Below are 256,740 nucleotides of genomic sequence, written 5' to 3'. Positions count from 1 at the left end.
CTTCCACTCCCCCAGCTTGTGTTCCCTCTCTCGCTGTGTCTCTCTGTCAAATAAATAAAATGTTAAAAAAAAAAAAAAAAAAGTGGTTTGCTTTTACTGAGTGCAAGGGAGAAGTTCAAGACCAGACACCCAGAAGGTCATGCTGGAGCCAGAGTAGCTCACAGCCTCTCACCCCGACCCCTGCCATGTCTCCAGGAAGCCATGAGAGCCCTGGGGGTGCCCGGGCAGCAGGCAGGGGTGCGCACAGCCAATAGCCATGCAACACCCTGACGTTCCTGCCCTGGGTGCTCAGACTGCAGCTGCGGGCCCGTCAGGGAGCCCCCTGCCCCTCCCCCTTCACCAACGGGGTCCTGCCTGCCCTCTGCCCATATGGGAACTGTACAGTCGGGGAAGGTGCCACTGCATCTCCCCAACCCACTTCCTGTACCCCTCCAACCCCAGAGAAGAGGGTCCCACCCACCCCTCAGGGTTCCCAACTCTGGGCCTCCTGTCAAATCCTGGAATTCCAGAACACGTTCTGAATCCATTCCCACCCCACGGTCGCTGCCATGGACATGGCGGGCTTTTCAGAGTCTATAAATCTCATTAAGTCCCTCTGGCTCCAAACTCTTCAGTGGCCCCCCAGCGCCCTCAGAATAAAATCCACACCCTTGGCCAAGGCTCAAGGTCCCTTGTGGCCTTCGCTGTCCTCACTCACTCTGCTCACTCCACTTGACCTCAGGGCCTTTGCACTGGCTGTTCCCCCTGCATCTCTCCAAGCTTGGCTCAACCTCTGCCTGCCAGGTCTGCACTCACCTCCTCCAAGAGTTCCCCTCCCAGAGGCCCACATAAAGTCGTCCGCCAGGCCAGCTCCCTCTCTGACTTTGCTTCACTCCTCAACCATCAGCTTCGGAAATGTGTGTTCACCTCCTGGCTCGGTCATTGTCAAGTGCCTGTGATCCTGCTGTGTCCCCAGCAGCAGGTGCATGGTCCTGCACACAGTAGGTGCTCAATGATCGGGCCTCAGCCCAAGCGTCAGTCTGTAGCCTCCCACCTCACAGAGGAAGAGACAGGCTGGCAGTGGGGATGGTAGCCACTCCCAGAACCTCCCTGGGGAGGGAGGACCGGGTTGTGCGCACTGCAACAATTTGCATATATTTGCATTCGCTTGCGTGGCTTTTCGGGAAGGGAATCCCCTCCAGGATTTATCCTTTCCCACCAGATTCTCCAGATGGGTGCAGCGCATACGGGCCTGGAAAAAAATGAAGGCGGGGGAAGGAAAAGGAACTCAGTGCCCTCTCCGCACCCTCCTGGCCGGGGTGGCGGAGTGCATATTGGCGGGCAACGGCGGGTGTCAGCCGCCCTATCGCAGTCCCGGGGTGGGGGGAGTGCAGGCCGGCCGCGCCCAGCGCGCGGAGAGCGAGAGCCGGGGGTGGGGTTGGGAGGGGGCACGAAGGGATGCTTGGGAGATGCTGGACCAAACTGGAGTGTCGCGTGTTGGCCGGAGACCACCAGGAGGCGGCAGAGGCTTGGACCGGACTCCAGGGCCCTCGGGTTCAACCCGGCGGAGGTCTTAGATCCCTCCCGCTTGTGGAAGAGGGAACCCCGTTTCGGGACTGGAACCCAGAGGTCAGAGCCTCCAGAGGCCAAAGTCCCTCAAGTCCACCAGCGAAGGGCCCAAGACGACAGTGTCTGGGTCCCTTGGTGGCATGACCCCAGGCAAGGGATTTCCCCTCCCCAACCTGGATCTCCTCATTTGCGCGATGGGGGACCATGTCAGACACTCCCTCCCAAGGAGTCCTGGGCCCCCCCATTTATTCGGATTCGAGGCCACTGACAGTCCCTCCCCCATGACCTCCATTATACACTTAACACCTGGCCCAGGACAGACGCTCCGTGAGTGTTTGGCACAGGAAACAACAAATGAATGAAGACATGAATGAATGAAGGCTTTACTCTGTGCCAGGCTCGTATTATGTAGGCTCGATTTATTCCTCAGCGCAGGGGCTCCTTTATCTCCATTTACAGATAGGGAAACTGAGGTACAGTGACAAGCAAAGACTCCCCCAAGTATGTCTGCATTTAGGACCTGAACCCCAGTGTCTCCCACTCAGCTTAGCCTGGGGGTGGGGTTTGGTGATTTCCTCCCGCTAGGTTCTGAAGAAAGGGAATGGCTGCAGGTGCCGGGGGGGGGGGGGGGGGTTGGGGGGGGCGGGTTCCAAGCAGAACGAGTTTTCCTCAAGCGGCAGGGCAACGCAGAAAATGAACGCCCGGCTTGTGGGAGAGTGAGCTCCCCTTAGCTTAAGGTACAAAAGCACGGCGGGGGTTCGAATGCTGTAGCCACGGCCTCCGGCCGTGTGGCTCCACGTGAGCGTGATGTGCCATCTTGGAGCCTCAGTTCCCCACCTGTCAACGGGAGACGTTAACAGCTCGGGGTGGGGGGAAAGGGCCCCCGGAAAGGGGGGAAAGTAAGAGCGGGTATTCGGGAGCCGCACCCCATCCCCACCCCCACCCGCAGCAGCCACCCACGTGGCCGGCCTTGGCCTATCTGACCCAGTCCCGGGCGGAAAGCGTGCGGGTCCTGCCCGCCCCCCACTCCAGGGGCGGGGCTTCGCGGACCCGGGAGCCCAATAAATCCACAGCCGGTCGCCGGTCGCCACCCCTTTAAGCCCTCCGGAGACCTCCAGTCACGGTCCGAGCGCCGAGCACAGCTCCCAGGGAGAGGCACCGACGGCTGGGCGGCCGACGCACCGCTGCAAGGGGCCAGCCTTACCGGGCGGGAGGCGAGGTGCACCGACGGACAGACGGCAGAGGCAGACGCGTAGACGAAGAGGCGGCACAGGGAGGCCGACCACCGCAGCGAGCATCCACAGATTCCCTGCCCAGGGAGCCCCCGCCCGAGTCCCTTCCGCTCCCTCCCTCCAGGGGCCGAAGGAGACAGGTGTGCGGCCTCGCTGCAGAGACCAAGCATCCTCCCATCTCCACGCAGCCCTGCCTCCTCGGTCGCTGCCCGTTTCCCTTACCGGGGGTGGCGGGGGGGGGGGCACGCGGGGTGGCTGGAAGGGCGGAGGACGCGCTTGGCCCCCGCACCTGCACCTCATGGCGGTCGTCGAGGCCGGAGCGCGGGCCACGTTCGGAGCCTGGGATTACGCGGTCTTCGCCCTCATGCTGCTGGTGTCCACGGGCATCGGGCTGTGGGTCGGGCTGGCGCGGGGCGGGCAGCGCAGCGCCGAGGACTTCTTCACCGGGGGCCGGCGCCTGGCCGCCCTGCCCGTCGGCCTCTCGCTGGCCGCCAGCTTCATGTCGGCGGTACAGGTGCTGGGCGTGCCCGCCGAGGCCTACCGCTACGGCCTCAAGTTCCTCTGGATGTGCCTGGGACAGTTGCTCAGCTCCCTGCTCACCGCCCAGCTCTTCATGCCCGTCTTCTACCGCCTGGGCCTCACCAGCACCTACCAGGTACCGGGCAGAGGCCCGGAGGCAAGACCTGCCTGGCTGAGAACGCAGGGATGTGGCCGGGAGGTCCTGGGGCTTTGACGTGCTGTACGGGGGGCCGCCGGCGGGCTCCTTGCGGCTTTAACGGGGTAGACAGGTGCACAGGGTTCTGGGAAGTAGCCCCAGGCAGCGGGGTGAGGGGCAGGAAGGAGGAAGAGGAGCCGCCGTCCTGGTTCTCCTCGGTGGAAGCCCGCGCAAGGCGGAGCCAGGCGTGCACCAAGTGTGGACAGGCACGAACCTGCCCCCCGCACAGCTGAGCGATCGCCGGACAGGGGGCCAACGGTTCGAAACCCGACTTCCCCGCTTACTCTGCTCGGGCCTCCCAAGTGTCTAACTGGGCTAATAAGAGGACTGCCCTCCAGGGCAGGGGGTAAAGTGATTAAAATCATGACCGGTAGACAGTAGGCGACCAAGAACAGTTGGCCCCAGGCTGTGTAGAGTCCGCTTGTCGACTCAGAGCGGCACCACCCCCCTGGGACCAATTAGCCACCAGTGGGGGCGGAAGAACGTGCACCTTTGACGGATCCGTCTTCCTGGGCACACTTGGTGTGCGGGGATGCGGGGATGGCGCGTGTGCACAGACAGGTGTGGGCACACTGATCGGAATCTGTGCGCTTGGCGGGGGCCCCCCACGGGCAAGAGGGGAGAGAGAAGTTGGCCTCCGGAGGGAGGGCAGAAGCCACGAGGGCGGGTGAAGCACCCCAGAGGCCTCGATCTCCTGGGTAGGACCTGTCCAGGTGACCACGAGCCTCGGCTCCTCCTTGCAGTACCTGGAGCTGCGCTTCAGCCGCGGTGTGCGGCTCTGCGGGACCCTGCAGTACCTGGTAGCCACAGTGAGTGGCCCCGGCCCCGCCCTCGCCCTCAGGGTCTGGCTCAGATCCCGCCCGGGTCCGGGTCTCCGTCGGCCCCGCCCGCAGCCCGCCCCCTTCCGTCACGGCCCCGCCCTGTGGGTCCCACCCCCATCCTGTAAGGCCCTTCCCAGGCCCATCCTCAACCTTTCTGGCCCCGCCCCCTGCGGTCCGAAGACCCGCCCCCATACGCCCGGCCTGACCCCGCCCCCACCCCGCTCCGGATCCCCTGCTGGCGGGACACCGCAAGCTCCGCCACCACCATTCTCTTCCTAACCCCTTCCCGTCCTCCGCGGGCCTCACCCGGTCCCGGCTCTCTGCCCATAGGTGCTGTATACTGGCATCGTGATCTACGCCCCCGCGCTCATCCTGAATCAAGGTTTGACTCTGGGAGATCTCGGGAGGGTGACCGGGAGGGAGCAAAGCCTTTGAGACTAGACCGAAGGAGAGGGGAGGGGCAGCCCCAGGAGAGACTTGGGGAGGGAAGAATCCCGAAGAGATGAGGACCCTAGACACCAGGGGCCAAGTTTGCACCCTGCCTGGAGGCCTAATGGTGGAGGGGTTTCCTTGTGCAGTGACTGGGTTGGACATCTGGGCCTCGCTGCTGTCCACTGGAGCCATCTGTACCTTCTACACGACTGTGGTGAGTGACACCCCCACCCCACGTGGGGGCTCCATGCCCACTGGGTGGGGGAGACCCTGAAGCCATCATCCACTCCTTACTTGCCCTTTCTGCTGAGGAAACCTGCATCCCAGCTGGGCCTCTGTTTCCTCATCTTAATAACAAGTCGTTTGAAAGGCTTATTGCTGAGAGTCCAGGGATATGCTAGCTTCAGGACTGGCTGGACCCAGGGGCTACAACAGCATCCTCTGGGCCCCTATCCCATCTCTTGGGGTCCCATCAGCTCAGAAAGTGAGTTCCTATTTCAGGATGGGCTGGCAAATGTCCCAGGAGGGTTCCGGTTGGCTGGCCCCAGTGTGCAGGATGAACCAGTCACAGAAGTTTGGGGGGCTGGGGAAGATGTTCTGGTTGGCTATTTCTGGAGCTGGGAGTCGATTGGCTTCCAGTGGAGGGCCTTTGAGGGAGAAGGGGCTTCTCCAAAGGCAAATCAAGGGGCTCCCATGGGAAGGCAGCGGTATGGAGGCTGGAAGGGTAAAAGCAATAACTAAGAACAATCGTCATGGTAGTAATGATAATGCTGGCAGCCATCACTCATTCACTCACTGAACTTGTATGTGGTAGGTGCTATTGCAAAGATTTTCCTCATACGAACTAATTAAATCCTCACAACAACACCATTTTCTGGATGAGGAAACTGGCAGAGAGAGGCATCAGTCCCAGCCACTGCTGAAAGCCAAACTGGGTTGGCCTCAGACAGATCCCTATCTGACCCCCTGCCTCCCTGTCTGTCACATCTTGCAGGGCGGCATGAAGGCTGTGGTCTGGACTGATGTGTTCCAGGTCGTGGTGATGCTAACTGGCTTCTGGGTTGTCCTGGCCCGCGGGATCATGCTGGTGGGTGGGCCCAGGCACATGTTTGAGATTGCCCAGAACCACTCCCGGATGAACCTGATGGAGTGAGTAAAACCGTAGAGAGGGTCCTGCAAAGAGGTGGAGCTGACATCCCTCTGCCCTGGGAGAAGCCAACCAATGCTTCTGCTCCAGGAAGCCCTCCCTGCTTCCCTTCCCAGACTCCCCACACACCAAACATGTGCCTCCCCTCTCTAGACTGCCCTAGCCCCCATCCCTCCATCTGTCCCACCATGTCCCCCAGACCAGACTGGAGACTGACGACTCTCTGAGGTCCCAGCTGGGCACAGACACTTTTTTTTTTGGTCTTTTTTTAATTTTTGACAATTTTTTTTTTATTATAACGTGTCTTGGTGAAGTCTTTTTAGGATTCAGTCTTACAGGGGACTTTAAGCTTCATGTCCCAAGATTTCCATATATTTCCCAATTTGGGGAATTTTTCAGCCATTGTTTCTTTATTTTTTTTTTAAGATTTTATTTATTTATTTGACAGAGAGACAGAGACAGAGACAGCGAGAGAGGGAACACAAGCAGGGGGAGAGGGAGAGGGAGAAGCAGGCTTCCCGCAGAGCAGGGAGCCCGATGTGGGGCTCGATCCCAGGACCCCGGGATCATGACCTGAGCCGAAGGCAGACGCTTAACGACTGAGCCACCCAGGCTCCCCAGAAAGGTTTTTAAATGCATACATGGACGACTCAGTAAATAAATAAATTTTCAATCCGGCAAACTCCTACTCACACTTCAAAACCCACCCCAAAAGTCCCCTCAAGGCCCATAAGGTTCAGAATGGCCATCTGGGGCCCTGAGGAGGGTGAAGTCAATGTGGCATTCCCATATGGCTGTCTTGTCCCACCCTTATCCAGCTTTGACCTGGACCCGCGGAGCCGCTACACATTCTGGACTTTTCTGGTGGGTGGCACATTGGTCTGGCTCTCAATGTATGGCGTGAACCAAGCACAGGTGCAGCGCTATGTGGCCTGTCGCACAGAGAAGCAGGCCAAGCTGTGAGTGTTTAGGAGGGGCAGGGTGGGGGGCTCTGGGACCAGCTGCCCCCCTCCCCAGTCTGAGGCTGCGCCTCCCCCTAGGGCCTTGCTCATCAACCAGCTGGGCCTGTTCCTGATCGTGCTCAGCGCTGCTGGCTGTGGCATCATCATGTTCACGATCTATGTAGACTGTGACCCTCTCCTTGCAGGGCGTATCTCCGCCCCGGACCAGGTAAGTCTGGCCCAGGCTCCTAGGCCACTCCTGCCCTCCCCACCCCCATTCTGAACTTCTGCATGGATGAATCTCTGGGAGCAAGGATGGAACAGCATTCCTAGAAGAGAGAACAGCCTGCTCAGAGGTCCAGGGGCAGGCAAGAGCTTGGCACAGAGGAGGATCTGGAAGGAGCAGGGAAGACAAGGCTGGGAGGCAATGGGGAGCCTTAGGGGAAATGGGCGAGCAGGGGAGGGGCACATTCAGATTTAGAGTCAGAAACTCCCCGAGGGATATTTTTTTTTAAAGATTTTATTTATTTGAGAGAGAGCATGAGAGGGGGGAGGGTCAGAGGGAAAAGCAGACTTGAGCCCGATATGGGACTTGATCCTGGGACTCCAGGATCATGACCTGAGCCGAAGGCAGTCGCTCAACCAACTGAGCCACCCAGGGGCCCTCCCTGAGGGATATTAAGGAGGAGATGGGACCATGGTTCAGCATGAAATGATAGTGTTGATAATAATAATCACCAGCTCTCATGACCTAAGCACCTACTCTGTGCCTCATGCTGTTCCCTTCACAAGCAGTTAGTCTCCCATAAAACCCTTCAACATGATGAGGCCAAGGCTGTCATGGCCCCTATTTTACAGATGAGGAAACTGGGGCTGGAGTGGGTGGGAAGCAACTACCTGAGGTCAAAGGTGAGCAGGGGCAGCACCAGGGCCAGGAGACTTGCCTGGTTCAGAGTCAGTTCAGAATCAGCAGAAGATGGAAGGCTGTCCTGTCTGCTGTTCTCCGCTGGGGTCAGCTCCTGGACTGCCTGACTGCAACCTCAGCCAAGGACTGCACCTATTAACTTTACTGTCCTCATCAGTAAAGCAGAGATGACGCGGGACTCTGCCTCACTGGGATCCCAGGGCACGCAGTCAATCAACAAACACACACACAGTGCCCGCTGTGAGCCCGGTCTGCACTGGGCCCTGGGGACATGCAGTGTGAGGACAGACAGAATCCCTCGTCCTCGGGGTGCTGCTGTCCTGGATGCCAACCCCAGACTCTGCCCCACCCCACCCCACCCCCGCCAGTACATGCCCTTGCTGGTGCTGGACATCTTCGAGGACCTGCCTGGAGTCCCTGGGCTCTTTCTGGCCTGTGCCTACAGTGGGACCCTCAGGTGAGCAGCCCTCCTTGCTCACCCAGCTGCCCCTCTGTGGGGTAGAACGTTCTGGGCATGTCCATCATTACAGTTCCTGCTTGGTCCCCAGTGGGCAGCTCAGGTGGGCTCCAGCAGAAGGCACGCCCTGGGGACAAGAACCCCAGCTGTGGGGTTTTTACCTTCTTATCACCTGGCAGGGCCATACCCGCCTCCCCTCTCCCTTCTTTCTTTCCTGCCTTCTGCCCCCAAACAAATGTTTATTGAGCACCTACTACGTACTGAGCACCTACTATGTGCATATGTGGGAGGCAAGGCACTGCCATTCTAAATCCCAGGGCACAGCTGTGACCAAGTGGTCCCCCACTCCTGCCCTCAAGGGCCTCACATTCTAGTGTTTTCAAATACTCCGTGACTTCTGGCACATCCCTGCTCCTGTTGTGACCAGGGTCCCAAGCAGTTCTCAGCACCCTATGATTGCTGTGTAATGAGAACTTGTGTCATTCGTGTCCTTGGTCAGGGGTGTCCTTGCTCCCGTGGGGGTGTCTCAGGTCTGGGGGCGCGGATGGTGGGGTGGTGGACTTCTCCTCCATGCTTGGGGAATTCTGTCACCCATGCCTCTGCCCTTGGGCTGGGTGGGGTCCTGGCAAGTCAGATGGTATGAGCAGCTGGGGCCTCCCACAACAGGTGGACCCCAGGGGCGGGTGTGGCCAGTCCCTTGATGAGACCTGTTGACCACCCTCCCCACCCCACTCTCAGCACCGCGTCCACCAGCATCAACGCCATGGCTGCGGTCACCGTGGAGGACCTCATCAAACCCCGGCTGCCCAGCCTCGCACCCCGGAGACTCGTAATGGTCTCCAAGGGGCTCTGTGAGTTGGAGGAACTCGGGTTGGGGGGGGCAGGGGGCATCTCCCCGCTGACCATGCCACCCCCCATCTGCAACAGCACTCCTCTATGGCTCAGCCTGTCTCATCGTGGCAGCTCTGTCCTCACTGCTGGGGGGAGGCGTCCTCCAGGTGAGCCCCCCGCCCTGACCCAGCCCCATCTCCACAAGAAGCATGGCATCGTCTGCATTGAACTGAAACCGAGAGGGTCCTACTTTTCGTGGCAGAACTGGGTTTTGTCCGATGCCACCAGCCTGATAACTTTGTGCAGCCACCTGCCTGGTGGCAATGGGAGGTGGGAGGTGGGGGGCAGCGGGTGGCTTGGAGGCAGGGAGGGCCTCGCCCTGGCTCGGAGGTGGGACCAGAATTTGTCAGGAGAGAGAATCCGCGTCTTTGCCTCCAACACGGGGGAGAGAGACAGGGACAGGGAGTCCCGTCCCCTTTAGGGAAACAAGCACGGAGTCTCAAGGTCCACAGTGGAATTACTCAGGTCTTGCTTTCCCAGAGAGCAAACTGAAGCCAGGAGAGGTGGGATGGCTCTGCCCTCAGCTCCCCCTCCCCACCCCTTCTCACAGGGCTCCTTCACCATCATGGGAGTCATCAGCGGCCCCCTCCTTGGAGCCTTCATCCTGGGGATGTTTCTTCCCGCCTGCAACACGCTGGTGAGTGGGGGCGGCTAGGGGTTGGGAGGGTGCATGGCCTCTCTCCCCTGACCTGGGATCTGCCCCCAGGGCGTCCTCTCTGGGCTGGCCACCGGCTTGGCGCTCTCGCTGTGGGTGGCCGTCGGTGCCACTCTATACCCACCTAGCACCCAGTCCTTGGGAGTCCTGCCATCATCAGCTGCCGGCTGTGTCATGCCCTCAGCCAACGCCTCTGGCCTCCTGGGCCAGCTCCTGGCCACCAACACCTCCAGCAGGAACCCCAGGTGAGCGGGCTGCTCAGAAGGGTGGGTGTGGCCTGAGAGGGTGTGGTGGGGGAGGGGAGCTCTGAAACTGAGTCTTGAATGAAAAGGAGGAATGTGCTTGCGAAGAGGTGAAGGAAGGGCATTCCAGGTGGAGAGAAGGGAAAGTGCAAAGGGCCTGAGGTCGGGTTTAGTTTAGTGAGGATGGGGTGTATTTAGTGGGCCGAGAAGGATAGATGAGGTCCAGCCAGAAGAATTTGGTCTGATTCTTTATTATTATTATTACTCTTGAGATATAATTTGCAGACCATAAAATGAACCATTTAAAAGTGGTTTTTAGTGGATTCACAAGGTTATACAACCATCACCATTAACTCAAGAACATTTTCATCACCTCACAAGGAAGCCCCATATCTCCATGAGCAGTCACTCCCCATCTCCCCCTCCCTCCAGCCCCTGGCAACCACTAATCCGCTTTCTGTTGCTATGGATTTGCCTGTCTGGACATTTATTATAAATGGAATTATACAATATATGGCCTGTTTTGTCTGGCTTCTTTCACTCAACATGATGTTTTCAAGGTTTTTGTTTGGTTTTGGTTTTGGTGTTTTCAAGGTTTATCCACATTGTAGCACATATGAGGGCTTGATTCCTTTTTATGGCTGAATAATATTCCCTGTATGGATGGACCACATTTTGTTTATCCATTCATCCCTTGGACATCTGGGTTGTTTCCACTTTTTGGCTACTGTGAACAGTGCTGCTATGATCATTTGTGTACATATGTGTACATAAGTTTTGGTGTGGACATATGGTTTCATTTCTCTTGGTTTGTACCTAGGAATCGAACTACTGGATCATATAGAAGTTCTTTTCAAATTATTTTTAAACACTTTTAAAATATTTTATTTATTTATTTGAGAGAGAGAGCATGAGTGAGAGAGCACGAGTGGGGGTGGAAGAGCAGAGGGAGAGGGAGAAGCAGACTTCCCGAGGAGCAGGGGGCCCGATGTGGGGCTTGATCCCAGGACCTGGAGATCATGATCTGAGCCCAAGGCAGACGCTTAACCATCTGAGCCACCCAGACACCCCTATATCTTTTTTTTTTCCCGAGAAATGCCTATTCAAACCCTTTGCCCATTTTTTAATTGGTTCATTTGCTTTTTTATTGTTGAGTTATAATTTATATATTCTTTAAATCTTTATGTATTCTGGACACTAGATCCTTAGACAGATGTATGATTTGCAAATATTTTCTTCCACTCTGGGTTGTCTTTTCATATCTCTTGATAGTGTCCTTTGATGCACAAAAGATTTCAGTTTTGATGAAGTCTAATTTATCTATGTTTTCTTGGGTTGCTTGTGCTTTTGGTGACAGATCTAAGAAATTATTACCAAATCCAAGATCATAAAGATGCACACCTGTGTTTTCTTCTAAGTGTTTAATTTGGGTAGATTCTGAGAGTAACAGGGAGCCATGGAGAGTGGTGAGCAGTGACAGGAAGTAATCTGAGTTACATTTCAGTAATGCTCCCTCTGGCTGTGTGTAGAGAACACCTGTGGGTGGAAGTGGGTTAGCTGGGGAGAAAGAGAAGTGGCCACTGCACACATCTGAGTGAGCAATAATGGAAGACTGGGCTAGGCCGTGGCAGTGGAGATGGGAGGAAATGAACAAATTGTGAGTGGCTTTTGGACTCATGCACACCTCTCCTACCCCTAGCCCTAAAATGGACCTTGATCGACCCGCCTTAGCTGACAACTTCTATGCCATTTCCTATCTTTACTATGGAGCCCTGGGCACACTGAGCACTGTTCTATGTGGAGTCCTCGTCAGCTGCTTGACAGGTAAGCAGGATGTATGGCCTTCTCAGAGATCACCTTGTGAATCCCTCTGCCTCCAACCCACTGGGCAGGAAGAAGAGGAAGGACATTCCCGTCAGCCAAATGACCACCACGTGCTGGACGACGCATCAGCACCCTTTATGCTGTGTCGCCTTCGGGACAAACTCTGCACCTTGCAGGGCTGGTCCTGTTTTGTGGAGGCAGAAGAAACTGAGCTCCCCCCCCACCCCGCCCCAACCTGCCTTTCTAGTCTCCCCCACCTCCAAAACCAAGTCGTTGCTAGAGGATATGGGGTGGAGCCTCGAGGCGCTGTCCATTGTGCTGAAATATCTTCTCAGGAGGGCCTCAGCCACTCCATGTCCCTCCGGGAATTCTGAATGCCACTGAGAAGTGGAAAGAGATCAAGAGAAATCAATAGTGATCACAGTACCTGTTCTTGCTTCCTGTGTCTCAGACTTTACATTCACCAAGGCTTTCTTGAGTCCTTCTCTGTGCCAGACACTATTCTAGATGCTGGGGAAATAATGAACCACCCACTGATGTATTACATCCCCTCACTGTGTAGATGAGAGAACTGAAGCCCAGAGAAGGGCAGAGGCTTGCCAGGGTACCCAGTGGGTCATTATCGAATCTGGGATTGGAACCCATCAGAGCTCTCCCTTCCCCCTCCCTCTCCAGTTCCCGTCACCTCTTCACTAAATATCTCCCTTTCCCACAGGCCCCACCAAGCGCAGTGCCTTGAGTCCTGGGCTGCTGTGGTGGGATCTTGCACGGCAGACAGCATCGGTGGCCCCCAAGGAAGAAGTGGCTACCTTGGATGACAGCTTGGGGAAGGTCAGTCACAGGGCTAGCTCCCAGAGCAGGGGGAGGGACAGTGAAGTGACTTTGGGTCCCCTGGGCATGGCCATAAGTCAGGGGAGGGAATTGGTGAGTCACCATCTTTCTCAGCGTCTTCCAGAGAAAAGGCTTCGGTGAGAGTTGACGTGTCTTCAACACTTTTTATTACACCCTTCAACAAAGACTGAGAATTTCATAATATTCATTTCCTTGGATTACATCCAGTCTGTGCCAGGTGAAACTGGTTTACCTTTAAGGTATTGATTTAAAATCTCTTCTGTAAATAAAAGTACTTAATTCAGAAGTGAGTCAACTTCGAGAAAATCTTACATAAGAAACATGAGCAGGGGTAGGCCAACTTCACCCAAAGTCGTGTGGTTGCTATGTGAATGCCCTGAATTTGGAAAATGCTGTCCCTGATCCAAACCTGCCTCTGCTTTGAAATCCCTGTTTCATTTTCTCATTTCTTACTCTGGGCTGGGGTTCTTGTCCACTGTCTAGGAGGAGCAGATGAAAGCTAAACTGAGAAATAAGTAAGATCTCAGCAGGTAATAAGGACAATAAAACAGGGTACTGTGATTAGGGTGGCCTCTTGGAAGAGGTAAGAGATAGAGCCCCTAAGGAGGAGGAGCCAGCCCTAGGAAGATCTGGGGGAAGGGCATTCTTGATGGAGGGTACAGCAGGAGCAAAGGCTGAGGCCAGAAGCTTGAGAAGGGGAGGTATGGAGAGGGAAGGGATTTGGCTGGAGTGTTTTTAAAGCTCCTTTCAGCTGCTATGGGGAAATACTTATTTTCTTGAAGGGGAGCAGGCAGAAAGAGTGAGAGGGAGGCAGGCATCCTTGCAAGCACTGATGACTTGGACTATAGGTGACGTGGGCACTGGGGGAGAGAGAGAAGTGGGTGGAGGTTTTGGAGGCAGAAGGGACAGGACTGGCTGATGCACTGACCAAGGGGACAGTTGTGCAACCCTGCCCAGGTTCTGTCCTTCTAGGCCCTCAGTGACCCCATCTGGAAGATGAGCTGACACAGAGCAGAATGGATCTCTGACAGTGTCTTTCTTCTCTTTTCATTCCAGGGTGCTGAGGAACTGCCCCCTGGAACCAAGAGGCCTCCTGACTTCCTGCCCACTGACGAGGACCACCTGCTCTTCCTGGGGCAGAAGGAGGTGAATGGAGCTGGCTCCTGGACCCCCAGGAGTGCACATGACCGTGGTCAGGACCTTCGGGAGACAGACCTCTGAGCCAGCAGGGGACTGACCACCTGGGATGGAACCTCAGGGTGGGCCATCCCAGGCCACAGAACAGCCTCAGGCTCCAACTGGCTGGACTGTGTCCTATGCAAATGAGTTTGGGATCCCTGCCCTACGGAAAGAGGTGAAGCCCTGCCTTTGGGAGGTCATTTTATCCAGCCCCCTTCCAGCCAGCCCCTAGTCTTCAATGCTGTACCCTTGCCTGCTCCCCCAAAATGAAGCCAGATTTCTCTCTACGTACAATAGAAAGATGTTGGAGTCCCCTCTGGACAACATGGGAAAACTCCAGGCCCAACATTAAGGTCTGAGAAAGTCTCCAGTGCTTCTCTGGAACATGTCTGAATATTAGCAAGGATTTGGGAGGTCCTCAGGCACAATCCCCTGCACCCCATTTTACAGATGGGGAAACTGAGGCCTGAAAAGGGGCAACAACTTGACCAAGGTCACAGAGCACACCAGAGATTCATTGAGAGTTGGGAAACCAGCTCTTCCACCTTCACCGCCTCCCTGTTTTCCTCCCTTTGGAGGGTCAGACATCACATGGCCCCTGACCTTGGGAGCAAGAAGGGAGGATAAAGGAGAAATAACATTTTCGATCTTCCTCTAATGCCTGGACACTATGTATCTCATCCATTAAGGAGCATGAACCCACTTCACAGAGGAATAAACTAAGGCTCAGTGAGGTGGCCTGAGGTTACAGCAAGTCGGGTCTGGGCAGGGACGGACCTGGGAGCTGCATGATGCTGAAGGTCTATTGCCAACATGTCACTGGTGGACAGGGTCAGATAGGTTGGGCAAACCCATGTCCTGGGGATGCGCTTGACTTTGGATGGAGATTTAATCCACGCACATCCAATAAATGGACTTTGACGCTTGATGTTCTGTGCTCTCCTCACTCAGATATGAGTGTGAATCTCAGTGTCTCTTGCCCCAAGACTGAGCGAATAAACCTGAGTGTTTAAGCATCAGAGTGAGGTGATAATTGCCATCTCGGGGTGAATTATGCTGCCCTCCCTGACACATAGCTTCTCTCACCCTCCTGATTTGCTCTTGAAGCATTCCCTCCCCACTGCCCTTTCTGCCTGGACCCTGCCAGCCTCCACACTGTCCCTGCACCAGTCCCTTGGGGTCTCTGGGATCTTGACAGCTGGCTGCACTCACATCTGCTCACATACCTGCTATGGCTCCTGTGGTCCCCAAGGGAGCATCCCCTACTCAGTTCAATAGGGTCCTCCCAAGATTCAAGACCCAAAACCTCCGAATGTGACCTTACTTGAAGAGTCTTGGCAGGTATACTTAGATTAAGATAACGTCATACTGGATTAGGGTGGGCCCTCAACCCAATGACTGTGTCCTTATAAGAAAAGAAGACACACAGACACATAGGGAGACAGCCATGTGGACACCGAGACAGAGACTGACACATCTACGTGGCAAGGGACACCAAGGATTGCTGGAGCCACCAGAAGCCAGGAGAGAGGCAAGAGGGGGTTCTCTTTTAGAGCCTTCGGAAGGAGTACAGCCTGCCAACACCTTGATTTTGGACTTCTGGCCTCCAGAGCTGGGAGAGAATAAATATCTATTATTTTAAGCTATGGCAGCTCAGGAAGTTAATACACACCTCAGGATCTGACCTCTCTCCACCCCTCAGAGACCTGGCCCTTTGTACAGGCTGTTTTCTGGAGACCTTTAAATTTGGACTTAAAAGGGACCATTGCAAATTTTCCACCACTGACCGAGTAGCATGGGAAGCAGACTTTCCACTGGTTAGTGGTGCTCACTCAGAGCAGAGCCTAACTTGGAGGTGAGAAGAGGCATGAGGGGCTAAGGCAGAACAAGCTGGTTTGGCTGATATTTTAGAGATCCAGCCATGTTGTCCCATTATCAATAGTTCATTCTTTCCATTGCTGAAGAGTATCCCACTGTATGGATGAATCACAGTTTGTTCAACCATTCACTATGTCAGCCTTGAAAATAAAGCAGCCAGTTATTTTACTAGCAAAGTGGGTTTATTCGGGAATGGCAGAGGAATTGCAATTTGGGACATGCAAGCTATGGCAAAACCATAGCCAAGTCTAGAGAACAAAAGAGAGGAACATTACTTTATAGAGAAAAAGAAGGAAGTTGGGCGCTTGGGCAGCTCAGCTGGTTGAGCATCTGCCTTCGGCTCAGGTCATGATCTCAGGGGTCCTGGGATCCAGCCCCACAAGGGGCTCCCTGCTCAGCATGGATTCTGCTTCTCCCTCTCCCTCTGCTGCTCCCCCTGCTTGTGCTCTTTCTGTCCTTCTCTCTCTCTCTCAAATAAATAAAATCTAAAAAAAAAAAGAAGGAAGTTGGGAGGGGTGACTTTGAGGGTTTGGGGAAAGTGAGGGTTCAGGATGGTGATGGTTTCTCATTGGCTGAATTGTGGCAATTTCTCACTGGCTGGGCTGAAGGAGAAAACCTTCTTTTCTCCTGCTGGGCTAGTACAGTAGGCTTCCTGTTGGAAAATACCGGGTCTGCTTCTTCCGGTTGGAGGTCTGCAATTGTCGAGTTGTCGAGGCATCAGAACGCCCCCTGCTGGCCTCTCAACTACAAATGCTGCTTCCTATATTCAGTTTCACATCCAGGTAATGAACACTTTGGTTGTTTCCATTTTGAGCTATTACAAATAAAATTGCTGTGAACATTCACGTACACATCTTTGTGTGGACATATGCTTTCATTTCCCTTGGTTAAATACCTAGGAGTGAAATGGCTAGAGTCTATGGTAAGCGTGTGTTTATTTAAGAAACTGCCAAACCGTTTTCCAAAGTGTTTGTCCCATTTCACATTGTTGCCAACAACGTATAAAAGTTTCAGTTGTTGGGGCGCCTGAGTGGCTCGGTCGGTTAAGTGTCTGCCTTCGGCTTAGGTCATGATATCGGGGTCCTGGAATCAAGCCCCATGTTGGGTTCCCTGCTCAGCGGGGGGTCAGCTTCTCCCTCTCCTGTCCCTCCCCCTGCTCGTGCACACACACTCTCTCTTTCAAATAAATAAATAAAATCTTAAAAAAAAAAAAAGAGAGTTCCAGTTGTTCCACATACTTGCCAGAACTTAGTTAAGTTCATCTGTTTAATTTTGGTCACTTTAGTGGGTGTGTGATGGTATACAACCATGATCTTTTTTTTTTATGATCTTATTTATTTATTTGTCAGAGACAGAGAGAGCAAGCACAAGCAGGGGGGGAGCTGCAGGCAGAGGGAGGAGCAGGCTCCCCACTGAGCAAGGAACGGAGCCTGAAATGGGAACTCCATCCCAGGACCATGGGGGACCTGAGCTGAAGGCAGGCGCTTAACCAACTAAGCTACCCAGGCGTCCTATCCTGGTCTTGATTTATATTTTTCTGATGATTAATGATGTTGAGCATCTTTTCATGTGCTTGTTGCCCAACCATGTATTTTTGGCCAAGTGTCTATTCAAACCTTTTGCCCATTTTTTTTTTTAAGATTTTATTTATTTGACAGAGACATGGCAAGAGAGGGAACACAAGCAAGGGGAGAAGCAGGCTTCCTGATGAGCAGGGAGCCCGAGGTGGGGCTCAATCCCAGGACCCTGGGACCATGACCTGAGCCAAAGGCAGACGCTTAATGACTGAGCCACCCGGCGCCCGACCCTTTGCCCATTTTTAAACTGAGTTGTTTATTCTCTTATTATTGTAAGACTTCTTTTAAAATTTTTTTAAAGATAGATTTATTTATTTATTTATTTATTTATTTATTTATTTATTTATTTATTTATTTTAAAGAGAACCTGTGTCCGCATGTGAGTGGGGGAGGGGCAGAGGAAGAGGGAGAGGGAGAGAAGCAGGCTCCCTGCTGAGTGGTGAGCCTGACGCAGGGCTCAATTCCCAGGACTCTGAGATCGTGACCTGAGCTGAAATCAAGAGTTGGTTGCTTAACTGACTGAGCTACCCAGGAGCCCCTAAGAATTCTTTTTGTATTCTGGATACAAGTTCTTTGCTAGCTATATGCACTGCCAGTATTTTCTCCCCACTTGTGTCTTGCTCTCAGTTACTAAAGATAGCCTTTGGAAGAGCATAATTCATAGTTTTTTGTTAGTTTGTTTTTTAAAGATTTTATTTTATTTATTTATTTGAGAGAGAGTGAGCACAAGAAGGAGTATGGTCAGAGGGAGAAGCAGACTCCCTGCTGAGCAGGGAGCCCAATGCGGGACTCCATCCTGGGACCCGGGATCGTGACCTAAGGCAAAGGCATTCGCTTAACCAACTGAGCCACACAGGTGCCCCTGTGGTTTTGATTTATCAAAATTATCCATTTTTTTCTTTTAATTTTTTGTGGTAAAATATACACAACACAAAAATTACCATTTTAACCATTTTTTTAAAGATTTTTTATTTATTTATCTGAGAGAGAGAATGGGAGACAGAGAGCATGAGAGGAGGAGGATCAGAGGGAGAAGCAGACTCCCTGCCGAGCAGGGAGCCCGATGTGGGACTCGATCCCGGGACTCCAGGATCATGACCTGAGCCGAAGGCAGTTGCTTAACCAACTGAGCCACCCAGGCGCCCCAATTTTAACCATTTTTAAGTGTACAGTTCAGTGGCAGTAAGTAAATGCACATTGTTGGGCAACCATCACTACCATCCATCTCCAGAACTTTTTAATAATCTGAAACTCTATACCCATTAAACACCAACCACCCATTTCTCTCTCCCCCCAGTCTCTGGTAATCACCTTTCTACTTTTTTTTGTCTATGAGTTTGACTACTCTTTTTTTTTTTTTTAAGATTTTATTTATTTATTCGAGAGAGAGAGAGTGAGAGAGAGAGAGAGCACAAGCTGGGGGTGGGGGGGGAGGGGCAGAGGGAGAAGCAGGCTTCCCACTGAGCTGGGAGCCTGACACAGGGCTCGATCCCAGGAGTCTGGGATCATGACATGAACCAAAGACAGATGTTCAACTGACTGAGCCACCCAGGTGCTCCCTTTTATTCTTTTAAGATTTTATTTATTTATTTGAGAGAGAGAGAGAGAGCACACAAGCAGGGGGAGGGGCAGAAGGAGAGGAAGAGGGACAAGCAGACTTCCTGCTCAGTGCAGACCCTGATGTGGGGCTTGATTCCAGGACTCCGATTTCATGACGTGAGCTCAAGTCAGACACAACCAACTGAGCCATGCAGGTGCCCTGCTTCTTTTTTTTTTTTTTTTTAAGATTTTATTTACTTTGAGAGAGAGTAGGGGGTAGGGCAGAGGAAGAGGGAGAGACTCCCCATTGAGTGTGGAGCCCAACTTGGGGCTCATTCTCACCACCTGAGATCATGACCTGAGCTGAAATCAAGAGTCAGACACTTAACCGACTGAGCCACCCAGGCGCCCCTGAGTTCGACCATTCTAGGGACCTCATGTAATTGGAATCATGCCGTCTTTGTCCATTTGTGTCTGGCTTATTTCATTTTGCATAATCTTTCAAGGTTCATCCATGTTGTAGCATGTGTCAAAATTTCTTTCCTTTTCAAGGCTGAATAATATTCCCCTGTGTGGATATACCACATTCCATTTATCCATTCATCCATCAATCAACATTTATATTTGTATTGTTTCCACCTTTTGGCTATTGTGAATAACACTGCTGTGAACATTGATGTAAAATATCTATTCAGTATTTGCTTTCAATTCTTTTAGATATATAGCCAGAAGTGGCATTGGTGGATTATACAGTCATTCTATGTTTCATTTTTTTAGGAACCCTCATAATGTTTTCCAAGGCAGCTGCACATTGTACATTTCCACCAGCAATGCACAAAGATTCCAATTTCTTCACATCCTCGCCAACACTTGTTATTTTGTAACAATGGGTGTGAAATGGTGTTTCACTGTGGTTTTGATTTACATTTCCCTAATGATTAGTGATGTTGAGCATCTTTTCCTATTTTTATTGGCCACTTGTATATTTCCTTTGAAGAAATGACTATTTAACCCTTTTGCCCATTTTTAAAATTGGATGGTTTCTTTTGTTGCTGTTGTTGAATTATAGGAGTTTTTACATATATTCTGCAAAAAAAGTAAAAAGGGGGGGGTTGCCTGGCTGGCTCAGTCAGAGAATGTGCAACTCTTGATCTCAGGGTTGTGAGTTCCTGCCCCACATTGGGTGTAGAGATTACTGAAAAATAAAATCTTATTTTATCTATTATTTATTAAATATTTATTTATATATATTTATAAATTATATATAATAAATATATTTATTGTATATATTATAATTATTATTAATTACTTAATTAAAACTGGGGCACATGCGTGGCTCAGTCCGTTAAGTATCTGACTCTTGATTTTGGCTCAGGTCATGAGTTGTGAGATCGAGCCCAGTGCTGGACTCTGCACTGAGCGTGGAGCCTGCTTAAGATTCTCTCTCTTCCTCTCCCTCTGCCCCTCCCCCGTAGAGAGCACACGGGCTCTCTCTGTCCTCTCTCTCTCCCTCTCAAAAAATTAAAAAATAAATAAAATAGGGATGCCTGGGTGGCTCAGATGGTTAAGCGTCTGCTTTCGGCTCAGATCATGATCCCGGGGTCCTGGGATCGAGTACCTCATCAGGCTCCTGGCTCAGCCGGGAGTCTGCTTCTGCCTCTCCCTCTCCCTCTGCCTCTCCCCCTACTCATGCTCCCTCTCTCTGTATCTCTGTGTCTCAAACGAATAATAGTTTTTTAAAAAATCTTTAAAAAAATAAATAAATTTTAAAATAAATAAATAGGGGGACGCTTGGGTGGCTCGGTTGGTTAAGCGGCTGCCTTCGGCCCGGGTCATGATCCCAGGGTCCTGGGATCGAGTCCCACATCGGGCTCCTTGCTCAGCAGGGAGCCTGCTTCTCCCTCTCTCTCCCTCTGCTTGTGTTCTCTCTGTCAAATAAATAAAATCTTAAAAAAAAATTAATAAATAAAATAAATAAATAGGGGCACCTGGGCGGCTCAGTCGGTTAAGCTGCTGCGGTCCGCTAGGGTTGCTGTCCCAGAGTCCTGGGCTTGAGCCCTGCATCGTACCTCCTGCTCAGTAGGGACCCTATTTCTCCCTCCCCTTCTCTCTCTGCTGCTCCCCCTGCTTGTGCTGTGTGTGTGTCAAATAAATAAATAAAATCTTTAAAATAAATAAATAAATAAATAAATAAATAAATAAATAAATAAATAAAATTCTGGATATTAATCCCTTAGTAGTTATGTGATTTGCAAATATTTCCTCCTGTTCTGGGAGTTGTCTTTTCACTTTTGATAGTGTCCTTGGATGCACAATAGTTTTTATTTTTCATGAAGTCCAATTTATTTTTTCTTTTGTTGTCTGTCCTTTTGGTGTCATTATCTAAGAAAGCATTGCAAAATCCAATGTTTTAAAGACTTTTCTTAATGTTTTATTCCAAGGGTTTTATAGGTTTAGCTCTTACATTCAGGTCTTTGTTCCATATTGAGTTAATTTTTTATACAGTGTAAGGCAAGAGTCGAACTTCATTCTTTGGCTTGTGGATATCCAGTTTTCCCAGCACCATTTATTGAAAATACTCTCTCCTCCCTCCCCCATTAAATGGTCTTAGCACCCTTGTCAAAATAATTTGACCATAGGGGCACCTGGGTGGCTCACTCAGTTAAGCATCTGACTCTTGATCTCGGCTCAGGTCTTAATCTCAGGGTTGTGAGTTCAAGCCCTGCATGGGGCTCCACGCTCAGCATGGAGCCTACTTAAAAATTAATAATAATAATTTGACCATATATACAAGTATTTGTTTCTGGGTTCTTCATTCTATTCCATTGCTCTACATGTCTATTTGGGTTCTGGATCCAATTCCAGTGTATAGAAGGGGGTTTTCCTCATACCACCAAACAATTCTCAGAACACCAGGTGGCTGTCACAATTCAACTCAATTCTGACATTTATCAAAGACAGCATCAGATTCCACAGGTTAAGGGCTCAGTCCCACAAGGCTGCCCACACCCCTTTCAGATGACATTTGCAAGTCCAGGTTGTCATCCAGGCTTCTTACTGGTCAACTATAGATTGGATGTTCAATGGTACCTTCCAACTCAGGCTACCAATTTTTTTTTTTCAGGTTACCAATCTTAAGTCCAGGTTGTTACCTCTACTTTTTTTACTTTTTAATGATTTTATTGGGGCGCCTGGGTAGCTCAGTTGGTTAAGCGACTGCCTTCGGCTCAGGTCATGATCCTGGGGTCCCTGGATCGAGTTCCACATTGGGCTCCCTGCTCAGCGGGAAGTCTGCTTCTCCCTCTGACTCTAAACCCTCTCATGTGCTCTCTCTCATTCTCTGTCTCTCAAATAAGTAAAAAAAAAATCTTTTTTAAAAAAAGATTTTATTTATTTATTTGACAGAGAGAGACACAGCGAGAGCGGGAACACAAGCAGGGGGAGTGGAGAAGCAGGCTTCCTGCTGATCGGGGAGCCTGACCTGGGGCTCGATCCCAGGACCCTGGAATCATGACCTGAGCCGAAGGCAGATGCTTAACGACTGAGCCATTCAGGTGCCCCTTGTTTTTTTTTTTTTTTTTTTTTAATGTAGGGAATTCCCCACCTAGCATGGAGCCCAACTCGGGGCTTGAACGCATGACCCTAAGATTAAGACCTGAGCTGAGATCAAGAGTCGGATGCTTAATCAACTGAACCACCCAACACCCTATTACCTGTACTTCTGGCCAACTGGCTACAAATCAGATGTTCCCATGACCCCCTCCTTGGGTTTGATTAAATTGCTGAAGAGGCTTACAGTACTCAGAAAGCCCATTTACTCTCTACACTATCAGTTTATTATAAAAGGATATAATTCAGGAAGAGCCAGATGGAAGAGATGCATAGGGCAAGGTTTGGGGAAAGGGCGTGGAGCTTCCATGCTTTCTCCCACTACAACACTCTCCTCAAATCTTCAAGTGTTCACCAACCTGGAAGCTCATAACAGTTTTTATTGAGTTTTTTTTAATATTTTATTTATTGGGGCGCCAGGGTGGCTCAGTCGGTTAAGTGGCTGCTTTTGGCTCAGGTCATGATCCCAGGGTCCTGGGATCGAGTCCCACATCAGGCTCCCTGCTCAGCAGGGAGCCTGCTTCTCCCCTGCCTGCCGTTCCCCCTGCTTGTGCTTGTTCTCTGTCTCTCTCGCTCTCTCACTCTCTCTGTGTCAAATAAATAAATAAAATCTTTTAAAAAAAGATTTTATTGGGCGCCTGGGTGGCTCAGATGGTTGAGCATCTGCCTTCGGCTCAGGTCATGATCTCAGGGTCCTGGGATCAAGTCCTGCATCGGGCTCGCTGCTCCTTGGGAGCCTGCTTCTCCCTCTGCCTCTCTCTCTCTGTCTCTAATGAATAAATAAATAAAATCTTTAAAAAAAGGTTTTATTTATTTATTTGAGAGAGAGAGCGAGAGAGTGAGAGCACGAGCAGGGTGGAGGGACAGAGGGAGAGGGAGAAGAAGACTCCCTGCTGAGCAGGGAGCCTGACGTGGGGCTCCATCCCAGGACCCCAGGATCACGACTTGAGCCAAAGGTAAATGCTTAACTGACTGAGCCACCCAGGTGCCCCTTGTGGAGGGTTTTTATGGAGGTTTTTATGGAGGCTTCGTGACATAGGCAAGGTTGATTAAATCATTGACTATTGGCGATTTATTCAACCTCCAGTCCCTCTCCCCTCCCCAGAAATCAGGAGGTGGGGCTCAAAGTTCCAACCTTCTATTGATTCCCCTGGCAACCAGTCCCATCCTTAAGTATTTTTCAAAAGTCACCCCACTAATATAAAACCCATTGCAGTGGAAAAGGGCTTGTTATGAATAACAAGACACCCATTTCACTTCTATGGCTCTGAAGCATTTTAATGAACTGAGGACAGGAGATGAACTGTTATAACAAAATATGTTCCCATCACTCTTATACTCTGGAAATACATATTTCATTAGTGTGGTATATTTGTTACAGTTGATGAGTGAGTATTGGTACATTATTATTAATGGAAGTCCACAGTTTACTGTTTGTGTTGTATATTCTATGTGTTTTGACAAATATGCAATGTCATGTCTCCACCATTACAGTATCCTACAGAATAACTTTATTGCCCTAAGTTAGGAACTGTGAATGAAGACCATATATATATGAGAAATGTATTTTGGCCATCTGAATGACCAAATATGTATCTCTCTTATAAATCTCAATATCATGATGTCCATTACATTGTTTTGGCTATTTGGGGTCCCTTGAGATTCCATATGAAATTAATGATGGATTTTTCTATTTCTTAATAAAACACCATTGGAATTTGATAGGTATTGAATTGACTCTGTAGATCACTTTGGGTAGTGTTGATACCTTAACAATCTTAAGTCTCCCAGTGCATGAACATGGGATGTCTTTCTATTTGTCTTTTTAAATTCTTTCAGGAACATTTTGTAGTTTTTTAGTGTACAAGTTTTTCACCTCCTTGGCTAAGTGTTTCTAATATTTTATTCTTTTTTATTTTATTTTTATTTTTATTTTTTTAAAGGTTTTGTTTATTTGACAGAGAGAGAGAGAGAGCAAGCAAGCATGACCAGGGGAGCAGCAGGCAGAGGGAGAAGCAAGCTCCCTGCTGAGCAGGGAGCCCGACGTGGGGCTTGATCCCAGGACCCTGGGATCATGACCTGAGCTGAAAGCAGACGTTTAATGATTGAGCCACCCAGGTACCCTTATTTTATTCTTTTAATATTATTGTAAATGAAATTGTTTTCTGAAATCTTTTTCATATTGTTCATTATTAGTGTGTAAAAATGTGACTGAATTTGTGTATTGATTGGTATCTTACAAAATTCTACCTTGCAACTTTGTTGATTTGGTTTATTAGGTCTGACAGTTTCTTTTATGGAATCTTTAGGGCTTTCCTATAATATTATTCCGTTTGCCAATAGAAATTATTTTATTTCTTCCTTTCCAATTTGGGTGCTTTTTATTTCTTTTTCATGTCTAATTGCTTTGGCTAGAAATGCCAAAGTGACATTTATGGAAGTGACAAAAGCAGACATCTTTGTTTTATTCCTGATCTTAGAAGAAAAGCTTTCAATCTTTCACCATTGAGTATAAGGTGAGCTGTGGGTTTTTCTTATGTTAAGGTAGTTTTCTTCTATTCCCAGTTTGTTTAATGTTTTTATCATGAAGGGGTGTTACTTTCTTTCAAATGCTTTTTTTTTTCTTCATCATTTGAGATGATCCTCTTTTTTCCCTTCATTTTGGTAAAGTAGAAAATTACTTTGATAGTTTCATATGTCAAACCATCCTTACATTCTAGGAATAAATCTCACTTGGTCATGGTGTTTAATCTTTTTAATGTGCCGCTGACATCAGTTTGCTAGTATTTTGCTCAGGATTTTTGCATTATTGTTCATAAGGGATATTGGTCTGTAGTTTTCCTTTCTAATGTCTGTCTGGTTTTGGTATCAGGGTAGTGCAATTTTTTTTTCTTTTAGGGCTGAGACTTTTTGTGCCAATTAAAGAAATTTCTGCTTAACCTATAATCATTAAGACATTCTCCTTTATTTCTAGGAGCTATAATGTTTTAAGAGTTAAACTTTTGGGGGACACCTGGGTGGCTCAGTCGGCTGAGCGTCTGCCTTCGGCTCAGGTCATGATCTCAGGGTCCTGGGATGAGTCCCGCATTGGGTTCCTTGCCTGGCAGGGAACCTGCTTCTCCCTCTGCCTGCCGCTCCCCCTACTTGTGCTCTCTCTTTCTGACAAATACATAAATACAATCTTTAAAAAAAAAAAAGAGTCAAACTGTTTGTATGAAACATTTTTTCCCCGAATCTCAAGCAAATTATCTTGGCACCTTTGTCAAAAATCAAGTGGTCAGTACATATGTGGGTTATTTCTTGACTCTCAATTTTGGCTCACTGGTCTATCTCTCTATCTCAGGGTTTCTTGTTCTTGGCATTATTGATACTTGAGTCTAAATCATCCTTTGTGGTGGGGACTGTCCTGCTGTAGCTACAGTGTTGTAGGACATGTGGTCACATCCCCTGCCTTGACTTACCCGATGCCAGTAGCACTTCCCCTGAGTCATCCCAACCAAAAATATCTCCAGGCATTGCCCAATATCCCCTGGGGGCAAACTGCCCCTGGGTGAGGACCACTGGTCTATGCCTATAGCAATTATAGCAATACTACCTTGTCTTGATGGTCCCAGAGTCAGCAGAGATCAGGGACTCTGAGCCCTTGAATGATGTTGCCTGGTCCTGGCCCAAGGCAGTGCATTGGTGTATATGGGGGACATTTTGGGGTTCAGAAAAGTGAAGGGCTAGGGGTTAAAAAAAAAGATAGTCCAAATGTCCATCTCAAGAGACTGGAATATGGGACATAGTGATGTCAGGGGACAGAAACCAGGCTGGTGCTAAAAAGATCAGGGTGGGGCTTCACAGGACTCCAGGTGACAGGAAGAAAAAGCAAGTTGCCTAGTCGTACCCTTAATCAGGTCTCGCTCCGATTAAAAAAAAAAAAGTCAGTGCCAGAATTTCTCAGTCATGGCACTGTTGACATTTTGGGCTGAATAAGCCCCTATTATTGAGTGCTGTTCTGTGGATTGAAGAGTGTTGAGAAGTATTCCTGGCTTTCACCCACTAGATGCCAGTAGCATCCTCCCTCCCCCAAAGATGTCTTCAGATATCACCAGTGTTCCCAGAGGAGCAAAATCATTCCCGGTTGAACTCCACTATTCTATGCTCAAAAAAAGTCAAGATGGTATATGTAGGGTTTCCTTTTCCATAGTATATATTTAATTTTTATTCTATTTATTTATTTATTTATTTATTAAAGATTTTATTTTTTTATTTATTTGAGAGAAAAAGAGCACAAGTCGGGGGGGAGGGACAGAGGGAGAAGTAGACTCCCTGATAAGCAGGGAGCCAGATGTGGGGCTTGGTCCCAGAGTCTCGAGATCATGACCTGAGCCAAAGGCAGACATTTAACTGACTGAGCCATTCAGATGCTCTTATATTTAATTTTAAAAGTCATTCACTTTTATAATCAAAATAGAAGAATATTTTAAAATAATTGACATTTATTGAGCCTGTATTATTTGCCAATTGGTTTACCCATATTAGACATGTTGGTGTTTATTGAACTGTGACTCAGTAGCAAGCACCTTTTTTAGTAATTATTTTATTGATTTATTTTTTAATTGACTTTGTATTTTAGAACAGTTTTAGAGTTACAGAAAGATTGAGCAGAATGTTTAGAAAGTTCCCATAGGGGTGCCTGGGTGGCTCAGTTGGTTGAGCGGCTGCCTTCAGCTCAGGTCATGATCTCAGGGTCCTGGGATTGAGCCCTGCTTTGCGCTCCCTGCTTAGCAGGGACTCTGCTTCTCCCTCTCCCTCTGCTGCTCCCCCTGCTTGTGCTCTTTCTCTAGTTCTCTCTCTCTCTCAAATAAATAAATAAAATCTTTAAAAATAAAAAAGCTCCCACAGACTTCTCTCCCCCACAGCCCCAGTTTCCCCTATTATTAACATTACATCTTTCATTAGTGTGGTATATTTGTTACAGTTGATGAGTGAGTATTGGTACATTATTATTAATGGAAGTCCACAGTTTACTCTTTGTGTTGTATATTCTGTATGTTTTGACAAATATGTAATGTCATGTCTCTACCATTACAGTATCCTACAGAATAACTTTATTGCCCTAAAAATCCTGTGTTCCACCTATATTGGTCTTGCATTCAGTCTCTTCATCAGTTCTATCTATTTTGTTTGTTTACTCTTTCTGATTTTCTATCGATGATAGTATCATCTGGTCTCAATTCTTTTTCTTATTTTATTACATTGGCCAGCACCTCTGTATCAACATTTAATAGTAGCCATGGCTGTGGGCATTCCAGCCCTGTCCTGGAATATGTTACCTCCTCTGTCTCACCATCCAACATGATGCAGATGATTTCTTTCTAATCATGATCTTTGATCAGACTAATTTTTTCCTAGTCCCCATTAACTAAGAACTTAAAAAAAAATCAGAAGTGGGTGCTGAGGGGCGCCTGGGTGGCTCAGTCGTTGGGCGTCTGCCTTTGGCTCAGGTCATGGTCACAGGGTCCTGGGATCGAGCCTATCATCGGGCTCCCTGCTCCGCGGGAGGCCTGCTTCTCCCTCTCCCACTCCCCCTGCTTGTGTTCCCTCTTCCACTGTGTCTCTCTCTGTCAAATAAATAAAATCTTTAAAAAAAAAAAAAAGCAGAAGTGGTTGCTGAATGTTATCCAATGCTTTCCCAGCACAGTGAGATGATCATTTGGTATTTTTCTCCTTTCGTCTCTTCATTGAGTAACTGAGGCTTTCTGACGCTGAACTTTCCTTGCCTTTTGGGGGGAAGAAAAAAAAAACCCTGCATGCCCCTGGTATGTTGTTCTTTAAGGTGCAGCTGAACTCAATTTGCTGATATTTTATTTAGCATTTTTGCATGCAGCCAGGCTCCTGACCCCTTCCTGGCATCTGCTTATCCTGCCGCTGAGCTGATTCCCACAGGGTGTGGGGGAGGGTCTGCTCAGAACATCTGCATCAGCTTAACCAGGTGACTTCAACTCAGCAGCTCCCCAGTCCCCTTTCCAGAACTGCTCCTCCTCCAGGTAACCCTGCTACCCCTGGGAAGCCTTCTGCTGCCCACTTACCTTCTAGACCCCATTCCTTAGTACTGTTGATTCATTCCACTAAGTGGGGAAAGGGGCCAGCTCCCCGCCCACCCACCCCCTCCCCGACACTCCAGGGCCTCAGGCTTGTCTCAGTCTCCCCTGCTGATCTTGGCATCTGCAGCTGCAGCTGAGGCCAATAGAGGCCCCAAATTCTTGTTCTGGTGCCGTGAGAGAGTTGTCAAGAAGCCAGACTGAACAAAAGACAGGACCTGGTGGGAAGCAGTTAAGTTTCCATTGATCTGACCCCACCTGTCTCCTCCCCAGGTCCACAACTTGGGTCAGCTTCAGGCTTAGCTGGCTCCAGGCACACCTGGGGCAGAGCCGTGCAAGGATAAAGGATCCACCTTATATCCTGCCCTCCTTGGGGCCAGGTCTCAGACTGGGGCTGGAATCTGGGATTCCCCCTAAATCAGCAGCTCCTGAGGAGGCAGCTCACCTCACACCAGCGCAACCCAAAATATAGAATCTCAGTGAAATTGCTGTGCAACCTGCAGCCATTTGCTGCCCCTCTCTGGGTCATCCACATCACTTTCTCCAAATTCTGACCTGGCAATAGGTCACTCAAAAAGCAGGTCAAACTCATAGTTGCCCTGGCAACACAGAGCTCCTACATCATGGAAAAAAATGATCAAGAGAGAGAAAGATTTTCTTTTGTTTTCTTTTCTTTTTTAAATGCATACTGGATCATATTCACGTTGCTCTGAAATTTACTTTTTCCTTTCAAGAGTTAATCATAGAAATGTTTCCAGGGCAGTAATTATAAATCTGATTCATCTTTTGATTTCTTTTTAAAAAAACTTGATTTTTCTTGTTACCTTTTTATCACACAATACTAAGTTTAAAGAGCCAGATTGTTCTGGAAGGCTTATTATGAAAATCTGTGGCCCCCGACAGCTCCCATGTTTGATGAAATCAAGAAAAATATCTGGGGCACCTGAGTGGCTCAGTTAGTTAAGCGACTGTCTTTGGCTCAGGTCATGATCCCGGGGTCCTGGGATCAAGTTCCCACATCGGGTTCCCTGCTCTGCGGTGGGGAGGGGGCTGCTTCTCCCTCTGCCTGCCGCTCCCCCTGCTTGTGTTCTCTCTCTCTGTCAAATAAATAAAATCCTTTTTAAAAAATCAAGAAAAATATCAACACAATCGTGGGAGAAATATGAACGGGTTGAAGGGATCTGGAATCACGGGTGTTAAGGAATGAGAGTGTTTGAACTGGAGCCACACACCTGAACAAGCCTCCCTCTTGCCCACCTCTAACCTACTGATCTCAGATCTTTACTCACACTCTGAATCAGCCCCTTGGTCTCCCCTCTCTACGTTCTGTCCTCTACCCTGCTCCCAACTCCTGAGGGATCTAACACCCAGCCACCCTCCCCAGCTCACATATCCTGCATAGCTCCCTACTGCTCTCAGAACAAAATCCATCTGGTAGCATGAAGCCAACTCTAATCCCCTGTGGCTCCTCTTCCTTCCCCTCCTTATGCCCACCCCCAGTGAGATGTTGAGGGCCCTGGACTTAGAACCAGGCAGAACTGAGTTAGAATCCTAACTTTGCTGTCTACCAGCTAAGCATGGGCATCTCACTCTCTTGGAGTTTCACTTTCCTGGTCCATAAATATGGGTTTATGTTCTAAGGAGGTCGATAGTTCTGGGTACAGTAAAGGCACTGCCCATGACCAAAGGCATTGCCAGGATGACTGCAGGCTCAGAGAGGACCCCAGCCCAGGGCTGCTCGTGGAGGTCCACGTCTGACGTAGGGAAAGAGGCACCCGGTTGGCCGCTCTCAGGGCCAAGTGAAAATGATGTGATTTGAAGCGGGGTTTCGTGAGCCAACGGTCAGGAAAGAATCCTTGAAACGTTTTTGGTGCAAAAAGGTGGTTTGATGATAGCCCGGGGACAGAACCCATGGGCAGAAAGAGTGGCACTGGGATTGTGAGGAGCAGTTGATTATATACTTTGGAGTTGGGGGAGGTAAAGATAAAGGAAGTTTCCAAAAGGATTTTCTTATGTTAAAGAAGACTCACAGGATCCTGGAGGCCTGGCTGTTGTCAAGCTAAGGTGGTTTTTCTGTCTAGCAAGACATTAACAGTAAGATTGGGAGTTCCTGGAGGAAGCCTACGCTCTGCTTGCCTCAAGTATTTGTGGATGGGGGGGCGCCTGGATGGCTCAGCCCTTTTGCACCGAAAGCATCTGCCTTCGGCTCAGGTGATGATCCCAGGGTCCTGTGATCGAGCCCCACATCGGGCTCCCTGCTCAGGGGGGCGTCTGCTTCTCCCGCTCCCTCTGCTCCTCCTCCAGCTTGTGCTCTCTTTCTCTCTCTCTCTCTCTCAAATAAATAAATAAAAATCTTTAAAAATAAAAGTATTTGTGGATGGGCTGCAAGTTCTAAGAAAATCTAATTGTATCTACGTTTCCTTTCACCTTTGTTCTCCATATCAGAATCACACCCCAGGTGCGCAAGGGCTGCAGGGGACCCAGAGATTGCATTTACTGGGAGGAAGGGTCAACCCCAGAAAGCAAATAGCAGCTTTGAGTCCCTGATAGGCGTGGTCCCATGTTGACGTCTGGTCCCCACCCCAGCCCACCCGGGGCCACCACCAGCCACACAAAGGTGCAGGGTGTTTGCTAAATTCAATCCTTGCTCAAACATTTGTTTTCAAGACAAGATGCCTGCAGAGGCCCCATGCCCTTTAGCCAGGGTCAGAGCCCACAGCTGGGGCGGAGAAGGAGAGGCGCTTGTCAGAGAGGCTGCGCGCAGCTGGACCAAGGGCTTCTCTCCAGGCCCGAGACTGGGCCAGGAGTCCTGCGGTGAGAGCACATGCACGACTCAGAGTGACATCGTTTTTTGGGGGTGGTGTTGTTCGTGTATTGGTGGGGTGAGGTCTGGAGCTGACGGCCAAGAAAGAATTCTTGAGACGTCTTTGGTGCAAAAAGGTGCTTTGATTAAAGCACCGGGACGGGACCCTGGGCAGACAGAGCTGCACTGGGATTGTGAGGAGCAATTGATTATATACTTTGGAGTTGGGGGAAGTAAAGACCAAGGGAAGTTTCCAGAAGGACTTTCATCTGCTAAAGAAGACTCACAGGATCCTGGAGGCCTGGCTATTGTCAAGCTCAGGTTGTTTTTCCCTCTAGCAAGGCACTAACATTAAGACAGTTGGGAGTTTCCCAGAGGAATGTTATACCCTGCTGGCCTCAAGTACTTGTCAATGGACTGCAGGTTATAAGGAGATGTAATTTTTTTTAAAGATTTATTTATTTGAGAGAGAGAGAGCATGCATGTGCACATACACTTGGGCACGCAGGAGCAAGTGGGGGAGGGGCAGAGGGAGAGAATCTTAAGCAGACTCGCCCCCTTCACCCAATCCCCCGCCCTCTTGCTAAGCGGAGCTCCATCTCCTGACACTGAGATCATGACCTGAGTGGAAACCAAGAGTCCAAGAGTCGGATGCTTAACCGACTGAGCCCCCCGGGTGCCCCAAGAGATTTAATCTTATCTACATTTCTGTTTTGCCTTTGTTCCACACATCAGTTCCACGGCATCGTGAATGTCTTAAATGTCACTGAATTGTACACTCTAATTGGTTAATTTGATGAATTTCACCTCAATAAACAGTAATAAATACGTAAGATACTGTACTAAAAAAATAGAATCACACCTGACGTGGAGAGCAAAGGAAAAAGAAATTTAAATATATCTCCTTATAACCTGCAACCCATTGACAAATATATATATATATATATATATATATATATGTATATGTATATGTATATATAGTCATTAGCATAGCCATTGGGTCCCTTTAGGAACCTGTCATCTAGTTCTGGGCCTCCTTGAGTTACAGTCAGGACATCAAAGACTATTCAGTTTTGGAGGGCCACTTTTCTAGAGGATTGTGGACGCTGGGCCGAATGTAAATAGTAATTAATTTTTAGGGCCCAAGCTATTTGCTGAGTTATTGGTGCAATGAAAGATAGTCCGTTGTCACTTGGTAGGGACCAAGGGAGTCCAAATCTAGGGACAATTTCTCTTAGCCAAGTTTTTGTCACCTCCAGTGGCCTTTTTACCCCGATGAGTAGCCTGGGATAAATCCTGTATTACCTTCCATTAGTTATTTTTGGGTATAAAGATTTTTCCCTTATTAACAAACCAGTCCTGTGCATTTTGTGAATATCCTTGTTCCTGGGCTATGTGAACTTCTTGGTCTGAATCGATTGGAGTTACAGACTTTATGGAGTTAAGACTGGTATAGGACTTAATATTTGTTTCTTCTGTGCTCCCTGCTTGGCTGCACGGTTGGCCAAATTGTTTCTTAGATTCTAAGGTCATATCCTTTTTCTGTCCTTTGAATTGAATTACAGCCACCTCCGTAGGTAAGTGTACAGCCTCAAGAAGAGTCATAATTTCAGGCCCATATTTGATTGGGGAATTATGGCTTAATAATAATCCCCTTTCCTTCCAAATTGCTCCATGGGCATGTAGGACTAGGAAGGCATATTTAGAGTCACGTAGAGATATTAATTTTTTTAAGATTTTATTTATTTGTCAGAGAGAGAGAGAGCACAAGCAGGGGGAGCTGCAGAGGAGACGGAGAAGCAGGTTCCCCATTGAGCAGAGAGCCCGATGCGGGACTCGATCCCAGGATCCTGAGATCATGACCTGAGCCGAAGGCAGACACTTAACCGACTGAGCCACCCAGGTGTCCCTGACAGGTTTTAAGTATTATTTCAGGCATATCTATAAGCACTCTCTTGTATTTAGTAAGTCAACCTTCCATCATCCACTGGTGGTCTTTGGTCACTAAGACACTCTGGACCTGATGAGGAGTCATTGCTGTCAGGAACGGTCCCATAGTAAGTTTTGAGGTTTCTTCTACCAGGAGGGCTGTTGTAAGCTTGGCGAAGGCCTCTATTTGCAATGTTACATCAATAGCTCCTGGGACAAATATGACTAAGGAATAAAACCATCAAGAAGCTTTCTTTGTTTGAGGTCTAGGCTTAACAACATCCTAATTACGAGGAATCACTGGCAAGTGGGAGAAGCCTTATCTCAGAAGATAAGGGCATCCCCAAGTGCATCATCCAATCCAATCATAAGGAAAGTGAGGTCACCCTTTATCTCCACAAGCCCATGGTTAACCCCATGGAATGGGGTACGCTCCGGCTTTCTTTCTTTTTTTTTTTTTAAAGATTTTATTTATTTATTTGAGAGAGAGAATGAGATAGAGAGAGCATGAGAGGGGGAGGGTCAGAGGGAGAAGCAGACTCCCTGCCGAGCAGGGAGCCCGATGCAGGACTCGATCCCGGGACTCCAGGATCATGACCTGAGCCGAAGGCAGTCGCTTAACCAACTGAGCCACCCAGGTGCCCTACACTCCGGCTTTCAAGGAGCAATTTTGTCATCCCAGCCACACAGAATTGGTCAAGGTGCTAGCTGAATTATACAACTGTTGGGGAATTCAATAATCATATGCCCATGGGGTCCTGTTATTATCTCCACAGAACGAGCATGAAGATTCTCTCTACATGAGCTGTTGTGGCAATTTCTCTGAAGTTTACCTCAAGTTGTCTAGCTTAAGCAAACAAGAAACATTCAGAAGACAATCAGAACCGGAATTTAACGTCCGCAAAGGTGGATTATTGAAACATGATTTTTCTCTCTAAAATCACCATTATTTCCAAAAATGGCCAAATTAAGACCAATTTGTTTGTAAAATAAGTCCAGTTTTAACAAACTTGGCCTAATTATTTACATAAGCTCAGCAAGAATAGTGATTGGCCATATAGATTTTTTTGTGAAGATTTTATTTATTTATTTATTTGACAGAGAGAGGGAAATCAAGCAGGGGGAGTGGGAGAGGGAGAAGCAGGCTTCCTGCTGAGTAGGGAGCCCAATGCAGGGCTCCATCCCAGGACCCTGGGATCATGATCTGAGCAGAGGGTAGTTGCTTAACCAAATGAGCCACCCGGGGACCCCTGGAACTTGTTTTTTTTTAAGGTTTTATTTATTTATTTTTTTGAGAGAAAGGGAGAGAGCACGTGTGGGGGAAGGGGCAGAGGGAGAAGCAGACTCCCCGCTGAGCAGGGAGCCCGATGAAGGACTCGATCCCAGGACCCTGGGATCATGACCTGAGCCGAAGGCAGACGCTTAACCCACTGAGCCACCTAGGTGCCTTGCTATAACTTTCATAAGGAATCTCGACTGAACTTTTAGTAGCCTCTCTAGGCCAGAAGCCAAGCCAAACACTGGCTGTGACACAGAACACTTCAATAATTAGAATATCCAGTGATGGCCTTATACCAGAACTTGACATACCAAATAAACAAGCCTAATTAGTCAAAGAGACTTTGTTTACAATATAAATCAAGTTTGTTAAAAAAAAACTTAGAAAGTTTTAAAGCACATGTCTAAATAGAATTATGGATCATCAAAGACTTGATAAAGACAAAACATAGAAACTGGTTTTTCTGGGCAAAGAAAAGAGACAACAACTTTGTTAACATTTTCTTATCAAGAACAGACTAACAATTCAAGAAAACTTGTCCTTAAATGTCTGCCTTCGGCTCAGGTCATGATCCCAGGGTCCTGGGATTGAGCCCCGCATCAGGCTCCCTACCCCGCAGGAAGCCTGCTTCTCCTTCTCCCACTCCCCCTGCTTGTGTTCCCTCTCTCATTGTGTCTCTCTCTGTCAAATAAATAAATAAAATCTTTAAATAAAAAAAAAAAAGAAACCAAGGAGTAACCAGTTGTGAACTGTCACACCAGAATTCTTTAGATGGCAAATTTATGGATACATTTAAGCACAAAGCATGCTCTCCAACAGACCCAAATATTCTTAGTTTCTCTGCAATAAGAAGTCAAAAGCACAAACCTACGTTCAGTAATCAATGCTTTAGCTGCAGTGGGTGGTGTTAGGTCCAGGGGGTGCTCTTCTTCACTCCTTGATAGTGAGGGTAGGAGGAAAAGCCAATAGTCCTGGAGGCACTGAGCATGGTATAGAAGCCAGTTATGCAGGATGCACCCAAGATGATGCAGAAATGGGGGGGGGGGGCGCGGAGGGGGAGGCAGAAGAGGTGAAGAGCTGCCAGAAGGCGGAGAAAAATGTTTCCCAGTTTCTAAACCTCATCAGCTCAGCCAGATTAGCAGACGCCATGTTTTTTGTTTTTTTTTTTCCCACCAAAGTGGAAATAGGCAGTCCATATGGGGCCAGAGAAGACAGGGAACTTCCCTGAAACAAAAGGAGTTTTGGCAGCTGCTTGGAAATATTTCGTAAAGTCCCTGTCCTGAGGTAGACTAACCAGAGACAGTTGGCTCCAATTATCATAACCATTAACCTGGGGAATGAATGAAGGAGAAGCCCCCACATCTATTAGGAGGAGGAACAGTGAGAGAGGGTCAGTGTCCTCTTCATTAGGAATGGCCTGGGTTCCTCCAGCAACCTGAATTCTATCAGGAGGAGGCCTATTTAGATAATTATCATCTAATATATCAGGAGGGACTTTACTGGCCTGGTTACTGACCAAACACATCCTGCAAGAGGCCCTTAGATCCAGATCCTGATTTAGAGCCATGAAACCTGGACCTACAGTGCCTCTGTCCATTTGCCCTGTTTCTTGCAGAGGAGATCTAACTGATAGACCATACTGAGGCCATGCCATGTTACAGGAGATCAGTCCTTTCTTAAATTTCACAATCCAAATGGTTTCCAGTGGGTTAAAAGGCTCCCCAAGGGAGAGGCCATAGGAACTGAAAAAGAAGCCCAGAAGGTCCATGACCAAGAAAATCCCCCAACTCCCAGGTGGCATCCCATGCAGGATATGTCAGAGGTTCCAGGTGTCAAAAGTGACTGGAGGCATCCCTCGAATGAAATAGCTATGATCACTCTCCGGCCATAAAGTCCCCACAGGAGAGATGCTAGCTTCCCCCCACCTTCCCCGTTGCATTTGGGGTACAGATGGGTGTCTGGTGAATGACCCAAAATCCCGTGCCATGCCATGCCGTGGAAGCGTGTACTGTGCTATGAAGGCCATGCCATTTTTAACCGATAGAAAGCACTAGAAAAGTTTTCCAAGGGTAAATTACCCAATTTTGTAGTTGAGGTGGTTAGTAGAGATCATTGACAGAAAACAGTAAAGATAGAAATCCATCGTGGTCTAAGCGACATTCCAACCAATGTAGTCTTTACAGCCAACTTCCTTAGGAAATGGTCCTCTGTAGGGTTTTAATTCAATTGGGTACTGGTTTCGGCCAGCTCCGAGTGGAGGTATGGGGCCAGAAGTGGCTAGACCAGGGATGTGGGAGGGATCACATTAGACCAATGAGAAGGAAACCTCACACAGGAGTCTTAAAGATCGGCAGCCATCCTGGTGACTTAGGTGGCTGTCCCATGCCCCAAACAGACAACTTTGTATAAGGACAGGAATAAAGAGAGGGCATCAAGTGTCTGGGTCTTATTACCATTCCAGCCAGGGTACTAACTTCCACCCAAAAGGCAGACTTTCTCCTCCCGGTAGAGTAGCCAAGGGCTAGAGGATTGCAGCCTGAGCAACTGACATGCAAGTGTTCCAGTAAGACCGTACTCCTTGAAGGGCCCCTGGAATGAAAGTAAAGGAAGAGGAGAGAAAGTACTCACCAAGTTTGCTTCAAAGCTCAGAGTCCAGATGAGAAGACTCGAAGCCATGTTTGGAACCAGAATGATGTGGAAATGTTGGGGTTCAGAGCAAATGATCAAGAAAGAATTTCTTGAGATGTCTTTGGTGCAAAAATGTGGTTTTATTAAAGCATGTGGACAGAACCCGTGGGCAGAAAGAGCTGCACTGGGGTTGTGACAGGTGACTCATTATATACTTTCTTTTTTTTTTTTTTTTTTTAAGATTTTATTTATTTGACCGAGAGAGACACAGCAAGAGAGGGAACACAAGCAGGGGGAGCGGGAGAGGGAGAAGCAGGCTTCCCGCAGAGCGGGGAGCCCGATGCGGGACTCGATCCCAGGACCCTGGGATCATGACCTGAGCCGAAGGCAGACGCTTAATGACTGAGCCACCCAGGCGCCCCTCATTATATACTTTCAAGTTGGGAGGGGGTTAATGGGTAACATAAGTCTCTGAGGAATTTTGGAAGCAAGGTTTCCAGGACCTTGAGGGAGCTAGCTGTTGTTAGGGAAAGGTCCTTTAGGGCACCTGGGTGGCTCAGTCCGTTAGGTGCCTGTCTTCAACTCAGGTCATGATCTCACGGTCCTGGGATCAAGCCCCACATCAGTCTCCATGCTCTGCAGGGAGCTGCTTCTCCCTCTCCCTCTGCCCCTTCCCCGCTCATGCTCTCACGCGTGCTCTCTCTCTATCTCAAATAAATAAAATCTTTTTTAATTTTTATTATTTTAAGATTTTATTTGTTTATTTGAGAGAGTGAGAGCAAGAGAGCACAAGCACACACGGAGGGAGAGGGAGAGAGAGAAGCAGATTCCCAGCTGAGCAGGGACCCCAATGTGGGGCTCGATCCCAGGACCCCGGGATCATAACCTGAGCCAAAGGCAGATGTCCAACCAACTGAGCCACCCAGGTGCCCCAATAAATAAAATCTTTTTTAAAAAAGGAAAAGTTTAGGGGCACCTGGGTGGCTCAGTCGTTAAGCGTCTGCCTTTGGCTCGGGTCATGATCCCAGGGTCTTGGGATCGAGCCCCGCATGGGGCTCCCTGCTTGGCGGGAGGCCAGCCTCTCCCTCTCCCACTCCCCCTGCTTGTGTTCCCTCTCTCACTGTATCTCTCTGTCAAATAAATAAATAAAATCTTTAAAAAAAAAAAAAGGAAAAGTTTAGGGCACCTGGGCGGCTCAGTCGTTAAGCGTCTGCCTTCAGCTCAGGTCATGATCCCAGGGTCCTAGGATGGAGCCCTGCATCGTTCTCCCTGCTCAGCGGGAAGCCTGCTTCTCCCTCTCCCTCTCCCCCTGCTTGTGTTCCCTCTCTCGCTGTGTCTATCTCTGTCAAATAAATAAATAAAATCTTTTTAAAAATAAATAAATAAATAAGGAAAATTTTATTTTATTTATTTTATTACTTGTTTAGTAAAAACTCAGTCATGAGACCCTTCAGATGTATATCAGAGGCCATATGCTTAGAGGATGATTGCTAACATATATCTTGGAGGGGAGTAGAGATAAAGGAGACTTACAGGATCCTGGAGGTCAGGATAATGTTAATGTTAACGATAATGATAATGTTTTGACCTTAGCAAGTATTAACATCGAGGCAGTTGAGCTCCTAGAGGAAGGTCACTCTGCCTGTTTCAAGGACTTATTAATGGGCTGTAAGTATAAGGAAATTTAATTTTTTTCTTTTGCCTTTGTTCACCACATCATCGAGCACTTTTCATATGCCTGTTGGTCATCTGTATATCTTCTTTGGAAAAATATCTGTTCAGATCCTCTGCCCATTTTTAATTGGGTTTTAAAAAATCATTGAGTTGTAGGAGTTCTTTATATATTTTGGATATTAACCCCTTACTGGACATATGATTTGCAAATATCTTCTCCTGTCCCTTAGGTTGTCTTTGCATTTTGATGATGGTTTCCTTTGCTGTGCAGTTTGATGTAGTCCAATTTGTTTATTTTTGCTTTTGTTTCTCTTGCCTTTGGAGTTAGACCCACAAACACATCTCTAAGACCACTGTCAAGAGCCTACCACTTATGTTTTCGTCTAGGAATTTTATGGCTTCAGGTCTTACATTCAAATCTTTAATAGTCCATTTTGAGTTAATTTTTGTGTATGGTGTAAGATAATGGTTTAGTTTCATTATTCTACATGTGGCTGTCCAGTTTTCCCAGCACCATTGATTGAAGAGACTTTCATTTGAAATCAAGGAGTATGATACCTCTAGCTTTTTTTTTTTCAAGATTGCTTTGAGCATTACATAATGATAAAAGGGCCAATTTAGCAAGAAGATATAACATTTATAAATATTATACACCTAAATATATATATATTGGTGCTTCTGACACAGAAGCACCAAAATAGGAGCACCTGGGTGGCTCAGTTAGTTGAGTGTCCAGCTCTTGGTTTCTGCTCAGGTCACGATCTCGGCATTGTGAGAACAAGCCCCGTGTCAGGTTCCATGTTCAGTGCAGAGTATCCTTGGGATTCTCTCCCTTTCTCTCCCTCCCCCTCTGTCCCTCTCCTCACTCTTGCCCTCTCTCTCTCTCAAATAAATAAATAAAATCCTAGAAAAAAATAACCACCAAAATATATAAAACAGATATTAACAGACCTAAAGGGAGAAGTCGTCAGTGATACAGTAGTAGGGGACTTTAACACCCCACTTGCATCATGGGATAGGTCATCCCGACAGAAAACCAATAAGGAAACAGTGGCCTTAAATGACACATTAGACCAGATGGACTTAACATATATTTACAGAACATTCCAGATCACATGTTAGGCCACAAAGCAAGTCTCCATAAATTCAAGATTGAAATCACATCAAGCATCTCTTCCAACCACCACTGTATGAAACTAGAAATCAATTACAAGAAGACAACTGGGAAAACCACAAAAATGTGGAGATTCAACAGGATGTTGCTGAACAACCAATAGGTCATCAAATAAATCAAAGGAGAGAAAAAAAATTACCTAGAGACAAATGAAAATAGAAACACAACATACCAAAATCTATGGGATGCAGCCAAAGGGGTTCTAAGAAGGAAGTTCATAGCAATATGGGCTCTCCCCAAAAAAGCAAACAAACAAACAAAAAATCACAAATAAATCATCTAACTTAACACCTAAAGAACTAGAAAAAGAAGAACAAACAAAGCCTAAAATTAGTAGGAGGAAGGAAATCATAAGGATCAGAGTGGAAATAAATGACTAGAGACTAGAAAGACAATAGAAAAGATCAATGAAATGAAGAGCCGGTTCCTTAAAAAGATAAACAACATTTACCAACCTTTGGCTTGACCAACCAAGAAACAGGGGGAGTTAGTGTTTCATGGGGACAGAGGTTCAGTTTGACATGAGGAGAAAGTTCTATGGAGGGTGTCTGGTGATGATTGCACAATAATGTGAATGTGCTTAATGCCACTGAACTGTGCACTTAAACATGGTTAAAATGGATGTTATTTATATTTATTCCAAATTAAGAGGAAAAAAGTTCTAGAGTCTTCAAGTGTCAGATTCCTAGAATTTGGGGGATTTTAGGGACCGTAACCTTCAAGCGTGTCCCTCTGAGCATGCTCTGGGCTCTGACCAAGGCCGGCAGCCTTGTCCACGGCACCCTCTCTCAGTGGGGGCCAGACCCTGGCAGAAGCTCTGGTTGGACCACACTGGGTATGTCCATTATGGGCTTGTTGCAACAAGGGAGACACACACCATGGGACAAGAAGGGGGTTGTTTGTATTGGGTTCAAGGAAGGATCATTTTGCTCTGGATTGGCCCCAAACAGGAAGGGGGGCAAAATGACTCTCTGATTGGGCATCTTGATATTTATCTAGGAGACAGGAGGAATGGGGTGAGGCTGCAGCTGTAACTGTGATAAGTGGCAGTTGTTCCTGGTAGCCAGGAAGGGGACTTTGGGCCATTTTTGTGGTTTGTAAGGTGTTCTTGTTTTTCTCTGTGCTCAGACATGATTATGAAATCATGTGGCCTGGGGCCACGTCCCACGTCAGGCTCCCTGCTCAGCGGGGCGTCTGCTTCTCCCTCTCCCTCTGCCCTTCCCCCTATTCATACTCTCTCTCTCTCTCAAATAAATAAATAAAATCTTAAAAAAAAGAAAAGTTCTTTTTTTTCCATTTTTTATTTTGAAATGATTAAAGACCCACAAGAAGTTGCAAAAATAGTACAGAGTGGTTCCCTGTACTGATCACGAAGCTACCATGAAAAATAACATCTTATATAACTTCAGTACATTTCAAAACCAGAAAATGTTGACAAAATAAATTATATATATATAATATATAATATATATATACATGTACACGTACATCATATATATATGGTATATATATGGGGTTTGCAAGTTGTATTAAGTAAAAACATGGCAAAAAATAAAGGCACATTACAATTATGTTTAATGACCAGCGTTTTGTATCTCTTTCTTTTTTTTTTTTTTTAAGATTTTATTTTTATTTATTTGACAGAGAGAGACACAGCGAGAGAGGGAACACAAGCAGGGGGAGCGGGAGAGGGAGAAGCAGGCTTCCCAAGGAGCAGGGAGCCCGATGCGGGGCTCGATCCCAGGATCCTGGGATCGTGACCTGAGCCGAAGGCAGACGCTCAACGACTGAGCCACCCAGGTGCCCCTGTATCTCTTTCTTATTTAGAAATGAAATTCCTTTCCCATTGCTGCCACATCAGATGACCACTCACTTAGCAGCTGAAACTTCTTATCTCGGACTTTCTGTGGATCCAGAGTCCAGGTGCAGCATAGCTTAACTGGGGTTTGTGCTCAGGGTGGTCTGACAGTGCCAAAGTCAAGGTGCAATTCAGTGGTATTTAATACAACTATCACCTCTGTTTAGTTCTAGAATATTCCCATCCCCCCAAAAGGAGACCCCGTCCCCATGAGCAGGCACTCCCCTGCCCACTTCCCCAGCCCCTGGCAGCCACCAATCTGCTTTCTGTCTCTACGTATTTGCCTGTTCTGGACATTTCATATACATGGGACCCTACAACGTGTGGCCTTTTGAGCCTGGCTTCTCGCACTCAGCACGATGTGTTCAATGTTCTTCCCCATCATAGCGTGTGTCTGAGCTTCATTCCTTTTTATGGCTGAAGAATATTCCACGGTATGGATGAACCACGTTTTGTTCATCCATTCATCTGTTGATGAGCATCTGGTTTGTTTCCATCTTTGGAAGATTGTTTATGGTGCTGTTATAAACACATATGGACAGGTTTTTGTGTCTTTTAGCCATTTTTGTCCCATTTGCTGGAGTGGACGCACTGAGAACATGCACAGAAAGACAATGGTATTTCCATTAAATCGGCTTTAAAGTAAAAGGAGAAAAAAGAAAGAAGTGAGGGGAGTCATCTTCAGACCTGACATTTCCACTGTCAAAGGATCTTTAGGATCCTTAGGGGAGAAGTTTCAGTGGAGGAAAATCCATTTGGCAGATGCACGCACACACACACAAAACAGAGTTACTACACTCAGTTTAAGACATTAATTTGGGTCCTTGACAACCTCATCAAGCCCTAGATTGCAGAGCCAGCACTTACTACAGACACCCTGAGGTCTGAAACAAACAAAAGTGGTGTCCCCTCTGTTTGGCCAAATGCTCTATTTAGACAGATGCAACAAATGATCTCTTTGTGACAGTTCTTTTTTCTTTCTGTTTCTAGATCCCCGTCCAATGAAAGTCCCCACAGTGGCCACTGCAATTCTAAATTGCATTCCAAATTGTCCCCGGTGGGGACAGTACCGGCAGAGAGAGCCATGTCCAAGTTAGCCTGATGGAAATGTGAAAGACACGGGTGCTTGGCCTGGAAGAGGGTCAGCTTTTGATGGAGAACAGATAGCGCATGTGCAACCTTGGGTCTCCGGGACTTTGCTAGAGGCCGGCCGATACCCATCAGAGGCAGGATGCACCCCCTGGCTCCAGGCAGATGGAGCTAAAAAAGCAGTTTTCAGAGACACAGAGATAGGATCAATTGGAGGAGATGACCTTTTAGGGTTTTCTCTTTTCTCTTTTCCCTTTAAGATTCCGGAATGGTGAAAAGTTTGTCCAAAGGATGTTGATTTGAGGAGACCTTCTGAACACCTCAGTCACCAGCGCTGAGTTAAGGGTGACTTACTGGGCCTTGGCCTCTCCTCTCCCAATGGACCTTTCCTCTCACGGACTCACAACCCTCAAGGCACTTGTCCTGAGGGAATGGTGGTCCCTTGAAGTATGTTCACTTCCAGACCCCCAGAACCTCAACTGTGACCTTATTTGGAAATAGGGCCTCTTATGTGTGATTAAGGTAAGGGTCTCAAGATGAGATCATCCTGGATTTAGGGTGGGCCCTAGATCCAATGACAAGTGTCTTTATAAGAGACACAAGAGAAGGCTAGGAGAAGATGGAGGCAGAGATTGGTCACAAACTGGGGACACCTGGGTCTACCAGAAGGTGGAAAAGGCAAGGAAAGATGCTTCCCAAGAGTCCTTGGAGGGTCTCAGGTGGGGGAGTGAGGGTCTTGGCGGACCTCCATCCCTATTGACTCCCTTCAGCCAAAACCACCAGAAACACACCTGTAGTCAAAGGTATTGGCTTCTTGCAATGAGGCTCCGTGGAACATCCCGGAAAGAGGGTAGTAAGAAGGGCTTGTTATGAAACTGGGGTTTATGTTAGGTGACTTGAGGGGGGGTCAAGGAAGTGGGGACAATTCTCTCCTTATTTTGACACTTTTTTTTTTTTAAGATTTTGTTCATTTATTTGACAGAGAGAGAGAGAACAAGTAGGCAGAGAGGCAGGCAGAGGGAGAGGGAGAAGCAGGCTCCCCGCTGAGCGGGGAGCCCAATGCAGGGCTTGATCCCAGGACCCTGGGATCATGACCTGAGCCGAAGGCAGCAGCTTAACCGGCTGAGCCACCGAGGCGCCCCTATTTGGACACTTTTTACCTAGGAGTCAGGGGAACCAGGTGGGGCCAACGCTGTGATTAGTGGGAAGAAGATGTCCCACTCATATTAGCCAGGGGACAGATGGGGAGGTTTGGCCCTTTTTGTGGTTTGGATCATGACTTTGTTTTGGTCTGTGGTCAGATCAACCAGAGGGTTCTTGTTTTTGTCTTGCTCCATGCTGGCCAGCCCAGTTTTTTCTGACAATCTGTGGGATTATATTCAACAGGAGAACACCATGGCTTAACTGTGGACACTAGGCCAATTCCCAGCTGACCAAGGTCGCAGTCGGCTTTCTTCTTTCTCACTTTACCCTCATCACCCAGCCTTTGCACGTGCTATTCCCTCTGCCCAGAATACCTTTCTCTTCCTTTCTTCACCCAACTCTGCTTAAGCGTCACCCCCTCTGAGAAGGCCTCTTTCATCACCCAGCCTGCTAGCTTCCATAACCCACTCCCAACATGGGGAATAGCTCTTGACTATGGTTAGATCATGATTTTTTTGTGTGACTTCCTGACTGTGAGCTCCAGAAGACCAGGGACCATGTCTGTCTTACTTGTCACTGTATTCCTAGCACAAGCTCGAAGTAGACACTCAATACTTAATTGAGAATGTGAGCATCTAAGAGATATAGAATGTCACAATGATAGAAGCCAAGAATCCCCAGGCCTGGGAGCCACACCCTGTAGCAAGGGCGCCTGGTTGGTGGCAAAAGTCACCTTCCAGAAGATTTAGCTTGTTCTGAAATGATTCACTTGACCTACACCTCTGAGTTATGTCAATATGAAGTAAGAGGCTTCCTGCCCCCAGGAAAGTGTGACAAGCCAGTCTCTTTTTAAAATGTTTATTATTTTTGGGATGCCTGGGTGGCTCAGTCATTGGGCATCTGACTTCGGCTCAGGTCATGGTCCCAGGGTCCTGGGATCAAGCTCCGCACTGGGCTCTCTGCTCCGTGGGAAGCCTGCTTCTCCCTCTCCCATTTCCCCTGCTTGTGTTCCTTCTCTTGCTGTGTCTCTCTCTGTCAAATAAATAAATAAAATCTTTAAAAATAAAATAAATAAAGTATTTATTATTTTTTTTAAACCTGGCTCTTTACCAGTGGAAGGTTCAATAGGTGTTGGCTTTGCCACCTCCAAACATCCCACACCCTAATAATGAACATTATCAAGCTGACCCTTGAACAACATGGGTTTTTAACTGCATGGGCCCACTTATACAAGGATTTTTTTTCAATAAATGCAGTACAGTTCTGGGGTACCTGGCTGGCTCAGTTGGTAGAGCATGCAATTCTTTTTTTTTTTCTTATTTTGTCAGAGGGAGAGCGAGAGAGCACAAAGCAGGGGGAGCTGCAGGCAGAGTGGGAGAAGCAGACTCCCCGCTGAGCAGGGAGTCCAATGCGGGATTCGATCCCAGCACCCTGGGATCATGACCCTAGCCGAAGGCAGACACTTAACAACTGAGCCACCCAGGCGTCCCTAGAGCATGCAATTCTTGATCTCAGGATCATGAGTTCCAACCCCACATTGGGGGTAGAGATTACTTAGTAAATAAATAAATGATTTTTTAAAAAATACAGTACAGTACTATTTTCTCTACCTTCCCCACCTCTACTAGTATTTTCTCTACCTTATCATTTTCTTTTCTTTTTTTAAAAGTGTTTTTTAAAAATTTTATTTATTTGTTTGTCAGAGAGAGAGAGCACAAGCAGGGGGAGTGGCAGGGAGATGGAGAAGCAGGCTCCCTGCTGACCAAGGAGCCCGATGCAGGACTCAATCCCAGGACCCTGGGATCATGACCTGAGCTGAAGGCAGATGCTTAACTGACTGAGCCACACAGGCATCCCTCTACCTTATGATTTTTAAAAAAATTTTAAAAAGAAAAAAAAATTTTTTTAAAGATTTTATTTATTTGAGAAAGAGAGATGGAGAGAGAGAGTGAGTGGGGGGCAGAGAGAGAGGGGGGAAGCAGGCTCTTCACTGAGCAGGGAGCCCGTGACGCGGGGCTTGATCCCAGGACACTGGGATCATGACCTGAGCTGAAGGCAGATGCTTAACGACTGAGCCACCCAGGCACCCCTAATTTTCTTAATAATGTTTTCTTTTCTCTAGCTTACTTTATTGTAAGAATACATTATGTAATACATATAACATGCAAAATATATGTCAATCAATTGATTGTTATTGGTAATGCTTCAGGTCAATAATAGATTATTAGTAATTAAGTTTCTGGGGATTCAGAAGTTATAGGCAAATTTTTGACTGCATGGAGGTCGGTGCTCCTAAACCCTGTGTTGTTCAAGGGTCAGTTGTACCTGTTTTATGCTTAGCCTCTTCTTCTTGGTGAAATATTTTTTAAGATTTTATTTATTTATTTGAGAGAGAGTGAGAGATAGAAACAGAGAGAGCATGAGCAGGGGGAGCGGCAGAGGGAGAAGCAGGCTTCCCCCTGAGCAGGCAGCCAGGCTCGATCCCAGGACCCTAGGATCATGACTCCAGCCGAAGGCAGATGCTTAATGGACTGAGCCACCCAGGCGCCCCTTTTTCTTGGTGATAAACACCATTCCAGCTACATGGGTTCCATCCTCCAGACATCACAGACAGGGGAGAGGCAGAAAATATACAGGGCAATAAATGAGTAAAACAAGTTGCTACTATGACAGAAATACAAAAAGAAAAAAGTCTGCGGTTGGAGCACCAACTAATTGCGGAAGTCAGGGAGGTCTTTCTCAGGAAGGGGTATTTGGGTCAAGGCCTGAAGGAAGTGAAAGGGCTGGTTATTGGAAAAGCTGGGGCCAGAGGGAACAGCACTGGCAAACCCCCTGAAACAGGATCACGCCTGGCAATTAGGAGAAAGGAGGCTGATGTGGCTAGAGCTGAGGAGAATGGGGAACAGGAGAGGGATGAGATGGGGAGCTATAAGGAGTCTTGCAGGACAGTGGGAACCCACCAGGCTTTAGAGCAGAGAGGTCCCAGCAGTGTCACAGGGGTTGCCTTTCGGAGACTGTGGTCTCCGAAACTCCGAAACCTTCTTCTTTCCCCACAGCCTGGTCCATTGTAACCACCCTCAGACCCCTAGTACTACCATTTTTACAGATGAGGACACTATGCCTCCGTAAATGAAGAAACTCTAAAGTGTAGGTTTGGCCCCCCAAACCTAATTGTTGAATGAAACAAGCAAGGTGTGTTTGGAGGGAGTGGATGAGAGTGGAGCAATTCAGGAGGGACTGGCTAGGAATCTGAGCTGCTTGCGGTTGCATTTTGGCTAAATTCAGTGCCCGGTCTCTCTAAGCCCATTTCCCCACCTGAACGGGGTGGAATGTGTTAATTTCCCTGCCCCTTTCTCCTGCCCCCTCCCTCCCCAGCTTCGCAGGAGGGAAGCAGAGAGTGTGGACAAAGCGCTAAGCCACAGTAGAGGTTTGCGAGGATTCCCCTGGGCTTGGCCGGTCTAGGCACCGCGCGTGGACCGCGGGCTCTGGCGCGCCCTGGTGGCCGGGCAACTCCTGCCCGATGCCGCCAGACCACGTGGGACGTGGAGGCGGCCATATTTCATCCGGGCAATGGCCATCTTGGTAAAGGCAACATTCTAGATTGTAGTTTTTACCCTCCCCTCGTAGTTTGCCAATATCTGGAGTGAGAGAAAGCGGTGGAGCCTTACAAAATATCCTCTTCTCGAAGAGGAAAAGAAACGGCCGGTAACCTGGGCTTGGGCTGGAGGCCAGGGCAGCAGTTCCCTTACCAAGAGGGCGACAGCGCCGGACGTAATCAGCACGCGCCTCCGGGAGCTCCGCGCGCAGGCCCCGCGGTGGCGTCACGGATTCGCGACCGGGCCAGCGCGGGGGGAAGGAGGTAGGAGCGGCCGCGGCGCGGGCGGAGCCGGGGTGCGGGGAGGGGGGGAGGGGCGGGGAGGGGGGGAGGGGCGGGGGGGCGCGGCGGGGCGGCTTGGCCTGAGAGCAGCCCCCGCCGCCCTGCGGAGGGCTGGAGGCGGGGCGCTTAGAGACAGGGGCACTTTCGTCGCCCAGTCCAGAGGGCTCTCGCGGGGGCTGTGCCCATTTCCCAGAGCGGGCGACTGAGTCCCGGAGGAATTGCGTCCTGTTCGAGGCCAGCCAGCTCCGATCCTGCCTCTGAGCACCTTCCGGGCTTGGGGGTAACAGAGCTGGGTACGGACGCCCCCCAGTATCTTGCAGTGGGGTCAGGGCTGGGGAGAGGGACTACGGGCAGGGAGAGCTCAGAAAGGGTAGCGGGAGGGATTCTGGGAAGAGACTGTGTTGAACTTCCATCTTCTATTCTCTCTTGTACTTTTACATCCAGTCAACCACGTGGGTCTTGATTCCCTCCTAAATGCACACCCCTGCCCGTCCAGCGCCACTCCCCGGATCCCTGCCAGAGCTCCCTACTTATCTCACCGCTCCAGTTCACCTCCTCACCAACCCCAGGGCTCTTACCCGCAGATCTGCGCCTCCCGGTTCTAATGCCCTCCGCATCTTCTCATCACCGTGGAATACGGATCCCCGCTTCCCAGCCTGCCTCCCTCACACTCCTGGGGCCTCGGAGCTCCTCACACTTTTAGGCCTTTTCTTAGATATCTCCTTCAGGAAGCCCTTTGACACCCCTTAGCCCCCAGGCTGGGTCAGAAAACCCCTCTAGGCTTCCCCAGCGCCCTGCAAGTCCCCATCATAGTTCTCGTGGCAAATTGTCGCCCTTATTGTCTGTCTCCCAGCCAGCCTGGCAGTCAGATCGGTGCTGCCTCTTTTCCCCAGCGTCCCACACATATTAGGTGCTCAGTGCATGTTTACTGAGTGACAAAAGTGTGTGTGTGAATAAGTATTTACCACGCAGAGAAGAAAAGCTGTCTGTGTTAGTCAGCTCGGGCTGCCATTTAAAAAATACCACAGACTGGGTGGCTTAAACAACAGAAATGTACTTGCTCACGGCTAGGAAGTCTAAGATCAAAGTGCCAGCCAGTTTGGTTCCTGGTGCAGGCACTCTTCCTGACTTGCGGAGAGAGCAAGCTTTGGTGTCTTTTGCTCTTACAGGGACACCAGCCCCATTCCATTAGGGCCCCACCCTTATGACTTCACTTAATCTCTATCACCTCCTCACTGGCCCTGTCTCCAAAGAGCTTTAGGGTTTCAGCATGTTAATATTGAGAGAACATCAACATTCCGTCCCGGCCTGAAGAGAGGATCAAAATTGTCCTGTCCGGTTTTGGGATGGAGTTGGGGGTCTTGAGCAGCGTGACCTGGGAGGAGAGGATGCTGGGGCAGAGTCCCTGTGAGTGGGCAGGATTTTTGCAGGAGGAGGGAGTGGCGGAGGGTGCATCAGGTGAGGGCGCAGCAAGAGCAAAGCCTCAGAGGCTGGAGAGGGAAGTGAGTGGGAAGAACAGTGAGAAGCTGAGCTTGGACACAACCCAGAGTGAAGTAAATATTGAGGGAACTCTGGAAATAGACGCTTGTTCATTCATTTGCTCAGAACATTTATTGAGCCCTTACTGTACGGGGCACTGGGGACACAGCAGTGACCATGGTATTCCTTGCCCTCACAGAGCTCCCAGCCTGCCAAGAAAGACGGACATTTGTCAAATAATCATATAAATGAACATAAAAGAGCAACCCAAACAAAGTGCCTCAGAGAGAATTTTGTGGTCTGAGAGAGGGCGTCTCAGGGGAGGCTTCCTGGAGGCAGAAACTCCTGAGCTAGGCCCTGAAATTTAAATAAGAGTTAACTGGGTAAAAAGAGGAGTGAAGAGCAGCCAGCCAGGTGGAGGGCACAGCAAGTGCAAAGGCCCTGAGGCAAGAACCTGCTTGGGATGTTGAAAAATGGCAGGGAGGCTGGTGTGGCTGCCACCCACAAGGGAGTGGAAGATGGGAGAGTAGGGTGGGGAGTTTCCTAATCTGTAACTTGGACAGTGAGTCCCAGTTCTTGGCACTCCCCTGGGGAATCCAGGGTGGGGGCGTTCTGTTGAGTACATTGTAGACACTCAGTAATGAATGCTTGATTTAGGGGCCAAGGAGCAGCTGGGGGAAGTGCAGGATCAGGCTAGCATACCCCCTGTGGCAGCTCATGCATCCTGTGCGAGGAGGAACTGGAACCAACTCTCTGTCTCAGCTCAGGGGGAGCACTTCGTCTGTGATTGCAGTCAGTATTCAACCCTGAGTCTTCTGGGGCCACTGATCTCCCCAACTTTGCCCTGCTCTGCCCCATGGGGCTCTCTCCTCAGTCTCAGCCTGGGCCAAGGGGCCACCCCTTGATGTTAAGGGGGGGGCCTCAGTGGTCTCAGATTCCTGATCTGCACTGATGTTCCCCCAGGGGCCAGCTGGGACCCTCGGGTGGGGCAGTGGTTAGGAGCACAGAGTTGGGATTGAGGGTCTGCCGCAGGGTCGTTGCATATCCTCTGCCATCTGCCCAGAAGTCCCATCCCTTCATCCTCAGGGCTGCCTCTCACCCATCCTTCAGATCTCAGCTCTGCTGCCACACACCAGCATTGGGAGAATTCACTCAGACGCTGTGTATAAAGCACTGAGCCCAGTGTGCACAACCACTGCAAATGGGAGCTGATATTAGAGTTTCCAGTGGGGCTGTGAGGTGGGAGCCCCTGCCCCACAAGCCACACAGTTAGGAGGCTGGAATGGGGTGGCCTGGTGGTCCTGAGTCAGAGTGACCCCCGTATTCTCTCCCCTTCATTTTTGGATGCTGGGCCTATTTCCCCAAGGGGACTGAGCTGGAGATGTTCAGGTGGGACAAACAACCCAGGAGTGGGGGACATCAGCCCATTTCCCAGATGAGGAAAACTGAGGCCCAGAGAGCTGAAGGCATGTGCCTGGGCTGCACAGCCTTCCCTTCCTCACCTGGAAGGCAGGCTTTGGAGGTGAGACCCTAGGCTTAGCGCTGTGCGGTCTGGCCAGGTACCTTGACTTCCCCACCTCAGAGAGGGAACAAGGGCAGTCCCCACATTTAGAGCTTTGGAGGCATTCTGTGGAGTTGGTCCACATGAAGGTGTTAGTGGAGGGAGGGTGGTGTCTGCCATTTGTGTGCATCGCTTTCCCAGCACCCAACGTGGGACTCGCTCGGACCAGGGGCCTGCTGGACCGCAGCTGTCCAGCTGTGCGAGCCTGGGCTGGGTCATTGGGAGCAGCTCACGGCAGCTGCTTACCCAGGGTGAGGAGGACTTGGCCTCAGGGCTCTGGGCCCTGGGGACTGAGGCCTCATAAGTGGCAGCATTGAAGGGGCCACACACAGACTGGCCCCCAGGGGGCCACAGAGGCATGACTGTAAGAGCCAAAAAGTGGAAACAACCCAGATGTCCTTCAGTGGTGGATAGATAAACAAAATGTGGTCAATTTGTACAGCGGAATATTACTCAGCCATAAAAGGAATGAAGCCCTGCCATGCTAAAAAACACAGATGAACCGCGAAAACATCACACTGAGTGAAAGAAGCCAGACATAAAAGGCCACAGAGTGTATCATATTCCATGTATATGAAACGTCCAGAAGAGGCAAATCCATAGAGACAGAAAGCAGATGAGTGGTTGTCAGGGGCTGCGGGGGGGAGGGTGTGTGACTGCTAGTGGGCGTGGGGTTTCCTTTTGGGGGGATGGGAATGTATTCTGGAACTAGATAGAGGTGACGGTTGCACAACATTGTGAATGTTCTAAATGCCACCAAACTGTGCACTTTAAAAGGGTTCATTTTTTGTTGTGTGCATTTCACGTCAATAAATTTTTTTCAAAAAGGAGATCACAGAGTCTCAAGCCCTCGTTTTACAAACAAGGCCTTTGAGGCTCCAAGGGGATCCTGACTGCAAGTGTGAGTCTGGGGGTACCAAGGGTGGCTGCGCCCCCCCCACCCCCGCTTACTGGTCCCTGCCCTCCCGCAGCCTGCTGAGGGATGCCCAAGAAGTTCCAGGGTGAGAACACCAAGTCGGCAGCGGCCCGGGCACGGAGGGCTGAGGCCAAGGCAGCAGCTGATGCCAGGAAGCAGAAGGAGCTGGAGGATGCCTACTGGAAGGATGAGGACAAACACGTCATGAGGAAGGAACAGCGCAAGGTGGGTGGCTCCCAGGCTCCTGTATCTGTGGCTAAGGTGGGCAGTCAACACGCAAACCCCCTGGGGCTTTGGCTTGAAGGGTGAGGAGGCACGGGACATGGAGCAAGGGCAAGGGGGGAGGTGGAGGCAGAGGCTCGTGCAATGGCCCTGGGGTGGCCAGGACTTGGCATGTTCAGGGAATGGCAAGGCAGCCACTTCCCTGTGTGGGCTTATTTCTCTCCTTCATGTAATGTCAGGGTTGGGCTAGACTGGCACTTCTCACCGTGGGGTGATTCTGCACTCAGCAGGCACTTGGCACATCTGGAGACATTTTGGATTGTCATAACTAGTGGGTGGAAAGTGCTGCTGGCATCGTGGTGGGTGGGGGCCAGGCATGCTGCTCAACACACTTCAGGGCACAGGATGGCCCATAGTAACGAATGAGCCAGCCCCAGACATCAGCAGTGCCAAGGCTGAGGAATGCTGTAATCGGTCCCCCGTATCCACCCTGCTGGCCACAAAGCTCGCCGGCTCTTCCAAGTGTGTATAAAAACACAGAAGAGTGCGTCTGTCCCCTGATAGGCCCCATTGTCACGCACACAGTGGGTACGAATTGGTGTCTGGGGAGTGGGTCAGGGCTGGTACTGACTGGTACTGCTGGGTCCAGTAGGTGGCACCAGAGACCCATTTATAGCTGTCGCTCCTGGTCCCCTGGGCTGGTCAGAGGTTCTTGCCCAGACTAACAGTGGGAGAAAGTAGCAGGGGTGACGTGCCATCCCTGCTTGCCCAATTCCTGGCATGCCTGGGCACTTTTGTGAGTTTTTCCCATCGTCTTCCTGTGCGGGACTGGATCCTACCTTGTTTTTGGTTGGATATTGGTCACCGGTTCCCTCCCCACATCCTGTGCTGCATTGGGTCCACGGAGGTCTTTCAGTTTTCTTTTTGACTATCAGTATTTTGACAATATAGGAAAGTTGAAAACCCAAAAGAAAAAACAATGTCTGCCAAAGAGCCATTATGCAGAGAGAAAAGCCAGAGAGGTCGGACCCTCTGCTCAGCAGGGAGTCTGTTTCTCCCTCTGCCCCTCCCCCTGCTCATGCATGTGTGCCCTCTTTCTCTTTGTTAAATAAATAAATAATACAATTTATATAAAATAAATAAAATTTATTTATTTGACAGAGAGAGAGCACAAGCAGGGGGAGCGGGAGAAGCAGGCTCCCCACTGAGCAGGAGCCTGATGCAGGTCTCAATCCCAGGACCCCAGGATCCTGATCCAAGCCAAAGGCAGACATTTAACCAACTGAGTCACCCAGGCACCCCTAAAATAAAATCTTTAAAGCCTCTAACTCTTGATCTCAGCTCAGGTCTTGATCTCAGGGCTGTGAGTTCAAGCCCCGCGTTGAGCTCCATGCCCAGCATGGAGCCTACTTAAAAAAAAACAAAACAAAACAAAAAAGAGGAAAAAAATCTTAAAGAAAAAAGCAAATCCATGCTCACTCCAAAACGCTAAAAAATAACACACCTCTTCTCCCCACATGACACCAAAGACCTTTCTCACCCAGTGGCCTACCCCAAAGCCCATGTCTTGAGCTAGAGGCTCACAGCCATATTTCTCCTGGTCTCCAGGCATCAGCCACGGATGGGGCTGTACTTCATCTCCCCACCTGGACGTCAGCATTTCATTTCCACTTGTTCCATATTAAGCAACTTGGCGATGAGCACCTGTCTGGGTTCCATGTCAGTTATATATGAGACTCATTTCTTATGGCTCTGGAATATTCTGCAAAGTGGACTTACCGTCTCCCATCGCCAGAAACTGCCAATTGCTAATTGCTCTTTTTTAAAAACTGCAAGTGACTTTTTCAAAAAATTTTGCTGAATGTCAGAGTATAAATGCTCATGTTCCCTCCTCAGTCCCATGTCCCTAGAGACTAATGGCCACAAGCTGCATGTCTTTCCTGAGTTACTGGAACCTTTTGGAATTCATGCATTCATTCAGCATCCTTTTACTAAGCACCTACTGGGCACCGGGCCTGGGGCCAGAAGGCAGCTGTTCAAAACCCAGGCCAGGGACTGCCTCCAGGACAAACCACATAGTCAGAAGAGAGAAACAGGGACTTGTGGAACACAGGAAAAAGCCATGGGGTGGAGGAGCCTGATAGGGAGCCAGGAACTCTGGAGGCGCCAGAGTTAGCCAGGGAAGGAGGCTGCATTGGTATACCAGGAGGACAGAGCAGCCAGTGCCAAGGCCAAGGCAGGGCTGAATGAACATGGGCTGTATGAGAACCATGTGGGGTAAGGGGGCCTTGGGAAGACATTACATCTGATTGATGATTAAACTGAGGATCAAAGCACAATGGCCCTGCCTGAGGTGCCTGAACACAGGTGTGGGAGCCCTTCACCTTTAACCTCTCCCCCGCTTTCCTGCTGGGCAGGCAGGGTAGAGGTCAGAGGCCCAGGGGGTATCCTCAGGCACATGGAGTCGTCTTCTGGAACACTTAGTCCCACTATAGGAGTGTCACAGAGGGCATTGAAGGAGCGGGGACCATCCCCAAGGCATGGGAGTCAGATGGCAGAGTTGCAGGCAGAGGGTAGGCAAGTGGGGGTGCATGGGCTGCAGGGCCCTGTGGGGGTGTGGGTGGGAGATGGCAGAATGTTCCAAGCCTATGGCTGCCCTGCATTATAAATGAACCAGAACATGGCTCTGCCCCTTAGGTACTCTAGGGGGCAGCAACCCAGGGCAAGTCCTGTAGGCCAGATGGCATCAGGGTCTCCTTGGGGAGCAAAGGTGGGACCAGTCCCTTGTGACACTTGGCTGGGGACACTGCCCCTAAGGGCAGAACCCCTGCTCCAGCCAGCAAATGTGTTCAGACCCTCCCTGGCTCCTGTTGACTTTGGAATCCAATACAAACCCCTCCCCACCTCTCCTCCTTCCACATTTTCCCCTCCCTACTCCAGCCACACCAGCCTCTAGGAGGTTCCTACATCATGGCCTTTGCACCTGCATTCCCACCACTAAGGACTTTCCTGTCCTCCAGTTCTCGTCCAGGCTGGCTTCTCCTCCGGCCCAGGTGTCACTTTTCCTTTGAGAACCACCCACCCACCTGCCATGGCCAGGGTTCCCTGTTGTTCCCATAGTCATATAGGCTGGGAACCCTTAGGTAATCCCATGGTGCCCCAGCTGTGTCCCCTGTGCCTAGCACAGGGTCTAGCACGCAGCAGGGCCTTGGTCCACTCGTGCCAGTGGTGGGGTCCACTCCTGATCACCCCCTCCCCCCAGGAGGAGAAGGAGAAGCGGCGCCTGGAGCAGCTGGAGCGCAAGAAGGAGACCCAGCGTCTGCTGGAGGAGGAGGACTCCAAGCTCAAGGGCGGCAAGGCCCCCCGCGTGGCTGTGCCCAACAAGGTCACCCGGGCCCAGATTGAGGAGACGCTCCGCCGAGACCACCAGCACAAAGAAGCCCCGGACACAGGTGGGGCTGCGGCCCACTCTTGAGCTGCCTTTTTACCCAGTAAAGGACAGGCTGACCCTGGCTGAGTCTAGAGCCCCTTCTTCAGCCCCAGAGAAGCTGCCTGGGCTGTGTGGTGAAGCATGGGTGGTGAAGAAGTGGCCTGGCAGACCTGGCTTTGAGCACGGAGAGCATGGGCACACACACACGTGTATTTACTTGCTCTGCACCTGACCTGGGCCTGTGCCCCATGGGGTCCTCAGGGCATTAATGAGGCGCCTTGAGGCTGAGACAGTAGCCATGAGTGGGGCACCTCCTGTGTGCCCGGTTGCAGGAAAGTCAGGAGGGCAGCGTGGCCTGGGCAGGGGGCTGGGAGGGCAAGAGGGCTCCCCCATCCTTCTTTGCCTGCCTGCCTCCTCTCTCTCTCTTCCCCCATTGGGTCTCTGTCATCTCTCTGGAACTCTGCATCCCTGCTTATCTCTCTCTGTCTCTGTGTATGTCTCTGTCACCTGGCTGCCTCCCACCCCCAGCCGAGAAAGCCAAGAGCCACTTGGAGGTGCCGCTGGAGGAGAATGTGAACCGCCGCGTGCTGGAGGAGGGCAGCGTGGAAGCGCGCACCATTGAGGATGCCATCGCGGTGCTCAGGTGACGGGCGGGGCTCGAGCACGGGGGCGGGGCTATGCGTCTGGGGGCGGGGTCGCCCCATAGACCCGCCCCCTAACGCCACCGTCCTCCCGTAGCGTGGCAGACGAGGCTGCGGACCGGCACCCAGAGCGCCGCATGCGGGCGGCCTTCACTGCCTTTGAGGAGGCGCAGCTGCCGCGGCTCAAGCAAGAAAACCCCAATATGCGGCTGTCGCAGCTGAAGCAGCTGCTCAAGAAGGAGTGGCTGCGGTCGCCAGACAACCCCATGAACCAGCGGGCCGTGCCCTTCAATGCCCCCAAGTGAGCCCAGAACTGGGGGAGCCGCCCCACAGGCGGTCAGGGTTGTGACGTCACACGCCCTCCTGCTGGGTCAGCTACGTGGGTTACAGAGAGGTCCGGGGCTGAGGCAAGTGTCCTGGGGGCTACGTGGCATCGTAGGCCATGCCTCCCGCTGTAGAGTCCCTGCTTCGAGTGACGCCCACCACCCCCTTCGTGCGCCCGTGGAGCCCTGGGGCTGATGCCCAATAAAGGCAGTCGGTGAAGCAGAGTTTGCACTTGAAGTCTCTGTGGGTGGTGGGGAGAGGAAGGCTGGAATGCCGGGGAATGCAGGGGGTCACATTCAGAGAAGATCAGGGCCCCCCAACTGCCCTCGTGTCGCAGCAAGCCAACTGAGACGTGTGCCTGGCTCTTATGGCATCCCCACCTGGCTGGGCCACTTGTCCGTGAAGGGACCTGTACCACCACTTCCACTTGCTGGCCTGCTGCAAGAGGACTGCTCAGAGAGGTTGAGGCACTGGCTCCGGGTCACAGAGCACTTCAGGGCAGAACCAGAGGCAAGCTAGAGGTGATGTAGTTAGCATCCTGAGATTCTGGTTCAGAGTCAGCAGCCAGGTCACATACTGTGCTTGGGGGTCAGGAAATGCTGGCTGCTCTGGTGTTATTCCAACATGGGAAGCATCCTGGGCAGGCTTCCCGGTGGAGGATTTTTCAGAGCGGGCCTGAGTGGGAGATGAGTCAGATTCCATCGCATAGGCAGGCAAGGGCTTGGAGGCTGGAGCACGAAGGTGGATCTGGGTAGGAGTAAGTGTCCCATCAGAGGCCGCATGTTTGGGAGGGCTGGGTAAGATCTGCACCTGGTTCTGGCTTCCTAGAGCTTAGTTGGCCTTGGAGAGTTGGCAGAAAGGGGGGGCAGCAGCCAGATGGGCCCACATGTGTTAGGCAGGGTCTAAGTGTTTACCAGGTCACTGCTATGGCTCCCACCCAAGCAATACCCTCCCTGCACCCACAACGCTGCCCTTGTGGTCTCTGGTCCCCATTCCCAACTGTGTGGTGTCAGAGCTGGGCCAGAGGGGGCCGTGACAGTTTCATGGAGGGAGGGCCTTGAAGAATGCATAGGAATTCGCTACACAGACAGGGACAGAAAAGGCTGAAGGAATCACCTATGCAAAGGCCTGGAGGTTATATCTCTCCTGTTCAAGGGAGGGGTGCCATTAATAATTGGGTTCAGCTAAAATGCAGAATGGAAGGTGCCTGAAACGACAGTAGCTGGCATAAAACTAACCAACATATACAGAGCACTGGTTTAGTTTGGAGATCCTAGAGCCAACTCTAAGACATCAGCCAGAAGGCATGCGAAGAATCTAGGAAATACCCCAGAAAACCCTGTGGGGGTTAGGGAAGTGAGGCAGAAGGCCACCAAGAAACATGGGGGGAGGGGGGAGTTGAGGGGGAAGATGACCACTGAACGGGGACTAGACCAGCTGTGAGAACCATCCTCTGGATGCTGGGCCCTGGCCTAGCCCATGGTAATGTTTCACTGAACCCTTGGGACAGTCCCATGAGATATTTATCCCCTTTACAGACGGTAAAACTAAGTCACCTGCCTGTGTCACATACCCAAGAAAGCTGCCAGGGTTGCGGGGGAGCAAGCAGGGGCAGCAGTGGGATCTGGAATGGGGGTTGAAGGTGTCAGCTAAATAAGGGGTGGAAGAGCCCAGATGTCTCCCCACAAATAGAGGCTTCTGCCTTCTACCTCTGGGGTCTTAGGCCAGGGCCTTAATGGGTCTAAGCCTCAGTTTCCTCCTATTTTTAATGGGATAAAACAGTATCTAACCTCAGGCTATCTGGGGAATCAACGAGACGGTGCCTGGAAAAGGCATATCCTGAAGAAAGGCTTGGCAAAGGAGCCTCCTGCATGGCCACGTTGAGGTCTTTGTGGTTAGGAATTAGGGAGCGCTGGCGACTAACGGTGATTAACCAGAAGGAAAATGTCAGCTGGGCGTGCAGGGCCTCCGTGCAGGCGAGGCTGAGGAACGGGAATTCACCCCAGAGCGATGGGGAGCAATATAAGAAGGGTATCGGAGCTGCATGTGGCAAGCTCTCCTGGGGACCTGCAGAGGGACGGCCAGGGGACCAGAGAGGAGGTAAAACTCAGGACAGGAGCTGAGAGGACCGCCTTCTGACTGAACGATGGTAATAACCTTTGTTCCCTTTCCACGGAAAAGCCCCTTCTTTCTCCGGCCCCGCCCCCGCGGAATCCCAGGCCCGCGCTTGCGCGCGGGCAGCAGGGAATCCCCGGCTCCGCTGCAGTGCGCGGGAGGGGGCGTGAGACGGGAGTTCCGTGTTCTCCCAGTCCTCCCCGCGCGCGTTGCCGGGACGACCGAGCGGGGCCGTGGGGACGCCGGGCGCACACTGCGCCTGCGCGGGGGTGCTCGCTTCACGCGCTAGGGCTTTCCCGTCGAGCGCTAGGCGGGGAGGGAAAGCCTCGCCCGGTGCGCATGCGTCGATCCCTGCCCGACCCCCGCCCTGTGGGCAAGGGAATCCTCACGCGCCGCAGTGCGCACTGGGGGCGGGGTGGGGAAACCGGCTCAAACCAGAGTGGGGTTTGCTGAGGAGGTGGCGGAGGAGGGAGAGAGAGCGGGGTCTTCCGGAGGTTCCCGCTCCGGCCTTCGCCGTCGCCTTGGCAACGGGGTGCGCGGGCCGCAGCGAGGGGGACGGCAGCCTCAGGGAAGCCGGGCGGTTCTGCGCCTGCGTGGAGCTCGGCGCCGGTGGCCGGGGTTCCCCCTCGTGCGCCCCCAGGACCGGCGGTGGGGAGGAGGGCGGTTCTCAGAGGAGAGGAGAGGGTGGGTGTCCCGGGAGGAGGTTATCGCGGAGAGAGGGGCTTTGGAGGAGGGGAGGATGGTGAAGGGACGTGGAGGAGGGGTGGGTACCAGAGAAGGTGGGGGAAAGGCGAAGGGCTGGGGAAGATGGGGAAAGGGGTGCATGAGGAGGAGGAGTCGGGGGATGGGATAATGAGGGAGTGTGTGGAAGGAGGGGGACAACAAAGGAAGGGGGGGGAAACTTGAACAGTTAAGGGACGTGGACAACGTGTGGGGGACAAAGAAAAGCTTAGGAAGAGAACACGTGGGACGGGAGGGGGGATGGGAGGGGAGAGGACGGACACCCATAGGGCCCCTCCTCCTCTTCCCCCCAGCAAACCCCAGTTTTGCTTGGCCAGAAGATCTGGGCCTAGGGTTTCCAGATTTAGAAAAGAAAACTACAGGTTGCCCAGCTAAACCTGACTTCAGATAAACAACGAGTAATTTTTATTTTTATAAGTATGTCCCATTCCGTGCCCTGTATTTTATTTGGCAGATCTAATCTTGATTTGGCACCCCCTTACTACCCCACCCCCCGCCTGTGCTCTGAGGCTTTCTGAAACCTCTCCGATGATGCCTTTGTCTCTTCCGTCCCTGGTTCCCCATATCCCTGCATGCTGGGTCCCCCCCCACTTCCCATGCTATCTCCCACCTTTCTGGTCTTGAACACCAGCCTGAGGTCAAGTCCTGGCCTGGCAGTGAAATGTGCAAAGAAAAGGCACTCAACCCATCTTCAAGGGCTTTCTCTCTCCCTCAACCCCCACAAGCCCTCCAAACCCTTGGCTCTGGGCCTGGCCCTGCTGAGGCCACATGTTCTTGCTCATCCAGCCATCACCTTTTCCCAGAACCCCCAGGTCTTTGTACTCTCAGGACCCCAGGAATCCCCACCCCCTCTGAACTCACCCTCAATCTCTGGGCATATAAATTTATAGTAGGTGCTCAAACATTTCAGGGTAAATTTATGGAGGCAAGTATTTGGGGGCCAGTGTTTGATTTCTCAACACAGCTGCGTTTTCTGTCCCATGGGGGCACATACCCTCTCTGAGCTTTTGTACCCTCCAACAAAGCGATTTTCCTTTCATCCTCCCCTTTGGTTTCAAAAAAAAAAAGTATAAGAAAACATGATGGAAAAGCTAATAACAAAGGAAAGGTCACTCCCCTCCCCATGCCCAGGGCTGCCCCCAGTGCCTCCCCCTCCCTGCAGTTCTCGTCTTTGTTCTTCATACCTATTTGCCCTCTGAACAGACATACCTCCGTACTGGCTTCTGCTCAACAGGCCTGGAACTCGGTCCCTGTGGGCCCTTTTTCTCTCGGTATGTTATTCTGGAAACGGGCTACGCCATCCCTGGGGGTCGGGGGAGGCAACATTTAGATGCCTGTGTTTTTAGTTTCACTGTGGAAGGTGACACCCCTGCAGAAGCAGGTGCTGGATCTTTTGTGCCATGTCCTAGGGGTGCTTTCCAGGGTGGTTGGGGGCAGTGGTGCCATCTGTTTGGAGCTGGGTAGCTCCTGGGGTGGTGCTGGGTCAGAGTTGGCCCCTCCTCTCATCAGCCAGGCCTAAGTTGCTGGGGGTGGGGGGCATATTCAGGCAGAAGGTGAATAAATAACAGAACACACCAGGAATTGAAAATCGTAAACTAGAGGGATATGCCCAGAGCAGGAGGTGACCTCAGACCAGGCTCTGAAAGACAATAGGGGGTGAGGGAAGGGGATCCTGGCAGAAGGAAAAGCGGATGTAAAGGCCCTGAGGCTGGACAGAATAAGACAGAGGCTGAGTGTGGCCCAGTGTGGGGGGTGGTCTAGGGAAACAGCCCTGGTGCTGGGACAAAAGGGAATGGGAGCCAGACCACTCAGGACTTGGAGGGGGAGAATCAGGTCCTTCTCTAGGTTCAAGGAGGAGGGTGCTGGTTATGTGGACAGGGACATGATCAGTCACATAGCTGAGGACGGAATTCTGTAGCTGCATCATGGAGAAGGGACTGGGGAGACAGTGGACAAGAGCAGCAGCAGGGCTGGCTGGGGCGTTCTGGGGGCGCTGCAGGGCAGTTGTCAGGGTTCAAGGGAGGGGGACTCCCCCTCCCTCCATGAAGCTGCCCTGTAACTGCTAGCTCTTTACTCTCCCTCCCTGTGTCCGACCAAGGTAGGGACCTCAACTCCCCCCCCCCCCACACACACAGGTGGAGAGTCATCCCCGCAGGGGTACTGGGTGAGACCCCTCTTAGGTCCAGTACCTGCGGTTCCCCTAGCCCTCCCTCTCTCTGCCTCCACAATGCATACCCTAGAGGTCCCCTGCCCCTTTGTTCTCTTTCCCTCCACGCCCGGTCACGGTCACGCTGGCGGCTCCTTCTGAGAGCATCTCACACAATGGGAAGGAGGGGGATGCGCTCCCAATAGCCCCCCACCCCATTCCCTGCCGTTCGCATCCTCCAGCCCCGCCCGCGCGGCGGAATCCCGGCCTCGGGGACCCCACCCTTGGAATGCATTACCTTTCCGGAGACGCTCCGGGCGGGGGGGTGGGGGGGAATGGAGAGGGAGGGCTATTTTTAGAATGAATGGAAGAAAAGAGGGGGAAAAAACAACAACAACAACAAAAAGGATGGAGGCTCGTGGAAGCCTCCTTGCTCCCAGAGGAAACCCCCTCAACCCAGGCCAAGGCAGAAGGTGGGTGGGGGTTCCGAGACTGGGCGGGTGGGGCTGCGGGAGGCAGGGGGCGACGAGGGAGAGCTCGGTGGTCTGGGAGGGCACCACTCCTCCTGGGGGGGAGCTGGAGGAGGGCAGCAAAATGCAGCCGGCAACCCCAAAGACTTCTGAGAGCTGGAGGGACCCCAGAAGTGGATGCTGTCCAGTCGCAAGAAAGAAATCGGCTCAGAGAGGGGCCGGAGCAGGGCCAAGGTCGCAGGAGGGGCTGAGCCCTGAGCAGCGCCCCCTCCGCCATCACCCAGTGACCCAAACCCCGTGAGCCGCATTCTTATAATTTGGCAGTGACCTTCACAATCTCGCTGCCCAGGCCCCTGCTGTTCACGTTCAGCGGGGTCCCTGAATCGTGCGGGGAGAGGGGGGACGTCACAGCCCAACAATGATATTAGAGAAGTTTTCTGTGGTTTGTTTTGTGGCCACCCGGGGTACCCCTCCCTCACTGGGACCTTCTAGCCCCAGCAACGTCACCAGCTCCCTGAAGCCTCCGGGTTCCCCCTGGACCTCCCAGGCCCCACAGCCCGCGCAAGGTTGGGGGCTTAATTGCCTTCCTTTCTGGCCCTGGCTCCATTCCTTCCCCGGACGCCGGAGAGCGACCCCCAGAGAGAGGCGGGCAGCCGCATTTCTATGCTGCTGGGGCGCTGGGCCCTGGCCAGGGGCTCCCCATCTCTGGGTCTCAGTTTCCCCATCTGTAACATGAACGTCGTGGGCCAGGAGCGGCAGAGGGTCCTCCCAGCTTTTTGAGCGTTCTTTGGGATTGGCTGTTACACCCCTGCGGGAGGGGGATTCCCTCCCCACCCTTTCTGGAGAAGCGTTGTGGGAGAGGGGGTCGCCCGGTGGCCGCCGCAGTCCGCCTCTCGCGCTCCTCCGGGTAGGCGCCCCTCCCCGGGAGGCGGGGCGGGGCCCAGGTCGGCGGGGAGGGGGTCAGCTCTGCGGCGGCGCGCGCACACCCTCCCGGCTCACACGCCCTTGCCCGGCCGGGCACTTGTCTTCGCGCTCGGGCCAGGCGCTGGGGCTCCGGCGGCGGCGGCCGTCTCTGGCCGGTGAGTAGGCAGTAGTGGGGCATTGGGGCGGGGGGCGGTTTACAGGGCGGAGGTCCGAGCGGCGCTCCCCTTCTCCTTGGTGGGCGTTTTGGTCAGGGTTTGCCCCGACTTCGGGAATTGAAAGGGGGAGATGCGGGAGGGAGGGAAACCCCTTCCATCCCCCACCCCCCGCCCAACTCCAAGCCCGGAGTCACTCCAGACGCCCCCTGCATACCCTTATGAGGAGGGGGCTACCGCTCCGGGAATTTGAAATGCGGAGACGTCCCCCCACGGAGGTGAAGGTGGAGACAAGGGGACCCTCGGCGCTTGCAGGGGGGAGGGGTAATGGGGGGGGAGGACCAGCTCGATTGCTCCCTGCCCCTCAGTCCTTTCCACCTCCCACTGAGTGTGGTGGGGATTCCCCTGGCTGGCCCACTGCAGAGTGGAAGGGAACCCCCCCTCCCCACACCTGCCAGCCTACTGTGCGTGGGAGCTCTTGCTGTGCTCTCTCCCCTAAGCTCCGCCCTCCCCCGCCCCCACCCCATTGACTGGGAAAGGGGCTGAGGCCAGAGAGGGCTAGCACTTACCCAAGGTCACCCAGCTGGGCAGAGGCAGAGCTGGGTTTGTGGCGGACTCACTAACCCCAGAACTCAGCTGGTGGTGTCAGCTCTAGGGTCCTCTGCTCCCTGCGTTTAACCGTCAGGGTGGGGCTTGAGGGCCCTGTCTGGAACTGGGGCGGGGGGTGGGGGGTGTCCATACTCTCTTCAAGTCACTCCACCCTGCTGGAGGCCCAGACAGGACTGAGTGGATAAGCCCCTCACCTGGCTCCCTCCAGGTTCTCAGGTCTCTTGTCCCTCCTAGACCCTCTTCCCCAGCCTCCTCAGGCTGCCCTAGAGCTCAAAAGAAGTCCCGGTGATGAGGGGGAGATGGGGAGGGAGGGCAAGGGGTACTTCCAGAGCTGATAGAGTAATCTCCACTCTGACACACCGACCCACTGGGTGACCTTGGACAATCGCCCTGTTCTCCCAGGGCCAGAGTCAGACCCAAGGTCCCCCTGAACTGTCCAGAGGGCCACTGGCCCCTCTCCAGACCCGCAGCAAGAGGAAGGGCAACTGGGACGTCCACTTCAGACTGTGCTTCCCCGTCAGTCCCATTCTGGGGTTGAGCCCCCTCACTCCTCTCAGCCATGGGGCTGCTCTGTGTCCTCTTTGGCCCCCTCCTCCAGGGTGGGGCCTGGGTACGGAGGGGCTTTGGCAATAGCCCAGTACAGAGTGAATTCCTTGAGGGCATTACAGACCCCAGGGCAGCTACAGACCGGGTGAAGATTTGGGGGTGGCCAAGAATGCAGCTGGTCAAGTCAGGGATCCCTACCTCCTTCATCCTCACACCAGCCTGTCCCAGCTTCACCCACCTAGATCTCCCTGTGGTGAATGAATTGGGGAGGGGGTAGACCTGGGGGCAGGACAGGGAACAGCATGGGGAAAGGCAGATAAAGCCTTTAGTGTGCAGTGTCCTGTAGAAGGAAGTGGGGCTTCCAGGGAGGGTGCCTTGTATGGGTTAGAGGTATCAGCAGGGGCTCGTCGAGGGGCCTGAGCCTGGAAACAAGGCCCCACTGGACAGACAACACCACTGATCTTCAGTTTCCTTAAAACTTACAAGGTAATTCGGCTAGTCAGAAGACAGATCTACTCTAAAGACTTTTTTTTTTTTTGAGTGAGAGAGAATGAGAGATAGCACGAGAGGTAAGAGTGTCAGAGGGAGAAGCAGACTCCCCGCTGAGCAGGGAGCCCGATGTGGGACTCGATCCCAGGACTCCAGGATCATGACCTGAGCCGAAGGCAGTCACTTAACCAACTGAGCCACCCAGGCGCCCTACTCTAAAGACTATTGAAGTCCTGGGGGCTATCTGCACCCCACTGTCCTGGGCCCTGCCTCTACCCCACACCCCATGTCTGGTCCTTACAGGTCGAAGGGAGAAGAAAGGCAGCTCAGCCCCCTGCCAGCCAACTGGTAATCCAACAGGACCGAAGGGGACAGGCCCTTTGGTGGTGGCTCGTCAGGGAGACCCCTGCACACCAGGGTGAGTGAATCCAGACTCCGGTATTGTTTGGGAGTAGAGGTCACCTAGGAGCTGGGTAGAAAAACTGACTTAAAGAAAAAAGTGCCAACCTTTAACATCATACTAACAAAATATAACAAGAAAACAACTATGCCTTCTAGAGCCCCCAGAGAGTGACTCTCTGTTTTCTCCAATCACTGGTGGTGGGGAACCCACTCAGAGAATCTGGGTGACCTGTTTTGTGTCACACAGCCAGGAGGGAGGCATTGCCCCAGGTTGGAAGGTCCCCCAACCCTATAGCCTCCACCACCCAGATTCTATGGTCTTACTCTCTGAGACAGCTTTTAGGGAGCAGCATCTTTGCTCCTTCTTTTTTTTTTTTAAAGATTTTTATTTATTTATTTGAGAGAGAGAGAGAACGAGAGACAGAGAGCACAAGAGGGAAGAGGGTCAGAGGGAGAAGCAGACCCCCCGCTGAGCAGGGAGCCCGACGTGGGACTCGATCCCAGGACTCCAGGATCATGACCTGAGCCGAAGGCAGTTGCTTAACCAACTGAGCCACCCAGGCGCCCATCTTTGCTCCTTCTTTTGCCCGCAAACATTGGCTGACATTCAGGGTCAACAGTGAGCTGCCAGTGGGGGTGTGGGGAGAATGGAGGCAACAGTTCTAGATATGTATGGTCATGTAATCAGTCAACAAACACTGAGCAGGTACTACGTGCCCTGGGCTGGGCGCTGGCCACATAGCAGGGGCTGAAGCAGACCCAGATCAGTCCTTGTGAGATGTACTGGGAGGCAAATAAAACACAGTGATGTGTTAGAGAATGACTGGGGCAGAGGGGCCTCTCCAGGGAGGTGAGCATGAGCTCACACCCGGAGGAGGAGGGGCCAACCAGGTGGGAGCTGGGAGAACAGCATACCAGACAGCAGGAACAGCACATGCAAGGGTCCTGAGGCAGAAATGAGTTTGACATGTTTGAGGAACAGTGAGGAGGCTGCTATAACTGGAACAGAATTAGCGAGGGGGAGAGAGGAGGAAGAGGAAGATAGAGCGGTCTGCATGTAGGGGCTGAGGTAAAGGAGTGGACTGCAGAGCAGTGGGGAGCCATGGAGGGTGTGTGAGCAGGGGAGAAACATGGTGTTCTGATTTATGATTTTCAAAAGCCTCCATGACTACTGTGGAGAGCAGGGACTGTTGGGGCAGGAGCCGAAGTGGCAGAAGGCCAGAGGGGAACCCAGGAGGTAACTGCGTAGAGTTGGCTGGGCCAGGACTGCGTAGTCAGGGAGGGAGTGAAATGGGCAGATTCTGGGACTGAACTGGGTGGGCATGGAGGAGGGAGTGTGTGTGGTCAGGTTGCCGCCCAATGCTGAGGAACCATGGGGAGGGAGGGATTTGTCATGCTCTGGGAAATCTGGGAAAGCATCCTGGAAGAGGTGTTCTTGCTCTTTGAGCTAAGTCTAGAAGGGCAAGAAGGCCCCTGCTGGTGTCCAACTGGAGTCAGGCTGAGGGTCTAATTGTACGGACACCATGAGGGCCCTGGGGAGCCACTGAGCACTCAGAATTAGAAGCAACACGGTGAGATTTTAGCAAGGAAAGACCCCTCTGGGGGTGCCTGGCAGAGACAGGACTGGAGCCAGAGAAGCCAGGAGTCACTTGAACCGCTCAGGTCCTGCAACTAGGAGCATCCAGTGAGCGCTTGTTGTGTACCTAGCACATTTGAAGGGGATTAGCTCCCTAGCCCCTCTCACTGCCCTCGGAGGCCCCCACTGCCCTGCCAAGGGACCTGAGGCTCAACGAGGGAGGGGCCCTTGTCTGTGACCACTGCATGACTTTCCAGGGGGTGCAGTAACAAAGGCCCACAACCTTAAAACAACAGAAATGTCTTCTCTCACAGTCCTGGAGGCCAGAGCCTGAAATCCACATGTGGGCAGGGCCACATTCCCTCTGGAGGCTCTAGGGCAGGCTCTTCTTTTTGTTTTTTCCCCTTCCTGGGGGCTCCAGGTGTCCCGTGGCTTCTGGCCACATCACTCTAGTCTCCGCATCTGTCTTCACGTGGCCTCCTTAGGAGGACCCCCAGTCACTGGGTTAAGGCCCACCCTAATCTAGTATGACTTCATCTTCATTTAACAGTATCTGCAAAGACCCTGTTTCCAAATAAGGTCACATTCTGAGGTTCTGGGTGGACTGGGATTTGCTGGGGGAGGCTCTTCAGACGAGTAGGGCCAGACAATAGGACACTGTGCTCAGTCCTGCCTTTGTCCCCAGGGCCTTTGCTGAAGCAGGGGCTGCAAGGGATGGGGACAAAGGGGTGTCCTGGGGTGAATTCAGGGGCAAGGATGGACAGGCCTGAGGTCCCACTGGATGTGGGCGTGGCCAGAAAGAGTCTGGAGCCTTCCAGCCTGACTGTGAGAAGGGAGGGGACGCTGGTGTCTGGAACAGGGAAGCTGCTGCCGGCTGCATGGACAGGACAGCCCCAGGGGAGGTCCCTGGAGGCCTGGGGCGGGGGGTGGTGTTGGTGGGGAGGGCTCCCAGGCCTTGGCTGCTTTGTGGGGATCCTGTGCTGATGGTAGAGCTGCTTCCCTGCCTGCCTGTCACCCCCAGGCTCCCACCTCCTCCTCCAGAGCAGGGACCAAGGGGCTGCCAGGCAAAGCCCCTCCTCACCACTCCCTGGCCTCATTTCCCCCATGGACCATCTGCAGGGGCCAGTTATATTTATTTGTTGACTCAAGATCTCATCTTGCCTGCTGAAAACATGAGTTTGGGGGATTCCGTGTGTCTTCTGCACCATGCTGTCTCCACTTCAGGCTCATCTCTTACATACAGGAGGTGCTCAATAAACATTGATAAAATGAGTGACGCTTCTCTAAGTCCCTGAGTTCCAGAGAGCCGAGGAACAAGCCCTCTAAGATGCCTGCCCCAGCTCCTGGGGCCTTCCTGGTCCCCTTCCTGCCCCTATAATTCACAGAACCCTAGGGGACTTAACCCTCCATGACTTGCACCCTGCTCGGAGTCCTCGTGCACACATCTCTGCAGGTGGGACCCCTGCCAGCCTCTGACTTGGTCCTTCCCTTTTGCCCCTTCCCTCTGGCCACACTGGTCTCTCTTCTCTTCCTCAAACATGCCCTCCTTGGTCCCACCTCAGCGTCTTGATCCTTACAGTGCCCTCCACCCGGTGCCCCCTTCTAGCTCTTCCGGGCCTGGCTCCTTGGCCCCTTTGGAATGTTCCCCCTTCTGGGAGGCCTCCCATGACCACCCCAAAGTCTCCCCAGCTGTTCCTATCTTTCTCAACTTCACTGGATCGCTTTCTAATACTTGTGTATCTAGAATTCTTACTGGTCCTTTTGTTTGGAGAGGGTTGTTCCCAGAGTTCTAGAAATTCAGCTCCAAGAAGGACAGTTTTGTATCACAGACTCTGCATCCCCAGCACCAGACTCAGGCAAGGGGCTCGGTGGCTATGTGAATGAATGAATGAATGAATGAATGAATGAATGAATGAATGAATGAATCAGTGAATCAATGAATGCATCAATGAATGAATGAATGGGTAAATATATTCCATACCCTGCCATCTCCATACTCATGGGGGATTCAGGGTCCAACCTCCTGGGCAGCCATCTGTCAGGCCCCAGGTGGGTCTGATATTTCTGTGGATGCCAGCTAGGGGTGGTAGGTGGCCAGTCCATCCCTACTCAGGCAGCCTATGGGTCCTTCAGCCCCTGTGAGGCTCTCCCAGGTCTCTTGCACCTGGACCCTTGGTCACTGCCCTAGACTTGTGGCCCAGCCCTCAGGCCCCTGGACGAGGGGCTTCCTGATCAGCCACCACCCCATCTCCTGCCTGTTCTTTAGGCCATTTCCTGGGAATGTGAGTCCCCCTGGGTGCATCCCAACTGACAAGTTCATTTGTAGGCTCCTCTGGTCTCTTCCAGCCAACTATGGGCTGATAAGAGGCTCTCTCTGCAGTGAAATCTCAGGTGGTGCCCACCCATAGCCCCACGTCCGTCCCCCGACCCCTATCCACCTCGGCCAGACTTTGTCTCCGAGAGGTGAGGTTGAATTAGGCAGGAGGGCAGACTTGGGTGGACAGTGGTCATTCACCAGGTCAACCATCCTAAGTTTAGCCCCTTGAAGGGGGTCCCTGATCCCTTAGGGCAGATGAGCCCAAAGGGGAAAGAGGGATCTTTCCAAAGAGAGAAGATGGGTGCAGAGCCTGCAGGGCCTGCTCAGGATGGGAGGGCCTAGAGGAGCCTCCAGGGTCTGTGGCCCATGCTTTTGTGAATATCTGGATGTTTACATGTTGGACTTGAATTCAAAAAGCATCCGATGTTGCGGGCACTCCACAGAAGCCTACACAGGCTGGAGTCAGCCCGTGGGCACGGTGTGAGTGCTCCTTGTGGGGCAGAGATCCGCACAGGGGCAGGCTCAGGTTGGCAGGGGCTGGGGCACTGAATGCAGTACAAGGATGTGTGCCAGGTCCCGAGGGAGGTGTGGGTGGTTCCAGCACGACCGTGCTTTAGAAAGAGCCCCCAGCAGCTCAGGCAGGCCTGGCGGGGGGGGGGGGGGGGCTGGTGAGTGGATGGGTGGATGGGGATTACAGAAGGCTGCTCCTTGAGCATGGCTGAGGATGCATCCATTTAGGGTCCCCCATCCTGACACCCCTGCGGTGCCCAGGCCTCTACGGCCACCACAGCCAGGCCTTCTTCAGGTGTCCCCAACAGGCTGCGATGAGATACAGAAGTCTTGTCCACCGACCCCAGGCCATCACCTGGTCCTGCTCAGCCTCATCACTGGCCCATGAGACCACCCCCTGCCCAGGCAGCCATCCACTCATCCTCATTCAGTCTAGCTCTTTTCCGGACACCACAGAGGAAACAGATCAGCTGCCTACAGGCAGTGACGAGCAGTCAGATGTTCCTGACCCTGTCCCAAGCTCCAAGCTGGGAAGAAAACAGTGGGGCACTGGGAGAGAGATGGGGGGGGTCAGAGCTGGACTCAGTCACCCCAGCCAGGCGGGGACAGGGTAAGGCCTAGATAGTTTGGCAGCCTGGGGGAGGAGAAGGAAAAGCTCCCCCTCCCCGTTCCACACCCCCCCCCCCGCCCGTCCCCAAGGCCCCTTCCAGCCATTATTAAGTTGAATGAATGAGTCGCCCAAGGACACCCTCTGTGCCAGGAGAAAGGAGCATGGTTTTGGACACCTCCCAAGCAGGCTTCCGCTGGCCTGCCATCCTGGTATTGTTGGTAAGGGTTAGAAGTGGGAGGAGGGGCTAAGTCTCACAGAAGATGGCCTTGAACCCATGGCCCTAGCAGGCACCCCCTCAACTCCTAGAAGCCCCCACTTCTAGGGTCCTAGGCACCCTGAACTCAGCAATAGACTGCAAGCAGGACTTCTGAGGAGGTCATTTCAGGAGGGAGGTGTCCAGTCGCTTTGCAAAGTTACCCCTCAGCAAATGCGTGTATTTGAGGGGTTGAGGGATGTTGGAGTTTGGGGACTCGATTTTGGAAAGGGGGTGGCTAGGAGTTACCGAGAGCTGTCGGGGGCGGGAGTTGTCGCTTCGCTAAGTCAGGTCCCCTCCATTGCGTCCAGCCAGAGAGCGAGTTTGAGGACCAGCTGAGCGCTGGGGGCTTAAGGGGGCTCCCGGGAATGTGGGATCTTTAAATGTAGGCGGGGCTTGCGGGGTCGCCGGGGGCGGTGCCAACCCGGGCTCGACCAATCGGCGGCTTCGCCCGCGTCGCGCCGCCCCCTCCTCTCCCGGCCCGGGCGGGCGCTCGCCCCCGGCCGGGCCCGTGGACAGGGCGGCGGGGGATGCACCCGCCGCCGCCCCCGGCCCGGCCGCCTCCGGGCCGCGCGTCCGCCGTCTGCTGCCCGCCCCGTCTGCGGCCCCGGCCCCCACGCGAGGGTCTGCGGCCGCGCGGGACCTTCTCCCCTCCAGCCTCTTCTGCCCGTGGGAGCCGAGCCCTGCAGGTACGGGGTGGGACGGACGGGAGCTCCCAAGGAGGGAGGCACGTCCCGAAGGGGGACGCGGTTCAGGACAGGGGCCAGGACAGAGGTCTCCGTAGGGTCTGGCACCCAAGGGACACAGAGAGGAGGGAATGTATATATGTGCACTGCCTGAGTGAGTGGAGATTCACAGACCCCCCATTCCGGAGGGGGAAGGTACTGGGTTCACTTTGGCGGGGGTAGAGCAGTGAGTCTCCAAACTCCATAGATACGGTGGGGAGAGCTCTTGGGGTGAAGGCAGTGACCTGGGACTGACTTGGGAATAGGAGGGAGGAGACCCTCACCACGGCTGCCTAGATTCTGCCGTCAGGGTCGCCCCTGCAGGGCCAGGGAGCCGGGTCTCCCAGCTGTCCCTGGACAGAGGTTGGGGTACCCCAGACAGGGCACTGCCTTGGCTGTCCTGGAGGGCAGGGCTGCAGATGTGAGTGCTGTAGGCTGGGGGCCAAATGGGAGATGCTGATGGAGATGGGTCAGAGCGGAGGGTGCTGTTGGAGGCAGCCATGGGGAGAGCCGGGCAGGCTAATTGCACCCTGCTGACTGCTGGCAGGTTCTTGACTGGTGGTGATGGGGGCGGGGGTGCGCCCAAGGGATTTGGGCAGTCCGTGCCTTACTGTACCCACTTCCGGGCAGCTCAGGGCTGGGAGAGCAAGTGGATCCTGTTCACCCTGCAGAGCTAGGGCCAGAAGAGTGCTGGTGGGTGGGGTGTCTTGGGGTCCTTACCCACCCCCCACAGGGACACACGCCCCACAGCTTACCCACACATCCTGGAAGATTCCGCCATGTGATGCTCTGGCCATGGTTCCTAGAAGTGGTGGGGTGGGCATTTCGCCCCAAAGGGGCTCTGCCTTGGAGACTGACAGGCAGGGGGCACCTTCTTGCCCAGCTCTGAAGGACGGAGTGCGGCACTGGGCAACAGCGCCGCCAGAAGCGTACCGCGACCGCGCGAAGAGCATTTTCTGCGTGAGATCTCACTTCCATCCTGGCCGCTGACCTGCTGCGGGGGGCACAGAGTCTTCCCTTTACTGAAGAGGCAGCTGAGGAGAGGGCAGTGACTTCATCCCGGCTAGGACGCCCAGGGTCCCTCCCAGGCCGCCACTGCACCAACTCGTCATTTGTGAAAGGGCTCACTCGAGGACCTTTGGGGTCTGGCCAGTTTATATTTCTGTTGGGTGGGAAGCCTTGGAGGAGCCAGCTGCCCTGTTCCCTGCCACCTGCCTACCTCCTCCGACTCCTCAGGAGTCCACCTGGGGGCCCCCTGCCCTGTGTGGCTCACAAGATTCCCACAGCGTCTCTTGGGATGGTGTGAAAGCGGGGGCTCAGCTCATCCTCCCATCCCAGCCTTCAGTGAACAGAGGTCTCATGCCCCAGACATGTTAGGTGGTTTTGGCGATTCCAGGGACCCTGAAAACCAGATGCAGCTCAACAGCGTGTTTCGAACCTTTTAGAACTCATTGGCAAACCCACGGCCTTCACCCAGAAAAACACACCCTTCCGTAGACATCTAAACCTTGGCCAGAGTTTCAGAGAGGCTCCTGGTTCTTTGGGAATTTCTGAGGGGCCCAGGGACCCCAGCTTGAGGCCCAGTTGCAGTGGGGGAGGGGAAGGCAGACCTGGGAAGGTGTGGGGTCTCTTGTCCCCTGGGCCCTCTGGTCCCACCTAGACCGCAGAAGCTGCCCCCTTTTATGGAATCTCAGGCAGGCCACTCTGTCCTTCTGTGTCCTCTGAGATCACGGAAAGGGTCAGGCACCCACCATGCCTGTGTCTCGAGCTCTGTGGTCCTTCAAGGGCAGGGCCGGCTGGCTCCCTTTCCAGATGGTGGCTTGTCAAGAGGGAAGTTGGCAGATCCTGCCACCCACTGCCCCCCAGATGGCACCAACTTAGTTCTTGCCCTTCCTGGCTTTTTGACCTTGGGCAAGGTGCTAAACCTCTCTGAGCCTGTGTCCCATCTGTGAAATGGGAGCAGGATTGCCACCTGCCTCACTGAGTGGCAATGGGGATTAAGTGTGATAATTCTGATAAAGAGCTCAATAAAGCCCACAATAAGCGCTAGGTATACATTAACATCATGAGCCCCGGGAAGCCCCCGCCTCCCTCCCTCCCAGAGGCCACCTGTACCCATCCCCCCAACCCCTCCCTGCCCAGGGCACCTTAGGACCAGGCCGCCAGGCAAGGAGGAGCATGGCGGACACACGGCTGAATTTGGCCTGTGCGTCGGGCGGCTGAGTCACATCCCCAAATTGCATCTTCATCAGTGCGTTTCGGAAGGTCGTTTGCAGCACCCCCACGCTCTCCAGGCTCTGTCTGCCAGGCCACTTGCCTCTCCTGCCTGTGCCCCTGAGCCCCGAGTGAGGACCTTCTGCACTCTCAGGAGAGATGGTAGGAGTGGTGCCTGGGGTTTCCTCATCTCCTGGATGAGAACAGGGTCTGGGGTTGCTGCGTGTGTCCCGGTGACAAGCTCTCAGCCCCACCTAGCAGCTGATGGCCCTCTGCGTGGCAAGCAGGGGCCCTAGCCCAGGAGGAGAGTGGCACCTGAGTGTTCGTGAAGGTGGAGTGAGAGATCAGGGCCAAGGTCAGCCTTATAAACTGAAGTACTGGGCCTGCAGGAGACCAGCCTGTGTAAACCACGAGGCGTTCGACCTGTGCGCACCAGGCGTCATCAGCAGAAGCCTCAGGCCGCAGGTGGCCACGGCTTGGTTGATGTAATGGCTGGGAGTGGCGAGGCAAGGGGCACATTCTGATGCTCATGAGGTCACTGCCGTGGAAGGAATGTTTCTTGTGCTCCTACTCTGTGCTGGAACCAGCATCTGGGAAATGTCGTGGGTGGGACAGATGCTGTCTGGGGAGAGGCCAGACAAGGGGCTCAGGAGGTCCCGCGGTGCATGCGGTGGATCCCTGGCCAAGGTGGCCCGTGCCCTGCCTGGTAGCATGGCTCGTCTTGGCCCGTCCTGGTGTGACATTTTCCGTATCTGTCCCCCATAGATTGTGGTTTCTAGGCTGGGGAAGCATCCTGTGTGTACACATAGCTCTCTCTCCTGGGCCTGGTACGTAGGGGCCCACAGCGCATGCCAGCCTGGCCTTTTCAAAGGCGACAGCACTTGTTGGGGGAATCTCACAAGGCGGCCCAGTCTAGAATCTGCCCTATAAGGAGATGGCCCCTTTATAGCACAGTGCCTCAGTTTCCCTAGCTATAAAACTGGACCCCCTTCTTGGGGACATTGTGAGGATGGAGGAGAAAATTTGTGGGAAGGCCAGAGCCTGGCACGTAGTAGATGTTCACTAAACATCAGCTTGTGGGAGGGGGAGATGATGGGGTGGGAGTGCAGGGGAGGGTCTAGCAAGTTGTGACCCCAGAGGCGAGACTCCAGGCAGCCTCATCATATATGTGTTACTGTCATCAGCGTCCTGGCTCTCAAACATGATGCCAGAGGACACTGCCCTATCCAAGGGCAGAATTCAAGGATATCGGGGTGATCAGTCTGCTCCTTGGTAGCCTGGTGGGGAAACTGAGGCTGGCCTAAGGTCACAGGGCTGGGCTGAGCACATCTCCTAAGACCCTATAGAATCAATTCTGGGATCTTAGAGCTGAATACTAGGTTGCCACACTGGTCATGGAATCTCTTTGGAGATCACAGACCTCCTTCCACCCAGGCAGGAGGGACCGGGGGTCTCTATGTGGTCTCATAGCCACAGCCATGGTCCTAATATTCCCACACTGATGTGTGTTCAGGCTTTTGGACAGCTCTAGGGCAGGAACTGGAGGCTCAGTAGGGTGAGATTAACTTGTCCAAGAGCCTGAAGGTCAGGAGGAGTCAAGCCTGGATTGGAACCACCTCCTGACCACACACTTACACAGCCTTTGGCCCTCCCCGGCAAACCTGCTGGCAAATTCCATCTCCAGACATTCAGAAGTATTTACTGAGCGTCAGCTGTGTGCTGGGCATTGTTCTAGGTGCCCGGAGACAGAACATCAGTGGGCAAAGTTTCGGTAAGAGGGTGTTCTAAGCAGAGGGCACAGCAGGTGCAAAGGCCCCAGGCAGGACCAGGCTTGTCCAGATCTGGTGATGGGGATGCTTATGTGGCTGGAAGGGAATGACTCTGGGGAGAGGGAGAAGGCTGAGGTGGGTAGGAGCCAGACCACAGAGGACCTCATGGCCCCAGTGAGGACTTTGGTTTTTATGCAACGGCACTCAGGAGCCTTGGGAGGCTTTTCAAGCAGGGGAGGAATGTAGGCTGACTCGGGATGGCCAAGCTGCGTGTCAGCCACTCTGAGTTCATGGCTTTCTGAGGCTCACAGTGTTCTGGGGTGGTGGCAATGGTTCATGGCCCTCTGGTCAGTTGGCCAGGCCCTGCCATGACTGTGTCCCTTATGCCCTCAGGTCAGTGCAGGAGCCCAGTCTCTGAGCCATGCTGGGCCCCGGGCGGCCTACAGCGAGCCCAAGCCCGGCACCCACATAGCCATGAACAGCCACAGCCACGTCCACAGCCATAATGGCTGCGGGGGGCGGCCGCTGGGCAGTGGGCCGGGTGCCCTGGGCAGAGACCCTTCAGAGCCCGAGGCCGGCCACGCCCCCCAGCCCCCACATGGCCCGAGCCTCCAGGTGGTGGTGGCCAAGGGCGAGCCAGCCCAGCCCTCACCTGGCAGTCCCCGGGGGCAGCACCAGGACCAGGAAGATGAGGAAGACGATGAAGAGGATGAGGCAGGCAGGAGGAGGGACTCAGGGAAGACCCCGAACGTCGGCCACCGCCTGGGCCACCGGCGGGCACTCTTTGAGAAGCGGAAACGCCTCAGCGACTACGCCCTCATCTTCGGCATGTTCGGCATCGTTGTGATGGTGACCGAGACGGAGCTGTCCTGGGGGGTCTACACCAAGGTAGGCACGGCCCTTCCCCACAGCACCCCAGGGGGGCCCCTCTAGGCCCACCTGGCTCCCCCACCACCCCTTGCGCATGGGATTAGGGACCACATTGGCCGCAGGAGAAGCAGGTGGAGGATGCTGGGGGTGGGGGGCCCTAGAGGCCGGGGATGGGAAACTGGGCTTCCCACTGCACCCACCTCCTGGGGGTAGCAGGCAGGCTGCACATGGGGGAGTTAGGCTCCAGCCCACTCCTTCTGCCCTTGCACCAAGAGGTCACACCCTGGCTTAAGGTGGGGGAGGGGGGGCTGTCCCCCAGGCCGGGCCTGGGACAGGAGAGCACCAAAGAAGGCCTGGGCGACAGAGCCTGGAAAGAGCCTCTCCTTCTGAGAGTGGTTGGGCTGGGTTATGAGCCTGGCTATGTGTCCCCTCATGCCACCCGAGGATGTGTGAGGACAGAGAGAGATCAGGGCATATCATCCTGTAAACTATGAAACAGTGAAGGTGGATGAGGCCATATAAACTGTGAATTCCTGTGCCTACATGAGGCGAGGCCTCATAAATTGCCACATGGTAGGCCTTTAGGAGGCCAGGCCTTATACGCTGCGAAGTATAGGCCAGCCTTGCCATCACTCCAGGCCTAAGGAGTAAGGACAGGAGCATGGCTTCCTGAGTGGACAGCCCAGGTGGGGGGTCAGGAGGGCTGCCCATCCCCCAACATCCTTGTCCTCCAGCCCTCTGCTCTCTCTCTCTGCCCAGGAGTCCCTGTACTCATTTGCACTCAAATGCCTCATCAGCCTCTCTACGGTCATCCTGCTGGGCCTGGTCGTCCTCTACCACGCCCGGGAGATCCAGGTCAGTGCCCAGCTGGCCTGGGCAGCTCCCCTCCCCATGCCCCAGAGACCCCCCTCCACGCCAGCCACCTGGGACCCTAGCCCCCTAAAACATAAAAGGACCAATAGCGTCTTTCTAGAAAAAAGGAAAAAAGACCTCTGTGAAGACACACCCTTTAGATCACTCCAAATTTCTTTGGAATGCCTATGTTTTACTTTTCATTGATTATTTGGAAAAAAAAAAAGAAGAAGAACAGTGAGGGAGCTGGAGATGAGCTGGGGTCTTCTGAGGTTTGGCAGCCTTGGAAACCAGTGTTTATAACACCAGGCTTCTGTTCCTATTTGATCAGACCCTGCATTTGAAAGGTTTATTACATGTCAGAGAGTTTGTTCTCCTACTTCGGGAGTTAATTGAAACCTCGGTGGGCCCCAGAGAGCCCAGCTCAGGCAGGGCATGTTGGACACCTGTGCCCACAGCAGGCAGAGGTCACCTGCAGCTGGTACCAGGGCCTGGGGATGCCAAAGGCTATCAGGTCTGGCTCCAGAGTCTGGCCTCTGGCCTCTGGCCTCTGACCTCAAGGAGACATGGTCTGGCGGGAGATGGGTGTAGGAAAATCCTGCCTGGGTTGCACCACCCGTAGACATCCCTGGGGACACCCAGGGTCTGGCACGAAGGAAGGGCCCTGGACGTGGCTGGGGGCAGGGGAGGGGACAGTGAAACGTGAGCTGGAAGGAAGCAGTTCTTAAGGTACAGCAGCTGGGGACTCTTGGTTTTGGCTCAGGTCATGATCTCAGGGTTGTGAGATCAAGCCCAAGTTGGACTCCATGCTCAGCTCAACACCGAGTCTGCTTGAGATTCTTTCCCCCTCCATCCCCCTCTGCCCCACCCCCTGCTCATGGGTGTGCACATCCGTGCTCGCTCTCTCTCAAATAAATAAATAAATAAATAAAATCTTTAAAACAAAAACAAAAAATGAAGCACTGTGTGAGTGTGCTTGGGCTGCCATAACAAAGCCCCACAGCCAAGGGGCTTAAACAACAGAAACATATTCTCACAGTTCTGGGGCTAGAAGTCCAAGGTCAGGTGCTGGCAGGGTTGCTTTCTGCTGAGGCCCCTCTCCTAGGCTTGTAGGCAGCCGCCTTCTCCCTGTGTCCTCTCCACTCTCTCTGTGTGTGCCCATCTGTGGCCCTCTTAAGAGGACACCAGTCCTGTAGGATCAGGGCCCCTCCTTGATGACCCCATTTAACTTTAATTCTTTAAAGGCTCTCTCTCCAAATACAGTCACAATGGGAGTAGGGCTTCCACTTACGAATTTTGAGGGACAGTCTAGAACACTCCACCCACCGGCCCATCCCCCAAGTTCCTGTCCTCCTCCCAAGCAAAGGGCATTTACTGCATCCCAACAGCCCACAGAGTCTTACTCCATCCCAGCACCAGCTCCAGGTCGCAAGACTCCGTTAAGTATCAGTTACGGGTAAGACTAAGGCTCACTTCCTCTCCAGCCGAGAGCCAGACAAGTCATTGTCTCCCAAAATACAGGGCTGGGACAGGAATAGGCGAGACATTCCCATTCCTAAAGAGAAATCCGAAAGAAGAAAAGGTGCCAGGTGCTGAGCATGTCAAAGAGTTAGCAAGGCAAATTCCATCAGATTTGCTCAAGAATAATCCTCTTGGGCTCAGTGCTCCAGCTTCCGAGCCCACTGGGGTGGCCGCGTTGCCCCCTTGGCTCTGGGTGGTGACCTTTTGTGACTGCCTTCTTCGATTCAGCATGTTTATGAGGTTCTTCCACGTTGTAGCAAGTATCAGAGCTCATCCCCGCCCCCCTTTTTTTTTTTAAGATTTCATTCATTCATTTGAGAGAAAGCACAAGAGGGGAGAGGGTCAAAGGGAGAAGCAGACTCCTGCTGAACAGGGATCCTGATGTGGGGCTGGATCCCAGGACTCTGGAATCATGCTCTGGAGCTGAAGGCAGACGCTTAACCATCTGAGCCACCCAGGCACCCCTCCCCCCCCTTTTAAAAAAGATTTTATTTATTTGAGAGAGAGAGTGGGGGGAGAGGAAGAGAAAGACTCTCAAGCAGACCTCACATCCAGGACAGAGCCTGGTGCAGGGCTCGATCTCACCACCCGAGGTCATGACCTGAACCGAAATCAAGAGTCGTACACTTAACCAACTGAGCCATCCAGGCGCCCCCCAGAGGGCTGAATAATGTTCCATTGTATGGAAGGACCCCGTTTTGGTTTTCCATTCATCCATAGACGGACACCTGGGTTGTTCCCACTTGCCACAATTGTTCGCCTACAGGGCTTTGTTCCAATGCCTGTTTTCATCTCTCTTGCGTTATATACCTAGGAGTGAGCTGGCTGGGTCATTGGTGACTCTGTTTTCCTCTGTTTCGGGAGCGCCCGTCCCCCATTTAACTGGAATTGTGGCTAACCCCGCGAGCTAGGGAGTTTCGCATCCAAGGCCATGTTTCTTGCAAAAGCCACGCGGGGGCGGGGCGGGGGGGCGGCCTCGGGCTGGGGTCTCATCGCGGGGGCGCGCGCTCGAGTGCGAGCCCCACCACCGCCCGCCCTCCGCAGCTGTTCATGGTGGACAACGGGGCAGACGACTGGCGCATCGCCATGACGTGCGAGCGCGTCTTCCTCATCTCTCTGGAGCTCGCCGTGTGCGCCATCCACCCGGTGCCCGGCCACTACCGCTTCACGTGGACCGCGCGGCTGGCCTTCACGTACGCGCCGTCGGCGGCCGAGGCCGACGTGGACGTGCTGCTGTCCGTGCCCATGTTCCTGCGCCTCTACCTGCTGGGCCGCGTGATGCTACTGCACAGCAAGATATTCACAGACGCTTCCAGCCGCAGCATCGGCGCCCTCAACAAGATCACCTTCAACACACGCTTCGTCATGAAGACGCTCATGACCATCTGCCCGGGCACCGTGCTGCTCGTCTTCAGCATCTCCTCCTGGATCATCGCCGCCTGGACCGTGCGAGTCTGTGAGAGGTACGCCCCCCGCCCCTGGTGCCCGCCGCGCCCACCCGTGGCTCCAGAGCCCCAGGGCTCCCCCGGCCATCACCCCCCCACCCCCCCACCCATGGGATATCCACCCCCTACCCCCACTCCTGGCCTCAGTGACCATCCCTCGAGCGCAGCCCCCTCATCCCCGGGACTCCAGCCTGGCGTGCCCCACCCCCACCCCCACCCACACCCCTCTGGGACACCGGCCCTCTCCCCCAGGGAGGGGGGTCTTGTGCTCCTTTCTCTGCTCCTCGGCTGCCAGCAGCCGACCTCTGACCTCTGGCCCGGGGAAAGTGGGGGCAGCAGGAGCAGGATGGCCCCCATCTGCCTGTTTTCCCCCACAGTTTAACCTGCTCTCCTTCTCCCCTCTGCCCGCCCCACCGGACTGTAGGGAAAACATGTGAGTCCTACCCTTGGCCGAGCTGTGTGCACAGAGCTGCTGCCGTCCTGCCCGCCAGGAATTTAAGATTAGCTGCCGCAAGGGGAGGGCACAGGGAGGTGAGGCGGGGTGGTCGTGACCAACCCCGAGTCCCAGCAGGGCCGGGGCAGGCAAGTTTGGGGTCGGGCGGAGGACAGCGGGAGGCAGGCTGCTCTCGGGCCGTGTGCACTGGGCACCCTGGAGGGCCTTGTGTCCAAGGTTTGGGAGGGTTTTGTTTGGACAGCTGACCTTGGGGGACTGGGACATCCCCTCCCAAGAGTTGACTGGGTCTGGGGTAAATAAAAACTGGCCCAGCCTTTAGTACCTCTCCCTGCCCGGGGTTTGTTCTGAACAGCCCTGGAAAGGTGTGGGCCATCAAACCAGTTTACAGATGAGGAAACGGAGACTCTGGGGCAAAGGGACATTCCTGAGGCCTGATTCCTGGGCGGCTCTGGAGACCCGCAGGGTGCTTCAGGAAAAGGAGGGTCCCCACTGGGCCTCTTAGGGCGTGGGAGTGCCTTGCCTGGGAAGGAGCCTCTTCTACCTCATGCCTTGCTGGGGAAGGCCCTGGAGGGGTCTGTGGCACGTGGTGCTGGGACTGGGCTTCCTGGGGGGTCTCTGGGCTGGACCTGCCCCCCAGGACCCCAGTCTTCACCCCTTTATGCCTCTCTCCATGGCTCCTGCCTCAGCCTGATGTGGGGCTCATGGCGGAGAGGCCCCAGCTCTTGCTGTCATCGAGGCCTACCATCTCGGGACCCAACAGGGTCTCCTTGGACCCCTGATGTACCCCCATGCCGGTACCCACAGCCAATCCCCCACCCTGTTGGGGGGGGTCAGGATTGTGGTCTGGGAAGTGAGAGAGGGCACCCCTCATCAGGCATCCTTGAGGTGCAGTCTGGGTCACTGCAGGGGTCCCCGGGTTGGGGCAGGGAACGGGGCAGGACCGGGGGGGCAGCCAATCCTAAATTCTGAGCCCTATGATGCTGCTTGCAAGCCCCCTCGCCTGCCTCGCTCCGCCCCTGCGGCTCTGGCCCACCCCCACCCTGCCTCCCGCATGCCCCCCACTCCCTGGTCCTAGGTAGTTCTGGGTGGTCCTGCAGCCCCCACCACAGCTCCAGCCAGGCCTGGGGCTCCCCCACCCACTGCTGGGGGCCTCCCTCTTCTCTTGTCCCCTGGGTGTGGGATGCTGGTTGACCGAGAGGTGGAGACCAGGGTAACCTGGGGCTCAGGCGCCTCAGTGAAAGATAGGATTCCGTCCCATGTCCCCCTCACCCAGCAAGCAGACTGCAGCCCAGGCAGAGGGCCCTGGAGTGGCATCCGGCACCCAGGGGTGGGCAGGGACTCCCAAACACCAGACCTGCTGGGAAGGGCTCCATCCGCCTTCGGGGCCTCTGTCATCTCCCCCTCTCCAGCCCTCCCCACCAGCTTCCCCTGTCCTGCCCACCACCTCTGTGCCACCTCAATTGACCTCTAACCTTGAAGTCCCCCCCCCGCCCCCCCCGCTGTCAGGGCCTGAGGCCTGGGAAGGAGTCCGTCACCTGGAAGGGGCTCCCTGAGCTGGAGGGGTTTTGCAGGCTGGGGGCTGGGCTAGAGCAGAACCCTTGAGCTGACTCCGCAGACCCCCAGCCTGGGCTGACCATTGGTAGAACTTGTTTGTAGCCCACGTGACCAGGTTCACAGGGTTGGCTATGATCAGGGACAAAACCCTGTCCCTTGGGGCCCCCCATACCAAAAGGTTAGCCCCAGGCCTCCCCACAGTGTCAAGCTGCCCCCTCCCTCCTCACTCGCAAGCAAACCCCAGGCCCGCATTGGGGTAATGGGTGCTGCCCCAAACATAATGACTTCCCTTTTTCTCCCAAGTCCTGCAATACTGCAGTCCTCCAGCCTCCTGGGTCCCCCAGTGGTCCTCTTCCCCCCATGGGGCCTTGCTGGCTGGGGAAGTTCTTCCCGGTGTCTGACCTGAATCCTTACCTCTACTCCCTGCCGCTTCTGGTGCCCGTGGCCACCTGTGTCTGCGTCTGTCTGTGTGTCTGTCTTTGGGAGGGGGATCGTGTGTACACGTGTGGACATACCCTCACTTGGCCAGCTCTGCCCCATAACAAGGGCCGGGGAGGGCACACATCCTGGGCAGTAGCTCAGGGTGGGGGTGAAGGGAGAAGATTGGAAGGGATGCTGGGAGGAGGGCGTGGGTGCCATCTGCCCCATGGTACTCTTGGGAAGGTGCTAACCAGGCCGCTCTCCCTGGCCCACAGTAGTGCCTTTATTACTTTGAGCCCTCGGAGGGATCAGCTTCTTGCAGTCAAGGTCCCCGCATGGCCAGGTGGACCTGGGGCCCTGGTGTCCTGGTGCTTCCTGCCCCAGGGGGATGATGAACTCAGAGAGACCCGTGTGGACCGACTGGGCCTTCCCTGGCTCCCCTCAGGTACCACGACAAGCAGGAAGTGACCAGCAACTTTTTGGGGGCCATGTGGCTCATCTCCATCACCTTCCTCTCCATCGGCTATGGTGACATGGTGCCTCACACCTACTGCGGGAAGGGCGTGTGCCTGCTCACTGGCATCATGGTAAGGGCAAGGGCCCTTGCATACCCCCTGCTGGTGGGGAGCTCACCCCATTGCGAGCTATAATGCATCAGAGTTCCTCCTTGTGTCATCCTGCCCCTTCACCGCCCCCCCACCCTTACCTCTGCCATGACTCAGAATCGCACCCTTGGGCTTCCTGGGGGCATCTCTTCTTGGTTCCTTCCAGCCCTAGGTATGGAGCTCCTGTGGTACCCACGGGGTTAGATGCTGTGGCCCACTCTTAGCACAGAGTTTTCTTTGCCTTTTATTCTCTGCAACCTGCTTAATTCACAGCCCTTGGGTCCAGGGCTAGGGGCTTGATGCTTCCGTGCCTCAGTTTCCCCCACTGTAACCAGTGCCCACTTCTGCTCATTGTAAGGTTCCAGTCTGTTCCTTTATATAAAATACCTAGAATCATGAATGCTGTGGACAGCCAGTCAACACCCTCTGGGTTGTGCATCACAGCCCAGTTCCCCATCCTTGCCTGACGACTGGGGTATCCCAAGCACCCCACTGAGCCCTGATGGTGTGAAGTTTGTCTCATGTGACTCAGTAGACCCTGGCAGCACCCCATGTCCCCCAAAGACTTCTCAAGGCCATCTGTGAGTGTGGGCCGCCTTTGATATGGAGCACCTTCTTTCCCTGATTCCATCCTCAGTTTTCCTGTTCATCCCTTCCTTCTGGAAGCTTCTTTCTCCAAACTTCCACCTCCTTCACAAATGCTTTTCCGTGTTTTGGATTATGAATTGTTGGGTGCACGGTCCCCTACTCCTCTCCCCAATGCCCAGTTAATAACATGTTCAGTTGTGAAAATCAATGAACACCAGTAGGCCATAGAAGCCAACCTGATCCCACCCTCAGGGTTCACCCCAGGCCACTCCTTGGAGTGTATCCTTCCTTATCTCTGCACAGAGAGATGCATTTGTTCTTGCGAAAACAAGACCCCATCCCCACAACAGTGTCCTTTCCTACTGCAGACGGGAGGGCTTCTCGCAGTGGCTGTACCCATCCTGTTTCGTGGCTTGTAGACTGCTCAGTTGTCACTATCCCCCGAGGCCCGTGGCTCTGTCCCCTCTTCACCCCTCATCCCCTCTAAGCCATTTGGGCATAAGCCAGGGGTCCTTGTCCTCTTCCTCCCCCCGCCAGGGCTCCCTTCCCCTGGCCAAGCTGACATGGCCCCTGTCTTGTGAAATGGCATCACACCGATTTGTTTACGTTATTTTGCAAGAGGGGGAAAGGGGAAAGATCGGCCACAGTCCAACCCCCACAACAAGCAGATGAACTTTGCAAAATGAGCAAAGAAAAGTATTCGGGCAAGGTGAGGTCAAACCCAGAAAGCCCAAGCCAAAATGGAAGAAAAGCTGAGTTCCATTCTCTGGGACCTGGCTCCTTCCAGAAAATGAGATCTGTGTGTGGCCCGCAAATCTTGCTAGCTGCCCTCGCACCTGGCGCACACACGAGCAGTCACACTTGGGTCGGTCTCCAGCTCTCCTGTCTTTCTTTCTTTGAGAGAAGAAAGAGAGAGCACGAACAGGGAGAGGAGCAGAGGGAGAGGGACAAGCAGACTCCGCACTGAGCATGGAGCCCAACACAGGGCTTGATCCCAGGACCCCGAGATCATGACCTGAGCCGAAATGAAGAGTCAGTCACTTAACTGACTGCGCCACCCAGGTGCCCCGGTCTCGAGCCCTTCTGTTAGCTCTCTCCTCTTCCACCCTTGCCCAAGTGTGTCCCCTCCCGGTCACTGCCCCTCCCAGTATCTCAGCAACCATGCATTTGCCTGTTCTTGCACTTCAGGGCATCCCAGTGTGGCCCCTCTGAGCCTGGCATCTTTGGCCAGACATGGTTTCCATGCTCTTATGCAGAGCCGGCAGATGACCTTTTTTCCCACATGCATAGTATTCCATGTGGAGGCTTCCAGCACTTTTCTTTGCCCCAGTGGACAGGGCTTTTTCCAAGATCGGACCCCAGGAACCCATGACCGGGTTTTCTCAGAGGGTGACCTTGTGCCCATCCCGCCCAGGTTGGGCATGTGGCCATCCGGACCTGCCCAGGACCATCCGATGGTGTCCCTGGCCCTTGCCCACCCCTCCCCATAAGTGTTTCCTTCCATCCCTAAGAACAACTGAACTACAGCCCAGCACCCCCCACCCCGGCCCCCCGCCCCCCAAGCCCCAGGGGCTGAGCCCAGCCTCTCCCTCCTTCCTTCTTAGAGGTAGCAGCCTGGCAGGTAAGGCACCAGGAATAGACTTCGGTGCAGTTGGGGACCACCTGGCCTCACCTGCTCCTGCCACCTGCCTTGGGCACTTCTGGAGCTGATGACACCTCCTGGGTGTTCTAGGCTCCCTGGCCCCTGCTTCGTGGTGGCAGACCCTCCCCATGTCACTTTTTGCTGCCCCCCTCCACCTGTCAGCCCTCTCCTCTCTCTTGGGTCCTCACTCCTGCCCTTCTGTCACCCCTAGGCTGCCCCCCAGTAGACAAGTGAGTCCTCTCTGACCTCTTTCACTAGCCAGGAGGTCTGGCTGCCATTTAGGGCATCCTGGGGAACGTGGTTGCATCAAGCAGGGAGCCTGCCATGGGAGAGGCACCCTCCCCTCCACTTCCTCACCTCCTGGGACCTCCACCTTGCTTCTTCCTACCTGCAAATGCCACCCCTGCCAGGCAGTCAGCCTGACCCTTCCCTCACGCTGCCTTCTTCCTGCCAGCTGACCCCTACCGTGAGTGTAGAAAGACATGTCCTCTGGGTCTCTGTCCCCAGCACCCAGACCCCAAAGCCTTGATGGAAATGCTTCCAAATTCTCCCTCCTCCATGGTCATCAGTGCTGAATTTACCTGCAGATCCTTCCTTTTCTTCTCCCTTTCTTGTCTCTGAGCCTCAATTTCCCCCTCTGCCCAGCGGGGATAAGAATGGTCCTACCTCCCAGGGCTCTTGGGGGTCAAATGAGACATTTGATGGTAAGCAGGTAGGGCCGGGAGTCAGTGACCTCAACAGGTGGGATCTGCCAGCTCTGTGGGCTTGGAGGGTAAAGGTGAGGGTGGAATCAGGGCAGGCTTCCCGGAGGAGGGAGGGTGTCCTGCCTGTGGCCTGGGACCTACATGAGGCAGGACACTGATGTGTTCCCCACCCTCCACATGCAGGGGGCGGGCTGCACAGCGCTCGTGGTGGCCGTGGTGGCCCGGAAACTGGAGCTCACCAAGGCAGAGAAACACGTGCACAACTTCATGATGGACACTCAGCTCACCAAGCGGGTAAAGACGTGCATCACAGCCACTTCCTTTCCCAGTCATCAAGGGCAGACCCTCCCCACCTTACTTCTGTACACAGTGGGCATGTCCACAAGCCCACAGGTCACTGCACTGCCTCGTGCTCTGCCGCCCATGCGAATGTTCATGAGCCACGCACAGAGACAGGGCAGTGGCCCCGGGTGTCCACCCATGTGCCCAGTCATCGGCCCACCCTGAGCCACACAGCAAGAGGCAGGCATTTTAGGGCCAGTCAGCCAGATACAATCTATGAGCTGTCTGACCTTGGCTGGTCAACCTCTCTGTGCCTCAGTTTCCCCTTGTATAAAGTGAGAGAGATACCAGCATGTGCAAATTCACTGATTTAACATTTGCAAGGTGTATAGGAAGGGTCTGGCCCATGCTGAATGATATAAATGAAATGCACACACACACACAGACCCAGAGAGCACAGATGTGGACATGTAAACATGGCCTCACCTTACACGTCCAGGACCCCAGAGGGGCATGTCCAGGAGTTTCTAAGAGTTTCTGGAAGTTTCCAGAACCTTCTGCAGTTTTGTGCCTACCTTGAGAAACTGTTCTTTTTCTGGGCCCAGGTAAAAAATGCCGCTGCTAACGTTCTCAGGGAGACGTGGCTCATCTACAAACACACCAGGCTGGTGAAGAAGCCAGACCACGCCCGGGTTCGGAAACACCAGCGTAAGTTCCTCCAAGCCATCCATCAGTAAGTCCAGCACCTTTCCCGCTCACGTTTCTGTGTCCACCTGGTGCAGAGGCAGCTGTGGTCCTCGGGAGGAGGCTATGGGCCAGGCCAGACAGCTCAGCATGGCCTCGTCATGGCCCCTCCCATTCTGGGTGGTCAGTTGTCTGGGGCTTGCAGCCTCTGTGCTGGGTGGGATGGTGGGATGGTCAGAAGGAGGCAGGTGATGGGCCCAGAACTTGTCTAGGGCAATCACCTTTGATAAGTCAGGCAACTCAGGGGCACCTGGGTGGCTCAGTCAGTTAAGCATTTGCCTTCGGCTCAGGTCATGATCTCAGGGTCCGGGATCAAGCCCTGTGTCGGGCTCCTCACTCAGCAGGGAGTCTGCTTGTCCCTCTTCCCTTCCCCCACTTGTGCTCTCTCTCTCTCTCTCAAATAAATGAAGTCCTAAAAAAAGAAAAAGAAAAGTCTGGCAGTCCACCCAACATAAATGGCAAGAAGCATATTTTATTCTCCAAAATAGCCAAAATTATCTTACCTTTTAGATATTAAGCAATTTCCCTTTTTTGCTTTGGCTGCTAGGAAGCTCAGAATTTACTTTGTGTCCTGATCCATGTGATCAAGTGGGGTAATTAGAAATTACTTGATTTTCTCTGTTGCCCCTTTGTCCTGAGAATTTTTTAATCAAGTTAGTTCTCATCCCTCACTGCTCACTGGAATCACCCACAGGGCTTTAAAAATCCTACAGGCTGCACCCAACACCAGTTACAGCAGAGTCTGCGATGCACCCTGGGCTTAAGTTTAAGTTCCTCCAGTGAGTCCAGTGAACAGCTGGAGTTGGCAAACTTTACCTGTAAGGGCCAGAGAGTAAATATTTGAGGCTTTTTGGACCAGACAGTCTGTCGCAACTACTCTGCTGTTGTAGCAGGAATGCGGTAAAGAGGAGTGGGTGGACCATGCTCTAATAAAACTTTATTTTCCCCAACAGGCAGCTGGCCAGATTTGGGCTGGGCCAGGCTCTAATATGCCACTCACTGTCCACTAGAAATATCATGTAAACCACTATATAATTTTAAATTTTCTAGTAGCCACATTTAAAAAAAGGTAAAAGAAAACAAGTTACAAAGATTTTAATATATTCATTCAATATATTATAAATATTATTTTAATACGATCAATATAAAAATCATTAATGAGATATTTTAGAAAGCTTTCAACACTAAATCTTCAAAGTCTATTGTGTATTTTACATTTATAGTCCATTTGTATTCAGACCAGCCACATTTCAAGTGCTTAGTTGCCACATACAGGATGGATGGAACATGGGGTGCCTGGCTGGCTCAGTTGGTTAAGTGTCTGCCTTTGGCTCAGGTCATGATCCCAGGGTCAGTCCTGGGATCGAGTCCCTCATCAGGCTCCTTGCTCAGCGGGGAGCCTGCTTTTCTCCCTCTGCCTGTGGTTTCCCCTGATTGTGCTCTCTCTCTCTCTCTCTCAAATAAATAAAGTCTTTTAAAAAAATAAAATAAAATAAAACGGACAGTCTGATCAGTGTTAACATGTATATACCCTTGAAACAATTACCACAGGCAAGATAAAAAACAGGTCCATTGCCCCCAGAGTTTCCGGGGGCTCTTAACTGTCTGTCTTTTAGCTAGAGAGTTTAGTCCATTTATATTTATTGTGTTTACTGTTATAATTGGATTGGTTTCGAATGATAACAGTCTCTACTTCACAAGACTGCAGGGAGATCTAAATGGGATGATAGGCAGGAATGCCTGGCATAGTCCCTGATAACACACGGTAGCCCCCCAAGCCCTGCTCCTGCGTCTGCCCCCACCATCTAAAAAGCGGGGAGAGGAGCTGGTACCACACCTACTCAACCTCACTGTGTCCGGGTCTTAGTCCTACCTCCTCACAAGACCCCAAGGCCCTTGAGGACAGAGATCCCTCCTTGTTGACCCCCCTACAGTTGTTCACCAACCACTGGGTCCCAGTCTGCTGTCTGCCACCTAACTGTGGGGCCTGGGCAAGTGACTGTGCTATTCCAAGCTTCATTTTCTTATCTCTAAAGTGGAGACACTGGTAATTAATGTGCCTTTCCTCCAGGGATGAAATATGGATCGAACACAGTTGGGGACTCAACCATGCATACCTGCCATACAGTATTTTTTACACATGGGAAATAGCGATGTTGTCATTACTGCCCTTCATACATTCACTTGTTATTGCACCAGCATTTCCTATGCCAGCTGGTGTGCCAGGCATGGGGGACACAGACGCGGCCCTGCCCTGGACTTTGCCCCAAGGAATGTTCCAGAAGTTTGTTGGGGGAAAGTGGGAGGATGGGACTTGGGAAGAGCCAAGTCTATGGAAGAAGGCACCTGCTCTGTGAGTTACTTGTGTCCCTTTGTTCTGGGGCGGGACTGTCCCACTCTTATTTATTGATTTATCTATCTATCCATCTATTTATTTATTTATTTTAAGGTTTTATTTTTAAGTAATCTACTCCCAACATGGGACTTGAACTCAGGACCCCAAGATTAAGGGTCGCACACTCCCCCAACTGAGCGAGCCGGGTGCCCCTCACTCATCTTTAGGTCCCCTCTAAACCTACTCCCTTCCCAGCAACAAAACAAAACAAAAAAACAAGATGCCCTGTAAAGCTGAGGAAATCAAAGAAGTTTGAACTAGGGCCTGAAGTGTGGATGGGATTTGGTTACGAAACCAAAAGGTGGGCAGGCATACCAAGGATTGTCACAGTCTGGGCAATAGTGGAAAGGTAGGAATGAGCATGGCGCCAGGGAGACTGGAGGTCTGATACACAGGCATGAGGGAGCCCAGGCATGTTCTTGAGCTGGGGAGTCTCCATGATGGGAGCACTGTATGAGCAGCCAGTGAAAAGGAAGAAATGGTCTCAGGATGGATTGAGGAGCACAGCATGTGTTTGGAGAGTGTATGGATTTGCTAAGGATACTGGAGCAAAGTACCACAACCTGGGTTATTTAAAACAAGAGAATTTATTTTTTAAAATTATTATTATTTTTAAGATTTTACTTATTTATTTGACAGAGATGGAGACAGTGAGAGAGGGAACACAAGCAGGGGGAGTGGGAGAGGGAGAAGCAGGCTTCCCGTGGAGCGGGGATCATGACCTGAGCCGAAGGCAGGCGCTTAACCACTGAGCCACCCAGGTGCCCCTAAATTATTATTTTTCAAGATTTTATTTATTTATTTATTTGACAGAGAGAGAGAGCAAGCAGGGGGAGGGGCAGAGGGAAAGGGAGAAGCAAACTCCCTGCTGAGCAGAGACCCTGATGAGGGGCTCCATCCTAGGACCCCAGAATCACAGCCTGAGCTGAAGGCAGATGCTTAACCAACTGAGCCACCCAGGCGCCCCAATTACGATCTCACTGTTCCAGAGGCCAGAAGTCCAAAACCAAAGAGTTGGCAAGGCCGTTTTCCCTCTGAAGGCACTAGGGGAAGATCTGTTCCAGGCCTTTCCTAGCTTCTGGGAGCCTCAGGTGGTCCTTGGCTTCCGGATATATTGCTCCAGTCCCCCATCTTCACATGGCCTTCCCCCTGTGTCTTCACATCATCCTCCCTCTGTGCATGTCTGTGTCCAAATTTCCCCCTTTTTATAAGGATGCCAGTCATATTGCATTAGGGCCTACCCCAAGACCTCATTTTAACTTGGTTAGTTCTAGAAAGACCCTGTTTCCAAATAAGGTCACATTCTGAGGTACTGGGGGGTTGGACTTCAATATATCTTTTTGCGGGAACACTGTTCAACACATAACATGGAGGTTGCAAAGAGGTCAAGACTGACTTCCCTGGGAAAGGCACCCCGGAGCTCGGCAGGCCTCAACTTCCAGTCAGGGCAGCCTCAGACCTCCAGGGCTGGGGGTGTTTGTACCCACCGTTTCTCCAGACGGAGGGCTGGGTCCTACCGGGGGTCCTAGTACCCAGCATAGATGGGCCCTGAGGGGCCTCCCCGAGCATCTATCACATGTGGGCACGCAGGGATTGAGTTTGGACCAGTGAGGAGGAGTCCTACCTGGAACTGTTTCCCTGGGCTGGTTTCACTACACCAGGGATGGAGATGAGGGTCAAGGACACTCCATGGCCAACTCCCCACCCCCCTACAGCTGTTGGGAGGCCAAGGTGCGAAGGCTGAGTGGCAGGTACAGGTACTGTACTGCTGGAGGGCCGGTGGGCACGGCTTTGCCTCTCCGCGCCTCGTTACCCCCCCTTGGGAAACAGCATGGGCATAGTTCTCTGGACTAAATGCCACCTTTGGGGCCAGGTGCCTGGCACACACTAGGATACAGCAGGCCCACAGGCTGAAATCAGCTGCATTGCTGGGGGGCACTGTGGAGGGAGGGGAAGAGAAGAGATGCATCCCCAAGGGGCTAGCATGGCCCCCGCAGCCACCCAGGGCCCCCAGCCTGGTCCTGGGGTTGTGCGGGTGGGAGGCGGGCAGGGCTGGGCACGTGCCACCCAGCTGCACTGAGGTTAAAATTGCCTTGTGATTTCTCTCTGCTCTGCCGGGTCCCGCCAGAGCTCAGAAGTAAGTCTCTTCCTGGGGGTGAGGGGTGCATGGTGGTCACGGCGCAGGGCACAGGCCCAGGGCAGCTTTCATGGAGCACTACCCCTGGCCTCAGGTTGTAGCCAGGGCTTGTATTCACCCTGCAGATTTGTGCAGTCTTCACCTAGGCCGGGGGCCAGGGTGGGGGGGGTCCAAGTTCCCCGGGACATCCTGAATCAGGCCATGTGGACATGGCTAGAAGGGGGACACTGTGGGAGGTGGCTTAGCCACCCCCCAGGCCTTGCCACCCGATGTGTGATGGGAGGGAACGGGCTGCATGGGGCCCGACCCTAACTCCCACCCCATCCCCCCCCCGCACGTCTCGCAAGGCGACCCCGGGTGAGGTGGGTGCATGAAAGACCCCACTCCCCCTGAAGCCTCCACCCACAACCCCACCCACCCACCTGTCCCCCAGGCTCCGGAGTGTGAAGATTGAGCAGGGGAAGCTGAATGACCAGGCCAACACTCTCGCCGACCTGGCCAAGGTGAGCAGGGTGGGGCTGGGCGGGGTGTCTGCTCAGGCCAGCAGAGGCTGCTCAGGCCCCCACGGCAGGAGAAGAACTGAGCCCACCTCCTGCCAGGGGAGGAATAGTGGTGGTGCCTATCGGACAGACAGCTAACGCGGGCAAGGGATGCGAAGCAGGCAGGGACCAGCCTCCGGGGGAGACAGGCGCTGTCTGCAAGAGTCCAGAGGTTCTGAATATAAGAGAGATGCTAGGAATCTACCCCTGCATGTTGACCACTTTTTAACTTTGGCAGCTCTTTTATTAAAAAAAAAAAAAAAAAGTATCTAATAAAATAGCTTTCATCAGAATATCTAATTAGTGGGTGAAACTGGTGAAGTGTCCTTTTGTTTTAGGCGTATCTACATACAGGCTCTAAAATTGAAGAGAAAAACGAAATTCTTTTGCTATGGATATAAATTCAAATTATAGAATCAGCAGAAAGCTTATTTATGCAGCAATTAAACATCTCTTAGGAAATTAAAGTTGGTTGCAAGAGCTAAGACCAGTTTATGTTACAAACTAATCTCTCTGTTGGTTTTATTATCAAGCCTGACCCCATTTCCCACTTTTTATTCATCCACTAAAGATGGGACAGTTGACCCAACTTCAGTCAGGCAGGCTCTTAGAATATTCGTCCCACTATTCCGAGCTCCCTTCTGAGCAGCGGCCTACCTTTCACAAGTAGTTCACGCATGAACTCTGCTCACTGGCTCCATCCCCTAATCAGTTAATTAGTCTGAGGTTCATTTAATATTATCTTTGGAAGATGTTAAGTCCTATTCTCCTTCTTATACCCAGAGCGTTTTGAACTCATTCTTTTCATCATTATCAAGAGAATGCAGTATAATATTAACCTACATAAATTTAATTTGGAAAGAAACATTATAGAGGGGAAAAAAAATATTTTAGACCCCTGAAGAAATCACTCAGTTGGTAGTAGAAAGAACATAATCCTAAGAGATATAGAAACCCTTGCCAAGCTAATTTGATGTCCTATGAGATTATAGCTAGAAATACATATGAAATGCCTTTGAAAAACTCAGGTACTAATTATTATAATTTGGATTATCCATATCGCTCTTCCTTCCATTAGCATAGATAATTGAAGTTTGAATTTTTCAAAGTTATTTAAACCTTGCAATCATAGTAGTAGTATGCCCCTCTCAGAGTACATTTAACAAAGCCTGCTTTGAAGTCAGGCTTTAACTGGATGGGATTATATGGGTTCCTAATTTCTAAAATTTAACAAGGGTAAAATGTTTTCCAGCATTAAACTTTAATGCGCTCCTACCCAAGATTGCTGATTTAATTTGTGTATCTCTGACAAAAGTACAAGGTGTATTCTAAGTTTTGAAGAATTTAAACCGCAGGCCAGAAAAAAATCATCAGAGGCTGGATGCCTCCAGATGTTACCCTCTGGCCCTGGGGACTGTGGGTAAGAGGGGCCCCAAGGTGTGTGTTCGCCCTGGGGCTGGGGCGCGTGGGCCAGTAACGAGACATGGTGGGGGTCACCACTGAGGCTCAGGCACGGAGGCTGGAGGGGAGAGGCCAGGGGTGGAATGCAGCAAGATGCTGTGGTAGGTGCCTCGTCCTGTCCCCCTCCCATGGAACGAGGGGGTGGGGACTCTTTCCCCATCTCAGCATCCATCTTCCCATCTCAGGCCTCGGGGTGCTGAGCCGCTGTCTGCCTGGGGGTCTGGTCAACACCTAGTTGAGGTTAGAGATAGAGGAACGATGTTCTACCGCCACCTGGTGGCAAGATTGGGCACTGCACCCAGGTCTGTCTGAGTGGCCAGCCTTCCGAACTTCCTGGGCCCCTGGGGGACAGTGGCAGAACCAGTTCCTGCTTGCTGGGTGGTGGGGAGCAGTCGAGGTGGTGGGGGTACCCCATCGCCTACTGCAACAGTAATTGTGGCTGCTAGGCTCCCCAGTCTGTGATTGGGTCAGATCCCTGGCGTGGTCACTGCCCCCCCTCTCCCCGCTGACCCTGTCCCCTCCCCAGTCTACTGTGGGGTGCAGGAGGGCAGTTCACAAACTGAGCCTCCTCCCCAGCCTGGAGCAGCGTCAGCCCAGAACCTGCCCCTCTCCCCCACCCCGCAGCTCTGTAGGCCGTGGTTCCCCTGGGTGAAGGCAGCACCCAAGAAGACCACCCTTTGGCTTCATGTGCCTGCTGGCCAGTTCATCCCCTCAGGGCGGCTCCGGCCACATCCACCCCAGGACCTCCCCCAACCTTCCCCAGGCCTGCTGGCCCCCAGCCTGGCATTCAAGATCTCTCTCTCCTCTTGCCTCTTCTCCTACCATTCCCTGGGGTGCGGCAAGAGACCTGTGGGCTTAGGGTGTCCTCACAGCTGTCTCCCACTTGGGTCCCTATTAGTGGGCTCCCACCAACTGGGGCTGGTCACCCATCTCTCTCTGTGTCTGTCCCTCTCTCTCACTTGGCCTCTCCTTTCTCTCCCACTCTGTCTCTGGCAGACCCAGAATGTCCTGTACGACCTCATGTCCGAGCTGCACGCCCAGCACGAGGAGCTTGAGGCCCGCCTGGCTGCCCTTGAAAGCCGCCTGGATGCACTGGGCACCTCCCTGCAGGCCCTGCCCGGCCTCATCGCCCAAGCCATACGCCCGCCCCCACCACCCCTGCCTCCCCGGCCTAGCCCCGGACCCCTGGACCAGGCAGCCCGGAGCCCCCCATGCCAGTGGCCACCCGTGGCCGCTTCAGACTGCGGGTGACAACCCTGCCCACCACCAGACCCCTCAATCTTGGCCATCGTGTGGCCGCCACCTCCACGCCATCCAGGAAGCCCTGTACAGTGGCGCCTCTTGGAGTTCAAGGAGCCGAAGCTGAGTTGGGCTGAGTGGCCCAGGGCCCTCCCCACCCAGACTGTCTGGGCAGAAGACAGGGCCGGACCGCAGGCGAGGGCAGGGGTGGGCCACCGCCCGCTTCCTCCCTGATTGGAGCCGGGCGGGGAGCCAGGAGCTTCCTTTGGTCCCCTGGCCCCCCCGACTCTCCCCAGGCCCCTGGTGGGCATGGATCAACCAGGAGAGGGGTCCTTGCCAGTTCTGAATAAAGCAGGACCCACCCAGTTGCTGCCTGTTTTGCGTAACTATGGGAGCTCATAATCACAACATGGGAGGTGACTCCCAGGGCTCAGAACAAATGTGGGGGTCTAGCTGAGCCCGTCCCATGACTATTCTAGCCTGGTAGCCCTCCAAGCCTGAGCTCAGTTGGGTACACCTGAGGACGTTAGCATTCTCCTAACAGGCATTGACAGCCCTGGCCTGCAGGAGGCAGCAGATCCCGGAGACCTCCTTCGCTTCCCATTCTAGCAGCCGACTTTGCTGGAGCATCCAGTGTGGGCCAAGCTCCAGGGGGACCATGGTCCAGTGGGGAAGGTGACATGAGTAAGGAGGACCATTCAGTCTTCGCTGGACATACGTTGAACACTTGCCCTATACAGGGGACATAATGTAAATTACCACTATTCTTCACCAGAACCTGACTAGGGTAGGATGGGGAAACTGAGGGTCAGAGAAGTGAAGCCACCTGCCTGGGCTCCAGAACAGGGTGGGGGTTGGCGGGGAGGCAGGATTCAAACTCCAGCCCATAGGCCAAAGTGAAGAACCTGGACTTGGGGGAGGGTATAGTGTGATTCCGGGGTTAGAGTGGCCTCACGGCAGGCTGGAGGGGAAGGTTCTGGACACCAGTAGAATCAGAAAGGTCCCTCCAGGCCTTGGGCTCAGTGTGCTGGGGTGAGGCAGGGATGGCAGGCCCTTGGCAGCCGCTGGGCTCCGGGCATAGCAAAGAGATAGAAGCCTGCCTCCTGGGGAGGTTAGTCGGGACCCAGTTGAGAGCCTCAGGCCCTGGCAGCCTCTGATAAAGCCATTAGCCACCTGGTTCAGGAGATAACTTGGGCGCAAGACCCAGAAGAGTGGGGAGGTGCCAGTAGGCTCCAGACCTGCGTTGGGAGTCCTGACTGCCACCGCTGGGTGCTTCTGGGCAGAGGCTGCCCCCTATGAGAGCCTCAGTTTTCCCATCTGTAAGATCTGGTGAGGAGGACAGGGCACAGTGCCCACCTTCGGGGAGCACCTAGTCTGATGGAGGACGAGGCGCAAAAAACATAGCAGTCACAAACACAGCGACCAGAGCCTTAAAGAAAGAAACAAGACCAGGGTGTGATTAGGGGACTCTGAGAAAGTGACATTTGCGCATGGGGGTGGGGATGGGGAGATGGGAGAGCCCATGTGGGGAAGGGCGTTCCTAGCAGGGGAACCGTCCGTGCAAAAGCCAAGAGGCAAGCCTTGAGCTTGGTGTGTGTCGAGAACAGCCACGGAGACCAGAGGGGGAGGCCGGGGCGGTGCCGGGTGGGGGACACATGAAGCCACCAGATAGCCGCCTGGCTGCTCTGCTCGGGGCCAGCCACATCCGCCTCTGACTCAACAGCGCCGACCCTACAAAAACAGGGCCCGCCCCGCGCTGGCGGGGGGGCTGGGGGGGGACAAAGTCAACAGCGCGGGCACGCGGGCGGCACGTCCCCGGCGGCCGGGGCGCGTCACGGGGGCGGGCGCCGAGGACCAGGAAGTCGGCGGCCGACGCGCCGGCCCGGAGCCCCCGGGCGCCGGCCCGAGTTCGCGGGGGGCCGGAGGGAGCTCGGGGGCGCCCGGCGCCGCGAGGAAGGGCGCCGAGCCGCCGGAGGGCCGCCCACACGCCCGGCCGCGGCCCGGGGCGCCTTCCCCGCCGTGCGCCCAGGCCTGCGCCATGCGCCCGGGGGCCGTGCGCAGCTTCGCGCTGGAGCTGGCCCGGGGCCCCGGCGGCGCGTACCGCGGCGGGGAGCGGCTGTGCGGCCGGGTGCTGCTGGAGGCGGCGGCGCCGCTGCGGGTGAGAGCGCTCGAGGTGGCGGCACGCGGCGGGGCGGCGACGCACTGGCTCGAGGGCCGAAGCGTGGGTGTCAACGCGGTGTCCAGCGACTACGCGGCTGCCGAGACGTACTTGCGGCGGCGGCAGCTGCTGCTCCGAGGTGAGCCGCTCGCTCCGCACCCCCCCAGCCAGGATCCCCCCGGGGCCCTCTCCCCAGGTCTGGGCGCTCCTCCCCAGCGCCCCGAGCTTCGACTTAGAGGCTGTGTGGCCGGGTGACCCTTCTTAAGAAGTGGAGACCTCCTCCCCCAGGGTCTGGACCCTCTCGCCGGGACACACACCCACCTACCCCCTCGCCCCCTACCAAACCCTCTTTCCCAGGAGCCCCTCTCAGGGTCTGGGCGCGCCCCCCCCCTTTCCAAAGTCGGGAGGCCCTCCAGGTAAAGGCTATGCGGCAGGACCCCCCACTCTCCGGAGTCTGGAGAACCCCTGGGTAGAGTCAGGACATCCTCCTCTCTGGACCCAAGGATCCCCCTTTAACTCCAGGCCTGGGGTCCCTGATTTCCCAAAGAAGACCCCCACCTCACGTTCTACCCGTGCCTCCTCCCTCAGTTTACCCCTAGTGCTTGCAGAAATGAGTTCAGACCTGGGTGGGGAGTTCTGGTGGTGTTTGCAGGTAGGTTTGCATCCCGGAAAGGGAGGAGACTTGGGGTGGGGTCAGATCAGGCTGAGAGGACTCCCATCTGTCTCCCAGCTCTGAATTTCAGTCCCTCACACTCAGGCCACACAGCCGGTCAGGAGCAGGCCAGGGGTGAGTCTGTGCCTCAGCACTGAGCTATGTTTGCTGTGGAGGATGTTGGCTCCCTGGGTTGCCTTTCCACCCCCTCAGCTAAGCCAGACCTCACTATACTCTTCTGTAAAATGGGCACAGGCAGGGCTGTACACAGTAGATCCTTTGCCCACAGCCTTTCAGCCTTTGCCCAACAGCCCCAGATGTGGGGACTCTCCCCTTACTAGCTGTGGAAACCCAGGCCTAGAAGGCCCTAGGGCGGGACAGGAAGAGGCCCCGGAGGCACTTCCTTTCCCCTGAGACTTAAGGGAAATTGGTCCCACACCTGGTCCCACTCAACCAGCTGCTTCGTTAAGACACTGGGGTGACGCTTGCAGAACTGCTGTGTAACCTCAAGTGAGGCCCTGCCCCTCTTTGGGCTTCTGGGGGCCCATCTGTGAAAAGGACTCACCACATCCTCTACCTCCTCCTGGGCTTACAGCCTCCAGGGCTCCACTTGGCCCTGGGAGAAGGCACTAGCCCTTCATTTCAATCCGAGTCCCCTCCTCCATGCAGCCCCCCAAGCTGATCGCTGTGTCTACAGCCTCTGTTCCTCCCTTAGGTACTGCTCTGATCCAGTGCCCCTGTGGTCACTCTGACTGCAGGGGACCATGTCCGGTTATGACTGCCCCCCACTGGGGGTTCCGAGGCCTCAGGAGGTTCCCAGGGCCATCTGAAGGCAGGTCAACGGTGGCTTCCAGGGTAGGGGGTGGGTTCGAGCAGCTGCGCATCTCGCTGCCACCAGAGGGCGCTGGCGCCCTGCAGACCGCGACCAGGAAACCCTTTTCTCAGACACGCTCTTTGAGGTTCTTCTCTGAGTAAACTGAGGCCCAGAGAGGAATCATACCGTCTCGAGGGCACACTGCAGCCCTGGCCCCTGGGGTTCCTGGGACGTCCCGTCCACTTGGCTCTATCTGTGAGGGGACTGGGGCGGGGGGCGGGGCCAGGATCGGGCCCAAGGGCTACGCCTAGGGGGCTCGTAGGAGTTTGCTGGGGGCCGCAAGTTGCGACAGGAACATCGGGTGGTGGGGAAAGCTTGGGCAAAAGCGCTGAGGCGTGACCGAGTCGTGACATGTGGGGAGTGGGTTGATGACCTGGGAGCGAGGCTCTCTGGAAGGGGAAGGTGTCTGAGCATAGGCTACACCGCGATTCATGCACAATACTCTGAGGTCGGGGCCGATTTTCTTCCAGCTCTACAAATGACAAACGTGGAAACTTAGGTTCAAGAGGTGGTCACTAGCCCGGGGTCATCCAGCTGAGCGGGATTCGAATCACAAGACGGGGGGCAGCAGGTGCCCAAGCAGAGGGAGGCCCTACCTACTTCCTCCTCCTTCCCCCATCGCTCGGAGTGGGGAACTGACGCCCAGGCTGGTCCTAGGCTCTCAAGGCCCCGACTGGGGCTAGGCCATTCCACAGCCTTCTCGCGCGGGGCTGGACATGCCTCGAGTCCGATCTGCAAGTGGTGGCCAGTTGATGATTAAACCTAGTGGCAGAGTGCTCTTGCTGGGTGACCTCAAGCCCGGGGCCCAACTCCGACCCTAAGTTTCCCCCGCTTTACCCCCGGGGTCCGCGAGAGACCGGCTCGGGCCCGCGATGCTTCAGGTTCACGCAGGGGTCCACGAGGGTAGAGGGTAGCTGCAGAGTTTGTTATTTTGTTTCACGCCTGGGCGGAGTCACGCCCCTCGCCGCGCCATTGGTGTATTCCTTTCTGGGGGTGGGGCCCGCGTCTCGCCCCGCCCCGCCCGCCGTATAAAGGCAGCGCCGGCGCACGGCGCATAGGAATTTCTGACCTGGTCGGCAAGTGCGCCTGCGCACCCCGGGCAGGTTCGCGTTCTGAGGCTGTAGCCTCCGCACCTCGCGCCGCCGCGTCGCGGGTTCGAGGCCAGGGTGTGTGCGTCGCGGGTTCGCATCCCGGGCGCGATGCTGTTCGACAAGGTGAAGGCGTTCGTGGTGCAGCTGGATGGCGCGAGCGCGGGCGCCGAGCCGGTTTTCAGCGGCGGCCAGGCCGTTACCGGCCGGGTGCTGCTGGAGCTGGCGAGCCCGGCGCGCGTGGGCGCCCTGAAGCTGCGCGCGCGGGGCCGCGCCCACGTGCACTGGACCGAGTCGCGCAGCGCGGGCTCGAGCACCGCGTACACGCAGAGCTACAGCGAGCGTGTGGAGGTCGTGAGCCACCGTGCCACGCTACTCGCGCCAGGTACCGGCCGGCCACCCCGACGCGGCGCACGTGCTGCGCGCTCCTGGAAGTGGGAGCGGCCGCTGAGCCTCCCCCTCTTGCTCCTACCTGCAGACACGGGAGAGACCACGACGCTGCCTCCGGGGCGCCATGAGTTCCCATTCAGCTTCCAGCTGCCTCCGTAAGTCCGGCATCTGGGGCGCGGGATTGTAGGGGAATCCCTAAGCCTGCAGCTCCTTTCACGTTTAGGTCTCCATTGCTCGGTTTCTGGGGACCCTCTGGACCCCAAGACTCCCCCCCCCGGGGGGGAGAGGGGGCCTTCGGTGTCTCTGTCTCTCATTCTCCTAAGTCTCTGGGACCACCCCCCACCTGCGTGTCTGTGTTTTTCTCGCCCTTGAAGTCCCTTCCTTCCACCTCGCAGGACACTGGTGACATCATTCGAGGGTAAGCATGGCAGCGTTCGATACTGCATCAAGGCCACCCTGCACCGGCCCTGGGTCCCTGCCCGCCGGGCAAGGAAGATATTTACTGTCATTGAGCCGGTGGACATCAACACGCCTGCCCTGCTGGTGAGTGGCTGCTTCCAGGGCAGATGGGTAGAGAGAGCTTTGTAGGTGGGGGCCTGGCGGCTGGGTGACGCCAACTGGTTCCTCACCCCTTCACTTCCTGCACAAAGTGGGAATCACAGCTGGGCCCTGGCAGGGCGGGGGGCAGGCATGGGAATGCTTTTGGAGTCCCGCGGAGCTGGGGGCAGATCCTACCTGCACCAATTTGGGTGTGTGCTCTGGGCAAGTGTTTCGCTCTCTCTGAGCCTCAAAGGCCTCATCTGTGAAATAGGGGACAGCCAGGGCTTGGGATAATAATGGCTTTCTGAGGACTAATTACACGCTAAGTAATTAGCTTGTTCACTTTATCTTCAGCTTTATAAGATGGGTTTCGTCTGTGGATTTATTTTTACAGACGGTACCTGGTAGTTAAGAAAAAACCAGGAACCCTGCCCCCCCGAATCCTCCCTCAGCTGGGGGTGGTTTGGAAGCTCCACGGGATCTGTGGTTTGCACAAAGTGACCTGTTTGTATTCCTTTTCTCCACCCCCCAGGCCCCTCAGGCCAGAGCTCTGGAGAAAGTTGCCCGATCCTGGTACAGCAGCCGTGGTCTCGTCTCCCTCTCCGCCAAAATCGACCGAAAGGGTTACACACCAGGTACCAGGCAGGCGGGGCTGGATGGGGAAGAGGGCCGACCTCAAGGCTGCAGACGGGGAATCTGATGCCCCCCTGCGCCCCACCACAGGTGAGGTCATCCCAGTCTTCGCGGAGATCGACAATGGCTCCACGCGCCCAGTGCTTCCTCGGGCAGCCGTGGTCCAGACGCAGACCTTCATGGCTCGAGGTGCCCGCAAGCAGAAACGAGCAGTGGTGGCCAGTCTCGCGGGCGAGCCTGTGGGCCCCGGGCGGCGGGCGCTGTGGCAGGGCCGGGCGCTGCAGATCCCCCCAGTGGGTCCTTCCATTCTGCACTGCCGGGTGCTGCACGTGGACTACTCCCTCAAGGTAGAGTCTCCCATTGGTCCGAGGGGGGCAGGGGTGGCTGCATCTGCCCAGTCCCCCCAAGGCTGCCTGGGCGCTCCCCCTCATGGCTCGTTCCCCCCAGGTCTGCGTGGACATCCCCGGCACATCCAAGTTGCTGCTGGAGCTGCCGCTGGTCATCGGCACCATCCCCCTGCACCCTTTTGGGAGCCGTTCATCCAGTGTGGGCAGCCATGCCAGCTTCCTGCTGGACTGGGGGCTGGGAGCCCTGCCAGAGCGGCCTGAGGGTGAGCTCCCCGTCCTGCTGCAGGGGCTGGGTGGGCAGAGAGGCGGCTGCTAGGTGGACTCTCCCTCCCCCCAGCCTCAGCGCCCCCATCTGTAAAAGGGCACAGTGGTGATTACACGAGTGGCCGCAGGTCCTCCCAGAACCTCAGCCTCAGGGCCCGTAGCCCCAGGATCGGCCCAAGCCGGCTCCTGGCCATGGTCCCCGATTCTGGGGCTCCCCTTCTCTACCAGCCTCACCCACCCCATCTGTCTCACTTGCAGCCCCTCCTGAGTACTCAGAGGTGGTGGCAGACGGGGAGGTAGCAGCCACGGGGCAGAGCCCCTTTCCACCACTGCAGGACACCGACATGAGCCTCGAAGGCCCCTTCTTTGCCTATATCCAGGAATTCCGTTACCGCCCGCCACCCCTGTACTCCGAGGTGAGTGTGGGGGTCCCAGAAGCCCCCGTACCTCTCCAGGCCCTGGGAGCCCAGGTGGGGGTGGGACTCAGATGCGTTTGGGGCCTGAGCCCACCTTGCACCCCAGTCTGCTCCACACGTTGCCCCCTCCCCCTCGCTGAGTGTGGGAGTTGGAGATAAACAGGGTGGCGGAGGGGTGTTTCTGAGCCTCTGGTGCCCCCCTGAGACTGGATGGGACTGTTTCTCTCAGGAGGATCCAAACCCACCCTCAGAGGCCATGAGGCCACGCTGCATGACCTGCTGAGCAGCGAGGGGATACCTCGAGGGATGAGGTCGCACACGTGCTTCCAGCTGCCGTGGACATGGGGAAGTGCTGGGTCAAGAGCCGACCGACCTGACTGCATTGAAGTTGGGGACTCCGAGTCTCAGAACAGGGCACAGCTTTCTGACATCACACAGGACAGAGGAAGAGCCAGTCTGGAATCTGATGTATCTGGACAGGTCCTCGTAAGGTATCAAATGCTCATTGTCGGATCCTGTCAGTCTGTGCTGGCCCGTGGTCGGGGCTCGGGTCCCCCAGGAACCTCTAGTCTGGGAGAGACATAGCCAGACGTAAATACTTCCAGTCTCGTGGGACCAGAGGAAGAGGCCCAGGGCTGGGAGAGTCCCAACAGAAGCAGAGAAGGCTTCCGGGAGCAAAGGGCCTTCTAGCTGAGGCCTTGGCCTACGAACGAATGACAGCTCAGCAGGCAGACAAACAAAGAGGAAGAAGAAGTCGGAGAAGGTCAGAGCTGAGTGATGTTTGAAGATCACCCCCTTTGGGGCTCAGAGGGCAAGTGCCTCAGTCGAGGCCACACGGCAAGGTCCGGCAGGCAAGAGGGCCCAGGAACGGGGCATTCAGGGATGCAGGTCATTGAAGCTTTGTGGGACCTGTGGGGGGCAGGGGTATCTGCCCCAGCCTTTGAAAGCCAGAGAGAGGTTGCTGGCCCAGGCTGGGACTGTCTGGGGGCTCCTCCAAGTACACCAGGACATGAGATCTTGTCTGCATATTGTATAACCCAGGAAACCCAGTTCAGGACATTCAGCCAGGCCCTGGGGACACAGGTCAGCCTGGGGTAACAGCAGGCCCCCAGTGCAGCTCTGGAAACCTCCTGGAGGGAGGGAGGGACAAAGTATGAGGGGGCAGACGGACCAGCCCCCCGGGTTGTAGAGTCTTAGCCCTGGCTGGGGCAGGGCCCCTGCCTGGGACTCAACATTTCTGATCAGCCTTAAATTGTTCTCTTTTTTTACAGTTTTTGGTTTTTTGTTTTTGTTTTTTTAAAATAAAAGTGTGGGGAAAGAGCCTGGGCTTATTGGTTTATTTCCCACAGCTGCCAAAGAAGCTGAGTGGCTTTGACCTCCATCTTGGGTCAGAATCTCCGGGATTGAAGGCCAGGCCAAGGGGGGGTTGAGGGGCCCATTGTCCAGCAGGAGAAACAGGCTCAGGGACACATAGGGAGGCTGAGCTCAGGTTGGAACTGGACCCCATTTCCCCTTCCCTAGTGTAGTCGCGGAGGCTTGGAAGCATGAATGGGGGAAGGCTTTTGTTTTCAAGACACAGTCCGTATACCGGGAAATGAGCCGTTTTTTTGTTTTGTTTTGTTTTTAAAGATTTTATTTATTTGACAGAGAGACACAGCGAGAGAGGGAACACAAGCAGGGGGAGTGGGAGAGGGAGAAGCAGGCTTCCCGCGGAGCAGGACGCTGGGATCATGACCTGAGCCGAAGGCAGACGCTTAACGACTGAGCCACCCAGGCGCCTGCCACCTCATCTAGCTCCAGGACATTCCCATTACCCCAGAGGAGGCCCTGTTCCCAGGAGTGGTCACTGCCCACCCCCTTCCCTCACTCCCAGCACCCACTGATTTGGGGATTTGCCTGTTCTGGACATTTCCTATACATGGGATCACGCTCCGTGTGGCCTCACTTGTGTTCGGCTTCCTACTCAGCTTAAATTTCCCTGGTAAGTTTCATCCACGTGGTAGCCTGCGTCAATGTTTCATTCCTAATTTTTATGGCCAAATAATATCCTGTTGTGTGGATGGACTCCCATTTTGATTGTCCCTTTACCCCCTGATAGACGTTTGGGTCATTCCCACCTTTTGGGGACTGTGGACAGGGCTGCCGTGGACATGGGTGTCCAAGGATTTGTTTGAATACGCACCGGGCTTCCAGGCAGGCCTGGCGGCACGCAGGTTCCCTTCTAGCGTTGAAAGTAGGGAAAGTGAGTCCGACAGAGTGAGGTGACTCGTGCAGGGTCCGGAGTCGCCACTCAGAACCCCCACGCCTCAACGATCAGCGGCACCCGGGGTCGGGGTGTTCCCTGCAGGGTCTGCGCTCAGGCCCCGCCCCAGGCCCGAGGCCCCGCCCTCAGCGGGGCGGGGCCAAGTTAGAACCCCATCTAATAGCTCTAGCTGGGCTCACAGTTTGCCCAAGACAGTGAAAATTCGGTGACAGTCTAGGATGACCAGTGGCAGGGCTGAGGGGCAGGGATGAGGATGGAGGGGGGCCGGGGTTGGACACTGGCAGGTATGACCACGGACAAGTCACTTGCTTCTGAGCCAGTTTCCTCATCTGGGACTCTGGGGCACCTCTCCACCACCGCCCCAACTGCCTCCCATCCCTGGTCTGAATTTGGGTCCTGATTTCCATCTGCTTCTGGTCCTGGGGTTTACCCAGCCCTCCCTGTCCAGCAGCATCTGCCCTGGGCAGTTGACCTGGCATCAAGTTCGGAGCCTGTCGCACTGGGGGTTCCTTTGGGCCCAGCAGAGGGGAGATATACCCACACAGCACAGTCACCCCAGACCCCCCCTTGGTCTCAGGAAGAGGTAAGATCCCTGTCGTCTTGGGTGTGCAGGACACAAGATCCCAGCTTCCGGATCCATGTTTCCAAACAGAGAAGAGTCTAAGGTGTCTATTGCAACAACAGATGGGGGTACAGTTTTACGAAAGGTTTCCCTCGGCAGGCTTGGGAGGATAAGCCACCTCGTGTCCCCAGGACTCCTGGGTCTGCAACTATCTGGAACCTGATCCCTAGAAGAGGTGGATTATCTGGTTCGGATAAATGAAAACCAGCATGGAGCCGTCTTGGGTCGTCCAGAATTCAGGGAACTCCCCGAACACAGAGTGAGGCCCACAGAGTAGAGAGGAGGGTGGCCAAATATTCTTCTCCTAAAATAAAATCCCACCCCTCTCTAGGCCCCTAAGATCTCTCACCCACCTCTCCTTCCAGCTTCCCCTGGATCTTGACTGTCACTCAGATATCCCAAGCTGGGTCCTACCTCAGGACCTTTGTTCATGTGGCTCCCTCTGCTGAAAGGCTCTTCTCTAGGACTGACTCTTCTCTACCTCCTAGCCTCATTTTTTTTTTTTAAGATTTTATTTATTTATTTGAGAGAGAGAGAATGAGAGACAGACAGCATGAGAGGGAGGAGGGTCAGAGGGAGAAGCAGACTCCCTGCCGAGCAGGGAGCCCGATGCAGGACTCGATCCTGGGACTCCAGGATCATGACCTGAGCCAAAGGCAGTCGCTCAACCAACTGAGCCACCCAGGCGCCCCCTAGCCTCATCTTTTCAGGAAACACCCCAACCTCCTGGCTAAAGGTGCCCCTCCCTGTTACTCCCTTTCCCATCCCCCTGTCCTATTGTCTTCATAACCCTGATCACTCTCTGAAATTTTTTATTTAGATATTCACTTGTTTGTCTGAAGTTTGAGGGCAGGGCTGGGGCAGGGCTGGCCCCAGCACACAGCAGGCATGAGAGGCATGAAGGGGGGTTGTTGACTGGAGGAGACTCCCCAAACTCTGGTGTGGACCAAGATTCTGATGGGGGTGGGGGTGTTACCACCTTACATTATTCCCAAGACCCCCTAGAATCAGAACTTGATTCTAGGAGAGTCAAACACCGAATCTCTCTCTGTCTCCGCCTCACTCTCCTTATCCCCCCACTGCCTCTCCATGTTGTTTTCGCACTGTCCCTTTTGCTCGATGTTTCTGTCACTCTCTCATTGTCTCTGGCTCTGGCTCACCATCTCTGCATCTCTCTCTCTCACTCTTTACTTCGTCTCTGTCTCTTGGTTATCTCTCAGTCTCTCAGTCTCTGACTCCTTGAGCATCTCTGTCTCCTCCCCTGGCCTGGCCAGGCCCCTGGGCCATGGGGTGACAGGCAGGCAGGGCGCCCTCCGCTTGTTTTCCACCCTCGCTGGCAGGGGGCCCAGCTGGGATGCTGTTCAGGAATCCTCCAGCTGCCCGGCTCCAGCCACCAGGCACAGCCACTGGCCTCTCTCAGCACATTCTGTCCCGAGTAGGGAGCCCTGGGGGTGGGTGGGGTGGGAGTGGAGGGTTCCTGTCCGGCTCCAGTTACAGGACAGCCTGTCCTGGTGGCCTTGCTCCCCACCAGTGCTGCCCCCTGATGCCTCCCCTCCCTACTTTGGGCTTAGATCTTCCTGAATGGGGCCCCTCTGCCAGTTCATCCCTACCTCAGGGGCTTTGCACCTGCTGTGCCTTCTACCTGGAGCTCCCTCTCCCCAGGTATGCCCGGGACCTTCTCCCTAGCAGGCTTCAGGTCACAGATCACCTCCTCAGGACATCCTCCCTGTCTCTGGGCCAGAACGCCCCGCCATTCCCCTACTCCTGTCCTGATGCCTTTTGCTTCCTGATCTTTCCCCTTTCTCGGAGTTCTATATTTACTTGTTTGTTGGCAGGGTGTCTGTTACCCCAGAGCCCTGCTATATCCCCAGCACTGGGCGCGCACTAGGTGCTCAGTGAATATTTCAGAGTTCATACCATTTCATCCCAAAGCTCAGCTCTGCCTCAGCCACCCAGGCTCCCATGCACAACTCCCGTCCCTTCAGCCCAGCTGACCAACCCCCGGCCCTGCCTCCTCCTGACCCTGCGGCCCCTGCCGTGTCCCCTGCACACGCCTCCTGCCACTGTCCCCTGCACCCCCAACACACCAGCCATATCCCAGCCCTCCCATCTGTTCCCAAAGGGTTCCCTCCCCTAGATGCACCTTTTCCAGCGAGGGGCTTGGTCTCCCTGTCTTTTAGGCCCACTGGGCTCCACATGGGGGCTGCTATGACATGCGCGTGCGCACACACACACACACACACAGACACAGAAATAGGCCCGCGAACTCGGGGGCACACAGCCTAGACCTCGATGAGCACGGACCCACATGCACGGGCATGCACACGCGCGTAAAGCACGCCAACAGGTGCAACAGTCCTGACCGCGCTGGGCGCCCGCGGCCCTGGGTGAGGGCTTGCAGGGTGTTCACGTGTGGAGTCCCCCAACTTGGAAGGGAAGCAGGCAAGATGCCCTCATCTCAGGACCGGGGCTTTTGAATCCACGCCAGGGTGTGCACAGCCTTGTCCGTGTGCGTGCACGCGCGCCCCCGCCCTCGCTTCCCCCACCTCATTTCTGATGTTCAAGGCCAGGAAAGTCCCCAGAAAGCATCAGGCCGGGCAAGGGGCCCAGGAGGAAGAAGTGACTCAGCCAGTGGCCATCAGGGCCTGCCTCGCTGGGAGATCCTTGGGGGTGGGGGACTGGGGGATTCACAGAGAACAACAATAAAGGACAGGGGCGGGGCGGGGACAGGCTAAACAGGGCCTGCTGAGCAGGGTTGGGGAGGGGAGGGATGGGGCATGCCTCAGTGGGTCCCCAGTGCTCCAATACCTCCCCTCTGCTGAGCCTGATTCATAGGTGGGGAAACTGAGGCACAGAGAAGAGGTGACTTGCCCAAGGCCCTCCAGCCAGGATGGGGCAGGCAGAGGACCCCTTAGTCCTTGGTCACAGGTTTTTGCGGTTTTGGAGATACTCTCCCTGCTTGCCTTTCGGTGGGCAGATGGAGCCAGGTCGTGGCTCCAGGTGTGGACATGTGACCAGGTCTGGCCAATTAGAGCCTTTTGTGACTACAGACTCAGGCATTGGTTCAATAATAGGCATGTGACTCTGAGTGGGCCAATCACCCCAGGAGTTTGGGGGCTCCTGGAAGTGAGAACAGGAGCCATCTTTGCTACCACAAGGAGGGGCAGAACAGAGAGTCCCAAGGTCATTGTGGTGAAATCCACAGACACCCCTAGCCCTGTGGAGTGAGGGTGGAGCCAGAGGGAAGGCCCTGGGAGGGCCCTGGGAGGACCCTGGGAGGGCTTCCAGGAGGAGAGGACACTGGAGTTGGGGTTTTGATGGATGAAGAGGAGTTCACCAGGGAGCTAGAGAAGGGCATTCCAAGCAGAGGGAACAGTGTGTGCAACCACAGCAGGCGAGAGAGGGCCAGGGGTGTCCTCAGCCATTCCTGTATCTCTGTGGGGCTGGAGCACAGAGGGGGCAGCTGTAGATGTGTTTGGTTATTTGCTCCTAGGCAACCCCACCAGCCCCTTAAAGGTGAGACTAAGTCTTTGCTGGCAGCTTTGTTGGCAGCTGACGTTTCTTTAACATTTGTAGTGTAGGTGGCCCTTCTTTGGGGACATGGAGGAGAGACATAGGTGGGTGGTGAATGGGAGAGTTGGGTTCACGAGGCAGGAGAGCCTGGGGCTGGGTGGGGGGTGGCTCTGGGAGCCCGGGAACAGGACCACAGTCCAAGGCAGGAGGGAACATTTCCCGTTTCCCCATCCGTGAGCCCCACCCCCCGGGGAATGGGGCTCCAGGGGGAGGCAGGGTGGGGTTCAGGGTCTGGACTCCCAGCACCACCTCTTCCTTCCTGTGTGACCCTGGGATAGTGGCCGCACCTCTCTGAGCCTTGGGTTTGTCATCCGGAACCCGACTTCACTGTAGACCCGGGTCAGTACTGGGCACAGAAGCAACACAAGGTCTGTGGGACTGGACGGGGTGTGCTGAGCCAGGGGAGGAGGGGCCGGGTCTGTCCAAAACATTCCCTCAGCGGTTCCTGGCCTCTTTGAAAACAGGAAGCCAGCTCTCAAGGGAGCCCCCCAGCAGCGCTTCCTGAGCCTCCTCATGACGCGTGCTGTGCTGGGGGTGGGGTGCACACGCACATGTGTGTTTGCGGGCAGCCTGGAGATAAACAGAGCCCACCGGTGTGCGCATGTGTGTTTCCATGTCAGCCTTGGCCGTGGAGTTGCCCAGAGGCACGTGCATACGTGTCGCATGTGCTGGAGTGCGGGTTGGCACATCTCAGCCAGTACGGGAAGCAAACGGGGGCCGGTTGGTGCATTTGCAAGTCTGGGTCTAGGTGCTGGGCGTGGGTGTCTGTCGGCACTGGGGACTGGTGGGTGCTGGCAAGAGCTGGCTTGTGCTCTCCTTTCCCTCCGTCTGTCCCCTCACTCGTCGGCCTCTGGCCCCCTGGCTCTTCCTGGAGACTGTTAAATATGTTCTTACCTCAGAGCCTTTGCACCTGTATGCCCACTAACCAAGCTACTCTGCCCTCCATTCTTCTCCATCTCTCAGGTCTCAGGATAATGGCCTTGGGCAAGTCACCCCCCCCCATTTCTTAGCTGTTCCCCTGCCCTTCCTTGAGTCCTGACTCAGCTTTGACCACTTCCCTCTGCATCCTAGGATGTGTGGGCTCCCTCTACAAATCTCAGTTTATTCTCCTGTAAACTGGGGCCAATCTTGGTGGGGGTCTCACTTACCTAGAGTCACCCCAAAAGTGGAAAAGGCTGAATTCAAGCCTGGGCCGGCCAGATCTGACAATGCATAGAGGCTTTGTCCTTGCTTACATCAAGTGGAGGAAATACCTGAGGGTCAGGGACCGTCCGGGATCACTCAGCCACCGGGGCCTCCTGTATGCCATGTTCCTGAGATGCCTTTCTCTTGCTGGCAAACTTCTACTCATCCTTCAAAACCCCATCTCAAATACCCCTTTTCTCCAGGCCAGTCCTGACACCATGGGCTGAGGGCATTTGGTGTCCGGCCATGTCTGTCCCCTCCAGACAGGCCAGGGCTGAGGCCTCTCAGTTGCATAGCCAGGAACACAAGACCATGTTTCCCACATGCTGACTTTTTGGAGCTGGCCCAGGTGTCTTCGCCATGCCCAGTCCCCAGGAGGTGACTCCTACTGCCACATCACCCTCAGAACCTGCCAAACTCTGTGGTTTAGAAAGGCAGGCAAGACATTTCCGCTTGATCCAGAGGCCTGTGTGTTCTGGAAACTCCCCTGCCCAGGCCTGTGGTCTTTCTGGCCTTGGCTCACAGCAGCTCCGTACCAGTCGGGTTTATCTGTGGAATGGACCAGAGATATTCCAAGGCCCAGACAGTGTAACTGTGGTTTCGTGCTGGTGTCTCAGTGCTCCAGCCCCAGGGCAGCCATGAGGGTTGTGAAACAAGGCTCAGATCCCATCCCTTAAATACCCTCTGCAAAGCCCACAAGGTCCTGTGTGGCTTGGCCTCAGGGCCTTTGCACTTGCTATTCCTTCTGCTCAGATAGTCCTTCCCTCACTCCTCACAAGTCTCCCACCTTCTCCTCCTCAGATCTAAGTTCAACTCTGCCCTCCTCAGAGGCCCCTCAGCCTCCCTGACCAAAGCTGCCCCGTTCTCTCAGCCCCTCTCTTGTGCTTCTGGCAATTCCTAATTATGACATATTAGTGGCTTCGTGGCCATCATCCACCTCCCTTCTGTAACGGGAGCTCCAAAGGGGGGTGCACAGCACCCCTCCCCCAAATGGGAGAGTCTCCCAGCATCATCTCTCACCCTTTCCTTCCAGAGTAGGTTCGAAGGTTCCTCATTCTGGCTATGCCAACAGCATAGATGGGAAATCCAAGGTACGGAGAGGCGGTATCCCTGTGGCCAGCAAAGCACTCTCCTCTTCTGCTCCCACGTGGCCAGAGCTCCACATCACCCTTGGGAGAATGTCCAGCTCTTTGACTCAGAGTTCAAGGCCCTGCCCCCGGGTGGCAAAATTCTTCTTTTTTACTTTGCCTAATTCTCGGTTACCCTTTGGGTCTCCTTTTGGTTGCCTTTCCCGGCATGAAGTGTTGACAGTTAGGACACATCAACTTGCTGTCAGAGTCCAAACACTTGCAGCCCTGAGCATGTCAGCCCTTCAGGCTGAAAGTGACTCTTACAAAGGGAGGGGACGCCTTTGCCCAGTATCTGAACACTGCGGACCGTTGAGCTCGTAGTTTGCTCAGGATATGAACACTGTGGACCGTAGATGACCAATAGGATACGAAGGGCAGTAAGAGAACGGGGGCTGTCCAGGAGCTCAGAGCAGGAGTTGACGTACTTTCTCTATAAAAAGTCAGATAAGGAATAGTTGAGGTTTCGCGGGGCATGCAGTCTCTCAGCCGCTCGACTGCCCCCTTGAAGGCCGCCAGACACAGGCACAAACGAGTGGGCGTGCCTGTGTCCCAATAAAACTTTATTCGTGAACACTGAAACTTGAATTTCAGATTGTTTTCTTTTTCTTTTTTAAAATATTTTATTTATTTATTTGACAGAGAGAGGCACAGCGAGAGAGGGAACACAAGCAGGGGGAGTGGGAGAGGGAGAAGCAGGCTTCCCGCTGAGCAGGGAGCCCCATGTGGGGCTCGATCTCAGGACCCTGGGATCACGACCTGAGCCGAAAGCAGATGCTTAACGACTGAGCCACCCAGGCACCCTTCTTTTTTTTTTTTAAGGTTTTATTTATTCATCTGAGAGAGAGCGAGAGCGAGCATGAGCGGAGGGGAGAAGCAGGCTCCCACTGAGCAGGGAGCCTGATGTGGGGCTCGATCCCAAGACCCTGGGATCATGACCTGAGCTGAAGGCAGTCGCTCAACCAACTGAGCCACCCAGGTGCCCCAGATCATTTTCATATGTCACGAAACCCTCTTTTGGTCTGTTTCCAACCCTTTAAAAGTGTAAAAGCCACTTCTAGGTTACAGCCAGAGCTCTCATCGGCCAGCCCCTGGATGAGGCCCTCAACGGGCAACAAAGAAAGTATCAGGACTCGCTGTTTACAAAGTGTTGGAACTCTGCTCAAAGTGCTTCCAGGTCAGGCAGCTAAGACGTGGTATAGCAAGTCAGATACTAGCAGCATCTGACCACTGACAAATAACAGGTGTCAGGATTCGATGTTTACAGGGTATTAGAATGGAGCAAGTGAGGATGGCTCGTGAGGTGTCGGGACCCCCTTTAAGTTGGACCCAGCCCCTGGCTCAAGCAGCGCACTGACCAAATGGGGCACTGCTGCCCATTCTCAGAACACTGTTTACCGAGTATCAAGTGACAGGGGCCGGTGGCAGGGTATCGAGTCACAGGGCAGTCACACTGAGACTTGGGCACCATGACAACTCTGGACACCAGCTGTTTACAGTGACATGAGACCGGCTGTTTACAGGGGACCAGCTGACCAGCTTCCAGATGCCAGAGTCCAGATGGCCGGTGGGACGGGCCCCTCTGCAGGCGTTTGCAGAGGGCCCTGGGCCTGCGGACCCCTCTTGTGTGGCTGCCTCCGGCACCAGGAGTGGGAATGTGGAAAGAGTTCTTGGCCCAGGCAAGGCGAGGTCTGTGCTCACTGAGGACCCCCAGGCTCATACCTGCTCTTTGGAGGCAGGAATTGAGCCTCGCAGGTGCTGGGTCCCAGGGTCTGGCTCGCATTCTCTCTCTGCTCATCCCTGGCTGTGCCGCCTTGCACACATCACTTAACTTCCCTGAGCCTCTGCTACCCTATCTGTAAAACTGGCATGATGATGGATCAAGGTTGCCAGTTAAAAATACAGGATACCCAGTTAACATTGAATTTCAGACAAACAACCAACACGTTTTTGTTTTGGGGGGTTTTTTTTTGCACATGACCTGATTTTTATGTTGTAGTAAAACAGGTGCTATGGAAAGGAACACGTGGAAGCAGTTGATTTCTTCCGGTGAACACACCCATTGTTTTTTTGTTTGTTTTTGTTTTTAAGCTTCTATCTATTTATTTGAGAGAGAGAGAGAAAGAGCACGAGCAAGGGGAGTGGGAGAGGGAGAAGCAGACTCCCCGCTGAGCAGGGAGCCTGATGGGGGGCTCGATCCCAGGACCCCGGGATCGTGACTGCATCCGAAGACAGACACTTAACCCACTGAGCCACCACGCACCCCTCACACCCATTGTTTATACTTGTTCTGAGGCTTCTAACATGATGATACAATTTCCTCATATTACCGCTGTTCCAATATTGTTCTGTAGCCCACTTGTTGCCATCCCCACACATTAATCTATCGCAAGATTCCTAAAGGGATCGAACTCCCGCAGTATTCCTTGGGCATGTCTGCCACCATTTAATTTCGAGGATAATTTCTTGTCCATAAATTTTTTCCACTCGGGAGGGTGAGCTTTGCTTATGGTGTCTACTCAGCGAGCTCAAAGATCAAGCAATACATTTTCAGTATAAGTATATCCCAAATGTTGTATGGGATTTATTTATACTAAAAACCGCAAAGCAAATGAACAAGAAAATGAGATGTTCATTTGTCACATCTGCCTCTCCTCTGATGACGTCTTCCCGACAGGAAGTGGTAAAGGTCCTGAGGGGATCTCAGGCCAGGCACAGAGAAAGGGCCTGATGCATCTTAGCACTGATGTTCACCGTCCTTGTCTTCCCCAGGACCTCATCTCAGGGATAAGCCCAAGTAAGGTCTGATGATGAGCTCATAAATGCATCATGTGTCTCTGGGGAACAGAGCCTGGGTGACAAGAATGGCACCATTCAAGAGTTTCACGAGGATGTCAGCAAGGGGCTCTGGGCCACAGGAAGGAGGGGGGTTCTTCATTCATAGGATGTCCCCAGCACCTGGATGCCTGAAAGGCTCAGGGGAGATGTTGATCGAATGTAAGATGACATTCAATAAACAGTTTTGAATTCACTGTTCGATTCCATCACTCTTTATTGAATACTTACTGTATGCCAAGCACTCTAACTCCTGCTTGCCCAGGGCTCCCCATCAACAAGGGAGATGGATGTTAATGCAGTCATCATCATAAATGCCAAATTATAACTTGGACAAGACCTGCCAAAGGGAGATCCTCAGTGCTAGAACCCCCTGAGTAAGGCCCAGAAGGGCTTTCTGGGGGAGGTGACATTTGCCAGAGACCTGGAGGAGGAGATTTGCAGGTACAAACAGGGAACAGAGAGTCCTAGGCAGTGGGCACCGTGTGCACAAAGGTCCTGGGGTGAGAGGGAACATAATGATTTCAGGGGCTGGCTTCATGCCACCCCCAGCTCCCTTTGACAATTTCACGCTCCAGCAGATAGTCAAGGCTAAGTTTAGGATGGCCAGGGTCGCCTGGCAAGTCGGGCAAGATGTGGTGCCTTCAACCGCCCACACGCGGAAGGACAAAAGTCTGAGCACATCCTTGGCCAGGGGGCCGGGGGAGAGTGGTGGTGGAGGGGGGCGGCAGGTGAGATGAACAGCACCCAGCCCTGCCTCTGCACAGGAATTTCCTGAGCCACCTGCCTGCCTAATGCACCCTCCTCTGCACATTGCCATGGCTGCCTCCCAGGACACAGAGCAGGAAGAAGGAGATGAGACCACAAGCTGCTGGATGGAGTCAGGAGGCAGAGGGAAGAGCTTTGGGCTGCCCATCTGGGAACTCTCAGGACTGAGAACCAGGGCTGGGATGGCAACAGTAACAACCACTGTCATCATAGCTGCTAAGGCCTAAAAATGCCCAGCCGAGCCTTGCTGGGAACTACCTCTAATAGCCACAAAAGCCCCCAGCAGGCTGGTCCCAGAAGTATCCCCATTTTACAGACAGGAAGACAGATTCGGAAGGACAAAGCTACCGGTTGAGAGCTCACAGTGACCCCACGATGCAGCAAATCTTCGTTTTATGAATGGGGGGCTTAAACAGCAAACATGGACTTCTCATGGTTCTGGAGGCTGGCAAGTCCAAAGTCAAGGTGCCGGGAGATTTGGTATCTGGTGAGGGCTGCTTCTGGGTTTGTGGACACCCACCTGCTCACGGTGTCCTCACATGGCAGAAAGCAGGGAGGGGAAGCCAGCTCTCCTGTGCCTCTTCTTCTAAGGGCACTAATCCCATCACAGGGGCTCCCCCCGCCATAGCTTAATCACCTCCCCAAGCCTCCCCCCAGCACCATCACATTGGGAATCAGGGCTTCCATTTATGAATGTTGGGAGGACACAAACATTCAGTCCATAGCAACACCCACCTTTCCTTTTTCTTTCTTTTTTTTTTTAAGATTTTATTTATTTATTTGACAGAGAGAGACACAGCGAGAGAGGGAACACAAGCAGGGGGAGAGGGAGAGGGAGAGCAGGGAGCCCAACGCGGGGCTCGATCCCAGGACCCTGAGATCATGACCTGAGCCAAAGGCAGACGCTTAACGACTGAGCCACCCAGGCGCCCCCCACTCTTCCTTTTTATCCTCACGTTTGAGGTGAGAAGATGGAGTCCCAGGGTCCGGGGCTGGAATTGGGGCCACTGGACCCTCTGGGCCATTTGTCTCTAGCCTCAGTAGTACTGGCTATAAAATGGGACTTTGGCCAATTGCCAATATCCATAGGCAGACCTTCACCCCAGCCCAGGGGACCGTGGCATGAGGCATCTCCATCTCCCTACCAGTTGAATCTATAACTCACTGTTTCTAGTTGGTAAAGCGAATGTGTTCATCCCGTATTTATTACTTATTGTATACCCGGAGGAGGGGATCAGCTGCAAGGGGGCTTTCTGGGTAATGGAAATCTATCCAGATTGATAGTTTCAGGATTGTATGCCTTTGTCAAAACTCATCCAGCTGTACTCTATACTGTATGTGAGTTACGCCCTAACAAAGCTGGCCTTTAAAATAGTTATATGATATTTTATTTTAAGTCTATCGGGAAAAGGCAACATCATAACAAAATCCAAATGCTTTGATACAAAGTCTTCTGTTCCAGGAACTTGTGTGATTGGTCATAGCTACGGAAGGATGAAAAATGCTCTTACTATAGTCTAGCTGTCCAGGTGTGCCTGTTCATGTTCTTTTTCTCACTTCAAAATAAAACATATCTGTATTTTCAATCATGTAAATATTAACGCGCTACGTACAAAGCCTTTGTGCAATACACACGACCACACTGTTACGTAAACACAGAAAAGAGTTCATGAAAGCAGACAATTTAGGAACAGAGATATTACAGCTGTCAAAGCCACACTGCCTCTGTTTCCCCAGCTGTACAACGAGGTCATAACCCCCTGGCCACATGGGGACCAGGTGGGTTGGGGGTGGTACAGTAGGTGCTATCAAGGAGGGATAAGTAAATCCTGGGTTGGATTTCGTATCTTTTATCCTCTCTGCTGTATGTATTTGCTTTCTGCTGATGGCAATCCACAGATGGAGAGATCGCACATTGCACCATGTCCACATGCTTGAGCTGTTCATCTACAAGGCAGGCTTGCTTGCGTGGCACAGTCATGCCCAATGCACAGCTGCCCCTTGACAAGGTCCACTCGTGGTGCTGCTTCTATTCTAGAACAATCTTGGGGGTGTTGAGGAGCCCAGGCCGTTGTCCTGGGGCCCCGGAGTCCCCGGGTCATCAGGAGGTTGGACTCAGGTGACCAATGGAGGAGCTCATGGCCCTTTGAGGGAAGCTTTGGTGGGGGTAGCTGTGGGGACTCAGCAGTGTGGCTCTCAGGATGGGGGTTAATGGGCGGGGCAAGGCAGCCAGGCCCTGAGTTGGGCCCAGCGTGTACAACTCTGGCCTCATTCAGAAGTCCAGCCCGTCAACCATTGACTGGAGGTTCAACAGTGTGGCTCTTCCCACTCAGACTGGAGGCCTAGGGGTAGATGCAGGAGTTGGGGGAGGTGAGACATGGCACCCAATCCACCTGGGAGAGAGACAGATAGACAGTGGGAGACAAATGAGACAGACAGGGAGAGAGGACAGAGAGATGGGGGAAAGAGAGATAAAGAGAGACAGGGAGAGACAGAGATACAAGGAGAGACAGGGAGAGAGAGAGGGTTTCAAGGGTGATTGTGATTTTGGAGCTGGGCTTGTCCTGTGAGAAGCATCTCAGATCTTGGGTGAGGAGTGTGACCCTGGGATTAGCAGTACCCTAATAAGGTCGAGGGGGAAGGAGTGTCATGGAAATGGGGTCAGTGCCTCCTGGATCACTGTGAGTCTCAGGACAGCCCATGGGGTCACTGTGCGTTCTTGACTCCAGGGCATGTTCGAAATTTTCCATAACACAAAGCATTTTAAAATGATCTCTGGGCTCCTGGGTCTGATCCCAGGCCTAATGTCCAGAATGGAGGGAAATCTCAGCTCTTCCTGGAGACCAGCCCAGAGGCGCCAGAGTGGGGGATGCCGAGAAAACTCTGAGAATGCCCCAGGCCTGAGACAGAGGCGCCAGGCAGCCTCAAGGAGGCGGCTCGGAATTCTGCTCCTGGCATCTCCCTGCCATTTCAGAAAGAGGTGGTGCACACCCCCACACCTGCTGGGAGCGAGGCTGGAATGACCCGGGCAGTGATGCCTCTTTCCTTACCCTGGGGTGTCACTTGTAATATACAGAGTGCCCCCCCGCCCCCATGAGCTGCCTTCTTGGGAGACGCTGGGCGGGGGAAGGCTGGACAGGGGGAATGAGGAGGAGTGAGAAGTAATGGCCTGAGTTTTAGGGGACCTGGGCTCTCATCGCATTCCCTGAGACTGGGGGCCTGGGGCTGGCCTTATCATTGATGTCCCTGAGGAAAGGGGCTGGAATCCAAATGACCAGATCTGGAGAAACCCATCATTTCACCAGGACAAGTCTCTGAACCATGGCCTCCACCAAGAGTGGGAACAGGAGGACAGATAGGCCAGGAGCTTAAAATGAACTTGATATGCACCCCCCAAATCGACAAGGGAAGATGCTCGCCATGTGAAAACAGATCCAATCAAAAACAGACAAACAAAGCAACTCAGTGATATCAGGAATGTAGTGGGGGAAGCGATAACCGGGCGAAACAGAAGGTCAGTTGAAGGACTCCCTACATGGGAAAGAGAAATAAATGAAATAAATGGTGTTCTCAACCCTTCAGGGAAACAGAAATGGCTGTCTTAAGAGATCCCAAGGAGAGTGCCTGGGTGGCTCAGTTGGTTAAGCATCTGCCTTCGGCTCAGGTCATGATCCCAGGGTTCTGGGATGGAGCCCGAATCAGGCTCCCTGCTCAGTGGGCGGTCTGCTTCTCCCTCTGCCCCTCCCCCTACTCATTCTCTCTCTCTCTCTCTTTCAAATAAATAAATAAAATTCTTAAAAAAGAGAGAGAGAGAGATCCCAAGGAAGCAAGAGGGATGGTGGATGTACCATATTCATGGATGGGGAGGCTAAGGCTCAAAGGATGCTGATTCTCCCCATCTGAAGGTTTGGTTTTTTTTCCCCCCTCTGAAGTTTTAACGCCATCCCAATCAAAGTCACAGCAGGGGTTTTCCCTTGGGAACTTGATAAGATGATTCAAACATTTACCTGGAAGAGCTGACAATTGCAAATAGTCAGAACACTTACACAGAACAGGCGGTGTTACCTGTCCTACCAGATATGGGAACCCATGACAAAGCTTGCAATTAAGTCAGAGGGATATTGGCACAGGGAGAGACAGGTTGACCAATGGACTGGAATTAAATGCCCACAGACACTCTGTGCAGGTCAGGAATTTGCTGCAAGATGGAGAAGATCTATCCCAGCAGTGGGGAAGGGAGACTATTCTATAAAAGAATCTCTGAAGTGAGAGTCCATGTTGAAAACAATTCACTTGGGTCCTTACATCACTTCATACCAAAAACTCAGTCTTTGGGCCCAGTCTCTGCTTTCATTTTACCTGGCCTTCTCTGGTCTCAGATCTTCCCCCACCTTTCTCTTATCTTATAAGGACACTTATCATTGGATTTATGGTCCACCCTAATCCAGGATGATCATATCTTGAGATCCTTACCTTAATGAAATCTGCAGAGACCCTATTTCCAAATAAGGTCACATTCACAGGGTTCTGGGTGGATATGTCTTTTGGAGGACACCATGCAGCCCACTTCGGGAGACCCTCCATTTTAAGATCACACCTTAACACACTGAACATCCATCAGCCTGAGGTTCACAGGTCATGTCCCTGATGCTGCCAGTTCTTTTTGCCTCTGTGTCCCCAGCTTCTGGCAAGGACTTGGCAGTGAAGCGAATAGATTCAGTCTCCTGACAGCCAGGGTTTAAATCCTAGCCCTTCAGATCAGCAACCTGATCGCTCTGTGCCTCAGTTTCCCCTAAAGTAGCACTGATAATACCTGCCTGCAGAATGTTAGATTGTGGCCCCCAGTGTCTACCCAGAACCTTGGAACATGACCTTAAAGAGTGTTAAAAAGAAAACCACAGGCCCAAAATGGTTTCACCTCGGCCAAGTCACCACAAAGGGGCTTAATACCTAACCTAATTGCAGTTTCAACCTCCCGCAGGATGTAAGTCTTAACCAGTCAGCCGGGAATTTTCTGATCAGCACCAGTGAGCTGTCTGACATGTGGGCCCTCTCCATCCCACCCCCCAAGGGAAGAAGAGATAATCCACCTAACCAGTCCCCCTGCTCTTCTCCCTAAGGGAAGGTGGCCTTGCCTGGAATAACCCTTTCTTTTCTTTTGCTGATAACTGTCTTACCCCATCCTCCTTCCGGTAAAAACCATCCGTTTTGTACAACTCCTCAGAGCTCCCCTCTACTTGCAAGATGTGATGCTGCCCCATCCATGCATGGCTTGATAAGTCCAATTAGATCTTCAAATTTACTTGGTCCCGTTTTTACAAGGGTCCCTGCAGATGTCATGAGTTATGGATCTGGAGACAAGATCATCCTGGACTCCAGGTTCCTTAAATGCAATGACAGGTATCCTTATAAAAGACAGAGAAGACAGAGAGAGAGACAAAGCCCATGTGGACATGGAGGCAGAGATCGGGGTGATGCAGCCACAAGCCAAGGAACCCCACGGGCTGCTGGAAGCCACCAGAAGCCGGGAGAGAGGCCTGGGATGGGCTTTCCGTCTGAGCCCCCAGAAGCAACGCACCTAGCGACCTCTTTTGATTCCAGACCGCCGCCCTCCCCAACCCCCACCACCGCCCCACCGCCCCCGCCCCCGCCCCACCGCCCCTAGACTGTGTGAGAATAAGTTGGTTTAAACCCAGGCAGGGTACATGGGCATTTGTTCCAGCAGCCCCAGGAATTTCACACATTGCCTTCTACAGGGCTGTGGGGGGTGATAAATGAACCAGCACCTGGGACACAGCCTGCCAAACAGTAAGCACTTAACACACGCTCCCTGGGAGAATAAAATGTGCTAATTCAGCAAAGCATGAAGTAATTGTCGCCTGTTGATTGAATGAGTGATCCAAGTTCAGTGGGGAGGAGGGCTCGAGGCCCTCCCCGCACTCCCGGGCCCCTGGCTCCACCGCCCACGTGGGCAGCAGACCCCTGACCTCCCCTCCCAGCTCCGCCCCGGGTTGCGCGGCGTCCCCGGAGCTGCCGGCTTGTTGAGCCATCTCGCCAGCAGACGGTGGCGCCGCAAGCCTCCCCGGGCTGTGGCTGCGGTGGGCAGGCAGGCAGGCAGGCGGTTGGAGCCAGAAGCTATCTGCAAACCGAAACTGGGACTGAGGCTTTGGCCACCCACTTGTGAAGCCAGCGGCTATTTCCTCCTTGTGAGAAAGTCCCCCAGTGAGGCTGCATCGGGGAGGGGCAAGGCGAGTGGAGGAGGGCTGACTGTGTTCCCGGGGACCTTAGGAAGTGACGGCACCTTTGTGCCTCAGTTTACCCGCCTGCAACTGGGCGGCACTGGGTGGGGGGAAGGGAGGGATTTGGAGGCTCCTGGTTGGAGATACTGGATTCGGAGATGCTGGGTAAGTGATTCACCTCCCTGACCCTCAGTTTCCCCATCTATGAACTGGTGAGACCCACACAGCTGCTCTTTCCCTTGGGAGACATGAATCAAATCCTATCACCTGCCTTGAGACGTCCCAGGGTGCCAGTTGCTCTGAACGTGAAGAGCAACCCCCTCCCAGTGGCCGCCGCCCCCCCCCGGGCCCCAGGAGTCCAGGCTTGCTGTCCTCCCCACATCACCTCCCTACACCTCCTCCTCACAAAGAAACAAGCTCATTCTCATCTCGGAGCTCGGGCCTCAGGCCTCAATGCCACCCACTTCTTCCAGGAGGTCTGATGGGGGAAAAGACCCTCTCTCTGCTGCATCTGGCCACATGTCCTATTTTATTCATTCTGTCCATCTCCCTCCCTGCCCCCAGGCCATACGTCCCACTAGGGCAGGGATATGTCTCAGTTGTCCTCAGCTATGGCCCCATACCCCCGGCCCAGGGCCTGGCACACAGTAAGCGCCTGGTAAATGACTCTTGTTACAAATGTGATTGTGAGCACAATGATTAAGCGTATTGGTTTGACATGGCTGTGAACTAAACAGACTATTGATGGCAAGAGAAAAAGAAGGGCCATGTGGGCGGACATCTGAGCTGAGACCTGACTAGAAGGAGGTGCTGGAGACATGCGGGTGTCTTGGGGAAGACTCTCCCAGGCAGAGGCACAGCCTGTGCAAAGGCCCTGGGGCAGGAGTGCGCCGGATGTGGAAGAGTTTCCAGGAGGTCAATGTGGACAAAGTGGAGTAAGGGTTGTGTTAGAGTAGGCAGCTAGTTAGGCTTTAACAGGATGCCTGGAGGCCAGCAAAGTGTGAGTCATGGTCAGCTATCTGGAAAGTCAGAGGTCTGTTCTGGCAGCTCTCCAAAACAAAGCCACAAAAAGCCGGATCGAACTAGACGGACCCAAGACAAAGAAAAAGAAAAAAGCGCAAAACCCTCCTCCCCAAAAACTCTCCTCCCCAAGAAATAAATATTCCACCCCTTAGTTAACAACTGTCAACAAAGGATAGAGACCAAACCCCAGGCCCAAGAGCTCTCCCTTGAGTTCGCCTGCTCTCACATCTCAGAGAGTGTAATTTCACTTTAATTGTATGTTCCTTCTCGCACCACTCCACCGTTATGTCTGGTCTCTCCTTGAATTCTTTTTTTTTTTTTTTTAAGATTTTATTTATTTGACAGAGAGAGACAAAGCGAGAGAAGGAACACGAGGAGGGGGAGTGGGAGAGGGAGAAGCAGGCTTCCCGCCGAGCAGGGAGCCTGATGTGGGGCTCGATCCCAGGACCCTGGGATCATGACCTGAGCCGAAGGCAGACGCTCCACGACTGAGCCACCCACGTGCCCCTCTCCTTGAATTCTTTCTTGCAAAGAGACCAAGAGCCTCTGGCAACATCCTGGGATGGGGCTGGGAGATGGGAAACAGCAAGACCAGCAGGGTCCTGTGGCTACAAGGCGGACTTCGGCTTTCACCCTAAGGAAGATGGAAGCCATAGAGGGTTCTGGAGAGAGGAAGGACGAGTCTGACTCGGCCACCACAAAGGGGAGATTCTATGGGGGCTGAGAGCAGAAGCAAGGAGACCGGGGAGGCAGTGCCTGTGCTGGTCCCAGGAATAGATACCGGGGCTGGACCAAGTAGGGAGAATGGGTCAGGTTCAGGAGCAGTTTTGCTGGAGAATGGAGAAGAGAGTCAAGGATGTCTGTTTGATCCCACATCACAGGGAGGTAAACTGAGGATCTGGGGGTAGAGGGATCTAGGTAAAAGAGAGACTGAAAGCGACAGCAAGAAGTGAAGAGGTGGCCAGGGTCTGGGAGGGAGATTCGGGGCCTCCTCTGACTCACCAGGCCAGTCAGCCTCCTCCTGATACAAACACCATAGCTCCATCTCTGATTTTCTCTATAATTTCAATCTTGTCAGAGGGAAGACGCTCACCACTTATGGTTGACAATCAGCCTAACCCAGCTTCACACAGGTTCATTTACTCCCCTCAGCGACTCTGAGACCAGGGCACAATCTCTGTTTTACAGAAGGGGAAACTGAGGCCCAGAGAGACAGAGCAGTCATGCTGGTTGATGAGTGGCAGAGGGGGGAATTGAACCCAGGACATCAGGCTGCAGACCCTATGGTTGGGATTCCTGGGGGTTGGGGGGCGGGGCAGAAGCATCAAATGTCCCACCCTGGAAGGTATTCTTTAGTACCCCCATTCAGATGGGGGCCGGGGTGGGAGCCCCCCAGGTGTGCTAGGAGTTCACGTTTCGATCTGTATGGCCTTCCATGTCTGTGGTTGTAGGATTGTTCGCTCTTCCATTCATTCATTCTTAGCCACCTTCAGGTTCCTGCCTTGTGCGGGGAGAAGTCCAAGGTCCCAGGTTGGGAGGGTTCGGGCCTAAATTCTCCTAGTTCCATAGAGTCCAGGCCAGAAGGAGGTACCCAGAGCTGGGGGTCCCCAGGGGTCTGGGGGTTTCCTGAAGAAGGGACCCTCAGCCTGAGACCCCCTTCCTGCGCCACCACCCCCACAGTTAGGATGAAAGGCAGGGAGTGGGGCCAATGAGGCGCTTCGTGGGTCAGAGGCTCCCCCTTAGACCCTGCCTCGAGCCCCACTCCTGGCTGGCACCAGGCAGCCTCCAATGCCGCTGGGACATGACTTGGGCCACCCGCCAGACCACAGCCACTGGGAAACCAGCTCGGGGAGGTGAGAGTGTCACTGCCCAGCCTTCCCCGGGTGGAAGCGTTTGCAGTAACTATTTATGGGGCAGGCCCAGGGGACAGCAGACTGGAGCGCAGTCTGAAGCCACGGAGCCTGGTGGCTGGACCAGAATGACCACTGATGCCCCTGGGGCTGGAAGCTCTGGATGAGACTCTTCGTGATACAGGCCTCAGTTTCCCCAACTAAAAACGTGGTGGCGGGGAGGTGTGCGTGTGTGTGAGACTGTGGATGTTGAGCTGCTGGGTTACTGAGGTTTGAGAGGGATTCTTACACAGTTTGGGTCTTCTGGACAGCAAGTGGGGGCCCCAGGCTTCCTGGAGGCACCCCTGAGGCCACAGTGGGGACAGATGCAGAGACATTAGGATCTGGGCTTTCAGGAGGCGCCTAGACTGACACCCCCCCCCCCCCTGCTGGCTCAGGGGTAGTCTGCAAGATCCTCAGGCAGGCTTGAGGGAGAGACAGGGAGTGAGAGAGATGAGGCGGGAGAGAAAGGGAGAGAAACGGGAAGGATGGAGGGGGGATGCAGTCAGGGAGACACAGGCCCTCCCCTGCCCTGCAAATCCATGGGAAGCTGGGGGCTCAGGATCAGCCCCCCTGACCCCTGGACCAGAGCAGCTCCGGAGTGGAGCATTAAATCTCTGTGTGCTCTTGAGCAAACCATGGCTTTTTTTTTTTTTTTTTTAAGATTTTTTTGTATTTATTTATTTGAAAGAGAGACAGCACAGAGACAGAGGGAGAGGGAGAAGCAGACTCCCCGAGGAGCAAGGAGCCCAATGCCGGGCTTGAACCCAGGACCCTGGGATCATGACCTCAGCGGAAGGCAGACGCTTTACCGACTGAGCCACCCAGGCGCCCACAAACCACGACCTGAATATTATCGTGGATGACGTTAGCGACAGCTTCACCTTGCTCCCTCTCCCCGCCCCCATTCCACCCATGGAGAAACTGAGGCTCAGAGCGCCCCAGGCTGCACAGCCAGCTGGGGGGTTGGTGCCGAGCCAGGGCAGCCCCGCATCCGCCAGACGTTTGTGCGCAGACGGTGTGACCCTCCCCCCGGCCCCCCACCCGAAGGCACATCGGCGCCTGCCCCCTTCCCCCACCAGCCCTCCCGGAGTGTTTTTCTTCCCTCCTCCTGGGTGTTTTGGTTTCGGCAGGAGTGGCCCCGCGGTAGCAGGCGGTTCCCGCCGGCAGGGTCAGCCCAGGACGGGCGGGGAGCCAGGAGCAGCTCCCGGCCAGGGTGGGGAGGACTCAGGGCGCGACCCACGCCCTCGTCCCAGCACGCGGGCCAGCAAGTGCCGCCTCCCCCACCCCACCCCGCCCGGGTCTTGCTCGGTCCACCGAGACAGTGGGGCCCAGCGCGGTCGCGACCCCCACGCGCGGCCACAGGGGGCGCCAAGGGGCAGGTGGTTCCGGGAGGGGTTTCCCACGTCGGTGCCAAGGTTCCGTGCGCTCCGTTCGTTATTAAACATTGATGGAGGCGGCTGGGTGCCTGCCCGGGAGGCCTCGCGGTTGGGGGACTAGGGCGCAGATGCCCCAACGCCAATGGGAGGGGGTTTGCGGACCAGAGGGAGGCGCCGGGGGTAGGAGGATGGGAGAGATGCGCGAAGACCAGGCGCATCCTTGGGTATGACACCTAATCACAAGCAACCAAAGGAACAAGAATTTGATGAATTCTCCATCAAATTAAAAAAAATGTGTTTTTCTTTCTACAAGGACACTTTTTTTTTTTTGACAGAGAGAGACACAGCGAGAGAGGGAACACAAGCAGGGGGAGTGGGAGAGGGAGAAGCAGGCTTCCTGCAGAGCAAGGAGCCAGATGTGGGGCTCGATGCGGGGCTCGATGCGGGGCTCGATGCGGGGCTCGATGCGGGGCTCGATCCCAGGACCCTGGGATCATGACCTGAGCCGAAGGCAGATGCTTAACCGACTGAGCCACTCAGGTGCCCCTCTACAAGGACACTCTTAAGACAGTGAAGGGGTAACCCACAGAGTGGGAGAAAATATTTACAAATCTGACAAGGGATCAATATCCAGACTATATAAAGACCTCTTAGGACTCAATAATAAAAAGATAAATAACCCAATTCAAAATAAGGAAAGGATTCAAAGAGAGATTTCTCCAAAGATATAATAAATGGCCAATAAGCACATGAAAAAGTGCTCAACTACCAGCAGTCCTCAGGGAAAGGCAAATCAGATCAGAGTGAGACACCACCTCACCCTAGGATGGCTCCCCGCCCCCCCAAAAGGGAAATAACAGGTATTGATGAAGATGTGGGGAAATCTGAACCCTCACACATTGCTGATGGGAATCCGGCAGCACCTCAAGAAGGAAAGTTAAACACAGAATTACCCTATGACCCAACATTTGTACTCCTAGGCAGATACTAAGAGAACTGAAAACAGGTGTTCACACCAGAGCCTGTAAACCATACTCACAGCAGCGGAAACGATTGCTCACAATCGCCAGAAGGTGGAACCCCCCGGGGTGCCCATCAAGGAATGAATGAAGAAATAAACAGGGATCCATCCACGCAGTGGAATATTATTCAGCCATAAAAAAGAATGAGGTTCTGATTCATGCTACAACGGGGATGAACTTCAAAAACATGATGCTGTTTCTTCCACAAAAGAACAGACACAAAGGCCATGTGCTGTGTGATCCCCTGGATAGGAAATGTCCCAACAGGCCAATCCATAGAGACAGCAGATTGGTGGTTGCCAGGGGCTGGGGGAGGCAGGAGGGGGAGTGACTGCTCATGGGCACAGGGTTTCCTTTTGAGGTGATGAAAATGTTCTGGAATTAGACAAAGGCGGTGATTGCACAACATTGGGAATACATCAAATGCTACGGAATTGTTCACTTTGCAAGGGTGATTTGTATGGTATGTGGATATCTCTAAAAAAAAAAAAAAACCACGGAAAAACAAAAAAAGGAGGAATGAACAAAGGCGCACAGTTGGGGGCAGGGCATCCCTGTCATCTGCAGGGCTCGGGCAGTTATGTGTGAGAGGCCAGACCACGGCTGTCCTGTGTGTCATCTCCCACAGCCCAGGGTCCCCGGGGGCCACTGATACCGCAGCCCCATCCTGGCTCGAGGGCCGAGACAGAGACAATGTTTCTTTCTGACCAAACCCAGAGGCCACTGGAGAAATAGAGGAGGGAGGTATCTGGGGAGGTAAACTGAGGCAGCCTCTCTCTCTGATAAGACTTAAGAGAGGTAGAGACAGAGGAGAGGGAGTGAGAAGGGGCTAAGGGCTCTGGAGAGACCTCCTTATCCATTTTACAGACCAGAACACTGAGGTCAGTAAGGCTGAGTCACCTGCTCCTCTCAACAGCAGCAGGAAGAATCTTTGAACAACTCACAAATTGGGCCTCAACAATCCTGCTCCAGGACACCCCCCCCCCCAGCCTAGGAATAAACCCCCTCGGCCCCAGTAGTGACCTCTATCCCCCTGGCTCACCCACTTCCCCATCAACCACATCTGCTTCAGGGCCTTTGCTCTCTCGTTTTGCTGACCTCCCCTCACCATCTTGATATCACCCCCTCCAGGAAGCCCTCTCTCACCCACTGTTCTTCACACTTTCGCTCGTCACTCTCTCGGGGTTATTGTAACTCCCTGTATGGTGATTAGATTAGCGTCTGCCTTCCTCACCCCACCAGAAGCCCCTCATGACAGAACTGATTCCGACCTGTATAGGACAGGGCTTGGCATACAGTAGGTGCTCAACACTGACTTCACAAATCAAGGAATGAATACAGATGTGAAATGGGGTCTACTACAGTCCTGACTCCTGGAGCTTCTGGGAGGAGCTGAGGGATGGACATTCAGAGGGCCCTAGAGTAATGAGTACACCGCAGGTGCTCAAAAAACATGGGGCCAGGGCTCCGCTAAGCAGGGTTGCTCAACCCATTGAGGTAAGGACCCCAAACCAGTGCTCTGAACCCCTTCCTATTATATAGACAGGCAAACAGAGACCCAGAGGGGTGTCTCCCAGATATATATAGATATAGATAGATATAGATATAGATATATAGAGATAGATAGATAGATAGATAGATAGATAGATAGATAGATAGATAGATAGATAGATAGATATAGATCTAGATGGTGGGCTTCAGGCATGGCTGGATCCAGGGACGAGGGAGCCATCTGTTTGGGCTCCTGTCCTCCCTGAAAGCTTCTTTCCCAAGGCAGTTTCAGCCTCCCTCTCCACCCCCCCACCCCCCCCACCCCCACCCCCGTGGAAGCAAGGTGTCTATCTTCCCCATTCACAACCGCAAGAGTTCCAGATAGGGCTCAATAAATGTCTATCTCCTACTCCTTGGACCCAGGGGGCTGTGCCTAGGTGTGGGTTTGTTAACTCCAGGGTCCACCAAACAGGGTTCTGTTGTTCTGTGTGGGCCCAGGACTGGGGCAGCCTACATGGGGGCTTTTTGCTTTCCTGGAGGTTTTACAGGGGCGGTAGGGGTGGGTGTGGGGTCCTGGACTTGAGGGGGTAGTTCTGAGCCAGGGGCTCAGGTCACTCCGGTCTTTTTTATGAGGCCGCTGACCCAGCATCCCTTCCTGTCTACCCACTTGGTCCTGCCACCAAAGAATGAGAACTGATTCACAAGGAAAGGCCTGCCTGGCAGGGAGGTGGCAAATTCAAGGGAGGGAGCATGCGCGGAACAGGGAGCAGTCACTGAGGCCAAGGCTTCTGTCTCCCCATCTAGATGCATATATGGGAAACTGGGGCCCCCCAAAGGGGCGGAGCCTGGACCTCTAGTCTCCCAGCCTGTGGGGCCAGACCCCTCTCACCCAGAGGCTTCAGGTCCTTTTGCCACAACCCAGTGGTTCTGGGTTCTAATCTCCACCCCTCCCTCCCCCTCCCGCCCCCACTTAACACCGGAAAAGTCTGTTTTGCAAGCTCCGCAGCGGGCGGCGGGGGGAGGGTCCCCCCCCCCCCGCACCCGGTCTAGGCCTGGGAGACGCGTGTTGCTGTTGCCACCTGGTGGCCACGGGGGGAATCCGAGACGACTCGTTTAACAATGGGAGGAGCTCGGGGAGGAAGAGGACGGGAAGAGGGCAGATTCCGGGGCTGAATGGGGGGCACGCGTTCTTGCTGTGGGGTGTTGGGTGTCAGGAGAAAGGGGGAACCCCAATTCCCGACCTGAGCCCTGGGCGGAGGGCCGATGGACCCCTAAGAGGGGCGGAGCGGGGGGAAGAACCAAGGCTCCTGTTTTGGGGGGACAAAACACACCCTCTCGGGCCGTCGCTCCCCTTGCCCAGTCCTGACTCTGCGGAGCTCCGAGTGATCATCCCGCTCTGTCTCCCCCAGACCGGGTGCTCCTGGGGGCGCCCAAAGGGAGAGATGAATAAATGCGTGTGGAATGAATGAATGAACTCCCCTACTGGGGGGTTTTGAACAGTCCGTGCAGGTTTCAGCCAGGGGAAAGTTACGCAACAGAAGGCCCATTTATTAAGCCGTAGACCCCTCTCGACAGACCTGCGAGTTCAATATTATCCTCACCCCCATTCTACGGGGGAGGAGACTGAGGCTGAGGAGGGGCCAGCACCTCCCTCAGAACGCTTAGGGCCCCTCTTGTTTTCCCACGACTAGATCCTCCTCCGGGGCTGGACCCTGCAGCGAAACAGAGCTCTGTGCCCGGACTCCCCGTCGAGTGCTCCTGGGCCACAACATCCAGCCTAGGGTCCTAGGATCAGCACGAGCCCCCCTCTGGGTCCCCCCTCCAGTCTATTCCCCATGGCAGTCAGGGGGTGTGGCGGCTTCCTTTTCATGGTGGTTCCTGGGTTCCCACCAAGGGGCTGTGGCACAATATGTGCTGGCCGGAGGGGAGGGGCCGGGACGGGGAAATGGGGTCTGGGTCACTCGGCCCAGGTTTGACTCCTGCCTGTGCTGCCCTAGCTTCAGGCTAGCCACTTGCTTTCTCTGAGCCTCAGTGGTCATATCTGTAGAGTAGGATAGCCATGTACCTCTCGAGGTGGTTACGGGGAATCAGGACATCACGTGAGTGTCTAGATGGAACAGGCTGGGTATGCAATGTTTGCTTAATAACCAGCCGCCTTCCGTCTTCCTGCCTGAAGGAGGAGGCCGACTTCCCCCTCTCTCCCTCAGGCCTCCAGGCCCACGTGCGAAGGGCCCCTGAATATGGGGGTCTGTATCAGGTCTCCCAAGGGCAGTGAGAGTCCAGCCACCTGGGCAGGGTTGCCCTCCAGACCCTCCTGCCTGCCTGGCCCCAGAGCCAGAGTCTCAGGGTGGCTTTGCACCTGTCTCCTGTCCTCCAGGGGCAGCTCTGTGTCCAAAGCCAGTTCAGGAGTGCCCCGAAGGAGCTCTGTCTTCACCTCCCCAGCAGGTGTGTCCAGGTCAGTTCCCTCACCTTTTTCCCAGGACGTGTTCACCACCAAGGCCTCTTTCAGGGACACCTCCTCTGGGAAGTCTGCGGGGCTTGCCCACTGCCAAGCCTAGATAGGAAGGGTGGGGCCAAGGCTCAGGGCAGGGCTCTATTTTCCAACCACACAAGGGGCAGATCAGGTTCCTGCTGGCTTAATTCCCTAAAATCCTGAGACCAATTTGAGGATCAGCTCTGCCTCAATGACACCCCCCCCTTCATCCCCTTTTAGGAAGCCCCCCTACCCCCACCCTCACACACACCCCATTTCTCTTTGGGAAATCATTGCTCCTCTTCTCACTGTTGATGTGGTTGGGCCTTGGCCCCACCACAAGTTGAGTGATGGACGTGTGACCTGGCCCAGCCAATCAGAGCCCTCTAGCCCCTGATACCCACAATAGGCTCCGATGAGCATGTGACCCCACTAGGCCTATCGGTGATGGCCCTGAGACTTTTGCTAAAGTGAATGGGGACAATGGACACCCTTCTTCCACTGGGGAAAGGCTGAGCCTGAGTGGGAGGGAAGCCTGCAGGCAGAACAGCAGTCCAGACAAATGGATGCCCAGTCTCTGGATTCCTAGACCTAGCCATGCCTGAAGCCCACCGTCTGGGGAATCCACCCCCCATCCCCCATCAGGCTCCCGTTTTGTTGAAGCCATTTTGAGTTGTTTCTACTGCTAGGAAATGACCCACAGGAGGTTCCTCTCTGGGCCTCTGCTTGCCTATCTGTGAAATAGGACAGGGTTTTGGAGTCCCTGTGTCAGTGGTTAGGGGAGAAGAAAATGAGTTAACGCATGGCCATTACTCTTGCCCAGAATATAGACCCAAGAAATAGGACTTTAAATTAGAAAAGGAGCCCTTACCTGCTTGCCCTGGCTGCTAGGGAACTCGACCACAGTGCTGGCGCAGGGTGTGGGCAGGGGTGGGCACAGGTGCCGCACAGCCCTGGGGAGGGGAGGAAGCTGGTCAGAGGAGCAGTGTTTTCTCTCTGTTCTTACTTTTTAATTGTTCTGACTTACTCTTTTCATCTCTGCTAGGTTATAAAGGGAGAATGGATGTGGATTGGGGGTGGGAGGTGCGGGAGTCTGACAGACCTGGGTTCAAATCCCAGCTCTGCCCCCACTGCTGGATACCTTGGGCCTGACTCTCTGGGCCTCAGTTTCCTCATCTGTAAACTGGGCACAAATACCGACTCAGTGTGAGCAGTTCCTATGATCACTATTGCCATTACGGATCATCTTGGGGGAGATGGTGCAAATTACCTGTTCAGGCTGAGGTACCCAACGACGCCCAGGAGAAGGATGCTGGCGAAGCTCCCCAGAGATACGAGGAGTATGGACAAATCGAACAACCGGGAAACCTGGACTTCTGGGAGTGGGAGAGGTTGAACTGGGGGAGGGACCCCTGCTGCCTCTCACGGGGAAGGGAGCTGGGAAGGAGTTGCTGGGACCCTCCAGCAACTCCCTGCTGACCATGGCACGCCGTGGGTCCCTCTGTGCCTGGCTCCTCATGTGTGAAGCAGAAGGCCAGGGAACCCACTTGCCCCGCATCTGCAGGATAAAGGCCTGGCGCACAGGGCTCAGGACACTGTAGCTCCACGTGCCCGCAGGTTGTGCTCACGTGATTGCTCCCCTGGACCCAGACCTGCCACCCCATGCCAAGCCTGACTCACTGGTTCTCTTGAGACCCGACTGCTCTATAAGGGCAACAGGAAAGGACCATGGCAGGAATAGGGATCATTTGGTTTCCAAATATCTTCTGGCCACACACCCCAAGACAGCGGAGCCCACCTCCTTATCTTTGTGACAAGAGAGACACTCATTCATTCATATTCATTCATTCATTCACTCAACAAATGGCCCCCGGCCCCCTCCCCCTCCCCTGGAGCCCCCCAGGCTGGGGGAGGCAGAGGCTGGACACAGACACCCTCACCCACTCCCAAGGTGTCAGGCCAGGAAGGAAGGATTGTCACAGCTAGGGGCGGGGGGAGGGGAGGGTGGGCACCCAGGGGAAAGCATGGAAGGCTTCCTGGAGGAGGAAGCTTTTGAGCTGAGTTTTAAGGATGAATAGGAGTTAGCGGGGAGAACAAACATCCCAGGCAGAGGGGCCTGCATGGGCAAGGCAATGGGAGTGTGAGAGAAGGTCTCTGAGGGGAAACTGCACAAGGAGGGGGGAGCAGAGTGGGCTGGGACCTTCTCCTGTGGGAGATACATGGGGAGCAGGGCCAGGGCGGGGCTGCCTGCGGAGGCTCGGGATGGGGCAGTGCATGCTGGGTACATACCCAGGCCCTGCTCTCCTACTCACCGATGCTGAATGGCTGGGGTTGACTCCAGGCGCCCTGCAGTGTCGCTGTGTCTGCTCGAACCTGCACGGTGTAGGCTGTGCCAGCCCGAAGGCCACCAAGGGTGACCTGGGTCTCTGTGGGCTTCACGGGCAGCTCTGTGGGAGGGAGGCAGCCCTGGGTCCCCAGACTCCCTTTACTCCCAGGAGGCCAGGCTCAGGGGTGGGATGCCCAGGTCCTGGCTGGGCAGCCACACCCTGGGAGTGGTAGTGGGGACTCAAGCACATTTTGCTGAAAATTCTTTTTTTTTTAAATTTAAGATTTATTTATTTGAGAGAGAGAGAGAGAGAGCATGAGCGGGAGGGGCAGAGAGAGAGGGAGAGAGAATCTCAAGCAGACTCCGCGCTGAGTGTGGAGCCTGAGGCAGGGCTCGATCTCATGACCCTGAGATCACCACCTGAGCCGAAACCAAGAGTGGAATGCTTAACCGACTGCGCCAGCCAGGCGTCCCTGCTGAAAACTCTGAATGCACCCATTCACCTCAACTTATTTGGAGGAATATTCTTCCCCAAACTATTTAGTGAATGATGCTATGTTCCTCAAATTCTGACCTCTGCTGGCTCCTGGCTCACTCCCGGACCCAGCCCCATCGTCCAAGCTCCCTAAAGGTTCAGTCGCACCTCAGGGCCTTTGCACTGGCAGTCCGCCTCCTCTACCTTGCTCACCCTTTCCCCAGATATCCCCATGGTTTCCTCCCTCTCTTTCTTCCCGTCTTTAGGGTGAAGATCAGCATTAACTTTGCCTATCTTGCTTCCTCAGTGTCCCTACAACCTCAGCACACAGCAGGACCTCAACACACGCTGTGGAATTGGATGGCTTTAACAAATAAAGCTCTCCGTAAAAATCCTTAAAATGAGAATACAGTTGTTGGCTGTTATCAAGAAGAAAACAATTCCTAGAACCCTAGGTCTATATTCTTCGTATATACATATATTCAAGAGGAATATTCTTCAAAAGAAATTGGAGCGGGGGGAGGGGGGAGGAGGATTGGTCAATTTGGCCAATGGGCATTTGGCGCATTCATCTTCAGCATTTTGACTTACGACAAATCGGTAAAAGGGCTGCTTCCAGCTGCGCCACCCTGAATAAGACACTGAACCCCACTTGGCTTCCTTTACCCCCTCTAAACAATGGGTGGTCAAGCAGATGGCAGGATGTCTGTGTTTCTGAGGTTAGAGCATCCCCCCAGCAAGCCCCCCCCCCCGGCATTCATGCCTTGACAGGTGCTGGGTGCTTGGTGAGAAGGCAGAGACTCGAAGAGGCAGGTCTTGCTGGCCTGGCCTGTTGCTGCAGGAGGTGCCTGGGTGAGGCCGTATCCAAAAGACTGTGTTCCCCGCATGGAAGGTGGAGCCCCCAGTGTGTGAAACGACAGGAAACCCCAGCACTGGTGAGACTTGCCCTGTACGTTCTGCTTTCTTTCCCTCCCAAGGGGCAGGAAGGAGCACCTGACTGAGCCCAAATCCAGGCTTGCTTAACCCTTGGGGGCAGGAATCCCTCTCCAGGCCTCAGTTTCCCCATCTGTGAAATGGACACCATCATCCCGCTCCATGGGAGTCCAGTTGCCGATTCGCACGAGGGGTTGTGATCCATACACGGAGTCCATTGTGAGCCCACAGCTGCTGCCCACTGGGCCCTCCTGGGGGTCCGGAAAGGGCAGTCTGGCCTCTTTGAGTCGAACAACTCTTGTTTTATGGGTGGGAAAACCAAGGCCCAGAGAGGGCCCGTGAGGTGCTCAGGGTCCCCTAGCAAGGCAGACATCGACCCCAGGCCCCCTCTTCCCCCCGTTCGGCCCGCGCTGCCTCACGTACCAGACATGAGGTTGCCCTCCTCATCCTGGAAGCGCACGACGTACTCCTTCAGGACCCCCGGGCAAGTGCTCAGCGGGGATGGTGTCCAGTCCACAGACACGGAGTCCTGGCTGAGCTTCTTCACCAACACGTGTTGTGGGCGTCCGGCCCCCGAGGCTGCAACTAGCACTATTGCCATGGTCAATTCCAAGAGCACTGGCTGAACGTTTCCTTGCCTGCCCAGCCTGGCACCATCCAGAGACCCAGGGAAGCTTGGCAACAGAGTCAGGCGGGCCTGGGTTTGAATCCCAGCTCCACGACTCAGGCCCCATCGCTGCCCCTTTCTGAGACTCACTTTTCTTATCTATGAAATGGGGCAATGCCGCTTGGGGCGGGGGCTGGGGGGGGCTGTCTTCGGGATCCCCTGGGACTTCCGCACGCCTGGCTTCTGGCCAAGGCCTGACTCAGAGTAAGGGCCTCTAAGTGTTCGTTCCCTCCTCCCGACACCCAAGGCCACCACCAAGCCCTCCAGAGAGACCACCTTGCAGGTGTGGGCTACTCACCATCGCCCCCAAAGTGATAGGTGGACAAGACTGTGGACCACGAGATGGGCTTCTCTGGGCGTGGAGAGGCAAAGATCGTGATGTGGTAACACACCTTCTGCTCCATAGGTCCTCTGCTCCAGCTGTAGGTTGCTAGAAGGATTGACAAGGCCCAGGCCGGTAAATAGGTTGTATCTCCACCTCCGCCTCTTTGCACTGGCCGTACCGCATGCCAGGAACTCCTAGAGCACTCCTGCCCATGCTTCAAAGCCCTTGCACCAATGTCCCCTCTTCCAGGATCCCTTCCTTATTCTCCCCTTAGCCCATCTCCCACCTGCAGCCCAGCCCGGACTCTACGGGGCCAGGTGCGTCTGGATCCAGCTCTTGGCTCCCAAGTCTAGGAACCCGTCAAGGGCCAGGCTGAGGCTGAGGTTTCCGGGGGCCCTGGCCAGGCCCAGGGTAGGCAGTGGGAGAGTGAGAGGCTGCCGGGGCTCTAAGGCTCCCCCTTTTTCTCCAGAGGCCTCATTAATTTGCCACCAGCATCTTGTGGGCTGTCACCTTCTTTGGCGCCGGTGGCTGTTTAACAAACACCCTGGGATGTGAAACTCATTACCTATTGGGGTGCAATCTGCCCGGAGCTATGAGCCCTGACGCCTCAGGACACTGGCAGGAGGCTTCAGACCCGCATGGGTGGCAGGTTCCCACCTCCGCGTGACCTCGGGCAAGGAGCAAGACCGCTCTGGGCCTCAGGCACCTCACACGCACAGCCCCTATAGGTTGGAGCCGACCGGGGGCTCTAAGGGAGGAGGCAGAGGCGGGGCTACTGACGTTACGGTACCCATGCCGGTAGGGTCCGGGTCCTGGGGCGGAGTCAGTGCGCAGTTGGTAAGGTTCCTGTCCTGGCCCTGGGGCTGCCACTCAATGCAATATGCCTTGGCCCCGGCCTGGGCTGGCCAGTGCATGGTGGTCCCATCGGCTCCCACACTGATATTCAGAGCCCCTGGTTCTGGAAGCAGATGAGAGAGGCACATCAGAACAGCTGCTCCACTCCCCTCCCGCGCCCCACCCCACGCCCGCCGCAGTCCAAGGCTCCCAGAGCCCCATCCCACCCTCTCGCCAAACTCTAGCCCCACAGGGCTGCGAGTTTCTGTATCTAGCTCCGTCTCCTCAATCCTGGGGGCTGCCGGGCTGGGGGCCAGGCACAGAGGCAGGGTTAGGCTAGCAAGGGCGGTTTGAATGAGTTAGGTCTGACCGTGAGTTCCGTGCCAAAACGCCCACCCTCTGTGCTGCCTGTACTGCCCACCTCCCCCCTGCCCCCCGCCCCGCCCCACCAGCCCGGGGAGCATCTCCTGCTCTAGCAGATGCCCGGCCTCCCACCTTCTGCGCCCCCCCCCCCCAGCGGCGGGTGGGTGTGGTGCAGGATGGGCCTCCCAGACCGACTAGAGCTCAGTGGCCTGAGGACACACCCACTCGGTCCCCAGGGCTCATCTCTCCCCGCTCCCTCCAGCAAGGGCATCGGCAACCTCAGGGAGGCGGGCACTGTTTCCAATTCCAGGGACAACTACCATTTATTGAGCACCAGCTGTATGCGCCAGGCCAGTGCTGAGCGCTTGACGGGTGCCACTCTGCTACAAAGTGGGAGCGTGAGCCCCCCAATCATACAGAAACTGAGGCTCAGAGAGGGAGAGCCACTGGCTCACGGTCACATAGTGGGGCCATGACCCAAACCGGGCCAGGAGCTGACAGACTCGTGGCCGTGCCACCATGACAAGGGGCTTTCTGTCTCTGAGCCTCAGTGGTCTCATCTCTGAAATGGGCATCACTGTACCAGCCCTGTCCTCACAGGACTGCTGGGTGCTCGGTAGGCCCAGGACCAGGGTGAGGTGAGTGAGGCACGCATCAGGCACAAAACTGGAGGCACCAAAGAACTCAGTCATCACGATAAACACTGTTTCGATGCAATATTTTTTAAGAATCAAAAAATGAATGCAAAAATGTGTGATGAGCGCTCTTCCTAATCGCCAAAAGGTGAAAAAAGCCCAAATGTTCATTAATGGAAAAACAGATAAACACCACGTGGTTCATCCGCACAGTGGAACGTTACTCAGCCACGAAAAGGAAGTGAAGCCCCGACACACGCTACGACATGGGGGAACCTCAAAAACGTGACGCTGGGTGAGAGACGCCCGTCACAAGAGGCCACAGGGATGGGCGCCTGGGTGGCTCAGTTGGTTAAGCGACTGCCTTCGGCTCAGGTCATGATCCTGGAGTCCCGGGATCGAGTCCCGCATCGGGCTCCCTGCTCGGCAGGGAGCCTGCTTCTGCCTCTGACCCTCCCCCCTCTCATGTGCTCTCTCTTTCTCATTCTCTCTGTCTCAAATAAATAAATAAAATCTTAAAAAAAAAAAAAAAAGAGGCCACAGGGTGTGTGATCCCATGTATATCACGGGCAAATCCACAGAGACAGAAAGCAGATTAGTGGGTGCCAGGGGCCGGGATAAAGGACGGGGGGTGACTGCTAATGGGCATGGGGTCTCCTTTTAGGGATGATAGAAATGTTCTAGAACTAGACAGAGGTGATGGTTGCCCATCATTGTGAATGTCCGGAATGCCACTGAGTCGTACCTACTAAAGTGATTAATGTTGCTATGTGAATTTCACCTCAATAACATATGTATATGTATTCACATGCATGTATACATAAATGTAAGTCTTGATTTTTTCCTCATATCTATAAATATAGGTACATCTTTAAGCATGTCTATACATATACATAACAAACAAATATCAAGATTTTAAATGAAGATAGGATCAATCGTGTACTTGCGCCATCCTGCCTCACTCACCACACCCTGATCCCCGCCCTGGTCCCAGAAAACTTTATGTACCAAGACAGGTGGTTGGCCTGGGCTGTAGTTTGCCAGCTAGAGTTTTTTAAAAAATATTGCATTTTAACAGTATGTACCTTAATTAGTGATTTTGACACATTCCTAAATTCGACACCTGTTTGATTTTTGTGCCTCACCTGCCTCACCCTAGTCTAGCGGAGGCTCAGAGTAAGTGCTGAGCTCTGAGAGGCCCTCCCGCAGCCCTCCCTGGCCAGAGGAGGCACCTGTGTGGGTGTGGGTTTGGGCAGGAATGTGCCACGTCTGGTTGGGGCCGGGGCCGAAGCGATTCTGGGAAACAACAGCCAGGTCATAGGCCGCGCCAGAGAGATTGAGCGGTTTCCTCAGCTGAAAGGTCATTGTGGACTTGGTCTTACACGTGCAGGACAGCATGTGCAGGCGGGCACGGTAGGTCACCTCCCCGCCAGAGTTGGACCCGAGGCAGCCTTCTGGAAGCTCAAGCTGGGGCAGCTGTCGTGAATGTGAGAGATGGTTTGTGGAGACCTGAACACAGTCATCATGCCCATGGGTCAACATCAGGGTGCAGCCCCTGAACAGACTCATCCATGGACCACAGTCTGTGACATGAGCCAAAAGTTTTTTAAAAACAAACAAAACAACGGGCGCCTGGGTGGCTCAGTTGGTTAAGCAACTGCCTTCAGCTCAGGTCGTGATCCTGGAGTCCCAGGATCGAGTCCCGCATCGGGCTCCCCGCTCAGTGGGGAGTCTGCTTCTCCCTCTGACCCACTCCCCTCCCATGCTCTCTCTCACTCTCTCTCTCAAATAAATAAATAAAATCTTTAAAAACAAAACAAAACAAAACCCGTGGTGCTGGCAAGACTGCTGGGAAATAGGCATTCATGACCAGTGCATGTTGGCTTGGAGGGAAAATAATTTGGCAAAACCTACCGAGAGTCAGGAAAAAAATGTTTTTTCTATCTTTGGACCCAGTTACCTCAAGCCTGGAAATGTTTCCTAAGAAAGGGAATTCAAATGAGAGGAAAGACAGGAAGTAAAGCTTTACTTCAGCCTCACTGTGCCAGCCCATTAGGGACCCGGCCAAGTTAGTTATGGTAAAGCCAGTGGGTGAAACATCTGATGGTTTTGCCCCTGACTTGGGCAAGAGATTTTCCCTCTGTGCCTCAGTTTCCTTCTCTGTAAAACGGGGTTAATTAGACTGCTCTTAATGGGTTGTTTGGGGGATTTCAAGGAAATTATCTCCCACCCAGACCAACATGGCCCACCCCAGCCTGCCTGCTTCCACCCTGGCCCCTCACAGTCTGTTCCCCCCATGGCAGCCAGGGGAAGTCTGTGAACACCTGAACCCAGTCATATTTCTCTGCTCACACACCCTCCATTGTTCCCCATTAACTGCAGAGTTAAACCCACAGTTCCTGGAGTCCTTGCCACCTCCACGTCTCTTCCCTCACCGTATCCCACTTGCACACCCCGACTCCAGCCTCTTGTCTCCTTCTCCCCATCTCCGGCCACCCCACAGCATTGTGATGGCCCATTACCTGCCCGTGCAGGGTGACCTGCCTCCTCCCATGTGGACGGAGCGCCTCCACCGAGAACTTCAAGGTGGGCTTTGGGGGATGTTCTGCAATGGGGTGGCAAGACAGTGACGCTGGGGGTTGTCCCTTGCTCACCGCCACCTCCCGCAGACCCCGCACAGGGACCCAGGGCCTTTTCCTTCCCTCCCTTGAAACACAGGATTCCCATGGGTCATTAAATAATTTTCAAAATCGGAAACATGGAGATCTAGTCTATGACAACGTGACTATACTTAACTCCATAAAACTGTGCACTTTAGAGGCGCCTGGGTGGCTCAGTCATTCAGGCATCGGACTCTTGATTTCAGCTCAGGTCACGGTCTTAGGGCTGTGGGATCGGGCTCCAGGCTTGATGGGGAGTCTGCTTGAGATTCTCTCTCTCCTTCTCCCTCTGCCCCTCCCCCTGCTATGCGTGCGCGCTCTCTCTCAAATAAATAAATAAGGTCTTAAAAAAAAAAACCCTACACTTTAAAATGATTAAAGTGGAACATTTTATATTATGCATTTTCTACTACAATTTTTGTTCTGAAGTCTGAAAATAACTCTTGGAGTTGTTTCCCACAGATAATGGCACTGGGGCCGGAGGAGACCCCAGGTCACAAGGCCAGGGGCAAAATATTGACAATTACCTCATCCTTCCTTGCCTCTTGGGCCACATCTCCACTTCGGAGCTGCCCAAACTCCAGCTTCCTGTGTCATTTGGGAAACTACGTGTTCTCGACACAGTGGTCTCCCCCTGCCAACTCCCTGTGTGGCTTTAAAAGAGCAAAACCAACTGGACACATTGGAAGGAGAGAAAGACTGGAAAACGTTTCTTTTTAGATTATGGATTCTCCACATTTTACAAAGTGAAACTCGTTCACTGCCCCACAACCTTTTTTTTTTTTTAAGATTTTATTTATTGATTTGAGAGAGAGAGTGCGCATGAGTGGGGGTTGGGGGTAGGGGGACCGAGGGGCAGAGGCAGAGGGAGAAGCCAACTCCCCGCTGAGCAGGGAGCCCAAGCCGGGGCTCGGTCCCAAGGACCCTAGGGTCATGACCTGAGCTGAAGGCAGTCGCTTAACCGACTGAGCCACCCAGGAGCCCTGCCCTGCCACCTTTTATTAATTACTATGAATTTCTCCCGCCGCCTTATTTTTAACACCTGCCACCTTATTTCTAATCCCCACTGTTGTATTTCTAATTCCTGCCCCGTTCCTGTGGCTCTGAGTGCTCTCACCAGGGGGGACACACACGGGGCTGCTCCAGCTGCTCCAGGGGTCTCCTGGGGCTCCCGGCCTGAGTCGCCGCCTGCGTAGCTGGAATTCCTGGGCTGCATCCGTCCACAGGGGGCAGAGGCAGGACTCTGGCAGGGAAATAGGCCAAACATCAAGCTGAAGGGCTGTCCCATACCTGGGGGTGCCCGGGGCTTGGCACTCGTCATTTAGCCATCATACACTTATTGAGTGCCAACTGTGTGCTGGGCCCTGGGGCCACCATGGGAATAGGCCAGACCCTGTTCTCTTGGGGGGCCTCAAGATCTCCCATTCTTGCCCCGGCCCTAGGTCGGAGTCGAGACAAGGCCAACCCATTGGGATGTGGCCCTGATCAATGAATGGCTTTTCACCCCCAAGGCTGTTTCCTCACCTGTGAAATGGGAATAATCCAATACTGAACTACAGGGCGGGCCAGCAAGCATACAAAGAATTTAGCACTGGGCCTGGCATACAGTGGGTGCTCAATTAATGCTAGCATGCTGCCGCTGTTGTTGGTACTATTATTCTCACCGAAGCCAGCATCCTCCTGACGTCCGCAGTTGCCCTAGGACCAGATCATATATATGTATACATAGTTTTACCTTTTGGTAAAAGGTAAAAAAAATTTGAAAAAAATATTAGCTCTTTAACCATTTTAAACAATTATTCTAAGCGCAATGTGGGAGCTTGGATTAGATCCAGGAACAGAAAGAGGACATTTGCTTAAAAAAAAAAAAAAAAGAGGACATGCGTGGAAAAACGGGGGATATCTGCATAATCTCTGGTTTAGTCCCTAGCAACATGCCAATGTTCGTCTCCGTTGTGGACAGACGCACTCAAGAACGTAAGATGTTCGCACGTGGGGAGGCTGGGGGCCGTTTCTAGGGGAGCTGGCTACTTCCTTGGAACTTTTCTGAAAATCTAAGATTATTCCCAAAGTAAAAGTTTTGCTTAAAAGATTTCAGGAGGCAAAATTATTATCCTGTACTTTCCTACAAAAATTATTTTAGGAGGGAAAACCTGTATGTCAGTGGTGTTGGGGGTCAGGAGAGTCGGGTTTAGGACACGGCCTGCCCCCCATGCCCTGTTTGATGTGGAGGGGTCCCCCAACATCCTGAGCTTCAGTTCCCTCCTCTGCAAAGGGGGGGATGCAGGGTCTACAGCAGAGTGTGCTTAGGGGGCCGGAAATAAAAAAGAGAGAGATGCCCCTCCCCAGCAAGGGTCCCATATCACCTGTCTCTAACTGATCCCATTCACCTGATGGGGTCACTGAGGCTCAGGGGGGCCCAACATTGGGAGGGAAGATGAGGCTGAAGCTGGAGCGGCTCCCTGGCCTCAAGATGCTCCCTGTCTGAGGGAGGAGGAGACCCTACAATTCAGAGGCTGGAGGTCTCTGTCTTCTCCCAATCTAAGGGTTTCTTGGGGCCTAATAAGCAAGGGCTGAGGTTTCTTTTTTTTTTTTTTTTAAAGAATTTATTTATTTATTTGACAGAGAGAGACAAAGCCCGAGAGGGAGCACAAGCAGGGGGAGTGGGAGAGGGAGAAGCAGGCTTCCCGCCAAGCAGGGAGCCCGATGCGGGACTTGATCCCAGGACCCCGGGATCATGACCTGAGCCGAAGGCAGACGCTTAACGACTGAGCCACCCAGGCGCCCCAAGGGCTGAGGTTTCTTACAGGCCCCGCTTGCTCTGCGTGAGGGCAACAGAGGGGGCAGCAGAAGGTAGCTGCGGAATGAATGAAGGTCCACGGAGGACATACAGATGACCAACAGGTAGATAAACCATGTGCAACATCACTCATCATAAGGGAAGTGCAAATCAAAACCACAACGAGATATCACCTCAGTTTGAATGACTATCATCAAAAAGACACAAGACAGGGGCGCCTGGGTGGCTCAGTTGGTTAAGTATCTGCCTTCGTGATCCCAGGGTCCTGGGATGGAGCCCTGCATCAGGCTCCCTGCTCAGCGGGGAGCCTGCTTCTCCCTCTCCCTCTGCCTGACGCTCCCCCACTTGTGCTCTCTCTCTCTGTCAAATAAATAATAAATAAAATCTTAAAAAAAAAAAAAAAGAACTACAATATGATCCAGCCATTCCACCTCTGGGCTTTTTTCTGGAAATGAAAACACTAACTCAAGATATATCTGCCCCCATGTTTACTGCAGCATCATGTACAATAGCTGAGATACAGAAGCAACCTAAGTGTCCAGGGGCGGATGAATGGAAAAAGAACATGTAATATATATATATATATATATATATAAGATGGAATATTATTCAGCTATAAAAGAAGGAAACCCTGCCATTTGTGACAATGTGGATGGGCCTTGAGGGCATTATGTTAAGTGAAATAAGTCAGAGAAAGACAAATACCATAGGATTTCTCGCACACGTGGAATCTAAAGCAAAACAGAATGGAACTCTTAGACACGGAGAACAGATTGGTGGTCGCCAGAGGCAGGGGTTGGGGGGTGGATGGAATGGGGATCAAAAGTTACAAACTTCAGTTATAAAATAAATAAGTCCTAGGGATGTCATGTACCACATGGAGACTATAGTTCATAACACTATATGATGTACTTGGAAGTTCCTAGGAGAGTAGATCGTAAAAGTTCTTACAAGACATAAGGTTTGTACTTCAGATGGTGACGGAAGGTAGCTAGACTAATTGGGATCATTTCACAATATATACAAATATCAAATAATGATGTTGTACACCTGAAACCAATATAATGTTATATGTCAATTATATCTCAGAAAAGGAAGAAGAAGAAGGAGAAGAAGAAGAAGAAGAAGAAGAAGAAGAAGAAGAAGAAGAAGAAGAAGAAGAAGAAGAAGAAGAAGAAAAAGAAGAAGGAGAAGAAGAAAAGAAAAGGAAAGAAGGAAGGAAGGAAGGAAGGAAGCTGAGTGGAAGGACAGCTTCCTGGAGAGGTGGCCCTTGAGCTGGACCCTGAAGGTGGGCTGGATTCTCATGAGCTCAGATGGAGAAGGTGTGCAGATGGAGGAGACTGCATGGGCAAAGGCACAGTCTGGAAATGCAGGGCATGGGCGGAGAATGATGGCCATTCAGAGGGGGCCAGAGGAAACACAAGGTGGGTGAGGGTACCTGGGGCCAGCTGAGGAAAGGATCCTCCTGAAGGTAATAGGGAGCAATGGAGGGTGTGTGAGCAAAGGAGGTCATGATGAGATCTGAGTGTCAAAGAGACTCCAGAGGCTAGCTACAGGGCAAGAGTGGAGACCAGGCAGGAAGGGTGATGGATGTAGAGATAGTGAAACTGATTTGGAGGTCATGTTCCCCGAGGAGAAGGCTGCTTTCTCTCCTGACCTGGGGAATAAACTCACCAACTTCCACAGGCTGCCGGCTGTCCTGTGCCGGAACTGCACCTCGGCGCCATCCTGGCGGGCTGGGGTCTCCCACTTCAAGAGCACCTGCCCCGCGGACCCAGACACGGTGATGTCTCTGGCTGACGGAGGGTCATATTTAACTGGGAGCAAAGATGGGGGTTGGGGAGGGGAGCCAGCATATGTGCAAGTTATTGGTCCTGAAAATTTCAGAAAATCTGCCCCACCCAGCCCAGGATAACCGACCGAGTCCCCAGTATGTGCATCAGGGAAACCCTTACAGGTTCCATCTAAGCCTGGGATTCTATGGATCAAAGATTCAAGACTAACACTCCTTGTAGCAGCATTTTGGTGAGACAGGCACTTTTGTGAATTGCTGACGAGGATAATTAACTGAATCTACTTTTTTAAGAGGACTATTAGGGAAATCTTACTAATTCTTTAGACCCAGACCTAAAGAGAAACATCTATCATTCTTCCTGCATCTTGGTCGTACCATGCCTGATTCTACCTCAGGGCCTTTGCACTTGCTGTGCCCTTGTGCCCTCTGCCTGGAACACACTTCTCAACACTTTATTCTTGTTGGATCCTTTTTTATCCTTCCAGGCTCAACTTGAGCTGGAGGCCTCCTTGACCTCCCAGCAGTATCTCCTCATATGTAATAATCATTCCTGTTCATCACTCCCACTTGAATCTGGGCTCCATGAGGGCAGAGACAGGGACAGGACTCCAGGGAGGCAAGAAAGACAAGGCTGTACAAATACACGGTTGGATCCTGTCTTCATCTTAAAATTTGATATTTTGTTCATCGTGGATTTTTTGGCATTAATTTTGATTTTTTTTTAAATATTGCTTTACAGAATTACTTATGTTGACTACTGAGTTTTTTGGCACCCCCTTACAATTTCGTGCCCAAGGCAGGTTCCTCCCTCACCTCATCCTAATTCCAGCCCGGAGCTGCAAACTTTGCTGGCCTCGCTCATGTACCCTGTGACTCAGCGTAGCAGAGTAGGAGTGCAAATTCTAGATGTTATATGTACGTGGTTGCGTCGTGAAAACAGATATTGAAGACCCAAAAAGGTCCTGGCAGTATTACAGTTTCAGGGAGAAACCAGAAGCAACCGAAGTATCCAGCAGCTGGGGATTGGCGAGGGGACCGTGAAAAACTCTGCCATGTCCCGCAACGATGTCTGATGGGAAAATCGTTGGCATTATCAAGCCCCTGGCCCAAATCTGCACAGGTCTAGGCTCAGGAACCAGAGGCGTCTGTGGGTGAGGAAGGGGCAGCAGGGAGGAGGAGGAGAACAGGGTGCTGACCTGCGCTATGAAGCTTCAGGGTGATCTTAGGCGACTTCTGCGTCTGGTTCTCGGCTCGAGATTCCACCCAGAGCGTGACAAGCTGGAGCACAGCTACGCCGTCCTGGTCAGAGAACTGCAGGCTGGTGGCTGAGCCCGCAGCAAAGTAGCAGCAGTGCTCGGACTTGAGGCTGCGCGAGGGGAGTGTTGGTGCTGAGTTTGGGGTCCTAGGGACCCGCGGGGTGGCTCAGCAGCCCCAGCAGATGGTGCACATCACATCCCAGCATCTTCTTCTGTCCCTTTGACTCCCCCCTCCCCAGCCTGGGGACTCTATGGGGATCAGCCCTGCACCTGAGTGGTTTGGGGGACCCCAGAATCTTGCAAGATGGGCTGCCACAGGCGGAAGGAAGAAATGAATGAATGGATGGAAGGATGGACAAATGAGTGAGCGGGTGAGGAGGAAGGAAGGACTAGAAGGACCTTAATTGCCACCCAACCTGGATGCCCACCTATGCTGACAGCCCCCCCAAATAGAGTCCTCACCTTCCCTTCTCACATGAGACACTCAGCCTCCAGGAAGAGCAAGGACTCTGCTAAGATCACACCTCTGAGAGCAGGGGAATGGGGGCAGGAGCAAGTGCGGGATGATGTGTGAGGGTTTGGGGACTGGGGCAGGGTCCTCACCAGCACCTCAGGAAGTGGCTGACCCCAGCCGTGGGGCCCTCATACTTCCAGGAACATTCATAACCAGCGCTGACTATCCGGTAGCAGGTCAGGTCCTTGGGGCCTGAAGCCGAGCCTGGAGGAGATCCCAGAGGTTTGAGAATGGACCAAGAGTGGGGAGGGGGGCCCTCCTTGCTGGTGCGCGCTCAGGATGAATCTTTGTGACATTTAAGTAATCCGGTGTCAACCTCAGCCTCAGCCCACTCCCAGCACCCTCCCTGCGCCTTTGCCTCCTGTCTCCTGCCTTCTCCCCTGCTCCCCCTGCTCCACCCACACCAGCCTCCTCACCAGTCCTCAAACACACAGGGCTCACTCCCATCTCAGAGCCTTTGCACATGCTGTGCCAGCTGCCTGGAGTGCTTTTCCCCCAGATCTTAACATTCCAGTTTCTCCTTCAGTGTCACCTCCTTGACCACCAGCCAGCCTGAAGCAGACCCCTCCTCCATCCCCCACCTTCCTCTGTCTGGTTTCTCATAGCACATTCTGGTATGCTATCTGTGTGTTTGTTTGTCTTTTATCCACTTCCCACACTAGGCTGTGACCCCAGGAAGTCAGTTGGGCTTGCAGCTGATTCTTTCACACCTAGAACTGTGTCTGCACACAGTAGGTGCTCAGTAAATAGTTCTTGCACAAGAGAATGGACGAAGTGCCTGCTCAGTGGCAGACCCTTGGTGGGGTCCCCCAGGACACCCGAGCTTGGTGAGGACAGGACAGTAGGCTGTCTGAAAGTAGGCTGACAGTAGGCTAGACCTCAGGTGGGCCTGAATCTTTGGCTGGGCAGGAGGGAGCTAAGAGAGGAGCTGCTAGGAAAGGATCAGTCAGAACCCAGCATGACCTCTCCCCACAACAGGGAACTGTCCCAGACCTGAGTCTGCATCCGGATACGGCGGGTCCTGAAAACAGCACCCACTGGTACTGCAGGCTTCAGCTGCAAAGACAACGAAGAGATAATGACATTCCCAGTCTTTCACTGCATGGGGAAGGGGCTCAGGCTGGGGGCTTGCCAAGCGACCATCCATCCACCCATCCGCTCTCCCATCTATGGATTCACCCACCTAGCCTCCCACCCATCCACACATCCAACCTTCCACCCATCCACCCATCGTGCATGAATGCATTCATCTGTCCTACTATCCATCCATCCATCCATCTATCTATCCATCCACCCATCCACACATCCAACCTTCCACCCATCCACCCATCGTGCATGCATGCATTCATCTGTCCTAGTATCCATCCATCCATCCATCCATCCATCTATCCATCCACCCTTCCATCCATCCACCCATCTACCCATCCATTCACCCTCTCATTCATCCACTCATCAACCTCTTAGGCTGCTCTTCCAAAGCAACCTAGGATCCCCTGTCCTCCTCCCAGTCTCTGGTCTCCAGCCCTGCCTGACCCCTGAGGGCCCTGAAACCTTGCTGATCCTCAGTTTATGGAGAGGGAAACTGAGGCACAGAGAGGCAAAGTAGTGGCCCGAGGTCACACAGCAGCAACAGCAGAGCTGGAATTAGAGGTCAAACCCAGTCATCTGCAGGGGTCTGGACTCCTTCCAATCCAATTCCACGAGATGGAGAGACAATATGTGCATATATTTAATATAATAATGTAATATACACTATAAACATAATCAGTTATCATGTATATCAATTATCTACATACTTTTCCTTATCCTTTTCTTTTTCTTTTTTTAAAGATTTTGTTATTTATTTATTTATTTATTTTTAAATATTTTATTTACCTATTTGAGAGAGAGAGCACAAGCAGGGGGAGCGGCAGGCAGCAGTAGAAAGAAGCAGGCTCCCTGCCGAGCAGGGAGCCTGATGTGGGACTCGATCCTGGGACCCTGGGATCATGATCTGAGCCAAAGGCAGATGTTTCATCAACTGAGCCAACCCAGGTGCCCTAAAAATTTTATTTATTCATTTGACAGAGAGAGAGAGCACAAGCAGGCCGAGTGGCAGGCAGAGGGAAAGGAAGAAGCAGGCTCCCCGTTGAGCAGGGAGCCCGATGCAGGGCTCGATCCCAGGACTCTGGGATCATGACCTGAGCCGAAGGCAGACGCCCAACTGACTGAGCCACTCAGGCGGCCCTCCTTATCTTTTTCCTAGCATTTCTCACAGAACTCCCGGAAGTGGGAAAGATTCAGAGATTCAGCCCATTCCACAGAAGACAAAGTCGAGACCAGAACGCAGATGCTCAAATCTGACCCTAGAAGCCAATCTCCCATTTGACAAGAGGGAAAGACTGAGGCACAGAGACACAGAACCTACCCCAGATCCCAGGTCCACAGCCCTCCACACACATGCCGCCCAGCAAGAAGAGCCATGGTGTCAGGGTGGGGCACTCACCGCCTCGCCCTAGGAGCAGGAGCAGAAGGAGGGGGACCAGCCTGGCCCACGCCTGCTCCATTGAGCCCACGCAGTGGCCTGCAGGACCAGATGAACTTCTGCCAGCCACCCCGTCCTCGCCCCTGAACATGTTGAAGCTGAGTAAGAAAGAAGACTTAAAAGACTAAAAAAAAAAAAAAAAGTTAGGTATCATGGCCCCTCCTGGCGCAAGTCAAACTGAAAGAGAAACCCAGGAAGTCAGCTCGGTGGTGGTGGCCTCATCCCGGCCACAAACCCACCCGTGGGGCAAGTCTGACCCAGGGCCACAGATCTGGGGGTCTATTCTGCTGGCCCAAGCCCTAGCTGGACAGAAGGTGCCAGCCCCATGAGTAGCCTGTTGCTCTGAGCCCTTGCCTTGGTCTCCAGCCCTCTCTAGCTGACTTCTGAGACTTAGGTACCAAATGGGAGCCCGGTGTTCTCCTATGTCTGCGTTCACTCTCCCAACAAATCGTTATGAAGTGTTTGCTCTCCACTGCCCCCTCCCCAAATGCCCCCTTCCCCGTTTCCCAAACTCCAGCCCCAGGGCACCCTGGGTCCCAGCTCCTGAAGAGCCCCTTTGCTTCCTTCAGACTAAGCTTTGTCTCTTCTCTGCATCTGTTTCTTGGCATCTGGCTGTCTCAGTTTCTGAATCTTTCTCCCCACTTTCTACAAAGGCCCAAAATGTCCATGGAGAAGGACTGATTCATGCTACAAAGTGGATGAACCTCAAAAACGTCATGCTGAGTGAGAGAAGCGAGACACAACAGCTCACATGTTGTACGATCCCAGGTACATGAAATGTCAAGAACCGGCAAATTCAAAGAGACGGAAAGATGAGTGGTTGCCAGGGGGTGGCAGATGGGGGTTGGGGAGTGACTGCTAATGGGAACGAGTGTCCCTTTGGGGTGATGAGAATGTTCTGGAACTGGACAGAGGTGATGGTTGCAGAACATAGTCAAAGTTCTAAATGCCACTGTATTGTAGCTTTTTAAATGGTTAATTTTATGTGATTTTCACCTGTAAGAAAATGTTCATGGAGCACAAGGGGACTGAGGAGCATGGTGGGGGTCTCTTCTGGAAGAGCATCTGGGGACTGGGGCTCAGGTGGGCTGGGAGAAAGCCCAGTCTCAGAGGAGCCCTGTCCCCGGGGGCAGCTGGGCCAGTCAGGGTCAGGCGCCCAGAAGGCCATGAGGTCAGAGCCATGGGAACAAAGAGGCAGTGTCCCAGGCCTGGCACAGTGGGGACGGGGACCCCGTGACCCTGCACAGAGCAGCCTTGACTGGGAGTAGGGCCCAGGCCAGGCCAGAGGGTGGAGTGGGCTGCAGAACTGGTGTGTGAGGCCTGGGGGAAGGGCAGAGACAGAGAGAGAGAGACAGAGACAGAGATAGAGACAGATTGAGAGAAACATAAAGAAAAATGGAAGAGATGGTTAGAGATAGGGCCAAACCCTTGGCCTCCTCTCGAAGATCCTGAGACCCCTACCCCAAGAGACACCATCTATGTGTCCCATTTCACAGATGGAGAAACTGAGCCCTGAAGTGCCCAGACCCCTCGAGTCCCCAGCTGCACATGAAGAGATGGATTCAGACAGAGGGCTCCCCCCTCCTCCCCAGCGAGGCTGAGCTTTGCATCTCGGGAGTAAGGCTCATGCCCCAGGGCTGCCCCACCACCAAGGTTGGCCCCTCCAGGCCTCAGCTACCCCATCTGCAAAATAGGCGATCGTGAGGATAAAGGAGGGCTGGGCTCCTGGCAGGTAATGCCCACCAGGCAGCCGGTATAATTAATCATTTTGGGGGGCCCCCAGTGGCCTTAGCAGCTCTTTCCCAGCCCCCCCCCAAAGTCAGAGCAGCTACTGGAAAGACACTGAGGGAGGGAGAAAAATGGAGGAGGGGGCAGAGCTGAACACAGATGCCCCCAGCTCCTTGGCATCAGGGCTGGGTGCAGGGAGGGGCAGAGGCTGGGGATGTCCCAAGGGGGAGTTCAGAGGGATGCCCAGAGAAGGGGGCTCTTGAACTCATTTATGGAAAGAGCATTCCTGGCTGAGGGCACAGCAGAAGCAAAAGTTCAGGGGATGCTTTGGGGAACATCAAGATGAACATGGCAGGTCTGGGGCTCCACAGGAGAGACGAAGGTGCTAAGGCAGCCAAGGACCTCAAGAGCCAGGTTGAAGGGCTGGGCTTTCTCCCAAGGGCACTGGGGAGCCATAGCAGGTGTGTGAGCAGGTGAGGTGGTGTTTCTACCCTTATCAGTCGGGATCTGAAGCTTGCCCCGAGGTTCACTACACTTCACCTTCCCCATGCCAAATCTGCACACCCAGATTGGCCTGCCTGCCCCCTACTCCAGGAAGCCCGTGGCCTACTTGCCCCCTACTCCAGGAAGCCCTCAGGGTGCCTTTATGGGCCCCTTCCTGCTGCCCCAGAAACCCAGCTGGGATATGCCCCTAGGGCTGCCCCACTTTCAGATGCTTCACTAGCTGAGGGGAGGGGGAGGCAGGAAGGACTGGGTTAAAAGGGGCCCCCCGGAAATGGAAATCGTGACAGGAGGGACCACAGAATTTCCCCACCCCCTCGGTTTCCGTCTTTCTTCCAGGGTGAGTGACCTGTAGTCGAGGAGGGCTGAGCTTCTTTCCAAGTGGCCACGAGACCCTAATGCCCCCGGAGGGCATCTAAGGAGAATGTTGAAGGGTAAATAGCAGTTTGCAAGGCAAAAATCTGTTAGTTTGTTTATCAAACACATTTGTAGGCATCATTCACCAATAAGAACATTTTTCATTCATTCAACCAGAACTTTCTGATGCCTCCAGAGGATCATTTGAGGATGTTTTATTTTTTTTTTAAGATTTTATTTATTTATTTATTTGACAGAGAGAGACACAGTGAGAGAGGGAACACAAGCAGGGGGAGTGGGAGAGGGAGAAGTAGGCTGCCCACGGAGCAGGGAGCCCGATGCGGGGCTCGATCCCAGGACCCTGGGATCATGACCTGAGCCGAAGGCAGATGTTTAATGACTGAGCCACCCAGGCGCCCCGAAGATGTTTTAAAGAATGCACAGAAGGGGCACCTGGGTGGCTCAGTCGGTTGAGCATCTGACTCTTGATTTCGGCTCAGTGGTGATCTCGGGGTCGTGGAATCAAGCCCCATGCCCAGCGCTGCGCTGGGCATGGAGTCTTCTTGTCCCTCTCCCTCTGCTCCTCCCACTGCTCTCTCTCTCAGATACATAAATAAATAAAATGTTAAAAAAAAAAAAAAGAATACACAGTAGGTTGGGGCTCCTGGATGGCTCAGTTGATTAAGCATCTGCCTTCTGCTCAGGTCATGATCCCAGGGTCCTGGGATCGAGCCCCATATTGGGCTCCCTGCTCCTCAGGAAGCCTGCTTCTCCCTCCCCCACTCCCCCTGCTTGTGTTCCCTCTCTCTCTATGTCTCTCTCTGTCAAATAAATAAATAAAATCTTTAAAAAAAATACACAGAAGTTTATCAAGAAAATAAACTCTCATATTCATTCAACAATCACACTCCCTGTTGCCCCGTAGAGACATTTGAAGAGGGTTTTGATGGATGCGTAGAAGTTCACAGGAAAAAATTTATTCATTCAGTAAGTGTTCTCTGATATTTCTCAAAGAAAATTTGAAGTGGGTTTTGAAGGATGCATAGGTGTTCACCATGGGAAAATTTCACTCATTGATTCACTCATTCATTCAGTCAGTCAGTAAATGTTCCTGTTACCCATTGAAGGTGTCATCTTGGAAGTTCTATGTAGTTCTCCAGATGGAGCAGGGGCATTTGATACCTCTCTGGTGTCTCCCCCTCCGGCAGTTCCCCATTTGCCTGGTCCAACCACCTCTGGTCCAGGAAACCTGTCTATTCCTGGGATCCCAGCCCAAGTCCTCAAGGAAGACTGATTGGCTGAACTTGAGTTACCTGTCCTCCATGAACCAATCACAGTGGCTGAGGTGGATGAACGTCTCTAGGGGCCCCTGGGTGGTTCAGATAGTTAAGCATCTGCCTTCGGCTCAGGTCATGATCTCTAGGTCCTGGGATCGAGCCCCACGTAGGGCTCCTGGCTCAGCGGGCAGTCTGCTTCTCCCTCTCCCTCTGCCTCCTGCTTGTGTTCCCTCTCTCTCAAATGAATAAATAAAACCTTCAAAAAAAGAATGTCTCTAGGTCACATGTCCACCCCAGTTTGGACTCAAGGAGAACTTTTGGTCAGAACAAACCACAGATGAGCCATTGGTCACTCTAAGGTGTGAGCTTCCCATCGCTTGGGGTAGGCAAGCTACAGCCTGAAGTCCATTTATCAAAGGGTTGCCAGATAGAACATGCCCAATTAAATTAGAGTTTCGGATAAACAACACATAAGTTTTTAGCATATCCGTTTGCCAAAGATTGCATGGGACATATACTGGAAAAGTATTCATTGTTTATCTGAAATTAAACTTAACTGGGTGGCTGCACTAGTTTGCTAGGGTAGCCGCAACAAAGACACTGAGTAGCTTCAATAAGAAATGTATTTCCTGGGGCGCCTGGGTGGCTCAGTTGGTTAAGCGACTGCCTTCGGCTCAGGTCATGGTCCTGGAGTCCTGGGATCGAGTCCCGCATCGGGCTCCCTGCTCGGTTGGGAGTCTGCTTCTCCCTCTGACCCTCCTCCCTCTCCTGCTTTCTGTCTCTCATTCTCTCTCTCTCAAATAAATAAATAAAGTCTTAAAAAAAAAAAAGAAATGTATTTCCTTACAGTTCTGGAGGCTAGGAGTCCGAGATCAAGATGTTGGTAGGTTTGGTTTCTTCTGGGGCTTTCTCCCTGGCTTGCAAATGGCGTCTTCCTATATGTTCACATGATCTTCCTTCTGTGCGGGTCTGTGTCCTCATCTCTTCTTATAAAGACACCATATAATGGACTAGGATCCACCCAAATAACCTCATTTTACCTTACTTACCTCTTTGAAGGTCCTATCTCTGGGCACCTGGGTGGTTCAGTTGGTTAAGCGTCTGCCTTCGGTTCAGGTCACCATCTCAGGGTCCTGGGATCGAGCCCCGCATCGGGCTCCCTGCTCAGCGGGAAGTCTGCTTCTCCTACTCCCTCTGCCCACCACCCACCCCCCGACTCGTGCTCTCTCTCCCAAATAAATACATAAATGCTTCTCCCTCTCCCTCTGCCCCACCCCCTTGTGCTCTCTCTCAAATAAATAAATAAAATATATTTTTTAAAAAACCCATAAAGGCCCTATCTCCAAATATAGCCACATTCTGAAGTACGGATGGTGAGGATTTCAACATACAAGTTTTGGAAGAATGCTACTCAGCCCATGACAGCGGTTGCTTTGGACTGCCCATAACAGTCTGGCAGTTTTTGAAAAAGTCTGAAATAAAGAGTTACCATATGAGCCAGGAATTCTACTCCTAAGTGTAAACCCAAGAGCACTGAAAGCATATGTCCACACAATAACTTGTGTGTGAATGTTCATAGCAGCACTATTCACAATAGCCAAAAAGTGGGAAAACTCAACTGTCCATTAACAGATGAATGAAGAAACAAAATGTGGTCCACCCACACAATGGAATGTTATTCAGCCAGAAAAAAGGAATGAAGCACTGATTCAAGCTATGACATGGATGAACCTTGAAAACGTACTGAGCGAAAGAAGCCAGACACAAAAGGCCACGTGTTGTATGATTCCATGTATATGAAATGTCCAGAACAGACAAACCCATACAGACAGAAAGCAGATTGGTGGTTGCCAGGGGCTGGAGAGGGAGGATGGTGACTGCTCATGGGTAAAGGTTTTCTTTTAGGGTTGATGAAATGTTCTGGGATTAGATAGTGGTGATGAGGGGCACCTGGGTGGCTCAGTTGGTTGAGCGACTGCCTTCGGCTCAGGTCATGATCCTGGAGTCCCGGGATCGAGTCCCACATCGGGCTCCCTGCTCAGTGGGGGGTCTGCCTCTCCCTCTGATCCTCTTCCCTCTCATGCTCTCTGTCTCTCATTCTCTCTCTCTCAAATAAATAAATAAAATCTATAAAAAAAAAAAGATAGTGGTGATGATTACACAACTTTGAGAATATGTTAAAAACCACTGAATGGTATTCTTCTAAGAGGTACACTTTATTTTTATTTATTTTTACTTTTTATTAACATATAATGTATTACTTGTTTCAGGGGTACAGGTCTGTGATTCATCAGTCTTTTTTCTTTTTTTAAAGATTTTATTTATTTATTTATTTGACAGAGAGAGACACAGCGAGAGAGGGAACACAAGCAGGGAGAGTGGGAGAGGGAGAAGCAGGCTTCCCGTGGAGCAGGGAGTCCAACGCGGGGCTGGAACCCAGGACCCTGGGATCATGACCTGAGCCGAAGGCAGATGCTTAACAACTGAGCCACCCAGGTACCCTTGTGATTCATCAGTCTTACACAATTCACAGTGCTCACCATAGCACATACCCTCCCCAGTGTCCATTATCCAGCCACCCCATCCCTCCTCCACTCCAGCAACCCTCAGTTTGTTTCCCGAGATTAAGAGTCTCTTATGGTGTGTCTCCCTCTCTGGATTCGTCTTGTTTCATTTTTCCCTCCCTTCCCCTATGATCCTGTCTTGTTTCTCAAATTCCACATATCAGTGAGATCATATGACAATTGTCTTTCTCTGATTGACTTGTTTAGCTTAGCATAATACCCTCTAGTTCCATCCACGTCGTTGCAAATGGCAAGATTTCATTTTTTGATGGCTGTATAATATTCCATTGTATACTATATACAATAGAATAAAAAGGTACATTTAAAATAAATAAATAAGGGGTGCCTGGGTGGCTCAGTCGTTAAGCGTCTGCCTTCGGCTCAGGTCATGATCCCAGGGTCCTGGGATCGAGCCCCGCATCGGGCTCCCTGCTCCGCGGGAAGCCTGCTTCTCCCTCTCCCACTCCCCCTGCTTGTGTTCCCTCTCTCGCTGTGTCTCTCTCTGTCAAATAAATAAAATCTTTAAAAATAAATTTAAAAAAATAAAAAGATGTATTTTATGGTGTGCAAATTATATGTCAATTTTAAAATGTGTATGCGAAAAACAAGTGTTGTCAGGGTGTCCTGTATGTTTATGTGCTCAATCTGGCCATTGTTATTTGGTAGGAGCCTGTAAGAACCTCAAAGGCAACAGGGCCCTCCCTAGGGTCTCCTCCAGCCTGAGAAGATACTGTAAGGCCTAGGTCCAACAGTGGGGTAGCCAAGGGAACCTGCCACGGCAGAGACAGTGGGAGTCCCAGTGAAAGCGAGAACACGGATGCCGTCTTGGGACTTTGGGCTTTTCCCTGCCTCAGTTTCCCTTTTGCAAAGTGGAGCTGACCAATTATCAACAGATACCTGTGAAAGGTGGTCTTCATGAGGCACTTAGCCAGGTGCCCAGCTGGCTTGGCAAAAGCAGCCATCCTCAAAACAGAAACGGGCAACAACAACAGTGGCCACCTGTTCTTGTAAATAAAGTTTTATTGGGACTAGGGCCAGGATTAGGGTGAAACAAGAGAGGCAGTGTCATGTAAGGGCAGAGTCTGATACTGTCTTTATTTGAAATTGTGATGTTTAGTTCATCACACATCTTTTGCATTAGTTGAGATTCTTTATACTATCGTATTAAAATCTTGTGTCTCTTAATTACTGATATTTGTGGGCTCTCTTAAATTTTGAATGGAATTCACCTCACCCTAGAACCAGCCCTGTTGTGTGCCCTGGGCACATTAATTAACTTCTAGGAGCCTCAGTTTCTTCATCTGCAAAATGGGGATGATAATGTTCTCATCTAGGAGGAGTCATTGAAAAAAAAAAAAGTTTTCATCTTTGCTGGGGGGGTAGGGTGGGGCCTGGAAGGGCGGTCCGGCGATCCAGTGGAGGCGGGGCCCTTCCAGGAGGGTTCCGAGGGGGGCGGGGCCAGGCCACATCAGCTGACCGGCTTGACCAATGGCGCGGGGCGGCGGGGCTTGGCAGGTTGGGGCGGGGCCGGGGGCAGGCCCGGCGGTGCGGACTAGCGGGCCATGGACGAGCCGAGCCTCCTGCGGCGCCGAGGGCTCCAGGTGAGGCCCCTGCGTGGGCGGGCGGAGGGCACAGCAGAGTAGACCTGGCCTGGGTGCCAGGGGCGGGGCTTCGGCGTCCGGAGAAACTGATGAGGAAGGCGGGGCGCGCGCTCCGGTCGCGCCTTCTGCCCACCCGTTTCTCAAAGCGCTTTTTGCCTGGAGGGAAGGGGATATACCCCGTTTGGCATATGGGGAAACTGAGGCTCCAAGCGCTAGCGTGGGAGAAGGGGGCTGAGGGCTGCGCCCCTTCCCACCAGCTGCTCTAATAATAATATGAGCAACAGCAGTCTTTGCGCGCTCACCATATGTTCATCCTTGTATTAATGTTTTTACTAGTGATATATTAATATTAATTAATGTGTATTATTACCTGCCTCGTGCCTTTGCTGAGCCACCGCGCCTCAGCCTCAGATCACCCCTAAGGTGAGCCGGGGAAGGTTGGGGCTGTCCAGGCGCCCATCTGTCAGACAAGGAAACTGAGGCTCGAGTCTGGAAAAGTCACAAACTCGAGGTGGCCCAACAGGGATTCGGTCTGGCGGCCTTAAGTAGCTCTCTGTTGCACAGAGCACTGCCAATAGCTGCGGCAGTTTGGGGGGGAGGGGAGGGCGGGAACCACTTTTGCTTCTCCGGGCCTCAGTTTCCCCATTTGCCGTAAGGGCCCTCCTTTTCTGACCTCTGGCCCTGGATTTGTGTTTGGGAGGCCGAGTTACCAGGAGGTAAGAACAGGGGTGTCAGAATTCGAACCCACGCAGGGGGCCATGTGACCCCGGTGGGCAACTTCTTTGACCTTTCTGGGAATTAAGGTGATCTAGCCAGTTCCCTCTGGGACTTAGACCACACCTTTAAGAAGCTCCCAGGTTGCAGGTCGGGAACCAGAGATGCATCATTTACCCAACAAACACGTATTGAGTGCCTGCTGTGTGCTCGGCAGGGGAGAGGCAGCGGTGTTGACCCTCTGAAACCGCTCCCCTGGATCTCCCAGCCTGTTGGGGCAAACAGACGCCTGAGCAGCGGGGACCCCAGGGAGTGGTCAGCTACAGTGTGGGACGCTCAGGCACACTTGGAGAAGGCGCCTGAACCCAGCGTTGCTGGGTGGCCTTGCAGACGCGGGTGGCGGGGCAGGTGGGGGTGGGTGTATGGGGAAATAGAAGCGTCTAAGGGAAGCTAATCTGAGGGAAGCTAAAACCTAGGAAGGACGGGGTGGGAGGTGGGTCAGGGAGGGCAGGGCCAGAGCTGCAGGGCAGAAACACCCCCACCACCCCACCACCTCTGCTCGGCGTGGCGGGGGGAGGGGGCCGAAAGGGGAAAGTCCGAGGCCAGAGGCAGCCGCGAGGGGCCTGGGCGTAGAGGAGGGGGCGGTGAGGAGTGGGGTGTTGTGGGGGGACAGGCCCCGCCCCGAGCCCCAGTTAGACTCAAGCCCCGCCCGCAGCCTCTTAAAATAGAGAAACTGCCATCGGGTAGGCGAATGGGGGCGCTGCTGACGTCAGGAAGTGGGGGCCTGTTCCGTGGGGGGGAGGCATCCGTATCCTGATGACGAGTCCCATGCTACACAAGGGGAAACTGAGGCTCAGAGAAACGTAGCCACTGTTGAGGTGTCACAGCATGTAGGTGACAGAGTCAGGATTTGAACCCAGACAGGTCTGGCTCCCCCTCCAGACCAGCCCTGCACTAGCAGGCCTTACTCCATGGAGGCAGAGGGACAAGTAGGGACGGCCCAGGTGGGCGAGGGAATTCTGGGCAGAGGGTGCACAGCCTGTGCAAAGGCCCAGAAGCATGTAACTCTATGTGTTATATGGGAAAACTAGAAGCCATTTCTTAGCACTAGAGCTGGGGCTGTGAGAGGGCACCGTCTGCTTCAGGAGCTTCCAGCCCTGATTTTGACGAGCTTAGGCTTCCCCCCTAGGGTGACTGGGAGCTATGGAAAGTGCTGGAGCAGGGGAGGACACAACCAGATCTGAGGGCTTTGAAAGACTCCTCTGGAGCCGGTGGAGGGCAGAGAGGGGGCCAGAAGCTAGGGAGGGGCCCGGAGTGAACGACGAAGTAGGAGACAATGAAAATACATATATATTTTTAGATTTTAAATAAATAAAATAAAATAAAATAAAATGGCAGGCTCTCTGCTCAGCGGGGAGCCTGCCTTTCCCTCTCCCTCTGCCTGCCGCTCCCCCTGCCTGTGCTCTCTCTCTCGCTCTTTCTCAAATAAATAAATAAAATCTAAATATCTTATTTAATTTAGAGAGAGAGCATGAGTGGGGGGAGGAACAGGGGGTGAGGGACAAGCCGACTTCGCACTGGAGCCGGATGCGGGGCTCAATCCCACCACCCAGAGGTGGTGACCTGAGCTAAAATCAAGAGTCAGAAACACTCAACCAACGGAGCCACCCAGGCGCCCCAGACGATGAAAATAATTTTTGAAAATAATAGTATTAGTATAAATAACGGCTCACATTAACGGGCACCTACAAATGCTAACCACTGAACATGCATTTAATTCTCCTAACAGCGCAAGAGATCAGTGCTATCATTAGCCTCCTCTTTCAAAGGGGGAAACTGAGGATCTGAGAGGGAGAGTAAGAGATTTAGAATTCTAGCCAGTCTGGCGCCTGTGGGTATCAAAATGTTGAGGGCCTCGGTTTGGGGCATTCGCTCTACAGTCCCTTAACTGGAGCTCTGTTAATGGGCCCAGGAGAACCCCCACCCCCCGCCAAGCAGGTGGCAGCCTACTGGTCAGAGCCAATCCGATACTCTGGAGGCTAACCCTCGCCAAAGGTCAAAGAGTCAATTCATAAAAGCCTGAGGAAGCGGAGGGGACTCGGGTCAGTTGCTGACTGAGCAGTCCAGGCAACAGCTCTGGGCATGCTGGCCGGTCTGGTTGTGCCAATGTGGGACGCGCAGTTGGCTGTGCGCTGGGAGGTGGTGAACAGGCCCTGGTCTGGCCCTCCGACCACCAGTTTGCCTTGGGCAAGAGCCGGCACCTGGGCCTTCCTGGGTTGGCTTAAGCTCCGTCTTCTGTGCAGTGTTTCTAGGTGCTAGTTCATGCAAACTTATTGCTACAGCTTCTATTCGTATTATTTTATCATTATTTTTTATCATCTCCCGCTTGGACCTTTGCTTCACAAAGGACAGAATTTGAAAACCCCAGGTGCCCAAATCCAGGGGCAGTGAAGGTGGCCAAAGCTTGTGTCTGAACTTTGTCTCTGCTGCTGCTGGAGGGGTTCCCTTGAAGGTCCATCCTGCCTCCTCGTGGCCCACTTCCACTTATTCTCTTCCTCCCAAAGCCCTCAGGCTGGTGCTATGGGGTCCCTGCTGACTTCTCACTCCCTTCACTGCAGCTGCCAACTTCCCATGGGGCTTGGTGCCAACTGGGCTGAGTCCCACCTCCACCCTACAGATTCCCATTAGCCTGACACCCCCCTCTAGGAAGCCTCTTGGCTCCCCCCCCTCCAGCCCCTTCTCTCCCCCCGGGTCCCCACTAATGCCTCCAGTATGGGGGTGTCCATTCCCTGCTCTGTCTTCTCCAGATTGGGGGTTCCTCGGGATGGAGCTGAGGCTTCTGGCTGGAAGGCAGCATTGCCCAGCCCAGCCAAGAACAGAAGAGGATGCCGTAAATATTATCTTTAAAGGGCAGTTCCAAGGGATTGGGCCCCCACCTACCCCAGTCTATGCGGGAGTCACTCCTTGGGGAACAGCCTGCAAAGAGGGGGCTGAAGGCGGAAGCAGATGGCTCTGGGAGCAGAGGGTCCGGGGGCGGTGCCGAGAGAGTTCCATGTGGCCCTAGCTTTCCACAGAGCCTTTGCAGGGGGCTGCCGACATTCCCTCTATTCTCTCTGCCACTTCACATCTTTTTGTATTTTGGAAGCAAATTAAAATTTGTGGTTCAATTGGTGGTAATTATTAACCTCACAAAATTCACTGTCTTGGCTCTGATTTATCGAAGCCTCCCCCAGTGCCAGGCCCTTGGCTTGCTACTGGATTCCTTCCAGGACCTTGTGTCACCAGGAGGCTTTCCAAATGAAGAAACTGAGGCACAGAGGTGTGAGATTGCTTGGCGGGGGTCACACAGCTCAGATGAGGGGGCGCTTGCCTGGGAACCCAGGACTGCCGGGCTTTGGAAGGAAATGGTTGGGATGGTGGGAGGGGTGCAGCAAGTAGCCCTGGGCTCAGATTCCAACTCCTCACTCTTTCACAGGTTAGAGGAGAGGGGTAAGCAGGCATAAGATCCCAAAACAACTGGAGGGGGCTGAAGGAGGCCTTAATGGTGGCGGTAGTTCCTGGGACTATGATCACTTGCCCTGAATGATAGTGAGCTCTCAGTCCCCAGAGGTATTCATTCAGGCAGACAGAAACATCTCAGGATGGCAGGTCCACCTCTTCCCATCTTGAACAGCTCGGTTTTGTTTTGTGGGCTCAAGGTAGCTGGGGTCAAGCCTCGGGGTGACACCCCAATCCTGTGGACCCTCCTCCCCTTCCCCAGCTGGGGGACCCAGCCAACCTCTCCCAGCCCCATCCTGTGGGGGGCAGCTTCCGGCCCTCTCGAATTGGCTGCGGAGGCCGATGACGTCAGTGGTTGCCATGGTGAACGCCCCGCTCTGGATGTGGGCAGCCCAGAGCCCACCTAGGTAAAAATAGTCCTGTGTCCTCGACGCGACCGCCCTGGCGTGTGTGTGTGTTGGGGCGGGGGGTGAGGGGAGGAGGGATGTCCAGAGACCTGGATTCCCCACCTTCTCTCTGCCAAGAGACATGGGCAGCTGGCTTCCCTCTGCGCCTCAGTTTCCCAGCCTGTAAAATGGCCCCTGCTCCTGGTCTGTAGTAGGCGACTCAGTAAATGTAAAATATATCAGGTATTATGATAGTCCGCCTAGGCCTTGGCTGAGCTCAACAATAACACAGCAACACACAAAAGCAACAGTAATACTAACTGATCATTATTACCCTGGACCCCTCCTGGATCATTATTACCCTGGACCCCTCCACATTATAGATGGGAAAATCAAAGCACAGATAGTACAAGTTACTTGCTTAAGGTCCCACAGCTAGGAAGGAATAGATAATAAGTAGATCTGGACCCAGGTCTGAGTATCCCCAGATTCTAAACTGGTGCTACACGGCCTTCTGAGAATTTAAAAACCTTCTTGGGTGAGCCACATTTGAGCATGGACTCTGGGGTCACCGTGGACCCCAAGTGCAGGACTTTTTGCCCTGGTGAGGACACCCAGGGTTGATGCAAGTCAGCTTTTGAGCTCTAAAAGGGTCTTCAATAGGGAGTCACGGGTCAGGGCCCCCACCCTCCACTGGCTCCCAGGACACAGATCTGCATAGGTGCGGGGGGGAATGGCTTTCAGATCTGGGAGGGGGCAGGGTGAGGATGAGTCAAGAGTTTTCCTTTCCTCAATAGATTGTTAGTATTTAGCCACTATTGACATACTTCCTTATAAATATAACTAATTTGTTATTTAAAATAATGAAGCTCTTTTTAGTGCAAGTAGGGTATGAGCTGGGCAGGGAGGTGACTGGGAGTCTGGGAGGGCTTCCAGGAGGAAGGGATGCCTGAGCTGAGGGATGATGTGCAATTAACTAGCACCAGTGGGGAGGGAAGGCAGTCCTGGCAGAACACACAGCTGGTGCAAAGGCTCTGAGGCAGGGCAGAGCCCAATGTGTGGGGCAGCAGAAAGGAGGCATTGTCTGGAGCTGGGTGATCAAGGGGCCAACGGGGTGGCGGCGGGGGGCGGGGGAGAGGTGAATGGAGGGCCAAGGATGTGAAGGGCTTGTCTCCTCGGGAATGACCCCTGTTTCCTCTCATTGCAGAAGGAGCTGAGCCTACCACGCCGGGGACGTGGGTGAGTTCATCTAAGGCCAGTGGGCTGGGCCGGGCCCTGTGGTCCTGGGCACAGATTTTTCAGCAGCAGCCTCCAAACTGTGAATTTATTTAATAATTATAACAAAGCTTCTCACCTTGATCCTTTCCCAGTGTTTACAAAATGCTTCAGAAGTGCTTCACTTGGCTCTCACAAGCTGGGAAGCCCACTGCCAGTTTGCAATTGAGGAAACAGAAGTGCAGTAGGGTTGTACCACTGACACAAGGGCATCCAGCCTGGAAAAGAGAAAACTGTCTCGCATCTAGAGCCCAAACTATAGAATTCCAGCCAAGTATCCTGGAACCAGCTTGCATGCCTCCCATGATGGGGCGCTCACTCTTGGGGAACACAGGTATAAAAGTGTATCCTTCAGGGTCTCATTAGCGTTTGTCTGTAGGTTGGCATTTTTGGATCCCAAAAGCTCACGGAATATTTTGGTCAGTGCCTTTGCTGGTTTACCGATGGGAAATCAAAGCCCAGGACAGGGAGGGGTTTGCCTTGTGCTGGTGGTCTAGAGGTGTGTGAGTGCAGACACCCCCTCTTTGGGGGCTGTGTTGGCCTGAGGGGTGGGAATTCTTTTGCCCCGCAGTGAAATCACCCACTTAACAAACTTTTTTTGAGTGCCTACCGTGTGCCGGGCCCTGTTCCAGGCACGGGGGACCCAGAGACGGGGTCCAATGCTGGACCCTGTCCATGAGCTCACACTCTCTTGGGAAGAGTGATGGTGAAGTGATATTATGCAGGGGAGAAATTAAACAGAGACAGACAGAGGGGCTAGGGGGCAGCTTTAGCCCTGAAGATGTGGGGCCTCTTGGAGGAGGTGACATTTGAGCCTAGATCTGGAAAAGGAGGCAGAGGCAAGGGGGAAAATCCGAGGGGAACGGCCTTCCAGCTAGAGGGAAGAGCATGGGCAAAGGTCCTGGGGTGCAAACCAGCTTGGCATTGGAAGAACACCATGGAGACAGGGGTAGCACAGGGGAATGAAGAGAGCACAGGGGAGGTAGAGGGAGAGGAGAAGGGGGAGGTCCTGGGGGTTGGATGAGAGTTTGAAATCTGATGGTGGGGATGGGGTCAGACTGGCCCCCAAGCCCAGACCATCTGTTCTCGTTGGACTGGGGATAGTGCAGCTGGTGGGGAGGAGCCTGAGGGGCCCAGTAGGGGCAGGGCTCCGACATTGACCAGAAGGCGGGCACTGTCCCTGGCCTTTGCCCAGGCTGGGGGCGGGGTGGTGGACATGAAAAAGTCAGAACCATGGAGGGCAAAGTCCTGGGCTACGGGGCAGGACGAGGACAGAGACTCCCTGAGGGTTGTCTACTCTCTGCTACCTGCCGTGTTCCTGACTGGGTCCAAGTGGGGTGTCAAGGGGGCCATAGCCAGACACAAACAACCCCGGACTCTTGGGACCTGCGCTGGGCAAAAGCGAGGGTGGGACTCGGGGAGCCATGGGTCGTTGTTTAGGGATGGCTCCGCGAAAAAGGGGCCCGTGGGACTGAACTCGGATGTGGGTGAGGCGGACGACGCTCCTGACAGAGGGAACCCGGTGAAGCAAAGACCTGGAGGCGTGGACCCGGCCTCTGGTGTGCGCCGGGATGCTGAGACCGCCGCGAGGGGCCCCGAACGCCGCGCTGAGCTGCTAGGGGTGGGAGAACAGGGGCAGGACGCGCTCAGATCCCGGGTGCGAGAGACCCCTCCCCGGGGGCGGGGCGAGGGCAGAGACCCGGCCACAGCCGGGAAGGGGCGGGGCCAGACGATGGAGCAATATTGCCAATCTGGGAGACAGTGACCGCCCTTCCTCTCCGGCCGCGCAGCCCGGGGGCTCGAGACCCGGCAGCCTTGGCGTCGCTCTCCGGGAGGGGGTGGCACCCGCGACTCCAGCCTCGCGCAACCCGACTTTTCCTGCTGGGCTGGGCCTGCGCGCAGATGCGGGGCTCCGAGCCCCGCCCCGAGGAGGAGAGAGCCCGCCCCCCGCGCCCCCAGCGGCCCAGCCTCAGCGCCGCGTCGGTCGCGCCCGCCAGGCGTGCTGTCCCCACGTCCGCGTCTGTGGGTCTGTCCGATCGCACCACGATCGGGGTTCGGGGGCCACAAGGGGGGTTTTGGCACCCGGCCGCATAGACGCAGCCCCGGCCTCGGCATGAAGTCTCGCAGGGACAAGCTGCACATCCCGGCGCTGACCCTCGAGTGAGTCCTTGTCGGAGAAGGGGGGAAATAGGGTGGGGGGAGAGAAGCAGACGGACAACCACCCTTCCCCCGCGTCTCTGTTTAAGTCGCCCAGAGTCGCACCGCCGCCTCCGGGGAGCCCTCCAGGGTGCCCTCCGGGGTCATCGGTCAGGCCCCGCCCTCTCGGCCTGTGAGAGACCCAGAATTCCTGGCCTTGGGGCCCCTTCTCCCTGAGGGAACTTAAGTCCTGGTCCCTCTCCGGATTTGGCCACACGCAGGGGCCACCACCAGGTTCACCGTCCCTGGCCTCTTTCTTTGCAGTCTGTCTCCGAGCAGCCAGAGCCCATCTTTGCTGAGCCCCAGCAGCCCCTGCAGCCCCTGCAGCCCCTCGTTGGGCCTGCACCCCTGGAGGTAAGTGACAGCACATGGGGGCGGGGCTTGGACATTGCCCTGGCACCCCAGAGCCTTGGAAGCCGCCTAGACCCAGCCTCCTCACCAAGGTACTGTGTGTTGGTGACATCACCTCCCTGGGCCTCAGTTTACCCCTCCATAAAATGAAACTGCTGTGCACACTAGGACCTTGAAAGGGAAATTCCATTTTCAGCCCTAGCCAACAGGTCCTCCATCCGACAGGTGGCCAAGGTGAGGCCAGAACTTGGGATGTTGCCCAAGGACATCCCTGAGACAGGTGCTGGGTTCCCAGGCTGCTCTGGGCCCTCCCTACTGAATCAGCTAGGACCTCAGGGGCCTTTCCCACACCCAGCTCAGCTGGTTGGAAAGCTTCTCCCTCTGAATGTACACACACACACACACACACACACACCAGGGCTGACAGTTCACCATGACAGCCCGATGCACTGAACCGGGCAAAGTGCCGTAGGGAGGAAGAGCCAGCCTGACTGGGTGCCAGGTCTGTACCAGATACCTTCTGTTTCCTCCACAACCCCGGGAGGGAGGTGCCCTTCCTGACCCCATTTCTCAGCTGGGGAAACCGAGGCTCAGAGAGGAGACACCAGTTCTCCTGGTTCAGTACATCTGGGGACTAAGTATCAGGGCCAGCATGGCTACCAGCGTCTACTGAGGGTTTGAGCCGCCCTCCGTGCCTGGCCCATCACAGGGTCTCACCCCCCATACAGGAGGGACTATCAGGATTATCACGGGCTCTTTGCACGGCTTGGGAAAAGTTCAGGGAGGCGACGGAGGTGTGAGTCAGTGATGTCTAGAATTCCAGGGCCCATTAATCATTTATACCTTAGTATGAATGAGCTGCTTAGATTCTTTCCACAGACCTTTAATGGGGAGAAGAGAGAACAATTTGGCGCCCACACTGGGTGCTGGGTAACAGATAGTTACCTTCATTAAGTGGGCACCTACTGCAAGCCAGGTGCTAAGGGCATAGCTGTGAACAAGACGGACATAGCCCCTCCTTCAAGGGGCTCTCAGTCAGCTCTCAGGAGGTGGGCAATAAAGAAGTGAGTGGACAAATAGGATACATTCAGATGGTGACCTCTTGGGGGAGGTGGTGTTTTATTTTATTTTATTTTATTTTAAGATTTTATTTATTTATTTGACAGAGCACAAGCAGGGGGAGCTGGAGAGGGAGAAGCAGACTCTCCGCTGAGCAGGGACCCTGATGCGGGGCTCGATCCCAAGACTCTGGGATCATGACCTGAGCTGAAGGCAGACGCTTAATGACTAAGCCACCCAGCCGCCCCCAAGATTTTTTTTTTTTTAAAGATTTTATTTATTTGAGAGAGAGAGACAGAAATAGTGACAGAGAGCCTGAGTGGGGAGGAGAGGGAGAAGCAGACTCCCCGCCGAGCAGGGAGCCCGTTGGGGGGCTCGACCCCAGGACCCCGGGACCACGACCCGAGCCAAAGGCAGGCATTAACCAACTGAGCCACCCAGGTGCCCCAGGACCAAGATTTTTAAAGCCTCTGTGGCTGCTTTGGGGAAAGAAAGGTCTGCTGGGGGCAGGTGACAGTAATGGAGGTGGCAGAGTCAGGGAGGTGGCTAGGACAATATCTGGGTAGGAGATGGTGGGGGCTGGACCAGGTCGGGGTGTCCAGTGGGAGGAAGGGGCTGCTCTACCCCCTTTTTAGGAGAGGAGGAAACTCAGGACTTAAGAGTATGTTGTCCAGGGGCACCCTGGGAGAGAGTATCAGGCCAAATCTGACACTGACTCCTTGGCCCCTACCACCTCCTTGGCCTCTACCCTCCTGAGAGTTACCGGATGAGGGGAGGGACCTGTTGTGAACAGCTGAGCTAGTTTTAACCAGGAGCAAATGGAGGCAGAGTGTTTGGTGCTCTGAGCAGAAAAGCCTCCTCACCCACCACCAGAGGGCAGCAGAACCACATCACTTTGGGCCAGCCAAGGAAATGGGTCCCTGCCTCCCCTGCCCCAAGCACCCTAGGAATAAGCCCACATTTGTTCCCTCAGCCTCTGAGGCCCCGTGAGTCTGGCCCCTGTGACCCCCCTACCTCCTCCCTGTCTATCTCCCCATCTGGCTCACGCTCCTCTAGCCATGAGACTTCCTGGGCTGCCAGAACACAAGCTGGTCCAATCTCAGGGCCTTTGCACGTGCTGCCCCTCAGCCCAGAGCTCCATTGCCTCCTTTTCCTCCTTTCTTCATTTGTCAAGTCTCTATCAAGCCCCCAGATAGGAAACTTTTCCAAACCACAGCCCCCCATTCAGGGTCTCCCAAGCCCCAATTACATCCATTACGCCTGTCCATTTCCCTCATGGACACTGCATCATGGAAGTGATTTCCATGTTTTCTTATGTGATTATTGGGTTGTTTTTCTCACCCAGAGGCTTGGGAGCCTCTTGAGGACCAGACCTGGATCTGTCCTCTATCCTAGGGCAGGGCTTGGTATACAGCAGATGCTCAGTTAATGCTTGTGGCATGGACACATGGGAAGTAGGTAGGAGGGCTCTGCCGGTGGTGGGGGTGGGGGTGGTGGGTGGGAGGTAACTGAGGAAGGCCACGAGTTTGGCCCTCTCTGACAAGGTCACAACAAAAGGCATTGTCAGAAGCCTGTTCCCTCTAAGGCCTTGAATGCCAAAGAGAGGAATAATTTGCATTTTTCTCTCCAGGGTACTAAAAACCATATAGCGGTTGGGGCTGGGAGGGGTGCGGACAGTACATGGGCAGGTGGGAAGGGCGGGGCTGGTCAGACCAAGAAAGGGTTGGGGGTCGGGTTCTGTATGCTCACTGTGGCTTTGCCATTTACACAGTCATCAGCACCAGCAGAGGGGGGCAGATCCTGAGTCGCAGACAGGGTTAGGATCTGAGCCCTCGGAGAGGGATTCACCCAGAAGTGTGGTTTTGCTGTAAAAGCAGTGAGGAGCCATGGAGGGTGTGTGAGCCGGGGAGAGACAGGATGTGGTGGGCAGTGGGCTGGTGCCAGAGATCAGTGGCTCAGCCTTTCATGGGAGGCCTTTGCCGTGGCCACAGGCACTCTGGATTGTCAGCTGCAGCCCTGTTCTGCAGAGGAGGAAACCGAGGCCAGATGGGCGTGGGAGAAGTGGCTGCTGGGGATGCCAGAGCAGTGGGCGTAATGCGGGGCATGTAGGCAGTGCAGGGTGCGGCCACAGCTGGGATTGAGCAGGGTAGTTCCTTTCCTGACTGCGCAGCAGTGTGTCCCTGGCACACGTGGTGGGGAGGGTTCGTGGGCACAGCATGTCAGCATAGGGTGACACGAGACCATGACTCTGTCCCTCCCTGGGTCCCCAGACCTGTGGGATCTTGCATTCCCTGCACGCAGGAGGCCCTGTCCCTGGCCTGTGGCTCAGATGGAATACCTAAGGGTCAGAAGTGACCGCTTCCCTCCTCCCTTCCACATCTGGCCCCTCGGCAGGGCCCATCCATTGGCCTCAAAACAAGTCCAGAATCTACCCACTTCTCTCCACAGCTTCACCCTGGTCCAGGCCTCAGTGTCCCCCCCCCCCCCCAGACCCTGTCACAACGTCTCACTAGCTTCCTGCCATCTGTATTCCTGCCCCTGATAGCTCCTGTTCCCCATGGCAGACATGGAGGTGGGGGAGCTGACAAACAGTTCAGATCACACTCCTCCCCTGCTCACACATCCTCCATGGCTCCCCATTGCTTCCACTGTACAATTGCATTCCTCTTGCAATGCACAAGGCTTACATGGTAAGCCCTGCTGGCATCTTCCCCTCAGTCCTGTCTCAGGGCCTTTGCCCAAGCTGTGCCCTCTGCCTGGAACACTGTTTCCATGGCTGGCTCCTCTTCCTTCTCAATGTCTCGGCTGGCTATAGCGTCACTTCCTCAGAGAGGCCTCCGGGCTAAGGTCATCCTTTGCCATTGTTGCCTCTTTCCTTTCCTTCCTTGACTTCAGGGTTCGAAATTACCTCGATCATTTCATTGTGTCCAGTTTCCTCTCTGCCTCTTCAACCAGACTTGGGGCCTCTGAGGACAGGGTCCTCAGGGTTTAGCACAAGGTCAGGCACACAGTAGGTACTCATGTTGAGTGAGTGAATGACCAGATATGGGTGTTTGAGACCCAGGCCTGGGGGACCTGGAGATGGAGAGCATTCTGGGGGACACACCCAGGAGATACCTGAGAGTGACACTGGCCATGAAGATAGGGTGGGGAGTCTCTTGAGAGATCCGAGAAGCAAACTTGTGGCAAGAGGGTTGGGGAGAGTTAGGGTTACACACCAGGCAGGAGCACCTCTCTATGCCTTCTCTACTCAGATGTGGGATCTGGGCTTCAGCGTCAGGCCTCTTGGGTTGGTTCCCGAAGTGTCATGTGGCCTGGGAAGGGGCCACCATTAGGGTGACACTATCCCTGCCTTCTGGGACTGTCATGAGAGGAAGAAGCATTAATTCACTGCCTACTGTGTGAGGCAGTCCTATTTCTATGGTGAGCAGGTACTGTACGCCCAGCACTTTTGGTGCCTCTGATTTGATTCCATTTTCATGAAGGGACATCTCTAGATGGAGAAGCAGAGGCCTGGAAGTTAGCCTGACACTAACATTTATCAAACATGTATCAGGCACTGTGGGTGCCACCTTGCAACCCGGTTCCCCTCCCATCTTACAATTGAGAAGACAGGCGTGAGAAGTTAAATTAGGTGTCCGCAGAGTCCTGACTGTAGCCAGGCTGATGGCCTTTCCATCACACAGACAGGCAGAGCATGTCAGATGCTCTGACTCAGTTTGCTAAACATGCTCTTTCTGGCAGTCTAGTGCTGGGAGATGCTGGGACCCTTGGGAAGACAGAGCCAGACACAAGAAAAGGCTCCCTGGGAGAGGGGACCCTGGATTTTGCCAGGCAGGAAGGACGTTCCGAGGAGTGGAGCCAGCGTGGGCGCGGTAGCATGAGCCAGGCCAGGCCGTTGGATAGTTCTCAAGTGCCCCACTCAGAATGGGTTAGCGCGGGGGGGACAGAGGGAAAAGGGGACGTGAACAGATTTACATTTCCAGGGAAAGGGGCCAAGTTCCACGGCCTAACCTACGAGGCGCCAACGCCCCGCCCCCGCTGCTAGCAGCCCTGGCAACGCCCCGCCCCTCCGCCCGCGGCCCTGGCAACGCCCAGCCCACTAGGCAGCACGCGGGTCCGCCAGCCTCGCTTCCGCGTCGCTCGCCCCGCCCCGAAGGGCCCCGCCCCCGAAAGGCCCCGCCCCCGCGCTCGCCTGGGCGGGGTTCCCGGCCGCGCTCTGGGGCGCGCGCTTCCTCCTCGCCCCCTACCCCCAGCCCCGCGGCGCGCACCCTCTGCCCCGCTCCGCGGGGCTCCCGGGGCCAATCCGGCCGCGGAGGTTCGCGCCCCGCCGCCGCCGGCTGCGCCCCCGCGCCTCCTGGGTCTCGGGCGGCGGCGGCGGCACAAAGAGAAGCAGCATGTCCGACCCCAGCTACTGGACGGCGGTGGCTGCGCCGGGCCACCGGAGCCGCCTTGCCAAGGGCGCGCTGCTGCAGCGCTCCAAGAGGTAGGGGGCACCGTGCGGGCAAAGGCGCGGCGGCCGGCCAAGCAAACACGAGTTGCCAGAAGTATACCCCGGCGGCGTGGCGAGGGCCGCTGTGTGTGGCGGTTGGGGGAAGAGGGTGGACGCTTTGGGATCAAGGTATTCGCTAGGGGCCCAGACACCCTCCTTTCGCCCTGTTACCCGGAGTTGGATGTCTGCCTGCCAGGGTCGCAGCTAGGGTGGTGACACAGGAAGCAAGGAGTTGGGACCGAGTCAGAATTCGAACCCGGGTCTCTAGGCCTGGGCAGACCTGGGGAGGATCTTCTTGGAAAAACTGAAGCTAGTCTGTCCCCGGGGCCCCGTCAGCGGAAATATTGTTTCAGAAGCAGATATTTGCTGCACGAGGCTGGCGTGCAGGTGGCGTGGCAGGAGTGGGTAAATCGGGAAAAATACTGGGTTTAACCACAGCAAAGCCTGGCCTGTCTTGGAGTCTCTGTTTCCCTTTCTGAAAAGCAAAGGCCAAGTAAGGGCTGTGGACTTTACAGGACTTGGGTCCAAATTCCAGCTCAGCCACTGCCTGGCTGTGTGACCTCAGGCAGTTCCTTAACCTCTCTGTTCTCTTTGGGGCATTCGTAGAGGGGAGCACAGGCAAAGGCGGGGCAGGGACAGCAGCTGCTAAAGGACCCCAAATACTAGGTTCAGGGCTTAGACTCTTCTCCCGGGTCCTGTGGAGTTACAGAGGTCTTAGGGGCACCTCAGGGATCAGGTGGGGGCAGCTGGCCTCAGGCCAGTGTTTCCTGCCATATTCTCACTCTGTGTTGTCCCACATGGGTGTTTATTGAATGGCCAGGCAGCTTCTCAGGGTCGTGGGCCTTCTCCAGGGAGGGCTGAGCAAATAGTGGACACTTGACCGATGCTCGCAAGTGAACAAATGACGCCCAGGTTCCCCTCTGAGACCTCAGATATGGCTGTGTTTTCAAGAAGGCCCCACCTGAGCACAAGAGGGAGGTGGGCCAAGTATTTCCCCAAGGCTGCTGCTGTGACAAATGGTGCAGCGTGGGGCTGAGGACCCAGATGAGAGCTGGGAGAGGATGTGGGACTGGCGGCTATATGGGGGGCGGGGGGTTGTTGGCAGGAAGTTTTGCAGGAACCTGTGGGTTTCACTTTTGCTTCTGCACATCAGACGAACAGGACAGTTCCCTGCGGCTGTTGACATCTGTGGCCTCAGTTTCCTAGGCTGGGAAATGGGTGCAGGTGGTCTCTCCCACCTCCGGGGCTGTTGGGATGGGCAAACGGTGACTGACTTCACTGGGGAGGCATTGCCTGCCCTCCCGCTGTGCGTCCTAGGCCCTGCAGGAGTTGTGGGGAGAGAGACGACACTGTACATGCCCACTGCAGTCTACCCAGTGCTGGGCCCAAAGCTGAACACTGTGTATGTAGTTCATCAAATCTTCCCAGCACCTTGCAAGGTATACAGATGGGGAAACTGAGGCTCAGAAGGGCAGCTGCACCTGGAGCCGTGGACAGGCTGGATGTCTTGTTGCCTCGGTCGGTTGCTGACCATGCTGTCCCGTGCCTTAGCCTGCACTGTGCCTTCTGCCTGGGACACCATTCCTGGCCGTGAGGCCCTGAGATTTCATCTCTTCCTCCCTGAGCCACTGAGCTGCGTTGGCGGCTCAGAGTATGTGGGCTGATGCTCTTGTCGAGAGCAGGCAGAGCTGTTGCTGGGCGACCGCACCAGGGAGGGAGGGAAGACGGGGTTGCTCTCAATTTCCCTCTGCCAGGGTGGGGGGTTGGGGCTGGGGCACAGGTGGGAGAGGCTGGGCCAGGGTGGGGGTGGCCTGGGTTGGGGGGGCGGTCTGGAAGAAGGGAACTGGGATGGAGGGAGGGAAATGCCTGGGCAAAAGTTAAGTCGGATGGGACCTAGCTGCAAGATGCTGACTTGAGGGTTTTTAAGGGTCATGTTGGCATTTTGGGGGGATCCGGCGGAGGAGGGTTGCCAAGACATTTGGGGCCATGGGCCTGGGAAAGGTTGCATGGGATGGAGTGGGGACCTGCCTCAATTCCCAGTGGGCTCCAGGGTCTTCTCCACCCTTGGCCTTATTTGTCAGTGCTCCTGGCAGTGGGCACGGTATAGGCAAAGGTGTGGGGGTGGGATCGTGAACACAGAAGCGTGAGAAGGTGAGCCAGGAGCTCCTGGACATGGGCAGGGTCCATCAGGAGGCCGGAAGTGCCTGGTGCCATCACCAATAATAACCACCGTAATCTTAATAATAGGTAATATTTGTCAAAAATGGCTATCCCAGGCCTCAAAGGCTGAGCTTGGGGCCGGGTGGGCATCCAGCTGGGGCCAGAGTGGCAGTGGTCACACCTAGCTTCTCGTCCTGCCCCAAAGCCGTATGTGTGGCCATATGTGTGCTCTGGCCTGGGCACGTGGTCCTCTGAGCCCGGAGGTCTGGGCCAGCGCCTGACTCCGTCCCCGCCTCTCCCGACAGCTGCCGCAGTGGGAACCGCAAAAGCCTCGTGGTAGGAACGCCCTCACCGACCCTTTCCCGGCCCCTGTCTCCGCTCTCCGTCCCCACAGGTGAGTGCGGGAACAAGCATGCAGGGGCGGCGTCCTGTCTTTACCCCCTCTGACTCAGTGTCCCCCGCCTCCTCCCCAGCAGGCAACAGCCCCCTGGATAGTCCTCGGAACTTCTCAGCCGCGTCTGCTGTGAACTTCCCCTTTGCCCGAAGGTGAGTGGTCACTGGCTTTGAGGGATGGTGTTAGCACAGCTGGTGAGGGGACAGGCAGGGGCATGTGCTTGGTGGCTGGGCCTGCCTCCTCATTCACTTTTTCACCTTCCCTATCCCCTGCCCCGTGGTGGTCTCTCCCTCTGGCTTCTGCCCCTGGCAAACATGCACGGCCTTCTGCAGCCACATCCCGCGCGTGGACAGGTAATTTCAGGGAGCCCTTGGGGAGGAGGAGGGCACGCCTTTCAGTCTAAAAACTATTAACTCACTAAAAGTCATGAATTCACTTAATAACAGCTGGTGAAGGACCTGTTGTGTATCGGGACGCTTAAATGTCACTCATTCACTCCGTAACATTTATTCAGTACTTACCATGGGCCATACCCTATGCTGGGGGCCGAGGAAGGGGAAGCTGGACTCTGGCCTTTGGGGAGTCCTCAATCTGGTGGGGGTGATCAGCATGTATCCCAGCAGCTGCAACTCAGAGAAGTCGGAGTTTGATGGGGTATGCATTGGCAGCTGGGTCAGGGAGGACTTCCCAGAGGAGATGTCTGAAGGATGAGGAGAAAACACATAGCAGACTTGTTCACCTTGAATCTCTGTTCTCAGCCTTTTCAGAAGATTCTTCCTCCAACGGGGCCAGAATCTGCCAGCCATGGTATCTGTCTTTAGTCCCCACAAACCCTGGGGGCCGTGCCTTCCTTCCAACTATTCTGGTTCTCCTCTCTAGGGCTGACGGCAGAAGATGGTCCCTTGCATCCCTCCCATCTTCTGGCTATGGAACCAACACGCCCAGCTCCACCGTCTCGGTACCCACAGTCCCACCTTGGCCAGCAGACAGGCGGGTGCGAGGTGGGGCGGGACACGTCTTTGGTTTTTATCAAGGTGTTGGATAGTTGTCCAGTCAGCCAACATCCTGGCTGCCCCCTTTGTGCCCCATTCTGGGCAATGTATGGGTCCCTGAAAAGACCCAGCTTCAGTCCCAAGGAGCCCCCAGTCTGGAGGACACAGACATCCTTGTCCCACGGGGTTAGTGCCTGGCCAGAGGGAGTCTTGGGGTTGCCTAGGGTGCAGGCAGGGAGGCTTGCTGGAGGAGGGGGCATCAGAGCTAGGGTTTTGAGGGATGCATAGGAGCCAGGCAGGAGCGTATTACCATCCAGTGACCAGCAGGCAGCCTAGGCCTCGACAGGTAATGCTGGGGTTCTGGCTTTGGCGCTGACTGTGAACTCGTGGCCCTGATACCCCCTCCTGCCAGTCAAGCTCATCCTCCCGGGAGCGCCTCCACCAGCTTCCTTTCCAACCGACGCCGGATGAACTATGCTTCCTGTCCAAGCATTTCCGCAGCTCAGAGAGCGTGGCTGACGAGGAGGGCGGCAACCGCTCACCCCACCTTCGCCCCCGTTCCCGCAGCCTCAGGTGGGTCTTGACCTCTGACCCCAGCCCCTCCCTGGGCCGGCTTTGGGGCCCACATTGTGGCTCTTCCTCTATGTCTGTCCCTGACCCTGTCCAAGCCTGGCCTCTGATCCTTGACCCTCCCCTGGACTGGGTCTCTGGTTCCATGTCACAAGCTGACTGTGTGTCGTCCACCCGCCCGCAGCCCAGGACGCACAACAGGGACCTTCGACAATGAAATCGTCATGATGAATCATGTGTACCGGGAGAGGTTCCCCAAGGTGGGCAGTGCCGATGGCTGGACCAGCCCTAACTCCCCTCCATGTTGTTGTCCCTCCGTGGCATTCTGTCTTCTTGGCTCTATATCCCCCTCTGTCCCATTTCTGTCTGTCCCTATCTCTCTGTCTCAAACCACCGCCCCCCCCAACCTAGGCATATTGCTTCTCCCCTCCCCCCAGTTCTCTGACCCCATCGCCACGTCTTTCCCTGCAGCTGTGTCTCTTGCCCCCATCTGTGTGTTGCTCCCCAGCCCCCTCCAATGACCAGGTTGCCCCGTCCACCCTGCCCAGGCTACGGCACAGATGGAAGGCCGTCTGCAGGAGTTCCTGGCTGCGTTTGCGCCCGGTGCCCGGCTGGCACTGGCCGATGGCGTCCTGGGCTTCATCCACCACCAGATCATCGAGCTGGCCCGCGACTGCCTGGCCAAGTCTGGAGAGGCGCTCGTCACCTCCCGTTACTTCCTGGAGATGCAGGAGAAGCTGGAGAGGCTGCTGCAAGATGTGCGTGGGAGTGGGGGAGGTGTAGGGGTCCCCGGGCAGGCCAGGGCCCAGGACCTGCAAGTGACACTAGCACTGCCCCCAGGCCCACGAGCGCTCGGACAGTGAGGAGGTCGGCTTCATCGTCCAGCTTGTCCGGAAGCTGCTCATCATCATCTCGAGGCCAGCGAGGCTCCTTGAGTGCCTGGTGAGTCTCCGCACACGGCCGGGTGACGGTCCTGCCAAGGTACAGGAGACAGTGCCCCTGGGGTAGAGGTTTGAGAGGCACACAGGGCACCTCCAGGCTGGGCTGGGCTTCTTTCCCCAGGGAAGGGTCAGGCGCTGAGACTCGGGGGGGAGAGCTGGAGCCTCCCCTCGGGCTGCTCTGGACAGAGGGAACAGCATGTGCCAAGGCCTGCAGGTGAGACTGAGCCCCGGCTGACCAGCCTCTCTGTACCCCCAGGAGTTTGACCCCGAGGAGTTTTATCACCTGCTGGAGGCTGCCGAGGGCCAGGCCCGAGAGGGCCAGGGCATCAAGACGGACCTGCCGCAGTACATCATCGGGCAGCTGGGCCTAGCTAAGGACCCCCTCGAGGGTGAGCTGACAGGGGAGTGGAAAGAGAAAACCCAAGGAGAGGCTGGGGCAGAGCTGTGATTCGAACCCAAGCCCGTTGACTTCACAGCTGCCATACTGTCCTTCGTCTCTCTGGGGCCCTGCCCTTGGCCACCTGCAGGGCGCACTGTGGGAAGGTGCGCTGGGGTTCCTGCGGCAGGCAGCCACACGCCAGACCCTCCGACCTGCTGGGGCCTCCGATGCCGAGTTAAGATGGACCAGGGAGCTACCATGAGCAATAGCATTGCTATTATCTCATGAAATACTTTCCCGATGTCATCTGACTGTGGCCCAGGAGGTAGACTCGGAGTCAGACAGGGTGACCCGTGGGCTGGACCAGGCTGGTCAAGAACTCCCCTCAGACAGCTGAGGCAGGAGAACTGAGATGTGGTACTCGGGGAGCATCGACCTGGCCTCGTCCAGGTGTGGTCACAGGCGGCTCTGGTGAAAGGTCGATGTGTAAGCTGAGTGCTGGCGGATGGAGAGGTGACCAGGTACAGATCTGGGGAAGAGAGGCAGTGAACCAGGCAGGGGGAAGGGTGAACGCAAAGGCCCTGCGGTGGAACCATGCCTGGTGCGTGGGCAGAACAGCGGGAGGAGGGGTGTGGCTAGAGCCAAGGAAGGAGGGAAGCCGGGAGGAGGCGATGGGGTTGGCAGGGCTTTGCGCTGGGGCCAGTGTCTACCCAGCGTCATTGCTGTGTTAACCCTGGGACCGAGCTGCCATTGTCCCCATTTAAAGCTGGGAAGACTGAGGCTCTGGGTAGATGAGGTTGAACAGGGGTTCAGACCTCAGTGGGCCCAAGGCCAGACCACTTATAGATTTGCTGTGTGGCCACGGCTGTATTCGGCTGTCCAGTGGAGATAATGCAGGTGGCGCCGTGGGTGGCCCCAGGGTCAGAGGAGGCAGAAAGTGGCCAGGCAGTTGGCAGCTGAGACTATGGGGCAGATCATCTATCCAGTGCCCCCCTGGGGGAACCCACAGAGTGAAAGGGGCTGCATTCAAACCCAGGCCTCCTTCGCCCGTGAGACTCCACTGTCCCATCCCAGCCCTGTCCCGTGACTGTGAGACTCTGTCTTTATTGCCATCATCATGGTTCATGTTCATCAACCGCTCACTCGGGACCACCCCTCTGCCAAGCCCTAGGGCCAGAAAATTGCAGGGGGCGGGGGGGGCTCCCTCTGGGCCACACCCTAAGCTGAGGAGGATATTAGGAGCCAAAACCCAGAGGGCCCATGTCACAGCCTGTGTTAACAGGCCCAAGGCTTGGAGCCAGGATGACAGCTGTGCCATTCAGAGGCTGGGCTTCCCACTGGTCCTTCTAGAAGGTTCCTCAGCCATTGCTTAGTCTGGTCTCCTGGGTTTGGCCAAGACCTGGACATCGTAGGGGCTCAATGATGGTATCATGGGAACTGGTCAGGGAGGCACCATGTCCCCAGCCCAGGATGAGCCTTGGAAGCTGTGGGAAATCTCTGGGGGATCGAGGGGCAGGGCATGGAGGCCCCATTTGAGGCTCCTCCCTTGTCTTACAGAGATGGTGCCTCTGAGTCACCTGGAAGAGGAAGGACAGCCTCCAGCACCTGAGTCCCCGGAGGTAAGTCACAGAGCTGTGATGCTCCCACCTGTCTTGTTCTTTTCAAGGTAGACCAGGAGGCCATGGGAGAGGCTGGGTTTGTTGAGGTTTTGCATATACTAGGTGCTTATTAATGCCAGACTTTAGGGAGAAGGTAAAGGCAAGTGAGACTACCCTGCCATGGTGGTTGCAGACTGGAGGGGGCACCGGAAAGGGGAGTTTGGGAGGATGTATAGGAGTTTTCTGGAAGGAAAACATGGCTTGAGCCAAAGCTCAGGAACTCAGAAGCTGAGCTGGAGAAATTTGGAAGGAGGAAGTAGCATCAGATGCGAGGCCCAGTGGTTGGGACTCGAGGGAAGGGAGAGCCTGGCCTACTCTGAGGTGGGGCAGGACCCTGACCCCTTCTTGCCCCCTAGAGCCGTGCCCTCATCGGCCCATCACGGAGGAAGCCATGTGAGAACGACTTCGAGACCATCAAACTCATTAGCAACGGGGCCTACGGGTAAGTCCTCGGGTCCCCCATAGACCCATTTCTCAGATGCCCATGGGGATGACTGAGGTCCAGGTGGCCCCTGAGTGTGGAGATAGGAAACTGAGGCCTGACGAGGGAAGTAGAGATGCGGTACGGCCAGGCCAGGGCCTCATCCATGGTCTAGGCCGTTACCTGCCCCAAGTACAGGGAGTTGTAGGTATTTCGGGACCACGCAAGGAAAAAGATGGCCGTGCGGCAGCAGGGGCATGCAGTGAGCATTATCTTAGTGCCACTTTGATGGATTTGCGTGGAGGTGGGGTGGGAGGGGGAGTCCTGCACAGCATAAGACTATCCAGCGGGGAGACTAGAGAGGGGGCTTATGCGTCTAGGTGATGTCACTCAGCAGTGTGGCCAGGAGTCTGGGTCAGACAGCTCCGAAAGGCAGTAGCGGCTTGGGGTCTTCATAGCCCCCAGGGTTTATCTTACAGATAGCTAGTCAGTTCGAGGCAGTTTTACTAGATAAACTTGGCAAGCTCTAAATGGTTCAAAATCTGCTCATTTCACCTCTACATAAAGCAATTTGAGCCTGGTGCCGGGGGGCTTTTAAGCTAAAGGGTCTTCATCTACTGTGAAGAAGTAACCTAGGGGCCATCTTTGGCTTCTCGATGTGACACCAGGGAGGGGCAGCTTAGACCCATAGGGGGGCTGCTTTCGGAGAGGGGCTGGGGAAGGAGGAAGGGTGTCCCGGATGTAGGGCACAGCAAGGGCAAAGGCCTGGCTGGTTGGGTTCTGGGCCCAGGCCAGGCCCCACTGCCTGCGGGGGCCTCAGTGTCCAGCCTCAGTGACCCCGGCTCCCCCAGGGCTGTCTACCTGGTGCGGCACCGAGACACACGGCAGCGCTTTGCCATCAAGAAGATCAACAAGCAGAACCTGATTCTTCGCAACCAGATCCAGCAGGTCTTTGTGGAGCGTGACATCCTCACCTTTGCCGAGAACCCATTTGTGGTCAGCATGTTCTGCTCCTTCGAGACCCGGCGCCACTTGTGTATGGTCATGGAGTATGTGGAAGGTGCGGTCTCGAGGGCTTGTATGCCTACGGTGACGGGGAGCTCACCCTCTACCCAAAAGATAGTCCATCCTTTGACCAAGCTGGGGTCTGCTCTGTCCTCCAAGGGGTCCCGGCCTGCCTTGGGGGACCCTCAGTCTGTGGTGTAGGGGCCCATCCTGCGGGGTTGGGGCTGAGGGAGCTAAAGAGGAGTGTGAGAATAGGACCCTGGGGGATAGGGTAAGGATGGACACCTTTGGCAGGGGGTACTAGTGAGCAGAGGCCTGAAGGCCAGAAGTAAGAGCAGGGAAGGGAGGGAGGTGGGGGTTGGAAGGGCCAGGATGGTTGGGGGCCAGGAAGAGGAGTTGTGGGAGCAAGTTTGCCGTTTAAGAATGAGCAGGCCCTTCAGGTGAGTGCAGCGGTGTGTGTTGATCGAGGTGCTTCTATGCAAGGAGAGGGAACGAGCACTTAGGAGGCACCAGCTGTGTACAGGGTAAGGGACTGTGCCCTTACGGAGCTGCTGTCCTTCCAGGGGGAGAATCAGGAGTCGAGATCTGCCCTCCCTCCTGCCCCACTTGGTTCCCCACCTTGTTTCAGTACAGACTGGGGAGGTTTTGCAGGAGGTTGAGTGGTCCTGGAAGCCCCAGGGCGAGGCTATAGAGCCCAGGGCCTCTGTGAATGCATCTGCGCCCCCCACAGGCGGCGACTGTGCCACGCTCCTGAAGAACATGGGCCCACTGCCCGTGGACATGGCCCGCATGTACTTCGCCGAGACAGTGCTGGCACTCGAATACTTACACAACTATGGCATTGTGCACCGTGACCTCAAGCCTGACAAGTGAGCAGCCTGGGGCCTTGGGGCGGGAGAAGGGGGGAGCAGCGCCTCTGATTGGGGTGTGGGGCTTCGCAGAGCCCCGCCTGTCTGGATTCTGCTGGCCCCTGGGGCCCCTGGTGACAGGAAGACACAGAACAGTGGCAATGTTGGGCACCTGGTGTGTACAGAGGAGATCAGGTACTTAGTAGGCACCTGTTGTATGCAAGGGAAGGATAGTCCATTTATGGAGGGGCTGCCAGGCAAAGAGAATGTGCCCTTTAGGATGCACAAAATACACAGGGGAAGGGACTGTGCACTCGCAGAGCTGCTGCTCCAAGGGGAGAGAACGTGCACTTAGGAGGCACCATCTGTATACTGGGAGCAGGGATATGCCCTTTGCAAGACCTTACATGTGAAGGAAGGGACCGTGCATGTCTTGAGCACCTGTTGTATGTTCGTGCAGGCAAGAAAGGAAGAGAACGTGTTTATTGAGAGCCTCAGGAGGTTTATTTTACTCTAGCACCTAAGAAGCACCTGCTGCATGCCGGGTCCTCTATGGGTGACTGTAAGACACATGTGTGAATAATCCTTCATGCTTTGTAACCCCTACATAATTTGCAAGGCATTCTTGCCTGCATTAATTGAGCACCCGCTATTCATAGAGCCAGGGGCTGTTCTTTTTTTTTTTTTTTTTAAGATTTTATTTATTTATTTGACAGAGAGAGAGACAGCAAGAGAGGGAACACAAGCAGGGGGAGTGGGAGAGGGAGAAGTAGGCCTCCCACGGAGTAGGGAGCCCGATGTGGGGCTCGATCCCAGGACCCTGGGATCATGACCTGAGCCAAAGGCAGACGCTCAATGACTGAGCCACCCAGGCACCCCACTTTTTTTTTTAAGATTTTATTTATTTATTTGACACAGAGAGACACAGGGAGAGAGGGAACACAAGCAGGGGGAGTGGGAGAGGGAGAAGCAGGCTTCCTGCTGAGCAGGGAGCCCGATGCGGGGCTCGATCCCAGGACCCTGGGATCATGACCTGAGCCGAAGGCAGACGCTTAATAACTGAGCCACCCAGGTGCCCCCAGGGGCTGTTCTTATATCACGTGCCCTGTGGATACCAGGCAAGAACCTCGAGTTTCTCGGGTTCTGGCCTCGTGGAGGTGTGAACAGAAATGTCAAGAGCCTGCGTGTTTTCAGGCATCTTGCAGTTTGTGAGTAGCTTAGAAAACAAGGCAGATGTGTATTTGGCAGCTGCTGTATACCTAGACATGTGCTCGTTTTCAGGAACCCAGATGGCAGTATGACTAACTCCTCTCACAGTGATGACCCCTTCGGATTTATAAAGCACATTTTTTTAAATCTGGTGCGTAAACTCATGGGGCACCAGCTTTGTATAAGGTGATTAGAGGAACAGTTATTAGGCGATGGCTGTGTGCCAGGCGCAGAACACTTCAGCTGCCTTTGTATTAAAGTTTTTGTTTTGAGAGCAACACGGAGCACCTACTGTCCCTTTCTCAGATGAAGATACTTGCTCGGTGGAGGTGTGAACAGAAGCGTTAAGAGCCCTGCCTGTTTCCAGGGCATCTCGTAGTTTGCCAGCAACTCAGAAGATAAAGTGTGTATTTGGCACCTGTTGTATCCCTGGACCTCTGTGTTCAACACCCTAAGGATGCCCTGTGCCCAGCAGAACTCTGTGGATCATCCTAGAGTGGGGTGGGGTCTCCCGAGCGTGTCAGGTTAAACCCCAAAGCAGGACCCACCCCTCCCAGGCTCGGGACCCTCATCTGCAAAAAGGCTCAGGCAAGTGTCCAGCCCCAGAGGGCTCAGGGACGTGGGCACACATAACAGGTGCTCGAGAAAAAAAAAATTTTTTTTCACTTTGGAAGATTTCAAATACATCCCGAAGTCAAGAGAAGGTGCATTCACTTGCTAGGGCCATCAGAGCAAAGTAGCACGGACTAGGCAGCTGAAGCCACAGAAGTGTATTCTCACAGTCCTGGAGGCCAGAAGTCCAAGATCAAGGTATCAGCACGGCTGCCTCTGGAGGTGCCAGGGAAGGATCTCTTTCAGGTCTCTCCCCCAGCTTCTGGTGATTTCATGGCTCGTGGCAGCATCACTCCGGCCTTCACGTGGTGTCCTCCCTCTGCATGTCTGTGTCCACATGTCCCCTTGTCATAAGGACACCAGTCCTATTGAATGAGGGACCACTATGTTCTAGGACGTCCTCATTTAACTAGTCACATGACCATCGTCCCTCCAAATTAGGTCAGGGCGCCTGGGTGGCTCAGTTGGTCAAGCGACTGCCTTCGGCTCAGGTCATGATCCTGGAGTCCCGGGATCGAGTCCCACGTCGGGCTCCCTGATCAGCAGGGAGTCTGCTTCTCTCTCTGACCCTCCCCGCTCTCATGCTCTCTATCTCATTCTCTCTCTCAAATAAATAAATAAAATCTTTAAAAAAAAAAAATTAGGTCATATTTGTAGTTCCTGGGGGTGAGGACTTCCACATGAGAATTTGGGGATACACAGTTCAGCCCAGAACAGAAGGGTCCAGTGCCCCCGCCGTCTACTCCCCACATCTATCCTGATCCTGCAGCTTCCAACACTCACCCAGTCCTGCTTGCTCCCACTTCCAGCTCCCCGCTCCCCCCAGGATGGGTCATTTGAAGCATATCCCCGGCATCATAGCATTTCATTTCTAAGGAAAACATTTTTCTTAAATAGCTCATATAGTTGGTATTCAAGAGGTGAATGTTTTTTAGACAGGCATGTGCCCATAGGAACTCCAGAAGTATTGGTTGTCTTAACAGTCGATGGCCCCAGGGCTGCCTAAGCCCTTGGTTTTTGATATTTTTTTAAATTTTATTTTATTTTTATTTTGTTTTTTTTAAAGATTTTATTTATTTATTTGACAGTGAGACACAGTGAGACAGGGAACACAAGCAGGGGGAGCAGCAGAGGGAAAATCAGGCTTCCCGCTGAGCAGGGAGCCTGAGGCGGGGCTCGATCCCAGGATCCTGGGACCATGACCTGAGCCGAAGGCAGACTGCTTAACCGACTGAGCCACCCAGGCACCCCAAGCCCTTGGTTTTTTGGGTTTTTTTTAAGATTTTATTTATTTATTTGACAGAGAGAGAGATAGCGAGAGAGGGAACACAAGCAGAGGGAGTGGGAGAGGGAGAAGCAGGCTTCCTGCAGAGCAGGGAGCCCAACGCGGGGCTCAATCCCAGGACCCTGGGACCATGACCTGAGCCGAAGGCAGACGCTTAACCGACTGAGCCACCCAGGCGCCCCAAGCCCTTGGTTTTAACTGCACCTGGGGGCTACACCCAAATGGTTTTCCTCAGTTGATGTATGCAGTAGTTGCTCAAGAAACGTCTCTTATTTTTAAAAATAGTGGCTGCACATAGTAGGTGCACAGAATTATTTTTTTTATAGAGTCGAGGTATACAGGATGTGCCAAATAAAGGGTTTATCAAACAGCTTGGATATACACAGTGAGTTCTCTAGAAATGAAGCAGCCCGTGTACCAGGAGGTACATAAAAATGTGACTTTATGGGGCACCTGGGTGGCTCAGTCGTTAAGCGACTGCCTTCGGCTCAGGTCATGATCCCGGGGTCCTGGGATCGAGCCCCGCATCGGGCTCCCTGCTCCGCGGGAAGCCTGCTTCTCCCTCTCCCGCTCCCCCTGCGTGTGTTCCCTCTCTCAGTGTGTCTCTCTCTGTCAAATAAATAAAACCTTAAAAAAAAAAATGTGACTTTATAAAGATGGTCCATGTGGTTCTATCACCTAGCAAAACATGTATGTACTTAAGCTGATGGGAAAACTTGAAAAGCAGGGTACATGGTAGGCGTCCAAGTTTTTAAAAGTGGCTCTCCTCATGAGGTGCACAGAAAGATTTCTGTATATAGCAGATGCTCAAAGTATGTTCATTGTTCAACAGGGAATGTAAACAATAAGTGCTTGCAAAGTGTCTAGTTTGTTAAAAAGAATGGACACATGTACAAACATGTATTTTAGATCCACCCAGTAGGTGTTCAGACGTTTTAACGCACAGTTGGGAGACGGAGTGATTCTCAGGAAATTTGTATTTGAACAGTGGAGTATACAGTTGGTGCTCAGCAGCGACAGCGGACGCATCTAGTAGGTGCACCAAGATGTTTGCCAGATTTGAAATACCGCCCAAGACCTACTGGTTCTTGTGATAATGTGCCTGTCTGTGTTCAGGAAGCTCTTTCAGACCCCCTCCGGGGGGTGAAGCTGCCCTGGCTGGACCTCAGCCCACCTGGGGTGGCACCGAGTTCTGGGGTGGCATGAGCGGCCAGGCACCTCGGGCCCCCGGCCCTGAGTGCACCACCCACCCGCCCACAGCCTACTCATCACCTCACTTGGCCACATCAAGCTGACCGACTTTGGCCTGTCCAAGATTGGGCTCATGAGCATGGCCACCAACCTCTATGAGGGCCACATCGAGAAGGACACCCGGGAGTTCGTGGACAAGCAGGTGTGCGGGTGGGCAGGGGGCCGTGGGTGCGGGACCACCTCCCTCTGTCTGGATCCTGACCCTCAGGACCTGGGGAGATTTTGCAGCACAAAGGAGAAGATAAACTGCTCCCCCTCCCCCATAATTCTCTCCACCCCTGTGCCCAGCCTGGCCTTGACCTCTCCATCTCTCCCGTGGCCTCTCTGGAGTTGGAGGCCATCCTCCTTTTCCCCATTCTGCCTGACCCAGGTGTGCGGGACGCCTGAGTACATCGCGCCCGAGGTGATCTTCCGCCAGGGCTACGGGAAGCCGGTGGACTGGTGGGCCATGGGTGTTGTCCTCTATGAATTCCTGGTGGGCTGTGTGCCTTTCTTCGGAGATACCCCCGAGGAACTCTTTGGCCAGGTGGTCAGTGGTGCGTTTCCCCCACCATGGCCGCGGTTCAAGTCTTGGCCCCACTGGGGCTCTGGGCAGCAGCCCCCCTACAGGGTGCCTAGCCCCAACCGGACACTGGGGACGTGGCCAAGGGCAAGACAGACAGTGAGGGAGATCAAGAAGCAAATTACCGAACATCAGATACAAAAAAATGCCAAGGAAAAAAAGCAGGAAGAGGGGAGAGGATGGGGTACCAGATATGGTGGGGGCTGCCTTAAATAGGGGGTCATGGAGGCCTCGCTGAGGTGACAGTGTGAGCAAAGCCTGAAGGAGCAAGAGGGAGCCACAGAAGTAGAAGAGGGGGCCACAGAAGTAGAAGAGGGGTACGGCCCTGGTGGAGGGGTACAGCCGGAGCAAAGGCTGTAGGTGGGACTGAGCCTGGCGTGTTGAAGGAACAGAGGAGGCCGATGGCTTGGTGTGCAGTGAGTGAGGGGAGGTGGTCGGAGGTGCTATGAAGGGCTATCCTCACCCTCTCACTCCCCCTCCTATTTTATTTCATTTTATTAATTTAATTTAATTTAAATTTTTTTCCCCTCTCCTCATTTTAGATGAGATCATGTGGCCAGAAGGGGATGAGGCCCTCCCAGCTGATGCCCAAGACCTCATCACCAGGCTGCTCCGACAGAGCCCACTGGACCGTCTGGGCACTGGTATGTGATGGGGGGCGGGCAGGGGGGTGGGATGGGGACTGGGGAAGCAATAACTCGAGAGACTACATAGAGGAGGGAGGCTTGGGGCTGGGGTTTTGAAGGATACATAGGAGTTCACCAGGAGCTAACAGGTAGCTGGGTCTGATGCAGACAAGGGGCACCGAGGCTGAGTATGGGAGCCTGCAAGGTCATCATGGGCTGTGTCCTCAGGTCCTCAAAGGCCCAGCCCAGTGGATCCCACTGTTCTGATTTCCTTAGCCACCTAATTAATGGTTAAGGGACTGAGACTCAATACCCATGGCAGCACCCCATTACCCAGCCACTACAGGTCACGTTCATGATGAAGCCTAGCCACTGGAGAGGACCACAAGGGCTCAGGCTGGGGAACAGGATACCTTCACGCAGTCAGTCTACTCCATGGAGTAGAAATGCATGGAAAAGGCCTGGGAAGGAAGCCCTCCTAGGGCTCTGGGGTTTCTCCGGGTGGTGGGATCTCAGAATCCAGCAGAGGCAAGAGCAGGGCCTGGGTTCTAGCCCCGGCTCCGTCCCTCCTCAGACGCTGAAACAGCAGCTGCTCCCCTTGCCATCTTTATGGTTCTGTGTTGGCCAAGTTTGGGCTCCTAGTTGACCCAGGGGACAGTGGGGACGGGGGGCTGCAGGGCTGAGCTGGGCATGTCCGTAGGTGGCACCCACGAGGTAAAGCAGCACCCCTTCTTCTGGACACTGGACTGGGCCGGGCTTCTGCGACACAAAGCTGAGTTTGTGCCACAGCTTGAAGCTGAGGACGACACCAGCTACTTTGACAGTAAGTAGGGGTCAAGGGGGCAGACTCTGCTGTCCCACATTTGCCTGAGACGGTGTGGGGTGTCTGCCAGGGTCTCCACCCAACTGCCTCGCCCTGAGCCTAGAGCTTCTGACTTCCTGAGCTTTCTGAGAAATCAGAGCATGTCTGTTGGTAGCTGCCCCCCCCACCCCCCCCCACCCCCCCGGCTGGTTTCCTGTGCATCCGGGGTCAGGAGGCCACGGCATCCTTCTGGATTGCAGGAGGGGAAACCGAGGCGCTGAGTGTGGCAGACCCTGGCCTGGCATCCCTAGCAGGTTCAGCCTCCTGAGTGTCCAACCTTGACCAGGCACAGAGCCCTGTCTGTCACACAGAAGGGTGGGGCGCTTTGCTGGGCTTTGTGGGGGGAACCCCTCCAACACTGTGGGTGGGCTCAGACAAGTCTTCCTCTGCCCACTTGGGGCTCCAGCCAGGCAGATGAAATGCCCTCGGTTTCCAGCACCTCCTCCAGACCTTGCTGTGTGCTCTTGGGCATGTCAGAGGTCCTCTCTGAGCATCTGTTTCCTCTTCTGTAAAATGGGGAGCATCCTTTTAAGATGCCCAGTATTACCTACTTCTTGGGTGACCCATCTCAGGGGTGAGAAGACTGAGGGTCAGACACAAGAATTCCCACCCACGATCCTGTAGATCGTAGGGATGCAGCTGGGTTGTTTATTGCCAGGTACTCACTCTGCAACTCAAGCCTCCTATGGTCCCTAAATACACCAGCCATGGTCCCACCTCGATGCCTTTGCCCTGACAGTGTCTCCCCGCCTGGGACGCCCTTCCCACATCACCCCACAGCCCTTGCGGCCGCCTGTGGGCATCAGGTGGGCTGCACGTGCCTTTCCCTCCCCAGCACGTTCGGAACGTTACCGCCACCTGGGCTCAGAGGATGAGGAGACCAATGACGAGGAGTCATCCACAGAGATCCCTCAGTTCTCGTCTTGTTCCCACCGCTTCAGCAAGGTGGGCCCGGGGCCTAGACACAGCTAGCACTCAGGAAACCCGCAAGATGTTCACTGCGGGGGGTGGGGGGCGGGGGGTGGGGTGTTCTTCTACCTTTTTTTTTTTTAATTATTATTGTGGTAAGAATACATATAAAATGTACCACACTAGCCATTTTAAACTGTACAGTTCAGCGCCATTTAGTACATTCAGAATGTTGGACACCCATCACCTCTGTCTAGCTCTAGAACCTTTCCATCACCCCCGCCCCCACGAGCAGTCACTCCCCTGCCCCCCTCCCCTGGCCCCTGGCAACCACCAATCTGCTTTCTGTCTCTGGATTTGCCTATTCTGGATCTTTCACCTAAGTGGAATCATATAACATGTGGTCTTTCATGTCTGACCTCTTGCGCTCAGCACGACGTCTTCGACCCGTGTCAGAGCTTGGTTCCTCTTTATGGCCAAGTGCTATTCCGTTGCGTGGATGGGCCACACTGTGTTTACCCCTCCATCGATGGACATTCGGGGTGTGCCTGTGTTGAGGTGCTTGTGAACAGTGCTGCTCTCTCACTGCTTACTTTAGAGCCTCACCAGCTTAAGCGCCTTCCTTCGTTTATAATTGGATGAAAAAAACCTTCTGTGCTGCTTGCGGGCCTGAGACCCACGCAGAGCATCCTGATCAGCAGCAGGAACCCCGGCTGTGGCCCCGTTGGTAGCCAGGGCCCTCTGAGCCTCAGTTTCTCCATCTGTACAGTGGGCTAAAGACTCTTCTGTTCTTAGGGATGTGGCGAGCATGGATAGAAGGAAATGACTCACAAGGAAGCATCGGGCTTATAGGAAGCATTCAACTAAGCCGGCTCTTCCCCAGGGGTGTGGCCGCCTGTCTCCGTGTCCTTATCGTTATATTCTGTTGCTGCCAGGTCTATAGCAGCTCCGAGTTCCTGGCCGCCCAGCCCACCCCAACCTTCGCCGAGCGGAGCTTCAGTGAGGACCGGGAGGAAGGGTGGGAGCGCAGCGGTGAGGGCGAGTCCGGCCGCCGCTTGAGCGTGGAGATCCGGTAGGTGGGCTGGGGAGCGTGCGCAGATCCAGCCACCAAGCCTGCCGGGAGGGGGGGACCACAAGGTCTAATGCTGGAGAGAGCTTCCCGTGGCCCAGTCGGAAAGGATCAAACACGTGGGCTGGCGTGTCAGAGCCCCGCCAACGTGGCCCCCTGGCTTTGTGCCCCAGACCACACCGAGCATAGAGCAACTGCGCGGTCATACTGCTAGACTTTTGCTTGCCCTGTTCCAGAATACCCTTTGCTGACGAACTCCTGCTCATTCTTCAAACACCAGACTCAACAGAAAAATAATCAATGTCTGCTAACGGAGGGGTGTTGGAAGCTGGGTTTTTAAAAGACAGACAGAGGGGCGCCTGGGTGGCTCAGTCAGTTAAGCATCTGCCTTCGGCTCAGGTCATGATCCCGGGGTCCTGGGATTGAGCCCCATGTCAGGCTCCCTGCTCAGTGGGAAGCCTGCTTCTCCCTCTCCCACTCCCCCTGCTTGCGTCTCTGTCAAATAAATAAATAAAATCTTTAAAAAAATAATAATAAAAGACAGACAGAAATTCTCTGGGCAGACAGAGGACCGAGCATGCTGAGGGAATTCACCCCGCATTTACAAATTACCTGTTTCTAAGCTGAGAGTTAAAATATGGCCACTAGGGGTGACTGGGTGTCCTGGGGCGAGGATACCTGGCAAGTGTGACTTTGGCTCTCCTCTGCTGCAGACTGAGGTCCTGGACATCCTCTGGTTCTTCCTGCCAGTCATCTTCCCAGCCTGAGCGGGGCCCTAGCCCATCTCTCTTGAATACTATTATCCTGGACACAATGCCCAAGTTTGCCTTCTCATCAGAGGATGAGGGAGCCAGCCCAGCCTCTGCAGGCCCCAAGAGGCCCATCTTCATTCTGGGGGAGCCTGATCCACCCCCAGCAGCCACCCCAGTGATGCCCAAGCCCTCAAGCCTTTCTGGTAGGTGAGGTCCCGGATGGGAGGGATCGTATTGTAGAAAGTTTCCCAGAGGAGGGACTATTTGAGATGGGTTTTGAAGGCTGAGTAGGAGCTCTACAGAGAGACCATTCGCTTGTCTAACAAATGCCTTAAGATAGGAGAGGCCAGGGTTTCAGAGAGGCCTCAGGCCTCAGTGTTACTCCCAGTCTAGCGATGATACCCCCAGCTTCATGGGGTCAGGATGGGACCGGAGAAGGGGATGAGGCTGGGGAGCTCTGAGAGGGGTGTAGGGGTCTGAGGGGTGGGGGAAGGCTCCTTAGAGGAGGGGACTTGAAGAGTGGAGCTTTCCAGGGAGAGCAGGGTAGGAAGGAAGTGTAGGAAGGGGGAACTGCCTGAAGAAAGGCCAGGAGGAGGCTGAACGGTGTACACGCTGACCGGGGAGGAAGGGGCTTTGCCTCCCGAGGGCAGGGGGCGGAGTGGCGAGAGCGGCCAGGCTGACCGCCAACCTTGCTGACCCCTAGCCGACACAGCCGCCCTCAGCCACGCACGCCTACGAAGCAACAGCACTGGTGCGCGACACTCGACACCACGGGCCCTGGATGCTGGTCGGGGCCGCCGCCTTGGGGGCTCAAGGGACCCAGCTCCCGAGAAGTCTCGGGTGTCCCCCAGCGGGGGCCGCGTGCCCAAGTCTGCCTCAGTGTCCGCCCTGTCCCTCATCATCACAGCCGGTACCGCGCGTGGCCCAGCCTTGTCTTTGCCTGTCTGTCCATGTCTGTTTTGACCCCTGGGTTGGGGCCGTGCCACAGGACGGGGGAAGCGGCTAGCCCCAGGGAGAGCTGGGGGACTGGCATTCCCGGCAGAGGGCACTGCATGTGCAAAGGCCAGGTGGGGGGGGGGGGGGGCGCCGTGCTGGGGGCATTGGAACAACAGGAAAGCAGCCAGAGTGATCAGCTTGGTGGGGGGCTGCCCTCCTGGCCCTGGTCCCTGCCAGGGAGTGACCCCCTCCCAACCCTGGTCCTACAGATGATGGCAGCGGCGGCCCCCTCATGAGCCCTCTGTCCCCACGCTCGCTGTCCTCGAACCCATCGTCCCGAGACTCCTCTCCAAGCCGAGACCCGTCCCCCGTGTGTGGCAGCCTGCGGCCCCCCATTGTCATCCACAGCTCAGGCAAGAAGTACGGCTTCAGCCTGCGGGCCATCCGCGTCTACATGGGCGACAGCGATGTCTACACCGTGCACCACGTTGTCTGGGTAAGTTGGTCTGGTGAGCAGGAAGAGCGGGACCTGGTTTGAGTCTGGCTTCCCCCTGGGAAGATGCTTCACTGTTGGAGCTGCACTTTCTAGTCTCATTGCCTGCAGCTCCCTCCCACCCAGGGCAGGGGGCTGGTGCCACCTGGATCTTTGCGGTCCCTCTTCCTTAGGGGGAGGGGCTTGGGCAAGATGGACAGGGATGGACAGAGGGTTAGAGACCTCAGCTGGGCATGAAGCTCCTAGCCCCTGCCCACAGATGCACAGTGGGAGTGTCGTCCTGCCTCCTCCCAGCCCAGGGCCTGTTCCCGCCCCACCAGTCACTCTCTGAACAGCCCCCAAGGTCAAGGAAACAGCACAGGAGGCAGCAGCTTGTTGGGGTCCCATGGCTGACCCAGCTGGCAAGGGGTCTCCAGCTGCGGGGCCTCAGAGCACTGACGCTACCATCCACCCTCACCCCCAGAATGTGGAGGAGGGAAGCCCCGCCCAGGAGGCGGGCCTGCGAGCCGGGGACCTCATCACCCACATCAACGGGGAGTCAGTCCTGGGGCTGGTGCACATGGATGTCGTGGAGCTGCTGCTGAAGGTACAGCGCCCACCACTGCCCACCCTGGGGGCTCCCAGAACCCCTATCCCCTGTCCATCCTCAGGGCCCTCGATCTGTCCCCGCTGCCTACCCTCTGGTTTGCTCCTCTGACCCCCTGACAGCCCCTGATGCTGAGGTTCTCGCCCTGGAACCACACCTTTCCACACCTGGGCCCAATTCCAGGCCTTGCATGTCCCCTCCACTCTGCCCAGGATGTACCTCCTTCTTAGTCCCCCAGGTTCCCCTACTTTTGGCCCTCCCTCTGGCTCACCCTGACCGTATGAGGCTGGGGATATCCGTACTGTCTTCGTCTTCCTCAGATCAGGCGTCCTCCGGGGCTGAGGCCTGGCGATAGGGAGGCAGACACAGGCCAGGAGGCAGGGCCTTGTTTGGATAGCTCCTAGGACCGGTGGGTGGTGGGTGGGTGGGCAGCTCGTTGCACGGACGGACAGATGGCGGACATGTACCTTTGGCCTACCGGGTGGTGGGTCATTAGGGGAGAAGTGCGCAGATAGGCTCGGGGGCTTCGATGGATGAGGAGGTAGGCGGGTGGGTGGGTGGCTCCCTAGATGGGAGGCATCCAGGTGACCCCTCGCCATCCCTCCTGCAGAGCGGCAACAAGATCGCCCTCCGGACCACCGCCCTGGAGAACACCTCCATCAAGGTGGGCCCCGCCCGGAAGAATGTGGCCAAGGGCCGCATGGCACGCCGGAGCAAACGGAGCCGCCGGCGGGAGACACAGGACCGGTGAGCGGCGGGTGGGCCCTCCACGGAGTGTTGGTGGAGGACCCGGGGGCCAGCTCCCCGGGCTACTGGGGGCGTGGGTTCTGAAGCATCAGGGCTTCCCACCCTCAGGCGGAAGTCGCTCTTCAAGAAGATCTCAAAACAGTCCTCTGTGCTACACACCAGCCGCAGCTTCTCTTCCGGCCTCCACCACTCCCTGTCATCCAGCGAAAGCCTCCCGGGGTCACCCACCCACAGCCTCTCCCCCAGCCCCACCACGCCTTGCCGCAGCCCAGCTCCTGATCCCCCAGCAGGTATGTGTGCCACCCCAGGGCAGCTCAGGCCTGTGGTGCCTGGCCCCACTGAGGGAGCCAGCAGGGTTTAAAGGAGGGAATGACATGATGTGGGAAATGAGGTGACCAGAAGGGCCTTTCCGGGCAGCCTGGAGGTGGTAGGAGACAGGTGTGAGAGCAGGGAAGAGTGTACCCAGCAGAGGGAGCATCATGAACAGAGAGGGCTGGGCAGGAGGGTTACAAAAGCAGGGGAGAGAGGAAGTTGGGAGATGAGTCAAGCCAAGGAGCTGGGCTTACGTTGGTGGGCAGTTGGGAGCCATGGAGGGTGTGTGAGCTGGAGAGGGCATGTTTTAGAGGGGTCTGAGTTTTAGAAAGATCATTCTGGGGCAGGAAAGGATGGTGATTTGGCCCAATGCTGAGCACCCCCAGTCTGTGAGACAGCCAGACACAGACACCCCCAGCCCCACTGGGTTAGCATCCAGCTGAAGGGAGGAACAGGCTGGGGCAACCCAAAGGGGAAGCAGGGAGGGCCTCCAGGAGGCCTGGGCACCCCAGTTGCTACCCCTCTGGCTCACCCTGACTTCATGGGGTGGAGCGTATCTTTGGCCCTTTGAGTGGTAGGTCATTAGATGTGAAACGGGTGGATAGGAACTAGGGCTTTGATGGCTGAGTAGGAGTTCACCAGGGAACAACTTGCACACGGAACAGGAAACAAGAAAAGCAGGCATGCTGGGTGGCCACGGGAAAGGACGTGGGCTTTGGCAGGTGCGCTCAGCCCCACGGCCCCACATGGAGGCTGGTGGCCCTGACCCTCATCTGTCCTCCACAGACACGGCATCCCCTCCCAGTGCCTCCCCGAGCTCCAGCAGCCCTGCCTCTCCCGCCGCCGCTGGCCACACCCGCCCTAGCTCCCTGCATGGCCTGGCCGCCAAGCTCGGGCCACCCCGCCCCAAGACCGGTCGCCGCAAGTCTACCAGCAGTATCCCGCCCTCCCCACTGGCCTGCCCACCCGTGCCTGTGCCCCCACCCCGCTCACCCTCACCCCTCCCCGGACACCCACCCGCGCCCGCCCGGTCTCCGAGGTTGCGCCGGGGCCAGTCAGCTGACAAGCTGGGTTCGGGTGAACGGCTGGATGGGGAGCTGGGACGCCGTGGCCGCGGGCCAGACTCGGAGCTGGTGGTCATGCGGCGGCTACACCTGTCCGAGCGCCGAGACTCCTTCAAGAAGCAGGAGGCTGTGCAGGAGGTGAGCTTTGATGAGCCGCCCGAGGAGGCCACCGGGCCGCTCACCTCCGTACCACAGATTGCCGTGGAGGGCGCAGAGGCTGTGCTGGGAGCCCTTGGACCTGCCGGGAAGGACTGATCCCTCCCACCTGGCCTCTCCCTGGCCTAGAAGTTGGGCTTTTTTTGTGCAATGTTTTTTCCGTAAAGTGACTTCTGGATGGAGACTGAGCCACCAGACTATGACACCTGGAAGGCGAGAAGCCATCTCGGTCCTTACTGGAAGGCGGAAACGGCACCTCCCTCTGTTCTGGTACAGATCAGGGGCCGTAGGGGCAGGAATGGGGGACAAGGGTGGCATTGTAAATAGCAGCAAATCCCTGCGACTAATTTATTACTTTTTATAAGCGATAGGTAGACTGAGCCGCCACTGTGAAGGCGGCTGCCCGGGTCCTGCCCCTTGCACCTGGGACCCCATTTGCAGACGCTGCCCCCTGGGCTGAGAAGGAAGCACTTGGACAAGTCATGTATGTTCGTGTTTTCTAGGTTTTCTGTATTTTTTAGTTTTTTGTGTGTTACTTGATCCCATCCTGGCCCAACACCCACTGATTTGAGGGGATACAGGCAAGCTTACCTGTCCGGGCCCAGTTTGGATGTGACTTGGAGAGTCTACAAAGGATTCCCCTCTCCCACAAAACAAGCAATCTCGATGATGGACTGGATTCTGAAAGCTACTTCTCACTATCATAGCCTCCATCCCTAGGCCAGTCTTGCTAGAGTTTACTTCTAGTCCTGAAGGCTTCAGCTTGGAGGAGGGGGTGTGGGAACTGGGACTTTCATGGATGAGTAGGAGTTCACCAGATCTAGGCAGAGGGGTCACCCATCCCACAGGGTGACACTGATGCCCTGGGAGGGAGACTCAGGACTCCAAGGGTACTACCAGGGCAGGAAAAGAATGTCCGCCCTGCACAAGATTTCATGTGCTTAATGCCCACCAGGGTGAGCCCTTGACCATGATGTGTCTGATACACCCCACGGGGTGTCCCTCAATGTGTCACAGCCTTCCTAGAATGAAATTCAAGTGAGAAAACCCAACTGGGGAGCAATGGGGCCCAAGTTTGAATCTTGGCTTCCCTGTGTGGCTCTGGGGAAATGGCTTTCCCGCTCTGTGCCTCAGTTTCCTTGTGTTTACAAAAACTAATCCCAATGACTATTTATTAAGCATCTACTCTATGCCAAACGCTTTTACTTGTGGCTTCTCCCTCAGCCAGCCTTGAGAAGGCTGCAGGTGGTGTCGTCATCCCCCTTTTTACAGACAAGTAACTGAGGCCTGGTGAGGGGTGGAGACTTGTCCCACAATCACCTGGTAAAAATCATGCAGCCAGGCCCTTTGGTGGGCCTTGTCAACAAGGGAGCTTGAATGGAGGAGAGTCTGGTGCCAGATACAGCTGACTCCATTTCCAGCTTTCTTCCCTAGGATGCTATGTGACCCACTAGGCATGTCAGACAGAACCTCCATTTCCTGTTTGGAGGTGCCTGGCAAGATCACTGTGCCCCACATGGTGAGGGCACTTTCCAGGCACTGCAGCCCACTCTGCATCCCTCCCAGAGACCCCCACCCAGCACTGGCTGGTGTTGGAGCTAGACCAAGGCTGTGCATGACTTGCTCCCTCTTTCCATCCTGGAGCTGACCGTGAATAAAAGCCCACATTTACAAAGAGGAGGTCCAATGTCTGGATTTGTGAGGGGCAAAGAAAGGGGTAAGGGAAGAGTGCGGTGGGGACAGGGTGAAAACTGGCTTCATTTGAAGGGGTTTTGAAGGCTGCATAGGAGTTCACCAATGGGATTATCTCCCTGATGCCTTCTCAGGCCCCTGGCCTCCTGCTGCCCTCTCCCTGAGTACCCACCATAGGCTCTGCCCTTAAAATCTTCATCCAGACACCGATCTGGGGCCCTGAGCTGTGTTAATAAAATAAATAAACCATCTTTGTGTCCTTTCTATACAGGTTTTTGTTTGGACCGTGCCCCATACCACCCCACCCCCGCCCCAATCCCCCAACCCAGCCCAGCTCGAGTGCTTTGGGTTACTTCCTGAGCTCTTGGTAGCACCAGAAACCTTTGACCACGCCCCCCCGTTTCCGAGTGTCTTCGGCTATTTCCGGAAACAATCGTCCGCATCTGGGCCCTGGGCGTGCTCTCGCGCTCGCAGGGCTGCAGTTCGTTCAGCTGTTTCCGGACGCTCTAGGCTGCCATGGAAACGCTTTCAACCCCGGCCTGTTCCGCTTTCCCGAAAAGCTCAGCTTTCTGTGGCGAGCTCCTTTCCCACCCTAACGTCTCTCCTCTTCCCCTGAGCTCGGGGCCGCCTCACTCGCCCTTTGGAGTCATCCATTCTTGGCAATTTCGGGAAGTTAGTGGTCAGCCTCTGGGTCTAAACTTCCAGGGCCTCTATCTGGGTCCAAGCATACTCGGTTCTTTCCCAAACTCTCCGCAGTCCGGAGGCTCAGCCTCTGTTCCATCAGTCCAGCTGGAAGGCACTCGGCGATTTCCGGAATCGCTCGGGCATCTCAAAGCCCAGCCGAGCTTAGGGAAAGGCTTAGCTGACTCGATTGCACTCGGCTGTCTCCGGAAATGATCGGCGATCTCGGGGCATCTTCTACCCGCCAGTCCCGCGGGAGTATGTTCGGTTCTTTCCGGAAATACTCGGACGTCTCGAGGCTCCGCCTCCACCTAGCTTCACCCGCCCGGCCCGAATGCGCTCGGCCATTTCCGCCGGGGGCGGGCCCGGCTGTTCGGAACCGCGGCGGCGGTGGCGGAGGCGGGGATCCCGCGGCTGCGGCGACGGCGGCCGCGGTGGAGCCACGGGTCGGGCTCGGCTCGGTGTGACGGCGGCCTCGGCGGCGGTGGCGGCCGCGACCAGGTAAGTCCAGGCCGGCTGGCGTGGCAGGCCGGGCTGGGGTGCGCTCAAATGCGGGGCTCCTAAGTGGAGTGTGGGGCCGAGGTGGAAGTCAGAACGCGAGCGCCGAGCTGCATCGCGCCCCGCGGGAACTGGGGGCCCCAGGGAACGGGAGGGAGGCCTCGGGCTGGACCTAGCAGCAGTGCTGCCTGCCCGGGACCGTGGGACAGGAACGGGGTACCCCCAGGCCGAGATAAGGGACTGGGGCTGCGGCCCCGAATGGAAGGAGGCCCTGCCTGGAGTGGAGCGTCGAGCAGTAATAAGGGGCACCAGGCATTGTGTGGGACATAGTGGGATGCAGGAGGGTCGGGGGTCGACTCCACTTCCGTTCCCCGGGCTAGGCTGCCGGGTCCACGCAGGCCCGAGTGCGCGTCTGAACACGCGTGAGCGCGCGCGGGCCCTGCGTCCAGCCGGCCAGCCCCTGGCCAGGCCTGGCCCCTCCACCCCGCCTTTTGGATTCGGGGAGCGCTGGTTCCCCGGGCGCACACACCGGGGCGTGTGCAAACCTGTGCATGCTGGAGCGCGGAGGCGGGCAGGCAAGCGGATCCAGGTGCTTTCCTGGATGTCCCCTCACTGGGCCTCAGTTTCCCCACCTGTAGAATGGGAGTACGGGAGGCCAGGAAGCGGGTAAGTTTGGGCGCCCTGGAATGTGGAGCCTCTGCTCCCTGCTCCGACACCTTCTGGGGCTCTCGTGGTCGGGGGGATAAAGCCCACTCTCTAACTGGTACTCGAGGACCAGCGTGGTGGCTTGGTGGCTTTCATAGAGCCACCCTGAACTCTTGGCAAGCAACTTCCCGCTGTCAAGCCTTTGCACGCACTATTTCCTCTAGCCAGTGCTGTCTCCTGTCCTCTGTGAAGACCCGCCCCCTAGAAAAGCACGCCCTCCCCCACCACCCAGTCTCAGGAGAACCGCACCTGCAGGGCTGACACTGGGAAGGCTGTCTGGGGTGGGCTGTTTCCCCAAGACTTGGGGCTCCTGGGGCTTGAGCATTGCCCTGCATCCAGCAGCCTCCCCCCTTGGCAGCTGTGATGCCCATCTCCCATTCACGCTGTCCTGGCTCCATGTCTGCCTTGGGGCCAAGGTCCCCTTGGTCTCCCATGACCTCCCCACGTGTTTTGAGATCCTGTTCTAGGCCCTTCATTTAGCCAAGCCGGAACACCATCCCCCCACTTCATTTCTCCCCTGCAGAGACCTTGGACTCACTTCTTAGTCCTTTGCCTGTGCTGGGGCCTCTGCCTGGACCTGCTTTCCTACCTCTTTGCTTCCTTACTGCCTCCTTCTGTGCTCAGCTGGCCCGGCCCCTCCTCCAGGCTCCCACAGTACCCTGAGCATTCCCCATCACACTCCACCCACTCTGGGTATAACTATCTAGCCATGTGGCTGCTACCTCCTGCGATCCATTCTGGGCCTTGAGGTTGGGTGGATCTCGGTTTATGAGTCCTGGCTTCCTGGCCCACTGAGTGGTCCAACAAAGACCTCCCTGCTCTGAGCCTCAGTTTCTCCATCTCTAATGAAGGGGCAATGAAGAGCTTATTTACTGAGCATGCGTTATGCCTGGGGCAGGTTCTTGGAAGCTCTGCTCCCAGTGACCCCAAGGGAGGGCTGTTGTTACACCCATTTTACAGCTGGGGAAACAAGCCTAGAGAGGGGCTAGGACTGGCCCAAGGTTACCTAGTGAGTCAGGGGATTCTGACCCCATATTTGGGCCCATCTCTGGGGTGGGGGTGGGAGGAGCCCAACCTGGCTGATGCCACCCTGCCCATCTCCCCCTAGGTCGGCGTCCTGGCCAAGCATGGTGACAGCCTGTGCCCTCGGCCCCCTCGTCTGGCGCAGCCGGAAGAGCCGCCAGCCTCGGGCGCCGATGGCCCCCCATGTGAGGGAGTGAGCAGCCTGGCCCTGCCCTACGGAGTGAGGGGGGACGCAGCGGCTGAGTGAGCTGAGACCACGCTGCCGACCCCCTCCCACCAGTTGACGAATGGTGGACCGAGCAATGAATGACCCATGTCAGGGTCATGGAATAATGGTGGGAAGCAAGGCATGAGTGACCCCCGTGGTCACCTGTAACTTCTCAGTAGAAATAGTGGTCTCGGTGCCCCAAGCCGACTCAGCCGACCCTCCCGGCCCTCGCCCCAGCTGATGGGGCCACTGGGGCCCCGAGCAACAGCTTGACCGTCCAGACCCCACCCTGCCCAGCCATGGCCGGTGCTGAGGGCTTCCAGTACCGCGCACTGTACCCATTCCGCCGGGAGCGGCCGGAGGACCTGGAGCTGCTGCCGGGCGACGTGCTGGTGGTGAGCCGGGCAGCCCTGCAGGTGCTGGGCGTGGCTGAGGGCAACGAGCGCTGCCCACAGAGCGTGGGCTGGATGCCTGGCCTCAATGAGCGCACGCGACAACGAGGTGACTTCCCCGGCACCTACGTCGAGTTCCTGGGTCCTGTAGCCCTGGCCCGGCCTGGCCCTCGTCCACGTGGCCCCCGCCCACTGCCCGCCAGGCCCCGGGATGGGCCCCCTGAGCCAGGTGAGCGGCAGGCAGGGACCCTGGCAGGGACGGGGTCCCCTCAGACCCTCAGTTTCCTCTTCTTTCTAGTGAGGCAATGGCACGTCTTCCAGGGGAGGAGGAATAAGCACATTTGGTCAGTCGATAAGTGTTGACTATGCTGCTGTCAAGGGCTGGGCTCAAATCATGGCACTGGGAACACAGTGGCGGACATAGGCCTGGCCCCTGCCCTTGTGGGGCTCCTGGTTCAAGAAGTGACAAGAATGTGATTAGGTAATGAAAAATGCTGTGAGGAAGGAGCCTCACATGGGGAGAGCTGGGGGTGAAGGGCTCCAGGCAGCACGCACAGCAAAGACAGAGGCTGCGAGGTAGGACTGTAATGGCAGGTTTGGGGAACAGCCAGTGGAGTCGAGTGGGAAGGGAAGGGCAATGGGGGCTGTGCCTCAGAGATTCTGTGGGATTGATTTTGAGGACAGTGGGGAGCGTTCAGTAGGATTCAGAGGTTCAATTTAGTTTCATCCCTCAGTTTTGCAGATAGGGTCCCTTGAGAAACCCCCTTTGTTACCTAACCAGGTAACCAAAATGAAGGAAGCCACAAAGCCAAAACAGGATGGGATGATCCCTCGAGGCCATGCAGCACACTGGGGTATGAGGACCGCACATCCCTCCCCAAAGACCCTTGGCCATCTACACTTCCAAGGGATGTGCTAGGAGTGAAGAATTGAGGGCACTGAGTGTATGTGGAAATTGCTGTATGCTGGGCAGAGCGCATGGGTTCCAGCCAGGGAAACTGAGGCTCAGCTTGTGGGAAGGAGGCTAAGTGCCGAGTGCCTGGTAGTCTGCTCCAACCTTCACAGCAACCCAGGGAGGCCCCGTGTACAGATGGGGAGACCGAGGTGCAAAGGGGTCAAACCACTCATTCGGGGTCCATTCCCCAGTGAAGGCCAAGGCCCTGGGAAGCGCCATGGCCCCAACCTTTGGCCTGCCTGGTTTGGGGCTAGAGGGACACTGGTGCCCCAAGAGGGTCACGCCAGAGCCCCACAGCATAGGGCCAGATGGGAAGCACCGAGGCGAGGGTTTGCAGCATCTGGTGCCTCCAGGGCCGGGGCCTAAGTCCCGCCTCAGCCTGGAGGAGCAGGAGGCGGCCCCATCCGGGCTCCCAGCCAAAATCTGCCTCTCCCCCTGGTAACAGCCACCTCCCTCCTCTGCCTGGCCCCGATCCAGCTTCTACACACATGCCCACTCTGGGTGGCTGCCCAGCCCCGCCCTCCAAATCCTCCAGAGCTGTGTGACAGCAGCTGGGGCCAGCCCTGCCCCGGCCTCAGTTTCCTCATCTGGCAGCCAGAAGGCTTGGTCCTTTGCACGTTCAGGCCCTGCCCCTCCGGGGTCCTAGGACCACCCAGCAACATGCTGTGGCCACCTGTGTTTCCTCCATTCGACCCTACACCGGGAGCCGAGAGCAGAACGTCCGTGTCACCTGGGCCCCCCAGAGGGAGGTTGCTCTCTCTCTCAGCCTCAGTTCCCGATCCATAAAATGGGGGTGACACATGTTCTGATGAGTTTTCCCTCCCCGTTTTGCAAACTCGTCACAGGCAGATTTCAGAACTGTCCCCTCCCCCCCATCACCCACCTCCTCTCCCCTTGTTCTCTCTCTCTTTTTTTTCCTTCAGCGTTTTTGACTTAACTGGGCCTTTCTCCAGCTTGAGGCACCACCTGGCCCATCACTCAAGGAGGCCCTGCAGGCCTGGGCTTGCCCCTGCTGTATGCCAGGGCGTCCCTGCCGTCGGCCGGAGCCTGCACACAAAGGGCCCGGTGGAGCGAGAAACGCAGGGCCGGGAAGGCCCCTGGCACCCGCTGGGAAGGGTTTCAGCATTTTTAAAACGGGGGGTAATACTTTTTTTTAAAACAAGATGACTTAGAGAATGGAGGAAGGCCCTTGGACTGAGGTGTTCTAACCCGCAGAGGGATTTTGTCCTTTTATTCTTTTCAACCGCTTTGTTGTTCGCCCTAAGGAGGGAGAGAGGACACCGGGAGCCAGTTTCTTACCTGAGGAGACCGAGGCGCAGAGATGGTGGGTCCTGGGCCCCAGGTTGCACAGCAAGCAATGGCAGCACCCTAAACCTGCTCTCCTGAACTCCCACAAGCTCGGTGGCTTTAAGCAACAGTGTACTTGCCTGCTGTTCTGGCCCGAAGTCCAAAATCAAGGTGTCGGCGGGGCCGTGCTCCCTCTGGAGGTTCTCGGAGTGGATGGTTCTTTGCTTCTTCCAGCTTCTAGTACCTCCAGATGTTCCTCGGCTTGCAGCCGCATCACCCCAATCTCTGCCTCTGTCCTCACATGGCCTTCTCTTCTTATAAAGACACCAGTCATTGGATTGCGAGCCCTAAGTCTCAGATCTTGTCTCAGAATTCTTACTTTAATTATATCTGCATAGTAAGATCACAGTCACAGGTATCAGGGATTAAGATGTGGACGTATCATTTTGAGGGACACTAATCAACCCACTATACCTGGTCTCTGAAGTTGTGTAAACGGATATTTTAACCCAGAAAATTGTTTACCACCAACTCGGCCCTCCCAGCCCCTCCAGCCAGGTTTTGGCTTCCCTGGGATGGTGGTACAGATGCCAGGCACTTGCCTAGACCAGACCCTACCTGGAGCTGCCCAAGCTGAGGTCCAACATGCAAAGAAAGGGACTGGGGTCCTTCCAGGGAACCCCACCAACATGCTCTCCCCTTCTGCCAGGCCTCACACTCCCCGACCTGCCAGAGCAGTTCTCCCCACCTGATGTGGCTCCCCCCATCCTGGTGAAGCTGGTGGAGGCCATTGAGCGGACAGGTGAGCCTCAGCCTACAACCCCAGTATGCTGCTTGCTTACCTCTGTTGATGGGCAACTCCTCCCCTCATGGGGCTGCCAGACTCACTCTGCATGGAAAGAAGCTGAGCTTGGATGCTCTGGGCCTCCGTGTTGAGTTGGGGCAGTAGTGACTCCTAGGATGTGGATGGGAATATGGTCACCAGACCCACCATTGCATGTACTGTGCCCTCTGGCACCATCTCTCTCCCTTACCCCTCCCGGCCCCAATTATCTCTGGGAGGTTGAGTAGCCATCCCAGGCCCCACAAGGGCTCCAGGAAGCCTTTGAGGGCTGGGCTTGCCACCTGGGGTAGAGCTGAACCACCCCTTCCCCTTTCTCCCCAGGGCTAGACAGCGAATCCCTCTACAGGCCTGAGCTGCCCGCCCTGCGCACAGGTGAGGGGAAGCTTCGATGGGCAGGGGTTGGAGGGACAGCCGGCCTGGACATCACGACCGACATGTCCCCCTGCACCCGCAGACTGGTCCCTGAGCGACGTGGAGCAGTGGGACACCGCAGCCCTGACAGACGGCGTCAAGGGCTTCCTGCTGGCACTGCCCGCGCCCCTCGTGACTCCCGAGGCCGCGGCCGAGGCGCGCCGGGCCCTGCGGGGTGAGCCTCGCGGGAAGCCCGGGTGGGGAGGGGGCCGGGGCGGACGGGCGCCGGCCCCGGCTCACCCTGCCCTGGCCGTCTGTCCGCAGAGCCCGCGGGGCCGGTGGGGCCGGCGCTGGAGCCCCCGACGCTGCCGCTGCACCGCGCGCTCACGCTGCGCTTCCTGCTCCAGCACCTGGGCCGGGTGGCCCGGCGCGCTCCCGCTCAGGGCACCGCCGTGCGAGCCCTGGGCGCCACCTTCGGGCCGCTGCTGCTGCGCGCGCCGCCTCCCTCGCCGCCGCCAGGGGTCGCGCCCGACGGGTGAGCGGCCGGAGGGGGCGGGGCCCCGGCCCGCCGAGCGAGGGGCGGGGCTTTAAATGGAGGCAGGGCCGGGAGCCTTGGCCCCGGGCGGGAGTCCAGACCCACTTAAAGGAGTATGAACAGGGCCCTGGGGGTAAGAGGCCAGAACTGTTGTGATAGCAGGACTGATAGGATAGCAAGGCTGGGACCTGGGCTCCAGGAAGACCCCAGCAGGCCTGAGACGGAGGAATGAGACCTAGACCAGAGAGAAGGCACGTGAGGGGTACGCGTACCTTCACTTCTCCCCACCACCCCCCCACACACACACCGCAGGTGCTGGCCTCTATGCGTTCGTTGTATGAACATTTATTGAGTGCTCGCTTCATGTACATAAACAGGAGTTGGCCTCCTACACCTGCCTGTCGTCTGCCCTTCTTCCCTACCCGTGCTTTCCCGTACATCTGCCCCAAGCGTGCACACATAGTGCAGGACCGGGTGCACGTCAGGCCCCACACACTACACTCCCCTTCCCCCCAGGACTGAGTCCAGCCCTGACTTCCCGGTGCTGCTGGTGGAGAAGTTGCTTCAGGAACATCTGGAGGAGCAGGAGGTCGCACCCCCAGGTGACCCCCCCCCCCTCCCCGTATTATCTCTTATTGTCGGGAGCCTTGAATGCTGACTTGGGGCCCTGCCGGTATCCACAGGCTCTGTTGCAGTAGGAGCCAGCCACAGTATACAGTCGGTACTCAATATGCATTTGTTTTCCTGTCCCCCAGCTCTGCCGCCTAAACCTCCCAAGGCAAAGCCTGCTCCTGCAGGCCTGGCCAATGGGGGGAGCCCGCCCTCCCTGCAGGACGCTGAGTGGTACTGGGGTGACATCTCCAGGTAGGGTTGTGGGATGGGGCCACGTGGCGGGCAGGGCCTGAAGGGCAGGGTCTCTGGGTGGGCATCCCAATCCTGGGTGTCCCCACAGAGAGGAGGTGAATGAGAAGCTCCGGGACACGCCTGATGGCACCTTTCTGGTCCGAGATGCGTCTAGCAAGATCCAGGGGGAGTACACACTGACCCTCAGGTGGGGGCCTGTCCCTTCAGGGGGTGACTGGGTGTGAGAGCTGGGAGGGACGCCACCAGGTCAGAAGGACCGGGGGTGGCATGGGGAGTGGGAAATGTGCAGTGTCAGCCAGGATGGCTGGGGGTCCCCCTGGCTGCTGACCCCTCCCCACCCGCACCCCAGGAAAGGCGGGAACAACAAGCTGATTAAGGTCTTCCACCGCGACGGGCACTATGGCTTCTCAGAGCCACTCACCTTCTGCTCCGTTGTGGACCTCATCACCCACTACCGCCATGAGTCACTGGCCCAGTACAATGCCAAGCTGGACACCCGGCTCCTCTACCCCGTGTCCAAGTACCAGCAGGTCTGTGGCCCGGGGAGTGGCAGCCAGGGAGGGCGGCGCCAGCCTCGGGCCTAAGTGTCCCGGGCAGCTTCTCTGATCACACCGGGTGTCCCCAGGACCAGATCGTCAAGGAGGACAGTGTGGAGGCGGTGGGTGCCCAGCTCAAAGTCTACCACCAGCAGTACCAGGATAAGAGCCGCGAGTATGACCAGCTCTATGAAGAGTACACCCGCTCCTCCCAGGTACCACAGGCACGGAGGGGCAGTGGCGAGGCCCTGGGGACAGACATCTGCTTCCAGGTCACAGAGCAGCCATGTAGCGCCTGGGCTGCCCTAAAAACAAATCAGTGTTTAAAAAAAAAAGAGAGAAAGAAAGAACTGATGAGAAAGCACCAGCCAGCCCCCTGGGAGCAGCTGAGTCGGGACCTAGGTGTCTCCTTGAGCCTCTGTGGCTCCCTGGGCCTCACTTGCCCCATGTGGAACTGTAAACTGGGGCCATGGTCTGTTTCTCCCTGCCCTTGAACCTGGATGTTACTCAAAGTGCTACCTAATAACCTGACAAGAGTTGATAGAGACAAAGAGTCAGGAGGTCATGGGAAAGGGCAGCGTCTTTTAAAACAGGGAAGGGGGAGGACGGCTTTATCACATGAGGACTCTGTTAATAAATTACTTTCGTAAAAATAAATAAATAAATAAATAAATTACTTTCGTAAGTCGGGATGTAGCTTATTCAGACAAAACGTCCCATCTCAGGCAGAGAATACCTCCATCCCCCCTGTTATCCCCAAGAAATTTCTTTCTTGTCTCCGTTTTACCCGATGGATCAACGGAGGCTCTGAGTAGACAAGATGCCTGTCTGGGATTGGTTATGAACATCAGAATCTTGGCAGTGACGTAGGGTCCCCGAGTCTCGGTTTCCCCATTAATAGTTCTGACTTTGTAGGAGGCTATTGGCAGGTTCTACAAGATGATGTATAGAAAGTACTCCGTGAAGCATCTACCCTGAGAGGGAGCCCCACGAACTGTATGTCAGAACTAGATTTGTCTTTAATTCCCAGCAGTGCTAACAGATCCAGTTGTTGGTAAGGTACCCAAAAGAGGATCTAAAGGAAGACTGGGTTTGGGGAATGGGGTTCTGAAGGCTGAATAGGAGTTTGTTCAGTACAGTAGGAGCTAGAGGAATAATGCACCTGATAGAGGGAACAGCTTGAGCAAAGTCTCCATATTAGAGTTGGAATCTGCCTTCATCCCTCATGAGGGACTTGTAAGGAGTCTTGTCAGAAACTAAGATTCACCCCCTTCCCGCAGGAACTGCAGATGAAGCGCACAGCAATTGAAGCCTTCAATGAGACCATCAAGATCTTTGAAGAGCAGGGCCAGACGCAAGAGAAGTGTAGCAAGGAATATCTGGAGCGCTTCCGACGTGAGGGCAATGAGAAAGAGATGCAGAGGTGAGTCAGCTCCTCTGCCCTGCCCTGCCCTGCCCTGCCCCACCCTGATCTGGGGCAGTGCAAGTGGGGAAAGAAAGGAAACATGGGGCATCCTGAGTTCCAGGAGGGGGGGTCATTTGAAATGGGCTTTGATGGATGAATAAGAGTTCACTAAAAAGAAATCAGGGAAATCAGCATGTGCAAAGGCTTAGAGGCTGGGAGCCATCTGAGGCCTCAGAGCCGCTCCTCCCACAGGATCCTGCTGAACTCCGAGCGGCTCAAGTCTCGCATCGCCGAGATCCATGAGAGTCGCACAAAGCTGGAGCACGAGCTGCGGGCACAGGCCTCAGACAACCGAGAGATCGACAAGCGCATGAACAGCCTCAAGCCAGACCTCATGCAGCTGCGCAAGATCCGAGACCAGTACCTCGTGTGAGTGCCTGGCTCCAGGCTCACCTGCGGGCCCCTCGGTTCAGGGCCATTTGGTGAGGTGATCTCTGCCAGTGTCTCACTAGTGTTTTCTCCAAGTGGCCCCACCTTGCCCCTGAGACCCCTCACCTGTCCCCGAGCCCCCTCCCTCTCAATCAGGCCCCTCCTGGCCCCCTCGGCAGGGCTCCCTATGGGTTGGCCCCAGCCTCCTAGTTGTCCGTGAAATGGGACCACTGCTCCCACGGGGCTGGGTCATTGGGAGCCTCCACCAGGATCCACTCCGTGAATGCCAGCTGTATGACCCCGCACATGCTAGGGCCCCAGCAGCGCCAGCCTGGGCACAAATCCCGCCCCTGCCCGCTGAACCACTGCCTTAGGTGCCTCCACGGCCCTGCCATGCGCCAGGCTCTGTGCTGGGTGCCCTGTGCACATGAGCTCACTCTGTCTTCTCAAAGTTCTTTGTAAAGTTGCCCCTTGGGGCGACTGGGTGGCTCAATCGGTTGAGCAGTCTGCCTTCGGCTCAGGTCATGATCCCAGGGTCCTGAGATCGAGCCCCGTATCAGGCTCCCTGCTCTGCGGGGAGCCTGCTTCTCCCTCTCCCTCTGCCTGCCTGCGTGTCTGCTTACTTGTGATCTCTCTCTCTCTGTCAAATAAATAAATAAAATCTTAAAAAAAAATAAAAAATAAAATAAAGTTGCCCCTTAACAGCTGAGGGAAACTGAGGTACAGGACAGACAGCTGCCCTGTGTGAAGGCACACTGCCGTGCAGCCCTCAGTCCTAAGCCTCTGGTAGTGATAAAGACCTTGCTGGAATGGCGCATTCTGGGGGTTCAATAAGAGTTAACAGACACACAGTAATAAGTAGGGCGTTCCCTGGAAGGCCCCCAGGTTCAAGCTTTCCTTGACCAAGCCGAGGCTGACCCCTCGTGGCAACTGGCGGCATTGCACCGAGAACCGGCCCTCGGACGTCCTCCCTTGGCTCCGGCCAGGCTGCACTGGCCCACCCTGGGCTAGCGGGCCTGTGCTACAGCCTCTGTTCCCCTACCAGCAGAGCGGAACGAGCCCACCTTTCCTCTTCCTCCAGGTGGCTTACCCAGAAGGGCGCCCGACAGAAGAAAATCAACGAGTGGTTGGGGATCAAAAATGAGACTGAGGAGTAAGTGAACACCTACCTGATGGGGGCCAGGGAAGGCATCCCAGAGGAGGGACCGTTTTCAATGGGTTTTGCAGAATGAGTAGGAGTTCACCAGGGAAGGAGCGTCGTCCACGCGGCCGGGGAGCCTCAGAGGCTTGGGGGGGTGAATGACCGGGTCCCCTCCCTGCTTCCCGCACAGCCAGTATGCGCTGATGGAGGATGAGGATGACCTCCCCCACCATGAGGAACGCACGTGGTATGTGGGCAAGATCAACCGGACACAGGCTGAGGAAATGCTGAGTGGCAAGCGGGATGGTACCTTCCTCATCCGGGAGAGCAGCCAGCGGGGCTGCTATGCCTGCTCCGTGGTGTGAGTGCCTGGTGGGGGCGCCCAGAGCGAGCGGGGGGCTGGGGGGTCTGCACACTCCTGACCGCTCTCATGGAGCACCTGCCGTGGGCTGGACTCTGGGAAGAACGGCCAGGAAGGAGCCCCGCCCGCCCGCCGCCGCCATGGCTGCCGCCCGCCCGAGGGCTTGTTGGGGGGCGAGGGAGGAAGCAAGGGCAGCGTTCGGGCAGGACGTGCCGGCATCTGGACCAGGTTGGGGTCCGGGAAGTGGGGCGATGCGAGTCCCGAGCAGAGGTCACCTGCGGGGCGGGAGGGGAGAGCAGGAGCGGGGAGAGCCCCTGCGGGAGCCGCCGCCAGCCCCCCGACCGTTGGCCCCTGTGCCTGCGCCCGCAGGGTGGACGGCGACACCAAGCACTGCGTCATCTACCGCACGGCCACGGGCTTCGGCTTCGCGGAGCCCTACAACCTGTACGGCTCGCTGAAGGAGCTGGTCCTGCACTACCAGCACGCCTCGCTAGTGCAGCACAACGACGCGCTCGCCGTCACGCTCGCCCACCCGGTGCGCGCCCCCGGGCCCGGGCCCCCGCCCGCCGCCCGCTGACGGCCGCGCGCCCGCGCCCAGCCGAGGCGCCCCTGCGCGGCCTGGAGGGCTCCGTCTTTGGGGTTTTCCGTCTGTCTGTCTGTCTCTCTCTCCATTTCTCTCTGTCTGAGCCTCTCTCCGTCTCTCCCTGTCACTCTGTCTCCTCCCCTCCCCGTCCGTCTGTCCTCCTCTCTGTCCCTCCGTGTCTCCGGGTTGGGGGTCCTGCCTCCCCGGCCCCATACGCCCCTCTCCCGTGGGCACCGCCCTCGGGCCACCCCGAACGCCATGCCCTGCCCACCAGAGCCGCCCCCCCCGCCAGGGTCCCCGAAGACCCACCTGGCCGCACCTGCCATGTTTACAGAGGCCCCTGGGCTGTGCGGCCCCAGCCTGGGTGCCCCGATTTTTAAGCCATAGACCTGGGGTCACGGCAGGAAGGAACTTTACTTGGCTACTTCTAAGAACCACCTCGGCCGGGATATTCTGGGCCGGGCGGGACCCGCCCCACAGACCCCAACTTCCCCTCCAAACCCTGAAGTGAAACCACCACTTGGTTGTCCCCAAAAAGGGGCCACTGCCAAGAAGTAACCCCCCAAAAAGAAAAGAATTAAAAATAAACGGGGGAACCGGCCCCACCCGGCGACAGGCCTCCCAGAAGCGGGGCTGCCCGCATGCCAGTCGCACCACTGCCCACAGCACTTCCACTCGATGGAGGCTCAAGGCTTCTCCCCGATCATGTTAGGTTCTGATTGTATTTTTTCTTGACTGTAAAGCCCTTTTTTCTCTCCTCTTGTGGGACGAGAGCCCTGGTTTTCTACACTACCCGCGGACCCCCCCTCCTGCCTGCCCAGCTAGGCTGGCGGGCAGCTTTTGTATGGTACGTTGATATTGATATGGATATAAAACCTGGAACATGTGGATGCTTCTCTTGTTGATGGCGGGGCTTCTCCAAGGCCACGGTGTGCTGGGGACCCCGGCATTCCCAGGGTCACACAGATCTGGCCCCTGGGTTTATAATTCCAGGGAACCAAGGAAGGCCGACAACCCTCACCCCCCACCACCACCACCCAGTTTAGCTGCTTGTGACCGGAGAAGGTGAGAGACCTGCCCAAGGTGCCAGGACAGAGAGGCTCAAACCCTGAGCTCAGCCCTACAGCATGGCCTGCTCCAGGCACTCCAGACTCCAACCCAGCTTCTCACCAGTGCCCAGGCTGCACCCCCGCCCCGGCCCCTCAGGCTTGAGTCCCAGCACTCAGCCACCAGCCAGGCTCTCGGGAAAGTCCCCTCCCCTCTGATGTGCAGCTTCTTCATTACCAGGTGGGGTCAGTAGCACGACCCCTCCCCTGCTGCCCAGAGAGGGCCCCCATGTCCTTAATGCCTTCAGTGCCGGCCCCTCCCCGCTGACTCTCCTCTGACCCCCTCTCTCCACACCTGCCCCTGACAGCCAGGCTGCCAGGTCCCAGGGGACATCGACTTGGGGCCTCATGGTGTCTTTGACCTGGACCATTCATCACCCTCCTCTCCCCAGGGTCCCCGTCTCTCGGCCCTTCCCTCCTTAGAAGACTAAGCCTTGGCCCTCTCCTCTCCCCATACCGCACCTGTCAGGGCCCAGCATGCCCATGGCAGCCGGGGGTAAATGAACAAAGCTGCCCTCTGATCCATTTCTCCCCCACTGGGCTCTCAGAGGAACGGAGCTGCCTCCCCTGGCCTCAGAGCCCGCGGGCCTTTCCAGGTGCTGCCCCTGCTGTGTGCCCAGGTCAGGAGGTGCCCCACGAGTAACCCCAGCCCAGATGCTGCCTGCCCTGCAGGCTTCACCCACTCCTACAGGGAGACACAGGGGGACACAGGATAAAGGTCACTTTCTAGATCCCATGACCCCAGCCGGCTGAGCCTGCAGACAGAAGATAACAGCCCACGTGTCCTCACATGGCGTCCTCAGGTGTCTGCTCTCAACCACCAGCCGTGTCTCCTTGGGAAGGTCATCCCCCACCTCTGATCCTCAGATTCCTCTGACCAAGTAGGGTCAATAGTTGCTTCTCCCACCCCCTAGGGGAAGTCTCTTGAGGGCCAGACAATCAAATGAGCGGGGACTTCCCCCACTCCGGAAGAAGACGCAGGAGCGGGGGAGCTGGGGCCTCTGATACAATCTGGGCCAGGTGTGGGCGTTTCCTCCCATGGGATCAGGTCCTGTGTCACGCCTGGCATTTGAGGCCCTGCAAAGTCTGAACATCTGGGTTACTCCCTCACCATCCCAGCCTGCACGCCTTTGGGCGGGCTATTCTCTGCCTGGTTACTGTCCTGGGCCAACACTTTTCCAGCGGTGCCCCCCACCCCCACCCCAGCCTGGGGCAACTCTCCCTCTGGCTCTGAGCCCTCCCTGTGGCTTTATTCCCCAAACTTCGCTCTTTTTTTTTTTTTAGATTTTGTTTATTTGAGAGAGAGAGCACATGAGAGGGGGGAGGGCCAGAGGGAGAAGCAGGCTCCCTGCCGAGCAGGGAGCCCGATGCGGGACTCCAGGATCACGACCTGAGCCGAAAGCAGTCGCTTAACCGACTGAGCCACCCAGGCGCCCCCCCAAACTTCACTCTTATCCCCATTTGACAGAAAGGGAAGCTGAGGGTCCATCGCCTGAGGTGCCCAGTACGATCCAGAGGCAAACCGGGTCCAGGTGACTCCAGCAGGTTTGCGCCCCACACCCCCAACCCCCCCAGCCTACCCCCTGTACACAGTATAGGCTTCAGGTAATGACTGCCCCAACCCGGGGCTTCTCTCCTCCCGCGGGAGTTCCCTGCGGGCCTGCTTGCCCACCCCCACGCCCACCCCCACCCCCTCCAGCTTTGGATGCTGGAAAGGAGGAGCCAGCTTTCTTTATGCCCCCCACCCCCGCCCCCGAGGGCTGCGAGGACCAAGAAGCGCCAGGACCGGCGCTGGCTTCTGCTTCTCGCTCAGCGGTGGCGCCGCCTGAGTCAGCCCCGCGCGACCACGCTTGGTGGGACTGCAGCGTCGGGGCTGGGGAGCCTGAGACGAGGAGGGGGCGCCAGGGGCAGGTGGCGGGAGGGGGCCCACTCTCCGGCAGGGGATCAGCCGCCGTAAGAGGGCAGGGTTGCGAGGCGAGGTGCCCACGCTAGGAACGGGGGGGGGGGGGGGGGCCCTGGTTCACCCCGGCCGCCCCCAGGGCGGTCCGCGGGGCGGGCGCGGCGAGACCCTCCCGTCTCTCTCTGCGTCCCTGTCTCCGTGTCTCTGAAGCCGCCACCTAATCTCGGCTCGCGGCGCTCTGGCCCCAGCCTCACATGACCGGGCGGCCCTGCTGGCCCGGAGGGGTCGGAGCGGGGGGCGCGGGGGGCGCGGGGGAGGGCGGCGCCGCGGCCTCGTGACTTCGGGCCCGGCACCTGGCGGGAGTGAGGATGCGGGCCAGGTTGGAAGGGGGCCCAGGCAGGCCAGCCGACCCCGAGGGACGCCCGACCCAGCCCCCAGGGGCGTGGGCCCCCGGGAGGCGGGTCCGGCCGGGGGGGGGGCTGGGCCACCGCCGGGTTAAAGGCGGCTCCTTGCCTGGCCGCTGCTCCAGCCTCCGCTCCCTCGCTCCGCTGTGATGGCCTCGTCGCCACTCCTTCCGTTCCTGCCTTTCCTGCTGCTGCTGCTGCTGCCGCCGGAGGTCCCCGCGGCGGCGCGGGCGTCCCCGCTGGAAACCCTCCCCGAGGGGGCGGCCGCCTGCGAGGTAGGGACGGCAACGCGGCGGGTATGGGGACAGCGGGCCCGGGCGCCCGGGCAGCGGGGTGCTGCGGGAGCGGCGGCTCCTCCCCTCTCCCCAGATTTTGCCGGGAAAGAGCGGGGTTCGGGGCGGGGGGACGCTGCCCCGGGTCGGCACCGAAAACCCCCCGGCGCTGTGGCCCCAATCCGAGTCGTTTCACTTCCCCATCTCGCGTCTGACACTCAGCTGTCCCCCACCCCGTCCCCGCCCGCCCCGCCCGAGGGTGCGCTGAGCTCCTACAGTGTTCATCTGGGGCGGGAAGGAGTTTCCTTTCGGGGTGCAGGGGAAGCCCAGAGAAGTGGGCCCGTGGCACCGACCCTCCGGGTGCTGCTTCCCGAGTGCCTTTCGGCCAGGGAAGAGCTCGCGTGTTTGTGGTGCGGGGCAAGCGCATGGCCCGGAGGCTGAGCCACTTGCTTTCGCCTGCACCGGCGCTGGCTGCCTGCCGCCCGGCAGCTGAAACCGGAAGTCAGCACATATTAGGCGCCGCCTCAGCAGTAGGGCTTCGGAGGGGGTTCACCTGGGCCCCTTGAGAGGAAGAATAAATAAGGGGTCAGCCCAAGTGTAGGGCCTCGCTCAGCTCAGGGCCAAGGCTCTGGGGATGAAGTGGCAACAAATGAGCATGCATTAGTCTCCTGTGGTATGCATCTCCGAGAAGGCAGGATGGAGAGCAGTGACCAGAAATGTGCATGCGTTGAGTCCTTACTGCATACATTTCCCCTGGGCGAGGGGTTTCACCTCAACTGAAGGAAAGCAAGAGCTGTTCATAAATTAAGTGCCTACTGTTTGCAAGTCTTTGTCACATCCATCTTGCGGAAAAACAGATTGAGGGGCGCCTGGGTGGCCCAGTCGTTAGGCGTCTGCCTTCGGCTCAGGTCATGATCCCAGGGTCCTGCTCTGGGGGAGGCCTGCTTCACCCTCTCCCACTCCCCCTGCTTGTGTTCCCTCTCTCGCTGTGTCTCTCCCTGTCAAATAAATAAATAAAATCTTAAAAAAACAAAACAAAACTGAGATTGAGGAAGATTGAGGGATGCAGTAAAGCCTGAGAGTCAGGATTTTACCTGGCACCGTCTGAAAGGAGTGCAAGATGGAGCACCTACTGTTTGTAGCTGCAAGAGAACCAAGCAGGGCGATGCTCCCTTCACACCCCTTCCTCCCTCTCGCACAGGCTGGGGACCTGTGCCCCAGGAAGTCACAAGCCCCGCCTGTCAACGTGAGCGTCTACTACGAGACGCTGTGCCCCGGCTGCCGGGCCTTCCTGGTCCGAGAACTCTTCCCGACCTGGCTGATGGTCCTAGAGATCCTCAATGTCACACTGGTGCCCTATGGAAATGCCCAGGTATGCTGGTCCTGGGGAAACCGAGGCACTAGGCCAGGGAAGGGGGCACCTGGTGCCAGCACTCACCTAGCTGCCTTTCAGGAACAAAATGTCAGCAGCAGGTGGGAGTTCACATGCCAGCACGGTGAGCAGGAATGCAAGCTGAACAAGGTGGAGGTGAGCAGCCCCCAAGGTACCTGAGTGGTGGGAGCACAGAGGTGGGGGGGGGAGGGAGACTGCCCATCGTAAGGAAGGCAAAAAGCCAGGCTCAGAAGGGATTGGAAGCAGCTCCATCCTCTGCCTGTGTGCCTTTGTAATCACATCTCCGTTCACCGCTTCATTAGGTGAACACCCGTGATCACTCGCAGAGTGGCCTAGGGCTGCTCTGGGCCCGCTTCATGCCCTTGCCTGTCCACCCCCTATCCCACAGGCCTGCCTGTGGGACCAGCTAGAGAAGAACTTGGCCATCCTGACCATTGTCTGCATGGAGGAAATGGATGACATGGAGAAAAATCTGAAACCGGTGAGCAACACCCCTCACTTGGCCCCAGGTTGGGAGACCCTGGCCTTCCCTGTTCCCAGACAGACCCAGGTTCAGGTCCTGGCCTGACCACCACTCTCTGTGTAGCCCCAGAAAAATGGCCTTCCCTCTGGACGCCTCAAATCTCTGAAGGAAGGGAACAGAGATCTTTGGGGGAGCATGGGTAGATCAAGGAGGGCTTCCTGGAGGAGGTGCCTCTGAGCTGGTCTTGGATGGACAGAAATGTTCAGGGACACAGATGATGATCCTCCTCTGGGATATAGGGATGACAGGACAGGCCCACCTACTTCTCTGGAGGATTATGAAAAACACCTCCCAGTGGAGTGACTCATTGACACCAGTAGTTGATTCATTCATCAAACATCTGGACCACCCGAAAGGCTCACCCTGGGACACCCCCAGCCCTGCAGAGTCATAGTGGGGCCAGAGGAGGGCAGAGGAAGAAGGAGCACTCGGAAGATTCTGGGGAAGGAAGGGGAAGGGTGTTCCTGGTAGAGGGAACAGCACATACGGAAGCTCTGAGGGAAATGAGATACCGTAAGGGGTCCGGGGCTGCAGGTCTGGTCTTCTGAGACTCAGGAGCAGCCTGAGCCCCTGCCTTGTGGGTCTCCACTCAGGTAAGTGTTAAGCACATGCTGTTTATGCTGTGCACCCAAATGTCTCCTGTTGCCAGGAAGGTACAAGCTTGGCCCTGCGGGTACTGGAGGAGGAACCATTGGGGAGATAACACAGAGGAAGCTGAGGCAATGCTCCCGCTCAACCAGCAACCCTTGTCCACCCTCAGTGCCTGCAGATCTATGCACCAGATGTGTCCCCGGACACCATCATGGCGTGTGCAATGGGGGACCGTGGCATGCAGCTCTTGCACGTCAATGCCCAGCTTACAGATGCCCTGCAGCCACCCCACGAGTATGTGCCCTGGGTCGTCGTCAATGGGGTAAGAACTTTTCTAGCCCTCGGTATGGCCACGCGCCAGCACCAGGATGACGGATGTGCCCTCTGGTCTGGGAGGCAGGGGCCAGACTTGGGGCCATTTGCAGCCCCTTCTGGGTCGGACACGGGTTGGTGGGGGGGCAAGTGGGACTGGATGACTTCCTGTCTTGCTTCGTGCAGAAACCCCTGAAAGATCCGAGTCAGCTCCTGAGCCTCGTCTGCCACTTGTACCAGGCAAGCTGGAAGGGGACCGGAGGGATCCGCTGGGGGCGCGGGTGGGCAGCGGCTTCTTTCGGGACCCCCAGCTCACGGCCGTCTCCTCCAGGGTGAGAAGCCAGACGTCTGCCAACCCGTGGCCAGCTCCCAGAGGAAAGTCTCCTTCAAGTGACAGCTGGTGCCCGAGAAGGAGCTACTGGAGGAAGAGCAAGAGGGCACCTGTCCCTGTCTTTCCTGATCCCTGACTCTCAGCAGCTGCTTGCCATCATCCAGATAACTTCTGCACATTCCATGAAAGCCCAGACTCAGAATCCGGCCCCCAGATCAAGCATCTCGCCCCACTGAGAATGGTGCTACATTGAATGAGTTTAATAAACACTTCTTCTGGATTTTGTGATCCCTTTGATAAGTTAGCAAGTCCCCCTGGACCGACACGCTGCTGGGACCCCCCTGAGAAGTCCCCTTTCTAGGAGAGGCAGAGTCAGAGAGACACTCTTCGCCCCATGGGGAGCAGACACGGGCCAGAGGGAGGCACCAGGGCTGGAGGAGCCCAGAGAGGAAGTGAAGGCTCTGCTTAGGGAATAGGAGCATTGGGGCTGGGGTTTTGAAGGGTGACTAGGAGTTCATGAGGCAGAAGACGTATTCAGTAATTCAACAAACAGCCGTAACTACTCCCTTTTGCAGACGCCACACTGGGTGATAGGAGTTGGGCAGATATGGGCCAGAGGGAGGCATACCTCATGAATACATGGGAAATACCCACTAGAACTGAGTAAAACTCCCCAAAGTGGCCCAAGCCACCACTTTATCTTTTTTAAGATTTTTTATTTTATTTTATTTTTAGATTTTATTTGGGAGTGAGTGAGAGAGAGAGAGTGCGTGCATGCAAGCAGTGGGGAGGGGCAGAGGAAGAAGCAGACTCCCCACTGAGCACGGAGCCCAATGCGGGGCTCGATCCCAGGACCCCGGGATCATGACCTGAGCCTAAGGCAGACGCTTAACGACTGAGCCACACAGGTGCCCCTTTATTCTTAAGTAATCTCCACACTCAACGTGGGGCTCGAACTCACAGCCTGGAGATCAAGAGTCACATGCTCCACCGACTGACCCAGCCAGGCGCCCCCTAAACCACCACTTTATTTTTTTATTTTTTATTTTATTAAAGATTTTATTTATTTATTTGACAGAGAGAGAGATAGCGAGAACAGGAACATAAGCAGGGGGAGTGGGAGAGGGAGAAGCAGGCTTCCTGCCAAGCAGGAAGCACGATGTGGGACTCGATCCCAGGACTCTGGGATCATGACCTGAGCCGAAGGCAGACGCTTAACAACTGAGCCACCCAGGCGCCCTGAGCCACCACTATTTTTTTTTTTTTAAGATTTTATTTATTTGACAGAGAGAGAGACAGCGAGAGAGGGACCACAAGCAGGGGGAGTGGGAAAGGGAGAAGCAGGCTTCCTGCAGAGCAGGGAGCCCGATGCAGGGCTTGATCCCAGGACCCTGGGACCATGACCTGAGCCGAAGGCCGACGCCTAACGACTGAGCCACCCAGGTGCCCCTAAGCCACCACTTTAAATACCATCCTTAGCTAAAGACAAAAGAAAGAGGGGGTGTTCCCAGCTTTATTGAGATATAATTGAGAAATTTGTATATATTCAAGATCTACAATGTGATGATTGGGTATGTGTATATATCCTGAAACAATTACCACCATCGAGTTAACACCTCTATCACTTCACATAGTTACCTTTTTGTGTGTGTGATGAGAACACTTCAGAGCTCCTGGCTCAGCAACTTTCAAGTACACAATATGGTACCGTTACCTAGAGTCACCATGCTGTGCGTTCGAGCCTCAGAAAGTACTCATCTTATAATAAAAGTCTGTACCCTTTGACCAACCCATTTTCCCCATTCCCCCGGCCCCTGGCAGCCAATGTTCTTCTGTTTCTATGGGTTTGTCTTTTTAGATTCCACACGGAAGTGAGATCACGCAGTATTTGTCTTTCTCTGCCTGGCTTATTCCACTTAGCATAATGCCCTCCAGGTTCCTCTGTGTTGTCATGATTAGCTGGATTTCCTTCCTTTTCTTAATGGCTGAATAATATTTGAGTTGACCATTTTGTTCAAAGTAATCTCAAAGGAAGACCTTCCTTGGCAGGGCTCACTGGATATGCCCTGATTATTTACACAAAGGCAGCAGGCATTCAGTTTGCTTTGCTGGGAGTTTCCTTAAGGAATCTCAAGTTTGGACTCTTAAAAACCTCTAACATCTGTTAACTCCTGGCAAGAAACTTCACCACGCCACTGGGTTTCATTTGCAGTATCTACTCCTTCTGGAAAATTGCTCTACTCTGGACATCCCTAAAGTAGCACAAGAATCTTAGTTGACCAGGACCAACCTATAAGACTGACCCTGCCAGCCAGGTACAAGCCAGTTTTCCTGTGAGGATTTTGCAAGCATTGGCTCCCAAAAGCCAAACTTAGTTTCTGGAAATTGGCTGGTCAAATCACGTATATAGGTGTTTCGGGTTCTGGAGGAACCTAATTCTAACTCCTCCGCCACCCCCAGCACCTTGAGAGGGGACTTGATTTTGTAACTTGATTCCAAAGAGTAGAGAAAGGGAAAAAGAGTAACTTGACAGTGGAGACACCTGGTTGGTATCACCTTAACCGTGTGATCTGGGTTAGCATGACTCATGTTAAACCATGTACATATCACATGCCCTGATATGATGCAATCAAGATACTCCATCTCAGGGCGCCTGGGTGGCTAGGTTGGTGGGAGGCTCAGCTTGCTTCTCCCTCTGCCTGCTGCTCCCCCTGCTCATGTGCGTGCTCTCTCTCTCTCTTTCAAATAAATAAATAAATCTTTTTTTTTAAAGATTTTATTTATTTATTTGACAGAGAGACACAGCAAGAGAGGGAACACAAGCAGGGGGAGTGGGAGAGGGAGAAGCAGGCTTCCCGAGGAGCAGGGAACCCGATGCAGGGCTCGATCCCAGGACCCTGGGATCATGACCTGAGCCAAAGGCAGACGCTTAACTACTGAGCCACCCAGGCACCCCATAAATAAAATCTTTAAAAAAAAAAAAGACACTCCGTCTCTGTGGGACTTTCCTCAAAGACCCCGAACTCCAGTCTAACCATGAGAAAACATCACCCCAAACCAGATTGAGGGACATTCTATAAGATATCTTACCAGTACTCCTCAAAAGTGCCAAGGTCACAAACAGCAAGGGACAAATGGAGAAAGTGTCACTGACCACAGGAAACTAACTTAGTGGGATCCTGGCCAAATGAACATTTTAAGGAATAACTGGAATTATGACTAACGGTACTATTCTTGCCTCAAATCAGCCAAGGCACCTCTAGGAATCTGACAAATAGAAATATATTGCAGACAGTGAGAGCATTAACCAATCTCCCTTTAGATGGACTGATTAGGATAATTATGCCTGCAAAATAACGTAATATCATACTCACATTCTATCATATCGACAAGATCTACCTGCACTGGAGGAGGGCATACAGATGCACACCTGAGGCGGAAATCTTGGGGCCATCTTAGAATCCTGCCTCTCTCAGGGCACCTGGGTGGCTCAGCCGTTAAGTGTCTGCCTTTGGCTCAGGTCATGATCCCAGGGTTCTGGGATCGAGCCCTGCATGGGGCTCCCTGCTCCGTGGAAGCCTGCTTCTCCCTCCCCCACTCCCCCTGCTTGTGTTCCCTCTCTTGCTGTTTCTCTGTCAAATAAATTTAAAAAATAAATAAAATGTAAAAAAAAGAAAAAGTTCACTTGTAAATTTTTATCCCATTTACATGTATTTAACTTACTCCTTTTTAACAATTATGTTTAGATGACTTACGAACATTTCATGAGTCACGAGACAGCTAGCCATCATCTTAAGTTATTTTTCTTGTTGACAAATCAGGCAAGTATCAAAAATTACAGACGTAGAGAACCTAAAAAGTTAAACATACAACTCTCTCCTTTTTTTTTTTTTACTGTCATGCTTGATATACATTAAACAATTCACTTTTATTCTAGGTTTTGTTCTTAGGGTTGAATTTATAGTTTTATAATCTTAAACACAGAGATAATGAGTGTGTTTGACTAATCTTAATTTATGTAAGCACTTTTTAAACAGGTCAATTAAATAGAGCTCTTGACAATTACTTTTTAGCAATATCTCTGGAGGTAGAAAAATATTACATAAACATAGAGACACATACAATCAGAGATCTTATAGATCTTATTTTTAAATTTTAGGCCATGAGACAGGTGCAAGAATACAAAACTCACATGTTTAAAAAAATATTTTAAAAAAATATAGTTGAGGGGTGCCTGGCTGGCTCAGTTGGAAGACCATGTGACTCTTGATCCCGGGGTTATGAGTTCAGGCCCCATGTTGGGTGTAAAGATTACTTAAAAATTAAAAAAAAAAAATTTTTTTTTTAATCTTTAAAAAAAATAGTAGAGGGGGCACCTGGGTGGCTCAGTCAGTGGCGCATGGGACTCGATCTCTGGGTCATGAGTTCAGGCCCCACATTGGACATTGAGCTTACATTAAAAAAAAAATTAAATTAGGGGCACCTGGCTGGCTCAGTTGGTAAAGCATGCAACTCTCGCTCTCTGGGTTGTTAAGTTGGAGTCCCACATTGGGTAAAAAGATTACTTAAAAGTAAAAAAATAAAAAGCCTTAAAAATTTTTTTAAATAAATTTTATTTATTTATTTATTTATTTATTTATTTATTTATTTATTTATTTATTTATTTATTTATCTGACAGAGAGCGACACAGCCAGAGAGGGAACACAAGCAGGGGGAGTGGGAGTGGGAGAAGCAGGCTCCCCACTGAGCAGGGAGCCTGATGTGGGGCTTGATCCCAGGACCCTGGGACCATGACCTGAGCGGAAGGCAGACGCTTAACGAATAAGCCACCCAGGCGCCCCCAATTTTTTTTTTAAGATTTTATTTATTTATTTGAGAGAGAGAATGAGAGCGAGAGAGCATGAGAGGGCAGAGGGTCAGAGGGAGAAGCAGACTCCCCGCTGAGCAGGGAGCCCGATGCGGGACTCGATCCCGGGACTCCAGGATCATGACCTGAGCCGAAGGCAGTCACTTAACCAACTGAGCCACTCAGGCGCCCAGGCGCCCCAAATTTTAAAAATTAAAAAAATAGTTTAATCCAAACTGTATTTCTGGCAGATGGAAAAAGTTACTAATATTTGCAAAGAAGACTTTTAAGAGATTTCACATGCTAATTTGTTCCCAAATAGTCCTCTGAGTAGGTAGTTCCATTTTAGCTTCGGAAATAATTCCTGTCAGCCTGGGAATATTAGCCTTCAATTAGGCCAATTTCTGTCCATAGAGTTCCTTTAAGAATAATAATAATAAAAAAAAAGTCCTGGGGCACCTGGGTGCTCAGTTGGTTAAGCATCTGCCTTCAGCTTAGATCATGATCCCAGGGTCCTGGGATCGAGCCCCACATCTGGCTCCCTGCTCAGCTGGGAATCTGCTTCTCCCTCTGCCCCTCCCCCCTGTTCATGCTCTCTCCCTCTCAGTCTTTCTCTCAAAAAAATAAATAAAATCTTAAAAAAAAAAAAGATTTTAAAAAGTCCTTTCAAATATCTTATCAGGTTTCAGCTCAGACAAACTAAAATTTTCTGGCACTACTGAATTCTTTTTTTTTTTTTTTAAACCAAAAGTATACCTATTCCAAGTGATCTAGCACCCAAACCCAAACCAAAGCCTTTTATGATCTAACCAGGGACACAAGAGATGCCCCCAAGAGGGTACAAAAGATGCACTCTTCCCAAGATCCAGAGCCATTCCCAAAGACAGACAAAAGACAGACAGACAGCTCTCTCTGGAGAGCTGGCAATGACCCTAGCCACAAATAGGAGTACAACTCCCATTTCTGTCTGGTCATCAACATATTCTCAGGGCTCCTAACCTGATGTCTGGTCTCTTGCAGCATGCAGAAAGCCAAGCCAAGCTTTCAGCACACAAAAGGAGACAGACAGAAAGGAACAGCTGTCCCTGGAGGGAGGGATCAACAAGTGGGTATCCAAAACCAAATTTACAAGAGTCACAAAGGATCCAAAGAACTAATCCTTACAAATGCTTTTCTCTTGCCAATCAGAACCCAGAGGGAACGGACAAAGAAATTTTTACCATCCTCTCCCAAAGGACAGAGATCCAGAAAGCAAACGAGGTAAAAATTCTTACCTTACCTGCTGGCTTCGTCGGCCCCAGGACCTCTCAGTGGCAGATCCCAGAGCCAACAGAACCCCAGCCAATGTGATCCCATCCTCATTACCAAACCATAGGGGCCCTTATAAGAAAAAGGGAGACCCAAGAAGTAATTAGGCCTCAGTGTTTACTTACTAGGTTCAACAGAGGGAGACAATGATGGAAAAGCAACTAAAGGATATGCAGAGACTATAGGAAGATAAATTATTTTAACAAGGTCTGTTTGTCCGGATCCCCTCAGCCTCAACTCCCCCTCTCTGGTGATAATGGTGTTTCTTCCTCCTGGTACAGGGAGGGCACCTTCCACTTGGGAATTTTCTCTCCTGCTCTTAGGAAGAGAAAAGCAGCTCAGTATGTCCTTTATGCATCTTGCTATCTTTTAAAAGAATCAATCTGCGGGGGGTGCCTGGGTGGCTCAGTTGGTTAAGCGACTGCCTTCGGCTCAGGTCATGATCCTGGAGTCCCGGGATCGAGTCCCACATGGAGTCCCACATCGGGCTCCCTGCTCGGCAGGGGGGTCTGCTTCTCCTTCTGACCCTCTTCCCTCTCGTGCTCTCTGTCTCTCATTCTCTCTCTCTCAAATAAATAAATAAAATCTTTAAAAAAAAAAAATCAATCTGCCAGAGCGGCATATTTTGGGGTGGCATATCCTGACCTCTTTCAACAGAAACACTAAATATCACAGGTCCAGACAGCAAAGGTTCTTCTTCCTGATGGACACCTTTTTTTTTAAGATTTTATTTATCCATTTGTGAGAGAGAGAGGGAATGAGCGTGCACAAGCAGGGGGAGCGGCAGGCAAAGGGAGAAGCAGGCTCATGCGGGACTCGATCCCAGGATCCCAGGTAGACACTTAGCCGACTGAGCCACCCAGACACCTTTAGGATTTTATTTTTAAGTAATCTCCACACCCAATGTGGGGCTCGAACTCAAAACCCTAAGATCAAGAGTCACCAGCTCCACGGACTGAGCTGGGCAGTGTCCCAATAACTCTTTCGTTGTAAAGGAGCATCGTTAAATAGTTTCATTGTTGCAGACCATACTGTCTTTGTTGCAACTACTCATTGTAGTGAGAGGAAACAATACAGAAACAAATGGGCATGGCTCTGTTCCAATATAGCTTTATTTATGGATTCAGAAATTTGATTTTTGAATAATTTTCATGTCATAGGATATTATTGATTTTTTTCCCCAACCTTTTGTCAACTGAGAAAAGGAGGCAAAACTGAAAAGGAACAAATGTTTCATTCGGGGTCTCAGAATTACAATTTGGGAGCACAGATTCCAGAGTAACCAGAAAAGTGTCTCCTTCATGGAGGGAAAGGGTTTTTATGAGAAAGAAGGAAGGGGTAATTACCTGCTTTAGATAAAGAAGAAAGAAACCCTACTAATTTGGTGCTGACTGAGGTAAGAAAGACATTAGGATTCGAAGCTGATGGCCAAGAAAGAATTCTTGAGACATCTTTGGTGTAAAAATGTGGTTTTATTAAAGCACAGGGACAGGACCCCGCGGGCAGAAAGAGTTGCACTGGGGTCATGAGGAGTGGCTGATTATATACTTTGAAGTTGGGAGGGGGTTAGGGAGAGTGTAAATCTTTAAGGAATTTTGGAAGCAAGGTTTCCAGGACCTTGAGGGGGCTAGCTGTTGTTGGGAAAAGGCCATTTATTACCGTCTAGTAAAACTTTAGTCATGAGACCCTTCTGATGTATGTCAGTGGGCCATATGCTTGGGGGTTGATTGCCAACATGTCTCGTAGGGGATAGAGATAAAGGAAGTTTCCGAAGGAATTTTTACGTTAAAGTAGACTTACAGGATCCTGGCGGTCGGGCTAAGATTGCCTTTTGCCCTTAGCAATGATAATACCATCAAGGCAGCAGCTGAGTCCCTAGAGGAATGTCACTCTGCCTGTTTCAAGGACTTGTCTGTGGGCTGTAGGTAGTAAGGAAATTAAATTTTTCTTTTGCCTTTTGTTTCCCACATCACTGACCAGTTGAGTCACTTCTGATTATTGTAATTTTACTGGTGCTATCAAATGAAACTGTCCCGGGTATTTATTAACTTTACTTTCTCCATATGATCTGAATGCCAATTGCTCTGTTGAAATTTTATGAGCTACTGCTTGTAAAACTATTGCTGCTTCTGGCCCAGTTCAAGAGTTCATCCGTTGGAAAGGAAAATAGGGCTTCAAAACGGATTCTTTCACGTCCAGAAATTTTATACTATTTCACACATTTTTACTTCTTGAGCCTCACAAGAACAGCAACGGGATTTGGACCACAGGCCGCAGTTTGCGACACCCTGGTTCCTTGTAAGTAACGCATACGTTTCCATGGAAACTCCTATTTTTCCCCTACAGGAACACAGGAAGTAAAGTATAGGGATATAGCTGTTTGCAGAGCTGCCTGTGAAATAAATTAATGCACGTAACGTGCCCAGAACAGTGCCTAACGTTTTAACTATTACTATTCTGGAACTGAGGTCAGATACCCAGCTCCAGTCAAGGTCAATGGCTGGGCCAGGGTTCTACCGGGCCGAGGGCGCAGCCGAACTGCATGCACCCTGCCCCGACTTCCGTGAGTGTTTGCGGGACGAGACTTCCGCCGCAAGAGCCGCCGACGTCGGGGCTCGGATCCCTTCTCAAGAATTCCGAGAGAATCGGAGAATCTGCAAAGCAACTAGGCGACCGAGCAAGATTGGCCACCTCGGCACGGGAGGCGGGACAACCGGCGCGAGTCGCCCGCCTAAGGCTAGTCTGCGATTGGTCAGTGCAGTATTGGGCGGGTTGTTAGAGAGCAGCGACGCTTGTCCATAGGCCGGCGCAGAAAGGGGCGGGGAAACGAGGGTGGCAGTGCCGCTGCGCGATGCGTAGAGACGCTTATTTGCGATTGGTCCGTAAAGTGCGGAGGGCAGCGTTTGGCTTCGCTCAGCGATTGGCCCGGGGATGGGATGCCGGCCTTTTATTGGTTACTACGTCCGGAGCCCGGGACTGGGGCGGGCGCGCAGACCGCGAAGACCGCGTGCGATTGGCCGGCACCGGGACGGCATCCCCGGCGCCGGGTCCTGAGTTGCGGTGGGCTATGGCTCCTGGCGGCTGGCGCTGGCTGCGCGGCCTGCGGGCCGTGGGGCAGCCCCTGTTCCAAGGCCGTGCGCTGCTCGTCACCAACACGCTGGGCTGTGGTGTTCTCATGGCGGTCGGGGACGGCGTGCGCCAATCCTGGGAGGTCCGCACCCGGCCTGGCCAGAAGTTCGATCCCCGGCGCTCAGGTGAGGGGGCCGGCGCTGCTGGCCCTTGACCCCGGGAGACTTTTGACCCCAACCTCAGAATCGGAGACCTGTGGCCTCAATTCCCGGCGGGACCCTTGACGTTGGCGTGCATCCAGGACCCTCATAGCCCACGCTCGGGTCTCCGTCCCCTCTCCCCGCGCCGGGGTCTCAGGCCTCTCCCCAACCTAGGTCTCCATCTCCTCCTACTTCCTGGTCCCTGTCTCCTCCCGGGCCCAGTTTCCGTCCACTCCCGCCCACCCCCTCGTCCGCTTCCCTTATTCCGTCCCTGAGACCAAGCGCTGAGCACTGGAAACTGCACCAAGGATAGTCAAGGGCTCAGCGTCTGGACCCAGCCAGCCTGGGATTGTGCCCTGGCCCTGCACTTTCCAGCCTGTTGTGCCCGTTTCCTCCTCCGGAAAGCTGAGCAATGGTAGAACCCGCTCACGGGGTGGTGAAGGGGATGAGGAGAGAATACGGGAGAGGAGCCACTGGGACGGTGCCTGGCAGTGGGGCTTGTAATGGGAGAACATACAGGTGGGCTCTGGGAGGGCTTCAGGTTTACCAGGGAGGGAGGGTAACCAGGGACGGAATGGACTGGGGGGCTTGCTGGTCCCCCCTGACTCTTGAACTGCTCTCAGCGAGCATGTTTGCAGTGGGCTGCAGTATGGGTCCCTTCCTGCATTACTGGTACCTCTGGCTGGACCACCTGCTCCCAGCGTCTGGCCTCCCTGGCCTCCCAAACGTCCTCAGGAAGGTCCTCGTCGACCAGCTGGTGGCCTCTCCCATGCTAGGCGTCTGGTACTTCTTGGGTAAGGAGCCTTGTGAGCTTGGGCTTTGTCCTTCCCTGTGTTAGGAGGGGCAGAGCCCGTTTTGTGTTAAGAGGGATGCTGACGTGCATTTCTGATGGGCCTCTTCTGTGTGTGGCTCTGGACTGGGTGCTGGGTCACATTGTTGCCAGGACAGACCCACTGGGGGCAGGTATGAATGGCAGAATCAGACAATGGTGCTTAGTGTAGGAGGGATGAAGCAGTCTCAGGTGGGGCTGCCCTAGGCAGTGGTTGGGAGGGCCATCCAGAGGAGAGGACACTCAGCTGAGACTTGAAGAAGGAGCCAGCAGGCATGAAGAACTGCCCATGCAAAGGCCCTGAGGCTGAAGGAAGAGTTGCTGAGGCTGGGGTTGATGGGGTACAATCATCCAGCCCTTGGCTCTGGGAAGAGTGTCACTCCGGCCCCCCCCCCCAGCCTCAGTTTCCTCCTTTTTGAAAGAAAGGAAATAAAACAGCCTCAGCCTCAGGAAGGGTGCATCTTCATCCTTTGCGGTGCCTGTTTGTCTGTCTGTTTTTAGAGAGGGAGGTGGGAAGGGCAGAGGGAGAGAGAGAGAGAGAGAGAATCCTAAGCAGGCTCCACGCCCAGTTCGGAGCCGAACTCGGGCGCAATCCCAGGAGCCTGAAATCATGACCTGAACTGAAACCAGGGGTTGGTCACTTAACCTACTAAACCACCCAGGTGCCTCTAAGGGGGAGTACGTGTTTATTTATGACCTCTCCCTCACTGGAACCAATTTGTTCTGCTTTCTTTCTCTACACCAGCCACTCTGCTGTGTGTGGCCCTTCCCACCACAAGGAACTTTTAAACTTCTTGGTCTGTCTGCCAGGGACACCACTGTTCCTCAGGGTTCCTGCCCCATCTCCTCCATCACCAGGACTCCCCAGCCTCAGACACTCTAATTTGTTGGTCTCCTTCCCAGGCCTTGGCTGCCTGGAGGGCCAATCCCTGGATGAGAGCTGCCAGGAGCTGCGGGACAAGTTCTGGGAATTCTACAAGGTGGGCCACGCCCACCCCTTCGCTCCCTGCCCCGCCCTTCGCAGCCTCCGCCCTGCAAGGCCCCGCCCCTCACCACACTCCGCCCCTCCCCGCAGGCCGACTGGTGCGTTTGGCCAGCTGCCCAGCTGGTGAACTTCCTCTTCGTGCCCCCCCAGTTCCGAGTCACCTACATCAATGGCCTGACGCTGGGCTGGGACACGTACCTCTCCTACCTGAAGTACCGGGTGAGCTCGGTGGGCGGACCAGACACCCAGGGGGCTCCTCAGGGGCCACACGTGTGAACCCCAAATGGCGGTGCAGCTGCGTTCTAGGGTGAGGTCCTCCTGGGCCTGTGATAATCTGCAAACCATAGCAGGTGGGCTGGGTGAAGACCCAGCCCCCTATCTGCTGTTTGATGTGACCTCGGCCAGGACCTGCTGCGTCTGCCCCGCAGGACTGAGTCCAGCCAGAAGACAGGTGGGTGAGGACTCTCGCTTGGTGAAGAGGAATCCAGAGGGGTGAACGGGGTGTGTGACCAGACTCCTCTTGCACGGACAGATCCTGGGCCCGTCCACCCCTAGGCTGCGTGGCCCTGGGCACTGTGCAGACTGAGCTGCCCAGCCCTCCTGACTGGATGCCAGACAGAGCAGGACTGACTCTGAGCAGGCCAGGCCTGGTCCTGGCCCCTCCCCTACCCCTAGGCATCTGGCTGGGCTGCCCCCTCCAAGCCTAGGGTAAGACCTCAGTTTCCCCATCTGGAACACAACCATGAAGATGGTCACCCAGGAGCCCTTCTCACTGCAGGCTCTCCGTGAACCAGTGACAGATGTTCCTATCCGCAGCACTGGGCCCCGGCCAGCCCGTCCCAAGCCCCAACCCCTCAACACTATTATGGGCTGGGCCCTGGGCCCAAGGTGGGGACACAGCCCATCCCCTTGGAGCAGGGCCCAGCTTGGAGTTAGCCCCCAGAATCTGGAGCCTTGGGCAGGGCCAGGTGGCTTCCAGTCTCACACTCAGGTCACAGACTGTGGAAATTCTATTAAATTCTCTGGTCATTGAAAATCCTGTGGATGACCAAGGCCACCCTGGCAGGCTGGCACTCATGGGGACACGGTGTCATCCATTCACTTTATTGGGTGTGTGTAGTGTTGTCATGACATCTCCTGGGGATCTGGGGGGAACATTTGACACTCATGACTTCAGAACAGGTCTGGTGTTGGGGGGGGTCCCAGGGTGGCGAGTACCCACAGCAGCCCTCACCTCCAAATAAGGGTAAAACTTTTGGGGTGAGGAGCCAGGCGGGCCATTACCTGGCTCTGATCCACCCCATGGTCCATGCTGAGACCCCCACAGTGGCCTTGGCCCACCGTGTCACAGCCGAGAGGCTGGCAGACCCGACTACCTCCCATCACCCAATCAGCCTGCCCTGGGGGGGGGGGGTCATCGGGCCCCCTCTGCAAAACCGGTAACTGTTGTTGGGGGTGAATTTTAAAAAAGGTGGGGTCTTGAGAGGAGGGTGAGCAGTGAGTTCACAGGGCCACGACACGCCACGGCAGAGTGGGGACAGGGCTGTATGTACAGGGCGGGACATGGGGTGGGTGGGGAGCCTGAGCCCCTGGGGGACATCTCCAATAAATAAATAAATAACTACGATAATAAATAAGGGTGAGGGGCTAAGTTGGGGGCGGGGGGGGGTCTCACGCCTTGGGCCAGTGGGGGCTGGATCGGGCCCAGGGGGTGGGCAGGGGTGGGGCCAGGATGGGGCCAGGAGCAGCTCTCAGCAGGCGCAGTCCTGATGTGGAGGCGCCTGCTGGTCCGTGAGCTGCGGGCCCTGCTTGGCGCCCGTGACCGCAGGGTCGGCCGTGTCCAGGGACTCAGACATCTTCTCGCAGATGACATCTACCAGGCGCTCAAAGGTCTGCTTGACATTGATGTTGTCCTTGGCGCTTGCCTCAAAGAACTCAAAGCCTGTGAGTGGGGAAGGGAGGGGTGAGGGCCCTGGTCCCCCCGCACCCCCCCAGAGATGCTTCTCTGAGGGCAGGGAACATCTGGAGATTCCCGCTGCCAACCACTTGTGAGAGGTGCCAAGTCCTGCAAGGAAGCAGGTCAGCCCTGTTTCCTGTACTCCTTCCTTCGCCCTAAAACTGTCCCCTTCTCGTCTCCAGGCCCCTGGCAAGACCTATTTCCCTGCTCCCGCCATCCACCCTAACCTGTGCACTGGCCCCTGGCAGCATCTGACACTCCATCCACCTGTGCCCTCCCTTGCTTACACACCCTCTGGCTCCCAGTCGCCCTTGCAGGAGTCCCAGATCTTCGGCATATGACTCAGGCCCTGCGTGATCAGCCACGTTTCCCCCAAATGACCCTCAAGTTCCAGCCATACCACATGATTTGCCAAAACTCCCAGGATCTTCCCCGCCTCCGGCCTTTGTCTAAAGTTGTTTCCTCTGCCTGAGAGACCACCCTTTGCTCGAGCACCAGATCCAGCGCCTTCCTCCAGGTCTTACCTACACCAGGCAAACCCCCCCCTCCGCCATGCATTCCCCCAGCCCGGGTCTCCCTCTACCCCACAAAATGAGGCCTCTTGGGCCCAGCAACCCAACACAAGGCTAGCAGTGAGGGTGTCAGAGTGAATCAGTAACTTACTGCACAACGAACTCCTATGTATCCATCAAGACCCAGCTCCTGGCTCCAGGCCATTTGGAGAAAGTGAATTGTCTGGATTCAAATCCAGGCCCTGTCCTGGCTTTGCTGGGAGGTCTTGGGTGTGTCCCCTCCCTTTTCAGGGCCTCAGCATCCCTTTCGTAGCCTGTAGGTGGGCAGCCCCACTAGGCACTCACCAAGGTGGTCAGCCAACTGCCGGCCACGCTCCGACGACACCACCCGTTCATCCTCCATGTCACACTTGTTCCCCACCAGCAGCACCTGGGCATTGTCCCATGAGTACGTCTTGATCTGGGTCGACCTGGGGGAGACAGTGATGGGTGGGTTAGGCCTGGGAGGATCCTAGCTCCGCTGACCTCTCGTCTCCCCATCCCTCAGCACCCTCTAGCACCCCACCTCCCCAGTATTGCTTGAACTTGGCAGGCTTGGGCCTTCCTCCTGGCCTCTGTCCTGCCATGAACACAGTCCCACGGCTCCCTGACCTTCGAAATCCCTTTCATGCAGTCTTGCCCACCCTTCCCAGATCCCTGTCCCCCAGACACAAGAACTTCTCCCTCCTCTGCCAATTCAGAAATTTCCCTAAAATGTACCGTTATTTTGGGCAGAAATGTAAATGTTTCTATCCTTTCATCCTATGCAAACTATCCTTATATTTTCTGCCCCCTCCTTTTTTTTTTTAACCTATACATTTACAATTTCATTTTTCTACCTGAAACGAAACCCTTTTTCCCCCTTAGTTTGAGCCAGTGCCACCACGTTTTAGTGATTACAGACCGAGAGCAGGTCTGAGAATCCAGCACCAAAGACCGTCTGGGAGGGGGTAGGGTGTGCTCACCAGTCCTGCACAGCGTTGAAGGACTCTTCGTTGGTAATGTCATACATGAGGATAAAGCCCATGGCACCCCGGTAGTAGGCTGTGGTGATGGTCCGGTACCGCTCTTGCCCTGCTGTGTCCTGGGGGGAAGAAAAGACGGGTCAGAGAGGCCCCACATGTGAGCTCCTCCGAGTGGAAACCAACTCCGGGATTGTCCAGTCCAGCCCCCCTGAGGACCGGAGAGAAGCAGGGAGCTGGCACAGTGGGTCAGGGAAAGCGGGCTGGCCACCTACATGGAGAACATGGTGCTCAACCATCCTCCGGAGGCAGGTACCTACAGAATCATTCCATCATTCACTCAACATACCTGGGCGCTGACCTGTGTGTGCCACCCTGGGGACACAGCTGTTAACAAAATGGACAAGAATTGCTGCCTCGTGGAACCAACTACGCAGTACAGGAAACAGACAATAAACACGCAAAAAAGGAAGAAAATGCATCCTATGTTGGAGGGTGAAAAAGACTGAAGGGAAAAATAAAGTTGGGCAAAGAAGGCTGGGCAGTGTGGGCGAGGGTATGGTTTTAGAAGCTGAAGGAAGTGAGGACGGAACCATGTGGGGATTAGGGGAAAGACAAAAGGCAAAGGCCCTGAAGTGGGTCTGCCTGAATCATCTGAGGAACAGTAAGGAGGCGGGGGTGGAAGGAGACAGACCAGGCAAGGTCTCTCAGGCCAGGGGACAGGTCAGGTAGGAGCCAGGGGAACGCCATGAGCAGAGGAGGGACAGCTGTGGCTTGGGATTTAACAGGTTCCTTCGGGCCTCCATGGGGTTAAGGGAGGTGGCCAGTAGACCCTGGGGAAGGTGTCTGCTCCTGTCCCAGAGAATGCAGTTGGGGGCCAAGATCCAGCTGAAACCTCATACAGACTCATGAAAGTACTTAAAGGGGGGAAAACTGAGGTACCAAGCCAAGTGATGCTCTTGATAACAGCAGGCAGAGAGGACCCAGTATTTGCTCCTTCCCCACTCCTGGGGAGCAGTGATGAGGCACCCACGGGAGAACAGGGCACTCTCTTCTGGGCCTCCAGCCCCTGATACACTGAAGGCACCTGATAAATGCCCAGGGTGTGAATGAACGAATCCAGACAGGAAAGTGGCAAAGCTGGGGCTGCTTTTCTGGGAAGGTAAACTGATAGAGACAGGAGCTCCGCAGCTGGACCCACCCAGATCTGCAGCTTGATCCTCTTGTCGTTGCGGTAGATGGTCTTGACCTTGAAGTCAATGCCCACAGTGCTGACGAAAGCAGGCGTGAAGGAATCGTCTGCATAGCGGAACAGGAAAGACGTCTTGCCCACACTGCTGTTGCCAATGATGAGGATCTTGAACATGTAGTCGAAGTTCTGGTCCGAGGACTCCTTCTGCCCATAGCGCGAGTCTGTGGCGGATGCCATCTGGGTGTGCAGGGTGTAGGTGAGCCTGAGGAGTCCCCTTCCGCCCCCAACTGCCCAAGCCCCAAGAACAGGGTGCAGAGAACTCCGGAGCCCCTGAGAGGGTCTAGTGTTTAGAGATGACCCTTAACTCGTCAGGAGCCCCAGTACTAACGGTGGGGCCCATGGCAAAGGGTGGGCCGTGACCTTGAAAGGCTGGAAGTGTCAAGGGAGGAGCTCAGAGAGATGGGGATGGGGACACCCCTGTAGCCCCCTCCAGCATGCCTTCACCCCAGATCGAGCTGTAATCCTAACCCCTAAGGCTGAGCGGGTAGGGGTGACTGCGGCCGGCCCCGCCCCCCATCAATCATTCATGTTCCTCAGATCGGAGGCGCGCGGGCGCAAGTGCACACGCGTGTACGTTCCCGCGAGGATGTGCGTCGCAGCACCCCCTTCCCCCAGACTCCGAAGCTGGAAGAGATCGGGCTGAGACAGCTGGTCATGTGATAGGGGCGGGGCGTGCACACGCTCACGTGCACGCAGTAGGGAACACACCCGTACACGCGTGTGCACACGAGAGTCAAATACATTCGGTGCACAGGAAAGAGACACAGACACTTGTCCGCACACCAACACGCATATACAAATGTGCAAACCCACCCGTGCGCGAAGCGCCCTCCACCCATGCAGGCGTGTACACGTCACCCACGCGGACACGCATTCCCTTGCACGTATGCACACGGCGTGCACGCACACGCACAGTCCATGCGTCTCCTTCCACCCGCGTGCGGCACGCACTCACCGGGGTCGGGACACCCACCGGGTCACACGAGCATAGCCCGGTACATAAGCAAAAGGGTATGCACACAGACCCGCTGGCACAGGCGGGCGCGCACACGCGTGTTCACACCACACGCACGCGCACGCACACAGCCTCCCGTGCGCACAGCTTCCCGCAAGGCACTCGCCTCCCTTCCCCCTCCGCCGCAGAGGCCAGGGGTGGGGGGTGGGGGTGAGCAGCGGGCAGGTAGGGGAAGCCAGGGCCCTACCCCTACAAGGGCTGTGACCGCCGCATCCTTCCCATTTAACCCGAGCCAACCTCGTCCCCTACTCTGGCAAGCCCATCAGTCAAATGAAGGTTATGTAGGTGTTCGGAGAGGCGGGGAATCAGGCCGCCCCGGAACTCACCTTGCCCTGCACCGATGCGGTGGCGACCCTAGCGGCTGCGACTTTTTGGCGGCGGTGGTGACGGGGCCCCCTGCGTTGATGTGGGGCTGCGCGACAGGGGCAGAGGCGGCGGCAGTAGCGGCTCAGGCCCCTGCAGTCCGCGGTGACGTCCTGCAAAGAGTGAGGCGGGGCCTCACATGCAGATACAGTCGTGACGCCATCCTGGGGCGGAGCGGCGCCTGGAGAAGCAGCCCACTGACGCACGCAGAGCCTGGAGGGGCGGGGCTCCCGCGTGGATTGACGCACGAATGGGGCGGAATCAATGTGCTCATCCAGTAGAGCGCGGGGGCGGTGCCTACCTGCTCCGCCTCCTGGCTGTGTCAGGGAGGCGGGACTGAGTGGTACCCTCTCACTGGCTTAAGCGCCCGAGCCGACGGACTGAGTAGCCAGTCAGAGATCATCACCTTTCTGCTCTTGTCCAATGGTGGCTCCCAAGTGGTTGCCGGGCTGAGAGGTTGAGGCCTTCGCTGAGCCTGGGTCTTTAGGGGGCGTTCTCTTTCCCCGCCCCCTCCCACCTTTGGTCTGAGACTTCCGCGGTCCCCGCCCTGTCTTGGGTGCCGCACTTCTTGTTAAAAACACTCCCAATTCCCAATCTCAGAAAAGAGGAACAAACATCTGAGAGACGCTCCATGCCCCCTAATTATGAGTTCAAAATAAGTACAAATGGGGGCGCCTGGGTGGCTCAGTCGTTAAGCGTCTGCCTTCGGCTCAGGTCATGATCCCGGGGTCCTGGGATTCAGCCCCGCATCGGGCTCAGTGGGGAACCTGCTTCTCCCTCTCCAGCTCCCCCTGCTTGTGCTCTCTCTGTCATATAAATAAATAAAAAATCTTAAAAAACAAACAAAAAACAAACAAACAAAAAAAAACCCCAAAATAAGTACAAATGGGGAAAAAAGCGAAAATAGGGGTCGAGAGACCCCTTCCAATTTCTGAGGTGTAAGATCTCCAAAGAGGACCGGGTTGGTAGATGTCCGATCCTGTTTCTGAGATGAAAAAGAAGAAGAAAAATAGGGATCAAGAGAACTAATTTCTCGAAAAGAAAGAAGGGGCTAATCGACACAAGAACCCCTCCTCTCCCTAAGCCCCACCTTCCGGAGGAAAATTCGAAGATAATGCTGAAGTGGGGCAGAGAAATGGCTTACCTCCTAAATCCCCCCAAACCTGCAGGAAACAACAACAACGCGAAGCAGGGAGAGTCTTAGCGAGGTTCAAAGACCTCGCTTGGGGCTTGGGAGACCGGCAGTCGGTGGCGCCCCAAACAGTAAAGATGGGGCTGGGAGATGCTTAATCCGACCCTGATTCCTGACTTAAATGACAGGCGACCCATTCCCTCCATCCTGGGGAAACAAGACTCAGTGGAGACTTTGGGGGCTGAGATGCTCAGTCGTTTACTTCCCCAAATCTTGAGGGGAAAATATCAGAATGGCGGAAGGGGGTTGGAGAAAGAGACCCTATCTTTGGATCCCTGCCCCTCAACTCCGGTCCCCAGAGAATCCTGATCTCCTTGCTTCCTCCCCAGGCGCGGGGCGGGGGTGTGTGTGGGGGGGTGGTGTTCGTCCTGTTTATAAAAAGCTCGCCAGCTGCGGAGGCGCCTAGAGACCAGAATAACTTAGCGTCTCGAGCCCGCCCTCCGCCGCCCACCTCGCCGCCCCCTGGAAGTGCGGACGTCCCTCGCTTTCCGCAAGCGTTTGGGAAATCTATTTTGATTAAGGGTGACATTTTTGTCCCTCTCCTCCACTCAGGACTATAAAAGTATTACGAACCTACTGCGGAGAATTGGAAAATTGAGAAAAACATAAAAAATAAATAAAAATAAATTCACCCCCAATCTCCCCCTACGGGGAGACCGGCAGTCGGTGGTGCCCCAAACACGGCTGGCCCAGGAACCGGCCCGCGCACCCCGGTGGAGGTGAGGACGTGTAAGGCTTCTCAGCTTCCTCACTTCCCAAACGCATGCTTCGCGCTTTGTACGTGGGTAGCACTCAGAAATACCTGTTTTGGGGGCACCTGGGTGGCTCAGTCAGTTAAGCGCCTGCCTTCAGCTTGGGTCATGGTCCCAGGGTCCCGGGATCGAGCCCCGCATCGGGCTCCCTGCTCGGCAGGAACCCTGCTTCTCCCTCTCCCACTCCCCCTGCTTGTGTTCCCTCTCTTGCTGTGTCTCTCTCTGTCAAATAAATAAATAAAATATTAAAAAAAAAAAAAAAAAGAACCTGTTTTGGGGGCACCTGGGTGGCTCAGTTGGTTAAGCGACTGCCTTGGGCTGGGGACATGATCCCAGGATCCTGGGATTGAGCCCTGCATCAGGCTCCCTGCTCGGCGGGAAGCCTGCTTCTCCCTCTGCCACTCCCCCTGCTTGTGTTCCCTCTCTCGCTGTGTCTCTCTGTCAAATAAATAAATAAAATCTTAAAAAAAAAAAAAAAAAAGAAAGAAATACCTGTTTTGTTCTCCCCCACCAAGGGGAAAAGGCCTACAACAATGCGCATCAGCTGCTGCACAGAGGGATTTGTATTTTAAAGTAAAAATAATGCAAGGCCTTTATTGTTCAGAATCAGCATTCCACTCCAGAATTAGGGATGGTTGGATGAGGAACTGCTGCGCAGCGCGGAACACCAGAGCTGATGAGGGAAAAGCCTTATACCCTTCCAAGTCCCACCCCACTCAGAGTAAAGCCCAGACTCCACCTCACAGCCCCAGGCCCCCTAGCCACTCACTTCCCACCAGCTACCTCCCCATCTCATCTTTCTCCTCCAATTAGATGCTCCCTTTGGTTCAGGTGCAATCCTCCCTCAGGGACTTTGCACCTGCTGTTCCCTCTGCCTGGAGCACTGTTCCCCAACCTCCTTCTAAACCTGGCTCACTCATCCCCTTCAGATCTCTGATGGACACCCACCTCTTTTCAGAGGTTCCAATTTCATGTCACCTCCCTATCGCATCACCATATTTCTCCTTCCTGACACACCCCCTATCAGAAATAATTATTTGAGGAGCGCCTGGGTGGCTCAATCAGTTAAGTGTCCCACTCGATATCAGCTCAAGTCTTGATCTCAGGGTCATGAGTTCAAGCCTCTCATTGGCCTCCATGTTGGATGTGGAGCCTACTTAAAAAAAAAAGAAAGAAAGAAAAAGAAGAAAGGAAGGAAGGAAGGAAGAAAAAGAAAGAAAAAGAAAAGAAAGGAAGAAAGAAATAATTATTTGACTTATTTATCCATTAGCCATCTGAGAGCTCTGAGAGACAGGGACTGGTGTCCCCAGCACCTAGACCTGTGGACATAGTAAGTGCCCTGTGATGGCATGATATATATGAATGAATGATCAGAGAGAGGGTGACTTTGTCCCGGGAGGTTAGGGCAGATCTCCCTCAAGAAGTGACATTGAGCAGGAGCCTGAAGGAGAAGGAGCTGGCCAGAGGGAGAGGTGAGGGAACAATGCTCCAGAAAGGGGGGACAGCAAGGCAGTTCCATGCCTGGCTCAGGACACACTCTTCTCAAATGCTACCTGTGGCAATTATGTGATCCTCACAAAGAGCCCATTTTACCTATGAAACAATAAAAGCTCAGAGAGGTTAAGAGACTTGAAGTTGTCAATATCCATCTCTAGGGGATACCAAGGATGGTGTGGTGGATCTGGCCCAGACCTATGGGGACCAGGGTGTGGAGAGGGTGGTAGACATGAATCAAAGAATCTCCGAGAACTTCCACCAGTGCCAGCCTGGGGGTGGGGGGCGGGTCTGAGAGGACTTTGCAGGGGAGCAGATGCTGAGCTGAGACCCAACGGGTGAGGATGAGGGTGGAGGAGGAGCAATCCAGGTGGTAGGCACAGTATGTGCAAAGGCCCTGAGGTGGGGCCACATCTTGGGGTATGGAAAGCCAGCATGGGTGGAGTGCAGTCAGTAAGAGGGAGACGGAGAGATGCCTGTGGCCCAAATTGAAGGGGCACATATGTTCTTATAAATCTGTGGAGAAAGAAACAGGGAAATAAGGTGAAATGCTGAAGGCAGATGATCTACAGGGAGGTTATAGCAGAATTTTATTTTCTTTTGTATTTGTTTACATTATTTCCAAATTCTCTACAGTAAATACATATTACTTATAACTAAAGGGGGAGGGAGAACAAAATTACAAATAAAAATCCCTAAATCTCTGCCTTTTACTTTTTTTTTAAGCTTTTATTATTTATTTTGAGAGAGAGAGAGCGAATGAACACGGGGAGGCGGGGCAGAGGCAGAGGGAGAGAGAGAATGTCAAGCCAACTCCATACTGAGGGTGAGCCCGATGCGGGGCTCTATCCCAGGATCCTGAGATCATGACCTGAACCAAAGTCAAGAGTCCCAGCTTAACCGACTGAGCCACCCAGGTGCCCCTAAATCTTTGCTTTTTAAAAGTCCGGAAGGAAATGCACTAAGTTCATGACCCAGATGAATTTTAATTGTCCTTTTGTGGAATTTGATCATTACTTGTGATGATAATGAATTATCAGTGGAATGGAATTATCAATGGAATTATTCAGGAATGAAGCCAGCTGTTCTTGAAGCGGGGTGGGGGGTGGGGGGTGCTGCTCGATGACTTGGGTCTTGTAATTTTCCAGGCACAGAAGGAGGGGCGGGTGGGGGAGATACTGAGGCTTCTGGAGGCGGGAACAGAACGTGATACTTAAGCAGAGACGCCTTTTTTGCTTCGGGCAAGGCAGGCCCCTTCAGCGCCAGCCCGACCAGGCCAGGAGCCTGAGAAACAGCAGGAAAGGCAAGGAGAATCCCGGGGTTCACCCCGCCTCCCCTCCGTGCCTCCGTCCGCCAGGGGGCGGCGCTGCCTAACGTCCTGCTCCCAGCTGCAGAGCCTCGAGCAGGCACCACGACCCGTTTGCAACTCCGTTTCCCCATCCCTGAGGTGGGCATGGCTTTAATTTGGGGTAATAGGGTTATTTAACCCCAGAGACACGTTCAATGCCCCCACATTTCTAAGATTTTTTGGAAAGGTCACAGACACCACCCTCCAACCACAATTTACCCAAGTACTAAGATCAGGCCATAAAGGAGAAACTGAGGCCCAGAAGGAGCTATGACTTGGAAGAAAGCCTCACAGGCATCCTTCCCCCTATCGGGAGTCCGAACGCTGTGCTTTGTTGCTGTTCTATAAGAGGGAGAAAGTGGGGGGAGGACCCAGCAGGGAGTCCCGGGGCTAGGGAGAACAGAACCCAGAGACCCCAAGACAGAAACTACAGTGACTTAAAGCCGGAACTGGTGCACAGACAGCCACAGGCTCAGTCAGTCTTCAGAGACAGTTCCCGACACAGAACCCTGTCTTTCCTGCCCCACCGGAGCTCCTGAGCCAGACTCCGGTCTGGACAAAGCTTTGGTGCTAAAAATTCCCCATTCAAGTTTCCATTCTCTTGCATGGAGCTGCGTGGCAGATGAAGGGGAGGCACCTGAGGGGGGTAGGTCTCCTGGGACTGATTTGCCACCCCCTTGTGTGGGGCTACCCTAGAAGCACACAGCAGGTGCAAGCCTGGCATACAGTAGGTGCCCAATAAATACGTGATCAAGAGTGGAAAGATAAAATGATGGATGTGCCTCCAGAATGACCACTGCAGAAGGGGGACAAGGGGCCTGGCGGACACCCTCTTTCCACACCGGGGGTGGAAGCCCAGGAGGGAGATCCCAAGGGCGCTGGAAGAGATTGCTCCCAGCCCAGCCCCTCAGAGAGCTCTCTCGGCAAAGCCCGCGGTCAGACTGGACCCCAGCCAAGTGCCTCCAATTTGGCCCCAAGGTCTGCCTATAACTAGAAGCTTGGTTGTCTCCCTCAATGGGGAGGAGGGTGGAGGGGGGGAGGCAAGGCAAGGGCCACCTGGGACCTCTTTCTGGAAGGTCCATCCATCTGCCAGGAGCCATTAGGTACCAAAGGGCTCAGCCACCACATTGGCCTCCTGGTCCACGCAGGGCTTGCCCCCAGTCCTCTGGTTGTCCAGGAGTAGGGCCCCAGGGTCAGGGCTAGCTTCAGGGGCCAGAAGCTCAGTGTCAGGTGACTCCGAGACCTCCGTGTCCAAAGCTCCTTCCTCCTCCTCCTCTTCTTCCGCCTCCTCCAGAGTCAGCTCAAAGTGGAATCGGTCAGGGCCCCCCTGCTCGGGGCTGGTGAGATCCACAGGACTGCGGGGGATCTTGCTCTGGTACCACTCACGGTTGTCCTCCAGCGTGTCCAGCAGGTCCTGTGCGTCTGGGTGCACCAGATCAGCCCACGTCTCCCACAGCGGGTGCACAATGTAGTCAATGAAACCCACCTGCCGGTTGATATGGGAGGGGGGAGCTGTGCAGTGTGAGTCACCATGGAATCTAGACCTAGTCCAGCCTCCAGGCCTTTGCCCAGCTTGTTCCCTCTGTCTGGAATGCCATTTCCCGACTCCTACTCATCCTTCAAAACACTCTTCAAACAACCCCTCCTCTAGGGACTCTCCCCGGCCCCTTCTGGACACCCCCCAACCACTAAATCTTTCCTTCTATCCCAGCCCTGACCCCTCAGGGCTGGATGGATGTGTTCCCCTTCAGGGACCCCCCACATCACCCAAAACAGACATTTCCCAACTCCACCAGGGCAGATCCCTCTCCCTGCAGCCCAGAGAGAATGTGTCCCAGGCCTGACGCCACCCAGCCCAGTGCAGACCTCACCCTGAGGCCACTCCCCTTCCCCGGTCAGCTGTGGTCAAGCCAGGACTCCTGGGGTCGGCTCACCCGCCGTTTCCCTTCCCTATCCCCCGTGTCTGCTGGTGGCTCAGCCCAGGGGCCCTCAGACCTGGGACTTCTCCACTGAGGCGGTGTGCTTATCGCACATGGGGCTGATATCCAGGCCTGAGTCCCGCTCCCGGTCGCCCTGCTGGAAGAACTCGGCCATGATGCGGTCCGTCCACCGACGGTACAGCTCCAGTGGCTTGGTAGGGTTGCTGAGGTCCGCACAGTGCACCAAGTTCTGCAAGACCTGGAGAGACCACGGCTCAGGCGGGCTCTGGCCGGGCCACTCTCAGGCCTGGTAGCATCCCCAAGAGGCTGGCGCCATGAACACACCCATCTTACGGGGGGGAAGCTGAGGCCGGGGAAAGAATGGCTAAGGCATAGGCGTGGGATTCTAGGTGCCTCTGTTTCTTCAAGTTGGATGCACAGTTGGTGCTTCAGAAATAAAGCGAAATGAGAGCCATGGACACGGCGGGGGGGGGGGGGGGGGGGCGGGGCCGGGGCCCTCCCGGCCACACACCTGGATGCGGTCGGAGTAGTTGTCCAACAGCAGGACTCCAAGGCTTGTCACCTTCTTGGTCTCCACCATCGTCTTGAGGTCAGCCAGAAGGTTCATGTGTTTGGACATGTCTGTGGCCAGGACCTGGGGGGCAGACAAGAGAGGATGACAAGTATGAGGACCGCACCTGTCCCATCCCTCACTCCCCACCTTCCAGACACCACACCCACTCTGACCCTAAGTCCCCTGAACCTCAGTTTCCTCATCTGTGAAATGGGGGGCTGTAACAAGATTCACTGCAAACCCAGTTCACAAGGGGAACTGAGTCAATGGTCCCTTGTCCAAGGTTGTTGGGTTCTTGGGGCGCATCCCACATATGGGACCAGGGCAAGGGGGAGGGAGAGTAAACTGGGGACTGAGGTGAGCTGTGCCTGATGGCAGTGGTGAGGCCCAGCAGAGGGTACGGCCTGTGCAAAGGCCCTGGGGCTGGATGAGCTGAGGAACATAGAGGAAGCAGTTGAGGCTGGAGTGAGTGAGTGCAGTAGTAATGGAGGGTGAGGATTGCAGTGGGTCTCAGGGAGGAGTGGGGGATTTATCCAGAGGGCCATGGGAGCCACAGGTGGATCTAAAGTCAGGAAGGACCTGCCTTGGCGCTCCCCAACCATTCCCCTGTGGCCACCACGTGGCCAAAAGGGCTGTTTTCAGCCATTTGGAAGGAAGTTCAGCTCTGAGCACAGCTGTTTAAAAGTCAGCTGGAAAAAAAAATCAACTTAACTGGACCCATGCAGAGCCAGCCCAGGAGTGATCCACATGTAGCCCATGGGCTTCTTTGAGAATCAGATAAAAATCTCAAAAATTCTCCCCAAACCTCCCATCTGCCTCAGTGATGCACCCACTGGGGGTACCTATTGCCCAAGGCCTAACTCCACCTCACCAAACTTTTAATTGTCCTTCACTCAGAGCCTTGGTTTCCTCTGAGCTATCCCCACATGCTGTTCCCTCTGCTGGGAACACTCCTCTCCCACCTCATGGCCCTCCACACCCTGCAGGCCCCACTGACTTCAGTGTTCCCTTCTGGGGAAGCCCTCCTCCACCTTGAGTATCCCCCCCCCACCCTGGCTCTGTCTTCAGGTCTCCCATTATGGCTCTGCCTATGGGTCCATCTCCCTCACAGACCATGAGTCTTTTTTTTTTTTAAGGTTTTATTTATTTATTCATGAGAGACAGAGAGAGAGAGAAGCAGAGGGAGAAGCAGGCTCCCAGGGAGCCCGATGCGGGACTCGATCCCAGGACCCTGGGATCATGACCTGAGCCGAAGGCAGACGCTTAACGGTCTGAGCCACCCAGGCGCCCGACCATGAGTCTTTTTTTTTTTTTTTTAAAGATTTTATTTATTTATTTGAGACAGAGAGAATGAGAGAGAGAGAGCACATGAGAGGGGGGAGGGTCAGAGGGAGAAGCAGGCTCCCCGCCGAGCAGGGAGCCTGATGCGGGACTCGATCCAGGGACTCCAGGATCATGACCTGAGCCGAAGGCAGTCGCTTAACCAACTGAGCCACCCAGGCGCCCCCGACCATGAGTCTTATAAAGGCCAGAACTCTACCGGTCATTGGCACAGGGAAAGCACACAATAAGTGTCCAATAAATGCTTGTTACATTAATGAATGAGGGGCTCCTGGCTGGCTCAGCTGGTAGAGCATGTGACTCTTGATCTCAGGGTCATGAGTTCAAGCCCCATGTTGGGTGTGGAGGCTGCTTAATTAAAATAATAATAATAATAAAATTAATGAATTGAGGCACAAGACCCCAAAACTTAATGTTGTGTTCCGATCTGAAAAATATCAAATGGGCAGACTTAGGCCAAGATCACCCTGTCCCATTCCTAGCTGTGGCCTTACCATGTCGATGACCATCCTGCGCAGACTCAGCCTCTGCTTGGCGCTGAGGTTCTGGAAGATGTCGCAGTTCTCTGCCTGCAGCAACTTGAAGCCCACGGCCAGGTGGTGGTTCTCCAGCACAGAGGCATCATTGTACATAAGTGCAAGCTCTGAGTCTGCGGGGGAGGCAGAGAGCCTCAAGACCTGTGCACCTGCCCACTCCACCCAAAGGCAGGTTTCGCAAGCCCTCGGCAAACTCCTACTCATCCGTGGAGGCCCCACCTCTAATGCCTTCTACTCCATGAAGCCTTCTAAAATTCTGTCTTTCCCCCTAGCCCTGCCCTGACTGCAGGGCTGGGGCATCTGTGTTCAGCTCTGCCTCCTCGAAACAGGGGACTCCTTGAGGCCTTGGCATGGTAGGAGACAGTGCATACTGAGTGCTGCTTGACTGAACAACTGAGTTGTCATCTTATTAGACTCTGGGATCGTTGAGTAAGAAGGCTCCACTCCTGTCCCCAGCTCTCCAAGGATGTATACAGAAGGCACCCAATAATTATTTGACTGAGTTCTTCAGAAACTGAGCTTTAAAATCTTTGTGGCCCAGGGCAGTTCTGCCACAGTTGTTATTTTCTCATTTATTGAACTTTAAAATCTTTGTGGCCCAGGGCAGTTCTGCCACAGTTGTTATTTTCTCATTTATTGAGCTTTAAAATCTTTGTGGCCCAGGGCAGTTCTGCCACAGTTGTTATTTTCTCATTTATTGAGCACCTACTGTGTACCTGGAACCGCTCTGAGCACCTAAGGGAGGGATGGTCTCGGCCCTTTCGCAAACAGGGAAACTAGGCTCAGAATAGGAGTGGGTGGGCCCGAGATGATCACATGACTGACAGGTGGCGGCAGGGCCCCGCCCCCAACTCACTGGTGTTAATGAGAAACTGGTTGGAGACCCCAGGATGGTCCACATCATGGATGGCGCTTGCAAAGATGGCAGCCAGGATTTCCAGGTCTGTGAAAACGGCCTGAGCAGGCGCGAGGCACGAGAGGTAAGGGGTGGGCTCTCTGCCCCCTGCACCCACCCTGGCTGCCTCTAGCCTTAGGGTAGTACCTCGAGGGCAGGTGTGGCCAGCAGCACATGCGTGGACTGAGCCACATCAGCGGCGTGTAGGCTGTTGTGGTAGGCCACATCGGCATGATAGTGACTCTCCAGCGTCAGAAGGTAGGTGACAAGTGTGTCCGCTGGGATCTGAAATGTCTTGAGCAGGTCCCGTTCCTGGTCCATCACAGGCCTCCAGTCACTATGCCTTCCCTCCTTCTGAACTCCTATCCATGCCTCAAATGCCCCCTCTTCCAGGATGCCCTCCCATCTCTCCCTCTGAATTCCCTTGGTCCCTGTCCTTCCCGTCTGGTCTATCCCTGACCTCACAAGGCTGGGGTTATCTTTGTCCAGTTGTTCCCTCCAAGACTGGGTCTCTTCAGGGCCAGGCTCAGGGCTGAGGCTTGTTGACAATGAATTTTTCAACATGAAAAATCCATCCTTCAATATGCAGCTTAAAATATGCCATTCAGGAGTATCAGGGAGGATTTGAAAATGAGTGTCCCTGGAGGTCTTGGGGTAGGAAGATGTGAAGGAAAGAAACTCCAGTCGCCCTGTGAGGGCAGGTAGGTACCTGAAAGATGCTGAATATGATGGTTGTGAGGGGCCGGTTCCCACTTAGTTCTGCCACCTTGAACACATCAAGCCCCCACTTGTTGGTGTCTTCCAGTTCCTAGAATGTGCAGAACTGGAGCTTAACTCCAGCTCACCTTCCTCAGGCCCTGGACCCTTGACACCCCCCACCAGGCCCCAGGTCCTACAATGAGCCCCACCTACCCAGTATACAAGCTGGCAAACTGAGGCCCAAGATAGGGCATCCAAGCAGAGCCACAACTCAAACTCAAGTCTCAGGATTCCAGTTGGGGACCCACCTTGGCCAGCTGCCCCTCCTGGTCAGTCTGGACCCCAAAGCGTGGGACGGTGGCTGCAGAGAGGCTGGCACTGTGGGGGACCCCACGCAGGCTGCTGATCTGGGACATGGGCCTTGGGGTCTCCATGGGGGTCACCCTGGGCAACTCCATCTCAGTCTGCTGGTCTGTAGATGGAGCAGGGTGGGGCTCAGGGAAACTGATTCAGAACTGCTGGGGTCATCCTGCCTAGCCTCAGGTCCTGGATCTTGCCAAGCCTCAGGACCAACCTATTTCCTTTTTACCTGTATCAAAGTAAGCTTGGAGTAAAGTCCCTATCTGGCCTGTAGCTACTACCCTTCTCCTCTGTTCATGGCTGATCTCAAGGACCCTTCTGTTTGACATTGCCCTTGGGTACCTGGGGTTCAGTATTTTTCCCCAAACAGCCAAATGTCCTTTCCATCTCCCAAGCTGGAGACCTAGCTGTCTCCATGTTCACTGCATGTCCCCCTTGGAAAACTTCTACACATGCTTCAGAACTCTAGCTTTAATGTCCTCCTCCTCCTGAAAGTTCCCTCTGTTCTTCCCTGTGGTCCATCTCTGACCCCTGGGGTTGGAGGTGTCCATGTCTGACTCTGTCTTCCCCAGATCGAGGTCTGTAATACAAGACTTTCTTTTTCTTCCTTCTTTCTACCTCTATGATGTTGCCCAAGCAGTGACCCACCACAGCTCACCCAGGAATGTTTGCGAGATGTACTCGGACACCTGGTTCCCAGAGCGGCTGGTTTCGGACAGGTGAGTTAACTCCCGGTTCAGCATCCGCTTGAACTGCAGGGGAAGGTGAGGGCAGTGATGATGGGGGCACTGTGGGCAGAAGCAAATGATCTCGGCTATCTGGTCCTCCTCACCTTGTTGGAGGCCATTTCCCCCACTGAGTGCCGTGTCTGCAGTGTCTCCAGCTGATCCAGACACCAGTCCAGCTCGTCCAGTGTCTCCAAAGCCAGCTTCTGCCCAGTGTCCTCTGGGGGCCAAGCTGGTCAGGGGCTGCCTCAACCCCCCTGGGGGACCCTGCGCCCCTCATGCCTCTATCTCTGCATCTGGACCCTGGAGCCCTTCCCAATAAGGTCATTAAGGACCCCAGGATCTGAGTGATAGATCTGTTCCTAAGTAGCTGTGTGACCATGAGCAGGTCTCTGCCCTCCCTGGGCCTCGGCCTCTCCATCTGTAATATGGGCGTGGAAGACTCCATCCCCAAGGGTGTTTGGGGGATTACAATTAGCAAAGCCTAAGGACTCATGGGCGGAGTAGGTCACCATGGAGAGGAAGTTCACAGCTGTCCAGCAGTGGGAGGAGGGAGGAGGAGCAGGCACGTTACCTGTAGGTGGAGGGGGCTGACTGCCAATTAGGGGGTTCTCGACTGATGCCTGCCTGCGGTAGGGATGGCCTCCGTCACTCATACAGCCCTGCCTTCAAGTCTCCCAGGCCCCGCTCCCACCCAGCATACCCCACCCCTTCCCGCCGAGGTGCGGGCCGTATTCTTTCGGGTCGGGCCCTGCCTCAGCCGGGCCCACCTTGTCTTCAGGCCCCGCCCCTCCAGGCCTGGTCCCGCCCCCTCCTCCAGCCCAGCCCATCTCTCCCGCAGGCCCCGCCCCGATGCCTGCGCTTGTCGGCCCCACCTCGCTCCGCCAGGCCCCGCCCCCGCCCCGCCCTCTGCGTACTTGGCTGCCCCGCGTTGTTGCAGGTGGGCAAGGGCTGCGACGTTGCTCCGAACTGTCCTCAGACTGGCTAGGACCTGTCGGAAGGGGCGTGATCAGCGTTGGAAAGCGGGGGTCGGATCTGCCTGCTTGGCTCACGGGAGGAGGGGCAAAGTGCGGGCACCCACCTGGGCAAAGGGCGTCACAATCATGTCTTCTCCGTGTCTGCGGGGAGATGGGACATCAGGAAGGGCGGCCAGGAGAAGACCTCACGCTGGTTCCCATCTTGCAGCTTTTATCCATACTATGTCCTCACCTGAGCGCGTCCTCCCCTCGTGACTCCTCCTTTGGGTGTCCTTTTGCTCCAGCTCCCCTCACCTGTCTCTTCCCCATCTCACAAATAGGGAACCAGGGGCAGCAGAGATCTTAATAGAGGCAGGGTGGAAATTATTGTATTTCTTTTTTCATTATGGCTACCAGGAATCTCAAATCGAGGTGTTTGTTCTGTTGCTGCTAATTGGACGTAATGTCTCCAGATTGCCACCCAACCCCAGCCTCAGTTCAAGCACAGAGAATTACCGGTTATCATTCTCCGCATGCTCAACCGCATAAGTGAGCTGTCTGGAAAACACCTACTTAAACCTCAAAGCCCAGTTCAAATGACCACTTGAAGGAGGTGTGCTGAATGGAGGAATTAAGAAAGGAGGGAAGAACAGGGAGGTGTCATCCCACCAGCCTTGGACTCACAGATCGCTAGCCACAGAGGAGTTCCGGGACATGGCCTTGGGGGAGAGTTCGTAGTCACTGTCGGAGCGGTACAGGAAGGACTCTCGCCTCTGGCTGTGCTGAGCAGGGGCCTGGCTGACCTGACCAAGGCCAGGCCCAGCCTGAGGGTCCAGGGTGCTTCTCCCACATGAGAATCCATTTTCCAGGTCAAAGCTGAAGGCAGATTAGGCTTGGTCAGAGCCTCGGGTCCCGGCATGTGGATGCCTGGCTGTGGCCCACATCCTCCCTGGGGCTTCGATGGGTTGGACAGAAGTAGCCTCCAGTTTGTCCACCTGCCCCACAGTCGCACCCCTACCCAGGGGACCTGTGCTCCTCATTCTTCTGTCTCCACATCTGTACCCCAGAGCCCTTCCCACTGGGACCAATCTGGACCCCGGGACATGAGTTTCAGATCTGTCCCCATGTGGTTGTGTGACCATGGGTAGGTTTTGGCCTTTCTTTGGACATCAACCCACCTGGTCTCTAATATGGGCATGGTATACTCCTTCCCCGATGGCACTTTTAGGGAGTAACCACAGAGCACGAGCGGACTGCCGCTGTGTACCCGTACTAAGCAGTAAACTAAGGTCTATGTCGCATGAAAAATTAATCGGGACAGCAAACAACTTCCTGGGCTTTCCTTTCTAGAGGGAGCCTGGGTCCAGCTTGGATCTGACATGCTCCAAGGCTCCCCCAGCCAGCTCTGTCCTCGTTCAGATCACCTGTCCTCACCCCCAGCTCCCAGGCCCCAGGCTCATTCCATATGGCCCTGCCCCAACCTTGTCGACCATGCCCCCAGCTCACTTGCCTGTGTCCTAAGTTTCCCCACTCCCCTGCAGCACCATCCTCTCCCCAGTGCCCCTTGTTGCAATAATCCCCAACACCCCCTCCCAGCTCTCAGCCCTGTGTCTCTGTCAGGCCACACCCGGACTGGGTAAGGGGGACTACACCCCTATCCTTTGGGATTACAGATCAGAGAAAAAGTGGGAGGGGCCGGGGGGAAATAGAAGTTCAGGAGAGGAGTTAGTAGGAGAGAGAGGGGCTGCCGGTGTGGGGGTCATGGGCTTTTGAGAAGGGAGAAGGGGATAGGCAGGAGAGGCGAAGCCAGGAAGACACCGGGGACCTCCCAAGACACAGGGCTCCTGGCCAAGGGCCAGTGTCCACCTGGTCCCCTGCCAAGTGACCCCATCCCAGTCCACCCGGCGGGATCAGCATCTGCCAGAAGACTCTGAGCGGGGGATTCGGCTCAGACCGCAGTGGGGGTGGGGGATTCGACGGGATTCTGTCCAGTTCGGCTGGATTCGGTCCGGCTCCGTCACGTACAGCCACGTTTGACCCGATTTGGGTCTGATCACACATGTTTGGGCCTGCTCCAGATAGGTTCTGGACCAGATAGGGCCTCGGTGGGTTGGGCAGAAGTCGCCTCCAGTTTGTCCACCTGCCCCACAGTCGGCACCCCTACCCAGGGATCCTGTGCCCCTCATTCCTCCGTCTCCACATCTGCACCGCAGAGCCCTTCCCACTGGAACCAATCTGGACCCCGGGACTTGAGTCGCGCGAATTCGGCAAGATTCGGCTACGTCCGACCCCGCTCAGGCAGGTTCGGAGGCATACGGGCATGTTCGCCTAAATCCGGCTGCGCTAGGTTTACGAACAAGCCCGGGTGGCCCTCGGCCCGAGTCGCGCATTTTCGGCCTAGTCCGGCCTCACTCGGGTATGTTCGGACGTAGTCGGCTATGTTCGGCGGTCTCGGCCTTTCCGAATTCGGCGCTTCCAAGAGAATCCCCAGACAGCTGGGGCTTCCGATCCCCCGCTTCGTGACGTCACCCTGAGGGGCGGGTGCCTCTTAACCCTATCCTGCCCAGGCCGGGGGCTCGGAGGGTAGCAAAGAGACACGCAGGAGGGCCAGCGGCGGCCGATACCCAAACCTGCCCTCGGAAGGGGAGCCTTGGGAGTGGCTACCCCCTACCCCTCCCTTGCCTCTCCCCAAAGTTTCTGGAAGAGCAAACCCATGGATCAATAGGGAAACTGAGGCCAGGAGAGGCAACAGGGTGCTGGATTAGAATCCAAGTAATGGGTGCGGAGGGTTAAGGGCTGGCTGGGCGGGGATTTTCGCGCCGCGAGAAAAGCTGTTTTTCTTTCTGCTCTAAACTTAGCCGGGAGCGGTGGGGTCAGACCGTGGTTCCATGACGCGGGCGGCTCGGGGCGAGGTCGCCTGGACTGTGGGAACCGTGCGTCTGTCCATCGGTTGGATAGATAAACTGAGGCAAGGGGGCCTCAGAGGGACCCACCCTCCTCCAGCCTCACCTTCTGGGACCGAGGGCTCTCCCTCGACGCCCCTGAACTCTCTCCGGAACCCTCCGCGGGGACCCCTCTTCGCAGGCGTCTAGTGCGCTGGTGGCGCTCTCCGGGACCTGGGACACCCCACCCCTCCCGGACTGGAAGGGCGCCATCAAGGACCACGGTCACGACTGCCTCCACCCTGCCAGCTGTCACTGGCCGTGTGACCTTGGTGAAGGGACCTTCAGTCCCTGAGCCGGCAGGTGCCAAATTATCAAGCGAGTGCTAATGTGGCACGAATCCAGAGCAAGGTGCCAGACACAGTCGGCGCCCACAAGCCCCACCTCCGACCCCAGCCTCGCCCCCGCGCCCCACGAGGTCACAGCTTCCTGAAGGGGTCGGGATTAGAACCCAGAACGGTGGATGGAGTCTTCCTAGGACGCAACCGAGCGCGGCTGCGAGGAACCTGCGCTCAGCGCAGATCCGCTTTCTGCGTGGGACACGGAACTCGCCCTCTTACACTGCGAACACCCTGCTTCGAAGGCCCGCCGTCAAATCAGGTCTTCCCCTGTAGACACCGAAGGCTTGGTGTTTGGCCCCCGGGCCATCTCGGTGTTGGCTCCGGGACTGATTGGGGAGCGAGAACAAGGGGAGGAGTCATTCCTCCTCCCCTCCCTCGCAGGGCGTTCAGCAGGCTAGGGTCAGGAGGAGACGTGAGCCTCAGCCCGTCCTGCTCTGGGCCACACAGCTGGAAAGGGACAGACGCTGGTCCCTCGGGCCTTTGTACAGGCAGCGGGTGGAGGGAGAGACAGATAGAGATAGATAAAGACAGAGTCTCCAAGTACGAGAGAGGGAGATAGGGCAGGGGGAGAGAGATATCGAGAAAGAGAGGGAGGGGCAGAGCGTCCCTACCCTGATTCCCGACCCGGCTCCAGCTGTCCCTGACTTTGCCCTTCCCACCTCCAGCCTAGCTGTTCTGGTGACCCCCGCCAGGCCCTCCGTCTCGCCTCACCACAGCGGATGGGCCACAGTGAAGCGCCGCTGCAGGCGGATGCTCTGGTTCACCAGGAGTTTCCTGAAGAGCCCCGGGGAGCCGCGCGGGGAGCCCCGAGGGGAGCTGGACCCGGGGGCCGGGGCGGGCGCGGGGGGTCCCTGCATCGCCAAGATCGCGTGGAAGCTGAACCCAGCGCGGGCTGCGCGGGACCTTTTCTGGACAGCCGCGGGGGCGGGGCCCGGCGGGGAGGGGGCAGAGGGCGCACCGACTCCGCCTCGCCGCTGGACCTCTCCATGATGCCCCTACCGGGACAAATGGGGAAACTGAGGCACTGAGCTGGCCGCAACTCTCTGCTCCCTCCCTTTGGGGGTGGCCCCCGTGGGTCCCAGAACCCGGATCTTAGCCACTTCCCTCTGTCAACACGACCACAATTAGGGCAGCTTGTTGGGTTGACAACTTGGCTGAAGAGTGAAATGCGGAAGTCAGAAAGGGAAGTGTCCTCCATTGTGAGAGGGTCACCGAGGCACGGAGTTTGCCAAGGGGCTGCTCAGATCCCGTGCAGTGTTTCCAATACCCCTCTGCCCATTTTCTATATGGAGAATATGAGGCCTGAAGCCACCAGGGCTGCCCCAAAACTACAAACCCTTAACCCTTTACCAGGTGGGGAAACTGAGGCTTGGAAAGAGGTAGTAACAGGCACATGGCTTTGCTGCAGGACAGCGGGTTCGAACCCAGCTCCCCTTCTCCCAGTCTCCCTCCACAAGTCCCCACATGACCCCCACCCGCTCTGACATTCCCCAGGCCCTGTCTCTGGATCCTTTCCCCTCTCTTGCTGTCTCTACTGGACAAACATCCGCACTCCACTCCCACCAGATCTTCCGTCTGTGAAGCATCAGCTGCCTCTCCCCTGCCCCAGGAAGGACCCCAGGGGGCCTGGAATGGGAGATTCTGGGGGCTTTCAGGGATCTGTACCACGTGCTCTATCCTCTGAATGCTGGCATTGGGTGGCCCTGCCCCGTTCCACAGAAAAGGAAACCAAGTCTCAGGGTGTCACACTTGGTGGCAGGACCTTGAATGTCCATGTCTTAAGCAGAGGCAGCTGAGGCCCAGGGAGGCTGGGCCTCTCAGCTGAGGCCTCACAGAAGCTCTAAGTCCAACTGTGTCCCTGCTGGGGGATGACATCCCCTCCCCTGCCTGGGCTTTGTCCAGGGGACTTCATGCATTTTTGGGGTCCCTAGGCAAATGGCACCCACATTTCTGACACTCCGAGGGGAATGTGATGTACAATGGGGTGATTAGAGCTTCAGTAGAGGAACCTGAGGTGCCACAGGGAGGAGACTCTGACTCTCTCCTGACTCGCAACCATCCCATTGTCCCCATTGTACAGGTGAGAAAACAGAGGCTCAGAGAAGGGGCACACTGGGGCCCAGCAGTGCAGAGAGTCTCAAGGACCTGGCTGGGAACCCCCTCCTGCCCCCGTGGCCCTGCAACCGGACACCTGGTGGGAACCAGACTCACTGTCAAAAATACCATCTGTAGTTGCTGTGGTTGGACCTAATTATAGCCAGTCCCCAGGGGATAGAGGCTGCCAGGATCAGTCTGGTGGAGGCACTGGGGACAGGGTCAGAGGAGCCTCGATACCACCTCGGCCCCATGGGAGGGGCTTGTAAGGGTCCCATGTCCCTAAGGAGAAACAGGCACGGAGAGATTCAGTCTCTCCCCAGAAGTCACAGACATGAAATGGAAAGCTAAGACGAAATGCATCAATACCAACTGCTTCCTACTTGCCTGGAGCTGAGCCAAGGGCAGCACGTGTAAAAGTCATTTGATTTTCAGAGCAACTCTACAAAGTGGGGACTATCACACTCATTTTGTGGATGGGGAAACTGAGGCACAGGGAGGTGGTGTTCACTTGCTCGAAGTCACATAGCCCTGAGCGGCAGGGCCACGGGGTCAATCAAGCCTAGGCTGGAGGGCTCCCTAGCATGTGCCCTCTCCCAATTAATGCTTAACTGACTCTATCCTCACTGAAGTCCCAGAGGCTACTCTGACATTCATGTTTTATCAAGAGTTTTAATAGTTTAATGGTTTGAAACATTAATAGATTCAACTTTAAATATTTTATTACCAGTTTTAACAGTAATGCTCTATTAATAGATTTTGGGATGGAGAAAATGAGCCACAGAGCCAAGACTCAGCATTTGAAGCCTGGTCTGCTTGACTCTGGGAGGCCCCAAACCCAGCCGGGTAAGGGGCTGAGGCTGAAGGAGGGGTGGACAGGAGGACCCCCATCCTGACTTTGTCCCTGTGTCCTGCCTGACAAGGAAGGGCCCAGCACTCTAGTGCCCTTAGCATATCATCAACTGGAATTCCCCCACTGAAGCAGTCCTTCCTTTGGCAGACACTTTTCTCCTCTGCCACCAGATGGCCCCAGTGAGACAGGAGGTGGGTGCTGTTATGCCCATTTTACAGACAAGTAAACTGAGGTCTGGAGAGGAGACATGATTTGTCCAAGTCCCCATGAGAATCTATTTTTTTTTAAGATTTTATTTATTTATTTGAGAGAGAGAGAGCGCATGAGCGGAGGGGAGGGGTAGACAGAGAGGGAGAGGGAGAAGCAGACTCCCTGGTAAGCAGTAAGCCTGACACAGGACTGGATCCTAGGATCCTGGGATCATGACCTGAGCTGAAGGCAGACGCTTAACTGACTGAGCCACCCAGGTGCCCCCTCCCCCACCCCCATGGAGAATCTAGACAAAGAGAGGAGAGCAGGGGCTGAGTCAAGTGTATATAAATGCTCACATGGGTCAGATCTCACCCTCCTCTGCTCCAGACGTTTCCAATGGCTCCCTATTGCCCTTCCATCTCAATCCATACCTCTCTGAGGGCCTTGTGTGGCCTACCCTTTTGAGGTCTGAGCCTCCCCATCCCCCTCCTCTTGGCTCACTCTGCCTCAGCCTCATCTCCTTCCTTAGTTTTCCTTGAACCAGTCAAGTTCACTCCCACCCCATGCCCTTGCTCAAATGTTCTCCTGCTGACTCTTCATGTTTCAGATCATAGGTGGAGCATGACCCCTCCAGGAAGCCCTCCCTGACCAGCTGGGTAAATATTCTCAGAGCACCCTTCCCTCATGGGTACAATTTTACATTTCCTTGTCATGATTACTTGATCTGGATCTGCCTTGCCCCCCAGGCCCTCAAAGGCAGGACCTGCGTTTGCTCACAGCTGTGCCCTCAGTGTCTGGCACGCGGTAGACGCTCAATAAATGCTTGTAAGTAAATAGAGAGTCTCCTCCCCCCTCCCTTCAGCCACAGCGATCTGTGTTGAGCTCTTCATATACCTGATCCTCTTGAGTCTAAGGCTTTGCACATTCTGTTCATTCTGCTTGGCATATCTTTCCCTTCAGTCCTCCTGGCTAAATTTTCTTCATCCTTCAGTTTAAGCTTAGATGCCACCTCTTTCAAGCCATCTTTTCTCACCTCCTACTCACCCAGTGCTGGATCAGAAACCTCCTCTGGGCTCCCCTGGCACCCTGAGCTCTCCCCATCACAACACAGATCACCCTGTGCTATCTCCACCTGGTATAAGTGTCTCCACCATGAGCCTGTCAGCACCTGCTTGCCCATTGCTGTGTCTTCAGTACAGGGCCTGGCACACAGTAGGTGCTTAATAAATGCTTGCTGAACAAGATGCTAGGATCCTCCCAGACCACATGATCTGCCTGGGGCAGTGGGGAGGACAGCCAGATCTGGGAACCAGGCTCCCACACAGAAAGTTCAAGACAAAATGTAGAAAATACGGATTCATGTTTGCATCCCACTGTCAGCACTGAGGTTCAGAGAAGCACTGTCACTTTTTCAGGACCACACAGTAGGTTGTCCTTAAACTCAGCTTCCCCGAGGGCTGAGCCCCTTCCTACACACCAGCATATATATGCACATGCACCCCTGTGAACACTCACAGGAACACAATCTCCTGCCTTCCAGAGCCACTTAGGGTCTCCCCCCTAAGACAGGCTCAAACCTGTTTGTTCTTTCTTGAAGATGGAAAATCATGAGTCACTGGGAGTGGGGGCAGGAGGAGCTGAGGGATGGGGGGGCTGGTGGGGCCAAGGGGCCTGCTGGGTCACCTGGGAACAGCTCCAAATCCTCTGAGCCATGGGGCCCATCTGTCCCAGATGTATCCCAGAGCTGCTAGGGGACCAGGCTGGGAGTGTTAGGCCAGGGTTGTTGATTAAGTAAGAAGTCAGTGGCCCCAGGATGTGCATGGACCAAGGTGGGAGGAAATGAAAACCAAGATCCAGAGAGGAAAGGAACCCACTTGACGTCACCCAGCCTAACCTCAAACCCCAGACCCTGGATCTGGCCTAGAGTCAGGTGGCTCCCCCTCCTATCCAAGGAGGGCCTGGGGCTCCTAGATCCTGCTCCTCACTCCTCCAGTTCCTCAGCCTTCCAGCCCTGAGACTCCCAACTCTGGTTCCTCTAAGGTCCCTGTTTCCCCTCTCCTTGTTTCTTTTCTGTCTCTTATTCCCCTGCCTGCCCCCCTTGGTTTATATGAAAAAGGAGGAGCAGCACTCCCCCTTTACTCCCCCCTTCTCCATTCCATCCCTTCTGATGTGGAAAAAACATCCTGTGCTCAGGCTCCCCAAGAGGCTTCCACTCCTCCCCAGGTGACAGGGGGCCAGACAGACCACAGGGAAGCCTCCTTCCCCAGTGCTGTGGACGGCCCCCGCCCTGGTCCTCTCATGCATCCTCCCCAAGGTGCCCTCAGATACTCATGGTGGCCACAAAGCCCACAAACATCCTAGGACATTCCAAGATCTGGAGGACCCTCGGACACCCAACTGGATCAGAGTGAAGTCACGCCCAGTCACACACCCATGGGCACCACAAGGGGAAACACAGAGGCACGTACCCAGCTGGTGTACACACACCCAAACACATCCAGTCACCCAGAGACCCAGCTGGCTGGAGACACTCACACGACAGGTTGGAACACACACGGGTCGCAGCTGCTCAGACTCACACACACACTCAGAGGCGATAGCACCTTAGAACACCCAATCACAGACCCATAAGCAATCATGACACCACCACCCTCCAGCTCCACCCCACATAAACACAGCTTTTTTCCTCCAGAGAACCAGCTTCAAGCCAAGCAGCAGAGACCCCCGCCCCAGGAGAAGCAAGGACCCTCCCCCACTCCCGCCAGGCCCCGCGCGCCCCTCCCCCACGCCTCGGGAGTGCCCTGCCCCCGCCCACCTACCGCCTGTAGGAAGTGGGCCAGGAGCGCCGCGACTCCTCGAGCCCCGGCCACGGGCTCCGGTCCCGCTCACTGCGGCCCGCGGACTTGTCCGGGTCCGAGTAGAAGCGCTGCTGGATGCGGATGGGGCGCCGGGGCTGACGCCACAAGTGCTTCGGGGGTCTGGTTATGCCTTGGCGGCTGCGAGCGCGACTCAGCTCGCTGGATGCCTCCGCCCCTTCTTGGACCCCTGGGGTCTCCATGCGCCAGAAGAAGGGAGCGGGGAGAGCAGGGAGCAAAGAGAACAGGGCGCGGGAGCCGTCCCTGGGAACCAGGAGTGTCTGCGCCGGGGTCGGGCCAGGGCCGGGGGTGGAGGCGACAGTGAGGAGCTGTCCGCGCCGGAGGTGCTGAGGCGGGAGAAGGTAGAAACAAACAGGGGCTCAAGGTGGGGCTGACACCGCGGAGCTGTCCGTGCCCGGATGGTGCTGAAGGGGAGCAAGGGAAGAAGAACTTGGGGTGGGGATTGGAAACAGGGGCTGGGGACACCCCCAGAGCAGAGAATGGTTTGCTGTCCCCTCTAGTGCTGAATGAAGGAGGGTCAAGACAGGAGCTTGGAGTGGAGAAGACAGAAATTGTCCTCCCTGTTGCTGCCGAATGGAGAGCAGGGAGACAGAGGCTCTGAAGACCCCCAGCGCTAAAGCTCTGTCCCTTCTCCTGGTGCCGAAAGGGAAGACGGTAGTAGATTCAGGGGCTCCGGGTGGATGAGACGCGAGAAGCTAGCTGCAGGAAGCGCAGAGAGACAGGGGTTCAGGAGCACCTCCACACCAGAGCGTCATCTGCCCAGGAAGTGCTGAAAGTTGAGCAGCGGCGGGTCCTCAACCCTCCCAGTGACCGTAGCAAGGAGTCTGGAAGCAGAGTCAAGAGCTCTGGTCTTCAGAGATAGGCACGGATGGTGTTTCTCTGCCAAACTGAGGAAAGTAGGCTTAGCGGTTCAGCCCAAGATGGGGTCTCTTTGGAGCCCTAAAACCCCCACTCACACAGGGCAGGGATCCGGGAAGGGCAGAGAAATGGGGAGGGCTGTAACAGGGCCCTCCCATCCCTAGGGTGGGCACACAGAAGCTGCATCTAGTCGGGGCTGCCAACAGTGGGGGTGGGTAGAGAGGGGCACCCTTTTATAGCCACACCAATGCCCAGACCCTCAGAAGAAATGGTGGGATCTCATTCGTCCCGCTATGCCTTGGGCCCCACCTCACAGCCACGATTCCTGCCCTTAAATCCCAGGCCTGCCCCTCCCTTCCCCAGTTCTAGAAACTCAAGGCCCTGCCCACCAGGCATCCTAATCTCAGGGGTAATTTCCTGGTAAGTGCCAAAGGGAGAGTGAGAACATTTTCTATTATGGTTAACAGAAGTAGACATGCACAGGAGCAGGGCTGGGTGGGTAGGTGTGGGCTCTGGGCTGGGGCAGGAAGGCATTTGGGGCCATTTGGTGCAGTATGTTTGGGGGCAGGAAGAGCCACGATCTCAGAAGGCTATTTCAAGGCTATTTCTCATAGAGACTATCTACCCTCTACCCTAGTTGTGTCCCCAGGTTGGAGAAATGGGAAATGTTTGGGTCAGACAGACTGAGCTCAAGCCCTAGTACCGCCATGTCTTGCTGGGTGATGGAAAACAAATGACTCTTCTCTGTCCTTTACTTTCATGGCTCAGTCACTGCCCTTCCTCTTAGCCCCCTGCCCTCCAAAGATGACAGTGGGAGACAACTTGGTCCCCATTGGCTGGCTGTCACTCCCCCCCTTCTAAGCCTGTTTTCTATTCTGAAAAATGGGGATAATGATGATGTCCCCACATCTTGGCATTGTTGGAAGGATGAAAAGGGATGTCACAGTTGAAGGGCCAAAGACCAGGAGCTGTCCACACCAGACCCTGCTCTCTTTTACCCCCTATTGGTGCCCACCAATGCCTGCTGTGTCTACCTCATGAATAACTTCTAAATCTGCCTACTTCTCTCTAGCCCATGGCTCCTCCTTGGTCCATGTACCACCATCTCCTACCCAGAACTGCCCAAGCCTTGACAATTCTACTCACAGTAGTCACAGAGAATTTTTTTAATGCCAATCTGATCAACTCACTCTCTTGAAAACCTACCCATGGCCTCCCATTGCACCCCATGAGGTCTTGTGTAGTCCAGCCCCTGCCCACATCCCCAGGCTCCCCTCCAGTCACACTGATCTGTGTTCAGTTCCTCATACACCTGATCTTCTTGAGTCCAACCAAGTCTTTGTACAATCTGTTCCTTCTAATTGGCATATACTTCCCTGCGCTTCTGTGGCTGACTTATCTTCATCTTTCATGCTAACCTTAGATACTACCTCTTCCAAGTAGTCCTTTCCTCACCTCATACTCCCCAATGCTGGGCCAGAAGCCTCCTCTGGGTTCCCATGACACCCTGATCTCTGCACCTGATATGAGTCTCTATCATCACACTGTGGGCGTCTGCTTGCCCATGGCTGTGTTTCCAGTACAGGGCCCAGGACACAGTAGGTGCTTAATAAATGTTTTCTGAACAAGTTAGAGAAATGTTCAGCTAGATGAGGCACTCTCTCTCTCTCTCGATACTGGCCCCCTTGATCCCCATCTGCCTCCTCACCTTCCTGGGTCTGGATTGTGTCTTTGCTCCGTCCCTCGAGCCTCGATGGTGAACACCACACAGGCACTGGGCTCAACCTCTCCAGGGGTTCCAAGGCGGCTTGACAGCGGTGGCAGCAGTGGAGTCCCTGAAAATCTTCTCCGAACGACACCACTGCCAAGTGGGCTCATGGGGACCAAGCCAGAATCCACCGACTCCCGGACCCTCTGGGGAGAGACAGTGGTGAGACATAAGCAAGATCCCAGGTAGAGAGCCTCTCTGAGACCCAGGGGACCACGAGGAGGCTCCAAGATGCCCTCACCCAGATTCCTGGTCTGGACCAGAGAGCTGTATCTGAGTCCTTTCTTCCTTCCTTCCTTCCTTTTTTATTTTATTTTATTTTATTTTATTTTATTTTATTTTATTTTATTTTATTTTATTATTTTATTTTATTTTATTTATTTGTCAGAGAGAGAGAGTGAGAGAGAGCACAGGCAGGGGGAGCAGCAGAGGGAGAGGGAGAAGCAGGCTCCCCGCTGAGCAGGGAGCCCAATGCGGGACTCGATCCTGGGACTCCGGGATCATGACCTGAGCCGAAAGCAGTCGCTTAACCAATTGAGCCACCCAGGCACCCTCTTTCTTTCTTTCTTTTAGATTTTATTTATTTATTTGAGAGAGAGAGAGCATGAG

The 256,740-nt window shown here is 54.6% G+C and overlaps 11 protein-coding genes and 1 pseudogene across 48 annotated transcripts; 8 read left to right on the top strand and 4 right to left on the bottom strand.

Annotated features, from left to right (window-relative positions):
* Nucleotides 1-3,078: 3,078 nt before the first annotated feature.
* Nucleotides 3,079-14,741, top strand: SLC5A5 (solute carrier family 5 member 5). The gene is made up of 15 exons (XM_045863844.2): nucleotides 3,079-3,435; nucleotides 4,239-4,304; nucleotides 4,647-4,698; nucleotides 4,895-4,962; nucleotides 5,743-5,897; nucleotides 6,714-6,854; nucleotides 6,936-7,065; nucleotides 8,130-8,218; nucleotides 8,957-9,069; nucleotides 9,146-9,216; nucleotides 9,660-9,746; nucleotides 9,816-10,009; nucleotides 11,706-11,830; nucleotides 12,546-12,661; nucleotides 13,739-14,741. The coding sequence occupies exons 1-15, from the start codon at nucleotides 3,079-3,081 to the stop codon at nucleotides 13,901-13,903; spliced, it is 1,929 nt and encodes a 642-aa protein (XP_045719800.1). The 3' UTR covers nucleotides 13,904-14,741.
* Nucleotides 14,742-47,798: 33,057 nt separating this feature from the next.
* Nucleotides 47,799-56,804, top strand: CCDC124 (coiled-coil domain containing 124). 2 transcript variants are annotated; one of them, XM_045862731.3, is made up of 5 exons: nucleotides 47,799-47,989; nucleotides 52,019-52,188; nucleotides 55,448-55,637; nucleotides 56,144-56,258; nucleotides 56,354-56,804. In XM_045862731.3, exons 2-5 carry the CDS (start codon nucleotides 52,030-52,032, stop codon nucleotides 56,559-56,561), a joined length of 672 nt encoding a protein of 223 aa, XP_045718687.1. In that variant the 5' UTR covers nucleotides 47,799-47,989; nucleotides 52,019-52,029; the 3' UTR covers nucleotides 56,562-56,804. The 2 variants fall into 2 exon arrangements, with proteins under 2 accessions (XP_045718687.1, XP_045718688.1); XM_045862732.3 differs by lacking the exon at nucleotides 47,799-47,989 and adding an exon at nucleotides 48,172-48,300.
* Nucleotides 56,805-63,055: 6,251 nt separating this feature from the next.
* On the top strand, nucleotides 63,056-95,102 carry KCNN1 (potassium calcium-activated channel subfamily N member 1). Of its 4 annotated transcripts, XM_064597944.1 has the most exons (10): nucleotides 63,056-63,131; nucleotides 65,076-65,190; nucleotides 75,542-76,036; nucleotides 76,778-76,873; nucleotides 79,436-79,854; nucleotides 82,710-82,851; nucleotides 85,987-86,097; nucleotides 86,691-86,818; nucleotides 91,795-91,864; nucleotides 94,358-95,098. In XM_064597944.1, the coding sequence occupies exons 3-10, from the start codon at nucleotides 75,623-75,625 to the stop codon at nucleotides 94,610-94,612; spliced, it is 1,635 nt and encodes a 544-aa protein (XP_064454014.1). In that variant the 5' UTR covers nucleotides 63,056-63,131; nucleotides 65,076-65,190; nucleotides 75,542-75,622; the 3' UTR covers nucleotides 94,613-95,098. The 4 variants fall into 4 exon arrangements, 3 of the variants coding, with proteins under 3 accessions (XP_064454014.1, XP_064454005.1, XP_045718686.2); XR_008505155.2 differs by lacking the exons at nucleotides 63,056-63,131; nucleotides 65,076-65,190 and adding an exon at nucleotides 70,896-71,129 and having other exon boundaries at nucleotides 86,691-86,793; nucleotides 94,358-94,495; XM_045862730.3 differs by lacking the exons at nucleotides 63,056-63,131; nucleotides 65,076-65,190 and adding an exon at nucleotides 70,898-71,129 and having other exon boundaries at nucleotides 94,358-95,097.
* A 1,346-nt stretch (nucleotides 95,103-96,448) lies between these two features.
* On the top strand, nucleotides 96,449-103,282 carry ARRDC2 (arrestin domain containing 2). Of its 2 annotated transcripts, none has more exons than XM_045862728.3 (8): nucleotides 96,449-96,897; nucleotides 99,851-99,917; nucleotides 100,158-100,305; nucleotides 100,835-100,937; nucleotides 101,026-101,282; nucleotides 101,383-101,545; nucleotides 101,805-101,962; nucleotides 102,192-103,282. In XM_045862728.3, the coding sequence occupies exons 1-8, from the start codon at nucleotides 96,639-96,641 to the stop codon at nucleotides 102,243-102,245; spliced, it is 1,209 nt and encodes a 402-aa protein (XP_045718684.1). In that variant the 5' UTR covers nucleotides 96,449-96,638; the 3' UTR covers nucleotides 102,246-103,282. The 2 variants fall into 2 exon arrangements, with proteins under 2 accessions (XP_045718684.1, XP_045718683.1); XM_045862727.3 differs by lacking the exon at nucleotides 96,449-96,897 and adding an exon at nucleotides 99,321-99,757.
* A 9,729-nt stretch (nucleotides 103,283-113,011) lies between these two features.
* On the bottom strand, nucleotides 113,012-113,283 carry LOC123834814 (small nuclear ribonucleoprotein G-like; annotated as a pseudogene).
* A 16,303-nt stretch (nucleotides 113,284-129,586) lies between these two features.
* On the bottom strand, nucleotides 129,587-150,748 carry IL12RB1 (interleukin 12 receptor subunit beta 1). Its single transcript, XM_054504028.2, is given in 17 exon segments — nucleotides 129,587-129,745; nucleotides 129,747-129,932; nucleotides 130,723-130,804; nucleotides 131,122-131,227; nucleotides 132,164-132,298; nucleotides 134,009-134,164; nucleotides 134,551-134,682; nucleotides 135,368-135,535; nucleotides 137,642-137,885; nucleotides 138,932-139,014; nucleotides 140,187-140,312; nucleotides 140,734-140,767; nucleotides 143,544-143,686; nucleotides 144,861-145,030; nucleotides 145,524-145,638; nucleotides 146,428-146,490; nucleotides 147,920-150,748. Coding segments are annotated over 17 exon segments (2,187 nt in total). The 5' UTR covers nucleotides 148,050-150,748; the 3' UTR covers nucleotides 129,587-129,631.
* A 5,159-nt stretch (nucleotides 150,749-155,907) lies between these two features.
* MAST3 (microtubule associated serine/threonine kinase 3) lies at nucleotides 155,908-194,431 on the top strand. 26 transcript variants are annotated; one of them, XM_064597798.1, is made up of 28 exons: nucleotides 155,908-155,986; nucleotides 161,792-161,823; nucleotides 172,423-172,511; nucleotides 172,594-172,663; nucleotides 172,844-172,864; nucleotides 173,391-173,505; nucleotides 173,916-174,076; nucleotides 174,258-174,333; nucleotides 174,622-174,831; nucleotides 174,914-175,015; nucleotides 175,271-175,403; nucleotides 176,951-177,012; nucleotides 177,408-177,493; nucleotides 178,324-178,532; nucleotides 179,208-179,346; nucleotides 183,692-183,824; nucleotides 184,053-184,218; nucleotides 184,787-184,888; nucleotides 185,571-185,693; nucleotides 186,472-186,677; nucleotides 187,577-187,713; nucleotides 188,424-188,665; nucleotides 189,166-189,372; nucleotides 189,668-189,894; nucleotides 190,355-190,477; nucleotides 191,088-191,224; nucleotides 191,333-191,514; nucleotides 192,323-194,431. In XM_064597798.1, the coding sequence occupies exons 1-28, from the start codon at nucleotides 155,948-155,950 to the stop codon at nucleotides 192,853-192,855; spliced, it is 4,062 nt and encodes a 1,353-aa protein (XP_064453868.1). In that variant the 5' UTR covers nucleotides 155,908-155,947; the 3' UTR covers nucleotides 192,856-194,431. The 26 variants fall into 26 exon arrangements, with proteins under 26 accessions (XP_064453868.1, XP_064453863.1, XP_064453859.1 ...); XM_064597793.1 differs by having other exon boundaries at nucleotides 172,591-172,663; XM_064597789.1 differs by lacking the exons at nucleotides 155,908-155,986; nucleotides 161,792-161,823 and adding exons at nucleotides 163,409-164,019; nucleotides 164,320-164,409 and having other exon boundaries at nucleotides 172,591-172,663; nucleotides 191,387-191,514.
* A 1,041-nt stretch (nucleotides 194,432-195,472) lies between these two features.
* On the top strand, nucleotides 195,473-208,134 carry PIK3R2 (phosphoinositide-3-kinase regulatory subunit 2). The gene is made up of 16 exons (XM_045862719.3): nucleotides 195,473-195,630; nucleotides 197,441-198,184; nucleotides 200,907-200,999; nucleotides 201,363-201,413; nucleotides 201,496-201,627; nucleotides 201,717-201,927; nucleotides 202,444-202,529; nucleotides 202,683-202,791; nucleotides 202,880-202,978; nucleotides 203,141-203,321; nucleotides 203,417-203,542; nucleotides 204,608-204,750; nucleotides 204,985-205,161; nucleotides 206,243-206,314; nucleotides 206,493-206,663; nucleotides 207,033-208,134. Exons 2-16 carry the CDS (start codon nucleotides 197,863-197,865, stop codon nucleotides 207,238-207,240), a joined length of 2,181 nt encoding a protein of 726 aa, XP_045718675.1. The 5' UTR covers nucleotides 195,473-195,630; nucleotides 197,441-197,862; the 3' UTR covers nucleotides 207,241-208,134.
* On the bottom strand, nucleotides 200,280-231,994 carry RAB3A (RAB3A, member RAS oncogene family). 2 transcript variants are annotated; one of them, XM_064597927.1, is made up of 6 exons: nucleotides 231,380-231,994; nucleotides 229,988-230,215; nucleotides 228,790-228,908; nucleotides 228,131-228,255; nucleotides 201,040-201,152; nucleotides 200,280-200,587 (listed from the first exon to the last, which is right to left on the bottom strand). In XM_064597927.1, the coding sequence occupies exons 2-5, from the start codon at nucleotides 230,213-230,215 to the stop codon at nucleotides 201,082-201,084; spliced, it is 543 nt and encodes a 180-aa protein (XP_064453997.1). In that variant the 5' UTR covers nucleotides 231,380-231,994; the 3' UTR covers nucleotides 200,280-200,587; nucleotides 201,040-201,081. The 2 variants fall into 2 exon arrangements, with proteins under 2 accessions (XP_064453997.1, XP_045718671.1); XM_045862715.3 differs by lacking the exons at nucleotides 200,280-200,587; nucleotides 201,040-201,152 and adding an exon at nucleotides 226,850-227,258 and having other exon boundaries at nucleotides 231,380-231,991.
* On the top strand, nucleotides 210,724-214,358 carry IFI30 (IFI30 lysosomal thiol reductase). Of its 2 annotated transcripts, none has more exons than XM_064597918.1 (7): nucleotides 210,724-210,931; nucleotides 212,130-212,300; nucleotides 212,382-212,456; nucleotides 212,710-212,802; nucleotides 213,498-213,757; nucleotides 213,934-213,987; nucleotides 214,079-214,358. In XM_064597918.1, exons 1-6 carry the CDS (start codon nucleotides 210,806-210,808, stop codon nucleotides 213,941-213,943), a joined length of 735 nt encoding a protein of 244 aa, XP_064453988.1. In that variant the 5' UTR covers nucleotides 210,724-210,805; the 3' UTR covers nucleotides 213,944-213,987; nucleotides 214,079-214,358. The 2 variants fall into 2 exon arrangements, with proteins under 2 accessions (XP_064453988.1, XP_045719799.1); XM_045863843.3 differs by having other exon boundaries at nucleotides 210,738-210,931; nucleotides 213,605-213,757.
* On the top strand, nucleotides 222,709-226,352 carry MPV17L2 (MPV17 mitochondrial inner membrane protein like 2). 3 transcript variants are annotated; one of them, XM_064597898.1, is made up of 4 exons: nucleotides 222,709-223,487; nucleotides 224,141-224,296; nucleotides 225,142-225,311; nucleotides 225,407-226,352. In XM_064597898.1, the coding sequence occupies exons 1-4, from the start codon at nucleotides 223,085-223,087 to the stop codon at nucleotides 225,590-225,592; spliced, it is 915 nt and encodes a 304-aa protein (XP_064453968.1). In that variant the 5' UTR covers nucleotides 222,709-223,084; the 3' UTR covers nucleotides 225,593-226,352. The 3 variants fall into 3 exon arrangements, with proteins under 3 accessions (XP_064453968.1, XP_064453963.1, XP_045718673.2); XM_064597893.1 differs by having other exon boundaries at nucleotides 222,718-223,487; nucleotides 224,126-224,296; XM_045862717.3 differs by having other exon boundaries at nucleotides 222,723-223,487; nucleotides 224,126-224,296; nucleotides 225,235-225,311.
* Nucleotides 231,995-235,406: 3,412 nt separating the features above from the next.
* On the bottom strand, nucleotides 235,407-256,210 carry PDE4C (phosphodiesterase 4C). 4 transcript variants are annotated; one of them, XM_064597867.1, is made up of 16 exons: nucleotides 256,072-256,210; nucleotides 253,449-254,392; nucleotides 244,892-245,083; nucleotides 244,333-244,369; nucleotides 244,169-244,242; nucleotides 243,826-243,878; nucleotides 243,359-243,471; nucleotides 243,185-243,278; nucleotides 242,475-242,638; nucleotides 242,177-242,275; nucleotides 241,615-241,779; nucleotides 241,429-241,528; nucleotides 240,531-240,685; nucleotides 238,654-238,776; nucleotides 238,198-238,380; nucleotides 235,407-237,688 (listed from the first exon to the last, which is right to left on the bottom strand). In XM_064597867.1, the coding sequence occupies exons 2-16, from the start codon at nucleotides 253,685-253,687 to the stop codon at nucleotides 237,302-237,304; spliced, it is 2,178 nt and encodes a 725-aa protein (XP_064453937.1). In that variant the 5' UTR covers nucleotides 253,688-254,392; nucleotides 256,072-256,210; the 3' UTR covers nucleotides 235,407-237,301. The 4 variants fall into 4 exon arrangements, with proteins under 4 accessions (XP_064453937.1, XP_064453958.1, XP_045718670.2 ...); XM_064597888.1 differs by lacking the exons at nucleotides 253,449-254,392; nucleotides 256,072-256,210 and adding exons at nucleotides 244,461-244,569; nucleotides 248,202-248,340; XM_045862714.3 differs by lacking the exons at nucleotides 253,449-254,392; nucleotides 256,072-256,210 and adding an exon at nucleotides 248,202-248,563.
* Nucleotides 256,211-256,740: the final 530 nt, after the last annotated feature.

The sequence above is a fragment of the Mirounga angustirostris genome, unplaced genomic scaffold (genome assembly GCF_029215605.1).
Source record: "Mirounga angustirostris isolate CCGP_5_RB_7025 unplaced genomic scaffold, mMirAng1.0.hap1 SCAF_1, whole genome shotgun sequence".
NCBI lineage: Eukaryota > Metazoa > Chordata > Mammalia > Carnivora > Phocidae > Mirounga > Mirounga angustirostris.
This window is presented reverse-complemented; position numbering and strand designations above follow the sequence as displayed.

Coding starts and splice junctions, on each gene's coding strand:
- SLC5A5 (XM_045863844.2), top strand. CDS start 3,079: ATGGCGGTCGTCGAGGCCGGAGCGCGGGCCACGTTCGGAGCCTGGGAT. Junction 4,699..4,894: donor CGCGCTCATCCTGAATCAAG/GTTTGACTCTGG, acceptor TTCCTTGTGCAG/TGACTGGGTTGGACATCTGG. Junction 10,010..11,705: donor ACCTCCAGCAGGAACCCCAG/GTGAGCGGGCTG, acceptor TCCTACCCCTAG/CCCTAAAATGGACCTTGATC.
- CCDC124 (XM_045862731.3), top strand. CDS start 52,030: ATGCCCAAGAAGTTCCAGGGTGAGAACACCAAGTCGGCAGCGGCCCGG. Junction 52,189..55,447: donor TGAGGAAGGAACAGCGCAAG/GTGGGTGGCTCC, acceptor CCCTCCCCCCAG/GAGGAGAAGGAGAAGCGGCG. Junction 56,259..56,353: donor GATGCCATCGCGGTGCTCAG/GTGACGGGCGGG, acceptor GTCCTCCCGTAG/CGTGGCAGACGAGGCTGCGG.
- KCNN1 (XM_045862730.3), top strand. CDS start 70,971: ATGCACCCGCCGCCGCCCCCGGCCCGGCCGCCTCCGGGCCGCGCGTCC. Junction 71,130..75,541: donor GTGGGAGCCGAGCCCTGCAG/GTACGGGGTGGG, acceptor TTATGCCCTCAG/GTCAGTGCAGGAGCCCAGTC. Junction 86,098..86,690: donor ACACTCAGCTCACCAAGCGG/GTAAAGACGTGC, acceptor TTCTGGGCCCAG/GTAAAAAATGCCGCTGCTAA.
- ARRDC2 (XM_045862727.3), top strand. CDS start 99,484: ATGCTGTTCGACAAGGTGAAGGCGTTCGTGGTGCAGCTGGATGGCGCG. Junction 99,918..100,157: donor TTCAGCTTCCAGCTGCCTCC/GTAAGTCCGGCA, acceptor TCCACCTCGCAG/GACACTGGTGACATCATTCG. Junction 101,283..101,382: donor ACGTGGACTACTCCCTCAAG/GTAGAGTCTCCC, acceptor CGTTCCCCCCAG/GTCTGCGTGGACATCCCCGG.
- MAST3 (XM_064597751.1), top strand. CDS start 163,973: ATGAAGTCTCGCAGGGACAAGCTGCACATCCCGGCGCTGACCCTCGA. Junction 177,013..177,407: donor CAGCACCTGAGTCCCCGGAG/GTAAGTCACAGA, acceptor CTTGCCCCCTAG/AGCCGTGCCCTCATCGGCCC. Junction 187,714..188,423: donor CGCTTGAGCGTGGAGATCCG/GTAGGTGGGCTG, acceptor CCTCTGCTGCAG/ACTGAGGTCCTGGACATCCT.
- PIK3R2 (XM_045862719.3), top strand. CDS start 197,863: ATGGCCGGTGCTGAGGGCTTCCAGTACCGCGCACTGTACCCATTCCGC. Junction 202,979..203,140: donor GAGTACACACTGACCCTCAG/GTGGGGGCCTGT, acceptor CCCGCACCCCAG/GAAAGGCGGGAACAACAAGC. Junction 204,751..204,984: donor AATGAGAAAGAGATGCAGAG/GTGAGTCAGCTC, acceptor CTCCTCCCACAG/GATCCTGCTGAACTCCGAGC.
- IFI30 (XM_064597918.1), top strand. CDS start 210,806: ATGGCCTCGTCGCCACTCCTTCCGTTCCTGCCTTTCCTGCTGCTGCTG. Junction 210,932..212,129: donor AGGGGGCGGCCGCCTGCGAG/GTAGGGACGGCA, acceptor CCTCTCGCACAG/GCTGGGGACCTGTGCCCCAG. Junction 212,803..213,497: donor TGGAGAAAAATCTGAAACCG/GTGAGCAACACC, acceptor GTTGCCAGGAAG/GTACAAGCTTGGCCCTGCGG.
- MPV17L2 (XM_064597893.1), top strand. CDS start 223,085: ATGCGTAGAGACGCTTATTTGCGATTGGTCCGTAAAGTGCGGAGGGCA. Junction 224,297..225,141: donor AGGCGTCTGGTACTTCTTGG/GTAAGGAGCCTT, acceptor TCTGTCTGCCAG/GGACACCACTGTTCCTCAGG. Junction 225,312..225,406: donor AGTTCTGGGAATTCTACAAG/GTGGGCCACGCC, acceptor CCCTCCCCGCAG/GCCGACTGGTGCGTTTGGCC.
- RAB3A (XM_045862715.3), bottom strand. CDS start 230,215: ATGGCATCCGCCACAGACTCGCGCTATGGGCAGAAGGAGTCCTCGGAC. Junction 228,909..229,987: donor GGATCAAGCTGCAGATCTGG/GTGGGTCCAGCT, acceptor TCTTCCCCCCAG/GACACAGCAGGGCAAGAGCG. Junction 228,256..228,789: donor TTCAACGCTGTGCAGGACTG/GTGAGCACACCC, acceptor TGTCTCCCCCAG/GTCGACCCAGATCAAGACGT.
- PDE4C (XM_064597867.1), bottom strand. CDS start 253,687: ATGGAGACCCCAGGGGTCCAAGAAGGGGCGGAGGCATCCAGCGAGCTG. Junction 244,243..244,332: donor TTGTGACGCCCTTTGCCCAG/GTGGGTGCCCGC, acceptor CCCTTCCGACAG/GTCCTAGCCAGTCTGAGGAC. Junction 238,381..238,653: donor ACTACTCCGACCGCATCCAG/GTGTGTGGCCGG, acceptor TGGTCTCTCCAG/GTCTTGCAGAACTTGGTGCA.